The sequence below is a fragment of the Procambarus clarkii genome, chromosome 90 (genome assembly GCF_040958095.1).
Source record: "Procambarus clarkii isolate CNS0578487 chromosome 90, FALCON_Pclarkii_2.0, whole genome shotgun sequence".
Classification (NCBI taxonomy): domain Eukaryota; kingdom Metazoa; phylum Arthropoda; class Malacostraca; order Decapoda; family Cambaridae; genus Procambarus; species Procambarus clarkii.
In genome coordinates this window covers 8,653,529-8,941,886 of record NC_091239.1, presented here as the reverse complement: position 1 = coordinate 8,941,886, position 288,358 = coordinate 8,653,529, and the positions used below count along the sequence as shown (strand labels likewise).

At 37.4% G+C, this 288,358-nt stretch overlaps 10 protein-coding genes and 2 long non-coding RNA genes across 49 annotated transcripts; 9 read left to right on the top strand and 3 right to left on the bottom strand.

Moving 5' to 3' along the window:
- Positions 1-1,818: 1,818 nt before the first annotated feature.
- LOC123746531 (Leucyl-tRNA synthetase, mitochondrial) lies at positions 1,819-18,744 on the top strand. The gene is made up of 15 exons (XM_045728081.2): positions 1,819-2,101; positions 3,572-3,663; positions 6,162-6,300; positions 7,070-7,312; positions 8,462-8,595; positions 9,435-10,208; positions 10,476-10,642; positions 12,637-12,810; positions 14,173-14,264; positions 14,591-14,681; positions 14,949-15,051; positions 15,946-16,087; positions 16,805-16,951; positions 17,160-17,228; positions 18,309-18,744. Exons 1-15 carry the CDS (start codon positions 1,994-1,996, stop codon positions 18,606-18,608), a joined length of 2,775 nt encoding a protein of 924 aa, XP_045584037.2. The 5' UTR covers positions 1,819-1,993; the 3' UTR covers positions 18,609-18,744.
- Positions 18,745-20,586: 1,842 nt separating this feature from the next.
- On the bottom strand, positions 20,587-30,868 carry LOC123746532 (retinol dehydrogenase 12). Its single transcript, XM_045728085.2, is given in 11 exon segments — positions 20,587-21,422; positions 21,821-21,910; positions 23,754-23,866; positions 24,944-25,052; positions 25,206-25,268; positions 25,270-25,289; positions 26,930-27,057; positions 29,005-29,116; positions 30,118-30,210; positions 30,711-30,795; positions 30,797-30,868. Coding segments are annotated over 11 exon segments (993 nt in total). The 3' UTR covers positions 20,587-21,314.
- LOC123746533 (sex-lethal homolog) lies at positions 22,648-132,409 on the top strand. 12 transcript variants are annotated; one of them, XR_006771517.2, is made up of 8 exons: positions 50,406-50,513; positions 54,345-54,536; positions 70,348-70,526; positions 73,025-73,138; positions 75,872-76,044; positions 109,959-110,029; positions 122,500-122,576; positions 131,062-131,199. XR_006771517.2 is itself a non-coding variant. In XM_069318307.1 (8 exons), exons 1-7 carry the CDS (start codon positions 50,421-50,423, stop codon positions 130,471-130,473), a joined length of 891 nt encoding a protein of 296 aa, XP_069174408.1. In that variant the 5' UTR covers positions 50,406-50,420; the 3' UTR covers positions 130,474-130,480; positions 131,062-132,409. The 12 variants fall into 12 exon arrangements, 11 of the variants coding, with proteins under 11 accessions (XP_069174406.1, XP_045584048.1, XP_069174407.1 ...); XM_069318307.1 differs by lacking the exon at positions 122,500-122,576 and adding an exon at positions 130,405-130,480 and having other exon boundaries at positions 131,062-132,409; XM_069318305.1 differs by lacking the exons at positions 50,406-50,513; positions 122,500-122,576 and adding an exon at positions 22,648-22,804 and having other exon boundaries at positions 131,062-132,409.
- Positions 132,410-139,288: 6,879 nt separating this feature from the next.
- Positions 139,289-140,425, bottom strand: LOC138359401 (mucin-2-like). Its single transcript, XM_069318530.1, has one exon. It carries the CDS (start codon positions 140,423-140,425, stop codon positions 139,289-139,291), a length of 1,137 nt encoding a protein of 378 aa, XP_069174631.1.
- A 702-nt stretch (positions 140,426-141,127) lies between these two features.
- On the top strand, positions 141,128-162,353 carry LOC123746535 (caspase-1). Of its 2 annotated transcripts, none has more exons than XM_045728104.2 (8): positions 141,128-141,501; positions 143,594-143,758; positions 145,534-145,666; positions 148,638-148,758; positions 150,014-150,192; positions 151,592-151,727; positions 152,534-152,686; positions 156,549-162,353. In XM_045728104.2, the coding sequence occupies exons 2-8, from the start codon at positions 143,604-143,606 to the stop codon at positions 156,632-156,634; spliced, it is 963 nt and encodes a 320-aa protein (XP_045584060.1). In that variant the 5' UTR covers positions 141,128-141,501; positions 143,594-143,603; the 3' UTR covers positions 156,635-162,353. The 2 variants fall into 2 exon arrangements, with proteins under 2 accessions (XP_045584060.1, XP_069174400.1); XM_069318299.1 differs by having other exon boundaries at positions 152,525-152,686.
- Positions 162,354-165,561: 3,208 nt separating this feature from the next.
- Positions 165,562-178,207, top strand: LOC138359253 (uncharacterized). 4 transcript variants are annotated; one of them, XM_069318302.1, is made up of 4 exons: positions 173,753-173,982; positions 174,259-174,386; positions 175,750-175,902; positions 178,005-178,207. In XM_069318302.1, exons 1-3 carry the CDS (start codon positions 173,934-173,936, stop codon positions 175,897-175,899), a joined length of 327 nt encoding a protein of 108 aa, XP_069174403.1. In that variant the 5' UTR covers positions 173,753-173,933; the 3' UTR covers positions 175,900-175,902; positions 178,005-178,207. The 4 variants fall into 4 exon arrangements, with proteins under 4 accessions (XP_069174404.1, XP_069174405.1, XP_069174403.1 ...); XM_069318301.1 differs by having other exon boundaries at positions 173,756-173,982; positions 175,750-175,930; XM_069318303.1 differs by lacking the exons at positions 173,753-173,982; positions 178,005-178,207 and adding an exon at positions 165,562-165,773 and having other exon boundaries at positions 175,750-176,188.
- On the top strand, positions 178,087-188,748 carry LOC138349532 (proteasomal ubiquitin receptor ADRM1-like). 2 transcript variants are annotated; one of them, XM_069318297.1, is made up of 9 exons: positions 178,087-178,221; positions 179,818-179,949; positions 180,259-180,375; positions 180,831-181,069; positions 181,651-181,775; positions 182,880-183,029; positions 183,712-183,869; positions 185,296-185,418; positions 188,330-188,748. In XM_069318297.1, exons 1-9 carry the CDS (start codon positions 178,159-178,161, stop codon positions 188,444-188,446), a joined length of 1,224 nt encoding a protein of 407 aa, XP_069174398.1. In that variant the 5' UTR covers positions 178,087-178,158; the 3' UTR covers positions 188,447-188,748. The 2 variants fall into 2 exon arrangements, with proteins under 2 accessions (XP_069174398.1, XP_069174399.1); XM_069318298.1 differs by lacking the exon at positions 182,880-183,029.
- A 3,805-nt stretch (positions 188,749-192,553) lies between these two features.
- Positions 192,554-205,468, top strand: LOC123746534 (regulatory particle non-ATPase 13). Of its 6 annotated transcripts, none has more exons than XM_069318290.1 (11): positions 192,554-193,002; positions 193,422-193,510; positions 193,801-194,024; positions 196,622-196,753; positions 197,060-197,176; positions 197,630-197,868; positions 198,452-198,561; positions 199,669-199,818; positions 200,501-200,658; positions 202,080-202,202; positions 205,050-205,468. In XM_069318290.1, exons 4-11 carry the CDS (start codon positions 196,631-196,633, stop codon positions 205,164-205,166), a joined length of 1,137 nt encoding a protein of 378 aa, XP_069174391.1. In that variant the 5' UTR covers positions 192,554-193,002; positions 193,422-193,510; positions 193,801-194,024; positions 196,622-196,630; the 3' UTR covers positions 205,167-205,468. The 6 variants fall into 6 exon arrangements, with proteins under 6 accessions (XP_069174391.1, XP_069174395.1, XP_069174393.1 ...); XM_069318294.1 differs by having other exon boundaries at positions 192,554-193,023; XM_069318292.1 differs by having other exon boundaries at positions 192,554-193,038.
- Positions 205,469-208,973: 3,505 nt separating this feature from the next.
- Positions 208,974-221,904, top strand: LOC138349649 (proteasomal ubiquitin receptor ADRM1-like). 8 transcript variants are annotated; one of them, XM_069318278.1, is made up of 12 exons: positions 208,974-209,011; positions 209,277-209,419; positions 209,839-209,927; positions 210,201-210,424; positions 213,031-213,162; positions 213,470-213,586; positions 214,046-214,284; positions 214,868-214,992; positions 216,085-216,234; positions 216,917-217,074; positions 218,494-218,616; positions 221,486-221,904. In XM_069318278.1, exons 5-12 carry the CDS (start codon positions 213,040-213,042, stop codon positions 221,600-221,602), a joined length of 1,152 nt encoding a protein of 383 aa, XP_069174379.1. In that variant the 5' UTR covers positions 208,974-209,011; positions 209,277-209,419; positions 209,839-209,927; positions 210,201-210,424; positions 213,031-213,039; the 3' UTR covers positions 221,603-221,904. The 8 variants fall into 8 exon arrangements, with proteins under 8 accessions (XP_069174379.1, XP_069174375.1, XP_069174378.1 ...); XM_069318274.1 differs by lacking the exon at positions 208,974-209,011 and having other exon boundaries at positions 209,018-209,419; XM_069318277.1 differs by lacking the exon at positions 208,974-209,011 and having other exon boundaries at positions 209,018-209,440.
- A 3,517-nt stretch (positions 221,905-225,421) lies between these two features.
- Positions 225,422-247,483, top strand: LOC138349718 (proteasomal ubiquitin receptor ADRM1-like). 6 transcript variants are annotated; one of them, XM_069318287.1, is made up of 12 exons: positions 225,422-225,458; positions 225,724-225,869; positions 226,284-226,372; positions 226,645-226,868; positions 232,288-232,419; positions 232,729-232,845; positions 233,301-233,539; positions 234,123-234,247; positions 235,353-235,502; positions 236,185-236,342; positions 244,073-244,195; positions 247,065-247,483. In XM_069318287.1, the coding sequence occupies exons 5-12, from the start codon at positions 232,297-232,299 to the stop codon at positions 247,179-247,181; spliced, it is 1,152 nt and encodes a 383-aa protein (XP_069174388.1). In that variant the 5' UTR covers positions 225,422-225,458; positions 225,724-225,869; positions 226,284-226,372; positions 226,645-226,868; positions 232,288-232,296; the 3' UTR covers positions 247,182-247,483. The 6 variants fall into 6 exon arrangements, with proteins under 6 accessions (XP_069174388.1, XP_069174390.1, XP_069174384.1 ...); XM_069318283.1 differs by lacking the exon at positions 225,422-225,458 and having other exon boundaries at positions 225,484-225,869; XM_069318285.1 differs by lacking the exon at positions 225,422-225,458 and having other exon boundaries at positions 225,484-225,887.
- Positions 247,484-250,989: 3,506 nt separating this feature from the next.
- Positions 250,990-257,638, top strand: LOC138359251 (uncharacterized). 3 transcript variants are annotated; one of them, XR_011225870.1, is made up of 4 exons: positions 250,990-251,043; positions 251,310-251,455; positions 251,872-251,960; positions 257,260-257,638. It is a non-coding gene; the product is annotated as an uncharacterized lncRNA (long non-coding RNA). The 3 variants fall into 3 exon arrangements; XR_011225871.1 differs by lacking the exon at positions 250,990-251,043 and adding an exon at positions 251,100-251,122; XR_011225869.1 differs by lacking the exon at positions 250,990-251,043 and having other exon boundaries at positions 251,050-251,455.
- A 19,974-nt stretch (positions 257,639-277,612) lies between these two features.
- LOC123746538 (uncharacterized) lies at positions 277,613-283,643 on the bottom strand. 3 transcript variants are annotated; one of them, XR_006771519.2, is made up of 5 exons: positions 283,576-283,643; positions 283,165-283,310; positions 282,562-282,761; positions 281,280-281,359; positions 277,613-280,818 (listed from the first exon to the last, which is right to left on the bottom strand). It is a non-coding gene; the product is annotated as an uncharacterized lncRNA (long non-coding RNA). The 3 variants fall into 3 exon arrangements; XR_011225868.1 differs by having other exon boundaries at positions 283,455-283,616; XR_011225867.1 differs by lacking the exon at positions 283,576-283,643 and having other exon boundaries at positions 283,165-283,448.
- Between the last annotated feature and the right edge of the window lie 4,715 nt (positions 283,644-288,358).

Genomic DNA, 288,358 nt, shown 5'->3' with positions numbered 1-288,358 from the left:
CTGAGGTAGCTAAATGTTAGTAATATTTTGACAAATTTTTGGGTACCAAAAGTATGTTTCCTGTTTCAAAAACGATGTATTACTTAGTGTATATGGTATATACTTGGCAATAGAAAAATAGCTGCATAAGTAATTAAGAAAGAGCATACTCTAATAGATCCCACTCTAACAAATTCCTGGATGTTCTGAACAAATTGTATTCAGTATAAAATATTCAGTGGAACATACAAATGTTCAATTAAGTGAGGATTGTTCATCCAAGCTGTCGCCAAGACTGAGCGTTGGGAGGTGGATTTTTTAGCATCATTCATGATCCACCTATGCAAGGCATAAACTGTTATACAGTTATTCAACAACTAATAATTTACGTGAAATAAGCATTGTTCTGAGAGTTGCTCCGTCGATCGATCTGTCCGGAGTCGGAGCTCGGCTATTATAAAAGTACACGTATCTTCGCTTTAAATTTAAATATGCCCATGGTAAGGTATTTAGAACGAAGCTTATATATCTGTCTTTCTTGTGATATATAAAACTCTTACGTTTATTAAGGAATCTGCGTGAAATAGGCATGGTTCTGAGATGAATGCTGCGGTTTTCGAGTTTGACGAGCGATGAAAACTGCCACTTTTATACAACTACAAATATCTTCGGTTTTACTTAAAATATTTGTCTGGTAGAGGTTTTACATATAGATCGTGTTTCTGTCTTTCTTCTGACTAATAAATAATTTTGGTTTAATCAGTTATCAAGATGCTTTCAACAATATTCTTTCAGCGTTCGTCTTTTCCAACTTGGGCGACCCTTTTGGAAGCGCGATACTTGGGTTAACCCATCCTATAGTTGGGTCTGTTTCCAACTGGGGTTCGAATAGAACCACCTACCCGACGAAGCCGTAAATGATAAAACATTGCTCGATAAAATCACCAGGCAAATAGGGGACATTTGACAAGACTTCCTATCCGCACTGAGAGATAGTGACCCCTCTGGTAAATTCAGGTAAATCTTAGCTAATTAAATAATCCTGAAACGTTTGCTTATTGAAGGCAGGGCTCTGTTAGCAGCATTATTCTCTCTGAGCACAGCATGATGGGCACTGGGGCCCTAGGCCTGTGGGTACAAAACTATATGCATACTGAAAACTTAGTTATATATACATATATAATGTGTGTGTGTGTGCAGAAATAATATTAATAAAACAATTAACATCGTGTAGTGTACTCTATATATCAAAATATATTACTTTGAAACCCGTATCAGTCACGAAACAAAAAATTGGGCTACTTTTATTATTATTTCGCTACATTTAGAGCGTTAGCTCGCTACTTTTAGCAACTTTCTACCATACTTGTGTAAAGGAGGAATTGTATATGTTTATCTCTCAGAATGTTCGGTAATACGTTTATTGTTTGTGATGTGTGTTTATGTATGTATTAACACGATGTACTGAACGGGGTGAGAATAGCTGGAGCTACCTCATCCCTTTGTCCCGAAACGCTTTGCGTAATAGTGGCTTTAGGCATTGTATGTACTAGCTCTATCTATAAAGCCAACAAACTTTGTAAAATCTCTTTATGTATGTACCTTTACCTAAATAAAAATTATTATTATTATTATTATTATTATTATTATTGTGTGTATTTTACCTCAATAAACTTATTTGCCCGAAAGGCTTTGCGTAATAGTGGCTTTAGGCATTGTATGTACTAGCTCTATCTATAAATCTATCATTTTTTGTAAAATCTCTTGTATGTATGTACCTTACCCGAATAAACATTTATTTATTTTTATTTATTTATTTCAATTTCAGCAACTTGGATCTGGCAACACTGTGTTGTGGAGCGACTTGTCCAAGAAATTCCCGGGAAAGTGCTGGCTGCCGGTCCCCTTTCATTCCTCTACTGAACAGCAATGTGTGAACAATGAACACGAACATAACCCACAGTGTTCACTCTCTACCTCAACTTGTCTGAGACGCAACACACAAATCAGGACAATGGAAAGATTGGCTCAAATATCGCAGCAATGGATGACACGAAGGCTGGCGTCGGCCATGCCCCACTACAGACTGTTATTCAGCAAGACTGGAGTGTGGCCGAACTTTGTAAGTCTTGATGTCAACCATTGTTTGTTTCTCATAAGATTTATTGTTTACATCAGTACTGTATTATATTCTTTATCTTATAAGATAATACATCACCTTGGGTGAAGTGTCTTGCTTAGACTATAAGAACATAAGAACATAAGAACAAAGGTAACTGCAGAAGGCCTATTGGCCCATACGAGGCAGCTCCTATTCTATAACCACCCAATCCCACTCATATACTTGTCCAACCCGACTATGTGTAGGGTAGATTGCTGCCTAGACTATGTGTAGGGTAGAGTGCTGTTCTGACTAGGTGTAGGGTAGATTGCTGCCTAGCCTAGGTGTAGGGTAGATTGCTGCCTAGACTATGTGTAGGGTAGATTGCTGCCTAGACTATGTGTAGGGTAGATTGCTGCCTAGACTATGTGTAGGGTAGATTGCTGCCTAGCCTAGGTGTAGGGTAGATTGCTGCCTAGACTATGTGTAGGGTAGATTGCTGCCTAGACTATGTGTAGGGTAGATTGCTGCCTAGACTATGTGTAGGGTAGATTGCTGCCTAGACTATGTGTAGGGTAGTGTGCTGCCTAGACTATGTGTAGGGTAGAGTGCTGCCTAGCCTAAGTGTAGGGTAGAGTGCTGCCTAGGCTATGTGTGGAGTAGAGTGCTGCCTAGACTATGTGTAGGGTAGATTGCTGCCTAGACTATGTGTAGGGTAGATTGCTGCCTAGCCTAAGTGTAGGGTAGATTGCTGCCTAGACTGTGTAGGGTAGATTGCTGCCTAGACTATGTGTGGGGTAGATTGCTGCCTAGACTATGTGTAGGGTAGATTGCTGCCTAGACTATGTGTAGGGTAGATTGCTGCCTAGACTATGTGTAGGGTAGATTGCTGCCTAGACTATGTGTAGGGTAGATTGCTGCCTAGACTATGTGTAGGGTAGATTGCTGCCTAGACTGTGTAGGGTAGATTGCTGCCTAGACTGTGTTTAGGGTAGATTGCTGCCTAGACTATGTGTAGGGTAGATTGCTGCCTAGACTATGTGTAGGGTAGATTGCTGCCTAGACTATGTGTAGGGTAGAGTGCTGCCTAGACTATGTGTAGGGTAGAGTGCTGCCTAGGCTATGTGTAGAGTAGAGTGCTGCCTAGGCTATGTGTAGAGTAGAGTGCTGCCTAGACTATGTGTAGGGTAGATTGCTGCCTAGACTATGTGTAGGGTAGATTGCTGCCTAGCCTAAGTGTAGGGTAGATTGCTGCCTAGACTGTGTAGGGTAGATTGCTGCCTAGACTATGTGTGGGGTAGATTGCTGTGTAGGTTAGAGTGCTGCCTAGCCTATACCTAGATTGATAATTCCTGTAATAAATGCACACACTATTCATTTAACCACTTGTTCATATTTTGAGATGTCAGACTTTGTATACTTTTCTGGGCTACCCACGTGCAATCAAATCATATAGTTATTTACCATATTGATTTCAACTTAATCTTTCAGGAAGAGGAGTTGCCTACGGAGATTAAGAAAGAGGCAGAAGCCTATTGGAAAAATAAATATAATGGCCTTTCCCATCAATCAGTTAAACAATGGTAAGTATCATATTCGGAAGCAATGTTTACTGGTAAGAATTGGGATATCTTCTTATTTCCGAACATTTTTAGTGCCGTCATATTATATTTTAAACGTGATTACAGCCTCCTCATCCTTCTCCCTCTTGTTTCTTGTAGTCCTCCTCATCCTTGTAACTTATCCTCCTCCTTCTCAGCTTACCCTCCTTTCTCTTCTCCCATTTCCCTCTCTTTTCTCCAGTTTCCCTCTCTGCTTCCCCATTTTCCTTTCCCTCCTGCCTTTCTCCAGCTTCCTACCCATCTTCCCCTTCCCAATCCTCTGTATGACTTTCATCTGCAATTTTGTTTCTTCTGAAATTTGCTAATTTTGCTGTTTTATACAAAACATTATGATTGTAGTAGTACAAACCATAGAACACAATTTGGCACACATTTTGTTACAATACCAAAATTGCTTGTCTCTCCTTGTATATTAGTCTTTCTTCAGGAAGTGCATTATAGGCTTTTAGGCAGTCTAGGAAGATGCAGTCTACCTATCCTTCTCTTGCCTTATTTTGGTGATTGTCATAGAATTCAGTCAAGTTTGTTAATGTTAAGCATGATCTTCTCTCCCTGAAGCTGTGTTGTGCCTCTGTTTTAAAATTTACTCTCTAAATGTTCTACAATCCTTTTTCTGAGGACTTTTTAGAATCTTGCATGAAATTCATGTTAATGACACTGGTCTATAGTTTAGTATCTTAAGGCTGTCCCCTTCCTTCAATATTGGAACTTCATTTGCCTTTTCCAGATTTATGGTAGCTCTCCCATCACTAGTGTAATGTTGAACACTATAGTTAATGGTTAACACAAGCCCTCTGCAGCTTCATTTGGTTCCCATGTTGATACAGTATCTGGTCTGGTCCTGCTACTTTCGGTACATCCAGTTCCTCCAGGTATCATTTTACCTCTAATACGTTAACTTTTCTGTCTAATATTGTTTCTGGTCATCTGTTGTCACCCCTTCTTAGACACTTATCTGGTTCTGATTGTTGAGTTTTCACATGCTTCTTTGTCATCTAAGAGTGCTTCTCCCTGTTCCTTCAACCTTATCACATGGTTTAACTGTTCTATTGATTTTTTAATTAATGTGTTATAAGTTCAATCATCTCATTTGTTGACTTTTCTTCCATTTCTGTCTCATTGAACCTACCACAGATAATCCCTAACCCTTCTGTAGTCCCCTCCTTTGTATTCTCTCTTGCTACTTGCTCATTTTCCAGCTCTTTCATTTATACAGTGTAATCAAACACAGTAATGTAGTGGTCACTGACTCCTAGTGATACCTCAGATTGTAAGTTCTCTACATCAGTGGGTGCCAACCTTTCAGAGCTCACAGATCGCTAAATTCATAATTTTAAATACCCCAGACCACTAATGTGAATCCCACGGTCCACCAAACAAGAAATGATAGTTATTAAAGTCAATTACTTGATGCCATTAAATAGAGTATAAACAGTTCAAGAAAATACACAGTTACATACAATACACAAATAAAATTGTCTCGTGGACCACCAGTGGTCCGCAGATCACAGGTTGGCGACCGCTGCTCTACATCATCTTCATTTTGGGTAAATACTAGGTCTAGGGTAGTTAGATCATCTCTTTCTCTTGTCGGCTAACTGATATACTGCCACAGGAAATCTTGCTCTTGATATTTCATCTACCCTGTGATGATCATTTGTTGACAAGTCTATTTCCTTGTGGTTAAAATCCCAAAGTACAGTTATTTGATCTTTGCTTTTCTTTTACCATTGGGCATGCTTCCTTGCATTTATATTCCTCTCATGATCTTCCTGTAATGTAGGGGGTTGTAAATAACCTACCACTATCTTCCTGGTCTTTACTGTTATCATACCTAGTATAAAATCGTCCTCACAACTCCAATGTTCTTATATCAATAGGGCTACTCCTCCCCCCTCCCCCCCATCCTGTTTATCTTTTCTTTTTGTGCTTCCTGGTATCCTCTTTGGAATATTGTATCCTCTATTATGTTTGCAGTTTTGTCTCTGTAACTGAGATGATATGAGGATGCAGTTCCACCACCAGTTCTTGCAATTCTACTCCTTTATTTGTAACACCATCTGCATTTCTGTATAAAAATTTTGTACTTTACATTCTACTGGACTGCTTTGTTTCCATTCTGAGGGGTAGATTCTCCTTTTGGGCTAGTTCCATTCCTGAGGGTAGCATTTGTGAGTGTTGGTCTAATCACAGAGTATCACTGTATATATACACATTATACACAAGGCAATAGGTATGCATTTGTAGATATCATGTATACAAAGTACAGTACTCTGGCATAAATTCAGTAACTATATTCTTACTGTGTTATTTTAGTAATGCAGGTATTGTACAGTATATTAGTTATACCTGTACTGTACTATATATGCAAAGCTGAGCATAAGTAATTCTAAATTTTATGAACTATGGTTTTTGATATACAGTAAAATTAATTTTATATTTATTGTCATATTTTTTAGTGAAGCTTGCAATGATAAAGGGAAGAAGTATGTTCTCTCCATGTTCCCATATCCATCTGGTAAGCTGCATATGGGCCACGTCCGTGTGTATGCCACCAGCGATGCCATGGCCAGGTATTACCGGCTCAGAGGATACAAGGTATATGCACAATATTTTTTGCCACTACTGCTCTTGCCAAGCCTGTGTAGAGTAGTTTTTCAAACTAATATTGCTTGTGTACACAATTTAATACTTTGCATTCTTTTGATAAAATTTTGATTTTTTACTGGTTGATACTGAAGATTTAATAAAATGTTTGATTGGCACAGTAGTCAGTGCAGTTGGTTTAGAACCAAAAGATCCTGGATGCAATCCTCGCAGTAGGATGGAAATTTTGGATATGTTGTGTTTTACCTGATCCCTCTGTTCATAGAACAGTAAACAGGTACCCAGGAGTTAGGCAGTTGTTGACCCAGGGGTGACCTTGATAAGCCTATCAGGCTTCTTGTCCCCCCACAATGTGAAATGTATTGCTTTTTGTATACAGTCTAACATGAGATGCCTTAAGTGGAACCAAGAAATAATAATTATTTTCAGCTTAGCCAAAGCATATGGAATCATCATTTTCAGCTTCCACATATCTCTCACCAGTGATCAAGGAACTCTCATCCACTCGCCTTACCCCGGTAAGTGGCTGGGAATTCCTCGATCGCTGGTTCGAGTCACTTCGGTGCTTCAGTTGATTTCCTCATTGATGTACAGTATATCACTTTTGTGTGATTTCTTTGTGTATAGGAAAAATAATCTTTTTTTTAAGCTCCATATTAAGCAGTTATGGATACGTTTAAATTCTTATGTAATCTTTAAATAGTAAATCATATAGTATCTGTATATAGTAAATTAAATATATGTATTATTTATTTGTCAGGTTATTCATCCTATGGGCTGGGATGCTTTTGGCCTACCAGCTGAAAATGCAGCAATTGATAGTGGTGAGATGCCTGAAAAATGGACCTTGAGTAATATTCAGCAGATGAAAGATCAGCTACAGGAGCTGGGTTGCAGATTTGACTGGGATCGAGAGATTGCAACATGTGATCCAAAATATTACCGTTGGACTCAAGCCATTTTTCTCCTCTTGTTTCAAGCAGGACTGGTATATCAGGAGGAGGTTAGTGATGACTTTGTTTTATGTGCTGTGCCTGTATTCAGCATTCTTTGGCAGTCTACGATTATAATAATATGATATACAGTATGATGATAATTTTAATTATTATTATTTGATGGGGCTACTTCAGTATAACTGCCCATTATTTCCTGCTTGAATATAGCTTACATTATTTTACCTGAACTGAATGTGCATTGTGTACTGTATTACGGTAAAAGTTCAGTACCTCAGGTTATATAGGGCAGGACATAAGTAGGGTTATACAGAGATTATTTTTTTACATTGATCGTTACTCTACCATCAAAACTATAAAACTCATATTTACAAACATTAATTTAAAAATTTGGTATTGCTGCCTCATTTGCAAAATTACTACTGGTACTAGACCACACACCAGAAGTTGAAGGGACGACGACGTTTCGCTCCGTCCTGGACCATTCTCAAGTCGATTGAGAATGGTCCAGGACGGACCGAAACGTCGTCGTCCCTTCAACTTCTAGTGTGTGGTCTGGTCAACATACTTCAGCCACGTTATTGTGACTCATCGCCTACTACTGGTACTAGTAGTAGGCATCCATCAGTCTCTGGAGACTATGGAGTTGCACTCTGGTACTAGCAGCATATAAAATAATCTAATCCATGCAGCTTGAGCAGTGCAAATGTTTTTTTACTTATATATAAAATGTAATCTTCAGTAAAGTTAAAGTAAAGTTTTGCTTGCTATTTCTCTACATAATTGCTACTCTCTACTCTACCTTTTTGTACGGTTTGTCAAGACCTTTAAAAGCAATATTTCTATGTACTTAACCACTGGTATTGGTGGTGTTCCTTACAGAGTTTGGTACCAAGAATGATTGACATCTTGGGTACTGTGGAGATTTATTACAGAGAGCCTGCCACACCACCTGCCCACCAACACCCTGAATCACACCACCTATCTTTAAACAAAAACTACACCACCTGCATATCGACACCCCGCACCAACACCAATCGACTCCCTCACCACCATCACTAATTCTCCACGCATGCTTACTTGCAACCAACATTGTGCAAGAAGCTAATTGTCTTTTTTAAAGTAGTTTACATTGTGTGTAAAGCGAGGGAGAATATTTTAAGTTTAATTAATGCTGACTAACAGATTCTTTTTGACAGGCATTGGTGAACTGGGACCCAGTGGATCAGACTGTGTTGGCAAATGAGCAGGTGGACGTCAATGGTTACTCGTGGAGGTCTGGTGCCAGAGTGGAGAAACGCTTTCTGAAACAGTGGTTTATCAAGACAACCAGGTATAAATATAGAGGAATACATTGGTGTTGTCAATGTTTCACATGTTTGAATGCATTTACATTCCAATTTGTAGCTATCATGCATAATTTGATTTTAAATATCTATGTACCTATACTGTATATCTTTCATAAGTTGGTTTGGGTATTCTTTTCCCTCCGTAATCTGTGACCATTCCGAGTGTTTAAACCTTATATTATAATAAAATATTGATATACTATACTGTACTTCATTATAGTAACAATTTCCATATTCTGATATTTCAGTTAACTCACTCTTACTGATTTGCTCAGGACCCAACTAAAACTTGTGCATACTATAGTATAAGATAAGATAAATAACATACAATAAAACCACATAAATTAGGAATATTATAACCCAGTTTGATTTATTCTTACTTAATGACTCATAAGAATCAATATATACATAGTGTTTAACAAATGTGAGAGTCCAGTAGACATTTGAGAGAACTAATTATTAGTATTATTACTATATAGATATATAAATGCCATAACATGAATTTTTTTGTAAACCTCTAAATTAGTGTGTTTTGTGTAAGAATATAATAACATAGTGGTGGAGAAATCATTTATTGCCCTCAATCTTATGCTGTACAGTGCTCTTAAGATGATCCAACATAACACGGATCACATGCTGGGGAAAGTTCAGTCCACCATTATTCTTGTAAACTTGGGCCTACTAGATTACCTACAACGAACAAATAAAAAATGTTAATTTAAATTTCATATTGGTATAAGTTTGTTATACCTTTTATTACCATGATATTTTGTTGCTGTCTGATAAAACTACTGTATACATGAAATTTTGTTTTCAATTTCAGATTTTCAAAATCTCTCGTAGATGGTTTGTCTGACCCAACATTGGAAAATTGGAGTGACATCGTCAAGATTCAGCGTCATTGGATTGGAGATTGTGTAGGGTACAGGGTAGAGATGCCTGTAGAGCAGCTGGATACATGTAGTAAAGATACTTATGTACAAGAAAGTGGGAAATTGGCCTTATGGATGGCACAGCCAGAGCTTATATATGGAATAAGCTTTATTGGAGTTCATTCTGGTCATAAATATGATTCAGACTCTTATAAAGTACAGAAACATGATAAATATCAGTTATTGAGTGTTTGTGCTGTTTGCCCTATCAGTCAAAGACGAATTCCAGTTATTGTTTGTGATGATTTGCCATACATTGAAGATGCTGAGTTTTATGTAGGAATTCCTTGCATGTCCAGTGTTGATATGTCTGTTGCAAGAACATGTAATTTTGAAACTCCAGAAGTTATTGAAAATGGCAAGCTAGTAAATTGTGGTAACTTAAGCGGCTTAATGTTGGACTCGGCAAGAACACTAGTGACTAAGCAACTTGCTGAAATAGGAGCAGGGGGATTTCAGGCTAGTGTTAAGTTACGTGACTGGTTGATATCACGACAGCGGTACTGGGGCACCCCGATTCCAATCATTCACTGTCCAGATTGTGGATTAGTCCCTGTGCCTGAGGACCAGCTTCCAGTAGAACTGCCTCAGATTACAAGCTTCCCAAAAAGAGGTATATCGCCACTCAAGGAGGCAAGTGAATGGCGGAAATGCAGTTGTCCAAGGTCAGGCAATTTTTTAGTGTAAATGCAGTATATATATATACAATAAATTATATGTATTTGAATTGTAACAAATTATAATTAGACCAATTTAGAATTATATTTTATTGTTCTGTACGTGTCCATGTGCAAAAGTTTGTATACATGTACACAATTTACTGTACTATATATTATAACATGCCTGAATAATTTCTAGGAATCTGCCGCTAATAACTCTATATTTTATCCTGTGAATTCATTTTGTAACCCAACTTTATTTTGTGATGACAGATGTGGAGGTGAGGCAGAACGTGAGACAGACACAATGGACACCTTTGTTGATTCATCTTGGTATTTTCTTCGTTTCCTTGATCCCAACAACAGCAAGTCGCCCTTCTGCTACAACATTCAAGATACAGTGATGCCTGTTGATCTGTATGTTGGGGGCAAAGAACATGGTATATGTCCATATTTTTTTTTAATGTATGCAATTGACTTAGTTGACATTAACTTAATTGACTTAGGGAGCTGGTCGGCCGAGCGGTCAGCACGCTGGACTTGTGATCCTGTGGTCCTGGGTTCGATTCCGGGTGCCGGCGAGAAACAATGGGCAGAGTTTCTTTCACCCTATGCCCCTGTTACCTAGCAGTAAAATAGGTACCTGGGTGTTAGTCAGCTGTCACGGGCTGCTTCCTGGGGGTGGAGGCCTGGTTGAGGACCAGGCCACGGGGACACTAAAGCCCCGAAATCATCTCAAGATAACCTCAAGACACTGCTTCTGGATGTAAGCACTTAAATTTGTAATAGTAATTTTATTTACTACTGTGAGAGATACCTTTGCTGCTCTTAATATAAATTTATTTGATGCAGCACAGTCATTGTTGTTAGATTTCTTTGCATTTGACATTTTGTTTACGGGCATCAAATGTATGGGAGAGCAGCACAGGTTTGCACTGTGGTCAAGTTTGCCCACTCGAGTATCGGGGAGACTGTTCATACCGTGTTATATGTAGGTGCTGATTGCCCAGTTGATGGACCATAACACGGCAGCAAACTGGTGGTAATTATGGCAGGGTGAACCTCGAATGACCGAGAAGTCAAGGCAAACCTACTTTTTTTTTTTACATATAGTTTGTAAAGATAATGTGTTCATTATACAGTATAGAATATAACAGCATAATTGCCAATGACTTATGGGAGTTATGTACTAGTAGATTACTTCACATTCTTTAGTGGAGTTCAGCAAATGAATGTGGTTGCTGGTCCTACCGTGGTAAGTGTGGTAAACCCAATTATCAAAATATGGCTGACGGCTAAGGTTTTCCCTGGTGGTAACCTCCTTAGCTTATTGGCACTCATCACATTAGGCAATGGAGGACTTTCCTATCCATGTGGACAACTACCTTTTCTAAGGTACTGTACTTGTCCCTTTGTAAATAGGGTGTCAGGTACATATATTGAAACACTACTTTCTATCCCTGTTGTTTGGATTCTCCTGCGCGGTCGCCTGTCCCTCAATAGAATTCTTGGTGACTCGGATACTTTTGATGCCGTTGGCCTTATGCGTTTTTGTTCTCGTATTGGCATTCTTGGTGATATTAAGCGCCCTCTGATTATTCCGCACATTTGATGGTGCTACATAGCCTTCCCGGTTTGGTGCCTTCTTTTGATAATTACTTACTTACTTCTTTTGATAATTACTTACTTACTTGGATTCTCCTGTTCCCTCTGCTTGTCTCCTCCTCTCCTCCTCCTCCTTGAGCTTGTTACGTTGGTCCAAGCTACAAGTGGGATTTGCTGGCTTTGCCAACTCTGTTGTGGTAATGGGTACTGTCACCTGGAAGAAGGAGGTATAGGTAATTTAGAATTACAAATGCCCATGTAGTTAGCAAAGCAACTATTGATGTCAATGTTTTTTCTTTTTTTCTTAGATAGAAGGATTTTAGGGTATTTCTTACTGTTTTGTCTAGTAGCATTCTAGTCCCTCAGTAGTGGCTTGAAATAGACATTGTCTGCCTTGGATAATTTTCATAAAAAAACAAACATTTGCAAAGATACTTGTTACAAGAGCCTGGCGGATGACACGTCCTCGGTGGGTCCACATGGGCTCTAGCCCAGGGAGCATACAAGGGACTGGCTCAGGAATAATGCAGTTTACTATTACCTTATTTTCTGCAAGCTGATGTGTGTCTACCCAGTGAAAGTGGAGCAATGATTAGTATTTACACAGTACTGTATATATATTTATGTAATGTTATTTTAAAAGCTACATACAATATCATACTGTATCTTAAGTTAGCAATTAAATCACATTCTTTTTACACTCACTTAAGTACAGTGTGATGTACCGGGTAAGTCTTTGGAAGTAAATATTAGTAAATAATTCATTTACATGCATGTATTAGGGCTTGGTAAAGATGTGTGAGACTTTATGATGAATATTATTTTCCAGCTGACCTTCACTTGTACTTTGCCCGATTTATGCAACACTTTCTGGGCAGCAAGGGGATTGTAAGCCACTCGGAGCCCTTCAAGAGACTCATCATGATGGGTATGGTCATGGGACAGTCATATTTGGTTAAAGGTTCTGGGCGTTACATCACTAAAGACCAAGTAGATTTTTCAGGTAAGCTTTTCTCTGAATGACATGTTTACATTAATTACAAAATATGTTTTAAATTTTAGTTTGAAAGAATTACAGTAAGCATGTTGATCTTGTAATTCAGATCCTACAGATTAGAAATTTAATTAACAGAACTTTGTTTGTTGATGAAAACAGTTTATTAGCAAAAATAAAAAATGGCTGCAAGGAAAACATGAATATACCCAATATCTTCTCCTTGAATACTTGATTTGTTGTGAAAAAATACATTTTAAGGTGTCCTGGGCTCAGCTTGTACTATTTGTACAGTATTACATTGTCTATATATAATTAATAAACAAAGCAAATAAGTTATAAATCTCAAAACGACTACCGCCGTATTGCAAAATTGGTTATAACATGGGCAGTGCTGTAGAACCGCACTCCAATGAATTATTGGAGTAAGGACGGAATGGTCCACAATGGGACTGATCCACCTTCTTTGAGGGGGTGTTTTTATTTGTTGGAAAGTCCTCTGCCTGCCTTGATTATTGTTTTTTCCTCATCCCACTATTTTGAGTGGTCCTGCCTTTGTGGCATACAAATGCATTTGTGCCACATAGGACCTGCATTTTTGTGGCACAAATGCAGTGGTCCTGCATTTGTGGCATACAAATGCTGCATATATTTAACCTACACCTACACTTTGTACATCATAATAGTACTGTATAGCTCCAAACTGGCACTTCAAGAGGGTATTCTCAATCCCCACAATAAAGTGAGTGCAAATGCCATCATTGTTAAAATACTGGTGGTCTAATGCTGTAGTCTGTAGCTCCACAAATTAATAAAAAAAACATTTATTACACAATCTTAATTTCCTTTATGGCATACAATAGAACAATTATTGGTAAACATTTTGGTGGCAAAATTATAAATGGAGGACAAGTTATTTGCCACAGAAACATAAAATAATTTTGAAGATCTACGCACCGAAAGTACCTCATGGCATGTGTGGTTCAATAACAAATAAATCACAGAAAATGTATTATTATACAATCAGCATCTTTTGTAACATGTGATAAAGCCATAATTTGTGTAAATTTCGATGCCAAAATTATGTACAGTATGTGCATTTATCATTAGACCCATGAATGTAAAATGATCACAAAGAATACTGTTCTCACCACTGGCAGTAGCTGGTGCCTCAGCCAAGAGAGGCAGTGAGGCAAGCAACTCAAACTGCGATGCTGCTGCTGCTTTATTTTGACAAATCACAGAAAAAACATTCCTGCAATCTTCGTTTACTGTAACGTACAACGAGCAACCCTGTCATTTTCCATTTATTAATCTCTCTAAGGGAAAACCTACGACTGTGTTGTACAATAATTTTATGTTTTCTTGCAGTTAATCCACCAGTGGAGCTTGGATCTGGTGCACCAATAGAAGTTACATATGAAAAAATGAGCAAGAGCAAACTAAATGGCGTTGACCCACAGGTATTGGCAGTGCCCACATACAGACTAGCAAAATTTGGCATAAAATTACAAATACTCTTTATTATAATAAACATTTTATGTATGGCCAGTAGCCAATCAGCTGATATCAGTTACCTCTAGGACACTATTATCAGGCAGGTCAAAGGATTGTCATAATATTAATTCTTCTCATTGTACACAATCCAAGTACCATTTCATCCTGTAGGATTATGTAGACATGTTCCTTCTAATTTAACTTGTTTGTGAGTTGAGCTGAAATTGGAGACCTTGCCTAAAAGTTAGGGGGAATATTTGCTTATGATACCAATGACGTTGATATTTTACAGGAAGTTCTACAGAAATATGGTACAGATACCACCAGACTGCTGATGTTAGCCAACTTTGCTCCTTCATCGCAAAGAAACTGGTCTGAGGAAAGTAAGTTGGTCAAGATTTGGTTCTGCATTTTAATGTACTGTGCATTATTATTGCCATGAAGATGAATGATTTTCATACATTTTAGAAATTATAAAAAATAATATTGAAAATTGTGTTGTCATTTTGAATCTAGAAAAATTCTATGCAATAATTTCTTTGTACTTGATACACATCTTAGGTTGTCAATACCTTCTATTGTATCTATTGGAGATTTTTGTTCAGTTTTTCAGATCCCAATTAGATTTAATTTTGTATTTTATGTTGTAGCGTTTCCTGGCATCCTTAATTGGCAGAAACGTCTGTGGTTGACTGTTTCGGATTTTATACGCATCCGAAAGAATAAAGAAGAGAGCAACGGAATGTCTTTAAGGTAGAATTATTTTTAACTGCTGTATGTTACTCAGTTAGGGTGGTCTGTATTGCCTCCACATTATGCATTATAAAATTATAGTATGAATTGAGCTTAAAGTAGGCCAACTAATTTATCAGATAATGTTGAATTCTGTATAATACATCTTTATTTTGAAATATTATATTTCATGATTGATAATAACTATTGGTTGACTCTTGTTGTGTAGGCCAACCTTGTAATTACCCTGTAACGGTTCCGGAAATCAATGTCCCTGCAATTCGGTTTCTGACAAAGCCTCCTGGTAGTCTGGTCAACCAGGCTGTTAGATGCTGCTGCTCACACAGTCTTGACATAGGAATCACAGCCTGGTTGATCATGTATTGTTTGGAGGCATTTTTCAAGTTCTCTTTTGAACATAAGAGGTCAGTTAGTTATGCTGCTTATATACAGAGGGAGTGTATTGAAAAGTCTTGGGTCCTTGATGGTGTGGGTAGGGCTTAGGAATATTTGTATTTTCCTGCACAGAAATAACATCACATGAGACTAGAAGGCATGGCTGAATGTGCAAAGTTGCCATTGAAAAGTAGAGGGGCAATATTTACATTGAAAGAAAACTTGATCAACTTCAAAGGCCCAAGACTTTTCAGTACTTCCAATTTGGCCCCATACTGCATCAGGTTTTCATGTACTTAAAAATAAAGATGTTATTTTTGCAATTCTGTTTGCCATAGGACAAATAGTTTTGGCTGGAGGATCGTGTCTGGAACATCCTTTGTATGGAACATATAAATTCTTCTCGTATCATGAATTTAATCTACCTAGAATATCCTACTCCCTGTAGGGAGTAAGATTATTGCTACCAAATATAATTTTATGACAACCTTTTTATATATGATTTATTGCATCTTACAGCTCAGAAGAAGCTCAGGAACATGATAAATTCCTGTGGGAGAGCCGCAACCGTTACCTTCAAAGCATTACTTTTCATTTTGAACATACTCATCAGTTGAGTGTTGCTATCTCATACATGCAGGGTTTAACTGGCAATCTGCGGGTGAGTGTGTCTTAACTTGTATTCAAACACAATACATTTTAAGTGTTTCCTAATTTGAAACTCAATCAAAATCTTGGAAGAATACTTTAAATGTCTTCATTCATTATATAGATACAGTACAGGTATATATTTTTTTAAAATAGTGCAATATTACAAGCCATAGAGCAACCACCACTGCCAATTTTGATAAAAACCGGATGAGGAAGCAGAAATTTGATTGTGGACAAATGGTTTGGTCACGTGCCCTTATGACTGATTGGTTATTCACAATAAAATCCCTGCTCCCACTTGGCATTTTCCTCAGAGATCTTATAAATAAGTTTTAAAATTTGCTCGGCAAAAATTTGCTCTTGCTCTTATATGCTATTTTAGCTATGTTTGATGATTCCTAGTTGGCTAGAATAAGTATTTGCCTCCACTATAGATACTGTATTTATAATTGGTGAATTAACCTCTTACTAACTTCGCATCACATTACTTTGACTTTGCCGTAGAGGAGATCTGACTCGTCTCGTGTTAATGTGATTGCAGGAGTCAATAATGTTTGTGTTATAATATTTATAGTAAAACAGTGCTAGTCTGATGTTTAGTGGATGCTGTCAGTCAGAAAACTTGACTTCTTTTAACATTTATAATATTTCACATTGAAGATAAATAATAATGTAATGCATATTTATATACAACAGTTTAATTTACAATTACAAATTCTCTTTTCAGAAAGTACCAAGGTGCTGTGCATTAAGCGAGGAATTTGAGTTGACATTGGGAGCATTAATAATTATGCTGGCCCCCTTAACTCCTCACTTCGCTAGTGAACTGTGGGCAGGATACTGTAGTGTTGCTACCTCTCCACACACCAAACACGTCTGTATATGTCATGTCTCTTAATTCACTTCATTTTAGAAATTTTTACATTATTAAGCTGTGTGGGTGTTATACAGTACTGCATATGATTTAACTAGTATTTCCTTATTAAATTAGTTTGTAGGGTACATATATAGTATAAATATATACTTTTAAGCCTGCATTTGAAAGTAATGTACCGAGGAGTAATTTATAATTTCATTTTCAGGACCTTCCTGTAGTAGAGCAGTCTTGGCCTGAAGTTGATCAAGATTACTCTCTTTCTCTTAAGTATTCGGTTAGTATAATCTAAACTTAGTCTATTGAAAACCTGACTAATGCATCAAAATTTTGTGGAATATTATGGAAGACATCTAATACTTATTCAGCTTGAAATCCATGTTATACTAATACAGTACTGGTATTGTACAGGTATATATTCAAGTACAGTAGATACCATTTAATTCATTGTTAATACTCTTATCACCTCTTGGATCTGTATGCGGGATGATTACACTTTCACCACTTAATGTCATCTTGAACAAGACTAACAAGTGATTCAGACAAACTTCCATATGCTCCTCTCACTATCACATCTTATTTTAACAGCCACTTGGCTGGGTAAGTCTGGTGGGGAGATTTGATCCGTTCTGTGCAGATCCGGATTTTTAAGATAGCACTGTACTGTACTTATTTTCAGTCTCGTGTTAAGATTGTGGCCCAATTTCAATTTGTTTATACTGTATAGCCTAGTGCAGTTTGGCATCCATAATGCCAACTTACCCCTTCCCTTCAGTACCATACTGTTCACTATCCATATTATCTCCCTAGAGTCATTAAATCAATCATCCTGCACCTCCATTACCACCTACGTCCATCTTCTGCAATCATCATTTTCTGTCGCCTCCATCTTCACCTTCATTCACCATCACCATTCACCATCTGCCAATACAAATTATATTCACTCTGCTGAAACCACCATTTTAATGCATATTACACCAGCCTGTACGCGTTACACCAGCTTGTAATTGTTACATTCCCTGTGCTGGTTACGCCTCTGTGGCCTGAGATGCTCGCCTACGGATACCTTTCTCAATTGCTGACAGGGTTTATTAAGTAAATAAATAATACACAAATGCTTCTTAACACATGTCTTTACATATCCAGTATTTCTCTAATTTAAAAAATATATCTTAAATGGACACAAAAGAATATTGGATAGATAATAATAGAATATTCAAAATGTTATTGTCTTATGTATGGATGATAGCTTTGGGGTAATGGTTATCAAACTGTTAAAAATATTGTTAGTCTGCAGTGGACTTGACCTTGACCTTAACAGATCTTTGATGCTGCATTATATACATTTTTGTCACAGATACCTGGCAAAGAGACACGTGAGGTGAAAGTGGCCAGGAAGATACTGGACCACTTGACCCCTGATGCAGCGTTAGATCTGATTGCTGCTGATGACGACTTTAAAGACTACATGGAAGGAAGGTCCATCATCACAACACATCTCAAAGTCCTACCAGGGATGGAAGCATCTGTGCATTTCACATACGAGGTGCAAGACGTGGCTAAAGTAAAGGCAGCGTTTAAGAAGATGAAGGCAGAGAAGAAAAAGCAGAAAATGGAAAAAAGATTAAACAAGCAATTAAGAAAAGCAGAAAGTTGATAATAGTAATGTAAGCTTGTAATACTGTACAGTGTTCTAATTAATATGTGAAATTACTTGTAAATATTTAGTATTTTTATGTGTGTTCCTAATTTGACAGATGATGAAGACAAGTAATAAATTATACGCAAAGGCACATGACCATTTATCTCTCTGCTGGCATCTCCACCCCTCACCCCCCCCCCCCCCCCTTCCTCATTGAGTACAATTGCTTATTTTGTTTTAGTGACTCATCTGCAGTAACATAAACTAAGGCTATAATTCTTTCTCTTCAATTTTTGCAACCTTGGACATGCTGAAGCCTTTGTGAGCGTCTCCAGTTGAATTATATCATCTTTACAATTTTGAAATACTTTAATTAGAAAAATCTTGTGTTTTGTATGAATTGTATCGACACAGTCTGTATTTACACTTAAACCTTCGCCTAAGAGCTTCCTGGAACTGGTAGCATGCCTTTCTTGCATTGAAGTGTGAGATCCCCAGGTACCAGCAAACTTTTTCAATCAGCAAGCAAAATTGGGCTCTTGACCAATCGCAACACTGAGTCCATTGATGGCTAAACTACTTGTACTAAGCTTTGTCACGTTCCTATGCTTTGTGTATTAAAGGTATTAGCAACAAGACTGTCACTGTTAGTAGCGAACTTCAATATGTCCATTGTACTCGCATCTGAGAAAGTACAGTTAATGAGCTCTGAAGCATCAGGAGGCTGTTTATAACAATAACAACAGTTGATTGGCAAGTTTTCATGCTAGTAAACTGTTTAATAAATGTAACCAAAGCTGTCGAAGATTGAGGAAAGATGTACACGTTCGTAAGTACTTTCATAACTGCTTCGTGAATCTGGCCCACTGTCTCTTGCGTCTATAGTGAAAGGTGCACAACTGCAGGCAAGTCTACCTGATTCCTTCGCCATGCCTGTGGCACTTGGCTCGTGCTAAAGTGTCAATAAATTTCAGCTTTTCTTTAATATTTAGCATTTCCTTTTCTTCTTCCCTGTTTCAGCTTGTTAAACTAACTTAAACAAATGATGAAAATCTTTGTGGTTATAGATGATCCCCATGCAGTTTAACACAGAAAAGTGCCCATGGCTTGGTGCACTAGGAAGGGACACTGATCCATTTTGCCCTCATCCCATAGGCCTCATCAGCACAAAATAGATTACTTGCGAAAGAATTGGTTAATGAAACAATCTTAATGAAATTAAATATGGTGTCCACTCAACCTATCATTTTTATCAATTTTCTTTGTGCTTAACTGCTCGGTTGCTGTTAGGCAACATCAGCTTCTCCCAAAGATGTAACCAAACAAAAACCTGGTGTTAACAATTACTCCAAACTGCAGTGAGAACCACTGGAAATACCTCTGCCAAGTGGTATTGTAAGTATTATATGAATATACCAAATATGGTACTGTTAGAATATGAAATCTTAAGGTATTGTTTAAATCCTAATCCATTGTCATAACTAAAATGCATTAAACATTATTTAATTTTCATCTTTAATAAAGGTCAACTATTTACTAATATATTAAAGTTGCTAGCTCTTTAAAAATAAAAAGACTGTTCTACATTACATGTTCAGCAGGTAGAAATGGTATGTATTTTATATACAGTATTGTTAAGATTGATAGAAATAAGATTTAATAACAATCTTGTCATTGTAGATTTTCCTAATACTGTGTGTAATTTTCCAATACAGTATTGGCTTGAATTTTTTTAAAGGCTTTTTCCATGCAAGGTTTAGGATGTCCACCTTTTAATTAAGTCCAGGAGTCAAAGTGAGAGCTAATCTATTAATTAGGTTTGGAGTTCAAGGAAAGTAGACTGAAATATCCCTCATTTGGCTGGATATTTGTGAACCGGTGTGAAGTTTGTAATCTTGTGACGATAGGGATTTACTTCAGGAACTTGCTGGACTGAATCAGAAAAGTGTCATCCTTGGAAAAATTCTAATCTGAGGTAATTAAGATTACTACATCAAATTTATATTTATTGCATGCATATATATATATAAAGTTCATTAAAAAAAATTATAAGTTATACTACTACAGTATCTTGTTAAAAAAGTTCCTTCTATAATTTACAGTACAGTTTGCTAATAGATAAGAGTAGAACAAAATGAAGTTCTCCGAGCTATCTTTCAGATATTTTGAAAAATTGTAATTATTTTCTACCTTTTCCAATTTCTATTTCTTGCATATTTTGCAAGGTTTTCCAACTTTTTATAAACCAACAGCTAATCACATACCCGTTTTGTTTACTTGTTCTTTTTAATCCATATAGAAAGTTGAACATTACTTGTCTTATGTCTGGCAAGACACATTTTACACAAGCAACTGTCTATTAATTAACTTTCATATTATCCTCACAACTAAAAACAATTGTGGGATCAACACATTATAATTCCCATTGATGTTTTATTGGGGCCACAGCTGCAGCAGTTAGTGCCACCACTCGGGGAAACTGGGCTGCTTTTATGTTTTCAAGACTTACAATTGATGTTACTGTAGACAGTCAAAAATTAGAAATAAAGTCTAACAAACATTATACAAGAAACCACAGATTATTTTGTTAATGTCATGAGCTAAAAAGTGCTTGATGCAAAATAGAATATTAACATTTTTCATTTAGCATCTTTTGTTCTTATTTGTTAAATTGTTCATGTAGTGTCTCATCTGAATTTATCATTAAAGCAGATGCATCTTTTAGTAGCTGTGTTCCTCTGGCTGGAGATTAACGCAAGCCTCACTGGCCTCCCACACCTTCTTGGCCAACCCTGCATCACAGACTAGTGGTGATATATTATCTGATACCTGTTAAAAAAAAAAGTCATTAATATTAAGACTATTAAAATATAAAGGTGTAACTTAAAATTTGTGACACTAAGCTATGTGCTCTAAACCTACAGCATAAATACAATAAAATCCAGTAACATAATTTGTTGCCAATGCTGTGATCTACAATACAGTGTGTTGCCATGCACGTTCTTGTTACGAATTAACTAGTTTTCTACCTGCTCCATTTTACCCAGAATTCAGATTCATTTGAGCTTTTCTTAATTTTTTGCTGGAGAAAAATGGAGAAAAGCCATATTCAAGTTCACCAAGAATTTGTACCTATTCACAGTGATCTGTTTGATGATTGTATCACCATAATTGTAGCAGCTCAACAGCAAATGGCAGCCATAAATATCTTTAGGTTGATTACTAACCTTACAATCCTCAAAGAACTCCCCTGTAATCTTAGCAGTTTCTTCTGAGATTGCCAGGTGGATAATTGTCTGGGCCCCTTGCAATGCAGTCTGTCCAAGGTTAAATAATTACCATTAAATTCATACTACATGTGATCCTAAGATATTACATACAAATCAGTCATGAAATATACAATATTGTTATATATCAGTAAGTGTGAGGGTAATGACAGTTGCAGAAGGAACAGCAAAATTACTTAAATGAACTTCATGCTTTTAATATTAAAATGTTAACACAATTAGAATCTGTAAACAACTTATTCTGACACAGTTCAACAGTCTTAGAATTTCAACAAATGTGACTAGTATGAAAATCTCACCAAACTCTGAGAATTGTCAAACATTTCAACTGAATACAAGAATAAGATAATAGGTCAGTGGTTTCAGCACCAGGAGTAGTTTCTTGGGCCAACATTTCATCATCATCATATTCACAAGAAAAAGATGACACCGATTCAACTTTATTTATCCCTTTTGCCTATACATTTTTGCACACCGGACACAGCTGACAGGTTGTAATCAGAGCTTGCTAGAATGAATTCAGTAGAATTCACTGGCTTTTCCTTTTCAGCTACATAGTAGTAGTTTTTCTTGAAACATTTTTTCATTTTTGTTTTTTGTTCTCTTTAAAAAATAAAAACAAAACAATTTAACAACATGGGGCAGGTAGTTTGAAGTGTGTTATTGGTGTCCCAAGAACTGATCAGTCATTAGTAAACAAGAATGAGTGGTGGCCATCTTTGTTTACAATGTAGCAGGTAGACCAGACCATAAGTGACCAGTGTGGGTGTAAAGCAGTGAGGACCAAGTGCAGGAAGATACACGACTTGGGACACAACCGATACAGAGTTTTAGAGTAAACGTGAAGACCAATCAGCAATTACTTTTTTGTGGGCAAGATTAAAGTGACTGGAAGAAGAGCAAGAAGCAACAAACTGACAGCAGGTGAGTGTGAGAAGTAAGAATTGCTTGTAAGGATGTAGTACTGTAATTAAGGAATCTTAGGGGGTGAAAAGTAAGCTGCTGCACTTAAAGCTTGGATACAAGTAGTCATTACAGAAGCTGTGTAGAAATTGTTAGACTATGTGCAAGTATATAAAATATATAACTGAGAAACTGGAAGAATGTAAATCTTGAACATAACTATGGACAAGTGGACAAGGATCAAGAGACTTCAGAGCAGGTGTTGGTGGCTCAAGATATCAATACAGCTTTTAACATTAGTAATAACAAAGGAAATTTCAAGCAGCCACAAATTACTACAGAGTACAATGTGAAAAACTAATCTAATAATTTTGGCAGCTAGGAAAGAAAATAACTTATTTGAGGATTGAGACATTAAGGAGTAGGAAAAAGATTAACATCAAAGTTACAAGACAGTGAAAGACTAAACAGAAAGAAACATGTAACACTTCAGAAGAATTAAACAAAATTAATTTAAAAAATTCATTTTAGCAGTAAATACTGTGGAAAACTAACAAGGTAAATCAGGACCTGTAACAGCAATATGTACTACCACTAGGCATACAGTAAACCATGGGTTCATTTCCCATGGTTTTGCCAATGTTTCTTTTCAACTAGTGGTAAATGGGCACCCCGGAGTCCCACAACTGTTTGTAGGTTACATCCTGGGGAAGGTAAACAGTTGGCCCAGGAGGACCTCTGTCAGCCTAGGTCCTGGTGCAGGCTTCCTGTCCATGACAACTGGAATCCACACTGTTATTTATACAATGATCATATACGCGTTGTAATTTCATTATCTAATTTCATATGCATACTTTCACACACTCAAAATGTGCATACTGTATAAACTGAACTTTCACACATTCATAATATACTGTACTGTACTTTCAAACACTCACCATTGCACTCAAATTTTTTTTCTTTTTCCTACCTTGCCCAGAATGGGACTGAGAATTCGATATATCTTCCCAAATAGGATGCCACCAGATTTCTGGAAGATCTCTGTTGCTACCAAACCTGGACACAGTGCATTCACGACTATCCCTATAAGGCCAAAAGAAAAATGTTATCAATTGTTGCATATATAAGTTTCAGTGTAATAAAATGTAAGATACTGTATACTGTACATATTGAGGTAAGTAAAAAAAAAAAATATCATATTACCCAATTTCCAATTTAAATGAGGCATTATCCCAAAGAATACATTCAAGCTATATAAGAAAAGGTTAACTCTCTCAATATCAATTTCAATTGCACAACCAATAAAAAAAGTAGTCATTCCCTTGAGTTAACATTTTAATTTTGCAAGATGCCCAGGTTGATCTCGGAGATTTTGCTTTCCCTACTGCCCTGTTAAGTCACTTGGCCCTCGATACAACCTTTGGTGAATCCTGATATCCTTGACATTGCTCATCTTGTGTTTTTTTGGTCTCATATTGGCCTGAATAATATCTAGGACTCTGTGTGACTGTTTGTACCATAGACAGTGATAAATAGCCTTCTTGGTACCATTTGATAATTACTTACTAAAAAAAAAAATGAAAATCATTTAATGTACAGCCAAACATTTAGCAATCACTAGTTCAAAGGTTCAAGGCCAAACTGCCTTCTTTGTAATGAAAATTAATAAATGCATGTATGTATGTATATGTGGTTTGTGGGTAAATGTAAATATCATGTAGAAATTAATATGTGATGTATTATGAGGTATATATAACAATGTAGGACCCTGAATGACCTGGGCTGCTATCTGGTGGCAGTCAAGCACTTATACTGCTGCGATGTTTACCCAGTGGCAACAATTTTTTTGCTTTAGTTTTTCTCAGGGTTACTTATTTCTTTTTAAACAGTTTCATATTTTGATGCAATTACTTTGTTTTGTTTTGTTTTATCTGTTTTAGGTTTATCCTTAATTCCCAAGCTCCTCTCACCTCATAGAGAAAGCCAGATTTTGATCCCAGGCTCTTGATAGGTCTCGAAAGGCATAGTACAAGAGTTTAAAAATATAGTTGTGCTACACTAGGTCTCATGTGCAAGTATTTATAAGTGTTCTTACTTGTAATCTATAGCTGGATCTATGAGACTAAGTCAGATAGATGCAGTATAATTTGCTGTACTCACCAGTTTCCTTCATCATTTCCGCTAAATAACGGGTGAACAGAATGTTGCAGGCCTTCGACTGGCTATAGGCCTGTAACAATGAGTAGTTACCCTTTTCATAATTCAGATTCTGTAAGAAAAAGAAAAATTGTCAAAATTATCAAGTTTGAATATAAAGTATTATTCTGATACTGTAAACTTGCAAATTATGAGAATGTATCTTGAGTTCATAAAGAATTATGTAATGTAGCATTTTTGTAGTTCACAAGTAGAGTATATTTACCTTTAGGTCTAATGTCTTGAGGTGGGAATGAGCCATTGATGATGTCACCACCACTCGACTAGGGAGTGCTCTTCTTTAGCAGTCCTGATGAATGTTAGAACAAATTAGAGAGAAAAATGAAGGAAAATTGACTATTATATAAAGGTTTATTGATATGAAGAAAGAATGAAATGAGGTTAGAAAATAGTGGTATGTACCAGTTGCTATGTATAAGAACACTCATTAAATGGCTTCTAGAAGCCAAGAAACCAGTGAAATAAAAAATAATGAATGTCAACAATCCAGATGCAGGTTAATTAAGTAAAATATTTTTTTTATGAAACTGCTCAGTCATTTAGCCCTGAAAATTAAACCAGTTCCTTCACATTTCAGACTTTATTTGCTATTCCTTATATTGCTGATTAAGGTTCTTGCATCTAAATTGGATCCTTTTCTTTTTAGGGTTTGAGTATTCGACTTTTGAGTTGTGGTGGTGGAATAAGGAAGGGGGGGGGGGGCAGGCAATCGGCCCTGGTCATTGTCCTCCTCCTATTTCATCTCCCCTCACTGCTCTCATATGAGTTTGGCTCGCATTGACTGTTGCCGCTAGCATGGGAATCGTCTGCATACTTCAGAGAGGGCTTGGACTAGGGATGTTTGGGTGTCTTTGATGGTCTCCGAGGGACTATAAACTGGGTGAGTGTTCTTGGGTTCTGGCCAACCATCTACTCTACTACTTCATGTCCACATTCAGAAAATGTTGGACAGGGACAATGATTTCAATGACAGTTCTTGAGTGTTGTGTTGTGCCTCTTTTTTAGTGGCTGAGAGAGAGGCTCCCGAGATCCAGTTGATCCTTAAATGCCACTTGGTGGCAACCCAATTACCCTCGACTGCCACCTGGTGGCAACCCAGATTACCCTGGGTCCCAGTCAGCCAGCTTCCTCACACACTCGCCTGGTCATAGCTTCAGGGGCATGTAACCACTGATGGGGCCAACCCTCAACTTTGTAGTTTAGTTAAGTGGTGTTGGTATCTCTGGGACATTAGTTTCCATCAGAGGCCATTGTTTCATTATTGTGTCCTGTGTTCTTCACAGTTGTATTTCATATCACCCACAATATGTGCCTTAGCTTTGAAATTCACTTCAATTCTGGGCTAGGCTTCCCTTCCTTGGTAGTTGGCTTGCAATTCCACTGCTTAGAGAATATTTGGTTGTAAATAAATATAGTGTATATATAAATGTTTGTGATGCTTTACGAAGTGAATATTTGGGTTAAAATTATATTAAGAACATTTATTGATGATAGTGTACAGCACACAGGACCGGGAGCCAGTCGGCCGAGCAGACAGCATGCTGGACTTGTGATCCTGTGGTCCTGGGTTCGATCCCAGGCGCCGGTGAGAAACAATGGGCAGAGTTTCTTTCACCCTATGCCCCTGTTACCTAGCAGCAAAATAGGTACCTGGGTGTTAGCCAGCTGTCACGGGCTGCTTCCTGGGGGTGGAGGCCTGGTCGAGGACCGGGCCGCGGGGACACTAAAAAGCCCCGAAATCATCTCAAGATAACCTCAAGATAACCACATACACTGTACACTAAAAATCTGAACTACAATAGAAAACTAGTACTGTACAGTACTCGAATTTGAAGGAAACAAATGCATGATTATATATCTATACACCTCAAGATATTTCATGTTACAATTAAAAGCAGAAAATGGTTTCATAAAGAAAAATATTCTAACCTAGTAAGAGATTAGCAAGGAGAAAATGTCCAAAATGGTTGGTTGCCATGGTAAGCTCAAGGCCATCCTCAGTCAAGCATCGTTTACCTACACCTCCAATACCAGCATTCAGTACCAGTACATCTAATCTGAAAAAAAATATAAAGGATTCATGAGACATTCAGAGAATATGTATTTAGAAATACTTAACATTGGCTTGTCTACATATGAGTGACCTACAGTTTGTTTAGCATCAGATAACACTTTTTGCACATCCGCAGTTTATTTTAAAAAAAGTGTGAGGTAAATTTTACATTAGGGTGAAGTAAGTGTATGGAGGGACAGGCTGAAGTTACATCTATAAAACTTGTGTTCTGTATTGCTCCAAAAACTATTTACAATTTATGACTCGTTATGGTTTTGTTGTGTGTATTATACAGGTATATTCTTGCATATTGACACCTTTATAAACAAAAGATAAGCTGAGAGCACTGTAATATTTATTCAGAAATAATGCTTCACCTCTGAAGACCTCTTCCAATCTTTGATTTGATATAAAACCATTACAGTACTGTACTTGAGTTTGTGAACAGATGAGAGAACCTCTGTTGATTTTGAATCCATAGATTTTGTCTACAATGCTCCCAAGTCAGCTTGTATCCCCAAGCATTCCCAAAATCAATAAACTGTTGTACTAAATGGCCCGAACCTAACCTACCCGAAGACTCACGAACAGAAAACGAAACATCACATCAATTTTGCGAACTGCTACCAATTTTAGTACATCAGTTTTTTGCCTTGGGGAAATTATACATAAAAGTGCTTAGCACTGTCCAGAACCAGTTGCCCAGGTACCACGTATAATCTGCAAGGCATAGTAACCTCTGTTGCAAGAGTGACTAGGTGCCAGCTTGCCTGACTAATTGTGAGCCATTTAGATGAACAAGAATGTTATACCTCTGGGAGTGGAAAAATTATATGCTCAGAAAGGAGGTTTTCACAAGCCTCAATAAATAATCTTAGACATTTGAATGAACTGCATACTGAGTTACAATTATAAGGTGTATTATGCATGACAAGAACAGGTTTTGTGTGTTTGCATTGGAGTAGGTAATTCAGGTGTTTATTTTTCTCATACAATTTCCTCAAACACTTGGATTTACAATATTTGTTAAGTATGAAACATTCTATTAATGTATTTGCTAAGAATAGTACTGATGTTACACAATGAAATCACAATAACGTGATACAGTATATCTATGAGAAAACCTTTGGAGGAGGACAGCGGGAATGAATCTATCCTGTGTCACACTAGATATGAGCCTTACCCCATAGATCAAGACATGCTCAAAAGTTACTCATTCAGGAATCCACCCAAACCCGCTATGAATTTGGAGGCACGGAGCTGGTATCCAGTCATGGTATTCTGCTCCAAAGATTTTCTCTTACTAATGTACTGTTTATTGCATTGACAAGTGGCCAAAATAGGAGAAAGCATGTAGGCTTGACTACTGAACATAAATATCAGAAAATGTAATTAAACGAGTTGAGAATGGTGTATGCAGGTGCCAGGTCATCAGTGACCCTCTCTTCATACTGTTCAATACTGTATATACAATTTATATTGAATAATCTTTAGTACATCAGCCCATGCAAACTATTTTATTATAAACAAAATTATTATTTATTACAGTAATGTGAATAACAGTAAATACAGTATTTTCAAAATGTTAAGGAAAAATACTGATCTGATATACGTTATACACAGGTCACCCCCAGATGATCTACAAATTTCTCATTGGTTTTTCAGAAAGCACTTCCAAGCTATTTCATTATAAAGAAAAACAGTTGAAGAGATACTGTGTATTAATGCAAAAAATCCAATGCCAGTCCAATTAAATTATGCACCAAGTTCTTGAGTGAAACTCTAACAGTACAGTAGAATACTTTACTCTCATTATAGGCAAATTTGTTTAATTGCAAGTTAAAAAAAAATTTAGCAAGTATATTTTATGGTATTAGCATGCTGGATGTTGTTTGGAAATGTAGCAACGAACAAATTAGAAGGGAACAATTCAACACTTGTCCTGTCTTACCTCTCTTCTTCTGCAAGAATTCTCTTGGCAAAAGTTCTAACGGATAGCAGGGAGGATGTATCAAGCTGCCTCACTACCACGTCCTTGTTACCCGTACATGACTGAATGTCCTCTGGTGGATAGACAACAATTATTACTCGGTGTAATGAAAGACCCGCTTCCCCCCCTTTCAGAGTAGGGAAGGTTGCTGAAAGAGAGGGAATACAGATGAATATATACAGCATACATGGACACGATAAAGTACCTAAATTATTGGGATCATCTCAAAGCTTCCCAAATGTATTCTCTAGAAAGGAGACGAGAGAGATATCAAATAATATATACTGTACATGGAATATACTGGAAAGTCAGGTCCCAAATCTACTCAGTAAAATAACAACATACATACTGGAGTGAATGAATGGAAGAAAATGCAGAATAGAACCAGTGAAGAGCAGGGGGTGCCATAGACACAATCAAATGAACACTGTATAAACATCAGAGGTCCACAGTTGTACAACATCCTCCCAGCAAGTATAAGAAATATTTTTGGAACAAACATGGACATTTTCAAGAGAAAACTAGTTACAGTAGATTTTCTTCAAGAAGTGCCGGACCAACCATGCTTGTGGTGGACATGTGGGCCTTCGGGCTGCTCTAATCAAGTCTGTTGAACCAAGCTCTCAAAAGCCAGGTATTGTACATACTTTTAATATCCCCCCAACCACTCCTCATCCCCCCCCCCCCCATCACACTTTTCTTACTGTCTCACTTTCATTCCCCTAAGTTTTCCTCACACTATTTATATTTCATATGTAACTAATTTTTACATGTTCAGAACACTGCTTGCAACATAGATATATAGACTAAATATAACATGAATGTATAGTAATTTTCACCTATAAATTAAGAACATACATGATCAAAACATGATCATACATGATCAAAAAAATTTAAGGATCACTATACTGTATGGTAGGGTATGCCAACACCGGTGGTAGTTTTCAAACTGGTGAATAATGAGGAATAGAAAAATAAGGACACCATGCACTTGACTTAGAGTTAGATAATATACACTCTCAAAGTCTAATTGTACAAGATACTTCCTTCGTGGTTCCCTAAGAGAATAATTACCAGCAACACTAGTAGCTTTTGTAGAGTTCCTACAAGCCAGGATGACACGAGCGCCACGATGTGCAAAGTCCTTTGCTGCCTCTTTGCCAACACCTGAAGTGAGGATAAAATTAATATACAAATTTCCAGTGATCAAGAATTAACAAACTTGAACAAGGGTTATTTTATGTCAGTAGATGTCTTAAGATGATCATTCACAAGAATATTTCTTGCAGCTAAGTTAAAATATATTCCAATAGTAGCCACCATGCATTTGGATTCACTTCAAAATAATGGTGCTCATTGTATGACATCTAGGACAGTATATAAGCTTAATTAGTTTGAGACTTTCTCAATTAAATTTTAATTGCATTGTATTATTTAAATATTTATAAGTACTGTACATGTGTGCAACTTTTAACTATCTTTGTGTGTGGTATATTCTTGCAGAATTGCAAACACACACAGCTAGAGGGCACCCTCCTGAAGGGGAATAACTTAAACGGACAGTAATATACTATACATATAATAGCTATATACAGTACTGTGTAGGATATTTAGCATTTATTCAGTTTACATCTAGTAGAATCATTACAAAGCAAGATCCATCTTACCAGCAGATGCGCCAGTAACTATTATAGTTTTGCCTTTCAAGCTAACCACACAGGCTGTGTAGCCTGCCCGGAGCCTGTATATGTGGACCAAAAACTGCTGCCATAACAGCCAAGGCAAACACTACAAATGCTACCACTCCAAAAACAATTGTCCACATTCTGAAAATAGATATAGCAGTCAAAATTTTATAAATGAAGTAGTCACCAGGAAGAATAATTAACATAGTGTAAACTTGAACTTATAAAGTGTACAGCACTTTTATACATGTGATTACTGTTGTCAAGGACAACAGGGAACAAGCCCCTCCTCTCTCTCCTTCCTTTTTTTCTTCCTTTCTTTCTTCCCTCCCTCTCTCTCTCCCTCCCCCTCTACCTCCCCCATCTCGTTCTCCTCCCCCCCATCTCGTTCTCCTCTCCCCCCCTCTCTCACTCACCCCCTCTCCCTCCCTCCCCCCCTCTCTCTCCCTCCCTCCCCCCTCTCTCTCCCTCCCTCCCCCCCTCTCTCCCTCTCCCCTCTCTCTCCCTTCCCCCTCTCTCCCTTCCCCCTCTCTCCCCCTTCCCCCTCTCTCCCTTCCCCCTCTCTCCCTCTCCCCTCTCTCTCCCTTCCCCTTCTCTCCCCCCTCTCTCTCCCTCTCCCCTCTCTCTCCCTTCCCCCTCTCTCCCCCCTCTCTCTCCCTCCCTCCCTACTCCCTCTCTCTCCCCCCCTCACTCTCTTTTTCTCTCTCTCCCCCTCATTACATTACATTTAATACAATATATTATTGCCGATAATGTGAAATATAGAACTCGAAAACTGTTTCAGTGTGCCCATGAATTCCACTTACAGAAAACCAAATTCTTAAAAAATAACTTTTTGGCATATGCTTTATATTTTAAACCAACAATTTCTATTGCATTAAAGTTATAACTTGAGAATAACTTCCTGTTTATGACAAACGTTCATTTACCAGTTTAGGTAGACTGTTACTGGAACAGTAGTATGCTTTCAGACCATCACAAATATGTAGATAATTATCCAGGTGGTTTGAGTGTGGGGTTGGGGGGGTTCCACGGTAATGGATTTGGTCTGAGGATGGACTGAAGTAATATGATTTAAAAAAATTGTTTTTTTTTTCATTGAGAGTACATGAGAAGTGAGGAGGGAAACAGTGTGCTAATTAGTAACTAAGGTGTAGGTTATGAAGTGTAAGATCGCTGGTCAGTAAGTGTGACACGGACCTCAGGGCTGAGGCACACTACACTTCAGGTGTGAGAGACAGCTGTGAGATATATATGTAATTATATATCGATCCGCAGCGGGCAAAACATGCTCGAGTAACGTTTAATCAATGTTGATTCAATGTTATATCAATGTCATTTCCCCGGGGGATAAGGCAGGATGTCTATTGTCTTGATCTTATGCATTTTTGTATTTCTGAGTTCAAACTAAAATCAAATATTAGTTTTTGATTGCCATTGGTTTTGTCTTTTATTAAATTCTGTTCTTGAGTAATAGAATCACAGAAGTAAAGAGTGATTGATGAAGATAAGCCACCCAAGAGGTGGCACGGGCATGAAATTGAAATAAGTTTATTGAGGTAAAATACACACAAAGGGATGAGGTAGCTCAAGCTATTCTCACCCCAGTCAGTACATCGTGTTAATATATACATAGAGCACGGGCATGAGAAGCCCATAAAGTGACATCTGCCCAGTTATAATACTGACAGCTCTTAATTAATTGTTTGGGGCGGGAGACATCTCCCGTCACGCAGGGTGCAGTCGCATCTCCACAGATCTCCAGTATCATCTATTGATACTGGTAATGGCTCAAAAGGGCTACCACTTACGGGCTATTCATGCCCGTGCCACCTTTTGGGTGGCTTAATCTTCATCAATCAATTGTTTGTTCAGTTCTTGGCTTGCATTGTTTGAGCATAGATAACAAGTTCTTCATTCGACCCTGTTACAGTATTAGCATAGAAACTTCTAATTTTGTATTAACAAAGATATACAGAACAATGTGCTGCTACACTGTAATCTTTCATGTTGAATAGTGTAGATCAAAAACGAGCTATGAGTTCATCGAATATTCAACCCGTCCTCCTGATAGCACTAAGTAATCCCATCTCACAGGATGGTTAATCATACATAGAATCAGGAGAGAGCGTGAAATCCGAGTCTAATCTACAAACCTGTACTAGCAAACTCTAGGTTGGCTGGGCACAAGAATATCGTTCAATATTCGCGATTATATGAAGTACAGTTAAATAGCTCAACATAAATACTTCATATCATTTGGTGTGAAAGCATATACGAACAGTGGGATACACAGGAAACTTTAATGTAACCCAGAGTCAAAGAAATATTATAAATATATTTTCGGCATTAAAATAGTCAATAAATATATAATATGTATATCTCAATGAATATGTGTGTGGGCGTGGGAGCAGAGATGGGTGTGTGTAGCACTTGAAGGAGTATGAGAGATGGGTGTGTGTGTGTAGCACTTCAAGGAGTATGAGAGATGGGTGTGTGTGTAGCACTTCAAGGAGTGTGCTCAGACTTTGAATGAACGCATTATGTGTATGCGTCATTCTGTGGGGATGGGGGTGTTCTCATCACTGGTTGTGTGCACCCGTGAATACGGGTTCACTATACAAGGGAATTTTGTTCTAGTAGCTGAATCTAAAAAAAACAAAAGCACTAGTGAATGACTGGTTGTGTGCACCCGTGAATGAGTTGTGTGCACACGCGGAAATGATGGCGGTGTGCATGAGTGAAAATAATGAGTGGTTGTGTGTGCGCATACGAATTAGTAGTTTGTGTGCACATGCGCGAATTGGTTGTATGCACGTGCGTTAATTCATGGTTTGAGTGCACATGGGTGAATTTACTAAAATTTATGAGAGCCACCATCTTTAGTGACCTTGGCTGGGATGTTGACCAGACCACACACTAGAAGTTGAAGGGACGACGACGTTTCGGTCCGTCCTGGACCATTCTCAAGTCGAATGGCTGGGATAATAACCCGCCGACTTTTCAAAGTTACAACCTCCCATTGTTCCTGAGGATTTTTGTTCATCTTTTGTTATTAACTTGGGTACACTCGGCCGTGTGCTGTTAGCCTGTTAGAAGGATTAGAGTATAGATCACGTGCGACCTGAAAGGTCATACAATATCCTCATCTCACAGGGTGGCTAGTCACACGTGGAATCAGAAGAGAACATGAATTGTGAGTCTACTCTCTCCTACTAGGCTACTAGCCTACTACTAGTATATTCTTGGGAAGAGCACAAGATTATCTTGCAGTATTCGTGAGTGTATGCATCAGTTACGCAGCTCAAAGTATCTCATCCTATTTGGTCTATTAATAGCTGTTGTTAACAGAGAACGTACAGATATAGTGTTGGAGAGAGTTGCTGAATTTTAAACTGAAGTGATGTTTAGTATCTGGCTTTGGCGGGAGGGAGGGCGGGAGGAGTTACCAGGGACAAGGGCCAAGCCATTAAGACTGTATAGCACTTGGGAGGAGTCAGGATAAGGATTTGGGATGTGACGGGGGAAAGGAATGGTGCCCAACCACCTGGACGTTCGGGGATTGAACGCCGACCTGTGGCGTGTTGAGCTTGAAGTTGTTACCCCCGTGTATGCGTTAGATTTGACCTTTTAAATAAATGGTCTGGGGTTAAATATTTAAATTTTTTCAGTTGTTTAAAGATCTTGATGATATCAGCCCTGTCCTGTCTGGTTTGTAGTGTCGTGTCCTGTGGTCCTCAGCCGTTCTTGGTATGAAAGTTAACATAGTTCTAGGATGACTTAAGTCGTTCTGTGTTGAAATGCTTTTCAAAGCAGATATGTCATTCTAAAGGTGAGGTATCCATGCTTGGACACAGCAGTCTAGATAGGGTATCTTGAGGTTATCTTGAGATGATTTCGGGGCTTTAATGTCTCCGCGGCCCGGTCCTCGACCAGGCCTCCACCCCCAGGAAGCAGCCCGTGACAGCTGACTAACACCCAGGTACCTATTTTTACTCCTAGGTAACAGGGGCATAGGGTGAAAGAAACTCTGCCCATTGTTTCTCGCCTGCACCCAGGGACCACAGGATCACAAGTCCAGTGTGCTGTCCGCTCGGCCGACCGGCTCCCTACACCAGGGTACACCAGAGATTTGTTCAGTTGAATATATAACCACTTTTTATTCCTTGACGTCAAACGCTCTTTTGATTATTCTTAGAGTTTAATATTTTGTTTACTGCAGCTCCCATTTACGTAAATTTTAATAACTGATGGATCCTAACTCTTATAGGTCGTTTTCGTCAATTTGCGATATGGCAGTTGTTGTTAGGATATTGATTATGTTCATTGTTATGTCCTAAATGCTTGTATTTAAAAGATCTTGCATTTTCAACATAGTAAAGCATTTGTCAGTTTTCTGACCATTTGTTGAGTTCATGTTGTTTTACTTACCATAGAGCTTGGTTTCATCTGCAAATTTGATGCTGTCTGCAATATTCCCAGCTATGTCACATGGATGTGTCAAAAAGGTTAGTAACGCCTAGTTTACGGCACTACTCTTGCCATATCTTTCCAGGCAGATTCATCTCCGTTTTTAAGACGCCTCTTTGCTTTCTTTCTTTAACGATTGTTTCCTACATTCTAGTATTTTACAATTTATTCAATTTGCATGTAATTTCCTGCAGTGTTTATATGTAGTGCCTTATCAAAAGCCTTTAGAGAAGTTCATGTAAAGTTATCTACTGGAAGTCCTTTTTCGGCATAGCTACTTACCGTTTCCAAAAATGTTAACATGTTAGTGAGGCAGGATTTGTGTTACAAAATCATAGTATTCATTTTATTACACTGTCCACTGTAAGATGATGAATTATTACTTGTTATAGGATTATCTCCATGAGCTTGCAGATATGTTGAATGGCTGGGTGCGCACACCTGTGAATGAGTATGTTGGCCGCGCACTTGTGAATGAGTATGTTGGACGCACACTTGTGAATGAGTATGTTGGGCAACCCGTCCTCTTAAAACTAACGTCGCTTTTCGCTCGTATGCGCGCTATGGCCAAAAATGGACGTAATTTGAAATGAAATCTCCTCACAAAAGTGACTTACTGTCCCGTTTTCTGTTTGAGTCCTCCGGCTTACTCGAAAAGGTTAGGAGAGGAAGCTTTCAATTCACGTTTTTCATGACCTTTTGAAACTAAGAGAATTTCCTGCCCTCCTAACTTACCAGAGGACCCTTAACTTACTGTTTTGGAAAACAAACAATCCAAAATTTATTTTAAATTTTTTCATTTTTAAATTTTGTCCAATTTCGGCCATACGGGCAAACGGCCAAGTTCAGACATAATTTAAGAGGACAGGTTGTTCAGGAAGTTTGGGGCAATGAAATACATCTCAAATGGATAAAGTAGCTTATGCTAATTCTATCCTCATCTATTTAAGGTCCCTTATGGGGCTCACAAAATCACACAGTACACAATTATTAATCATATTAATAATGAGATAATGAGGATCATTATCCTCTGGATCTAATGAGGATCAGTCGACACCCAGCCGTGGTGGAGGAAGCAGAATATTCCCATAAGTATTCACGCCCACAAACAGAGTAAACGAAGATCCGAAGGAGGAAAAATCTTTAAGACAACGATAGCCTTTGTGTCAACATTTGGGAGAAAGGCACTGCAGCGACTATTACGGTTAACCTGGCAGAAAAGTGTATCCTAGTGGTGATGATGTGCAGGGCAGCGTTGTGAATTCCGAGGTCGGTACGCAGACCTTGGAATACCTCAAAAATTTGGACAAGAAGATTGAAGCTCTGGATAAATTAGCTATGGCAAACAGATGGGGTGTAGTGGAGAGTGAAGTGGGGAATGAAACGGAGGGGGGGGGGGGGAAGACAGTAAGGAAGAGGGAAGTGTCAGGAATGGAAGAGTCTCAGGAAGAAAATTTTGACGGAGAGGCTCAAGAAAAATTTTATACAAAAATAAAATTTAAAGAGGCTATAGAAAGGGCGAGGTCGCTTATCAGTGAAAGTGATAACTTATCTTCTGAGGTTACCTTGATTCTTATGTTCTTATTATGGAAATCAACTTACAAAGTATTGGGGGATAGACTCTCAGTTATATGTAACTTCGGCGATTAGATTGAGAGGCCGGGGGGGGGGGGAACTATTGAATTAATCTTCTCACTTCAAAAGGCGGAAAGAAATGTACAATGCATGTTAAAGTAAACAATAAGAGAGCATATATGAGATACGTATGTTCTAATGTTATAATATATGATGTCATTCAAGAAAGTCATCACGTCATGGCTTTTTAAAACCAAACAGACAACTTGAACAGTGTTTATTAATCGTAGGGCGTCCTAAACCCTGGAGGTGTACATTGCCTAACATAAGTTTCACTAGATGATGCAACATGCCTAAAGGACCTGAGTTTAAAAGCACTCTTACATAGATTCAATCAAATTAGTAAATTCCTATTGTATGTACATAGATACGGATACATTTTTCAAAGGTCTTAATATAATATGTAAAAGAGATAAGTTATATACAGGGTCATCAAAAACTCCCAGCTCCCACTCCCTCGACAGATATGTGTGATTAATCGTAGGATCTCCTCAACCCTGGAGCAAACACCTTTGTTAACTATGTCTTCAACTTTGCTTTGTGTAATCCATTTCTACTTTACCTTTTTTCCAACATTTACCGCCACATTGGATTGAACGCTGCCATTATAAGTGGATAGTTCATTTACCGGAGACTTCTTATCAGTGATATCCCATCCTCGTTCTTGCTTTCTTTCCCCCTCCGTTTCACTTCTCACTGTACTTCCCGCTTCAGTCTCCACTACACCACATCTCTTGGCCATAGCTAACTTTTCTAGAGCTGCAATCCTCTTGTCCAACTTTTTGAGATATTCCAAGATCTGTTTACCAACCTCAGGGTTCACGACGCTGCCTTGCACCTCATCACCACGAAGGTACACTTGTTTTTAATATCGTTTCCAACTGTACTAGGCTAGCCTTAATCGTCGCCATTCCTTTCTCCCAAATGTTGGTCACAGGGGCTAGGGTTCTCTCTCCACTGCTTCTTCCTTCTTCCTGCCGTAAGATTTTGCCTTCCTTCGGAGCTTCCTTTACCCTGTTGTGGGTGCCGGCTTGGAATCTCTCACATAGGGCTTCATGGGACATAGAGACGAATCAGTATTGTGGATGCCTCGACAATTGCAGCAAGATGACAAAACCTTTTCTCCTTTTTTTCAATCCTGACCTTACACTCTCGCGAATGATGCTTTTAACAGCAGAACTGACATCTGGGTTCAAACTGGCATATCCAAGCCATATGTCCCCAACGAGAACACTTCATGCATAGTGTGGGTTCCGTAATATATTTGCCACTTTCCTGTATCCTATTCCTTGCACAAAGAGTCCTTGGTCCTTGGGGCCAAAGAGCCAAAGCTCAACCCCCGCAAGCACAACTAAGTACAAAATATATTTCAGGAGCTTCACCCTTCAACAAGGCAACAATCTAACTTTGAACAAATCCACAAGGGTCGTAATGAAAGTTCGAACCTCTGCACGAGATGTTCCCAGATGCGCCTTAGTACACTGTACCACGACATGGTTATAAGATTTTGTCTTTGTGGATTTGTTCGTTTGATATATACGCTATTGTGATTTCTGCGTGAATCTGAGTTTTTTTTTCACCACGGAGAATTTTCATCTCTACCGGTTAAGATGCAGAAATTCAGGATCCAAGTACGTCGGATACTTAAAAAATATAACCTTTGTGTAAATTACTCCTGCTTCAGGAGTATGTTGGCCGCACACCTGTGAATGAGTATGTTGGACGCACACCTGCGAATGAGTATGTTGGACGCACACCTGTGAATAAGTATGTTGGACGTATACCTGTGAATGCGTATGTTGGCCGCACACCTGTGAATGAGTATGTTGGCCGGACACCTGTGAATGAGCATGTTGGACGCATACCTGTGAATGAGCATGTTGGACGCATACCTGTGAATGAAAGAGTACACGACGAAGGCATCTGCGCACTTAAATTAATGAATTGTGTATATATGCGCATAGGCATATAATGTTTTTTGTATACACAAGTCCATGAGCGTATGCGTGCGTGGAATATATATATATATATATATATATATATATATATATATATATATATATATATATATATATATATATTTCTAGCAATTAGTGTTTAAGTATTAAATTCTTGAGCAATAAGTTAAAGCAGTTTGTTCATTACTGTACAGATGCCATAAAAATTGTGTGGTGCTAAATATGTTTTTATTGATTTATATAGAGGAAGGTACATTAGGTTTGTGAGAATACATACCATTGGCGTTCTCACATTCTCATAAAACCACACGCATAGAGTTTCTTGAAGCAGGTCATATGTCCTGCCTGAATAATTATATATTCACAGCTAATAGGGCTTCGACATTCATAATTACCTGTTTCTATATTTTCAACACCATCCAAGGGACATGTCAAATGTCTATCGAACGATATAAAATTTCATGTATACACATGGCTAACCTGGATATAAGGTGAGGGGTGAGCAGCGTCCAACCTCTCTCACTAGGCACGTCGTGCACACTGACCTTCATCTTCCCAGTCCCAGCCTTAAGTAGGCAAGTTGCCTTCAACCTTCTGAAACATTCATCCATTTGTAATGGGATTTTGTTTAATCCAAGTGATTAGAATTACTGTAGTTTTTGCGTATTATTTGTTGATTATTTATTTGTTTGCTTGTATCATGAAAGCACGCTGATTGATCTTATATTTGTATATATACTTATATATACGTATATACTTATACAGTCTCCGTGGTGTAGTGGTAAGACACTCGCCTGGCGTTTCGCGAGCGCTATGTCATGGGTTCGTATCCTGGCCGGGGAGGATTTACTGGGCGCAATTCCTTAACTGTAGCCTCTGTTTAACGCAACAGTAAAATGTGTACTTGGATGAAAAAACGATTCTTCGCGGCGGGGATCGTATTCCAGGGACCATAGGATTAAGGACCTGCCCGAAACGCTACGCGTACTAGTGGCTGTACAAGAATGTAACAACTCTTGTATATATTTAAAAAAAAAAAAAAAAAAAAAAAAAAAAAAAAAAAAAAAAAAAAAAAAAAAAAAAAAAAAAAAAAAAAATTTGCAGTGATTTGTTTTTTACTACTATAGGCAACAACAACTGTCTACTTCTAGGTAGCGTTCGTATATCATTATTATAGACAAACAGTATATTTAATTAATGTGATAATTCAGTTTTATCACCCTTTGTTAAGTAACATTAGAGTTCAGTAAATATATTCGCAGACTATACAAATGTAGTATTTTTACTTTACATTTATTGTACACGAGTTTAAGTACATCTCGCTTATTGCTGAAGAAATGGCCATGTTTTCTGGGCAAGTGATAAGATGGGGGGCAGAGGTTCACTAGTGGGCTACATAATCTTCTAAGCTTGGCGCCTTCTACTGATAATTGCTCATTGGGCCCGACGTTCTTTTAATAGGACATAGAGGATTGACCTTGGCCATTGTCAATCCCTAACCTTAGTCCAATCACTCTGCAAAGTTGGGTGAGGCTAGTACCAAGTGACTGGCCTCCGACTTTGGAAAAAAACAGGTGGACAAAGACTTTGTATTTTATACATATAGATAAATGACTTGGCAAACATTTCTAGCCTTAATTCTTAAACCTATACTATCCGTAATCCTTATTTTCACACACACACACCCAGGAAGCGGCCCGTAGCAGCTGTCTAACTCCCAGATACCTATTTACTGCTAGGTGGACAGGGGCATCTGGATAAAACAAACTCTGCCCATTTGTTTCCGCCTCCGCCTTGGAGCGAACCCGGACCCTTGAGACTACGAATCCCGAGCGCTGTTCATTCAGCCGTCAGCTCCATCAAACATACATTTTATAAGAGAATGTATGTTTGTCTGTCAAAGGTTGGAGGCTCTCACTCAACTTTACCGCATGACGCGTGTGGGGTATGGGAGCCTCATAGACCAGGGTCGGCCCCAGTGCCACACTTTAAGACACCCGCATCTAATCCCTTTCCCCAACCACCACCGCACCGTGCGAATTTAATGAAGGCATCTGAAATGTTGCTTATGTTATCCGTAGAGTTATTTGTATAGTGTTTTTATCTAATCTTTTTGTGAGAGATATTGTTCTTGGTTAGAGACGGCTAGTTTATTCTGCACTCCATACTCATCCTGCGAGCCGAAGAGAGAAATTGAAATTGAGCGGTAGCGCAAAAAGAATTATTACAGTGGGTATAAAAGATCTTTATCAGACCTGGCGGAGATTAAAAATTACATCTATCCTGCACACCTTATAATGCCAGCTAGTTACAGAGAATGTTCCATTTCAATAGCTATGTATTTATAGTTAATCATTATACATTAATGGTAGGTCATTTCGCTAATACATAATTGTACCATCTTATCACTAAGGATAAAATATCTGAAATTCTTGCACTACATCATGATTTCGCTTCTAGTTGTTAAACGACATATAAGATTAAGAAGTAGTGTATTGTGAAGCCTAATAATAACAGTTTAGTTTAGTTCATTTATTATGCACCCCATACCAATCTTGTGGGCGGTAGTGGAAAGGGTTACAGAGGCACATAATGGGCTCAGGGACTGAACCCCACAATTCATTAATAATAATAATAACAGACAGCAGCTCTCCCATGACCCTGTAATATTTCCATAGTTCTGTGAGAGGAGGAGGAGGGGCTGAGAAGGGGGGAAGAAAGATAAGACCGGGGCAATGTTTGAAGAGAGGGACCGAGAAGAGAGGAGGAGGATATTTGAAGAGAGGGGGAGAGGGGGGGGGGAAAGATGTTGACTGATAGGAAAGGGAAAATGGTGGAGAGGGTGGGGGATTGGGACAGATTATGTAATGGGTTAGTGTGGGGTGAGCAGGAGAGAGGGAAATGCTGGGTAGAAGAGTGGAGGGGAAGAAAGGAGGAAGAGGGGGGATATTGAGATGATTCAGGATTAGATTCTAGTGAAACAGGAGAGCGGGAAGGAGGGCTTAAATTCTCCCGCTTAAATTTCTGCCTGTGTGGCAGAAAGTGTCGATTTTTTTCTGAGAGCTACGACACTATGGTCCCCATCCATCTCTTTAAGACGGTCTCGTAACTCAGAGACCCCGAGTTCGAGTCTCCGATGATCTAAGTGGTTCTCAACCGGGGGCCCAAAGAAGAATATCAAGAGCGAGTCCATGGGACCATATGAACTAGTAGCTCGACGGGGATAGGAAGCCGGCGGCTTGTCAAAGCTCTCTCTATTTTCCTTGATGATTTTTTTCTCCAGCAATAAGTTACTGTCAATGGTGTTGGCTCGATATATTTTGTTGTAGGACGTCCATAGGTGAGCCCGTGGTTGTAAGGGTTCCACAGGTGAGCCCGTGGTGTAAAGGGTCCACAGGTGAGCCCGCGGCTGTAAAGGGTCCACAGGTGAGCCCATGTTTGCAAAGGGGGAAAGTAAGTAAGTAAGTAATTATCAAAAGAAGGCACCAAACCGGGAAGGCTATGTAGCACCATCAAATACGCAAAATAATCAGAGGGCGCTAAATATCACCAAGGATGCCAATACGAGAACAAAAACGCATAAGGCGAACGATATCAAAAGTATCCGAGTCACCAAGAATTCTATCGAGGGACAGGTGACCGCGAGGGGCGGTCGGAAAGCAAGACATACGCTCGTCCTGGAAGTCAGGACATTCAAGAAGGACATGCACGACCGTAAGAGGGACAATGCAACTAGGACAATAAGGAGCAGGGCGGCGCTCCATCAAGTGACCATGGGTTAAGCGAGTATGGCCAATACGCAACCTCGCCAGAGCTGTTTCCCACCGCCGGTTACGGTGGAAGGAGGACTGCCACGAGGAAACACAACATTTAAGAGTACGTAGCTTGTTACCAGTAACAGACAACCAAGAAGCCTGCCAACGGGTAAGGACTGAGGAATGGATAACCGGGTAAAAGTCGGAATACGGAATGCCCTTACGAGAGATGGGACAAGAGCGGACAGCTTCCTTGGCGGCAGCATCCGCACGCTCATTTAAAGACACACCAATATGGCTGGGAACCCAACAAAACTCAACCGACTTAAATTTACTATGAACGAGAAACAGCCAATGCTGGATCTCGACAACCACTGGATGAACTGGATTAAAGGACCCGAGAGCCATGAGGGCACTACGAGAGTCAACAACAACTACAAAGGAAGACTGACAACGAGAAAGTAGGAGACGAAGAGCATAGAGAATAGCATAAAGTTCCGCTGTAAAGATGCTAGTCTCCGGAGGCAAGCGACACATATAAGTGCGATCAGGAAAAACAACAGAGTAGCCAACACCGTCCGCTGACTTAGACCCATCGGTGAAGACAGAAACGGAGCGGGAGTGAGAAGAAAAGTGCTCGAGGAAAAGGCGTTTGAGAACTGTAGGAGGGGTAAAAGCTTTAGTGATGCGAGTCAAGGATGTACAAAACCGCGGAAGAGGGACCCTCCACGGGGGCAAAGAAGGAACAACACGAGGAGAAACATCAGAAATACGAACGGAAAGAGAATCCTGCAGGCGAGATAACCGGACAGAAAGAGGGAGGTGGTGAAGAGGAACAGGAACCGCAGGAGGGGTAAAAGTTAAAGCACGACAGAGACGAGAGGAAGGATGTTGCAAGGACCGCGCAAGATACCGAAGACAGTAGCGATCACGGCGGTCCTGGAGAGACAGGAAGCCAGTGTCAACATACAAGCTAAGGACGGGAGTCGAACGAAAGGCACCAGAACTGAGGCGCAACCCAGTATGGTGCAAAGCATCAAGACGGCGAAGAGTAGAAGGAGAAGCAGACGAGTAAGCAGGGCAACCATAATCGAGCTTAGACAGGACGAGAGAGGAATGTAAAGCAAGGAGAGTGCGCCTATCTGCCCCCCAAGAAGTATGGGACAAGACCCGAAGGAGGGTAAGGGACTTAGAGCACTCAACACGGAGGTAAGAGATATGGGGAGACCAAGACAAACGAGTGTCAAGGAATAACCCTAAAAGCTTCGCGGAATCTTTGTATTCAAGGGGATGACCATAAAGTGACAAAGAGGGACGAAGAACAACCCGTTTCCGCGTAAAAGTCATGGCACAAGTCTTAGAAGTAGAGAACTTGAAGCCATGACCTGTGGCCCAAGACGACACGGCATCAATCGCAAGTTGAAGCCGGCGTTGAAGGAGAGGCGAATCATCACCCTGACAACAAAGGGTAAGATCATCGACATAGAGAGCGGAGAAGACACCAGAAGGAAGAGAGGAAAGAAGACCATTGAGGGCAACCAGAAAAAGAGTAGTGCTCAGAACACTACCCTGGGGCACACCTTCGTATTGCTGAAAAGGGGGAGAGAGAGCGGTACCAAGGCGCACCCGAAAGGAACGACGAGAGAGGAAGCTGCGGAGAAAGAGAGGGAGATGACCACGAAGGCCAAAAGAATGAAGTTGAGATAGGATATGATAACGCCAAGTGGTGTCGTAAGCCTTTTCTAGGTCAAAAAGGACGGCAACAACGGAGGTCTTCGCAGCAAAAGCAGTACGTATATAGACCTCCAAGTTCACCAGGACATCTGTCGTGCTGCGGCACTTGCGGAAACCAAATTGAGAAGGGGAGAGGAGGTGATGGTGTTCCAGGAACCACATCAGACGAACGTTAACCATACGTTCAAAGAGTTTGCAGACACAACTTGTGAGAGCAATAGGGCGAAAGTCCTTAGGGGAAGTACCCAGAGACCCTGGTTTGCGAACAGGGAGGACAACGGCATCGAGCCAGTCCTCAGGGACTGACGACGACTCCCAGATCCGATTATACAGACTCAGTAAATACTGAGACGTGCTCGGAGGGAGATGGCGAAGCATCTCATAATGAATACCATCGGAGCCCGCCGCCGTAGAACCGCAGAGGGCCAGGGCAGAACGAAGTTCAGAGAGAGAGAAGGGATCATTATAGGGAAGCTGAAGATGAGTGCAGAAATCTAAAGGACGAGACTCAAGGACAGGTTTACGAAGAAGGAAAGATTGGGGAAGATGAAGACCAGAGCTAACAGAAGAAAAGTGGGAACCCAGTTCGGAAGCGACCTGCAACGGGTCCGCCACAAGAGTATCATGGAGGTGAAGGACCGGTGAAACATCGGGAACGAACTTACCCGCTATCTTGCGGATACGCTTCCAGATCTGGGCCAGAGGGGTTTCGGACGTAATTGTCGAGACATAAGAAGCCCAACATTCACGTTTAGCCGTACGGATGGCCCTACGGGCCACCGCACTCGCTTTCCGAAAGAAAAGAAAAGAATCGGTCGTCTGCCTACGGCGGTGCTTCTTCCAGGCTGCACGCTTACAGCGGACAGCCCGAGCACAGTCCGCATTCCACCAGGGAACGCACTTCCGTGGACCCCGAGAGGAAGAGCGAGGAATAGAGCGGAGGGCAGCGTCGAAGACAGTGTCATGAAAAAGGAGGAGAGCGCGAGAGAGGGGCAGAAGGGAGAGGTCAGAGAGAGTAGCACTGAGGGAAAACAGGGTCCAGTCCGCCTTAGCAAACTGCCATCTAGGGAAAGAGAGGGAAGGGCGAAAAGAGAAAAAGGAAACAAGGATGGGGAAATGATCACTTCCATGGAGGTCATCAAGAACCTGCCATGTGAAATCTAAGTAAAGAGAAGAAGAGCAGAGAGAAAGATCAAGACAAGAAAGGGTGCGAGTTCGAGAGTCCAAATGAGTGGGCTCACCAGAATTCAGAAGAGACAGGGAAGAAGAGAGGAGAAACGGCTCAAGGAGGCGACCCCGGGTATTCGTCAGAACGTCACCCCAAAGAGAATGACGACAATTGAAGTCACCCAGCAGGAGCACAGGCTCCGGCAAGGAGTCTAGGAGGTGTTTCAAATCAGGAAGAGAGAGCGGGACACTCGGGGGGAGATAAATGGAACAAACTGTGTACCATTTCCCCACAAAGATACGAGCAACAGAACAATGGAGAGGCGAAGGAAAAAGTAAAGGAACAAAGGGAACATCAGCCCGAATCAAGAGAGCAGAAGAATTAGAAGCCCCAGCAATGGCTGGGGGGGGGGAGAGAAAGGAATAGCCACGAAAACGACCAGGACGAGCACCAAGCATCGGCTCCTGGAGACAGACACAAAGGGGCGAAAACCGCGAAACCAGAAGTTGGAGTTCGAGGAAATTGGCGTAATAACCTCGAACGTTCCATTGAAGAATGGACAACGACGAGAAGAGAAAGGACAAAAACAGAGAACAAGGAAGAAACAAAGGCGAAAGACCAACAGAGCACGTTAAAGAATATCAGGGTCGGGATCAGGGTCAGCAAAGTCAGGGTTAGGGGGCATGGGTAAACTGAGCAAAGACGGAGGGAAGGAAACGGGAGAACAGATCAGAGGTGGGCGGGCAGGGTCCGGAGGAGGAGGAGGAGGAGGAGGAGGAGACAACGGAGAGGAGCAGTCAAGGACAGCAGCAGGAAGAGGGGGAGTAGAAAGAGAGGAGAGCACCCCAGCAAGAGCAGCAACCGAAAGGGAAGCAGGGGCCAAAGAAACCTCCATAGCAGGAACAGGGGGCGCAAGCACTGAAACGGGAGTGGAAGGAGCAACAGAGCCAGAAGGAGGAGCTGAGGAAGAAAGCGAAGCCTTCTTACCCGCCGGGGAAGAGGAAGGAGAGGAGCCAGGCTTACGCTTCTGACTTAAAGGGACCGGTGTCCCAGCAACTACGTACCGGGCAACGGATTCCAGTGTCTCAACAGGAGAAGCCGAACGAGAGCACACACGACGGCCGTTAGGAGAGCGATGGACATCCGCCCGCACCGACAGGCGGCGGGGAGAGCCGATAGATGGAGGAAGAGGATGGGAAGGAGGATCGGAGGGGGACGAGGAAGGAGACACAGAAGACACGACAGACCGGGTAGAAGGAAGGGGAACCCCAGACAGAGGACCAGGAGGAGGATCCTTCGGGAGAGAACCCAAAGGGACAGAGGAGGGGGCAGTGGGCGCATCAGGGTCCAAGGCCTGGAAACGGTTGTGAGTCTGAGGAAGGCGGGAAGGACGAGGAGAGGAAGAGCGCAACACGCGAGCATAAGAGATATTAGCATAAGGCGGGAGCCGGCGAACCTGGCGCCTCGCCTCAGGAAAAGATAAACGCTCCCGGTGCTTCAAGTTGAGGACGGCTGCCTCAAGCTTGTAATGGACACACGCACGGGAGAAGGTAGGATGGGCCTCACCGCAGTTGAGGCAACGAGCCTGGGGAGAAGCGCACTCCGACTTAGAGTGACCTTCGCCACCACACAAAGGACAGAGAGAGACAGTCCCGGAGCAGCGGAGGGCACCATGCCCAAACCTCCAGCACTTGTTGCAGAGCCGAGGAGAAGGAATGTACTCCTGGACAGAGCACCTGGCACCAGCAAGAATGACAGAGGGTGGAAGGGTCCTACCATCAAAGGTAATCTTCACAACCCGGAGGGGTTGACGGCGACTACCACGAGGGGGACGAGTAAACGTGTCCACCTGGAGAATAGAATGGCCCTGGGCAGCGAGGATATGTCGAATATCGTCGTGGCAGTCGCGTAGGTCCCGAACACCGGTCGCAACATGGGGCGGGAGCAAAATAGTGCCAACACTGGCATTCAACTGGACGTTCTTCGAGACCCGAACGGGGGTCTCGCCAAGGCAGGATAAGGCAGCCAAGCGGGAAGCAGCATCCTGAGAAGGAGCAGCAACGACACGCGTACCGAGACGAGTGGGGTTAAAAGTAATGGAGGCATCCACGGAATCAATGAGATGTCGATGAAGGGAGAAATCGTCAGGAGGCGCAGAATCAAGAGGGAGGAGATCAAAATATTTGGCCCACGAAGCGGGACCAAACAAGGCTTGATAGGTAGCAGAACTGGAAGGAATCGAGCGAGGGCGGCCGTGACGAGAACGGCGGTGAGAACCCCCAGAGAGAGAGGGGTTAAAAGGCGCAGTAGTAACAACGAGAGAAGGAGCCGCGCCAGGGGACGAGGTAGTCACCACTGGGGGCTTGGGGCTCGACCCAACCACAGAGGAGGGAGGGGAGCCAGGGGAAGGAGTCAGAGAGGCCAAAGGAGGAGCAAGGTCGGGGCCCAATGCAGCGGAGGCTACAGAGCCCGGTCTTCCAATACGGACCGACTCGGGGGCTTGGTCGCCCACCCCACGAGCCTGAGAAGGTAAACCAGAAGAAGCCGAAGCAGGGGTAATCATCTTGACGAAAGAAGAATTCACTCACGAATGTGCCCCCACACCCACCATGGAGCCACAATTAGAGGCAGGACACCCAACAAGAAGCTATCGCCGATCTTGTCGGGGCCTCCTAGGGGTGCGTCGTGAGTATACGCCCCACAAACGCCACCTTAAGAAACCGACAGTCCGTCGAGATCGGGTTCAGTGACGAAGTGGGGATTGACAATAAAAGGTTCCCCTCGCTCTCGACGTCGGGTACTGCAGTTCTACGGGTGCAAGAGTATGCCTCCTCAAGCACCCGGGCGTCAAAATAGAAGAAGTCCAAGGGAAGAACCAGAACGAGCAAAAGGTCGGCAGGAAACGGCAAGCAGATAGGAGAAGAGGGGGGAGAAAAACGAAACAGAAGGAAAAGGAAAAGATGCCCAGCAGAATTGGAGAGGACGGCAGCAGGAGCACAAGGCTAGAAAAGGACAGGACTGTCCCAAGGAGCATCACACTCCGGCAGCCGCCCACCAAGCCCCCACACGGCGACAACGAGCTGAGCGGGGAGGGGGCAAAGGGGGAAAGAGAGAGACAAGCTTGAGAACCACTGAACTCTTTGAGTGATCCCGTCACGACTACCGTTACATCTGTTATCATGATATAATCTGTTATCATGATGTTAATCTGATTTCTTACGCATTGACAAAGTGACGTAGACTTGGGCGAATATATTATAACTATCTGAGGGACTGAGAGGTAACAGGTATGACAAACTGGGTATAACTACCGTTGACACGCGTAACAATTAGTGTATGATCGGATTGTCGTTGGGATTTCTTGCAAGGTTACCAACAATTGATGATAAAGCTCTATTTTTTTGTAATTATCAGGATTCAAACAATAATTTGTTTGAATCAGGGGAAAGCGCCATGTTATTTTACGACTTTGTAGCAATTGGAAGGGGTCAGGATAAGGATTTGGGATAGGACGGGGGGAAGGAATGGTGCCCCAACCACTTGGACTGTCGGGAATTGAACGCCGACCTGCATAGAGCAAGACCGTCGCTCTACCGTCCAGTCAAAGTGGTTGGTGAAAAAGCTCTATTGAATTCAGTTAGGGAGTTTAAGGCCATAGGTATAACTAGCGAATAGACTGAACTGCTGGTGAGTGTGTTCGAATCCTTAATTAATGTTAATTTAGGGTATTTTTTATATAATTGTTTTTTTTCTAAATATTGCTAGACCAAACCCTATAAATACATGAATACTTATATGTTATATATATATATATATATATATATATATATATATATATATATATATATATATATATATATATATATATAATTTATATATATACAAATATTTCATCTGATGCCTCTGTTCACCTAGCAGTAAATAGGTACCAGGAGAGTTTTAGATAACTATTTGTCCCTCCCGGGAGTCGAACCCTGAATCAGGATGGTCTATTGAGTCAAGGCCATAGACAACTCAACCCATATACAGTATATACAGTATTGCTTTCCAACTATATGACGTAAGCCTTGCTCCAAAAGTGTAACAATATATATAATACAAGTTATGTTTAATCGATGTAGGAGTAACTGAAGTGAGCAATTAAGGTTCATTTAGGGGGCAATATAGAGACAATGAGGATGGCTCAGAAACCTAATACGTAGGCTAGCGTATTTCCTGTGTAGGGATATTGTGATATTATCTCCTTTTCTCCTTTTCCCACCCTTAGTGCTGCTCTTTAATTCTTGCTTTTTTTAATTTGAGATTTTAAAATTATCGGTCTGTTCCCAAAGTATTGGAATTTAAGGCATTCCATGAGGCAAAAATGGTATATGTTAAGTATTTAAATTTGCTCGGCAGAAGGTCTCCCATGTGAGGGTCGACCAGTGGAAGAAAATGGTCGTGTTACCATTTTCTATGACGACAGTGGTGCCACGTCAAAATCAATATCTCCTTTTTCCTTATATCGCTTCCTATTTGACGGGAAGGCTTTGATAAGAAGTGGTATGTAAGAGAGTGGTGATATATACGTGTGTGAGGCGTGTGTATGGAGGGCGGGGCAGGGAGGCGTGGGGGGCCGCGGGGAGGGTTGGCAGGCGTGCGCCAATGTTTGTGTGCCCCACGCGCGTCTACCCGGCATCTCACCACCAAGACAGCTCAATGTTTTTGTTTATTTAGGCGAGTATTGTACCTTCTTGTGTGTTGTAGGTGGTGCCGGCGGGTGCCGGAGACGCTGCAGGCGCGGTAGGGTAGGTTGCGGGGGCGCGGGTGTGTGGAGGGAGGGCGGGGAAGAGTGAAATATCTGCAGGGTGGCGGTTGAGGTGAAGGTGCGCGGCCTCCCTCCCCATACTACCTCCCTCACCCTTCGTCTCATCTCTCCAGTAATGCCGCCACTTTTTCCCTCTTCTCTCTCTCACTTCTCCTGGCCGGCCACATGACTCGTGATACACGGCCACGGCAGCTCTTTAACTCGCTCTCAGGCGCGTCCGTCGTTGGTATTAGTGAGGGGCAAGAGGTAGAGGAGCAGGTATGTTGGTGGCGTGTCCAGGTATCTTCCCCCCGTGTGTCACTCGTGCCACCACTCATACCTTCTTCTCGCTATATTAACCTCTACGGTATACACTTGTCTAGTTTACTGGTCGTTGGTATTAGTGAGGGCAAGTGGTAGACTAGCAGGTATGTTGGTGGCATGTGCAGGTATCTTCCCCCTCCGTGTCACTCATACCTCCTCCTCACTATATTAACCTCTATGATATACATTTCTCTAGTTTACTGAGGCCACTTCATGTGTATATACTTAAGCTAGTCATTTAAAGAGGTGCTGTCTTACGCCAGCCTGTGGAAAGGTAGACTACCCAGTTTACCTGTGTTTTCACTTGACAACCCAGCTTCAAAAAGTAATAAAAATGTAGGTTCTATAAAAAAAAAATCTTTTAACTACATTAGTTCGTGTATTGCATTACTGTATTGGGTTGAAATTGATTTAATTTTGTTGACATGTAAAGTGATACAAATGCTTCACTGTATATTTACAGCAGAAAACTCTAGTCCTCATTAACAATGCTATAATAAAATAGTTGACAGTCTGTTATGTACCACAATGAGGATCTCAATTGGTAACTTGCTGTGGGTAAATTGATCCATTGCTGTATTGTTACACAAGCTTTGTGTAACATTATAATAAATGCTGTTACACATTATAATAAATGCTGAGGGGGTTCGTATTGGTGTCCTGAGCTATTTTTGGAAAGGAACTGTAGTGAAAAATGAATGGCTCTTCAAGTTCAAGTATATTTATTGAGACAAGAAAGAAATACATCTCAAAGGGATAGAGTAGCTTAGGCTATTTCTACCCTCACTGTATGGCTCTTGTTTATTATCCAGACAGATCGCAGAGTGCACTGTACATAAAATAATCTTAATTTATTATTTATTATTTGGATAGGTAAAGTGTTATGATGGATAGGCCGTCATCATTATAACACTTAAAGCTTCAAGTGGTCCATGAGCACAACTCCTCTTGGGATTATTTTTTTTAAATGCTCTTGCTTTCTTGGGAGCATTCTGAGAATTGTTTGAATAGTTAGTCCAAAAGGATGTATGTTGAATATGGTGGATGGGTTACAGTTCCTTGGGGGTCACTCCACTACTTTGATGAAAGATAAGACATTTACAACTGCCTTGCTCATAGAATGCTGATTATACCATAATTCATTGAGGATTCAACTAGGTGTCCTAAAAGTCAATTTCCAAATAGTGAAGGGGCAATCTTTAGGTTATGTCTCATTATTCAAATAATTCTCCAAATGCATTTGATTCTAAATTTTCAGAATGTGTTGTGCAGTTTTTAATAGTTTTTAATATGGCTAGCTTTTCAGGAGTTCTCAATTTATTGTGAGTTTTTAATATGGCTAGCTTTTCAGGAGTTCTCAATTTATTGTGAGTTTTTAATATGGCTAGCTTTTCAGGAGTTCTCAATTTATTGTGAGTTTTTAATATGGCTAGCTTTTCAGGAGTTCTCAATTTATTGTGCTCGTCTGCGATTTAAATTTGGGAGGTGTTCGCTTTGGGTGAACTATATAGTATTTTTTAACTTGATGTGATTGTGCATTCAACTCAAAAACTGGAAAAAACATTTAGATGTTGTAATTTGGTGAGTGCATATGATGTCACTCAAAGGCAGCTTCATGTCACATTGCCTTACATGTTCGCCTGCTTGCAGGAAGTGGCTGGAAGTGAATTTTTGTATCCTATTATACTAAATAATTTCTGGCCACTGGTGGTGTGAGATTATTATTTAGTACAGTACTGTATTGCCAAATCTGTGTTGTTGATTTAATCTTTACATGACCCCTGTCTCTGTACACAGTACAGGAAGCTGATTGAGTATGGAAAGAAAGTATGTATAATAAATAAATATATAAATAAATTATATACAGTATAATTATATATATTGTTATACACTGTATATGTGTGTATTGTGTATGTATATGTATATATACTATATATATGTATATGTATAAAATATATATATATATATATATATATATATATATATATATATACATATACATTATATATATATATATACATATATATATACATATATACACATATATATATATAATATTGATTTTATACGGGGAGAAGCAGTTTTGCTACCCTTTATAACAATGATTTGTACCTAAGCTAGTCAATATAAAAATAAATTCAGTTCTGAGCACTTGGACTGCTTGGTACAGCGACGACCTAAGTTCTTGCAAGCCTGTGTTTGATTGCCTATAGTCCAAGTGGTGGTTTTTACGCTTACTTCACTTCTTCCTCGTATCTTGTCCTTACAAGTGCTATAGTCAGTGGCTTAGCACTTTATCCTGATAATTATATTTTCATTCATACAGAAATTACCATCTGTCATAAATTAATGTTTTATGTTCATGAGCTTCCAATTAAAATTGGAAGTGTAAACAATCATTAAAATAATTTGTAACCCAGACTGCAGAGAAGTTACATATGTAATAAAATTAATCATCAAATGTGTTAACCAATGTCTTTGGGATTTTTTAAATCCAGATCATTGGATTGAGTATAAATTATACAATGTAGCAGATTGTATTATTTATTTTGTATCTGGGTATTAATATGTTCTAATTGCATATGTCTCCAAAAGTATAGAAAATGGTTATTATTCTCTGACTTAGCTTTGACCTTTGTCTTGGACAGTTTAGGGAAACTGTCATAAAGGTACTTGAAGGCTGCTGACTCCTTCTTGAGGTTATCTTGAGATGATTTCGGGGCTTTAGTGTCCCCGCTGCCCGGTCCTCGACCAGGCCTCCACCCCCAGGAAGCAGCCCGTGACAGCTGACTAACGCCCAGGTACCTATTTTACTGCTAGGTAACAGGGGCATAGGGTGAAAGAAACTCTGCCCATTGTTTCTCGCCGGCGCCCGGGATCGAACCCGGGACCACAGGATCACAAGTCCAGTGTGCTGTCCGCTCGGCCGACCGGCTCCCTTATCTAGAGCTGTGACAGTTTATCTGCTGAAACTTTCCTTTGACCTTTACCCAAGACAACTTGGGGGAGGTATCGTGAAGGTGCTGTACATGAAGGCTTTCGACTCCTTATTTAGAGCCGTGTCAATTTGTTCTGCCAAACTTTGCTTTGACGTTTGCCTCAGCTTAGGAAAGATGTCATGAAGGTACCTACTTGAAGGCTTTGGACTCCTTATCTTTTTAATTTATCACAGGCAGTTTGGCACTAGCTTTAGAAATTAGGGAGTACAACTGTGCACGTATCATTAGTAGGTATAGGGTTTTGTGAAGAATATGCAGATTTTCCATACATTTTAAAGCACCACAACAATAAACATTAAATGATTTAGAGTTCACAATTCTGTATCAATGACTCGGTGGACAATTAGAAACTAATATGCATTCAGAGGAAGGATGGCATTAGTGCCAGAATCGAAGGGCAGCGAGGGATAGCTCGGCTCTATATACCCCAGTACCATAATCCTACTGCTACACTGCCAGGCATCAGTGGTACCTCTGCAATACTAACTTACAGCATAACAAAGACTCAGTCACCACAGTGGTAAATAAATACAAATTTGGCTGGAATACTTTGCCAATAAACAAGATACTGTATTGCAGTTCTGTATTCTGTTACTCGCTTGTGAAAAAGTAATGAACACTGCCTCGTACTGCAAGAAGTTTGCTCCCTTTCCCTCCAGTGTTTTGACCTCACTCGGTACAGTCCTGTACACTCATGTGATATTAATGATTTTCAAGACAACTTTTAGCTGTATTAAGGGTTACCGGGTTAATTTTAATCGCTGAGTAGTGTACTTTTCTCTTACAGGTTAGGCTTGGAAAAATAAGAAAGTGCACAATGAGTTACGAGTCATCTACCAGTTCTGCGCTTCCTGATGGGGAGACAAGGACAAATCTCATCATTAATTACCTCCCACAGACACTCACGGACCAAGAGTTTTACAAGATATTTGTTGTAGTAGGACCCATTAAAAACTGCCGCATTATGAAGGACTTAAAGGTATAATTTTTCAAAAAGCTTTATTTTAGTAGTAATTTATTATTATTGATTATTATTAATTGATTATTATTATTATTATTATTGTTGTCGTCATCATCATCATTTAATAATACAATATTATCATTATTATTATTATAATTATCATTTATAAAAAAACTTTATTATTGTTTTTGTTATTTGAATTCTGCCGATTGCCAGTGTTGCCAATACAGTAATGCAGATAATCAGTGTTACCAGAAGCTAAACTTTTAAAGTGAAAGTGGGAAGGAAGTTTTATACGTCATAGTAGATGCAATAGGGTTGATATACGATTGGGACCTTAAGTTACCTGAATCGAGCTTAGCAAAGAATTTTGCGTGGAAGCTATGGCATCTCGAGAAAAAATTACAGATTTTAGAAAACTATAACAATAACTTGTGATGACTGACAAAAATTTTTGAAAAAAAAAAGCAGCCTACTGTACTAAAAGCATGCAGGTCGGTATGAGTATTGTACAGTACGTATATTTTGTGTTAAAGAGAAACAGTGTCACCTACTCTGATAATGTAGCACAGTATAATGTAATCTTGACGTCAAACAAGGCCTTTGTAGCCAGTGACTGCCACTTATCTATTTTATTTATTTTTTCATGGCATATTTGTACGTAGCTCGAATCAAGACCATCGACTTACATCACGCGTGTGTGTTTTAAGATAATGGGACAAATATTATTGAAGAAATTAAATGTGTTGAAGTGTTGCATTAAAATTGGCATACATACATCCATGTTGAGGACAGACAAGTGTACGTTATTGTAATTTGTTGTTCAAAAATTATTTCCTAGAATTGGGGAATGAAGATACATGATCCTAGCATCACCTTTTAATATATATTACAAATCCCCAGTAAGGACACCTTATGGTTTTATAGTGTTCATATATTTTTTCTAGTGATAGTTTTCTGTTCAATGTCTCAAGAATGCTTCATTATAATGACTTAAAATCAAAATTTTTGTATGATATAGAATTATGGTTATATATTTATTATGTTAAATTATTTGTTTGGTTCAGAGAGAGAGTACATTTGAAATGGGCATGAAGGAACCCAGAGAGATTTTATGACCAGGGAGTGAGTGCTCCCACTGCTCCTCGTATCCCATCTACACCACCACACACCCGCTCATCTACATTGGACTACCACAATATGCCTGCCCAATCCACAACCCTAACCACCATACCCCATCATAAATACCCCCCTATCATAAATACCCCCCCCTATCATAAATACCCCCCTATCATAAATACCCCCCTATCATAAATACCCCCCTATCATAAATACCCCCCTATCATAAATAACCCCATCATAATACCCCCTCCATCATAAATACCCCTCCATCATAAATACCCCCTCCATCATAAATACCCCCTCCATCATAAATACCCCCTCCATCATAAATACCCCCCCATCATAAATACCCCCCTCCATCATAAATAACCCCCCCTATCATAAATATCCTCCCCCCCATACTGTTCATACCCCCCATACATACCCCAAATAGATACCTCCCATACATTCCTCCCAATAATACCACCCTATGCATACCCCCATACATAACCCCCCTCCACACACACATACACACTATTTTGACAGCAACACCCTGTCCCCTCACCACACTGACACATCCACTGCATACCTGTAGTTTAATATGTAGGTGCAGGGGGTAGGGCATTTGTTAAAGGATATTCATACACCTAATATTTTTTGAATTGTTAGATATGCATGGCATAGGTTCTGGGGACTTCCTCGTGATATACTGTGAAACATACCTAAATAATTTAGGTATGTTTAATAAACATACCTAAACATGTAAATAATTTATCTGCATTAAAATGAGTACATAAAATTGTATCACTTTAAATAAGCATTGTTATATTAAATTTTCCAACAAGAATATAAGTCATCATCTTTAACAAAATTAATGCTTGTAATTTATAGTTTAGCTTTAATGCAAGTTTCTGAGGGGGAGAGAGGGAGAAAGAGAGAGAGAGAGGGTGGGTGGGGGTTAGAAAAAGAGAGAATGAATGGAATGAGGGAAATGTGAATACCATGAAAATTGTAGATGTGATAGCCCAAAAGGCCTGTACACCAGTTATTGAAGGTTTAGAGGCGGTACCAAATAGTTTAGGCTCAACAAGTTCAAGTGTTTATTGAGACAAGAAAGGAATAAATCTCAAAGGGATAGAGTAGCTTAGACTATTTCTAACCCCCCCCTCCCTTTTAGGCTCAACCTCTCGTCAGCACAGCTAGGTGAGTATACAGTATCTACACATGTAGCAATTACTAAAGGAAGACTGGATACTATGAGCTTAAACTTTGGTATATAAAACTACAAATAGGTAATTATACATTGGATTATTTCCAGATTGAGTGGTACATTACAGGTTTTGAAGGTTCTTAAATTTATGTCTGGTATTTGTATTATTTTATGTGAATGATTTGCATCTTTGGTAGTCACTGATAGCAGAGTTTTAGTAGATAGTTAAAGAAGCAGGAGTCATATCTTTGTAGGTATAAATGAATCTATTTAATATTTTATCAAAATAGCCTCCCAAGTTTTTTTTGCTTCTGGTAACTGTCGTGTTACAAAAAATAAAGTGTTGGCAGGTCTGGCGGAGAGAGTGAATGTGCAATTGTTTTCAGTTATGCGCAGTTGAAATACCACATGGTTCTGTCTTCCGACAGGTTTCTGTTGAATATCTTTAGGATGTCTCGGCATCAGTAGATCTCCTTTTTCATGTTGTATATTAAAAAGCCTTATCATATTGGTTTGAAACTGACACCACTTCATGTTGATGGGCCGTGTTGCTGAATGACAAGTGAAGTGCAGCTATGTCCCAGGCTGGGCTTGGGAGTATAAATCTCAGTATGAACTTTATCTAAGCTACAGATTAACAATCAAAGTTCTCTGGGGAAAAGTTTAAATGGTAGAGCTTTATTTAAAAGGCTGGAATATATCTACTCTTATTTGAACCTGGGCATTGGTCAGCATTACTTCTGGCGTTCGTCAGTATTACATTGTGATAAGAGTGAGAACCAAACAAAATGCTGTGTATAGTATATTTGTTATTTAAAAAGTTAACAAATAAGGACTGCAAGGATAGTACCTAAATAGATACTGTGAAAATCTTTTTTGTTGGCTAGGTAAGAGTCATATGTTGATAGGGAAGCAGGAAATGCTCTGACTCCTAATTATTTTTGTGGCCTCCCATGACTGGTGAGGTACCAGTAAGCTATGGGAACCATACAGAAATTGGTATTAAAACACTGACATGAGATGTAGCTCTTCATTTGACAATGATTGCAGCATTAGATGATAAACATGACTGCACCTGCACTTTGAAGGTTAAATTAATTTTGTCATTTTCTTTGTGAGGCAGTGCTACCTATGGTTTTATAGTAATCCATTTTAATGTATATAAAATAACATTTTAAGCTGGTATCTACGAGCTCATATAGGCTTATCACTAGTGAGCGGGGGAGCATCACCTGTTCACCCATATTGTGGCACACTACTATACCACCATTCCTACTTCCAACATCTCTCGTCATCATTAACCCGCATCACTCGTGTGTCAACATTACCTCTACTTCCATCATTAACATACTCCATCACCACCATCTTTACCTCCTATCACCACCCATCTTTACCCGTTCTACCACCTATCCTTATCACCGTCTTCATCATTGCTATCACTACCACCTACCACTTTACGGGTTCGACCACCTTCAATGCCACTACCACCTCTTTATCATCATTACACTAACTAGCGTGTATTACAGTACAAGAACTTTTTATACTTTGTAGCTTGTTACAGCACCCTATTCTCATTTGCACCAGTTACACCACTATTGTTATATAATTTTCAACCCACAAGCAAAACATATTCAGCTGTACTTTACCTCTGTTTGCCTTCCACGACTCATTGGTCTCATCTTGTACAGTCCAGATACTGTATTTAAACTCATCAGCAGCTTCCATCAAATCTCTAAATTTGCACTGAGTTTATGCAGAGCTTCCTACTGTTAACACCAGCATTTGTCCACATTCTTTTTTAGAATTCTCATTTTAACATCTTGGTATTAAACATTTACTTTTTGAACATGTCTCATAATATTATACGTATGAATGTTTGTTACATGAACAACTGCTCACATATGATGGCTGCTTGCTAATCTGACGATTGATAACCAGAGTCTCCGAGTAATTCACAATAAATTTGTTTCTGCCTTAATTTTTCTGGTAACCCAAGTGATAGTGCATATTATCTGACTAAGTGACTAAATTAAAGAGCCAATCCTGCCAGATTTTGTCAACTACTACTAAGTCTACAAAACTTATTTTCTTGCTACTCTTAACAATGCATTTACATAGTATCATTTATCCTACTCAAAATCTTTCACATCGACAATCTGTCACCTCTCTAGACCATCTCTTGTCAAAAGAAACTTGAGTCTGAAATGTTTTCAGTTAAGACATGCTTGTGCTAAAAAGATTGTGGTTAAATTGATTAAAAATCCATTGTTATCAATAATACACTTATGTTAAGAAGACATATCTGATTTAGGGTTTTAAAAAGATGGTAAATTAGGTACAATATGTGGCAAGGCATATGCCGCATATTGGCATAATCTATATTGCTAATGCCTTATTGGCAATATGTTACCTATTATGGGCATTTTGTGTAATTTTTTATAATTTTGTTACAATAAACTTGGACTATTCTAACAAAAAAAAAAAAAAAAAAAAAGTGCAGTATTTATAATGTTGAGAATTAATGTGAATCCATTGAACAGTAGTTATTCAGTTATTCTGGTTATGCTCACATTGGTTAATAATAAAAATAATAATAAAAGTAATAATAAAAAGTAACAAATTTATCTTCATGTTATGTAAATGGTTGTCAAGTATACTTTGCTGTAGTTAACATTAGACATTTTTTTTTTTAAGTGGATGCCCTAGTAGGCCTAGGCATTTAGTGAAATCTTTGGTCAGTACTCCTGTCCAGGGTCTGGAAGGCAAAACTCTTTCGTTTATAGTTCCGTAAAGTATTACCATCCATCAGCATATTTTGACAATCGTAAATTGTGCTTGTTAGTAACCAGGTATGGATGTCATCGTAGATAAGTTTCCATGTTATATCATTTTAATTTTTGCTTCCAATTCTTATGCTGAATGTTACAACTTTTCTTACTAAAAGAAATTGGGGGGGGGGGTATCGTCTTAATATCTTCAGTGTCACTGTTTTGATCTACTCGGCAATAGTAATCATTCCGATTGTATTGTATATTACTGGCAAGAAATGATAACATTAGTTTTCGGTGCTGGGTTGTGGCTGCATCCAGACTTCTGTTTTAATATATGACTTCAACTACTCCATGTTGATTTTTGCTAATGACTAATGTAATATTTTTATTCATAAGAAATACAGACACGCCTATCCTTGTTTGTCCATAAAGTATTCCAAATTATAATGAAAACATCTTTGATGGTGCAAAGCTCCTTATTTTATTGTACAATTTATTCACCTAAAATTGGTTTGTAAATTTTATGGATGCTTTGGTGATGACAATTATAAATGTTTGATATCAACCAAAAATCACTTTTGAGCCAACATGACCTTTCTGTATTTACCTGGACGCTTCAAATAGAGATTTCTTTTGAATGATTAAATGTCACTACACTGGCTGTCTCAATTTTATTTGAAAATTTACTCGTGCATATGTATGGTAATGCATAATGGATTACTGGGTAGATCTGTTCAGTTACCTTAGGATACTGGACAGATGAACTCTATTTGTTTAGGATACTGGGTAATGCTCTTCATTTGTTTAGGATCTTCCGAGCATGCGGGCTGATTAATTCCCTTTAGATTAACAAATTTAAATACTTCCATCATATGTAGATGCTATTTAATAGTTCCTAGCACAACAGTTGGGGATTGAGCGCATCTCAACTTTGTATCCCCTATTTCACCATTCGTTTCATGTCCCATCCCAAATCCCTATCCTGGTCCCTTCAAAGCATTATATAGTCATAATGGCTTAGTGAATGATAGTTCTCTTCCCCATTGCATATCTTTTCCCCTCATCTCTTCTCTCTATCCCATCTCCTTTCTCCTCACCATCCAATCTCTTCCTATCCCATCTATTGTCTCCATATCATCTTTATAACTTCCCCATTCCATCATTTGTCATACTTTATGTTAGGTTATATTCTTAAATAAAAGGCTAAAGTAAATTTGACGTATAAAATGTCAAGATAAACATTATCACAGTGGGGAAGCTATATTATCTTGCATGCATTTAAATTGAAGTGGAACCTTAGTTCTTTTTTTTTTTTAAATAGAGTAAAGCAAGGGGTTGTGGTTAATGAATGGTTCACTGAAACAAGACAGTAATATAATTTATTCAAATTACTGCTACCGAGAGTCAAGAGCTGGGCCACTTCAGTTTATTACATAAAAACAATATGTAAGATTAGCTACTCAGCACAGTGCATAATACAGGTATCTTGAGTTTTAGCGGTGTTATAGGCTTGCATCAAAGGGAGTAATTGTTCTGGTCTGTAAATATGCTCTGATGATTGAATTACCCCTGGCATAAAAAAAAAAAAGTACTTTCCTGTGCCGGTTTAATGCACCGACGAACACACCAACCCTTCGTGTTGGTTGTACTGCCGACTTGCTATTTGTGGTTTTGGTTCTTCGTGGTTTGTAGTATTGCATAATTTCCCTGTTTTTTCATTGTATTATAAATATTGTTCTCAAACATTTTACTTGTTACTTAAATTTATGAACAGCATTAAAAAATGTATACCACATTTTGATTTTTTTCGTGTAAAAGACAGCTACAGTCAAAACACCGTGCCACCCAGTAAGCTCTACATGAAAGGCGAGCCATCTGTTCCTGCTAGTCTTAGATTAGTAGCAGTGTAGCTGGCTTCCAAGAGGTGCAGACAAAGCAAAGCGGACCAAAGAGCCATAGCTCAACCCCTGCAAGCACAATTAGGCGAGTACAAACCCTCTAGCTACATGCACTCACACCACCTTCACTCAGGCAGTGGTGGGGGATCTACCAAAACAACAACATTTGAGCTTTGAGGCGATAAGAATTCCGGAGGTAACCAACCAGCAGGATTTCATGCTAGGTATGATAATGGTGAGGACCATAGTGATAGTGGTAGGTGATATTTGTAACCCTTCATTAACTGCAGGAAGGTCGAGGGAGGAATACGATAAAGGAAATAAAACATTCCTGAAGATAATAGATAAGATGGCCACAGTGGCAAAGAGAACCAAAGCATGGCTCTGGCTCACATTGCCAATTGTTAAAATCCCAGCCTAAGTTGCTGTGCAGATATATATATATGTATGTATGTATGGAAGAAAATACTGGTACGAGACCATGTGATTAGACTGCGGGAATGGGAAAAAAATCCTCTTGTAGACTAGCAAAGAAATGTTTGAAGAACTCAACAAGGGGGTCCAGGAGGTCTACACACCTGAGCCAGATTGGTATCCAAGGAGGGGTGACAATGGATAACCAGAAACGACATTAGGCAGAATTTAAGTTAATGTAGAGATTAAAAGAAACCTGGAGGAACTAGATATAGCAAAAGCAGTAGGACTAGATGTCACCATGGTTACTGAAGCAAGCTGCAGGATCTTGTGTTACCCATTAACTGTAGTGTTCAAAATTTCACTTGAGACGAGAGCTACTGAGAATCTGGAGAAAGGAAACTTTGTTCCAATATTCAAGAAATGGGACAGACATGAAGATCTCAACAATAGACCAGCGTCATTAACATATATTCCATGCAAGATGCAGAAAAAGTCATCAGAAACAGAAAGTAGAACATTTGGAGAGATTTCAATTTTATAACAGGCACAACACAGCTGCAGAAAGAAAATCATGCTTAACACAGTTGATTGAATTCTATGACAGGATCACCAAAATAAGACAAGAGAAGAAAGGATGGGCTCCAAGCAACAGCCTGGTGGACCAAACTCTCACAAGTCGAGCCTGGCCTCGGGCCGGGCTTGGGGAGTAGAAGAACTCCCAGAACCCCATCAAGCAGGTCAAGCAAGCAGGGTAGACTGCATCTTGATTGCCAAAAGCCTTTGATACAGTTCCTCACTAGCGACTAAAACATGAGATGGAGAGAAGCTGGGATAAAAGGAATGGCACTGGACTGGGTACAGGAGTACTTGAAGGACAGGAAACAGTCATAGTCAAGAGAGGATATGTCAGGATGGAGTGGAGTGGAAAGTGGTGTTCCACAGGGCTCTGTCCTAGGACCATTGCTGTTCATAATTTACATAAATGACCTTGCAGAGGGAGATAATTTGTTCACCTTGATGTTTGCAGATGATAAAGTAACGAGGAGAGTAAAACTGAATAGGACTGTTGGGTTTGCAAGATGACTTTGACAAACTTCATGGGTGGCCAGATAATTGGCTGCTGGAATTCAATCCAAATAAGTGCAAAGTAATAAAAATGCTAAAGGGAGATAGGAGACTTGTATTTAGCTATACTATTAGGGGAAAAGGCAATTACAAGAAACAATATAAAATGGCCTGGGAATAGACATAATGCCAACAATTAACACCAGGAGCTCGTGTGAGCAGGATAAAATATGCAACATATGGGAAGTTAGCGAACATAAAAATGGGGGGAGGGGGTTGGATCAGATGCATTTTCTGTCGATGCAAAATTAGTCTGACATTAATCATTACCTGGATCATACCTGAAGTGGATTCTGGGCATTGTTCTATTCCCCAGGCCTTGTCTAGGGTCTTGCATGATTTGCGATTACTTGGTTCATTAGTGTGTTATTTTGGAGTGGCCTGCAGACCCGCAGACCCACTACAACCCAGTTGGTCCGGCACTTCTGGCGGGAACATGTCAAATTTTTTCTTGAAGTCCGCCTTTTTTTAGGTAATATTTCTTATGCTTCCTTGTAGGGTATTTGAATATTGGACCTCTGATATTCATAGTGTTCTCTGATAGTGCCCATGGCACCTTTCCTCACTGGTTCTATTGAGCATTTCCTTCTGTATCGTTTGCTCCAGTTCATTTTTATTTTTATGTGTATATTTGAGATCTTGTGTTCCAGAATCTTCCATGTATATATTATGTGATATCTTTAATGTCTATTTTCTAAAGAATATATTTTGAAAACTGAGACTTTAAATAATTTAGATGTTTTATCATATCTATGCGTTCCGTATATGTTGTCTGTACTCATCGTTTTACAAATCTCGTTTGGTCTTCAAGGGAAAGTGAGTATCGAGCAGTACTCAAGGTAATACAGCACAAGGGATTTGAATAGTATGAGCATTGTGGTGTTTCCCTGGATTTGAAGGTTCTAATAATCCAGTCTCTTGTTTTCCTGGCTGCCATTATATTCTCTTGACTATTGACACTAAATGTCAAGTTTTCAAACTAGTAGATTTGATTCTATTATTTTCCTTATATTTTGTTGTTACCATACGCAAGTACCTGGAATTTATCATTATTAAACATCATGTTATTTTCCACTGGTCAGTCGATGACTGTTGATATAAAATTGTAGTTTTCCAATGCCTTCTACAGAAGTAATGTTTATGCTGATTTTTTTGTATCTGCAAAGGATGATGTGAAGCTATGAGTGGTATTTTTGTCGATATCTGATTCGAAAATTGATGAAAGCAGAGGAGCAAGGACTGTGCTCCATGAGTTTTTTTTACTGGGCTTAGACTTTATTTTGTTTGACTGTTACTCTTTGAATTTTGTTAGATATTTTCGTAAACTTTTCTGCCAAAAATGCGAGTGTTTTTCTGGGAGAGACCTTTCAGTAGCTCTCTGAGCTTACTCAGAATGGTGCATTGATAGAGGAGTCGGGTTTTTTCCAGAAAACAGAAGAACTGCTGGAGAGGAGGGCTTGAGGCAAAGAATGGTAGTCGTGTGGCAAATGCCCAAGCTCAACGCAAGTGAGGCGAGGCCGAGGGGTATCCAGTGAGGAACAACAGGAGGCCAACATGAAGAGGACTATCAGGAGCATAAAGCCCGAATATCAACCATGAACAGAAAGGCAAGGAAAACTATTAAAGCAACATACTTCTGCGCTTCCTGAAAGTGTGGGCATAGTGGCTGCTTGAACTGAACTGCCTTGCAAAGGACCTGGGAGAGGTGGATCTTGGAACAAGGGATGTGGAAACTGGGCAAGAGAGCCCCGACCCCAACAGCGTGAGAGCAGTGCACAAAAATGTCACTACAATCGCCGAACTGTGTATGACACACTTGGCTGGAGGAACAAATGAACCAGCAAGAGAATTTGTCCATTCTTAAGTATGGTGACCAAAATTTGACTGCATTATCTTGTGGCAAGATAGAGCTGAAAAATAACATTGGGTATCTGAATGCTGATGCCTCTTGATGTAAATCTCTTCTGTTTACCTTATTCTGGTTATGTATACTGTACTGTACTTTAATTTTTTGGCTTAAAATGCCTAATGACTGATCTTTTGCTAATTCAGTCTTGGCAATTTAAACAATGCCCAGCTGATATTTTGTAACTAATATCATTACATAGACTCGGAACCATACAATTGTCAGTATTAAACCGAATCTGCTGAGCTTCCATCAAGCGTAAAACTATCTAAATTGTTTTGTAGCAATTTTGAATCTTCTGTAATATACTTCATGCCCTATTTTGTATCAACAAATTTGACAATTTTGCCAATTCATCATGCCTAAAATAATAATAATAATAAGCTACAGAGGTCCCTGACAGAGCCCTGGACCATACTACATTGAAGAGTTTATTACTTTGACTTAACTCCAATTATGCTTGCTTGGTAGATATTTCTGGGAGGGTTCCTTTGTGCTTGCTTCCTGTTCATGGGATGAATTGGGTGAAGCTTGGCAAGCTTCACCCAATTCATCCCATGCCAGACCCATTTGAGCCATATAAACCTACTAGGGAACCTGAGGCTAAAACCTGACCCACTTTAAACAGCTGCAAAAAGCAGGGACTTTACAGTAATTAGTTTTGCTGGGAGACAAAAATATATATAACATGTATGTATATATATGTGTATGTGAATAATATATACTGTATATACATAGTTTTTTTTCTGTCTCTCTCCTTGGTATGGTGTGCAGGTGGGTGATCTTTTAGTGTCTACCTTTGGGTTTTATTGTGGTTACAGTATGAGGTTTCTTGGCACTCCTTCCATCTGATTCTTTTTGTCACTTGTCTTTGGTTTCTGTTCTTGTGTTCCTTCAGTTTTTGTCTTGGTATTTTTGTGAATAGGCTCATCATGCTGAATGCTGTCACTTCGTGTTGTTAGGCCTTGGTGGAGCTGCTAACTTTCAGTTCTACAATGTACTATCGACAGTAAAAAGAAACACAAGACATATTGAGAAAATTCGTGTTAGAATTATTAATCTCACTTTTTCGGTCATATTTAACAACATACTTTTTTTAGGGTAAACACCAGTACTAGGGTAATTGGTAAATTGGTTCACCACTGAGCTGTTTGGCTCTCTCTGGTCTTCAGGTGTTTTTTCTATGGTATGTTTACATTGCTGTAGGCTGTGTTGACACTTGTCCACATGTTGCTGCCTTTTCATAGTGAGTGATCTATGATCCACTGCTCCTGTGCTGCTTTAGAGGGTTTATGTGATGTTTGTTTTTATCCCAGTAGGTTTACGTGATCACAAGGGGTTGATGGATTGAATTTGATGGAGGTTGCCAGGCAGTGTCATTATTCACCGTTGTTAGCTTTTAAGTTCGTAGGTGTTCGTGATGTTTTCGTTGTCAAACATTATTCACCAGCATGAATGCTATAATGATAAATATTAAATATGAAAAGAATATTCTTATTATTGTATTACCAGAAATACTACATAAACAAAATTAGAAAAAAATCAATGTTGGTGAAAAAATGGAGAAGTAATTTTTGGTTGTATTTTGACTTTCAAGTAAATAAAATTCCTTGTTGAATATGATGAGATTCTGTTTTGGGAACCATTATTATACACGTAAATGATTTTCTTTTTATATAAATTTTGGGTGCGTTACGTTTGGCCCTAGTTCCCATCTTGGGTAAAGATAGAAGTAAACTATTAATTTATTGATTTTAGTCATATTGCTTGTAAGAAAGAGACCTGCTTGTTCCAGCTGCTCCAATGAAAACACTACAAAATATTGTCTCAAGCAACTTGATACCAGAGCATAAATGTTTGCCAGATATAGAATAAATTTATTACTAAATCCAATAAGCATAATCACCACAAGAATATTACTTGCCTGTGTGTGTCTTCTTGTTTCTATTACATATCTAATTAAAAATAGTGTATTTTCCACTCTCGGCCTACTATGAAAATCATTTAAAATGATTTTGTAGATAATAAAGAAGAATTTTAAGTTTTTTAATTGTTATTTAGCACTGTTCGGGTACATAATTTGGTACTAGTCCTTGGGTCAGATTCACAAAAGCACTTACGCAAACACCTACGAACCCGTACATCTTTTCTCAATCTTTGGCGGCTTTGTTTACAATTATTAAACAGTTAATGAGCTCCGAAGCACCAGGAGCTTGTTTATAACAATAGCAACAGTTGAATGGGAAGTTTTCATGCTTGTAAACTGTTTAATAAATGTAACCAAAGCCGCCAAAGCTTAAGGAAAGATGTACACGTTCGTAAGTGTTTGCGTAAGCTCTTTCGTGAATCTAGCCCTAGGTGTGTATCTGGTGCATAGAATAACATAAATATGCACCCTTATAAATAAACCAAATAAGGTGGGCAGGGGAAAAAGTGCCAAGGAAAAAGTGGTCCGCCTAAGACTCATAAACCTGGTGTTCCTCTTCGTCCTATCATTTCTTCACGGGGCTCTGTCAGCTGTCCTCTTGCCCACATCAAATAAGCATTCTTACAAAGGAATTTCATGTATTTTATTTGTAAAATACAACCAGAAATTCTGCCTATTTTTTTATGAGAGTTCTTGATCTGTTTAACTTTTTTTTCTAATTTAAAATGAAAAGAAAAATAAATGCTCTCATATTTACCATTAGTATTAGTAGGACTGAAATTGGGGAATGATAAACAAGAAAAAAAATGGATTTGAAAAAAATAGATAAGGCTGAGTTTGTAAATTGAATTTTATATGCTTGAAATATGCAAATATCTCTTATAAAAAGCATATTACACCTTACTAAAGAACATAATTGTTACTTAATTGTGTAAAGAAAATTGTAGAATTGGTGCGAGTTAGTTGTAAGGAAGCCGGTTGGCCGAGCGGACAGCACGCTGGACTTGTGATCCTGTGGTCTTGGGTTTGATCCCAGGTGCTGGCGAGAAACTATGGGCAGAGTTTCTTTCACCCTATGCCCCTGTTACCTAGCAGTAAAATAGGTACTTGGGTGTTAGTCAGCTGTCACGGGCTGCTTCCTGGGGGTGGAGGCCTGGTCGTGGACCTGGCCGCGGGGACACTAAAGCCCCGAAATCATCTCAAGATAAGTGGGAGCGATTGTTGGCTACGTTGCTGCTGGTTTCGGGGATTTTTACTTGGGAGTGACATTTGGGTCTGTCAGTAACGGATGGCAGCATTTATAGAGTCCTTGCATGTACTGTATTTTGAAGGGCAGGATTTAGTCAAACTTTATATGAATTGAAAATGTTGTCACCTACAGTATAATGTAGTTAATACATTTTTGTCATATTAATGGGACAGTAACTGTTACCTTCTGCAGGGAAGAAGTTAAGCATGATTCTTAAAGCTAAGGCTCCTTTCATTGTGGGGAGGTGTAGTCTGTTGATCATTTTTATTTTTTATATTAGTGTTACTTGATTTAGAGATATATATAAAGATATACATGCTATAATACTTGGCTACTGTTAAATTCACAAATTGGCATTTCATGCATCGAAGTGTTTGAATTGAGGACAGACAGATGAGGGTCATTTGTGTCCAAGTTTGGCTTCCTTCATGTGGTGTGGGTTAAACAAGAAGTTTAATTCATCAAAGTCTGCTGGGAAAATTTTAAATGTAGTTTAAACTTTTTTAGGTAGTAATTCATTATGTAGTTTCTTCATATGAAACGATGGAACATTTACTGTACTGTACATTCAAATATTTTGATACGAAAAATTAAATGCACAGCAATGAGTACCTGCACCAACTTTAATTTATTAAAAAGAAAAAAATTCTTTGGCATACTGCAAGCCACTCATGTCTGGGTTCACTTGGGGTGAATGTTTAGGGGGGGTTGGGGTCACTGCACACATTCACCGGTGATGGAAGAATGTCGTGTTGGGAGTTAGGCCTTAGTGTTTCATCACTAGTGAGGGAAGACTTAAGTCTCACAATTCCCACCATTTTCCATTTTTCTTACTTTGCCTCTTGAAATTGAAAGGTCTCACCCTTACTTCCCTTTTAGATTAACCTTATCCTCTTGCTTAAAACATCGTATTTTGGCATAAAAATTCCCAACATCTAAGATGTGATAATAATCGTAGCGGCTTGTAAAATTTATGTGATGTCTGTTTTCTATTTGTGGGTATACGGTTAAGTTAGGTTTTGGCAAAATGGTACATTATTTTAGTGATGTGAATGCTTTGAGAGAATGACCTGCTAAGATTTCCAAGCACCATCACCACCAGCAATATAAGATTCCCAAGCACCGTCATCCACCAGCAATATAAGATTCCCAAGCACCGTCATCCACCAGCAATATAAGATTCCCAAGCACCGTCATCCACCAGCAATATAAGATTCCCAAGCACCATCATCCACCAGCAATATAAGATTCCCAAGCACCGTTATCCACCAGCAATATAAGATTCCCAAGCACCATCATCCACCAGCAATATAAGATTCCCAAGCACCGTTATCCACCAGCAATATAAGATTCCCAAGCACCATCATCCACCAGCAATATAAGATTCCCAAGCACCATCATCCACCAGCAATATAAGATTCCCAAGCACCATCATCCACCAGCAATATAAGATTCCCAAGCACCGTCATCCACCAGCAATATAAGATTCCCAAGCACCATCATCCACCAGCACTATAAGATTCCCAAGCACCGTCATCCACCAGCAATATAAGATTCCCAAGCACCATCATCCACCAGCAATATAAGATTCCCAAGCACCATCACCACCAGCAACCCATTCACCATATGGCCATACCCATATTCCAAGGTCTCCATCTCCAACTGCACCTACACCACCACCTGTATTCATACACTAACCCCAACTGTGGCATCCACACATTCATTCTCCATCCTTTTGTATATCCACATGTAAAACCTGCATATACAGTATATATATATATATATGTTTACAATGGGGGTGTGGCTCTTTTTTATTTTTAAGAATATTCATGATATTGCTTGTATTGTGAGATGGCACCTGGCATAAAGACCAGAGATATTGTACAGTACTGTACCTCTTTTCATCAGATAAGGTCGAAATACATATAGGCAGTATATTTTTGTAAATATACAGTGATGTTATATATGTATATGCAAGCATATTTCATTATCTTAAACTAAATATTTTCTAATTTGTATTTCTATAAATTATAGTTTTTACATTTCTCTGATTTTAATTAAATATTTTTTCTTCAGTTGCTAAATATGGTTTAATATTTACTGTTTCAATTATTTTAATTATGCCTGTAATACGCTCATAATTTCTTTTAGTTTATTTTGTTTAATTTTAAGATTTATCAAAATGGCATTTATTTTTACCTTCTCCTTACACTTGGCCATCCCAGCAGACTGGCTATTCGTTTGGCTTCGGCTTTGTGGAGTACCAGAAGCCCGAAGATGCCGCTAAAGCCATTCTGCAGTTGAATAATCTTCCCGTGCAGCATAAACGCATCAAGGTCTCGTACGCACGGCCGCCGGGCGAAGACATAAAGGAAACTAATCTCTATATTCAGAATATTCCCAGGTGAGTGTCGTGAAGATATTACGTAAAATATTACGTATTAAAATATTTTTACATAAGTATTATTGAAGTTTAATAACCATTAACATTAACGATATTTATAATTATTCATCACATTAAATGTTCATCTTTTCTGTTAATTCTGATGAAAACGATAGGTATGCAAACTGGAGTTAGGCAAGGTTAGGTTACTCTAACAGATAATTAGTTTGAAGTAGGTAAATAATTTAAGGAATCAACTACACAAGCAGCTGAAAAAATATAATGCTATTGAGTTGTCAAGGCAGCCACATGTAATTTATGTATTATTTATCTATACTTTGCCTTAACTGTACAGTACTTAAGTATGCATGTTTATTAGATAATGAATAATTATAAGTTAAATCTATTACACACTGAAACTTATTTTAAGAAGTAAACATTATTAATCCAAATTTAAGGAAATCTCTTTAAAGAAAAATGGTAATACAGGTAGTTACTTGTGGGTACTTACATGATGAGAACTATGTTCATGGTGTCCTATCTTCCCAGCCCTCATTGTCACACAACACTTTGAAACTACTGACAGTTTTGGCCTCTACCACCACCTTACCTAATTTGTTCCAGTCGTCTACCACTCTGTGAAAGTGAATTTTCTTGTATTTCTTCGGCAGCTTTGTTTAGTTATCAAAACGTGAGTGTTATCACAAGTCAAGCCTGGCCCCGGGCCGGGCTTGGGGAGTAGAAGAACTCGCAGAACCCCATCAAGCAGGTATCAAGCAGGTATCATGTCCACTTGTTCTTGAAGTTCCAGGTCTCAGGAATTCTTCACTATCAGTTTTATCAATTCCCTTTACTATTTTGTATGTAATGATCATATCGCCTATTTTTCTTCTATTGTCTAGTTTGCCATATTTAATGCCTCTAACCTCGCCTAGTAGAAATTTTCATCCACACTTCGGTGGAAAAATTCCATTCATCTGGGTTGTGGGGGTCTCGAACTGTGGACCCCATGCGATAAGAGCATATGGGTCATAGTCCAGTCAGTAGTGTTGCCCTCACACGCGTGGGGTCCATGGTTTGAGGCCCATACAGCTCAGGTGAATGGAATCTCTCCTGGTAGCTCTTGTCATTCAGGTCCAGGAGCCATTTATTTACATATCTTTGCACCATTTCAAGTTGATGTGCTTCTTATTCCTGCTTTGGTCTAATAAAGGTCATGAAAAATATCTTTAGTATATCTCTTAACTCTTGGGCCTGCTTTTTTACTTTTGGATATATGATGCAACTCTACACTATTGCCAGTTTCTTTTAATAGTTCTATCTAATTTGACCAGTTGTGGATTGAAGTAACCTCCTCCAACTCTTCCATTAGTTCCGTTCATTCCACTAGTTCATATTGTGTCTGTGGTCTATCCCCACCCACATCAATAAATAATTTTTTTTATAAAAATAATAATAAATATATTTTCAAAATTCATAGATTTCTTCAACATTATTTTTATTTTTCATTTTTTTTTCACATTTATTTTTCAAAATGTTGTAATACAGTCAACCTCCAAAATTAGGATGATATAGTTCTGGGCCTAAGACAGATTCGTGAATAATCCAGATTTCCAAATAATTGCCTTTTATGGGAGAGCTTTAGGGAGCCAACTTGGTGGCTCGGTAAATGACGTAGTAAAATCTGTAGGACTGAAAGAGTGATAGATTTTATTCACTTGAGCCAGTAGACCTTTTGCGGTTCTATTATTATTATGTTCTTAAGCCTCGGAAGCCATTTCATCACAAATCGGATACAATTCAGTGCAGCCTATTAATAAAATTGTCACCTTGCCTTACAATGTAATATGTACACCTGTTGCATGTAAATCTGTTCCTGGCACAGCTTAAAAAAAAAAAAAAGTCTTCCAACCCCTTCTTTGCTGGGACTCCATCTGAGAATGTCATCCTGGCATGGTCTCACTGGTGAGAAAGGCTAATTTGTTATTCGACATTAACACCACTGTGCCACTGTTTATAGCTGACATCCCCACACTGCACAAGAACAAAATTTTCCCTCTAATTTTGTTAAAGGGAATTTTCTGGTCATGGGTGGGGTAAAAATCTGATGACTTTGCTATTGAAGTCTGAAAGTCAGGAGATTCACAAGCGTTCATTCAACATTTGCCGAGCTCCGCCATGGGGCAGGAGTTGCCGTGAAGATATTTGTATATATTTATTTCTGTATATCTGATTTGTTTTCTCTGCTTTATTACAATAATATTATTGTGCACTGGTGTCACTTGAAAAATTTTTATAGTAAAAATGTGTGGACCATCAGAATGCTCAAATACAGTATATTCGTGTCACTAATATGCGCACAGTATTAAATGCTTAGAACACAAACATACAGCTTTTGCTCTTATTACAATATGTACTGTACGCACACATTTTATTTAGCACAACATTTTCAAAACAAAAAGTCAACTTTTTATATAAAGGGTTTTTGTATTAATTTCTATATTTTGTTTGTCTTACAGATCATACACGCTAGATCAACTAGAAGAATTGTTTGCAGTATATGGGCAAATTGTCCAGAAAAATCTTCTAAAGGATAAAGTGACAGGACTGCCACGAGGTGTTGGTTTTGTCAGGTAAATACCGAGTGTTTTCCCTTATATTTACAATACACCTCTACCTGTAAAAAGTGTGTGTGTGTAATATGTACACAGTTTATATGAAGAGTCAACCCGTTCTCGCACTTTCGTATAGTCAATATTGACTTATTAAATACGTGCATATGTGACATACTAAACATACTAGTTGACCTTGAAAAGCTTCAACCTAGCCTTCTTAGTATGTTAAGATAAGCATCTTATTGCTTCGTAATTACAATTATTACTTAACCTATACCTATAATAGGTTAAGTAATAATTGTAATTACGAAGCAATAAGATGCTTATCTTAACATACTAAGAAGGTTTAGGTATGGTCGGTGTTTTCTATGAAGCTTTTCAAGGTAAACTAGTATGTTTAGTATGTCACATATGCACGTTTTTAATAAGTCAATATTGACTGTAATAAAGTGCGAGAACGGGTTGGAAGAGTAGTACTAGTACTTGTGAAGTTATATATATATATATAATTTTTTGGGGTTGACATTTCCTGGGAACTTCCCTGAGCTTACACAATAGGATGTACTAGTGTATGACATCTCTGTAAACACTATGCACCTGCTCACCTAATTGTACTCGTTTAATTGTGCTTGTAGGGGTTGAGCTTCGGCTCTTCAGTCTCGCCTCTCCTCTGACGATCGACCGGTAATTACCTAAATGTAGTTACAGGATGAGAGCTACACTTGTGGTGCCCTGTCTTACCAGTACTCTTTATCACATGACACTTAAAACTTCTGGTGGTTTTGGCATCCACCACCTCACTTGTTCCAATCATCTACCACTGTTTGCAGAGTGAAAAACTACACTTGAAACTACAAGCTGATATTAATATAGTTTTTGATTGAGCAGCAGAGAATAACATGATGTTCAACAGTGATAAATTTCAGTGATAAATATTGGAGGGCCAGGTCCTAAATTACTCCAGTAAAATAACAGCTTACTGGAGTGAATGATATGGAAGGAAATCCAGGATAGAGCCAGTGTAGAGTAGAGGTGTCATAGGCACAATCAGAGAGCACTGTCTGAACATCAGAGGTCCTCGGTTGTTCAATATCCTACCGGCGAGTACAAAAAATGTTGTTGGAACAAAAATAGAAGTCTTCAAGAAAAAAGTGGACACTTTTCTGCAAGTAGTGCCGGATCAATCGGGTTGTAGTGAATATGTGGGCCTGTGGGCTGCTCTAAGCAATTGCGTGTTGAACCAAGCTCTCACAAGTTAAGCCAGGCTCAGGGCCAGGCTTGGGGAGTAGTAGTTGGGGATAGTTGTAGGGACTGTTGATAGGGACTTTTTTCTATTAATGCATCCTGCTGTGGCTGGCCATTTATTTGCATGTGTCTTGCCTTTATTCCACATTGGCTTCGTTCAGGATATCTTTCTCTGATCCTGCAGTGATGAAGAAGCACCTCAAGGTATGATTGACTTTCACCTAAAGTTCTCTTCTCTGAGGATTTGGTGTCTTGCTGAGACAAGACTTTTTGTGTCAGATCTACCAGAGTAGTGCTTCGTATATTTATCAGTGAAGCGAGACATGGAGATGGGAATGACATAGTGTTGCTTATATGCTGCACTTACTCCGGCTTTGTGGGGTCTGGAATTCAACCCTTCTTGCTGGGTTTTACCCATATTGTGTGATATTGCATTATCAATTCTAGTATTACGAGCCTTTCTATTTGCACTGTACAGGCTTTTGTATTTTTTATTGTAGACATCTGATCATTCCTATGATATTGTTCAGCAGGGAATCAAGTTCCTGAGCATCTGGAAAATTATTTCCCTCACTTATGTTGCTGCCCGAGTGCTTTGTTGTGTTTTTAATGGTGATGAGTATACCTCTTGCCTTTCAGCTCTGCCTGTTGGGTCCTCAGTATTTCACGTTTGGATGTGCCACATTTGGTGTCGCTGGATCTCTGTTTTGGCCGAACCTTCTTTGATGTTGATGGTTTAATAGACAGCTTGTTGTTTGCTGGCTACCACAGCTCATTACAGGCCTGTGCAAACGTGGCTGCCTTTGCCATGGAAATGGGTTCAACTTTTTTTTTTTTTTTCAAGATGCTCTGATGGTATTGCATTTAGAGGCATGTGTTTAGTCTCTGTCTTGGTCTGTAATTTCCTGCCTGATTTGCTTGTTGGCCTTCCAGCCTCCTCCACTGCTTAAGGCTCTTGAAGAACTGGAGGTGTTGGGACTAATTCGCAACCCTTATGTGTCCTGTCCTACACTGTGTGTTAAGGACTTTCTTGTGAGTGGGAGGGCTTCCTTGCGGCTTTTTAGAGCAGGTTTTGGGTGTTTGATTGCCTTTGTGTACTGCCTTGGGTCCTTCTACAACTTTGTTGAGTTCTGGCACTTTCCAATGGTTGCCTTTTCTGGAGTCCTCTAGTTAGTCCTTTAGTAAAGTAAGGAGTCCTTTCTTTACCAGTTACTGGAGTCAGATCCACAGTAAGTTACCTTGACTAGGTTTTGAAAATCATTGTTCTTGTGGGTCAATCTTTGTTCATGTAATTCATGTAATGGTAGATTTTAGTATAATTTCAGGTCTAGTAGTTTTTTATAATAAATAGAACTTTGTAATTTGCATAATAAATTCAGCTCATTTGGTTACAGTAATGATAATAACTTGAGTTAAAGTATTGTACTCTAGTAGGATAACTCCCAAGAATATTAATTAAAGTTTGTCAATTTCTACTGTGAACTTTATGAAACGTGAAAATTTCAGGTTTGACAAGAAATCTCAAGCGGAGGCAGCAATTGTGGGCATGAACGGCGTGGTGCCTGAGGGCGGGACAGAACCTCTAGTGGTCAAAGTTGCAGAAGAACATGGTAAAATGAAAGCTGCATATTATGCTGGTTATCACGCAGGACTTAGTAACACGAGAGGTGGAAGCACTGGTAAGTGCTCTTCTTACTGAAGTAATGACCAAATAATGAGTCTTGTAATTAATGCATTCATCTAAAGAACTAAAAGCAAAGCTAATTTTTCGTTTGTTTTCTTTCACTTTTTATTTTACACGTATAATTCCTAATTATATGACTTTCAAAAGCACTACAGTTTTCATTCTTTTCATCAAAGAATGGCTTTATTATTGATGATAAAATTTAATTACAGGGCTCAAGTATTGTTTGAAAGTTTCTTGTCCAACATGGCAAGTGTTTCAATTTTTTTTTATTGCAGGAATTGGTAGTTACCTATAACTTGAATAGAATGCTGTGTGTGTGGTGTATGTGTGAGTGTAATTACTGGAGTGTAGTTACAGGAAGAGCTAAGCTCACGGTGTCCCAGTTTCCTTGTACGTAGAGAATTTTATAATGTCCTCTGGTGTTGCACCATTGCTCTTCTCTTGTCATTTATTCCTTATGTTCGCCACTACCATTTTTTTTTACGTTTTCTTAATTTGCCCATGTGCTTTGTTCTCGAAGTGATGGGTTTCAAGAATTCATCTATATGACATTCATGGGGAATAAATATATTTTATTTTTTGTCTTTCAATTTTGACGGGATTAGTATCTACATTCTTTTCTTGTTTTCCTTTATTATTTTTCATCTGACAGCTATTTACTAGTTTCATGAGTTCTTTAAAAAAAATCTTTCTTGTAATTCCTAATTTTTTTCTTTTACCATTTTGTATGTATTACTGTTTTACTTATTATAATTCACTTTCTTGTAATACCTGGTATTTTGATGTTATTGTTATGATCCGAATAAGTTCTTAATTACTCCTAGTCACATTTATTATTGTTATACTGATTATCCTCGTCTTAGACACCTGGCTTCAGGGATTAAATATTGTCGTGAATTTAAAAACAAATGAGGAGGTAATTTTATGAATCAAAATGGACTACCCAAAGCAAGAGACTGTGGTATTTTAATATTTTAGACAAGACAATCGCTGCCAAATAAAAGAATGGGGAGTAATTTTTGGATGCTTTCATAATGTAGCTAATATTGGTAGTCAATCACATCCTAATATATTCCTAAACTCAAGTAGTTTAGAAGTTATATTATTGGAACAAAGGGGAAGTACACTAACATGGGAATTTGCTGGTTCACCTTGATAAATCCAGTCTGTAATACAGTCCCACAGCTCTCACTACACCGTCTTTCATCTCCTCCTTTAGGACATGCCTCTGGTATCTTATCAAATCCTATTTAACACATCTTAAATGAACACTTGTTACTGCACCTCAGTTGCTCCAGACTACGTCATCGTCAAATATTTTAGAAACTGGTTTGCTGAACCATCACGAATATCTAATGGTCTCGTTGATGTGGGAGGTTAGGGTCCCTGCTCACATGTTCACACTCCGGATTAAACCTTTGTTCAAATCTCTTGTTACATTATATAGGAAAACAAACAATTGCTACGTGTTCTAATTTGAGTCTCTCATAACATCTTGTGGGCAGTGTGTTTACCATTTGTCCATCCATGTGCTTGAAGGCTAATCTGCTTTGATGTGATCCTCTAGTGACAGTTTACCGTAAAGAATCTACCCTAAATCTTGATTTACGTGCTGAATATCATCCATTAACCATATGTTTATCTATGTCCCTAATTTCATTTACTGGTAGATCTTCTAATTGCTCGCAGTATCTTAGTATCATCTATAAATATGCTCCTACAACTGTATCCCTGCAGCTATAAATATGCTCCTACAACTGTATCCCTGCAGCTATAAATATGCTCCTACAACTGTATCCCTGCAGCTATAAATATGCTCCTACAACTATCCCTGCAGGTAGATAATTTACATATACCATGAACTTTATGGCTGCTAGATGAGACCCTTGTACAACCTGCCTAGTGACAATTATCTATAGTATAATTTATGTTATCTAATTACAAATTTTTGTACCTGTTAGAAAGTCCTCCAACCATAGAAATAATCTTTACATACTCCTTTCAAATAATCTTAACTTCCAGGCCAATCTCTTACGTGGGACTTCATTGAATGCTTTTGATAGGTCAAGATAAATACAATCTCCTTAACCAACTCATTTTGCTGAATCTCAGTGGCTTGCCATACATGCTAATCAAATTTGCTATTTATGAATACTGCCTGTTTATTACATAATTTCTTTCTAAGTATTTCACCATACAAGTTTGTCTTCAGTAGTGATTTGGCTACTACACCAATCAGTGGTACTTTTCTGTAGTATCCTATCTATCACTTTTATAGATTTAAATAAGATTTTTCCAAGTGCCTGTTTGTTTTCCTGTTTGTAAGGATTGTTGAAAAGTAGTAATCAGAACTTGGAACACTGAGTGTGGTTAAGTTCAGGCTATAAATTTGCTGGATTATACCCTTGTTCACCTCAGTATTGACACCTAAACTTCACCTGATGGCAAACTAATATTTGACACACAACCATCTAATATCACCTCTCATCCAGCCTATAAATCAAGGAGTTATGAGGGGCAACAAAAAAGGTTGTGCACCAAAGCTGTGCCATACAAAGTGGTTCTTGTGCAGGCGATGAGTCACAATAACGTGGCTAAAGTATGATGACCAGACCACACACTAGAATGTGAAGGGACGACGACGTTTCGGTCCGTCCTGGACTATTCTCAAGTCGATCGACTTGAGAATGGTCCAGGACAGACCGAAACGTTGTCGTCCCTTCACATTCTAGTGTGTGGTCTGGTCATCAAAGTGGTTCTTCCTTGAGGAAGATGAGGATGACGACTTGGATACCAGGGCACAAAAATAAACTTGAACATTTGAAGAAATAAAAGAAGCCATTTAAAATTGGCCTGAAGGTTGGAGTGAGGTTAAGGAGTCCTCTGTAGAGAGTTGGTTAAGATCCTAACAGTTTGCAGGCGATGAGTCGCAATAACGTGGCTAAATTATGTTGACCAGACCACACACTAGAAGGTGAAGGGACGACGACGTTTCAGTTCGTCCTGGACCATTCTCAAATCGATTGTGACTTGAATCGACTTGAGAATGGTCCAGGACGGACTGAAACGTTGTTGCCCTTCACCTTCTAGTGTGTGGTCTGGTCAACATTCCTAACAGTTTCACTTAGTAAGATGAAAGAAGCAGACCTAGAGCTTTAAAGGATTTATTGATGAGATCCATGGTATTTTCCAACCAGCTGGTCAGGATTTAGAAAGGGTTGTAAATGCAAATAATCCAGGGTTATAGTATGTATGCTGCCTAAACATGAGATTGTACTGGTGAGGTGTAGGACGACAGAGGTAGTAAGAGAGAGGGGGGAAGCAATGCTGCAAACAACAAAATTCAGTGATGTTACTGTATTGGTAAACTAATTAATTGTCTCCAAGAGTGAAAGTCAAGATACTTGATGTTTCTCCAGTACTTCTGGGAGGCCAATGAGCTAATGAAAAAAAGGAGACAAGTCAAATTGCTCAAATTTGGTAAGGTCTGAAAGTCAAAGACCTTCAACCAGTAAACCCTCAGCAGCTTGGGAAGGGAGGGGGGTTTAAACCGAGTTTATCACTTACTCGTTCAGTAAGTTTATGATTAGATTAGGTCATGTACAGATTTTAAGCTCTTCACCGATTTAAAAAGCTGTTAACCACACCAAGGTAAGTTGACATTTCTCTTATTGCCAGTCTGTCTTAATTATTTCAATGCAGATGCTGCCAAATAATGCAAATTAATGTTTGATGTGAGGAAATTCAAATTAAGTTTGTGGTAAAAAAAGAATTCATTAGTGTATTTTGAAATCGTAAAAATTTTGGGTTCATGATTTGAATCCTTGTTTGAGAAGGATTGGGGTCTGCCTTATATGATCTAAATTAGTAAACTGAGTTAGTATTACCATTCTCACCTTTTTCCAAGGAACTTTCTCTCGGTAACACTCCTAGCTGTAGACCCTGGAACAACCGAGACAGTAAAAATACTGGACTCTGAGGCTTGTCCCAGAGAGACAAGAATCATTGCTATCTGTCTTGCCTATCTAAATGTAGGGGTTGTTCCTTTTCTTTCAGAGGATCACACTCGTTTTGTCCTTTATGGTCAAGAATGAATCCACTTGTGGTTAATGAAGGGTTTGCCTTGATAGAGGTGTATCATGCTTTCTGTCCTATGGCGGCGTTCAATGCCAAGCATTATGGGGTTATCCATCAAGTGATTTGATTTAGCCAGCCTGATGCGTATTGGTGTCCATATATGTTGACGGTAGTATTTGGGGTAGGGGTTTCTGGCACTCGAGTAGTGCGTTAGCTGCTTGTCATCTGGATTTTCTACGTCCTAATTGGACCTGCGTTGTGCTGGGGTATTTTTCTGGTCACAGTTTTTCCTTGTACCCAGTGTTTTTGGTACTCGACCCCAGTGGTTAGCCCTCCAGCTTTGGAGGGTCTTTTTTTTCTATCTTATTAATATATTAATTTTTGCAAAAAGCTGGTTTTACTTTCGAGGTACCTGCCCAGAAATCAAGCATTGAATGTAATTTCTTCTAGTCACCACTACGAAGTTGCCGGGAGATCATTTCAACACGTTCTTCTTTTCGGGATACTTCTGTCAGTGGCATTTGTGTTCTTTTTTGTTGGGGGGAATTAACAAGTTGTGTACTTGATAACGCCTTGACTTGATAATGGTCAAGGACAGAGTGAAACACCGTTTCTTCATTTACTGGTGTGTTGGTTCGTCATTGCATATTCAGCCATGTTATTGTGACTCGTTGTCTGTCTCTGGGTTTTCGGATTTAGGATAACACTTGTTTGTGCATCTAGTTGAAGCCTAAGAACATACATTTTTACTATTGATTCTCCAGGATAAATTCATCTATAGTAATGTGCTCTGCCTGACAATTGTAGCTCAAAGCCTCGCCTATGCATGTTACTGATCATTTGACTTTTTTAACCTGGGTTTTAATACATTTTGCATTAATCTTGATAATATTTACTCAGTGCTCTCAAACTCGTGGGTTTTCAATGTTTTCTGATGCACAATTGTTCTCCATCGATTGAAGAGTAAAATTGACTGAGCCATAACTGTACTGGTATTGGCAAATTTGAACTGGACAGGATGTCGGCAAACCACAAGCAATCATAAAATACTGACCAACTCCAGGGTTGTTGGTCACTAATGAGGTCTTTAAGCTCTCGGTGGAATGCCGTTTATGGCAGTTTTTTTTTTATGTAACATTGACGGTTATAGAAGAATGATAAGGGACACCACTAGCTATTCTGTAACCTGCCTGTACTTTCGTATTGCACCAGATTGCTGTAACCCAGGAGTTTCAACCAGGATGTCTTGTTGACCAAACCACACACTAGAAAGTGAAGGGACGACGACGTTTCAGTCCGTCCTGGACCATTCTCAAGTCGATTGACTTGAGAATGATTTGGTCCAAGACGGACCGAAATGTCGTCGTTCCTTCACTTTCTAGTGGGTGGTTTGGTCAACATATTTCAGCCATGTTATTGTGACTTCTCGTCTGCACCAGTATGTCTTGCTTTGTGTGCATGTGTATATGTATAGTATGTATGTGTATACGTATACAGATGTGCTGTATGTACAGTGTAACCTCAATTAGGATGCATCGTGTTTAAAAGGAACCTTTCGTGAAACTGTAAGATTTGACAACCAGACCATTCTTGATACAACAGAACAAGGTGTCATTAAGAGGAGGCATGTCTATTTACCATGCTGTTGTCATGGGCGTACAGTTTTCATAGGTATTACTCTCGCAAATTTAAAAGAAAATACCAGTACCCTTATTAATAATTTTTTTTTTTCTAAGGAATATGTTACTACAGTACGTACTTGTAATATTTTTACAAATTATTTAACACAGATTGTGTGTGACTTTTTGTGCACAGAAGTGCTTCTGTAACGATGTGTCCCAGACCAGGTGCATTCACCCCCTATTATCTTGTAGTGCAAAGTCGTTGCTCGAAGATTTTCATACATTATTCATTTCATTTTTTCATTATTTATAAGAAAAGATTTTTACCAACAGTAATAGTAAAATGAATCACCTAGTCAAGGAGTTGAGGTACTAGTAGTATTTTTTCTGCTACAAGAAAAACGTGGATGAAACTGTAAATGGCAGTTCTCTCCTGTATGAGAATCATTGTTCTGCATTGCATATATTATTGTAGTGTAAAGTATACCTGAATTCTACCTACAGAAGGTAACTAGAAAAGGGGATGTTCTTGGGAAAGGTAAGTAAACCCTTTATTTATTTTTTTTATTTTTATGCACGAAGGTGTGCTTTATGGTAAGAAAAAGTTGTAATATGTGGCAAAATGTACAGTAGTGGAAAATATACAAAACCTTTGAAAGTTGAAAATGAGTGCACAGGAAAGTCACCGCTATTAAGTTACAGGATGAGAGCTATTTCATGGTGTCCCGTCTTTCCAATGCTCGTTGTCATGTAAAGTTTAGGAGCTTCTAAATACTGTATATTTATTTGATCCTTATAACACTATTAGTGGAAAAAATATCTTGATTTGAATCTATAACACCGTAGTTCTTGGTGATGATTTTAAAATTGCTCTTAATTTTGTCCAGTCCTTCCACTGTCTTGTACACGGTGATCTTGTCACTTTTTTTTTTCTGTATTAGTTCTGCCATAGCTTTTGTTTTCTAGGTCCAGGAGTTATTCTGTAGCATGTCTGCACATTTTCTGTTGGGCTTTGCAAGCCAGATTTACTCATTTGCTTTTCTGAAAACCTCCAAAAAGTTTGAACCGGCTTAGGATGCCGTGGCAGAATTGACCGACCTGTGAGGCAGTCCATAGGCCTGGTTCATTTCCATCATTTTTAAAAGACATTTTTGGGGGGGGGGGCTGGATCCTGAGAAACATTGAAAAAAAGGTAAAATATCTTTATTATCAGGTTTTGCTAATTGTCTATCATATGATAGATTCGAATTAAAAGTTCTCTCAGTGAAGTGAAATTTGCTCATTGGGCATGGGACATATTAGGGTATAAATAGTAACTCTTTGAATGTAGATCAGATTACGTCTTTAACGATTTTTGTAGATGAACGCAACACTAGGAGAAAGAGGTGGTGCATTAGGTAAGCCGTTGAGTACATACATAAAATATAATTGTTTTATTTTCAAGTTGGTAAGTTTTTGTTCACCTGGGTATGGGCCCTACAGCCTATGATTTTGAGGCTGGGGTGCAGAAAATAAGCTAGACATGGTATAATCTGTTTACCCTTACGTTCTTATAGTCCATCATATAAAAGGTCGAAATTAAAAAATTTCCGTAAAACTAAACCATAGAGTGTGGGTGATATTAGGGTATGAATGGTAACTCCTCTACTTAATATGCCTCTGATCGCATTTTTAACACAACTTTACGAGAAATAATTGCTGCCTTGAAGAGAGCCATAGATCATAATTAAAACAAAATTTTATGGTTCATTTTCATTTTGAAGTTTACATGGAAAACGTACAATTTTGTGATAAATAGCCAAAAAAGGGAAATTTTTTGGAGATCGGATTTCACACACATTTGGTTCTGGGCCAGAATTATATTATCTGTATTATGGAAGTCTACTTGAATAATAAAATATATATATATTAATTAGAAGAGTTTTGGCGTGTGTGATACCATCATAGCCAAAAAATTTATTCAAAGTATGAATTAAATTAAATTTTTTTTTATATTTGTTAATCATTTTATATTTTCCCAGAATTCTATAAGTTTTTTTTTTAATTAAGGTGTATCAGTTTATTCAAATTTTAAGAACTAATATAATATAAAAAATTAATTAATTTTAAATTCTGTATTTCCAAGGAAGCATTGGATTTTTTAATTAAATATTTAAACTATTTGCAACAAGAAACTGTTCATTTATAATTTTGATTTGAATATTATGACTAGATTCCAGGAAGGATTGAAATGTCATAAATATTGTTTCTGTTCATGTGTGGGGGGTTGAGTTGTCTGTTTTCAGCCATGTTATTACGGCTTAATCTCTGGATTTATTTTCTTTGTTATTTTAAGAATTGGACATAGTGGTGACTGAAAGGTGAGAGCATGGTGCTCTCCTTGGGTAAAGTTTTCTTTATCTGGCAATATGTTTTTTTTTTTTTCTCTCGTCTAATTTACAAGTTGAGTAGCCTCATGGATATACTACCAAATGTAGTTTTGTCCCTAGTTTCGTTAGCATATTTCGGCAATATATGATGGTTATAACATTTTTTTTAAATCACGTACCTGATATCACTAGTGTTTTTCTTTCTCCACATTTTAGTACAGTGGAATGTAAATAGAATGAAGTTTATTGGACAGAATCGATTAGTTGCATCCTTTAATTTGTTCAGTCAGCCAATCACTCCAACTCCTCTTTTTCCATCTTCTGTTTTGGGTAGGCATATAATTGTTAATAGAAGCCTGGCATATCCATCATAGCCCTATGGTGCTGGTGTTAATATGCAAAGAGTACTTGCTTAGGAACTACCCACAATGGGGCATTTTGGTTCACTCGACAAAATTTTATCGTTTAGTTTCATTTTTACTTTAATTCCTTGTTTATACTCTAATGATTAATTGCTTCCTTTTGTCCTGCAACATCCTTTCATAAATTGGCCAGCTGCCTCTCTTCTATCTCAAAAATAAATCTTTAAATCAATGGGAATATATTACTGAACCCATTAAGTTCTATAGTATTATGTGCCAAATATAAAGACTGTCGGTATGTATGTCATCTGCATTCACATTTGATACGTTTTTGTTGAGAATGTGGAGGGTATATTTTGTGTATAGCTGGTTTATTAATGGAGTAAACATCAGTATTACCTCTTGTGTTTTTCTTTTTCTTCATTCTTTCATGTCAGTTATTGCTTTAAGGCTTCTAAACATCAAGTTATCATTACTGGCTTGGAAAATTTTGACTCTATTTCAGACTGCTTGGCAACTAGCGATTTTATTTTATTTTGTTAAATTTCGTTCACTGTTATAATAATTAAATTTTGTGTTTACCACCTATTTTCTTCTTCAGGTATTTATATATTTTTATAGACTACCCCTTCCTTAGTGGCTTCCTCCCTCCCTCACTGGTTCACTCCCTCTCATACTGCCAACTCACTCCCTAACGGTTTCACATCTCTCCCTTTGCCCTCACTCGATCGATAACAATATTTTTTTATAAAATTTTAAAAAGTTACAAAGTTATTTTATAACGGGGAAAAAGTGCTGGAATCGCACCTTTGCTCAAGCCGATACAGTATTGCCATTCATTTGTCTTAAGATTGTATTTGTGTGTTATAATATTTGACTATTGCACTGGAATGATTTATATTGTTAATTAGATATACAGTATTCTTAAGTTTCATAAATTACTGTATAATAATATTATGGTACTTAAAAAATATTTATTTTACTTATGAATAAATTTTAAATAAAATGCATCTTTTTACAAGTAAGATATTAGTTTTAAATTGAAATCAAAGTTTTTTAGTTAGGTTTTTGGCTTGAGAGCCATCTGTTGGCAGAAAGATAGTACTTCATAATTTGTCTGCTCTTTGGGGCTTGTTTTATGGTGGAACGTGAATCTTCGATGCCCATAGTCCTAGTGGTAAATGATGCAGTGTACAGATAGCTTGGATTACTTTGTGAATTCCATAGTGCTTCACAGCATAGCCATATTGGCTTACTTATTTTAATTGATATTACTTCTTCATATTTCCTGGAGACAGGAGACATAAGTATGATCTGAAAACTGATTGTTGTAATTGGACATGAAAACTTATCTTCTTTAAAATTGGGCATGAAAACTTTTGTTCAAATTCTGACATTTGGCATGTTATTTGCCCATCATCTCCCCCTCCCCCCCCTCCCCCCCATTTTCTGTGAAAGTTGGAAATGGTCTAATAAATGTTTTTCGTGTGTAATTACCTAAGTTTAGTTACAAGCTGAGAGCTACGCTCACGGTATCCCGTCTGCCCATTTCTCTGTCGTATGACACTTTGAAACTACTGATGGTTTTGGCTTGCACCTTCTTCTCACAACTTGTTTCAACCACCTACCACTCTGTTGCAAAATAGAACATTCTAATATATTTTGGCCCCCCACCCCCAAGGTCCTTAGCTGCGTGCATGTACCTTTATACTACTGTATTTGCATAATGAATTATAGTAGTGGCTGTTGTATAGTTGTTCGTACTGTAGACGAGTCTGTACAAGAAGAGGAAGAGGGCATTAATATTTTTACAAATATTAAATATTGCCTACATCATGAGATACTTGGGTGAGTGGTGGGGATTTGTAGTAATTTTATTTCCTTGAAAGGAATACAGCTTTTGTCCATGTGACATCTGGAGAAAGCCTTTGTATATTACCATCATACTAGAGGATCCCTGTGCTCCCGATTGCAACTAATGCATCTTCAACTATTGCAATTTAGCCAACTACTGTATATATTTTATTGCAAGAATGGTTAAAGGTATTTAATTATTGTGTGCCTTGAAACCCTATCATTCAAATGTTAATTTTTATTATCATAGCTATAATACTGTGGTTATAAAGTTGCAAATTTTTCATAATTGCAATAGTTGAATATGATGTAGTCCAATGTTTTTCAACCTTTGTACCCCTTGAACTAATGCTAATACTTTAGATAAACATGGATTTTATTATCAACTGAAAGGCGACTATTTCTGTCTCGACTAGAAAATTAAACACAGTAATGACTCAAAAATATATACCAGTATATGTATACGATTAGATTTAGCCTGTTTATCAGTATCATATGAAGAACCCCTAGTTACCTTGGTGTGTCATATTACAGTGGTTGACAAAAGCTGATGTAAGCCTTTGGTTGACTATTTTCTCTGAATCGGAGTTGCAGTTTTGCTTAAATATCTGCATTGGTTTTACTTGGTATGATATTGAATGACTTTTGCGGTCTTTTGGTCTCGTCCCTCTCCATCCTACGCTCATTCTTTTAGAGTATTGACCCTGTGAACTAACTACATTCTTAAGGGTTAAACAACACTTGAGTTGTCTATACCATGAGACATGAATAATAGCTTTATCAGTGGCTCTAGAAGTTGACCCACGTGCTGTTGGTGTTCAGTCATTATGATTTGTGAAGATATAATTGCCATTCGCAGTTCTTAACAACCCTTACCCAACTCATAATTAACATCACATGCTTTAAACATCATACATATTGTCATTTGATGCCAACTTATCGTTTTGTGACATGTGCAAGGAGTGCAAAATAGTAAATACAAAATTACTTCCCCCTCCCCCCCAAAGGGAGGAAGGACAGTGGAAGGCATAAGACTTAACTCATGGATTTAAGGAAGATGTAAGAAAACAATGTGGATTGGTATGAGGGCATTGAAAACTTAAGCAAGGGGATACTAGAGACAAGTCTCAAGATAACCTCAAGATAACCTCTCTCAAGGGGATACCTCACACGTCAAGCCTGGCCTCGGGCCGGGCTTAGGGAGTAGAAGAAATCCCAGAACCCCATCAAGCAGAGAGCTAATAATGAGTACAGTACCTCAGAGTGAGAAGGTAAGCAGAAAGCCAATTTGAGTCGTGATATAGTACATAAAGCAAAGATCTAACCCAAGCTACTTTTATAGCCACATCAGAAAGAAAGCAACAGTTAAATCCTCAATGTGTATTGGATATTTATCGATGACCTGAGCCCCATAGTTCTCGTGTTTTGATAATTACGTTACTATTGCCGCCTTACATACAGTGATGTTGATATAATTCATGGTATTGACACAGTTCACCACATTAGTCTTTCCACATAATTCAATCCTTTTAGACGTTAAACTTCACATCATTGGAAGAGGAAAGAAATAAGGGAGACATGAAAGCCACGTTCAAAAGACAAGACAGATTATCATTGGTGTACATTAACAAGGGATCACAAATGGAAAATAGGTACCCAAATGATTAAGAGACATATTTTCAGTATCTGAATAGTGAAAAAAGGTTGTGTGAAGTGAAGTGGTGGAGGTAATTGTCATTCAGATTCAAATACAGTAGAGATATGACAGATCCCAATAGGCACTGGAACCTGCACATCTTTCTGTTAAGGATTGAGAGGCAGGCCATAGAACAAAAGGCAATTCCCTGCAAGTACAACTAGGCAAGTATATAACTACACATCACTACTGCAAAATCACACTAATAAATTATCATATCCTCCTCACAAGGAGTGGATAAAATTCTAGCACTAACACCAGAGGCACACACAAATAGGACAATGTAAGTAGTACAGTATACTGAAAATTTGCAAATATAAGAAGTGCATTTGCAACCTTAAAGAGGCTCCCAAGAGCATATTCATCTGTGAGAGACTTAAAAGTGTGTGTAACTCCAGTCTTAAATCTTCTCCCCACCCTTCGTGAAGTACAAAATGTAAAGAGCCTTGTACCAAAACAAATTGAGAGGGCTGAACTATAAAGACAGGTTGAGAGAACTTGATCTTGCAACCTTAAGGAGAGTGGGAACAAAGGGGATATGATCACGACATACAAATACTAAGAGGATTATTCAAGGCAGATACGGAAATCTATTTAAATTGAGAGGAGGTCGGATATGGGTATCTATGGAAGTGGGATAAGTGACTTAAAGAATGCATGCGACAGAACTTTCACGTCAAGCTTAGTAGGTACATAAAACAAGGCTAGACATTAAAAACTAGTTCTCATTACTCCATAGTCAGTGATAAGCTATCACAACCTCCTCCCACAACTTTCTCCTTTCCTACTTTACTCTAAATTTACCACCACATCCTTCTCCTCGGCAGCTTTTCTCACTTTAATCATTCCTAACTTCTCAGCCATCTTGTTGATTGACATTCTCATTACACTCTACTGTATTCTGTAGATTCATTATTTTCTCCAATTTCATTATACTGCACTTCTACTCATTATATTTTCTTTACTAATTGTTCCTTATACATATTCTGTTATATTGCTTATGCAAATATTCTTATACTTTAATTATTGCTCACCCTGAACTCGTTGAGATCTTTTGTATGCCGAGATGTACTGCTCCAAGGATACCTTTCTTGATTGTCCACAATGTAAACAGTATTACAGTACTTACTGGTAGGTCTTAAGAATATTGCATGATGTCTGTATTGTAAGATATGAAAAATGTAGGGGATTTTTATTAGTTTCTTATATTACCTAGATATTTTCCAACATTAGTATTAAAAGGATGTAGTGTCTTATTTTGTGTTGCGGAAGAATGTGTTCCGTAAACCATGCTCGATCAACGTACCTCGGCTTGTCTGTACACTACTGTACTGCATTTCAGTTGTTTCCGAACTTTTACTCTGCTGTTCTCTCATGAGTCTGATGTCCCGGGAGTATACCTGGAGTGGGTTCTGGGAGTTCTACTCCTCTCCAAGCTTGGATTGGGCCCAGTCTTGACTTATGGTAAATCGGTCGAACCATTTACCCCTGGGTCTGGTGAAAGTAAAGAGCATAGACCTATTGATTTTGTCATTGATAAGAGTGAAAACCATGTAAGGGGAAAACTAGTTGATCTGGCTCCAGATAGGGAGCCGGTTGGCCGAGCGGACAGTATGCTGGACTTGTGATCCTGTGGTCCTGGGTTTGATCCCAGGCGCCGTCGAGAAACAATGGGCAGAGTTTCTTTCACCCTATGCCCCTGTTACCTAGCAGTAAAATAGGCACCTGGGTGTTAGTCAGCTGTCACGGGCTGCTTCCTGGGGGTGGAGGCCTGGTCGAGGACCGGGCCACGGGGACACTAAAGCCCCGAAATCATCTCGAGATAAGAATCTCAAGATACTAGTCCTGCCAGATTTATTACACACAGGCAGTGAATTCTAGATTTGATGCTGGTTTTCTGGAGGTATATTCCCTGCTGTAGAACCTCCCAGGTTGTGCTGCATTCGGCACCACTTGGATATGTGATGACATTACATTAGAGTTGATTTATCTAGCAGTTGAGCTGCTAGATTCAAAATTTCCCCCCTTCCCCCTGGTATTTTTTGGTGACTCTTATTTGGGAGAGGCAGATCTCTGCATACATATTTTTGGGTCATCATGTTACTGTGTTAAAAAAGTAGTTTGCCGTCTAACCTATCATAAAAGATTATGGGATTATGATTTTCTCAACTTGCCAGCACTGCAAACATTTTTTTATAATACATATCATTCACGTAAGGCAGTGGAGAATGTGTGGTATGTTATGAAAATTTTATATTTTGCATATGATGGCCTTTAAAAATTATTACATACACTACAGATAAAATAGTTATTACATATTATTACAGTTACAGTAGTTAAAAAAAAACATGGTCATGGAATAATTTTACTGCATCGTCAGTTGCTCTTCAGAGAACTGGGAAATGTATTCATTTCATAATGAAAAATCCCTTTTTTGCTACTCCTTGGTTGAGTTTTTATTGGGTTTTCTTAAATGCCACATTAATCATTCCAGTATTTATTAAAATTTAACATTTTTGTGAAAGATCCATTGATAATGTGAACAAAAATAGCCTGCCATCTGTTACCATAATGAAAACATTCGAGAAGGTAAACATTCACTTTATCATGGATATACCTTATAGAATTAATGAAATTTACTTCAACAGCAGCAAATTGTCTTCATAAGTTTGAGGTCCTTCACTGAATTAGTTCTTTCTATTACACAGTATACAAAATGTACGAAAGTAAACATGGTTTACGCGCAATGAAGGGAGGACTACTACAGTATACTGTTCTGTATTTGGTTTGAATTCAGTACCTCAAGGAATTTACTGTATGCTTGTAATATATGTGATCAAATGTGGTAGGCTTACATTATTGGCTAGTATATATTATAGGTATGCATATTTGCTATGTATATGAAATAGATGAGCATATGTAGTATCAATATAACATAAGTGATCATATGTAGTGTACATGTAATATAGGTGAATTTAAATGGCATACATGCATTGTAGGTGAGCATATATGATATACATACAATATAGATAAGTATACTGTGTGTGTGTGTGTGTGTAAATAAATAAATATGGAAGGTATATAATTGATGTCAGTGTTTGTCTAGCAATGTAGGTGAACATGTATGTTGTATGCATTAAATGCAGTTAAACAATTATGGAAAGTATGTCTGAGTAAGCATATATAGAAGGCATACAATATAGGCGAGTATATATAGGTTGCATTCAATATAGGTGAGCATATAAGCTATGCATGCATTATAGACGAGCATATATAGTATGAATACAATATGGATGAGAATGTTTGTTATACAGTATACCTCTTGCACTGACGTCAAACTAGGGGGCTCAAAAGACACTGCGTTCGTTTTATATCTAGGGCGTTAGATGTGAATAATTACATTAGCATTATCACTGTTGCGGCGTTGAAAATAAGAGAAATGCCGCGCAGAATTCGACCACTTTGGTGATGCGACACTTGTCTATCATCATTGAGAATTGCACTGCAGCGCATTGTTTACTGTACACCCATACACTGTCAACATAACAGGAGCCCTGTGCTACACGACCTCCACAGGTGATTGTGGGGGGTGTCACAGGCACGGTCTCATTATGTATACAATATAGGTGAGCATGTATAGAATACATATCAATTATATTTTGTGTGTTTTGTAGTGATTTGGTGTTATTTCTGCATTTAGTACTTTTTGATGAGTAGCAATCAATATATTTATTCAAATATTGTATTGATTTTTGTATAAATAGTTCGTGTGTGTTAGGTAACTCTTATTAGACATGGCATTTAATTACTACAGAACAGAACAAAATTAAGGGTATTTTATAATATAGAACCATTGCAATAAAATAACTCAAAATATGCCTCACATTTAGTTTGCTGTTTTTGTTTTAGTTAGCAAGTAAATATCTGGGTTATTAACAAATTATAGTTGTGCATTGGTAATTATTTATGCATTGTGGTAGGAAAACCCTTATAACAAATTAGGTTGTTAAGGAGTGTGTCATTTTCTTGTTAATTTTACTGCTTTGCCAGTGTGGTCTGGTAATGTGTGTAAATTGTAGCTGGGATCATTACTTGTGTAGGTATTGGCAAATAAGTTTAGTGATTACATTGTTTTTTGTTGAAGTTTTGTGTAGTTGTTAGTATGGCATAAGTTTGTATAATGAGGATTTAAAGGGATCACCAAAATATATGCTTAACTCCAGATGGTGCAGGATATAGCTAAAATGTTTGACTTTAACTTACATTGGCCTGATTGCTAAGAAACCACAACTAGACTAGAAATAAATGCAGACATAATGGGAGGTGGGACAGTAACAAAAATGTACAGATTTGCAGCATTTTTCTAAAGCTATTTATTTATTATTTTTTTTAACATTGTCTTGCCATATCTTATAATTATAGGTTCATTGGGAAGTATGCACAGGTTTTCAAACTAATAGCTCTGACATTCATTGTTGTCTTGGGTAAATAGATCTCATGGAATGACCAGTAAAAAAAAATTCCCGATCTAACTAAAACGTAACACATTTAACCTTCCTGAACCTTGTGGAGATGCATAAACCTTGAATTTGGATTGGATATCTTTTCCTCCCGTTTTCGCTCTCGACGAGGCATAGTTTAACATTGTTTGAATGGAAACCTCTGCATCTGAGGGTGTGCCTCTGAAATATATTATATAGCCTTTCTACAGGCAATTGTCAAACACCCAGAGGCTAATTCACATTGATAATGCATTTCCTCTGATCATATTAGTCACTTGCACTTTGCACAATGCACAGACATGGCTCCTAATTTGTAGGAAATCATGTAATATCCATTGAAGGGACTAATTGGGAACTTTAAAACTCCCAGTTTTAAAATGATCCTGCACCATGCCATCATTTCAGACATAAACGCTGTACTTCTATATAATATATTCAAATAAATATTGTTTTAGCGATCAGAAAACATGTTCAAACACCATAGTTATTGCTTATTTTCACTTTCAGGCAACAAATTACCGCAAGAATATACGGAGTTTTCCATGGCCGGGAAACAGCCTCGATTTAAACCTTATTAAGAATTGTTGGGGTGAAAGAGGGGAAAAAAATTGCCGCAAAAAAAAGCCTACGAAAGAGAGCTTCAGGAATCACTTGCATTTATATGGTATTGTGAATTATTCTTGGAGCCCGTCTAAAAGTTGATATCAATGCAAAAGAAATTTGCAGCAGTGGCATGGGCTAATGGCATTGTAACAAATTTAAATGCAATTATTGACAGCATTTTATAAAAAGTTTGTTTAATAATTTTTTAACATATATGTGATGTTTAATGTTTGTGAAGTTTTATATATTGCAAGGTACTGCTTATTTGATATTAAAGAATAAATAGTTCATTTCATTTACTGTATAAATATTAATTGTAATTAAATTTGTTTCTGATTATGAAATAAATGTTTTATTTTGCACCTACAATTAATATAGCTTTCATTAAACATTTCAACTAATGGTAGACTTCTCTTTTTGTGAAGCAAGATGGCCATGCAAAGATCTCACTGTAATTACTGTGTATACATGCATGCATATATACATAAACAGTAACCTTGAAAATCTGAACTACTATACATTGTTTTGAACTTTCAGACGTTCTGAATTTTCAAATGCTGTGGCAGTATTGTACTTTATTTATTTTTTTTGTTATGGCGGTTGTTATGCACATACTTTTGGACATTAATACACAAAATACACTATATGAACATTATCTTTCTAATGTTTATCAGGAAAGGTTTATTAAAATATTTTTTCGTGGGGTAAAAACAATACTGTATTTTACTTTTTTTTTTATCCATATTACCCACTGACTGCAGCCTAGTCATTCATTAAAATGCTGTAACTATACTGTTCAGTTCGCTTCATTTTTTTTTTTTTTTTTACTTGTTTTGAAGCACTACAGTAAAATACAGGTGAAAAACTAAATATATTTTAAAAGAAAAGTATCCATTTTGACAAGTAATTAAGGTGTAACCTATCACTGCGGTACTTATATTTCGGTCTATACGTTCTTCTGTTTGTGTAAAAAATTGCATATATAATCTAAGTTTAAAAACAATTCCAGTGGTAAATAAGTAACCACTAAAACAAAATTAAAATTTATATATTTTTTCATGGTTAGTAGAAGTATAAAATATGATACATTTTTGAGTCCGTTTTCCAGTTGAAAATATGATTCAACTCAATACTAGCCCATAAGTATTCTTAAGACAGACTATCATTATAAATAAGACCAATAAGAATACAATGCATCCTGCAAACTCTGAATTTCTATAAAAGGTCTTCCTCTCAACACTTTTGTGTTCCAATAATGCTAGTGTGTCATCTGTACTCTGACGGTAAATGTTCCAATGACACTAAAATGCATCATCCTATTGTTAACCATAAACATTTGTATATTCATATCTGTTGCACATAATCTATTATATATACACTTCATTTTGCATCTATTCTAATGAGAATTTATTGGCCAAGATTATGACACCAAATTTATAGTTATTAAACCAATAAAATAAAGTAAAAAAACATAAAACGATTTCATGTTGAGATTTTGAGAGTGAAAAGTTAACTCTGTTTATGACCAAACCACACATCAGAAGATGAAGGAACGATGATGTTTCAGTCCGTCCTGGACCATTATCAAGTCGCATATGCGGCTCGATAATATTTTAATTGCTGGTTTTTAATCGTAATAAAAACAATAGTCTTGACTCCATGTACATAGATTGGGCTATGGGAGAGTCATTGAGGCCATTTTGGAAGAAATCGTCTAGCATGTTTTAATATTTAAAGGCGAGCTTCAAGAAGTTTGTTGAAACTTGTTGGTTTGGAGAATGGAAAACAGTTCAGAAACGGTTCAGAAAACATGGAGTTAATGGTAGAGTAATTGCACCTCAACTTTGACCAAGTGGAGGTACTGTACCAGAAATAATATTCTGATAATGGTCATGAGATTGTATGTGAATTATTTACTATAACTGGTTCCCACAATTTTCCTAGAAATTCGTTAAACAAGGGGGAAAGGTTTTGAGCATGGGAAAGTAGTTTGGTGTGATTCATATACACTGTCAGAGGGTAAAATAATGTTTAGAGACTGGAGCATTGGAAATAATCTTGATAAATGGGAAATATCTATATAATTGCCACATTTTCCCCGATACAAAAATTGTACTTCACACAACTGGTTGAAATTACAATATTCTCTTACCAAAAGTGTTAAAAATGGTGCCTCCTGTAACCTTTCTGCTGTAACTGTCATTCTCGGATGTAGGAAAAGTGAGACTAGTTATTCAGCAGCTAACAGGTTGGTTTTTGGGGGACAAAGTGACCATATTCTGAGAATTATTTATGGCCTCAATGCCCATAAAGCCTTGGATAGGGATGGGGGGGGGGATTCATGTCACCTGTAACTAACTTTCCTTGATGACCCTGGAATATCCTCAAGTGTGACAGTCTCTTGATTATTCAGTGATAGTTGTTTTTTAATGATATTAGGGTATTAGTATGAAGAAACATGACAGTACAGTATAATGATTTTGAGTGGCAGCAAATGTGTCGTAATCGTGAATTGGGCCAGAGTTATTTTTTTCCCCTCTCAAAAGGAAACTAAAGCGGGTAAATATTCTTCCTCGTTTTCCTCACATTCGTTTCTTTAACTTAACACAAAATTTTATTTGTTGTATTTTCAGATTTTAGAACAACCTGTACTACAATTGTTATGTTTGAGGTGAAGAGCAAATGGTAATGTTGACCTTATTACCCCCATAATCCATGTATGATTTTCAATGTGAAATTTTTGTTTTAAATTTGTATTGTGTCATCAGTAGGCACTCGGGTGGGAGGTGGCACTTGGTGGCATAACACACTTTTCATGCACCAAAATTCTAAAAAGATTCATTTTTTCTTTATATTATTTCATCATAATGTTTTTTCACGGCTTTAAAAAATCAAATATACTTTTATTAAATTCTATTTGAGGGAAGGGGGGGGGGGATGTTTCGAGTCTTAAGGCAAATCTCCATTTCACATTCCTTCAAGGCATCTGGAATTTTGTTATTTTTTTTCCAAACGTGTCATCATTTTCTTATTAATTTTATTAATGTTAATTATTTCTTCAAAATTGTTCAACATTTCTGCACTTGGGGAAGGATTTCCATTATATTTCCAAAACTGGATGAATGGTGTAGTTTAATGATTTTCATTGGTGGTTACAACATTAGGAGAATTTATTAAACCTGAAAAAATAAAATTGATTCTGTGAACATAAAAAAATTGGATATTAATTGTAGTTTTTTTTTTTTATATATATAATTTGCTCTAAGGAGATTTTTAATATTTATAGAAGATGGGTACAACATTAGAAGTCATTGTTAGTGTCACTGGAAACCCATTAAGCATAGGTACAGAAAATTAAGTTCTTCACTTTGATTTCACAAGAAATCCACCCTTTCTACTCACAAATGAAGCTGTATTCAAAGAAAAATTGCTGTCAGTGAAAGAAAAGCACATTGCCAAGTTTCATCCACATCAATACAGTATTACTAGGGCACAAGTATAAAAAAAAATACCACATGATGCAAACTATCTTTTGCAAGAATGATTTTTCGTACCTTATATCAGTACTTTTGTTTTCATAACTGAATCAATGGCTTCTTGTTCTCGAAGTTATTAGCTTAAGAAGATTCTTCCTTGTCAACGTTGTTGTTTCCTATCATAATTTTAAGTGAGGGGGATGATAAAGCCCCTTTTTAAGATATAAACACACAACTGCTACATATTCTTTTGGGTGTTATATATGCAATGAGCAGTTTTTTGTAGCATTTCTCCATCGTTGAATTTAAAAGCAGATCTCAAATTGGCAAGTGTAGTGTAGGCTCGTCTAACTCTAGCCTTGATGATGGCGTTTGGTGTCGTTTGGTTTGCTATTAAAAACCACCTCAGGATCTCTTCTTCAGCATCTTTTTGTATAATTTGTTAGTTGAATGTGACATGGTTTCATTTATTCCCTGTACAATACTGTATATGACCTTTATCCACGTTTAATTCCATTTGCCATTAATGTCTTCGTGCACTTATTTTGTGTCACTTTGAAGGGTATGGTATTCACTTAGTATTTTATTATTTCCATTAGCTTAGAATCATCCATAGACATGTTCATACGTCACTGTTTTTTCAGGTATGCAATTTTTATATGTAATGAACATTACTAGTACTACGCCTTGTAATCACATAAGTGTAGTTACAGGATGAGAGCTACACTTGGGGTTTCCTGTCTTTCCAGTACTGTTATATGACAGTTTTGGTCTCCTCTGCCCCCTTGCTCACCTTGTTTCAACAGCCTACCACTCTGTTTGCTAAAGAGAACTTTTCTACTACTGTATTATGGACTACTACTACAGTATTTTGTACTAATTGACTGCTTGTACCCATTTCTTTCCTAGTTGCGTGTCTAATGTCTGTTTCTTGGTGGTCATCTCACTTTTTTACTTCCAAGCATACTACTTAATTGTTTCTCCCTCTTTTACAACTTGTACGTCTGTGTCTGCCACTTCCTTTTTTCACTTTTACATTCCTTTAGTATTCTCCTTTAATCGAGTTTCCCACAAGATTTCTCTTGCTATATCATTGATTAACTCTGATTTGACTAGCAATTAAGAGTTGCACTGAGTTCAACTCTTAAATTTATACATTTTCCCATTTAACTTCATAAAATTTGCCCCCTCCTCCTGCCTTCCCCTTTCCCCTTCATTTTCATGTCTCGTGTTCTTTCTCTAGTTCCTTCTTGTTCCTTTACCTTAGTTCCTTCTTATTCCCTTACCTTGTCCGTCAAGTTTGGCAGTTTCCTTATCCTGCTCCAGAAGACTCAGATAAATGATTAACCTGCTCTTGAGACCTTCCTTTTCTTATTGTAAATCTGGAAATTTTTAGCAAATCCTCATTCATCACAAACCTCCCTTGAAAACCACCTTTCTGTATTTATTTCTTAGTAAAACTTTTGAAATTTGTATCCCTTTTTGTCTTCACTGATAATCCTGTTCCGTCTGCCAACTTTTTTATTGTCTGCTCTGGTTGTGTCCCTGGCTCAAAATTTTTTCAAGATTCGTATATTTTTCTCAATCGGCACTCTCTCTCTACCTTGTACTAATGATCTCGGTATATACTATATAAAGAAGTTTTATGATTTTGGACCCTCTAAGCTTAGGCCATTTTGAGTGACATTGGACTTTGGATTATTTCTCCCTCACTTTAAGTCAAAAAGTCAGTGAATAATGACTGTTAGTGCTTCTGATACAAATTTTCCTCACCCTTATCAAATTTGTTTCCTCTATCACTTTTGCTCACTAATTATTGATGTTTCTTGGGACACCACATACTTAGCCCCCGACCTCCCTACAAGTACTTTGATAATAGTTTTCTGGAGCTTCTGCTGATAACAATACTGTACTCGCCCAATTGTGCTTGCGGGGGTTGAGCTTTGGCTCTTTGGTCCCGCCTCTCAACTATCAATCAACTGATGTACAGATTCCTGAGCCTACTGGGTTGGTTGGTTGTGGTTGTGTGTGTGTGTGTGTGTAGCATAATTATAATAATTAATTTAGACCCCATGACCTTAATGACTGGAGTTAAAAGCACTCAAGTGATTGAATGCATGTGAATCTGTTTTCTTGCATTATCTGATTTATATTTTGGTCATTGCTTGAGATAAAACACTACACTTATGAAGACAGCTTCAGCTCCATAAGTGTGGTGTTTACATATATATATATAAATATTGTGTGTGATTATGTGTATACATATATATATATTTAAATATTTAAATATATAATGACTTATCTGATGGCCAGAGCCATACTACTTGGCCTAGAATGCAAGCTCCATTATTTACCTAACAAGCAAAGCACATATGCCTACTGTATTTTCAAATATTCATTCCAGATTACAGTAGTAAAACTTAGCTGGGGTTAGGTGAGGTTAGTTTTGGTCAGGCTTCCAAGTTAATTTTGGCAACAAAGTATGTCTATAATAATGACAAATTTTCATTCCATAAGCGAAAATTTTCCCGATTTTTTATTTTTTAATAGGACAATTTGGCTTACTAGGCAACTAGCTGTTGGATACAACACTCAGAAATTGTATGTGTGTGTATATGTGTGAATACCAGCATATATATATTTATATATACTGTGCGTGTGTGTAATATAATATATATATAAAATACAGTATACACACACTCACACAGTATGTCATACCTAGTAACCAGAACTGCACTACTTGGCCAACTAAGCAATGCTTAACAGGTAGAGTGATTTTCTTTATTTTTAAATAGAGTATTTCTTTCAGAATTGGTTCATTACACAGCAATAATAATGTATTGTAAAAGGAGCCTAAATTACTGATAATTATACTAGTATTAGGTTAGTTTTGGTCAAGTTTCTATATTATGATTCCCACCTAAAATTCTAATCGTGTATAATACAACGAGAAATGTTATAATTTGACAAGACGAGATCTTCAAAATGTAACATTTCTGGAAAATTTATCTTATGTAACTCTGGCTGTTAGGTATGACATGTGTATGTTAAAACTAATGTAAATTCAGTTTTGTATTGACTAAATATATATATATATATATATATATATATATATATATATATATATATATATATATTATATATATATATATATATATATATATATATATATATATATATATATATACATATATATATACATATATATATACATATATACACATACACTACTGAATCCACACTATTTTGAGCATGCACTATACACACACATTTATATATATCCCAATACAGTACTAACTTCAGTATTTGTAACCATTTCTAATTTTGCCTGAACCCAGCCAGACCTTGGTAAGATGAGGTTAAATTTATTATGGTGTATCAACAATATATTGTTTATTATTATACTTTTATTTCAGATCATTATTCTAGGAGATAATGGTAATTTTGTTTTCAGTTCATATAATTAAAAATCCATGGCCTATTCACTGATTAAAATAGCTTATCACTAGGTTTTCTCTGCAGCACTACATATGCATACCTGTATGTGTGTATATCACAAAAATAAACACGTGATTAAAAATGTGACTGTGTCAGACCACGGAGGAAAATTGAAACAGAAATTTCCTTAAGTACTTTCGTATATTAATACCTTCCACTCCTTCTGAAGATGTATTAATATACGAAAGTACTTAAGGAAATTCCTGTATTAATTTTCCTCCGTGGTCTGACACTGGCATACCTGTGTGTGCGTATGTTATGTTAAATGCTGAACATTTTTAGTGCGTGAAATATTTTTGTTCATAGTTATATATACTGTACTAGGATTCACATGGCTTAAGTTAGGATGTCAGAATGAATATCAGAAGTCAGTTCCAGCAATTAGATAAGCATATCAATGCAGAAGCTGAAAAATGGAAACCTGCAGGCAGTGATGCAGGCATTGTATTCAGAAATTACTGAATGCAGCAAAGATAAGAAATTATAATGGGTGTTAAGTTCAACATCATTGAAAAAAGACCCCTTGTTAGATCATTGAAAGGAGGTCTGTTGCTGTACCTTTATGTAAAATATAAAGTGAATGTTGTAAGTTTTAGAATTATCCAGACATTGGAATACCAAATGTAATTACAGAGTGCATTACAGAAAAGTGATTTGAGGAGTAACTGAGAATTTTGTTTAATTAGTATTGAATTATGTGGGGTTTGCAGTGAAAGGTCTAAAATATTTCGGCCCATCGTCCAGTAATAATAGTAATAGTAATAGTATAGCAACTATTTGGTCTAACAAAAATGGACAGTTGCACCCAAAGATCTCAGTTTGTACTCAATTAGACCAAATGACATGCTAAAAAATGGAAAGTACAGTACCTAAAGAGTACTGTACTGTACTTTACTGCTTGTACAGTACAGTATCTAAAGAAAACCTATATATTTAAGCTCTTAACCCTTGCACTGCTCACCTATTTTCGCCAAAAACGTCTTGGTGCAATTGTCAAGGACATATTTTTGTTATTTTTACAAATGTTCAGGTAAATTTAATGTCAATGTTTCCAAAGTCAACTATTTCCATTTCAAAATACAAAGAGTAATGAAAAAATTAAAAAACATTAAAATATAGCCTAATTAAAAAACAAAAAGCACAACTCTCGGAGCGCCTAAAGGCGCTTTGCGCAGTGCAGTGGTTAAAGCTCTTAAGGTTTACTGGAGAAAATTGAGTATTTGTTTTGCAGGTGGAATTATGACAGATGTGAAGATAGGAGTACTAGAACATTATTAGAATAAATGGATTTTATCCAATATATGATGAAGATGCATTTCTTGTAGTAAATAATGATTAGGATATACAGTTCAAGGTAATTGCAGTACTATACTGTATTAACATAACTGCTTAGTCACTATAACATTTTCTTTAGCATTACTCCATCTATATATTTAAATGAGATTCTGAAATTTGCTAGCATAGAGTAAGCTCCTCTCAAAGTGCATTTAATGCGAGCCTCTGGTGACAGTCTTCCATCCAGAATCCTTTTAGTTTTATTTGTGCTCTTCAGCCCCTTTTCATATAAAAGATAGTTATTGTGGCCTGTTCTTCCCTGTTCTGTTTTCCATTTCATGGTATTTATATTTAATTTATCTACCATGTCTTTTGCCATTCACTTTGTCCAGGTCATTTTGAAAGGCATGGCAGTCATTTAAGTCTTTTCCTCTCCCTAATAAGTTAACATTATAGATGCAAGGATATTCATGTAATTGTGAATCCCCTGCTGTGTAGGTCATTTATATAGACTATAAACTTTACTGGCACTAGAATAGGTAGAAGAAGGGTCGAATGACTGTACAGTGCATGAGAAGTGGCAAGGAGTAACTTTAAATGGTATTTATTTTATAAAGAGAGATTTTAAACTTTTGTAGTTTTGGTGATATTTTACAGAAAGCACTTTACATTTGGGTATATTATGCAGTGGGTGTTACTTTGGATGGCTTGCTATAAAGTATGTAAAATATGAAAAATGAATTGGGGGCATTTTATATGAAAGCTGCCCAACACCATCTCCACACAACTGCACAAGCAGCCCAACACCCCCACACAGCTGAACAAGCTACTCGGCTCCACCTCCACACAGTTACAATAGCTACCCAAGTAATGTACTCAGACAGATTGTATTAAAAACAAAGTAAGCAAACTTGGGGAAAGGTTGCAAGAAGAATCCCCAGGTGAAATAACACTTGTAGAAATAATATTGTCAAGCGTCATAATAAATGCACTGTTTCTGCAGGATTTCTGTCTTTGAAGGAAGGGAAGGAAGGTTAAGTGACCCTGGTGATAAGAAAGGACCGGAGTTTCGAAGAGATGGATATCGCGGGTTTTGAAAGGTTCAGAGACTACTTAATGGGCACTATGACAATGGGAGGACCTAAGATAGTAGTAGTAGTAGTAATATATAACCCTCCATTAAATGATAGAAGGACCAGACAGGAGTACAATAGAAACAACACAACACCCATTTATATAATAGTGTGACTGCTGTTGCTGCAGGAATGGATCCAGAAAGTTAATCATGGGAGATTTCACCCATGGAAAGATTGACCGGGAGAACGGAGAACTGTATGGAGGCACAGATACAGAGAGATTGAAACAACTATTGGACATAGCATCAAGAAACATTCTTCCAAGTCAACATGTCAGTGAACCCATATGAATGATAGGAAATGGCATATCAGCTGGACCTGACCTAATGACCTGACATTCACTTTGTAAGAGTCGGATATGAGGGAAGTCAAATTTGAAGCCCTCCTGGGAATGAGTGACTATAGTGTACAGTACTGATATTTGAGTATCTGGTGTAAATAGGAATAGCCTACTTAAGGAAGAGACCTGAAAGCAAAAAGACTAGCTTTCCGAAGGAGAACAAAGATGAGACGAGAAATTTCTTATTAGAAATACCATGGGGAATAGAACTGGGGGAAAAGACTACAAAACCTGGTGGATTATCTCCCAGAAGGGTCAGGAGTTAGTAGGCAAAGTTATCTTAATCCAGAAGGAAAAAACAAATGAAAAAGAAGAATTTGGTTCAATCTGTCATGTAAGGAAGCCTGTTAATTAAGTAAAAGAGTGTGAAGAAACTACAGAAATAGCAGGACACTAAAGAGCAGAGAGAAATACCAAAGGGTCAGGAATGAGAATGGTACAGTACCTCAATATGAGAAGAGGAGCAGAGAGACGATAAGAAAATGACACAGCAAGTAGGAAGGAGGAACATGTCGGAACCTGTTGATGATTCCGAGGATAAGCTTCTCCGCAGCCCGGTTTCTGACCAGGCAAAAATTACCAGAGATGGTGTTGGGAGGCATCTGCTGGAATTGGACATGACAAAGATTGTTGGAACTGATAGAATCTCACCATAGGTATTAAAGAGGAAGCAGATCACTCTGCATACCACTCTATGGTATATAATAGATCACTAGCAACAGGAGACATTTCAGAACATTGGAAGATAACTATTCTAGTCCAGATATACAAAAAAGGGGTGACAGGCAGGAGGCACTGAATTACAGGCTGGTGTCACTAACGTATGATCCTTTCCATCACCTTGCATAGTATATGAGGAAAAAGCTAATAATACATCTGGAGAGAAAAGACTATGTAACACACCACCTACACGGGTTCAGGGATAGTAAGTCTTGCCTTTCAGGATTAATAGAATTCTTTGATCAGATGACAAAAATTTTACAATGAGAAGGATGGGCAGACTGCAAGTTTTTGGACTGTCAGAAAACCTTTGACATAGTAACCCTAATAAAAGGCTGGTGCATAAGTTAGAGAAGCTGACATGAGTAACAGGTAAGGTGCTCCAGTGGATAAAGGATTACCTAAGCAACAGAAAACTGAGAGTTACCATGATGGGGAGATCCCGCAATGGAGAGATGTCACCAGCAGAGTCCCACAGGGCTCAGTACCAGGACCTATACTTAATATATACTGTACTGTATACAAGTCTATCTTCTATTTTCTAGAAGATATAAACTTATTCCTCTACATGTTTGATGATACAAACATTATGAAAAGGATTAAGACAGGAAGATACCAAGAGGCTACAAGATGGCCTGGACAAACTGAAGGAATGGGCCATTAAATTGCTGCTAGAGTTTAACTCAAGTAAGTGTAAAGTAATGAAAATAGGTGCAGGGAGCAGAATGATTGACTCATGGTATCAATTGGGAGATGATGTCCTTCAGGAATCGGGTAGAGAAAAAGACCTGGAGGTTGATATCACATCAAACTTGTATCCCAAATCCCAGATCCAAAGGATATCATCAGCAGCATATGCTAGGTTGGGTGACATAAGAACTACCTTTAGAAACTTGAGTAAAAAATCATTCAGAACTTTGTGCATCATTACATCAGGCCAATCCTGGAATTTGCGACTCCAGCGTGGCGTCAATATATAGACATGATGTATAGATACAATCGACTTGAGAATGGTCCAGGACGGACCAAAACGTCATCGTCCCTTCACCTTCTAGTGTGTGGTCTGGTCAAATATAGACATTACTTACCGTGGTGGACATTATTCACCTTTATTCTCAATGATTAGGCCCAACCCATATATCAGCTTAAACCAAGTCCAGATCTTCTTGCTTGTACTCTACTTGGAACTGGGTATTTCAGAAGGAACAGTTGGATTTAGGAATGAATTAATAATTTAATTAGGAATGATAGTATGAGAAAGAACAAATAGGAATCCAGAATGGAAATTCAAGTGAATGAAGGTATTTAATGCTTAATTTAAATAATGAATAAGTACTCATTAATTAACTTTAAATGTTTTAATTTACTGAAGATATGATTGAAAAGTAAGATATTTTATCTAAAAAAAATTCAATTAAAACATGGATATATAGTACAGTACACAAGAATATTGACCTTTCATTTCATTCAATTATTGTACCCAGTTTTCAGCATTGAACTCCACATCTGGACTGTTAAAACCTAAATGCATACAGGAATCAATATTATTTCATATATATCAACCTTGCAAAATTAGGAAGATTTTACCTGAATTTGTTTAGTTAAATACTGTAAACATAGAATAGCAATGTTTTTAAGATAATGAATCTATGAAAAACAAATAATAATTAAGTCAACAAGACTTGAATTTCAATAAGGCAGGCAACTAGGCTGCTTATTTCCAATTTGACACTGCTCTGTTGGTGTGGCAAAAATTCTTGTTTTGAATTTGCTCTAGGCCAGCCTTCTCATCCGCCTCTGTCGAACTGATGTGTTGGGATGTCTCGGTCTTTGTTTATGTTTTAAATGGAATGCAAGTGTTTATATCTGGCTAACCATGAGGATAGAGTAATATTAGACCAATGGTCTCTACATTTGATGGTCACACCTTGTTGAACCAATACAGAATTCTCAATGCTAGTTCTTGGGTTGTGGTGAGAAATTCACCCATATCACATGGTCTGGGAAAACCTCTCCACATGGAGACGAGTCGTGGCTCTCACATGCGTAGAGTCTGTTAAATCATTGCACACCCTTGATGTTTTAAGTTTCTCCTGATATCTCACCATATGCTAGGCTGGATTACTAGCACCCTTCAAACTACATGACAAACCAATGATGACACTTTTGTATCACTGGTATTTTCTAGGGTAATGTGATGTTGCAAACAACATTGCAGTAATTGGGCACCTTAATGTAAACCAATTGGCAGGCAGTGTTCTAAAGTAAACTAATAAGGCTAAAGGAAAGATCCTAGAACTTAAGAAAATGAGCTATAAAGAGCAGCTGAAGGTTTTAAACATATCATGGCTAGAAGATAAGAGGAAAAAAAAGAGGCAATATGATCAATACATACAAAAATAGTAACAAATTGACTTAAACGTGATAGTGGAAATTTTTAAACCTGCACCTTCAAGAACAAGAGGTCATAGATTCAAGCTACGGAAACAAAGTTCCCAAAAAATGAAAGAATGTTCTCTTTTTGCAGAGGACAAAGAGCACTAGGAAGATGTGACACCACAAGAGTAGCTCTTGTCCAGTAACAACACTTAAATATATACATGTACTACAGCAGTGGAAGGCCCCACAACCAAGGATAACATTTGTACCAACAGAAGAATTGATAAGTACAGTATGAAGCTTACTCAGAAATGGCATCAAATTAAATAAGGAAAGTGGAGTTGTTGTCAACAAGTAGACAAGAATAAGAATAAAGAAGAATTTATTTATTTTTTACTCAAGAAGATAGGGTTCCAAGCCAGTGAAATGGAGAATAAAAGCTAACCAACAATCACCTGAGACAAGTGAAGTGTGTCCAAAAAAAAGGAAGCAAGCAAGTTCAATAAACTTTTATCTTTTAACCTAAATGAGGAGTGTTCAAACACACTTAAACTACATTATGTAATTCAAGAGAAAATACTGAATATTGTCACATTGATGGGCACCAAACTAGAAAAGAGAATTCTAAATGAGGATATGCTGTGTTTTCAAGTGGCTATTTAGTTTGGAGATTTAATAGAAAAATAGTTAAGTTTGAGATAGTTACAGTATGTACTGGTGAAAGAAATTCAGGTACCTGTATTTATATTTTAAGATTTAATACTTGATAGCCTACATGATGTTGACATTGTTCAGCTGGAGATTGGAAACCAGAGAAAAATTTATATTAAATTATTATTGTCATGAGCCCTTCATTAGCCCAGGTAACAATATACTATTAGGTAGACAGAATCTACCAGATAGGAATATAGGAAACGTGCCTAGCCATTTCTGTCCTGAGGAACAGAACCCAGAACTCCCGAGTAAGTGTCGAGAACCAATTTGACTGTACTGTACTACTTTGGACAAAGGCAGAACAAGACACCAAATAAGGTCTTATATTGTTTGCAAAAAGGGTAAATGAAAAGAGCATATAAATGGAGATTATTGGTAATGGATGACTTACGAAATCAATTTGGGATGCTTACAAGTTAGAGCAAGATATACTGTATGGATGAACATATTCATCAATCTCATTCCAAACACAATTATGCATTGGCATGTTATGCAGGTCACACGAGTTCCCATCATTTCTGGATCTGGTGTTCAACAGAACAAAGGTTTATAGGTTGGTAAGGATGTTAGCGAGATGTACGCAGTCCAGTCAGATTGGATTTCACCGCAAGATACAAGAGAATGTGCATGGGCATATTTCGTTCATCTCTCCCCACTAAAATGTGTGTTCTCTGTTCAGTTTTCTCACCTCAATTTTAATGGTACGTCATTCATTCTGGTATCAAATTGTTCACAAAATAAAGGTGTGCATTTTAAAACTAGTCCCATAACGATCGGGTAAAAAATGGAATTTTAACATATTTTAATTTTGGATGTCACATGCGTCCCCACCGGACATCTGCAGCATTATTTTTGGATGTCAAATCCGTCCCCAGAGGTCGAAAGTGTTAAGTGAGGTGGTGGTGAATGCCAAAATGATAAGCAGTTTCAAAGCATCATATGACAAAGGGTATAGAGAAGATAGGACACCACGAGGGTAGCTCACATCTTGCAACTGCTGTACACCCCAAGTAATTACACATACATTGAATATGAATACTGTACAGTATGTGTGTACAGTACTAGAAATTAATGTGAAATATGAGCACACTCAGTCGGATTGCAGTAAATTGGAATCCTTAGCTTGAAAGGATTTTCTAACACAAATGCTAGGTGAACTAGAATATTTTGCTCATGTCTTAAAATATTGTAAAACATAGCAAGTGAAGTAGGGAGGTGGATTTTAAATTTTTTGTTAAACAGAATGCAAAGAGTAACAGTCAATCAAATCAAATAAAAATATAATTTAGAGCTTCATATCATCCTTTGGAGATGATACAAAAATCAACATTGAAAATTAAGTTTGTAGAAGACACTGAAAAACTAAAAGTCGATACAGTATTAATAAGGTCTTCAATAGGGCAATGGAAAGTATGGTGAGGTTTAACAGCGATAAGTTACAGGTACATAGGTATGGTTGAGATGAAGAACTTAAACAAAATACAGGATACAAAACCCAGTCAGATCTACTCAGAGAGAGGAAACCAAAATGTAAAAGATCTGGGCACAATGATGTCTGATGACCTGACATTTAGTGAACATAACCAAGCAAATATAGCAGCAGTCAGGAAAATGATGGAATGGCTTATGAGGATGTTCAAATTCAGGGATTCCACCACAATGTTAATACTATTTAATCACTGGTGGTGTCCCTCTTTGAGTAAAGATTGGTACTGCTCCTTTCAGAGCAGGAGAAATTTCTGAAATTATGGGAGTACAGAGAACATATAGTGGCATTCATAGACATGATAAAGCACCTAAATTATAGGAACTGTCTCAAATTGTTATCTTTGGTATGGGAACAAGAAGTATCAAATAATATATACATGGAAGATACTTGAAGGCCAGGTCCCAAATTGAAATAAGTTTATTGAGGTAAAATACACACAAAGGGATGAGGTAGCTCAAGCTATTCTCACCCCGTTCAGTACAACGTGTTCATACGTACATATAGACATGTCACAAACAATAAACATATTGCTGAACATTCTAAGTGATAAACATATACAGTTCTTCAATTACACGTGTAGTATGTTACCAGACATACACACAAATACTTTTATAACTAGGTATATAGACAATTTGCAATAGACATTCAGACAATTTAACAAAATTTTACAATCTTGGTGCAAAATTCTTATCTCTCTCTCTAGAATATCATCAATCTTTCTGTTGAGGTCCCAAATTTGCACAGTAAGATAACATACTGGCGTAAACGATATGTTAGGAAATGCGAAATAGAATCAGTAAGGAGCAGAGATGCCATAGGCACAATTAGAGAGCACTGTATGAACATAGAAGTCTACGGCTATTCAGTACTCTCTCAGTAAGGATAAAAAATTTAGTTGGAACACCGGGGGGGGGGGTTCAAGAAGCAGTTAGATAATTATAGGCCTGCGAGCCATTCCAAGCAACAGCCTGTTGGACTAGTAAGCCATCTAATTATAGGCAACCATATGATGCTATCTGTGTAGTTCACACACAATTATTAGTCAATTATTAGTACATCTTGGCTGTCCACAAATTTAATTTAGCAAAAACATGTTCCATACTGGCCTTCAGAGCCAGTGCAGGGTGGCTTCAGAAGCTTAAAAGACAGCATATATCAGTATAATGGTACAGTATTTTGCTTCCTCTGGGTTACCAAGACCAGGCTGTGCTTTAAACTAAACTTTTTTTTACATTTATGCATTACAAATAATATTTATATGCCTATAAAAATGATTGTTTATATACTATTTGTGTATATTAGTTTACAAAATTAGTTTATTATTTGTATATTAGTTTACAAAAAATCAATAATAATGGCATATTGACAAATGTTGCCATTTTTGTAAGTTTTTACTAATCTATCATTCTTATAGTGAAAGCACCATATGAAGATAGATACAAAGATGAGAACAGACAGACTTTAATAGTAGATGATATTTAGTTTGTATGGGATCGAGATGAATGTGTAGGATTAAATACTTCAATTTATATTGAGTAATCATTTCGCAGGAATGTAGCAAATGTTGACTTTTTCCCCTCATTCAGTTAAATGGTGTAATGGTATTTGAGCTTCAGAGTCATCTGTTAATAGCAAAAGATAATATTTCATAACCTGGCTGCTGTAGGCAGCCTTGCGTATGATAAAATATATTACAAATCACTGCTAGCTTCACTTACCTTTGTAACTCTGTAAATACTGCATTTCAAGCCCTATCACTGAATGAATGTGGATTAACAGTATTAAATTGCACAGGTCGTGGGCGTGGCAACTACAACAATCGTGGAGGTGGTGCTTATCAAGGCCGTGGAAACTACAATAACATGGTGCGTATTTTTATTGTTTATTTAACATTTCATCTCTTATTCACTATTGCTTTGTCTTTCTTGACTAACATTTAATTTTCAAGTTTTCTTTTTGAATTAAAATTCAGATGTTTGAGAAAGTAATTCCCTGTACGAAGGTGTTGTGCTAGCAAAATATTACTGTAATTGTTTTGTGAAATTTTCCTCTACTTGAAGGAAAACATTTTTTTTAAGCTTAATTGATTATTTCTGAGTTCTCCAACCTGATTTCTCCCAAAAGTGAAATCTTGTAAAACCACAATAGGACTGCACATTGCAATAGTGCTGTGGGCACTCTGGTTCTTAGGAGATGTGAAAATATTCACACCCAAGCCCAAATACATTCTGAAAATTCACTCATAAAACCCTCAAAGGCTTAAGCATTACTTGGTAACACAAGGACGAACAGGGCTAGTTTAAAGCGTCTGGTTTGGCTACGAGGGCTCTTTATACTTGACTACTGGCGAATTCAACAAATATTTTGTTTGTGGACTTGCCATAGAGCAGTTGCACTAGAGTTTGCTATTCTATTTGTGGCTTCTTAGCTCTGTGTTAAGTAGAGCATGGTTATGCAGTGTGCAGGTACTTTCAGTACTTCCTTAACATGTATTTTGAGGTACAGTGAGGTTGAGGTGATCGAAGGTAGAACAAAATGGAAAATACTGTAATTACCTAAGTGTTACACTTTTTTTTATAACACTTAGGTAATTACAGTATTTTCCATTTTGTTCTACCTTCGATCACCTAGGAGTGGAATTCCGTGCTTTTTTCTAAGTCTTAAGTTTCCCTTATTCATCCTTGTGTTTGTGGTCTGATGGAGGTTAAGCTAGAATTAGCTTTTAACTCCTACCTTGGCTACCAGGTCTATTCTTTGTAGAATGTTATAGTGTTGAGAACGTGTTGACCAGCTGTTACAGCCGTTACGTTTGTCCATTGTTTGCTACAGTGTAGTGTTGTGTAATTAAGCTTGATGCAATGTGGTACGTTGCCAGAGTATTTGGATTTTAATTATTTAGATATTACCAATACTTCTTAGTAATGGTAATGTCTTCTCACAGACTTAATAACACAGGATAAAAAAGCACACACTTGTATATTTGTGAAATTTATGTAAGGAATTTACACCAAGTCTTTTGCACTCTCCTGAGTGCTTTGTCATGGTCTGTGTGATTAGGACGAGACTTACATCTCATTGTCTAATCATTAATCAACGTTGATTAGACGTTCAGATGTAAGTCTTGTCCTAATCAAACACTCAGACCTTGACAAAGCACTCAGAAGAATGTGAAAGACTTGGTGTAAAATTCCTTACATAAATCTCTCAAATACACAAATGTGGGTTTTTATCCTAACCAATACTTTCGTTAATTGGTGATCAATAAATTTCTTAAAGGGTGTCTAGTTTGTTGTGTTGACTTTGTGTTGCTTAAACCACTGCCAATAGCTGGGGGTTTTAAGTAACTGCTCCATAACATGTGTTTAAAACCTTGTTGGTTTAAGATGTCAATTCTTAGCTTTTGTTGTGTTTTTGCAGGCTTTATCTTTTACTAAATGAGGTGTTGGACTGTACCCAGGTGTGTCTTCCCCCCTCCACCCCATGCCAGTCTCCACTTCCCATTCTCTGTTTTTCCTTCTCCTTTTCTCTCTCCACCTTCCTTTCTCATCTCTCTTCCCTTATCCACCTCTCTTCACCTCTCCCATCTCCTTCCCTGTCCACCCTTTTCTTCAATCTCCCCCCCTCTCTCCTCCCATTTCTCCTCTCTCCCCCTTCTCCCCCTCTCCCCCTTTTCTTCTCTCCCTTCTCTCTTTCTCCCCTTTCCTCTCTCCCTCCCTCCCTCCCTCTCAGGAAATGTAATATTAGGGAACACTAAATAAACTGCTAAATAACACTACAGAAAATGTAACCCCATATTTCAAAATTGACTTCATTAAAATTTCAGTGGTGGGGGGTGCTCTAGATGCCAACATTTCTTTAAATGTGCCATAGGCTACAGTCCCAAGTAGCCTATGGCCCTCCCCTATTGTTTCATCTTTGAAAGCTGGGTGAGGCTGGCCCCAAACATTTAGCCTCCAACCTCGGCCAAACATTCTCGTTTATACATATGTATTTGAAATTATTGGCCATACTGGTCTTGTTGCTTAAGTGTAGATCTGAATTCCACTTTTGATAGGGGGGGATGAAGGTTTCCCAAAACTGTCTTGAAGATTCCTTGTGGTTTGTCTGTCTTGTCTTCCTGGCCTAGGGTCAGTTTCTGTTCCTTACCTAAATGAAAAGACATTTCTGGAACTTAAGGCTCCAATTGAATGATTGTCTTATTTCCAATTTCTCTGCATCATAAGTTTTTGTATTTAGACTGGGTAAAACATCTCTTGAGATGTGGGTCCTTAATGCCCATTGCTTTCTTAAGTTCTTTCTTTAAAATGCAGTTATCGTTATATGTTAATTCATGAAGAAATCCTATTATCGGATTACCTTACTATGTAAATGCAGGTATCTTAAGCAAATGTTACTGTGTCGATGCAGTAATCATGGTATAAAATTCCATTATGATTACATGATATGAATACCGATTACGTTCATATGGTTTTCAGAACTCTATATGATTGTAATGAAGTACACCAGGTCAACCAATCATTATTTGAACATAATAATAAAGGCATTACAGAAGGCCTATTGGCTCATATGAGGCAGCTTCTATTTATATAATTTCTTTGATATGAAATAAATAAATAAATTTCCCGTATTTTCTTGATGTTGAAACACGAAAATTCCAACTTACGCATAACTGAGTAACTTTTTTATTATTATTCTTGCATTTTATCAATATAAATAGGAGCTGCTTCATATTGGGCCTATTTCTATCTCTATACAGTATACTGTATCTATTTATATCACTCCTATTATACATATGGTCGATGATCTAGACATCCAAGGTCAATACTGAGAATGTGTGCCTTGGGAGTAGTGTATTTCACTGATAGAGTTCCTGCAATGACAAAGTGGGTGCCATGGGCAGCCACATGCTGAACTTGTATATGTATGATTGTAATGAAGTATACCACGTGCTGAAAAAGTACCAAAGTATACAGAAGTGCTGAAACATTGTAAATAGTGTACATATACATTTTTGTCCTACAAACATTATCCTTGTTGGTTAGTAGTGGACTCAATCCTAGTTTTTGTGAGTTATGTGGTCATATATCAAGTTATTCCATACAACCTCCTGGCTTCTGTTTGAGTGTCCTTGGTTGGACAGTTTGAGTGAATTGCCTTTACTGTATTTGCATCTGCTTTGACAGCAGATATTTTCTTGTACTATAAAGCCATATGGACTCATTCCTTCAAGATTCAGTTGGCACCTTTTCAGCTGCTCGAGATGCTGACTGGATTGACACTGATCTGGCCTTAAACTCGTATGTATGTCCTTTTTGGGTTGTCTGTTGCCTTTGCCCACATATTTTATCTCCCAGTGTTTTCTAAAACACAGCTATGTTGTGTGCCCTCAGTTTTCTTAGGCCTTAATTTTGTTAGAGGCTAAAGGTTTCTGGAGGGTGCTTTTTAAAATGTGACCTATTCAGTCAAGCTAATTTTTGTCCCGTGTGATTTTTGATGACCTCTTCTCACTCGACTTCTTTCAACAACACAGTGTAGGCCAGGCGAGTTGCACCCTCTCTCTTGTTCTGACTGCTTCTGCTGATTCTTGATTCAGGGAGCATTTGGATAAGATAGCCAGAAATCAGGATTTGAGTGGATATGTAAAGCTCTTACCTGGGCAGTACATTTGGTTGCTTCCATTTCCTTCCCTTTCATATCTGTTGGGCTCTCTGGAGAATTGCCATTCGCCTTGGGGGTCAAGAGACTTTGTGTCAGTGCTGCTCGTTAATTGTAATCAGGATTAGTGATTTAGTGGACCGTTAGATAGCAAGAGCACTGCTTGGTGTTGCTTATAATGCCAGATAGCTCTTAGAAAGGCTGAATTTTTCATAAATGCACTTAATGCCTGGACTGAGCTCCTCCAGTGCCTCCATAGCATCAGCATGACCCAGCAGCGATGGATTGAAAAGTTCCCTGCTGCATTATTGCAAAATGTCAACCTGCCTTACAAAATATCTTGTGCATGACTGCACAAGATTCTTACTATAAGGAAGATCTGAATACTTTTCATAAAAGTGCTTTTCTTTTGCACTTAAAGCCATATTTTTTCTCAATATTTTCTTCTGTTTAATGAGATTAATATGATTCAATCCTTGATGGTGCCTTCATAAATCAGATGACACCTAAAAGGGTTTCTATGGATTTGCTCTGTCTTTGCAGTCCAAAGTATTTCATGTATATATCTACATCATAGAAATATACAAATTTTACAAGTTTGTGGGTGTTTTGAGTATGAAAATGGGTACTTTTCATCTTTACCATTCTCCAATTGAGTGTGTGAGTTTACCATTAGGTAACCTCTGTTTCTTGGTATACAATGTACAGTTGAAAATGTTTGCTTAAGTATGATGGCAAAACGTATCTTAATCCTTGTACTGTTCTTGCCAAGATATCTCGTTTGATGGATGGTGTGCTCACCGAGAAAACTCATTTGTAGGTAAAGTGAATGATTCAAAACTCCCTAGGATATAGGGGGGGTCACAGCTGCTTCCTCAGACCTACAGCTGCTTCCTCAGACCTCCAGTAAACAGATGTCATCTTGAAAAAAAAAAGTCTGCATCCGTGCTGTCTGTGAGAGCCTCAGTACTGAGCGAGCAACCAAGGGTAGCACAAGCAGCAGGAACTCGGTGGTGCTGTGCAGCATGTGACTACAATAGCACTTAATAATGATGAATAAAATAAGTAACTGATTATTTTGCAGTGATAGTGTCATAGATAATCGTGACTGTGATATAGATTATAGACTGTTCAGATATCAGTGAACACAATGCTAGTTATGATGTTCACAGCTGGAGGCAGATGCTCAAAGCACACAGCCGCTGTTTCGTGTATTTACACATCATCAAACATGACCTCGTGTTCCTTTAGAAAGGGAAATTGTGGAGAATGATTCATATTCATGATTTAGTGATAGGAATCTGATAATAATAGCAGTGATGTGGCTAGATTTAGGGATGTGCTAGTATACTGCAGGCACTTCAGTGCATCACTTCTGGTGTTGACTGCTGTGCTTGGATTTCATTCTACACTGGTCAGAACTGTCAGGCAGTTTGTTATGGTACATAAAAATGTAGATAGAGAAAATCAATTTGAGCATTGAGGTGACTTGAGCCAATGATCAGGGTACTCTCAGCTGTGCACCTGTGCAAAGACTTATACCATGTTGTGGTATAAATTATACTACCTGGGATTCCACTGAATCCACAAAAAGTCTCAAGGCTTCTACTGAGTCTAGTACAAGTCCAAGAAAATTGTGATGGAAGTTGACAAAGTTGGCAAGGAGAAATTAAGAAAACTGCTGCATTTGCAACAAAGGGTCACAGATTCAAGATTAGAAAGCTAAGATACCAAAGAGGTGTCCATTAGTTCTCTTTTGCGAACAAAGTTGCAGATAATTAAACCAGTTTAAGTGAGAATGTGGTGGGTGCCAAGGTTACAAAATCGTATGACAAATTTAATAGGAAAGATGGGACACAACAAGCATAACTCTCATCCTGTAATGAGACTAGGTAATTGCATACACTATCACTCACTCAAAGACTGACAGAGAAAATGAGAGACAGACAATACTGGCATCCCTCTTTTTAAATTTGGGATTCATTGCAGGAAATCTGGAATCCAGTCATAACTTAAAACTACGTAACTAGAAATATATCTATACAGTATTTTCTTACAAGACTTGATGGCATTTTATAATAGGGGAATGCTTTCCCTGGCAAAAAATAGATTGTCTAAAATTAATGAAATAAATGCAATGTACTGTACAGTATATTTTATGCACTATAGATAACACTATAGAGGGTACGCAAGAAATGAAATACTAAATTTTAAATGGTGCAAATTCTTGCTCATGTGATGAAAGGGAAAAAAATTGATTGCTCAAATAGTGGAAGAGGCAACAGGCCTACAATCAGGTGAGAATGAAAGACTAGATTCATATTGGGATTAGATTGTAACAGGTTCCTTATTCTTATTGGTAGCAAAGAGGAAGACATAGTTTCAAGGAAAGACAGGGATAAATATTAGATTATAGCAAAATTAGGTAATAAGTAATGGTAAACCCGCCAAACACACACCGAAACTACGACGTTGGTACAACGTTCGAACAAGTTTTAACACCTCCTAACCAGTTATAACAACCAATATAGCAAGTTGTAACAACGTTCTAATACGTCATAAACACGTTAAGCCAAGATGTAACAACTTTATTACAAGTTGTAACAAGCGGAAAATAGAGACAGTTTCGGTTTGTGTTTCCAGGGAAGTCTTCTCACAGACATAATAACATAGGATAAAACCCCACACTTATGTATTTGTGAATTTTATGTAAAGAGTCATACCACGTCTTTTGTACTCTCCTAAGTGCTTTGTCAAGGTCTGAGCACGTGGTTAGGACGAGACTTGCATCTCAACGAGTAATGGAAGTGTCGTCCAAATCACACACTCAGACCTTGACAAAGCACTCAGGAGAGTGTGAAAGACTTGGTGTAAAATCTTTACATAAAATTTACAAATACCCAAGTGTGAGTTTTTTTATCCCAAAAGTAGTTAATGTTGTAGAAGGTAGGGAGCAAGAGGAGAAGGACCATAGCTCGAAGCATTTGAAAGTCTCAAAAAAGATGTATTTTGGAAGCTGGAGAAGTTACAGGATGATTAAACTCTCACAGAAAGATGAGATCATTATCAGAAGACACAAATCAAACTGGAGGGAGGTCACAAGTTGGGGGTTACTAGGGGAATTGGCTCTTGCCCCAAAAAATTATATTTGTAAATGTCAGCAAACCACCTACAGGAATAGAGCTGTATGAACATGTTTGTAGATGATGCAAAGTGCTTGGGTGATATAAAAAGTCCTAAGCAGTGGCCACGCCCTCCAACATGATTCATGAGTTTTAATTTATGCAAATGCCAAGTAATTGAGTTTGGAATTGGTGAGGCAAGGCCATGTTCTTTATATAACCATCTTTATATTCAAGAACTTTCAAGAACTCGGTCAAGGAGAGAGACTTAACAGTGTTCCTAAATCATAAACTTAACATCAATGGAAATATGCTTAAATTGCTGTTTGCAAAATATGAGAGACCTAATTGGAGTATATAGCTATTGCCTGGTACCCCTTCATCTTAGAAAACATAGGGGGATCTACTAAAAAAAATATCAAAGACATACTACTAAATACCTTCAAGAGTGAATAGAGAAGGTTGAAGATATACATGTCAAAATTTAAAGATAGAAGAAAAAGGGATGATACAGTCACTGTGGAATTATTATTCGATTCAACAAAAAATGATAAGGAGAATTTCTTAAAACTCAAAACATCAAGAGCTAGAAGACATGGATACAAGCTGTGGAAACTTGGATGTCATGAAAACATAAGCAAATAGGCATTTGCTCTAAGAGTGTTTGATAGGTGGGATTCCCCGCCGGGGTATTTCTACCCCTCTGGGCGGGGCTTGCGGTTTTGTGGTGTGGGGTTTTTCCGTTCCCCCTCTCCGCACGTGTTTTGTGGGCGTCGGCCCCTCCCTGGGCTCGGTTTCCTTGTCCATAACTGCCGGAGGGAGTAGTGTATGCCATCATCTTATGCTTGACAATTTTATATTATAAAGACTACAAGGAAGACGAATCACCACGAGCTTAGCTCTTTTTCCTTTAACCATAATAAGGTAATTATGTACAGGGGTGTAGCATTATATGCACGTGCGTTCAGTGATATACATGCAGCAAATACGCTAAATAATTTTGTCTGTGATGGTATCTGCGGGTCATTTGTATTTATTGCTGTGCACTGCACATTCTCACTACTGTTGGTAAATTTTTAGTATGTAGCCTTGTTTCACACACCATTTCAAATATATCCCTCGTAGTATTACAGTTATATTTAATCAGTGCCATTATTTTCGTCGCACAAAAAAAATGAGATAATCGATAATGCTAAGAAGACCTTGCTAAGTGGTTCTCCATGTGTTATCAGTCCAGGTTTTACTATCGGTACATGCGTGTGGCAACATTAGTAAATATGCCAATGTTTATTATTGTTATTGTTCATATTTTTATTATTATTATTATTATTATTATTATTATTATTATATGGTTTAATTAGAGTAAGTTGTTTTTGCTGTTATATTTATTTAAGTGTTTTTATTATTTATGTGACATAAAATTTATGATAAAATTTTTTATCTACACTTGTTTTATTTTTATATAATAATTTTTTGTGTATTTAATTTTTTTTTGCTTAGTCTGTCTTAATTTTTTCTATATTTTGGACTATTGCATGTTTGTTTTTAATAACCAACACATTTCATTTTTTTTATTTATATTTTCCTTGTGTATATTTTATACTTTTTTATTTTCCTGAGATTTGTAATGGGTGCCAATGATTATTTTTTGTCATACCAGTAAATTAAGATTTGTATCACAAAACATTTAAATATTGAAGAATTCTAATGTAATTTATTAATATATTTAGTACTGTACAGGTTCTGTACAGTACTGCTCAGAACTTGTCTCTATCTTAGAGATAGAGCAGGAATTCTCTTGGCGACCGATATGTACCCCCAGGGGTTCATATAATGAGGTGAAAACTTAAGACATAATGATCAAAATAAGACAAAGGAATGTTACATTTGCTCAGCAAGAAGATTAGCATACCAGCCATAAAGGTAGTCGTAGAAACTGTTATGAAAATGGACTTTTTTTATATATTAAAGAAAATGATTTAGCAAGTATGGGGATGGGGGTTATGGAGGGGGGGGTGGGGGAGGGGAAACATTATTGTATGATGGTGCAGTGGATTAATGATGAGGGCCCTCATCATCAACCAGATTAGCCTCTTGCATATAGAGTAATATGGGTGTATTATGTGGAATTATATTTCAGTGGTGTGGGACTTACCACTTCATGATCTTAAAATGTTTTCGTATTAGGTGTGAGCCCTGTTGACTGTACTAGATGTGATAAGGTCACAGATTGAACTCTATCATTTAGTTTCAATATTTATTCCTTTTTCATCACATTACTGTAATTTTCACTGTGCGTAAAGTGGAGGTGTTGCACTGAATATCTGAAACCAGTAATAATATAACAATAATTATACTGTTCAGTAACTATAAAACATGTCTATAGCCCACTGACAGGTAATATGGATAAAATGGAAAATACAGTAAAGACAAATGAACAAAACCAATAACAAAAATGAGATTTATTAAAAAAACATATAAAGATGCAGTATGGGCCAGAAAAATGATAAATTTCATTCTGGAGACATTTATGCATTGGAACATTCCGCAAGCGATGAGAATAAGAGAAGGCCATATTCCCTCATTGATGTCTCTCCATTTCAATAGGAAAAGAAGAAATCCTTTGAGTTACAATGTCTGCTTTACTTAGGTAAGAGGAATAATGCCTTTTGAATTATTCTATGGTACCTGAAGCTATCTTTGTGAGATTGCTCCACACTAAAAGGTCACATTAGTTTTTGGAGTTATGTTCTGCCTACTAGACTCCAGAACCTGGCCCCTCTCACAGAGATGTAAGAAGCCGAGTGAGAATTTGCCTTGGTAAAAGCATCCTGAAAGTTGGCAAAGTCTTACAGACAGCTGATTCACAGACACTGAAGCCTCAAAACAGCTAAAACAACTCGGCAAACTATTCACAATGGACAAGGATTATTTACGGTGAAACTAACTCGGAACTCATAGTACCAATCACCACCACCAGGTGGCCCGGCCTTAGCCAGCAGCTGGCTTCCCTGACCAGCCAGTTCTGTTGTTGATGTTATGATGGAAGTACCACCAATAGTGCTCCAGTCTGCCAGTCATGGCCAAGCCCCTGCTGCTACAAGCTAAGTGCCAGTTATCCCTGGACTTTTTGTCCTGCAAGGGCAATTGGCTTCTTGTTGTGTTCCTTATTTTAGTATTACCTTCATACAGACATTTTGTCTGTCTGTCTTGTTATGTGGACTATACTCTTGTTGCACTTTGGACTACGTGCATTCAGGACTTTCTGCCCCTGGGTGCCCACTAATGCTGCCCTTGCACAGTTAGTTATTTTTTCTGGTAATTACCTAAGTGATTACCTAAGTATAGTTACAGGATTAGAGCTACGCTCGTGGTGTCCCGTCTCCCCAGCACTCTGTCGTATAATGCTTTGAAATTACTGACGGTTTTGGCCTCCACCACCTTCTCACTTAACTTGTTCCAACCATCTACCACTCTATTTACAAAACTTATTTATTTATTTTGATGTGTTTGGGAGTTAGCCCCCTAAGAGGCCTGGCCACCAGGATGGAAAGCCTTGCCTTGGGCTATTCACAAATTTTTTATTCCTCTGCTTGGGCCCCTTGGCTGGGGGTGTTCTTTAGGTTGCATTTGGTGACTGTTCTTGTGGCAAGCAGCCCTGTTGCCCAGAGTTTCAGCTTGGTTGTCTTCAGGCCTTGGTAATTCCCTCGTGGGTCTCTGGCACGATCTGTTTTGAGTCAGCCCATAGAGCCCTCGATTGCCAAATGCAAGCTTGTAGGGTGTTTGTTGTCTTTCCTACATAACGATAATTCTTTCTGCCTATGTCATGATTCACAGACACTGCTGCATTGCTAATTATCACCACAAAATTAATGTTATTATCAGAATCCTGGTTACTAAATCCTGTAAATTAATAATTTCCCACAAGTTTATTTTGTAAAAGATCATGAGAAATCATTTGAAGATTCTAAGATGTACGAAACAATGGCAGTATGCTGTGGCTAGTGCTGTGAACATCTTGAACATCATTGTATTTACTGATATCTGAACATTGTACACAGTGTTTATCACAGTCAGGCTCTTCTGTAATACATGTACTATCATGGCTAAATAATACCAGTTATATATATATTTTGACATTTTTAAGCAATGCTGTGGTCACAAGCTGAACAACAGTGCTTTTAGCTCATGCTGTGTGCACCAGCCTTGGTGGCTCACTCAGTACTGAGGCTCTCACACCCGGGAATGTTGGCCACAATTTTTTTTTTTTTTTTAATGGCATCTGTTTACAAGAGCCCTGAGGAAGCTGATGTGAACCCTTTGTAGCCGTGGGACTTTTAAATCTTATTCAGTACTCCCAACCATACATAGCTGTGGTGCGCCATCCCACAATAGTTACTCACCCCGGCTATAAATGTATTGCCCCCTTTAAGGGTTAAATCATTGTGACGTTTGCACTCGCCTGAAAACTTTGTCCGTACCTTGAGATATGCCGGCCTAAGGATTCCTCTTTTCTCTGTGATGTAAACACATGTACTGTAGTTTGTTTACAAAATATTTGATGTTACCGTTTTGTAACAGAGAGGCTTGTTGGAAATAAGGAGAATAACAGGGAATGACTATTCACTATAACTTTGACCTACGTATTTTTATTCTTGAAAATTTGGCTAAAATATGATGTCTCTTGCATTCATTATGTTAATAATTGAGCTGGTATATATAGGCATTTCAGTGTGGTGTCTTGCTGACTGGTGAGAATATATTATGGTCTTTATATCAAAGGATTTTAGTGTTGCTTTCCCTTCCTCATTAGTATTGAATCTTCCAAGTTTTAACATAATGTTTGCTATTGGCTGTTTGAGAATTGCTTAATTCTTGTTTATAATATATATTTTTTGCATATTGCTGTGTTTGGTTTGCAAAGAACAAACTAATTTCAGCACATGAGCAGAATAACTTTGAATTAACCCATTGAATATACTGTATTAGTAAAAGCCCTAGATTGATTCTCATGTGTTAATAATGGTCACACAGTCAGACTTTAGTGCAGGATGTTCTTATATCTAAATCATGTTCTTAACTACAAAAATGTGAGTAAAATACAGCTATTGTTTGACTGGTGGTGAGGTGTGTGGTTTGCTTGGATGAGTGTGTGTGTGTTTGTCACTATTTTAACTTGTCACTAAGCAAAATTATCATAATTTGAACAATTTGTCATTATTCTTTGTGTTAGGATGCCCTAGGGTGCAGTGAATGCATACAATCTTTACAATATGTTACTTTTAGTGCAGTAATTAGATCAATTTAACTTTGATATGTTTAATTTAGTGCAATACTTAGTTAAATTGTTACTGTAAAGTAAATTTTTAAGATTTAATCAAGTTCATTTTGCAATTTAATATGTAAAGTCATCAGCCAATTAATTGCACACAGTTTAATATTTTTCTGGGCAAATGCTGCCAAATTTAGAGTGCAAAAGTTTAATGGGTGGGAATGAATGTGTTATTGTGTGTGCGGAGGTTACGGCTTAACACTGGCTCACCGTGCGTTGCCCGCAGTATCATCACAGGTGGTACTGAGCCGAGGAGTGGAAGGTGATGCCAGCGCCACCCGCCCCCATCCTCCTCGCAAGCAGGTGAGCCAGTGTGATGCTGAATGGCCCATTCATTCTCTCTCTCTCTCTTTCTCTCCTCTTTTTTTCCCTTTTCTCTGTTCTCTTTTTCTCTTTCCCCGTTCTCTTTTTTCTCTTTCTCTTTCCCCATTCTCTTTTCCATTTCTCTTTTCTTTCCCCTTTCTTTTTCCCCTTTCTCTTTCCCCTTTCTCTTTTCTCTTTCCCCTTTCTCTTTCCCCTTTCTCTTTCCCCTTTCTCTTTTCCCTTTCTCTTTTCTTTCCCCATTCTCTTTTCTCTTTCTCTTTTCTCTTTTCCCTTTCTCTTTTCTCTTTTCCCTTTCTCTTTTCTCTTTCCCCTTTTTCTTTTCTCTTCTCTCTTTTCTCTTCTCTCTTTTCTCTTCTCTCTTTTCTCTTCTCTCTTTTCTCTTCTCTCTTTTCTCTCCTGTCTTTTCTCTCTATCTCTGTTTTTTACTTGTATTTTATTTATAGCAGTATTTTATTAGTGATATGCCTTGTATTAACTTTGGACATTTTGTTAGTTTAATTAATTTTTCTTGGCTTACATATTTCAATAACCTCTATTTTAATTGATGTGGTTTTCTAAATTTTTTTTGTTTTTGTGTTTTAAGATACTTCTAAAAATTGCTGTGCTCTCTGTATTCATTAGATTTTGTCTTGTCTATGAACTGTGCTGCTGTTAGCTTTTTGTCATTGTTGAAGAGTTCATGAGAAGTGCAGATTGTGCATGCTTGTAAAGTATATATGTAAATGAACTACTTAAATGTAGCAGCATGCATTTGACTCCAACATGTCACCTTCAGTAGCCTGTACAGTATTCCCGAAGTGATGTCACACACACACCAGACGCCAATGTGCCGAAATAATAATTATTGCCGTTGTTTGTTTATCATCAGATTCTGGAGAAGGTTAGGATAAACACTTCTTATCTTGGAATTTTAAATTGTTTGCTAAATGTTTTGAGAATATTGCACACACAGGTAATTCAATTATTGGAATTGCCAAGAACCCAGTGTATGCTTTAGTACAGTGCAGTGGCCCTAAATCCACACACCTTGAAGTGTTTAAATTCTGAATTATACCTACTTAACACAGTCTCCCCTTCCTTCCTATCTCCGTTTTCTTCTTCTTCTTCTCCCGTTTAATATCACTTCTTTTCTTATCAGCTGATATGAGAGTTTGTGGTATATCCAAAAATATTCAGTAATATAGATAGATGTTAAGATGAACACCACCCCACACGTACACGTAATGGCTGAGGTAATCTTGTGAGGACTGCATCATTACACACACATGCCAATAAGAGAAGTAAAAGAGGCAATGTGATCACCACATACAATTTAGTGACAAATTGACATAATTGGTATGGAGGAAATTTTTAAACCTTACACTTCAAAAATAAGAATCCATAGATTTAAGCAAAGAAAAGACAGGTACAGTACTGAAAATAAGATATGAAAGTTCTCATTTTGAGAACAGATTTTTAGAAGGTTGAAACAGTTTAAGGGAGGTGGTGGATGCCAAAATCATAGGCAGTGGGAAAGTGTCACATAACAAATAAATGGGAGACCGGACATAAAGTGCTTAGCTTTCATACTGTAACTAAAGTACACAACTACTTTTCCATCCCTCCCCCCCCCCCCCCCCACCATCTACTTTCCATCTACTATCACAATGTGCGTAACACTAACTACAAATTGATTATCACACATTTACTTGCACAGAGAGTACACACATTAAGCTAGACATAACTTTATTATAGTACCTGGCTTTAGCATTAGTGTCCATGCCATTAAAAAACCTGCAAACGTGCATTAATATATTTTAGAAATTAAGAAATGGCAAATGTGAAAGAGAATGCATGATAAGAACCACGTATGAAAAAAATGCCATAGTCATGAAACTTTAATATATTTTGATAAAATTTAATTCAGAAGGCCGATGGACACCATGCTCTCTTTCCTCTCTCTCTCCTTTCCTTTCCTCTCTCTCTTGTCATCTTTCCCCTCTCTCACACTAAATGGATAAGAACAGCCAATGTTTCCCTATAAACTTATTAAAATTCTATGTCAGGGTTACACATAAGGATGGACAGACTGCAGAGTTTTGGACTCATAAAGTCTTTATCACAGAACCCCACAAGTGACTCGTGCACAACATGGAGATTATCTTGAGGTTATCTTGAGATAATTTCGGGGCTTTAGTGTCCCCTCGGCCCGGTCCTCGACCAGGCCTCCACCCCCCAGGAAGCAGCCCGTGACCGCTGACCAACTCCCAGGTACCTATTTACTGCTAGGTAACAGGGGCATCAGGGGTGAAAGAAACTCTGCCTATTGTTTCTCGCCGGCGCCCGGGATCGAACCCGGGACCACAGAATCACGCGACCAGTGTTCTGTCCGCTCAGCCACCGGCTCCCGGAGAAACAGAAAAGGGAAAGGTTCTCCAATGGATAACACATTGGCTATGGAATACAAAGAGTTAAAATAAAAGGAGGAATTTCAGGGTGGCAAGATGTCACCAGCAGAGTCCCACAGCTGCCAATACTATACTAGGACTTACATTTTTCCCCTGATACACTACTGCAAGAGTGCATGGTAGCCTAGAGAAACTGTAGGAATTGGCCAATAAGTAGATATTATATTTTGACTTGAGCAAATGCAAAATGAGGAAGCTGGTTGCTAGCAACAGAATACCGGACACAAAATACCATATAGGATAATAAATGAAAACACCTGGGGTGGGGGGGGGGGTTTGATATCACTCCAAACCTGTTTCCTAAAGCCCACATCACACGAATATCACCAATTGCATATGCAAAGTTAGCCAATTTAAGAAATGCCTTTAGAAATCTGAACATTTGAATATACCTGGAACATACCTGGAGAGGGTTTCGGGAGTTCTTCTACTCCCCGAGCCCGGCCTGGGGCCCCTGAGTCTTTTAGGGTGTTGTATGTCTCATATGCCAGACCATATGTGCCACACTAAACATACTAATATGTACATGTATTCAACAGCATCCCATACAAGAGGCTTGTCTGAAAGTCAAAACACATAGAAAGAGTGAGAAAATATTAAGGCAGTGTAATGTAAGTTCGATTTTGTCACATTGCCTTCATATTTTCTTGTAGGTACATATAGTTTTTGTGAATTCATGACACACACAAGAGGGTGATAATCAGACTAATATCATGGCTGAAAACTCTCTTAACATAAAAATTAAAGCAGTGATCAAATTGGAGGAGTCTCACAAGTGGAATCCCACAAGGCTCGGTACAAGATCCAGTAATGTTTATTATTTATGTAAATGATGATCATGAAGGGACGTTGTTTGAGGTTGATGCTAAGCTACTGGCAAGGATAGCACACATAAGAACATAAGAATGAAGGTAACTGCATAAGACCTATTGGCCCATATGAGGCAGCTCTTATTTATATCCACCCAATCTCATTCATATAAATGGCTAATCTACACTTGAAACAATCAAGGGATCCTACTTCTATTATGGTACACAGTAATTGGTTCCACAAATCAACAACACTGTTACCAAACCAGATAACTATTATGCCCTTCAAAAAGACCTGAACTGAGTAAGTTAATGGAACACATGGCAAAAGGTATGCAAAAGATGTGAAACAAACCATATGCATGGAGCCATATGAAACCATATGAATGAAGCACAGTGCAAAATGGAAGTGAATGGAACACATGGCAAAAGGAATGCAAAAGATGTGAAACAAACCATATGCACTCTACAAATTGTGGAATGATGGTAAAGAACTCTGGGAAGGAAAGAGATCTTGTGGTGGGATTGGAGAGTAAACTATCACCAGATTACCACACGAAGGCCATAGTAAAAGGACCATATATTCCTTTGGCCAATTTTCAGAATTACATTTCAATTCACGAATGGAGAAATTATAAAAAATCAAAATGTTCAACACAAGACGACTAAACTACAATGTGCAGCAGTTCTGTGATGCCAAAGCTCAAAGGGCCAGTAAACTAGAAAAGTTGCTAGCACTTGCTACTAAATGGTTTTGGATCTAAAACACTATGAGCTATGAGGAAAGCCTCAAGGCATTAGGTATGCAAAAACTAGGTATGAAAAAAACTAGGTAATATGATCACATTCAAAACTACCACAGGAATTGCCAAATAGAAAAGGGTAATTTGCTTAAATCTGCAACATAAAGGAAGAGGAGTCCATTTAGACTGAGAAAACGAAAGTATAGTACTAAAAATCTTAAGAAATATTCTTTTGAAAACGAGTGGTAGATGGAAAGAATAATTACGAGACGATAGTACGTCAAAAAACCCAGCTGCATTAAAGACTTATAAAGATGGAATACCGTAAGCGTAGTGACTATGGACTTGATGTTGTGGTTGGCTTTGATGGTATTTAAGCCTGAGGTGAACAAGTTTGGAATTTTGAAGTCATTAGTAGGGTAGAAAGAGGCTTTGAATGTTCACTGATAAGTTTTCATGGTAGGAGTGAGACTACTGTTTGAGACAAGAATCTTGACACTTCATGCATGCATTCTTTCCTCCATAGAAGAGCAGAAGTTAATGAATGTGATTCTGCAGTAAATTTGCACTTTTTGCAAAGTTTTAAATAAATCAAATGCACAGAGTTAGCTTCTCTCTTTCATCTTGCTTCCAATGCTGCCTATCGCTACCTGGTATGTTGACACGGTTATTATTGGTGTGTGTGTTTTAGGTGTAGGGAGGAGGTGTGTGAGGGGGTGTAGCAGTGCACGACATTTCACAGACACTCTGGATAAGCAAACAACGGAACTTCTTTAGTAGAATTATTTTGGTCATTGCCTGTATATTGTGTGTGATATCATGGAATTGTGTATGGTGTAAAGTCTATTCTCCATCCCTTTTGTGTGTGTGTGTGGTGTGTGTGCATGTGTACTTTCAGGCATATAAAATCATTGCCTGTTATGTCTCTCTCTCCCTTTCTCTTTTTCTTTTTCTCTCTTTCTCTATCTCTTTCTCTCTCTCTTTTTCTCTCTTTCTCTCTCTCGCTATATATATATATATATATATATATATATATATATATATATATATATATATATATATATATATATATATATATATATAATATATATATATAATATATATATATAATATATATATATAATATATATATATAATATATATAAATATATATATATATATATATATATATATATATATATATATATATATATATATATATATATATATATATAAAATATATATATATATAATATATATATATAATATATATATATAATATATATATATATATATATATATATATATATATATATATATATATATATATATATATATATATATATATATATATATATATATATATGAATATGAATATGAATATGAATATACATATATTCTCATTTTTTCTTTTCTTCTTTAATTTCCTGTTTGCTGGTTATGTTTCAACAGCAGCTTCCGCTGACTATATTAACATGTGTTTCTTCAACTTTTGTGTATCTCATTTTATGTTGACATTTTGGGAATGAATGCTCTTCTTTCCTGTAGAGCATAATTTAGGTCATTTAAATTTTCAGTGGTTTCTGGATCTTATTTTTGTGTTGGCATGTACTGTATTTAACTCTGTTCTTTGTTCATTCTCATTCTCTCTGAAAATTGATCAAGTGTACATTTAATAATGTATAAATATGATTGGTTTCTGTAATATTATGCATGTCTTTTGTCATCTAGGGTTATCTTGAGTTATCTTGAGGGTCATTTGCTCATCAATTTTCATCACATACTTAGCTGAAGCAGTACTTTTTCATGCCTTGGTGGTACTTGTCAACTTTCAGTTTTTTAAATAATCTTGCTGCTAAGATCCTCTCAGTGACAGGATAAAACTTTGGATTGCCTTTGTAGTGCACTGATGAATTGCATGATTAGTCATATTGTGTGCAACATTGCAGAATAGGTTGATGCAGAGTGTGTGCCTGTTCTCATTCTACAGTGGTTTACGATTTAAATAATAGAATATTCGTGCTAACAAATTATTTGTGACTTTTATGTATCTTAATATAACAACCAAAACTGTGACGTAATTTGTGGTTCAGCTATATAGGAAGTTAGAGCTTCATCCTAGACTAGACTTCTTATGCTTGGAAAAATTAGTTGCTAATTTAATAAAACTGGGCACTTGTATTTTGATATCACGTTAAACTAGCTTAACTTGGTTAGGACATTGTTTTTGCATATGGTAAATGCATGTTATTTTAGGGGTAGTTTCTATTAAGGTTGTATCACACAGGGCACTTAAATTCTTTGGATACTAATGTTCATAACATTACTCTCTTGAACAGAATTCTTAGATATTGCTTTAATCTCTTGGATATGAAATTGTTTCCTGGTGTACATGAGTTTGTATTATTAATAAATTAAATTTATTTAGTACTATATTAATAATATTTTAATAAATTCTTTAATGAATGTTGTTGCTTTGGAATTAAACAGTGAGTAATTTTGACTTGATTGGTAATAATTTTAATTAATGCATTCTACTTGGAAATAGTGCATTAATGTTACCCCTGAATGTTTTAGTGGCTTGTGTTTAAAATGGATATGTTTCCATCTGAGTTTATATTAGCTTTGATGACTCTGCGAATATTGACAGTGGGGTGTGTAGAGCCATTCACTGATTGTGATCACATTAGTAACACCTCTCCCAGCATAATTTCTCCTGCTGCTGTGCCTGAAGTTCTTGATGCAGACGACGAGTCACAATAACGTGGCTGAGGATATCATGACTAAACGACACACCAGAAGATGAGGAGATGACGACATTTCAGTCATCCTGGACCATTATCAGTCAACTTGATAGTGGTCCAGGATGGACCGAAACGTCGCCGTCGTCTCCTCATCTTCTGGTGTGTGGCTTAGTCGACAAGTTTTTGATATTGAGGTGTATTTAAATTAATATAATTCCACTATTGGGGGCTGTTAATATTTAGTAATTGACCTGTTAATTTTAAGTAACTGAGCATGTAAAGTATTTTTTTAATTTCCTAAAAATCCATAGTGATTGGCATTTTATGTGGGAAAGCTGAAGGTTAAGACAATTTTATCTCTGGAAAATTTCCTTCATAATAGTTTGCCATGATTTGTGTGTGATAATACTTACATCATAAGTTATTACTGTAAATATATATCCAGTACCTGAGTCGTTATGCTGGATAATCTCAGGAGAAGATTCTGATTAAAGGTTTATTTGTATTACAAATTTCATGCTTCTGTTATACTGTATATATACACACACAATATATGTGTACAGTATATATGTATATGTACAGTAATTTGACAAAGTCATGTGTGATTAAACAAAAATAGATGCATTTATATTAAGAAGTAATTTTGGATGCCTAGTCTTCAAAGCTTCAATTGCAAAAAATACACCAAACCCTTACTAAAGAATTTAAATGTGTTAAATTAGTTTTCATTTAGCTACTGTAGTTGTAGATACTTCTAAAGCCAAAACATTTCCCCACATTAAATTCATTTATAAATGTATGTTACAAATTCATATTGAGTGGGTGGAGATGTTGTGTGGGAGGAAGTGCTTGCTTGTCTTCAGTGTCACAACACTGTATTCACCTTCGTATGCTCCTTGTTTTATGCTTGTCAAGTGTGTGATTGTGCTTGGTACCCTTGTCGTTGCCAGCAGTTAGCACCACCACAACCACCACCACTACCACAACTACCAACTCTAATGTGACCTCACTTGTCTGACTTCTCTCATCCTCACCTCTCCTGGAATCTGACCCTGGCATGGCTGATTTTGTAAATGGCTGGCAAGATCGTGGCTGGTACACAGTGTCACCTGGCATCTCGGGCATTATGGACCCAATACAGAATTACTTCTTGAAATCAAAGTGAGATTATAATATTCCTTCTTCAAAGGCTCATGATATGTTGTACAGCTGATTTCTCCAGCACATAAGCTAATTTGCACTGTATTCTAACATGATCTAAACTCTCACTATATAGTATATCAGTGAAAATCTTCTCCTTGTTTCATAATGTGCATGTATTGTGGCATGTTTTCTTTATATAATCAAAACTAGCAATATATTCAAAATTTAGATGGAAAAGATTGCATTGTACTTGAGTTTTCCAAATACAGTATATAAATCTAATGTCATTGGCATCCTAACCTAATCTCTAATTTTCTTCTGTAGTTGATGATTTAGATTTAGTATCTAACATTTGTATCTTTAGTGACAAATCATAAATACTATGATTTAGATAGTATCTAAGTTTTCAATATGCGTAAAACTTTGGTGTGGAGGCATTTAATTACCTCTCATGTCTATTATGTCTAGCTTTCAGCAATGTCATTGAACTGGTCAGTGTTAAAAGCTTCAGTTACATGGTAATATTCCATGTGATTGATTAAATTTAATATGGCTACACCAGTCCCAAAACTGATTTCTTGTTCCACAATCCATAACAGAATCGTCAGTACCAGCAGGGCGGCAAGATGGCCGCAGACCGAACCGCTAATCGCTATAACCCCATCGGCAGTGGTGGTGGCTATGGTAATTATGGCGGTGGGAATGGTGCGGGCTATTCCAACCACGCGGCTGGCCAAACTCCTTTCTACAACTTCTCCACACCATCATTCACTGGAGGAAACTACACCTCGTTCACCGGCATGAGTGGTAACTCTGGCGATGATGGTTACGATCGATACTGAGGCCGGCCCGTGTGTGTGTTCTGAGTGACAAAACCAGGCTACATGCAGGAGAAAAAATACACAATGCAAACGACCTATTTCATTGGGATTTTTGTAGATGAAAAGGAAAATACAGAGCTGTTAACCTGTTACAGTGGTTTGAATTTTTTTTTTTTATCTTTTCATTGATAGTAAATATTACCAAAACATTGTTTGATCTTGTAATTTTTCCTTCATATAAATAGTGGCATTACTTCTAAACCTTCCAAACGAGGGCACTGCTACGTTGTTAGTCAAGAAGTTGTGTCATTCTTGAGAATATTCAGGCTTTATTGTCATTGAGGAAATGTGCTATGCATTTTAAATGCTTAGATCTCTGGTGTAGTCATCTTCACGTTATGTGCTCTTTATGAATTTTTTACCTCTGATTTTATCTGGTAGAAGCAGGAAGTCTATTCATTGTTTATTTTAAATTATTTGGTGTTGAAATTGGAGCAAAACTTTTTTTTTTTAACCAGTTGTCACTCTTTTTTTTTCTATATATATTTTTTTTCTCCCCCCATTCTGCCGAGTTATGCCTTGGCCAGGCCTTGGTTATAGTACCAAGATTTTTCTTTTTCATATCTTGTATACTTGTTTGTTTTTGTATTTTTGGTGAACATATATATTAGCCAACAGAATGTCAGAAAAGTGTGTTTTTTCATTAAGTATTTTATTATACTGTGGATTTCCCTGCGGCAGACGAGTGATGCTGCTGTAGCTAGATGTCATTTATTATGGTTATTATACTGTAGTCTTATTCATATATCCTATACTTACATAATTGATGGTTTCATATATCTTTTTCCATATGTGTTCTTTGATGCTTGGAAAAACTATGGTTTGTTTTTTGGTACAGTAAGGTGTTGTTTTAAGTTTTTCATTGAAATGTTGACGTAAAATGTTTTGTTTATCACGTACTATTGGTCGGTAGCCACCATACCCGAACATACTGTAATTATTATTTTTTTTTTCCTCCCCCCTCCCCCCCATGAAAACTCAAGAAATGTTTTGTACAGTGCAACATTATTTTTGCTCACACTGTAATAAGTTACTTGACAGATATATTTAATAAAGTGAAACTATCTTATGTGCTTTTCTCCCCTGTTAAGGACAGTATTGTCATTATAATTGATTATTAATTAAATGAATTGTGCTATAATTTGATTATTGTAATATGGATTATTATAATTGGATTATTATTATTATTATTATTATTATTATTATTATAGTGTATATCCAGATTGTTTCAGTTCTGAAAATCTGATGATTATTTGTATTTCAAGTTCATTACCAACAGATATTAATCCATACATATATTCACAAACTTAAGAATATGATAATTATATGATTATCTTAATTTTATTATTATATCATCTTCTAAGGAAACCTCTTCATAAAACAATTACAGTATATTGTCTGTCTTTATCAACCATTCTCCATCCCCAACTAGATATGAAATATAGATTGTTGTTGCTAAGTAATATGAATTTCAGAGGCTTTTGTGGGTTAACTAAAGGAAACTTTGTCCCTGTTACCAAATGGTGAAGGTGGCAGAATTATCGTAATTGATACGTTTCTTATTTGCCATTAAAATTAATTATACAGTACAGTACTTAAATTTTTTGGTAGTGAACATCCTTGTAGTTTTCAGCATACTCTAGTATGTCACATTGAATACAATACTTTGTTAAACTAATTTACATGGCAATGCTATCCCTGGAAACACAAACCGTAACCGTCTCTATTTTCCGTTTGTTACAAGTTGTAATAAAGTTGTTACATCTTGGCTTAACGTGTTTATGACGTATTAGAACGTTGTTACAACTTGCTATATTGGTTGTTATAACTGGTTAGGAGGTGTTAAAACTTGTTCGAACATTGTACCAACGTCGTAGTTTCGGTGTGTGTTTGGCGGGATTGCTGTAATTTCATTGTTCCAATTGCCTAGTAGATCCCCCAAAAATACCAACTATTAAAGCTTATTAATAAAACTGCTTTTTGCAGTGCAATCTGCATCAGGCTGTGCAATGGCAACACCTGGATAGACGTGCATTCGAGTTGAAGGGATGTAAGGAAGTACTTTTTCCTTGTACAGGTGGTTGGCAAGTGAAATGCATTGAAAGAAAAGGTTGTTAAAGCCACAGCCACTTAAATTATGACCTGTGTATTCCATTTCTATGTGCCAAGGCAGTACTTTCCTGTGTGTAAGCAGTACTTTGTGAATGGAGAAGAAGTACTTGTGTGTGTGAGTGGATAAGCAGTAGTTTTGTGTGTGGGGGAGGGGGGGCACATGTATAGAAGAGACGTGTGTGGAGGGAGGATGAACCTGTATTACCTGATTTTGAATGGCCAGACTCAGAGGTGTTTGAAATTTTTAAAAGTAGCATTTGCCCTCTTCTGGACATCATTAACACCAATCCTCCTGCAATCTCTTGTCATTCTCTTCTGATCTATGATTCTTGGCTGTTAAAATAACCTTAACTACACAGGCTTCTCCTGGAATAGTGACATTAAGAAGTGAATTGGCCACTGCTCATTGTTAGTCAATTGTCTAATCTCCCTCATCTTGCACAACTGCTTTCTTCCTAAACCTGTTCCTCTCAGCTGTACTCACCAGTTATCCACTTTGCTGCTGCTTATTTTAGTGGGCATTGAAGGACTTTTTGTTGTTAATTCTCAATAAAATCTTTTCCAAAAATATTTAAAACTAGTCTCAAAATATTGAATGCTATTCTTTCTATTAGGAGGACTTTGGTGGCTTCCTGAAGCTATCTCACTGAGATGGCTCCCTGCTATGGATCACATCAATCACATGAGTCCATTTGGCTTACCAGTTACCAGAGTCTCTGGCCTCTGCACAGGACATATGTGAATGATGCTATATCTCCCACACTACCAATTAATACTGGCATTCCACAGGGTGGCATACTCGTCCACTCCTCTCTTAAATACATCAGTGACCTGGCAAATGCCATACAACATCTTAAGCGAATACCATTTTCTGATGACGTGACCTTCATTTTTTCAAATGCTAATCTAAGTATCCTAATAAAAGTAAATACTGACCTAAAAATAAAGTCCACATGAGGGTGACTATTAACACACCCTCGGTAGAATTGAATTACATTACGACTGTATAGGCGTAATGACTTTGCGCTTTCTCGTGATAATTCCCTCCCTCCCTCCCTCGTTATCCATTCATAGTATGAAATCCTGAGTTCAAACCCAAGACTGGACAGAAATGGTTGAACAAGTTTCCTTTCACCTAGCAGTAATGCAACCCCCACAACAGTTGCTGAATTTCTGGCTACCTATTTACTGTTAAGTGAACAGAGGCAGTAGGTGAAAGGAAACGTGACCAGCCATTTCCATCCCGCCTGGGAATCAAACTTGGGATTCCTGGTTATGAGTTGAGAACAAAGTCAACTACTCAACGTCGTCAGCTCACAACCATGAGTTTGATTTCCGAGGTATGACAGATGGCTAATTAGCCAACGTTGTTAGAGATTCAGCTACTCGGAACAACTTCCTAGTAGCACAGGCTATGGTGAGCCCGTAGTGGACTTACCTGGCACAGGAGCGGTGCGTGATCGAATTAGCCAACGTTTCATTTCAGTGATGCCTCGTGTGATTAATAGGTACCCAGAATTTAGACTAGTGCTGTGGGTTACATCCTGGGGAAGGTTATTAAAGTTTGCAAGGATCGAGGACCTTGATATAAAAGCTAAAATGACTTCCTGTCTCTAACAATGGAAAACCAATTAGCTTATTTTGTCAATGGGCTGACGTACAATGACCACATTCCACCCTCCAAGGTATAGGTGCATGAGAGAACCGTCACTATATATAAGGTCTGTGATAAATTTAGTTTATATATTATATAGGCAACTACTGTATGTGCATATATTACCTGAGTTTACCCGAGAGCCACTAACATTAGTGACCTCGACGAGGACAGGAAACCGGCGGCTTGTCAACGATCCCCCTCCCCCCCTCCATTTGCCTTGATCTTTTCCAGCTATACTTTTAACAGTGCACTTACGATTCGGCGGGTAGGCGGTTCCATGGGTTTATAACCTTGTGGGTGAAAAGGCATCTGTTCTCAATCCTACATTGTGGCTTGTTGGGCTTAAAACCGTTGTTCCTTGTTTGCGTTACATCTGACCTTTTGAAGAATTTTCTAGGTCAACATCCTCCAAATTGTTCAATATTTTAAAAGTTTCAGTAAGATCTGCCCTGTCATGCCTAGTTTGTAGTGTTGTTAGCCCTGTGGCCCTCAACCGTTCCTGATACGCGAGTTGACTTAGCTCTCAGTGCGGTCTGCTGCATGATGCGAGGAGGACGTGTTGCTCCGCATCTTCGTGTTTGCACGTGGCTGCTGCAGCTAGATGTTGTGAATTTGTTCTCGACTGTTGCAGTGATACAGTGCCTTTGTGTATCGAGGAAATGGCTGAGGCGGTCTGCCTAGGTGATGGAAGATCCTGTACTGGGCCTGGAGAGTGTGACAGTGGGGATGGCAGACAGGATGATACTAGGCCGTATCAAGCAGTAGTAAACAGATATAAACGGAGAAATATTCAAAGACAGCGAGACGAAGACAGTGAGGAGGAAATAACAAAGAGACCAAAAAATGAAGACATGCTCAGCAGGACGCGGGAGATGCAGACTAATGGAAGGAAGAGGCTGTTGTTCCCTACAGCATGTCAACTGAATTTCCATCAAAAGCTGGAGTGGACGGTTCGTTTGGCTAAGGAGTTTTTTGAATATGAACCACTATTCAAGGAGGGTCTTCACCGGCCCTATATAACAGTTGGGACAGAGGAGGCCGTGGAACACCTAACGAAGGATGGGTTTGAGAATATTGTGATGGTTACTCCGGAAAAAGGTATGATGTACACCAAGGTCATAGTGTTTAAGTATCCAACTTATTTGGATCCTGATTATCTATTGCTCAACAATGATAGTGTTGTTTGGGCAAAGAGGAACAGTGTTCGTGGTGAAAAACAAAGCCAGGTTGTTGCCTTGGTAAAGGGTGAGGCTCCAGAAAGAATTTTTGTGCAAGGACTAGGCTACAGGAAAGTTGTAAAATACATTGAGGAGCCCATATTATGCATGAAGTGTTCTCGTTGGGGACATATGGCTTGGAAATGCCAGTTTGACTCCAGGTGTCGGTACTGTGGTAAGAAACACGACTCTCGAGAGTGTAGAGTCAAGATTAAAAACGGTGAAAAAATCGTCCCATCTTGTTGCAATTGTCGAGGAAGCCACAATGCTGGTTCCTATCTATGTCGCATGAAGCCTCATCTGAGAGACTCGAGGACGGGTGCTACAAGCAGGATAGATGTATCCTCGAAGGAAGGAAAGATTGTGCAGCAGGAACATGGAGGAAACAGTTGGAAGCCAATGACAGCGCCTATGAACAATGTGTGGGAGAAAGGAACAGAGACAATTAAGGCGAGCCTAGGGAAAGTAGGAAATGCAGCTGAAAAAATTAAACCTTGTGGAAACAAGGTTCAGGTCAATATAGTGAACTCTGAGGTTGGTACTCAAATATTGGAATATCTAAAAAAACTAGAAAAGAGGATTGAGGCATTAGAAAAATTAACTATGGGGGGTAGACGGGGTGAAGATGGTGGTGAAACAGGACGTGAAGTGGAAAGTGAAACAGGACGTGAAATGGAAAGTGAAACAGGACGTGAAATGGAAAGTGAAACAGGACGTGAAATGGAAAGCCAAACAGGACGTGAAATGGAAAGCCAAACAGGACGTGAAATGGAAAGCCAAACAGGACGTGAAATGAAAAGCCAAACAGGACGTGAAATGGAAAGTGAAACAGGACGTGAAATGGAAAGTGAAACAGGACGTGAAATGGAAAGTCAAACAGGACGTGAAATGGAAAGTGAAATAGGACGTGAAGTGGAAAGTGAAACAGGACGTGAAATGTGCGTTGAAGAAAGTAAGGAAGAACATGACGTATTGATGATAGAGGATAGTCAGGAAAATGAACTTTCTAGTAGTGTTAGCGTTCAACCTTCTGTAGTGACAAATGTCGAAACAAAGGTTAAAGTAAAACGGTATAGAGAAATAAGAAAGAAATTAGATATGAATAAGATCACCTTTGATGCTAGTAGCTGTTGTGCAAATGAGGAGAAAGCAGAAATGTTACAGTGTTGGGAGAGTCTGTCTGAGAAAATCTCGTATCTCATGGAATGTGACAGACAGGGCAAAGGTAGTTTTATTAAATCATGGATGAAAGTAGAGTGAGAATATTATCTTGGAGCGTTAATGGGTTAAAATCTAGTGCGGTGGATGTACACTATTATACTCTTAGATAGTACTATATTAACCTGATATGTTACATGGGATTCTTGTATTTGTACTCACTGAATTTGTGCGCCCCTTGAGGGACTTGAAGTATGGGAAGGGGTAGAAATAGCCTAAGCTAATCTTTGATTTTTTTTTTTTTTTTTTTAACTTGTCTCAATAAACCTACTTGAACTTGGAAGACCATTATGTATTAAAGTGTCAAATTATGGATAACCATAGAAATAAGGAAATAAGTAGTGTACCACTTCAAATTGTTTGGATGTGTGATAATGATATGATAGACAGAATACTTAGGAACTACAAGAATTTTGCCCCAATGATTGTAACACTTACTATATTAATATGCAATGTTAAATGTTGTATTGTGATTTGTGTATCTGTACTCACTGAATTTGTGCGCCCCTTGAGGGACTTGAAGTAGAGGGGGGTAGAAATAGCCTAAGCTACTCTATCCCTTTGAGATGTATTTTTTTCTTGTCTCAATAAACATACTTGAACTTGAACTTGAACTTGACTTAGCTCTGGAACTATTTTTGTTGCCCGGTGTTGCACTTTCTCCAGAGCAGCTGTATCCTTCTGAAGATAAGGTCTCTATGCATGGATACAGTAATCCAAATTGGGGCGCACCAGAGATTTATACAACTTTTCCTTAAAGTCAAAGGTACGCTTGATCATTTCGACTTCTTTGACTGCTGCCCCTAGCTGCTGTGCAACTTTAAATGAATGGTGGATTTTGACTGTTATTTGTTGTTGTTATAGATTCAGCTACTCGGAACAAGTTCCAAGTAGCACGGGCTACGGTGAGCCCGTAACTTACCTGGCACAGGAGCGGGGCAAGTAGCACGGGCTATGGTGAGCCCGTAGTGGACTTACCTGGCACAGGAGCGATACTGTGTGTGCCTAGAGAGGGAGATTTTGACTCTAAGGTCCCTTTCTTCATCAAATCTGCTGCAATGGAATGTTACTAATTTGATAGTTATGGCGTGGGTTGTTATGCCCCACATGCAAGGTCTTGCATTTGTTGATATTGAAAAGCATTTGCCAGTCATCTTCTGACCATTTGTGGAGTTCCTGCAGATCTCTTTGTAAGGCTTCAACAACATTATCATTTCCGACGTTGCCATAAATCTTTGTGTCATCTGCAAATTTGTGGATGTGGTTTGTAATATTCTCCTCTATGTCATTGATGTTTATGACAAAAAGGGTTGGCCCCAAAATGGACCCCTGTGGTACCCCCTCACCACATTATTTTCTTTGTTTTAAACATTCTAGTATTCTTCCATTTATTCCATGTACCTGTAATTTCTTGAAACTTTTTGAAAGCAATAAACTGGTCGGCTGACTGGCTAACCAAAAAAGAAAAGTTAAAAAAAAAAAGTTGAGGGGCGGGACTAAAGAGCCTAAGCTCAACCCCGACAAGTACAATTAGGTGCTCATAGATACGGAGGCTGATACAGAGAACCTGTGTCCAAAAACTAAAGTAATTAACAAACTGTAATGCAAATATATTTGTTCACATTTTGACTATTCAATTTCTTTCTTTATTATGCACCCCATACCCATCCCGTGGGCGGTGGTGTAAAGGATTACAGAGGCACATAATCGGTTCAGGAACTGAACCCTCTAGTTCGTTTAGCTAAGCAAATAACAATTTTATTATAATTATTGTTATAGTGTTGGTGGGGTGTAGCATGGGCTTGGTGTTGGTGGGGTGTAGCATGGGCGTGGTGTTCGTGGGGTGTAGCATGGGCGTGGTGTTGGTGGGGTGTAGCATGGGCGTGGTGTTGATGGGGTGTAGCATGGGCGTGGTGTTGGTGGGGTATAGCATGGGCGTGGTGTTGATGGGGTGTAGCATGGGCGTGGTGTTGGTGGGGTGTAGCATGGGCGTGGTGTTGGTGGGGTGTAGCATGGGCGTGGTGTTGATGGGGTGTAGCATGGGCGTGGTGTTGGTGGGGTATAGCATGGGCGTGGTGTTGATGGGGTGTAGCATGGGCGTGGTGTTGGTGGGGTGTAGCATGGGCGTGGTGTTGGTGGGGTGTAGCATGGGCGTGGTGTTGGTGGGGTGTAGCATGGGCGTTGTGTTGATGGGGTGTAGCATGGGCGTGGTGTTGGTGGGGTATAGCATGGGCGTGGTGTTGATGGGGTGTAGCATGGGCGTGGTGTTGGTGGGGTGTAGCATGGGCGTGGTGTTGGTGGGGTATAGCATGGGCGTGGTGTTGATGGGGTGTAGCATGGGCGTGGTGTTGGTAGGGTGTAGCATGGGCGTGGTGTTGGTGGGGTGTAGCATGGGCGTGGTGTTGATGGGGTGTAGCATGGGCGTGGTGTTGGTGGGGTGTAGCATGGGCGTGGTGTTGATGGGGTGTAGCATGGGCGTGGTGTTGGTGGGGTGTAGCATGGGCGTGGTGTTGATGGGGTGTAGCATGGGCGTGGTGTTGGTGGGGTGTAGCATGGGCGTGGTGTTGATGGGGTGTAGCATGGGCGTGGTGTTGGTGGGGTGTAGCATGGGCGTGGTGTTGATGGGGTGTAGCATGGGCGTGGTGTTGATGGGGTGTAGCATGGGCGTGGTGTTGGTGGGGTGTAGCATGGGCGTGATGTTGGTGGGGTGTAGCATGGGCGTGGTGTTGGTGGGGTGTAGCATGGGCGTGATGTTGGTGGGGTGTAGCATGGGCGTGATGTTGGTGGGGTGTAGCATGGGCGTGGTGTTGGTGGGGTGTAGCATGGGCGTGGTGTTGATGGGGTGTAGCATGGGCGTGGTGTTGATGGGGTGTAGCATGGGCGTGGTGTTGATGGGGGTGTAGCATGGGCGTGATGTTGGTGGGGTGTGGGGGGGAGGGTCTCCACTGTGTCACCCCGCCCTCCCCTCACCCACAAGTTCCAATGATGCAAGATGGTGCTAAAAGTAGCGAATTTGGCTATTTTTTAAAGCCCTGTGATCTTAATTTTTTCGTCTCGCTACGAATTTTCTGTTCAACAAAGATGCTATATTTTGTAATCATCTATGAAAATTTATATTGTGGTTATTTATTGATAAACAACCTTGCTACAATGTACCTTTTTATCATACTTGATATGTTAGATTAAGGACCCCGAAACGCTATGCGCATTATGCGCACACAAATGGAATGCATTAAAATAGGTGATGAATTATAGCATTTTTTATTCAATACATTCAATAATAATAATAATAATAATAATAAAACCAATAAAATCGTGTAGTGTTACTCTATGTATTCAAATATATTACTTTGATATCACTCATTAAACAAAATTTGCCCCAACCGCTATGCGTACTAGTGGCTTTAGGTATTGTATGTACTACCTCTATCTTTAAATCTAACAGAATGTTTGTACTGTAACGCTGCAACTATGTATATACTGTTCCTAAATAAATTATTATTATTATTATAAAATATTGAGTTACTTTGATTACAAAATCGCTACTTTTAGTCCTTCAGTTCGCTACTTTTAGCAATTCCAATCTGGCAACACTGCGGCCACACTAACAACAACAACACGGCTCCAGCCACAAAGGAAGTTGCTCATAGTCTGCGTGTTGTGAACACTGACGATAACTGGAACACCAGGACGCCACCACCACCATCACGGCCCACAGTTGCTACACCTACCACAGGCTAAATCTACCACAGGCTACATCTACCACAGGCTACATCTACCACAGGCTACACCTTCCACAGGCTACACCTACCATAGTTTCTACACCTTCCACAGGCTACACCTTCCACAGGCTACATCTACCACAGGCTACATCTACCTCAGGCTACATCTACCACAGGCTACACCTTCCACAGGCTACACCTACCACGAAGGAGACGCCTCCACACACAACCGGTGAGAACTAAGCTACTCAAGATTCCACGAACCTCGTTTTCTGCTTGTATTTCTAAAGAAATATGTGTAGAATAATAAACCTCACATTGTTTTAGTTAGGAAAGCACTATTTGTCAAATATAGATACTGTTCTTAACACTTTCGCGCTCTCGGCGCTCAAAAAAAAACAATACCCCAGATGCTTTCGGCACTTCGCGCGTCTACGTGGTAAGACCGAAAAGTGTACACTCTTTTGACTGTCCTGACAATAATTGAAGGCGCACGTATTTAAATTTGGTATCACTGTGTTCGCAATGAAATTGTCTATAAGAGCATACCTATAAAATGCCGCCCAAGCATAAGGAGTATCAACACCAAATAAAAAACTATGCAGATCACTCGCCGAGAGCGCCAAACAGCAACAAAATGTTTCCACTCTCTTAATGGTTGCGAAGCCTACAGTTGTCCTACATCGCTAATTTTGGTATCATTGGAATCGCAATAAAATTCTCTACACGGACATATGCATATGAATGTTTAATATAGGTAATTGCCCACCCGCAAGAGTGTGTGAAGTGGAGAGTAGTTAGCCGCGAGCGCACTGGCGAAAACACAGGGGGGAAATCATGCTTGGAAAGTTTATACGTTTCCTGACCCTAGTTTTCTATGCACGTATTTCTTTTTTATACCAATGTGTTCGCAATAAAATTTTCTATAAGATGAACTGTATAATATTTGTACAAAGCATGTGTAAGAGAAGCGCCAAATATAGAACCACGTCGCTCAGTATGCGTTCGCGGCAGAAACGAACGCATTGTTTTCGTTCGTTTGATGTTTGTCATGTTTATACTTGTTGAAACATTTTATAATTTGTATGACAGTGATCGCAGTAAAATTCCCTACACAGACATATACATAACACATACAAATATTTTCCACGTGTTGGATATATCAACGGCTAAAGGGAACCCACTGCCACACGCTCGCCACACCCCCAAACATACTTTGTGTATTTTTTTTTTACTCATAGAAGTTTATGTGATATAATAGTCATTCTGGTACCAAAACATTCGCAAATAAATTCTCTACAAAACAAAAGTATCCCCATCCATTTCGGTTAAAAAATGGAATTTATAGAAATATTTTTTCGATGGACGAGAAAAGTAGGCTGTTATGCGGAATCGTAGGAGAAAACGGCGACGAGTTATCTCTAATATAAAGCGCGAAAGTGTTAAGAGATTCCCCCATTTTGCACCCACAAGATAACGTAAGCTTAAAAGCTTACGTTATCTTGTGGGTGCAAGGGTTGACATGTTAATCTTGTTTGATAAGCTGTTCACTTGAGACAGTTAAGCAAGTCTCAGCTGTGTCTGGGTACAAGTGACAGGATGAACAACCCAGCGGGTTTTCCTATTGGGGAGTGTTGTACATGCTGCTATGATGCATCACGCTATTGTGATTTGTGTGTAATGAAGTAAGGGTGAAGAGGGAGAACGGCCTATTGAATAGCTCGAGTGCATGGGGGGAGTTGTGTAAAACCCTGGTTTGTGCCTCGGAGAGGCTGCAGGATCCAGTAAGTTCAGTAGAACTTCGGTTTCAACTCTTTGACCATGTCGTAGCTTAGTCGATTAAGGGAGCGTCTGAGATGCTCCCGTACGTAGGTTTGAATCTTCATCACGGCCATTGTGGATTTGTTCATGGGATTCTATATAAACAACCTATGTACTTCAACATAGTTTCCTATTGTTGGGAACAGTAAAGCTATTAGGTTTATTTATTTTCCCCTATGCATTCTAAAATTTATTTATTTTCCTTTATTATTTATTCATTTATTTATTTAATTTACAAAATTTCCCAATTTATTTTTCCCTATACTGTACATTCCAAAAAATAGGGGGCAAGGGGAAATTTGCAAGCACCCTTGTTCCCAGGTGGACAATGTAGCTCACAGTTACCTGGCATTGGCTAATTTGTCCGGTAATTGCCAGAACATAAGCACACAGGATACACTGTGATGTCTGCCTAGAGATAAACATTTCATTAGGGTCGATGTTCTATTGTGGGTAAAGCCGAGTGCCACTATTATTATACTGTATATATTTTTTCGTGCTAGGATATCAAGAATGGAGACAGTCATTGAGCAAAATGGTGGACAGGAGGAAGTAACAAAGCCATTGTCAGAGGACCAACAACTTGGAGAAAATGGGCTTGATGGCATTGGAGGCGCAGAAGTGGGTGCCAATGGAGATTTAGCAGATGCTGGATCAAAGGGAACCACGTAAGATATAAGCTTCACAAAAAGTCATATATAAAATTGTGTGTGAATAAATGAATGAATGATCATAATAACAAGTTTAAGACTCGTGGTAAAATGTTTCATTGAGAATATGTTGACACATTATCAATTAAAATGTGGAAGTAAACCCTTAGATAACACAGAAGTTATGTTTATGGAAAATGGGATGTTATTTAAAATGCACAATGTAAGCTGGATAACATATGGGAAAAATAGTGTTACAATCTGGTATGACAAATTTGTTCTTTACAGTAATTCTGTACCCTGATTACAATGTTGTTTGCATAAGATTTTTTGTGTATAAAACTATCTTCTGTAAGTTAAATTACACAGTACAAGAAGAGAGCTATGATCATTGTGTCCTTTCTTCTTTATAAATGTAATCAAATTTAAACTTAAAACTAGCATTATTTTTGGCAGACAACTTTCTTTTGAACATTTTACCGAAGAATGACATTGGTGCTTATCTATCAGTGACTACAAGGGAGTGAGATCTAGCTCTTTATGGCCTGTCTCATAGCTGGTATGCCAGTTGCCCCTTTCAGTGCTGTAGTAATATTTTCATCGTGTTTTCTTTTTAAAGTTGTGGCTGGAATTAGCTTCAATAACCTCTTCAAAGCATTCCACTTTCCTACCACCCATTCAGGGATCAAGAACTTCCTTATATCTCTCTGACACAACTGCATATCCAGTTTTCACCAATGTTTCCTTGTCTTACTTCTTTCTAATTTAAATAGGCTTCTTTTATCTACTTTTATCTATTCCCCTCAAGATCTTACATGTCATTTACCTGTCGATGATTCCAAGAATTAACGTCCCTGCAGCCCGGTCTCTGACCAGACCTCCTGGTTGGTGGTCTGGTCAACCAGGCTGTGTGATGTGGCTGCTTGCAGCCTGATGTATGAGTCACAGCCTGGTTGATCAGGTATCCTTAAAAGGTGTTTGTCAAGTTCTCTTTTGAGCACTGTGAGAGGTCAATCAATTATGCCCTGTATGTATAAAGGAAGTGTTGAAAAGTCTTGGGCCTTTGATGTTGATTGAGTTCTTTCAGCTTGCCTCTGCTTTTCAATGGGGCTATTTTGCACATCCTATCATGCCTTGTGGTATTATTTCTGTGTGCAGAATTGGAACAAGTCCTTCTAGTATTTTCCATGTGTAAATTATTATAAAAATCTCCCACCTTGGTTCTAGGGAATAAAAGATTTAAAATTTGTAAGTGGTCCCAGTATGGATTCTAGCAGTTAAAGATCTTTACACATTCTCCCAGTCTACAATTTCTCCAGCTTTGAATGGGTTATTAGTGTACAATAATATTCCACACTAGAGAGCACTCGTGCCTTAAAAGTATCGTCATTAAACTTTAGAAATGTTTGTCTAACGTTTTCACACATTTCCTTTTCATTATCCGTAAATCTGTTTCCCACTTTCAATTTATGAATTTTTACCTTTACCTGCACTTTACTTTTAATGAATTTATAGAATAAGTCTGATTTTGTTTTACATTTGCTCACAACAACTCTTGTACTCACTACATTTTCCTTATTTATATAGTGCTCCAACCACCATCCTTTTCAAATCATTTGGCACAGTGCCAGTTTACCCATGCTTTCTGGTATAATCTCCACACCAACTACATTTTTTTCTGTGTATTTAACAATTTTTGCACTCAGGTTTATTATCCTGCAAACAATGAGATGCTTACTGATTGTAGTCACATTATTGTAGTCATGTTTATAAACCTAATATTGACTTTTCAGGGCAGTAAATGTATCAAGAATAGCTAGAATGCCCGTGGAACGCGAAGCTATGCGATACAATGGGAATCACCGTCAACGTGGTCACTGTTTGGTATTTAATCACCGAATATTTGACCGCCATACTGGTCTTGGGGTAAGTAATTGTAGCACTATAGCAAGAATGATGAAGTCTTTAAAAGGTTTCATGTGTTGATTGATAGATAGATATCATTACCTCCTTGATAAATTGAAGGGGAACTTATCTCTTATCCCAATTCAGTTCATACACACTGGGGTTAGAGTAAGGATTTTTCAAGACTGATTATTATACTGTATTATAAGAGTGCTTCCTCGTTATTCACTACACTCACTACATTTATTTTCAAAGTATATTAAAACATAGGCCTCCAATTTTTAAACAAAAATGTATACTGTATTTCCATCAAACATAATCTGTAATCATTTGCTTGGCACTGTCATCCATAGTACCCCAGGTTTTTATTTTTTTATCTGGGATTGGGTGGTTATAAATAGGAGCTGCCTCGTATGGACCAATAGGCTTTCTGCAGTTGCCTTTGTTCTTATGTTCTTATCAGTCTGTGTATATGATCATTTTTCCATGGTTTGTTGACTACGATTGCTTTTATTCTTTTATATCTGTTATCTAGTTATTCTTTTATATCTATTATTAAGAGTTCGACATTATCCTATGGTTTGAGACTTGCCTCTGAAACGAATCTTGTAATATTTAAATTTACTTTATATCTAGATTTTAATTTCGACTGTTATCCAATGCTTCGTTGATTCAAAGTATCTGCGGCACTTGGTTGAACAGACATATGGTCTATATTACTTATTATCCTTTACTGTAGCAATGTAGCTTGCTGTTTCATTCACTCCAGAGTTTAAGTTGTAGGTGGGAGTGTTAAGTTGACAGTGTCCCACCAGCATGCTACCGATCATTTGCTTCCGAGCTGGTTGTGGTCTGGTTGCAGTTTTGCTGTTAACGTGTGCAGTATGTTTGGCTCTGTTGCTCCTACCACACACGCGTAACTCTGTGTGATAACCTGATGTAGCATGCCTAACTATACATCTTTCATATCTGCATTTGTTTATTATGTGAAAGTCTTGAGAGGAAATTTGGGATCATTTTACAAGCTTAATGGTTGTGCAAGTTTTGGCAGAACAGGCATTTCCTTGCAGGAGATTCATCCGGGGTGACCATTGATAGTAATATCTCGACGAATTTGTTCTCTGCTGATTCGGCCTCAGGATATATGTCTTTGTTAACTATTCACCAAAATTCTGAAGGTTGTCCAGGCTTGTATTTAGAATATTATCCATATGCATTGTTAGCAGTCCATCTCCTTACATAATTTAGTAAATGCAACTGACTTGCAAGCTTTTAAATGCTAGACAACTATATTACTAAGTTGATGAATTAGCCAGCCTCATCAGTTTTAGCATAATATTCTAAGCCTTTAAGTTGAAATCAATCTCAGTTTTATAAAGCTAGAGATCTTTATTATTATTATTATTATTATTATTATTATTCTTTGGGCTTTAGTATCGAATAATATATAAACTGGCCTTGTCTTAAATCTGATTTGTATCACCAAAGGGATTTTTAAACCAAGTTGATTGCATGATTCCTATTAGCTGGCAATTGTTTACCTGTATAATCCCCTTGCATGAGGGGGTTCAAGTGACATTACATTCAGTTTATGTCTGCACTACCAGAAGTGAATACTGTAAAGCTGTATTGGTGGCTATTGCATTGACAATGATCATTGTTGTAATGTGAGACAGGTGTCATTCTCATCACAGAAACTGCAATGCAGTTCACAATTCACATTTGACATTGTAAGCAAAACACAGTGAGTGGGATGTGAACAAGAGGACACAGGTGGAAACTTAGTACCTATGTGAGCCACAGAGACATTAGAAATCATTTTTTTCACTGTCAGTAGTTGCAGTAACAAATGGAATGCATTACAAAGTGATGTGGGCAGACTTCATACCCAGTTTCAAATATAGACATAATAGAGCCTAATAGGCTGAGGAAGCTGTTCACTAGTTGACTGTTAGAGAACAAAAATCTAAAGCTCAACCCCTACAAGCACAACTAGGTGAGCTCAACCCCTACAAGCACAACCCCTACAAGCACAACTAGGTGAGCTCAACCCCTACAAGCACAACCCCTACAAGCACAACCCCTACAAGCACAACCCCTACAAGCACAACCCCTACAAGCACAACCCCTACAAGCACAACCCCTACAAGCTCAACCCCTACAAGCACAACCCCTACAAGCACAACCCCTACAAGCACAACCCGTACAAGCACAACCCCTACAAGCACAACTAGGTGAGCTCAACCCCTACAAGCACAACCCCTACAAGCACAACCCCTACAAGCACAACCCCTACAAGCACAACCCCTACAAGCACAACCCCTACAAGCACAACCCCTACAAGCACAACCCCTACAAGCACAACCCCTACAAGCACAACCCCTACAAGCACAACCCCTACAAGCTCAACCCCTACAAGCACAACCCCTACAAGCACAACCCCTACAAGCACAACCCCTACAAGCACAACCCCTACAAGCACAACCCCTACAAGCACAACCCCTACAAGCACAACCCCTACAAGCACAACCCCTACAAGCACAACCCCTACAAGCTCAACCCCTACAAGCACAACCCCTACAAGCACAACCCCTACAAGCACAACCCCTACAAGCACAACCCCTACAAGCACAACCCCTACAAGCACAACCCCTACAAGCACAACCCCTACAAGCACAACTAGGTGAGCACATGTGGTGCTCACCTAGCTCCACCACCACCACCTTCTTACATTTGAAGAATTTTGGTGGTGGAGGCCAAAACAGTCAGTAATTTCAAAGCGTTGTATGGCAAAGAGTACTGGGAAGATGGGACACCATGAGCATAGCTCTCATCCTGTATCTACACATTATTCATGTTTATTATTTCAAGATATGGACATTATGCTGTCATATATTGCATGTATATTGTATGTGTAAGCTTTCTCTACTAATAAAAGTTCATTGTTTACGGTGAATATTAATAATTTTATAATTACACTTTTACTTTGCAGGAGCGGAATGGCACTGATAAAGACCGTGACCAAGTTCAGAATTTATTTGAAAAATTGGGCTTCAAAGTGAAAGTCTGTAATAATTTTAGCGTGGCCGAGATAAAAGTAGTAATTCAGGACAGTAAGTACTGTATATTTTACTGTATATAATAATGATCATGAAACATTTATTACATTAGCTAATCTTAACATATAGGATAGCAGGGATTGATTTAGGATACAATAATTACATAGAGATATTGTTATCACCACCATCACCATAACCCCAACCCTGTTTTCTATTTTAATGCGGCTGAACCCCTCTTATTTTATGCATGCTAAATGCAGAGGAAACCAAGGTCTTTTATTTACATTATTTTGTTTTCTATAAATAAATGTCCAATGACTCATGTTGAGACATCCCAATTGATAGGGGTACAGTGAAAGGGTTAAACTGTCTCTACATTCGCTGTTAGCAGTCTTCTTTGATCTTTCACATACATCTTTTAAAGTGTCAACTAATCTTTATACATGTGAGCAACGGTCTCACTTCTTACAGGTCGATATTCAATCCCTGTGACCATCCAAGTGGTTGGGCACCATTCCTTTCCTCCGTCCTATCCTAAATCCTTATCCTCATATTCCTTCCTTGTGCTGTATAGTCATGATGACTTGGTGCTGTTTCCTTATAATTACATTGCCAGGAGAACTGCTTCTGTTCAAATTATGCATTAAATTAACCCCCTATGCTAGTATTCTCGGTCTGTCTAAAAGACAGTAGAAATTAAGGACAGTTTACCAGAGCAGAAAATCAAAGCCATACCAGGCTGCAGTGAGGAGGTGAAACCATTCAGGAACTGAGGATCACATGGTGAAGTTGGGGTCCAAACACCTACCTGACAGAAAACAGACTAAATGAATTCAAAATCTCAAGGACCCTAACAACAGCTGACAAGGAAAGCCATTGAATACTGAAACAGGGACTGGACAGGGTAGGCCAGCTTGCAAAGCATCTGAAACAATTACTGTACAGTATTATGACAGGAAAAATTGCTTTCCTGCGCTTAACTCTTTGGTTTGCTCCTTGAGAAGCAGTATGATTTGCAATGGTACGTATCTCTGGTGGGTCAAAAGATTCACCATGAGCTTGATGTGTTCAGCATGTCCTTGACATGCCAGTGAGTTAAACACATTGCTACTGAAGTTTTACTCAAAAAATGGCATTTGTTAAACTTAACGCTCTAATTTTCTATGAGACTTAGTATACCTGTTGCCCATGATGCAGCCAGAAGTATAATATTTCTGATGTTAACGTCAAAATAATTATCTTTGTTTATACTTCCAATGTTTAATGTAGATGCTCCTCATTAAATTTACTTTTATACTCCTGTTTTCAGTGGCTTTTGGTACTGACCATACAGACTGTGATATGCTGGTTGTGGTGTTTATGTCACATGGTGAGCAAGATATCTTGTGGGGTAGAGATGGCCATATCAAAGCCGATTTTCTTTTTGAGAGCTTTCAAGGCGATCAGTGTAAATCTCTCGCTGGAAAACCCAAGTTGTTCTTCATCCAGGTAAGGCTCCCATGTATAAAGCAGTCTTGTATAATAAACATTAACCCCACATATTATAAGTAGGGCAAATTTGTGGTTTCAGACTATCCTGGACCATTATCAAATTGGCTTGTGGTGGCTCACGGTGCTCTGAAATCTAACCTTTTCCTGTTGTTTATTATGTTTGTATTTATTCTAACCATGTTATTGGAACTTTTATTTTTACTATTTATATACTGTATGCATTTTAATATGTTTATATTAGTGCTTCCTGCTGGATATTCTTAGGTACCATTAATTATTATGCCTCTTGATGTTCTTGAACTAGTTTCCTATTCCTTACTTTATTCATGAGCAACCTTGTAAGACTATAGGAACTGTACTGTACATTAAAAAGTTTCTTTGCCTCCTTTCATTATAGTGTTTATTTCTTCCATTCTTGTCCCTCCCACTCATTAGCACCTCTTATTTCACCTTCCATACTCCCATTTTTATTTAACACCAATTGTAGCCAAGACATTAAATATTCACTGCATCTATTAGTAACATGATCCAGATTTATCAACACTCTTCCCCTTATGTCAGCCTTCAGATTGTAGCTGTTGACCAATCACAGGCAAATAGGCCTCTGATGTCATAGCCAAAGCACTGCGCATGCACGCCAACACCTCATTTGATAAGAGATTATAGCAGGGAGGACCTTGGCTTGTGAGATCTGTATCTCCTACAATAAAGAAGTCATAGAAGCAGCCTGGTGTATTCCTACTGTTCCTAGTAAGCACAAAAGACAAGCGCTCACACATCTATGACAGCAAAAAATGTTGTAATACATTCATTGTTTACTTTCCCCTTATCTTCATACAACTACTGTACCTTTAACCTTTTTGTAAAATAATTTATTACAAAATCTTCACTCAACATTTCCCCCTTAAGATAACTCTTCTTATCCTTTTTAATCCCTAATAAATTTCCTTACAATGTTTTTACACTTATTATATTCCATCTTTCTTCTGTCTCATATTATCTGATAAATTTTTCTGTGGCATATTTTTTTTTACATGTATCACTTGTCATCTCAATATTATCTTTGACATTTTCACTTAACCATGCAGATCTCTTCCCTAATGTACTGTACCCAGTACAGTTTATCCATTTTGTATTCACTTACTCAGTCATTTCCCATTACATAGCCTAATAATTTACCTTTTCAGTCTTAAAAGTTTATCCTTTCTTTCAGTTTCCAACTTCCTAACATTAAGACATGTTCTTATGTAACTGTTTCATGTGGCCATCAGACTGTGAGAGAGGAAGAGTTCTGTATCATATGGACTGTAGGTATGTAGAGAACCACAAACATAATTAAAATAAAAAATTTCTCCTAAATTCTTCATATTCGTATCTTTGCCATGGTGTTTTGTAGGCATGTCGTGGTGAGGGTCTAGATGCTGGTGTGACACTGGTGCGCGCTCGGCCTAGTGATGAGACCGACTCTGGTTACCTGTCCTACAAAATTCCAGAAACGGCTGACTTTCTAATTTGCTGGTCCACCGTACCAGGTAAGTTACGCATAATTGTACGGACCAGCTATCCTTCAGGTCATGAGAGCTTTGTGCCTAGGTGTCTTCTATATGGCAAGAAATATATGGAATATAATATCTAGACTATTTTCTGAAGAAAGTGTGTTAGTAAGGTTTATGTAGGATTTTACAAAATATTTTGGATATGATTCCTTGCTGGGAAAATTATTAAAAATGTTGACGATGTGATGTGTTAGGTAGTATGTGTGTGAGAACAGTGGAAGATGGGGTTGAGCCCTGGGCAATGAAGGATGTCCGGCCACTGGTTCTTAACTGTTTGTTCACTCGGCAATAATTGGGAATCTGGTGTAAACTGATCGGTGGATTGTGTTCCACTGAAAACTGGTAGGGTAAAGCTTTAAGATGAGCCGTGGGAAGGGGGAGCTATTAGCCTTTTAGCATGAATTGGAAATTTTCTGCACTTGTTCCCTCATGTATAAAAAATAAAAAATATTATCTGACACTGTAAAAGCAGTTCTTCACTTCAGCTGTCTATGCCGATTGAGTCAATGCATGATATCAGTTAGGAGTGCTCTGTGCTTAGATGGAGATACTGGAAGACAGTAAAAGTGAGGCAAAAGGGAGTTAAAAATGGAAGGTATGAATAAGGTTTAAGGTTAAAGTGAGAAAGTATGTGGTCATAAATAGTGGGAAAGTGTGTGCATGGATAGGAATACTTAGCCAAGCTTCTGAAATTACTGGGGAAATGTTTGTCTGAGGAGCACTAAATCAGGCCTATTCTATAAATGTGAATTTAACTTTTTTCAAACCTTGAGTAATTTCAGGTCATTTTTCATGGCGTAACACCACCAACGGATCCTGGTTCATACAGTCGTTGGTTCATGTCTTGAGCACGGAATACACCCATGAAGATTTGCTGTCGATGATGATAAATGTCAATAGATACATGATTGTTAACTTTGAATCCAACTGCCCTTGTGAGTATTTCCTTTAGATTGAGTATATATGCTAAATAGGAATATGCCTAATTAAATCATACCAATTTATAATTTCTATTTTGGCAATTTGCCATAAGACTAAATATCTGTACCACAGTAAAATAAAAATTAATTTGTGATTTGTTGCAAGTAATGGTTACATTTCTGAGCGTAAGCCACTTGATTATTCCCATATGTAAGCTTCCAATTCTCCAAGGACATCGTGGAAGCCAAACTGAGTCAAACCTTCTCCCAACACCAGTTTAGCAGGAATCTTTTCTAAACACCCTTGCTTCAGCCTTATGGAAAATTGCTAATCCAGCCTAGAGTGACCATCAGGAGCTCTCAGCCCACTCAAAACGTCTTTCAAACAATAGTCTATGCTATCCAACACTAGATGGCAGAACCAGTTACGTACACAAGCAGCCATTACTCACCTCACACTTGTCCCAGAGTTTTAACTGAGATGGCCTTCAGGTCAGCAAAAGACATCTTTGTAAGATATGTGGGAGTTGATTCATTCCAAAACATTCTGTGGCTTGTGCTGTGAACCTATGCTTCACAGATACTTCACGATTGTGTGGGTTCATTGTTTTTACCAGTCTCTTGAACTTTTACCAAAACAGTATTGGCATATTATTTTTGAGGTCATCCAGTTGGGGTTTTTTCTTCCTCTTTGAGTTGACCCTAACTCTCTCAGGGCCTAGTGATCATGACCCTGTTCACAGATGTTTGAGTTAAATGTATTCATGATTCATTTAAACTTGTGGGTCTTGATTGTTAGTGTTCTGGTCTGTTTTTCAGTAATGAGTGTGCCCTCTCCTTTTCCTTTTTTGTGGTAGACAAGGTTAGGATATGAGTTATAATCTTGTCACGCCTTTAGACTTTGTTCCTGAGACAATTTCTATTACCAGTGGCAGGAGTGGTGCTCATGCATGACACCATGACTGTGGCAGGAGTGGTGGTTAAGCATGGCACCATGACTGTGGCAGGACCAGTGGTCAAGTAACCAGCCTCTGGTAGCAACAGAATAGCTGAATTGAGAAGGGTATTTTCACAGGCTCAAAGCATATATTTTGGCGTGTGAAAAATGTTGATAAAGGAGGTTTTGACTTGGAACACCTCCTGGTGTTCCAAGTCAAACTTAAATGGCTGAATATATAAAGAGCATCAATCATTTATATTATTGTAGTTAAAAACATTCTCTACATTTTTAGTTATTTCTATATGCTGTACAGTATTGCTAAAAGTATAAGTGTTTAGCACATTACCAGTAATTATATATATATAGCCTAGATAGAAAAACAAGGATCTTGGCAGAGCTTGGCAAACTGTTGAATACTTTGTAATTCTTTCTTAAAATTTGTATTAGCTATATATCTAACAACCAAGCAGGTTTTCATTTGCATTATAAATGTCATATGATGCATGTACATAACAGCATAGGTAAATAATGAGAATTTGTCGAACATATTTTATGTACAGTGAATATATCCCACATTCACTGCAAGACATGGTTGGTGTTTATGATAGATATGTTACCGCAGATTCTTTTTTCAGAGGATTGAATATTGGTAGATCTATAAAGAGTTTTAATGAATCTCTTGTTAGGTAGCTGTTGACTATCCACTTGAGGAAAGATATTTAGGGATTCATGAAAGATCTAAAGTGGGCAAAAATCAACAAGCATCATTATAATCTTGAGCAACGATTGTGAGACTAATCTTATTAGGCCTCATAGTAAATGGAGGAACAGCAGCTGCGTGTTCTGGACGACAATCTTCACAATTTGGAAATAACGTTATGCTTTGATCATTTAGATATTGGGTAATTATTCATAATTATGAGCAAATCTTCCCATCCAACCTTCATAAAGGAGAAGTTTCCCAATCTTTTCAGTTATAGATGGATGGTGTCCAGATGGTATCATACCAGTCCTTGTATAAGGTACTGTATTGACACACGTGTGAGTACAGTATAGATCTTGATATTCCTCAAATTATGTTGCTCAGTTTGTGTTCCCAGTTGAGCATGATGACACCAATCAAAATAATTATATTTTGATCAGGATGGTTTTCATATTAGGAGAAAGGACAGATATTAAATAGATTTTTCTCCCATACTCATATTGATCAGTTTACTTTTCCCTAGCTATGAAATTGAGTTAAAAAATAAAAAAAAAATTCAGACAGCTTTGCATGTTTAAATTACATGTTTCCCCATTCTTTGTATAACGGGATTTCAATGCTGGATTTGAATTTAGTTTGCATGGTATGTCTTCTAAAGCAGCATTTGCCGCAGATGAAAGAAAAAACCATGATAAGAAAACTCATTTGATTTGGCTTCGTGTGACGTCTTTGGTCGCTTTGATTGCATGTAGTTGGGTTATTGCAGCGCTTTCTCCGACATTTTTTGTTGTACGCCGGAAGTTGGTGTCTTGTATTTGTTATTGCCTTATACGCTGTCACAAACAAAACCTATAAATTATATGAAACTTATTAAAGAACTCTTTCAAAGAAAGAGGTCCAGGGATGGTTCTGGATAATAAATTGTCACCAGAGGACCACATATTTCACATTGTCTGGGACAGGAAGCGTTTACTTAGGCCTATTGAGATTCCCTAGGCCAGGGATGGCAAACTAAATTTGCTAGCATGTGGCATTTACCCGCCAAACACACACCGAAACTACGACGTTGGTACAATGTTCGAACAAGTTTTAACATCACCTAACCAATATACCAAGTTGTAACAACGTTCTAATACGTCATAAGCACGTTAAGCCAAGATGTAACAACTTTATTACAAATTGTAACAAGCAGAAAATAGAGACAGTTTCGGTTTGTGTTTCCAGGGTAGTGCCAAATGAAGTAGCAAATGATTTTTTTTACAAACCTAGAGCAGTAAGAAGTGTTCACAGCCATCTCGTGCATGACTTGAACACCAAATTACAGGGATCTGCCAAAAGACAAATAAGCAAGAGGACTACATTTTCCTTACATAGGGAAGAGACTTATCAGGGCAAAGCACCAAGCCATTACGAATATATAGTACTGGAAAAGGGTCAGGATAAGGATTAGGGATGGGAATGGGGGAAAGGAATGGTGCCCAACCACTTGGACGGTCGGGGATTGAACGCCGACCTGCAAGAAGCGAGACCGTCACTCTTGTCACTCTACAGTCCAGACCAAGTGATTGGTTTTTCTTTACACAGTTCATTATTATTTTACTAACTTATAAATTTCACTTCTTGGGAATTATAAATTTCAGTTTACTAATTTATAAATTTATCTTGGGAAAGAGAAGGTGCAAGAGGGAAGTAGTGGAGGCAAATTTCCTATTTTTATATTCAACTATATATACAGTATTTGATAAAATGCAACGAGTTAAGAGAATCATTGCAACAGTTGATTAATGGTTAAGAGATGTGGTTCAGAAGCTGTTGCTGGCTCTCTTCAAATAAAATTAGGTAACACACATTCACAAACACTGCTCCATGTGTTTAACCCTTAAACTACTTGTGTAATTCTCAAATGTTAGACCCATGATGCTCATGTCGCTTGTGAACGACTTAACATGTTTCTTAATATTCACAGTTGTTGAATATTCTATGTAGTTGTCATTCAGTACTGGGAGACCTCTGGCAATTGGTTGCCATACTGAGGAAGAATCCTAAAAGCCTTAGCTATCGTCCTTGACATTATTACAAAATTTGGCATTTGGCAAATATTTAAAGGGAAACTCCATGCATCATCTTGCTTCCTAATTGATAATACTGTAAATCTCATCAAACTGTGTTGATTTTGTATTTCTTATATTTTGAAACAATTATGCAATTATATTGCTTTACATTTGTTTCTGCAGCTCAGCCCCACATGCACGGAAAGAAACAGGCAGCCAGTATTGTCGCTACTTTGATGCGCAAGGTATACCTCACTCCCAAGTATTGACAACGTGACGAGTGTAGACGTTCACAACGTTCATTACGGATGGCACTGGAGGCACCAATAGCCTCGGAAGAACACCTTGAAATTTCTGAACATCCAGATCCTCGTGTATCCTTAAGGTCTCAAATAGGTAAGTTCTTGTGCTGGCCAGTAAAACTCAAGAAGAAACCCCTTAAATTCTCTAACATAAGAAAAGCAAAGCAAAACAAGCCATTGTGGAAGTTTAATCGGAGTTTAGAAACCCCAGACTAGCAGGAGATCAATTAGTTTGAAAAGTCCAACAAATAATGAGCCAAAGTCTACATTTACTGAAATACTGCATTTATATCCTGAGTCATTGTTGCTAATTGCTCTGTGAAAATTATACTTTTTAAAAAAACAAATTTAAATAGGAAAATTAGTGTGTTTTTCAATAGTGTGTGTTCTTAAAAGATAATACCAAGGATTAAATTTGAATAATTGTCTTTTAATAATATCTAATATAACTGAAGTCAGTAATTTTATCTGTCAATTTTTAACTTGAAGTGTACAAAGAAATCTGCAGGTACCTTGTAAAGTCTGTCATTTTGATACACATGAACTTTATCAGGTAGAAATGTCTTTCATTGCCATGAGTGATAACCTTATCATATAGAAATGTCTTTCATTATTGTGACTTAGAAGAAGTTAGATTAGAAAATTTTAGGAACATGACACACCTCTGTTGCACTGTTAGCATGCTTTCACCTCTTAGTATCATTAACAGATGACTTGCTTTATGCATTTATTCACTGATTTCAGGTAAATCTGTGTAGACAATAGATCCACTTGCATTACCTAAAATAGCCTTTAAACAGTGTTAGTGTGTTGTTGTCACAGAAAATGTATGTGTTAAAATATGCACATTGGACGTGCCATACGGGATATGGTAGTTGTGCAGTTAACTCCACGGTACAAGTGGTTCCACAATGCCTAAGTCTTTCATGTGTGATTTTGATTGTGCCAGTGATTGTACATTGTGACTTGACTGTGATTGGATTTGATAATTACACATTATTTAATAGGAAGAATATCTTGAAATAATAATTTAACGAGCTGTTCTTTAAGTAGCGATTCATGATCTGAATGTTTAAGCTTAATTGTAAAAACAAAGATATGTAATGTTTTTTGCCAGTAGGTATGCCCTCCATGAGTAACATTGATACAAAATAATGAATGTGATTACATATTATATTGAATGACAGATATTTCCACATCTTTCCTTATCTCAAGACATATTACTTGTACAAAGACTTGTAGGCAATTAGAAGCTTGCCATTAATATCAACATATTTTGCACACTGAATATGAGTCCTTTTATCATGTTTGTTGTATTTTATAATATATAATGATAATCTGAATGTAAATTGCAATGCATTAATCATAAATATTGTGTATAATTTTCAATAGATCACAAAATTACTTGTTCTTATTTTTAAATTCAGTACATACTTTATTTAGTATAGCTTACAAATGGGCCAATCAGATGCTGAAGTAGAGACCCTACTGTTATCTGTGTTTAGTGAACATCTGTTCAGTAGTTAGACTTTTGATTAGAAATCCTTTATTAATGTATAGTTATATAAGAATTTAATGTTTTGGAAATATATACACTTGAGTGTGCTCATCACCTCTGAAGCCCACACGCAGGTAAAATGAGTGACCGACTCCTTTGCTTGCTTTTGAAACTACTTATTTAAACTGGGTACATTTTGGTCCCTTAAACCAACCCAAGCAAGGATGGGAAAGTTAGCAAATATGTCAAACAATGTTCTTGAATTATGAGCCGTTTGCCCATTTGGTTACAGTTGTATTAATTGGCAAGTTTTATGAACATGGTGGAGGACTACACTAAATCTGTTCATTATATATTAGTATGTTATTTTGTTACTATGTTTTTGTTGTGAATAGTTTTCATATACAATATTTGAATACTTTAATGTTTATTTTTTTAGAAACACAATTTTCTCTTGTACTGTATGTCTGAGTATATAAAGTAACTATACAAAAAGCTGGTTATAGGATTCTACAATTAGTATATAGGAAATTTCCTGGAACATTTGACCAGCAATACTTTGAAATACTGTACTGAAGATGAAAAAATAATAAATTGATATTAATACTGATATTTATCATCTCCATACTTCGTAAATATCAAGCAATTTTGTTCTGAAATATTTGTTTGTACGTGTACAATTTTGTTTCGAGAAATCTTAAACAATTTGATTATCATATATCAACTAAATTAATTTGAAATGTTGCAGACTACTGTACACCTTTAAACCATTGATAGGAATATTTAAATATGGGATAATGAAGGCTCTGATTGTTTTTCAAATAAATAATAATTAATATGCAAGTTTTGACGTGCTGCTGTCATTCAGTACTGTACGTGGAAAAATTGCATAGTACGTATTGTTGAAATTAATAATTGTGTTTGTATTTATAGGTTATTCTTATTATATTCAGTTATATGCATTATATTGTGTTTTTTATACTATAAAGTGTATAAGCCTCAAAGGCTGTGTGTGAAAAGAGTTTGAGGACTTGGAAGTATGTCACCATTAAAGCAAAATACATACATCTGGTTATACGAGTTCCTCTTTGCATTTTTATATATTGCTCAAAGTTTCTCCATGATTTTTTTTTATTGTGGATAAATGTCTTGTTTCATAAAGCATTTAGATACTGTTGAACTAGGCATGTGTCCAGGGGAGTTCTCAATAATATGAGTAGTTCAGACATAACTCTATATTGTACAGTTTTGTGTTCCATCTTGTGTATGGAGCTGTTGCAAATTAACTTCTTGCATGGCAGAAATTTCTGCTTTCTAAGAAGTACAGTATTCTTTTATCCAAGTATTTGGTTTCTTTTTCTAACTTCAGAAAGAAAATATAAGACATTGTAAGTCTTGTACTCTATTATGGTATTTAGTATTTATACAAAATTGGTTGGATAAATAATTTCTTCTGATCAGGAGATTAATATATTTTTGATAATCCTTCCATAAATACGCAACTTTATTTGGACCCAATTGTCTGTTATTATTTGGTTTCCTAGGAGTGGTTTTTGTGACTCATTGCCTTTCTGGTACAATGCCATCTCTTTCCAGTTGTGAAAGAAGAGAATGGTCCTCGACTTGTAAAGGTAGGCCAACCTCATCCTTTCTCTAACTTTATGCTTTATCACCCTGTCTATTGGTCAGTGGGTGTTGCCTCAAGGGAGATGGGTTCTCTCTCTGTCTCCAGGATGCCTATTGTTATCAGTACCAATATAGGTGGAGTTCAGGGACTTTTGGGGGGTTTTGTTTCGAGAACATGAGTTTCCACTTTGCAAATCTCCCCATCAGTTCAAATCTCGCTCTGTGACTTTTACTTTTCTTACCAGGGTGATTCTCCAGCCCGTCCTCTGAGGGTTTCCCAACGTCAAAAAAAACGGTCAATTTAAGGTGTCCTCTTCTAACCTACCAGAGGACCAAAAGTAGAAAACGGGACAGTATGTCACTTTTGCGAGCCGCTTCCACTTTCTAGTATGACAATTTTTGGTGTTAAGTAACACATACCAGCGAAAAGGGATGTTCTTTGTAGGAGGACAGGTAGGAGTCTTCATGTATGTTAGCCTCTGGGCATGCATTTTTGGCCTTCCTCAACAGAAACCTGATAAAAGTTTGGGCTTCATTTCAAATTGACTTGAAAATTGTGTATAAACAAAACACGTCGAGTCTTTCATTATTGAGGAGTGTAACCCAGTGGCCAAAAAAATTGGTCATTGTTTTTTCAAGCTACAGAGTACTGGTATTTACTTTCAAGTATCTCTTTTGTTCTCTGCATCATTGCAACAGAATCATAAAATGTGCTCAAGGTCATTAGAAACTAAAAACATTCAAAACTAGTGTACAGTACATGTAATGACCAGGCAGGCTTTACAGGAGCATTGGAAAAACAGAAGTCGGAAGGCTTAGAGTTGTATTAAGAGACAAGCTGAAAGATCAAACCAAACCCCAGCTCTATTTCTTGTCATGTCTACTCATAATGTACTGTACAGTACAGTATCTAAATTGGGGTAGGAGGCATTTTTTTTATTTTGAGAATATTTGCAATAGAGATAATATAAATATTTGTGATTTCTATAGACATTCCTGGTATAGGTATATACAGTACATCATTATACTATTGTTTACTATCAAAATATATCTTGTTTACTTTCACACCCATTATTCTTGAAAAAATGTGTAAATTGTAAATTGACACTCAAATTTGGGGATGATTTTGCCTATTATTATTTTCATTTGATATTAATATTCAGTATTATAAATATATTTTGTTGGGATATGAATAAAGTTAATACAGTAATGTACAGTGGAAATGGATTAATGTTTAATAATCTAGCCTTACGATATGAACTCTCGGTTGCTTATCATTTTTTGATAAATAGGCTGATATTTGTATTACAAAAATAAATTATAAAATTTGTCACAATACATGGTGAAATCCAGGTAACACACATTGGTAAAACATCAAATTGTATTGAAATGTCAACCAAAAATATGTATACTGTATTTTAGTAATACTATACATGATTCCCATTCATGAACATGCTGTTAATAGTGCCCTCCCAAAAAAGTAATTATCAAAACCTAAGAGTGTGTATTCATATATTTTCAGAGCATAGTATGCTTAAATATTGTACAGACTCTGTAGAACATCTGTATTGCACTCTGAAAGTGAAGTATATTAACACTGGATGATAAAGTAGACCCAAGGCGGCAAGTGCAGTGAGGCCGACCCACATTGTCCAAGTCAGTTATGATCAAATGGTTAGAAGTGGTAAAGACAGTAGAGAGAAGAGTAAGCTGTGTGTGCATGTATGCTCTTCAGGTATCTTCTCATTCCTTTCTTGCCAGTTGTATTATCTATCCATGAAAGTTTGTTTGTGGAGGTGATGAGTCACAATAACGTGGCTAAAATATGTTGACCAGACCACACACTAGAAGGTGAAGGGACGACGACGTTTCGGTCCGTCCTGGACTATTCTCAAGTCGATTCGTTTGTGTTTGTGGCCTCCATCACAGTACTGTATTTATCAATGATTCTAAGACACTAAAATTAATATCTAAAATCTTTAACATATTATTTATACTGCACAGTACTGTACTTAATTGTGTAAGAGCACTATTGGTATTTAAACTAAATTGAGTATTATATATTTGAAACACAATTAAAATTGTGTTTTGAAAATACTGTTCTAAATGCCTATTTGTACTGAAATGATAAATAATCGAGTCAACCAGAAGAGAAATGTACGTTTCTGGAATCGTGGTGTACAGTGTTGCCAAAAATGAGTGACAAAGAGCAGGTGGTGAAGTGTTACATTATTTAACTTCAAATAGCATTATATTTATGTAGTCAATTATTATTCAGTACTGTATTTAATCCCAAGTTTTGAGCAGATCTAAGTGTTTTAACTAATAATATTACCTCAAACATGATTTTTCAGGCCAGTTAAAAGCTAAAGACAGTGATCTTATTTGTGGCACTTTAAATAAGTTTTCTTATTGTCCTTGTTACATATACTGTAGTGTTTTTGTACTTTTTTATACTAAAGTTTTATGGTTGTGCTCAAACATTGTCCTTACACATCAGTGTTATGTATATCTTGGGTATTTAATACCCATTCCTAGAGTGCAATAAAATTGTCTATAACATTGGTTACTTTTAGTAACCCTTATGAGAATATATCCATTTATTATATCCTCTTAAGGGGGTTATCTTGAGATCTTGAGGTTATCTTGAGATGATTTCGGGGCTTTTTTAGTGTCCCCGCGGCCCGATCCTCGACCAGGCCTCCACCCCCAGGCAGCAGCCCGTGACAGCTGACTAACACCCAGGTACCTATTTTACTGCTAGGTAACAGGGGCATAGGGTGAAAGGAACTCTGCCCATTGTTTCTCGCTGGCACCTGGGATCAAACCCAGGCCCACAAGTCCAGCGTGCTGTCCGCTCGGCCGACCGGCTCCTCCTCCTTTAGGGTGAGCAGAAAATGGTGACAGTGATGCAGATAAACAATAATTAGAGGGAAGACTGGTTGATACCTGGTTGATGGGGTTTTGGGAGTTCTTCTACTCCCCAAACTAAAGAAGACGGTATCTCACAAGGCAAACTCTTCATCTTATATAAAGTGTCTACTTCATGTTTCTTTGTATCCTCATATATCCTGTAATACTTGTTTGCAATAAAATGCAAACTGAAAATCTAGATGGTAAAACCGTTCTGTTTTTTTTTTTTTTTTTTTTTGGAAGGCCTACATGAACAGCATCTTGGCATGGTGGTCATAGGCACTTTTATTGCTCAAAATGTATTTGAAAGTGGCATAATGAAACCTCTCTCTTTGCTAAAGTCTTAAGTTGTTATTGTGGCTTCGTCATCAATCCCTTGCATGTTTGCATACTCTGTTTAACTGGAAAAAAAGTGCAATATAATTTTTGGGCATAAAGTAAACAAGTAAAATATTACTTGTTTTTATTTAAAGAAACATATACTAAAAATGTACGTAATGGTGTTTTAATACAAATCAAATTTATACATATGCAAGTAATTAAATAATTTAGTTATATGGCACAAATAAGTGTCTAAGTGAATTTATCTGAGGGCTACCATCTCTATGTCCTTGACGAGGAGAGGAAGCCAGCAGTTTGTCAAAGGTTTTCCCATTTGTTCTGATGATTTGATCTGTCTGGATTTTGAACTGCAACAATGGTTTGGCATTTTCAGCTTCACCACGTAGGCAGTTTTATGGGTATATTATCCCGTGGGTGAAAAAGCATCTGTTTTCTGTACATTGTGGCTAGTTGAGCTTAAAGCTGTTACTCCTTGTATGTGTAACATTTGACCTTGTAAAAGAAGGAGGGGTTTGGATCAATATCTTCTAAATTGTAAAGTATTTTTAAACTATCGATGAGATTTGCCCTGTCATATCTGGTTTGCAGTGTTGTTAGTCATATTGCCCTATATTATTTTATAATATATATATATATATAAATATATATAATATTGGTATATACTGGCAGCAGGGATACTGGTTAGAGGGATAGAAGCCCTACATCAGAAGATAGTAAATACAGAATATGCGGTCATATTCAATGAGACATATATATAATATATATATATATATATATATATATATATATATATATATATATATATATATATATATATATATATATATATATATATATATATATATATATATATATATATATATATATGTATGTATGTATGTATGTATGTATGTATGTATGTATGTATGTATGTATGTATGTATGTATGTATGTATGTATGTATGTATGTATGTATGTATGTATGTATGTATGTATGTATGTATGTATGTATGTATGTATGTATGTATGTATGGATGGTGGGAGAGGTCCCCCTCCCCTCAGTGTCGAACCATAGACCCTCCTAAGGATGTAACTGTACAACAGGTAACTCCCGGTTACCTATTTACTGTGATTTATTTCAAGCTACGGCAACCAATCTCAATTTCAGACGTTTTCATCAATTTTAGCATACTGCTTATTCAAAAATGAGTATTTTCTAGAATAGAAATTAATGTTGTTATATAAAAGAATGTGTTCTATAGGTTAGGTTAGGCTGTTTTGGCAATTATTGTATTTGCAGTACGTGGATGAAGCGTTCAGAGGTGCGATTCGAGCTTTGGATATGAACGAAGCACTGCTCGAGAAAAGTACGTAAGTCGTCAGTTGTGTTGTGTGTAAATTATTGTGTTCACTTGTCACTCCTGGCTGTCTTTGTGACATGCTACTACAACCCTTCAGTTGTAGTAGTGCTACAACTACATCCATCCGTCCTACTACATCCTTCAGGCCAAGATAAGTAAAATTATGACTTACCTAGATTTTAATTAGTTTGTACTTGACTTGTACAGCAGTCAGCCAACTGACAGGATGAATCTTTCACACGATATAATAATAAACGTTTTTTCCTCAAATATAAAATAATGTTTTTATATATTGTGGGTGTATGCATAGTTATGTCCAGGTATGGTGTTTTGGTTATGTTGATCATGGAGTGTTTACGGTACAGCTTGATGTAAACGAAGCACGTTTCGAGTTATAACTTCGACTATGGTCACTTGGGTTGTAAGTTAATTATTGATTTATGATGATTTTTAATATGTTGGTATTTTACTTATAAGTTGTGAACCCATGGCCGTTTGTTTTGATGATGGGCTGCCAAAATTCGGTAAATAGAATTTGTAGACCGTAATTATTGTATATATATAGTGGAGGGTATGACTATGAATTATTGATAAATATGAAATAATGGGTAGATATTAAATATGATACGTAGTGGAATATATTATGAGAGGGAAGTAATGTGCAAGAATGGCATAAGAGGAGCAAGCCTAATAATTGCGTTGATGATAACTTTAAATCATACGAGAACATCTGTTATATCTCGCAATCCAACGCCTCTCTTGTCTTTTCAGTTAACAAAATTAATTACATCCCTATTATAATTCAACTGGAGTAATTTTGCCACAATTATAAGAAAAGCTGTCAGTGACTTTACGAGTCTGTTATAGGTGAAGGAGCCAGATTCACGAAGCAGTTACGCAATCACTTACGAACCCGTACATCTTTTCTCAATCTTTGGCGGCTTTGTTTACAATTATTAAACAGTTAATGAGCTCCGAAGCACCAGGAGGCTGTTTATAACAATAACAACAGTTGATTGGCAAGTTTTCACGCTTGTAAACTGTTTAATAAATGTAACCAAACCTGTCAAAGATTGAGGAAAGATTGAACATGTTCGTAAGTGCTTGCGTAACTGCTTCGTGAATCTGGCCCAAGGTCCGTACATAGGTTGGCACTCATCAACTATCCGGACTCGCCATTAACCGCGGGCGCAGAGTGCGTGCGGTGAGGGGAAGAAGCACAGGTCGCTCAGTGACCCCGTCACACCGTCTTGTGCCACAAAGAAAGAGGGAGGTGGCACCAGAAGCATCATGGCACTCCTCAGAAACACGTGTATCAGCGGAGAGTGAAAACGTGTATTAGTGAGGTGATTACCCCCCAGCATGGATCACCTGCCTGGCTACACAGGTATGTCTAAACAAGCCAAGGGCCTCGTGGTACAGATGACTGTTCTCGGCTAACGATCAGGGATCCCGGGTTTCATTCCCGGCCGGAATAGACGGTTGTGCACATTTCCTTTCACCTAATGCCTCCTATTATCTAGCAGTAAGTAGGTTCCGGGAAGTTTGATAACTTGTGGGAGAGAGGGGAAGGGGAACCCCGATACAAGCAGTGTGTATCTGAGAGCTGGCCAGGTGTGTTCCGTGTTCCTGAGAGCTGGCCAGGTGTGTGCCGTGTTCCTGAGAGCTGGCCAGGTATGTGCCGTGTCCCTGAGAGCTGGCCAGGTGTGTGCCGTGTTCCTGAGAGCTGGCCAGGTGTGTTCCGTGTGCCTGAGAGCTGGCCAGGTGTGTGCCGTGTTCCTGAGAGCTGGCTAGGTGTGTGCCGTGTCCCTGAGAGCTGGCCAGGTGTGTTCCGTGTTCCTGAGAGCTGGCCAGGTGTGTGCCGTGTCCCTGAGAGCTGGCCAGGTGTGTGCCGTGTCCCTGAGAGCTGGCCAGGTGTGTTCCCTGTCCCTGAGAGCTAGCCAGGTGTGTGCCGTGTCCCTGAGAGTTGGCCAGGTGTGTGTGATCTCCAGAGGTCACCTTATAGTGTATCACCTACTGCAGGTGTGCAACATGACCTCACGAGCGTCCCTCGGGTATGGACAATTGACTCAATGCTACTTCATTATATACGTTAATCGCCACTTGTGGACGGTAATGTACACACTGAGAAGCGTATTCGGCTTCATTAACAGTTTACTTTTGTCCTGGACAGTGTTAAGATCTTCAGGACGGAAGTATATATATATACTTGTTTGGTCAAGTTGTTGTTGTTTCAGATTTAGCTACTCAGAATGAAGTGTCCATGTAGCACGGGCTATGGTGATCCCGTAAGCCTTGTTTGGTCAGCATGTCTGGGGATTATTATCCCTCACGTCGGTGGTAGGTCTGAAGCCTAACACCATACCTCAAAGTGTTGATTGTCCAAAAACAGTAAAGAAACATTAGTTACAAAGCTTATTATACGCACGGTGTAATGGCCAAGTCTAAAGCTGATAATTAAAATAATATAAGAGACACTAAACATGAATAATGGTAGTATAAGATTGTGTAATATGGTTGAATTAGAAATGTTCAGAAAATGTTGAACAGGTATTTAGCCACAATTTACATGTAACAGGCAGTAATTGTGCTCCCAGCCCTCGTCTCCTTCCCAACTATCGGCACTAAAGAACCATCGTGTACACTGTAATTTATTTAGTATTATGTTCAAGCTGGCTGCAAGTATCTTAGTGATCAATATGGACGTCTTTCAGTGTTATTGTCCTGACGAGTTTACAGTATTTAATAGTTCTTACTAATCGAGAATTTCCCCTTAGTACCGAATATAATCCTGTGTATTATCACGTTGCATTTTTGTTCTGCATAAATCTATACCAGACTTCACTCCCCTGCCTGCTTAAGCTCAACCCTCCCTTCATTATTCTCAACTCTTATCTTACCACACTATCAATGTTCCTAAAGGTAAAATAATAACATCCATTTTTCTGCTGTTCTATAATTAAGCGCCTATTCTGAACCTGACCAAAGACGTTCCATTTTCCACCGAAGCTACTGTCCTCTTGCTTAATATTTAGTGAAGGATGATAGGAAATTTTGCTTTCTTATACACTTTTTTTATTCTGCGTCATAAGTCTCGACAATGTGCACGGTGTCTTCCTCCTTTGACATATCTCATAGTTTTCTAATCTCATTTTAACATCTTAAATTCTGTCTAGAAACTCTTGAATGTTTCCTGTAGCAAAGACAATCTTTTATATCTTAGTACTTGTGATAATTCCAGTGCTGTTACTCACTAATATCCTGTAATCTCACCTTCACTTGATCTGCGTGTGTAGTAGCACTCAAATAAATTTAAAATCTTGTCTGATTACGAGGTAAAGTTTCGACCCGCCTCTATGAGATATGTTAGGCTACACATCATATAAGCCGTTCTCCACAATTTATGTGCAAGCCTCTCGACCAATCCTTGTTGTGTGGAAGCCCCTGGACGAGCCCTTTTGTGGAAGCCCCTCGTGAACTAACCCTTGTTGTGTAGAACCCCCCTGGACCAATCCTTGTTATGTGGAAACCTCTGAACCAACCCTTATTGTATGGAAGCCCCTGGACCAGACCTTATTGTGTGAAAGCCCTTAAACCAACCTTTGTTATGTGGAAGCCCTTGGACCATCCCTTGTTTGGAAGCCTCTCATGAACTAACCCTTGTGTAGAAGTCTCAGGACCAACCCTTGTTGTGTGAGAAAACCTTATACCTTAATTCCGAAACACCCAAGATATCCGCCAAATCATAATTTCCAGACAATTTAATCATAGAGTAATTTGGATAATTGCAAAGTTTTCCTAATTTTCTCGAGAGATGATGATGGAGTGGATAGCGGTGTCCGACGCCAGTCCTGATCATTATCCGGAGTTATGGGACATTTGAATATTATATGGCATATTAGCTCCTGCTAGTGTGTGTGTGTGTGTGTGTATATAACCAATATGAGAGCTACGCTCATGGTGTCCCGTCTTCCCATGACTCTTTGTCGTATAACACTTTGAAACTACTGAGGATTTTGGTCGCCACCACCTACTTCAATTTATTTAAAATAACATACGTTTCGGAGTCAAAACTCCATCATCAATGCTAAAAAGATAATATATACAACGCAAGACTATCTAAAAATATCAATATTAAAAACATTACCATTATACATTCTGATTTATATTTTAATGTCTGGGTGGAAGTGGAACACTTCTGAGTGGAGGTGACACATGTATATCTCGGCCAGGTGTAGGTGGCACATGTATATCTTGGCCAAGTGTAGGTGTCACATGTATATATCTCGGCCAGGTGTAGGTGACACATGTATATCTCAGCCAGGTGTAGGTGGCACATGTATATCTGGGCATGTCGGCTGCGTGGGGTGGAACATGCATGCTGGGTGGGGGATGAGCCATGTGCAGGGAGTCGGCCGATGCTTAATGTAGCTACATCAGCTACGGGAGCGGGGCTGAAAAAGAGGCTGTTGATGGTAGACCATCATTCACAGGATATGAGTGCGTTGGTAGGGGCTTGGTGTTGGTACCTGGAGAAGTGACCTGGAAGGGTAGGGGGGGAACACGAGAGGGTGAGGCGCACAGTAGACAATGAGGACGCAAAATCATAATAAAAAAGAGGCCTCTGCGTGTATCATAAATGACAACAGATGAGTCTGTGGCCATTGATCCAGGCGAGAGCGTCACGTGACTGCCCTCCGCAAAGCCTTTGACGCACGAGAGCAAAAGTTTGTGTTAGTGGCATGACGGTGGCCATTGTCCAGTCCATTGTCCCAATGGTGCCACCCACCTGCCTCACCCTCCTCAGGGGAGCTACCTACCTGCCTCACCCTCCCTAGAGTAACCGGCTTCCAACATATTATTATAAATTTCAAAGGGTGGAAGATGAAAGTAGTGGTGCAGCCCGCCATCCTAAGGTTTTAAAACGTTAAGAAAACGGTCAATTTAAAGTGGTCTCTCCTAACCTACCAGAGGACCCAAAACAGAAAACGGGACAATACGTCACTTTCGCGAGCCGTTTCCATTTTCTAGTACGACAATTTGTGGCCTTATGTAACGCATACGTGCGAAAAGCGACGTTCTTTGTAGAAGGACAGGTTGACTGGTGAGTGAGGGAGATGAATGATGTCACTGCACTGTTTTGTTCAAGTTCAAATTCAAGTACGTTTATTGAGACAATAAATTACATCTCGTAAGGATAGAGTAGCTTAGGCTATATACTGTTTTGTAAATGTTTGTTAACGAAAGATGGAAGTCTGTATGCCCAAGTAGCCCTTTCACTATACCTGCATCCCGCAAGCTGATTGTAATATATCATATATTTATTGATAATTAATTACCCTGAACATCAAAATAATATGGGTGTAACAAAATCCCAACTGAAGCTAGGACTTTGCAAAATCTTGGCAACGATGTCACTGGAAAAGGGAGAGAGAGAGAGAGAGAGAGAGAGAGAGAGAGAGAGAGAGAGAGAGAGAGAGAGAGAGAGAGAGAGAGAGAGAGAGAGAGAGAGAGAGAGAGAGACACAGAGACAGAGGGAAAGGGGGGGGGTGGAGGACGTAGACCACTGTGCTATCATAAGTTACGATACGTGTATGGCGGCATGTTAGACAAGCTTTACCTCGTATTTCTTGAGATTTTGACAAGTTTATTCATGTTTTGTAGGATTTAATTCAATTTTCGGGAATGCTTCTCTTTGTGCTTACAAAAGTTGACCATACCAATAAATTTCATAATTAGGGTCCGGTTTCAGGGGACACTTTAGATTTAGAGTAGGTGACACATGTAATCGCATTTTATTAACTCCAGTCACCACCAATATGTGTTCCTTCCCCTACAGTCACCACTATGGTGTTCCTCCCTCTACAGTCACCACCGTAACCAGCTGTTCATGGCATGGGGAACAATCCAGCAGTCGTAGCATAATTAACTATCGACCAAGGCTGCCGAGGGCCCCTCCCCCTACTGGTGGGGAGCCTGACGAAGGACCCCCGCCCCTCAGGGGGTCCCCATAACCCACATCTACTACCATTATCTTCAGCACAGTGTTCTACCTCCTGGGGGACCCGGGTTCAGCCCTCGGGCAGGAGAGAAACGATTGGTCATGTTTCCTATCATCCGATGCCTCTGTTCACCTAGCAGTTGAATAGGTCCCTTGGATTTAGGGACCTGTTGTAGGTTACATCCTGGGAAAGGTCAGTAGGCTGGTTAGGGAGACCTCGACAAGCTAAGTACGGGCTTCTTGTCCCTGGCAATGGGAATTATTATAAACACAACCTTAATTGTTGTCGAGGACAGGAAGACTGTATATATATACTTTGGACTTGTATTGAGGTCCCCATCAAAGGCGAACTACTGACCGTACCCAGGATACAACACTAAGCGAGTATTGCATTCCTGCTTCCATGGCATATTGTAGGTTTTGACCGCGTAATTCTGCCCTTTTCTCTTTTATTTATTTCCTAGACATTTCTCCCAGAACACCTGTCGGCCAAATGTAGTGATTTTTGGTTATCATTCAACCTGAATGTTCTAACACCCGGTTTTCTGGAAATTGACTGCGGAAATGTATAATTTACATTAAAAAAAAGTATCTTTATAAATATTTAAATAAAACAAAGCTAAAATCTGGTGCTGGCGAAGAGGCTATGGGTCACCCTGCAAGAGCACTTCAGCAACTATAAGAGGTCGACCCTTAACGTTAGTGGTGGGTATATGTGTGGAGGGTAGTGTTTACACCGTGTGGGGCTGACACAGTGAGTCAGGTCACGAATCTTATGTAGGTCCACTGGCACACACTGCAGTCCTCTCCTATGAACGCCATCCCACCTTACCCCTTTCCCCCACACACACACACTATCCACCCAACAAACTCTCCAGATGTTGATGATAGAATGTATTCCATTAACTTTACACGTAATTTAACCTAACCTAACCAATCTAATCTAACCTAAAACTTTGCCTAACTTATCTAATCTTACCTAAAACTTAGCCTAACCTATCTTAAAACTTAGCCTAACCTATCTAATCTTGCCTAAAACTTAGCCTAACCTATCTAATCTTACCTAAAACTTAGCCTAACCTATCTAATCTAACGTAAAACTTAGCCTAACCTATCTAATCTTACCTAAAACTTAGCCTGACCTATCTAATCTTACCTAAAACTTAGGCTAACCTATCTGATCTTACCCAAAACTTAGCCTAACCTATCTAATCTAACGTAAAACTTAGCCTAACCTATCTAATCTTACCTAAAACTTTGCCTAACCTATCTAATCTTACCTAAAACTTAGCCTAACCTATCTAATCTTACCTAAAACTTAGCCTAACCTAACCTAATTTTATTACCATAGTATCTTGTACTACTATCTCACCTAAGTAGGACACAAGGAAACGTTTTTTCTCCTATATGGTTATAAAACAATAAACCTGAAAGCATATTATGGTTCCAGTAATACCGTACATGTAAACTGGCAAGTGAACCTTTGTCCTAAACAGATTATTCTCAAGTTTTGGACAAAGGACTTTATTGTATTATAAATCGTTGGTTTAAAATAAAAATGTACACGCTGAAAACGTTTTCTATGAAGAATTTGGTTTTGTGTAAACGTAATTCTCGCGTACACTCATATAGTTTTCAAAATTCACATAATTATTATAAATATACCGTATTAGAGTAACCAAATGTAATGAAACTTAAACTAACCATTTTTGAACCTAATTTAACGATGGATAATGAGTAGATTCTGGCACACATTATGTAGTCGTACTCAATCCATTGCCATAAGCAGATTTCCTCCCCGAGGAAAGGCTATACTTTCCTTACCTATGAATCCTACTATCTCCTTGTACCCTATGTATGTATATATGTACTTTTGCCTAAATATAATTGTTAAAATGATACTACGATCATTATTAAAAATCTTCGGCCTCACACACGTGGGGATCTACGGTTCGAGTCTCCTAGATCCCAAGTGAATGGAATCATTATTATTATAAATACTGTCATTATATAGCAGTAAAAATATATAGAGAGAGCAATCATTATATAGATGATGTAATTAGAGTCAGCACTTGTAGTGGCCAGATGCGTAACTGAATTATAGGTTGCCAGTTTTGCTATTATAGTGTACTGGGTGGAGTGTCCGGTCTCCCACTGAATAAAATAAACAAAGCAGCCATTAGAAGTGTAGGAGGCCGCCAGGCAGATGGAAATTTTGTTTGCGAGTATGAACCACTGTTAAAGCTATAACTGTTTAGAAAACAAAAATACTTTAAGACGTGATGCTGTGTGAACTTAATAATGCCTTATTCTTGGTATTTTATATATACATTTGGGCAAAATTAGCCGGAATTGTCTCTGCTGACAGCTACATCCATGAAAGGTATAATATGAGGCTCTTAAGGTGGTCTTAATGACACATTCTCTAGTTAGTCGTCAGCCCAACACAAATTACAAATATTATACATATTTTGTGTAATTAATCCTTATTAAATTGTCACCTCTCCTGTGTTTGGTTCCATTGTTCTTGACTGTCATGTTATTTACATATAGTTAATTGTTTGTGGCTGAAATAGAGGTTTTATGTATACTAACGAAAAATATTAAATTTTTAGGTGCGTGAAAAGTGTCGTCAGCTTCAGGAACTGAGGAGTCAAGCATAGTAAGGTAAAGTGCATGCAGTTCAGGGGAAAGTCTAGTTAGTTTAGTGCATGTATTATGCACCCTATACCCATTCTGGGGCTGTTATTGGAAAGGGTTACAGAATCACATAATGATCTTAGGGATTGAACCCCCAAATTCATTTAGTTAAGGAAGTTACAGTCTTGATAAGCTAGTTACAAAAATTGGATATAAATTATTATATCAGCAAAGCGTTTGTGACCAGAGGAGAGGGTGTCTGAAAGGATTGGATTGTGTCTAGGGGGCAGTTTGGTAACTGTAGGTAGTAACTGAGTGATTGTAACCTATCCACCGCTGCCCACTGGATGGGGGGGCGGTGTGCAGGACAAACATATCAATTGTGACACTAGTTCTCCACATATGTCAGTTGCTTAATTTAGAACCTGTACTTGTGGTCGATCTGGAACCCATTGTTGATGTGACGACTTATACTGAATTGTTGTAACTAGCTCATCAAGATTGTAACTTGCTTAGCTAAATGAATTGTAGGATTCAGTCCGTGAGCCCATTATGTGCCTCTGTAACCCTTTCCACTACCGCCCACAAGATGGATATGTTGCATAATAAATGAACTAAACTAACTACAAGAGGGTGCCAAGCAGGGAAGTGTATGTAGCACAGTGTTGCTGAGTATTCAAAAAGTCTCTAATTATCACACTGAATGCCGATATGAGAACCAAATAAGGCGAGTGGCATGAAAGGCTTTGGATTCATCAAATATTATATCGAGGGAGAAGCGACTGTGAGAGACACGAGAAGAGCAAGATATATGCTCATCGTGAAGATTGTGACATTCTACAAGGAGGTGCACGACTATTAAGTGACACAATGTACTTTGGATAATGAGGAGGAGGGCGTTGGTCCATGAACGGGCCGCGAGTTAAGCGTATGTGGCTGAGGATTGCAAGGAGAGGTCAGTTACGTTTTATATATAAGGTATGGTTTCTGGTTTGTCCAAATTCAATAATACAAAAGTCAACTTTGTTGTGTACCATCTCTACATATTGATACATATTTCAACGTCAGCGGAAACCCAATATTTACAGACCCCGTCCTCGTAACCTGGGGCAGTGAGGATAGCAGCAGGTATATGAGGCTCCTGGCAACACTAATTATATACAATTATTCATACATAATGAATGGTTGACATATATTGTTATTATATAATACAGACGATGTTTTCTTGTAGGTCACGTGAGGGGAGTGAGATGGGACTGTGGACGCCGCACTAGTGTATTAGTTGCCCACAACAATCTGCTGGCTCCGTCCCCACCTCAGCCGTCCTCCTGCATCCGCTTGGACGACGTGGCCGCTGTGGTGAGTGTGGTATGACGGAGGAGGAGGCGGGAGTATATATATTGACCCTACAAGTTTTCTCTCCAGGTAGTATATTCAAATTTTATTTATTGTCTAGTTTTCTCTCAAGGGAGTATATTCTAGTTTTCTCTCAAGGGAGTATATTCTAGTTTTCTCTCAAGGGAGTATATTCAACATTTATTTATTGTCTAGTTTTCTCTCAAGGGAGTATATTCAACTTTGAATTATTGTCTAGTATAATCATTAGAATTTAATACGAAATAATTTGATATGCAAAATGTCAGTTAGAGTGGATGTTGTCAATGTCCTTTGCCTTCAATCTGGAGATTCAAGTTCAAGCATGTTTATTGAGACAAGAAAGAAATACATCTCAAAGGGATAGAGTAGCTTAGGCTATTTCTACCTCCCCAATCTAGAGATATCAAGTATTTACTATTTGTGCCTGCAGGATCGAGGCCTTAGGCTTTGGGTCCCATTTTTCTAATGTGCTGACTCCCGACCTAATGTTCTCTATTATATGTACTACACATATGTGTGATGCATTCACATGCCAAGTATGTAACCCACAGTACCCATGACACTCCCAGGTACCTATGTATTACACACAACTCTCATCTTTCGACGTGTGTAGTGTGTACTTTTCTAGACCACTGCCTTACTGACGTCCTCTCCTCCCATCACAAGTCCGCAAATGCTTCAACTACATATAAATCACCAAGAGAAGTTAAACAATTAACTTTATATTGATTTTGTATTGTATGATATTGATATTGACCAGACCACACACTAGAAGGTGAAGGGACGACGACGTTTCGGTCCGTCCTGGACCATTCTCAAGTCGATTGTCTTGAAAATGGTCGTCACAATCGACTTGAGAATGGTCCAACAGGACGGAGCGAAACGTCGTCGTCCCTTCACCTTCTAGTGTGTGGTCTTGTCAACATACTTAAGCCACGTTATTGTGACTCGTCGTCTGCATGATTTTAATATCTCCAGTATATGATAGTGATTATTATTACACAGTATGAGTAATGTATCTGGGGGACAGGGCCGTTCCTCTAGTTACAGACTCGTTAGATGAATTCCCCCTACACGCATTCATAAATTTTGACATAATAAAAAGGGTTTGTTCTTAATGTACACTTGTATTATACTATAACATTTCACGTATAATTATGCATTGCACTATTGTCAGTTTTTCTCTCTCCTCCCATTCTACATTTCTCTCTCTAATTCTACGTACCTTTTATACATACTGGAAATATGCAGAAATAAACTCTCAGCATGTCGCTAGGAATTAACAGAAACAGCACACTAATAACTGTTTTATATTTGAATGTTATGGTGTTGTGTGTGCGTGCAGGTAGCGTGGGAGACGCTGGCGAAGGATCACGCCCGTCCGCCGGCCCTACCTGTGTTGAGGAGCCGCCTTGACCACACCCCGACGCCCACCACACTCCTCTTGGCCGCTGGCGCCACGGCCGCCCTCGTCCATGACCACGGCCACACCTGAATGGTCTCTATCTCAACCCTCATGCTATAAGGTTGAAATACGCACTTTTATGCAAATATTTAGGCTATATACAAATGTATATAGCCTAAATATTAGGCTATATACGGCTATATACATTTGTATATAGCGGTATGTTTGCTCCCAGCTGACCAGTGGTGCTGGCCAAAATGAACCAAAACATCCTTCTTGTCTGCCTTTTGTCCATGTGTAACTTTGTTTTAATACCTTGTTCCAGCACACGATGTGTTCACGATGTAATAAATTACCTCCTTTAATGGCGCAAAATCGATGTTTTGTATTATTTTGGATCCTAAATTAATATGCTATAATTGAACATTTTTAACTTAAAGTATAAATGGCTATTCCAAGTTTTTGACATTGGAAGTGGAGTCGACAAGTATATTGTGAATATGATGGCACATGATTTCTGGTTAGGTTCGAATTTCCATGCTATTCACACGTAACTTGATCCTGTGTTTTGACAGATGAGCATTTGTTTACTATCACAGTCATAGCTGAGTGCACGAAACTATCAGGCACTGCCATTGAAGCAAATGCCTTCATAACGTCTACACACAATAAAATGATATGCACGAGTGGAAACAATTAGGTGTAAATAAGCCTCTGTTTCACACGTGAACCGTGCTACATAGCCTTCCCAGCTTGGTGCCTTCTTTGTTAATTACTTCACTCGTGAACCATGTAGTTCGGCTACGTCTACATTGTTCTTGTCTTGCATGGGTCACTATAACCAGGCCTACTGCAATGTTACCGTTTCACATGGGTCTGCAGGGCAATGTAGAGTTCCTGCCTCATATGGGTCACCGTACAGGCGGCAGTCATTCTCTTGGATCATTAGAGCCACTGTTTAAAGTTCTGCTTACCACTGCAGTGAAACCTCCCTTACACGTCGTAGGCTAGTAGGTAATTTTGTAGTGTTCCTGACTGACTGAAGTAAGTTACCCGTGGTCTAGTAGCTGTAGTGCAGAATGACAACCCGGCCAACTATATGTTGGTTACAAATTCTATTCAACAAATTCAAATTCAATTCAACAGTTACAAATTCAAGAGGGAAAACCCTCTGGACTAATGTTGGGTCTTTTGAGAAACGACACATATTAATCTGTCCTCCTACAAAGAACGTCGCTTTTCAATCGTATGCGTTACATAAGGCCAAAAATTGTCGTACTAGAAAATAGAAGCGGCTGGCGAAAGTGACGTACTGTCCAGTTTTCTGTTTTGGGTCCTCTGGTAGGCTAGGAGAAGACACTTTAAATTGAGGGTTTTCTTGACGATGGGAAACCTTAGGAGGACGGGCTGCATATAATTCATATATATACATATTTAATGTGCCTTACAACAGCATACCACATCCACCAGATAGTGTGATATTGCAATTGCCAGACTTAGATCCATGGCACGTGGCTGCAAGTATAGCATCTTCCTACAGAGTACTCCAGTTGTAAACTGTGTGTGAACACACGTTGAGTTTATAGCTAGGGCACTAACTAGTTGTCTGAATACTCTGTTATCAATGATTTTAGCCCAAATGCCATGAGATACTTTGGTCTTTGTAATTGTTTAATTCAGTCACGAATGTTTGAAGAGATTCTCATTATAGCTTATCTCTAGTTTGGTAGTACAAGCTAGAGGGCTATATACTCACACCATATTAACTATTGAATCATATATAAAACGACATAATTCCTTGTTAACTTTACACCACCACCCACGGGAAGGGTATGGGGTGCATAATAAAGAAAGAAATTTAAATTGAACGTACATATGTAACATTGACTGAGAATAACGTAATATACCACATTTAACAGAATTCACATAACTTCATCAGTATAAAGATAACTTTATATTAATGAAGTTACATCTACATTGTAAGATGCTGGTTTAGTTTAGTTCATTTATTATGCACCCCATACCCATCTTGTGGGCGGTAGTAGAAAGGGTTACAGAGGCACATAATGGGCTCAGAGACTGAACCCCACAATTCATTTAGCTAAGCAAGTTACAATCTTGATGAGCTAGTTACAAAAATTCAATATAAGTCATCACATCATTATAAGAATGATTAATCTTCACCAATGGGGAAGAGTTCGAGAATTGTGGAGGCTGGTGTACGAGGGTGGCAAGGGCCGGGCGTGACGTCGCGTGACAACAGCTGGCAGCATAGAAGTGTTGAGTCACACCGTCCGCCGCCTTATTCTTCACCCTCTACTCGTCCAGGTCGGGGCCCATACAGCCAACATGTCGACGGCACTGTTTGGAGGAAGTGCTCGTTCATCTAGCAAGAACCTGGTTGAGTTTAGGGTGAGTATGGTGGAGGGTGGAGAGGGAGATGTTTGGCAGGGTGAGCCGGACCACCATCATCCCTCCCACTAGTCACGCTGCTCTGGTACAGCCCTATTGCTATTGAAAATTTAATGTCTGTAATGAATTAAACTTATATAATTGAAACCATAATAGGTATCTGACCGCTAGGCAGGTAGCCTTTAGAAATTGTTTCCTAGATCAAAAGTGGGTCATAGGGCCTAGGCCACAACTCCTCCGGACCAGATTACTATATTATGCACTCGGTATCCGTCCTGAGATAGTGGAAAGGGTCTTAAAGATAAAGTTGGCTCACCACGTCCAAAATTTAGCCGGCTAAAGTTACGTGATTAATGAAAGTTCTTAACCTCTTGCCCCCAAACACTATGCGTACTAGTGGCTTTAGGTATTGTATGTACTACCTCTTATTTTTAAATATAACAATGTTTGTACTGTAACGCTGTAACTATGTATGTACTGTTCTTAAATAATATATTATTATTATGATGGCTGAAACACTGCATGTGCTAGTGGCTTTATACAAATGTAAGAACTCTTGTATATTTATACAAGAGGTATTGTAGGCTTTAGGTATGTACTATCTTTAAATCTAACATTATGTATGTAACTCAATGTATATACCTTAACCTGAATAAAAAATCTAAATATAATTAAATAGAAAATAAAATCAATGTTTATTGAAAACAATGTGTACAATTGTAGGGACAGGAGTTACACAATATATGAAGCCACTATTAAGCAAACCAGTTTGGGCAAAATTTGCGAGGAGACAAACTCCAAGGAAGGTTTTTGGTGTCGAGCTGATGGAAGAGGGAGAAAGGGGCTTTGTACCAGTGTTGGAGAATATTTTATTCTATAGGATTCTTCTGTAGAAAAGTGGGAGCACTGCTTGAGAGTAAATGCCCTTTCCTGCACTGGATTGGATTGTACTTTGCCTCACTTGTGTATTTTCTTTTATAATTTGTGTAGATATGGAAGAATGTATCGATTAGAAAATGCCTAACATTACTAAAAAATGCAAATAGTTTAATGTAAGGGAGAAGTGAATGTTGGTTGTAATAAAAAAAAAAGGTTTTGTGTAGTTACTGTATTTGGATAGAAAATTCAAATTTTTTACTTGGTGTTCAGTTAGTAGGGCATTTATCATAGAATGAAAAGAAATGTATTTAAATTGTGATGATGTTAAATTTTAGAGGAGATGAGTTGTAATAACTGGAAAAAAAAAAATACAAATTAATATTAAAAATGTAATAGACATAAAAGGTAAGTATAAAAATGATGTACTGTATTGGGAATTGCAAGTCACACTGTTACTCACATGTGTCTAGAGTCGTACAGTACCTGTCTATTGATAGGGTAACCTTAATATTTTTGTGATTGCATTATGACTATTTGTCCAAACATACAGTACTGAATTTATTTATAATTATTGATGGAAGATTGAGCCAGTCAATTTCTGATAATTATTCTTGAAGCATTTAGTAGTGTATTATTCCATCTGTGTTGCAGTGCTCTGAATAAAATGGTTTTTAGCTTGACATATTTGACGAAAGCTGAATTTGTTGTAATCTACAGGCTGGGAAGATGTACACAAAAGGACAGATGGTGTACCCAGACAAGAGGAAGGGTTTGGTGTATCTGTACCAAGCAGATGATTCCCTTATGCATTTCTGTTGGAAGGACCGTGGCACTGGAACAGTTGAAGAGGTAGGACATTTACTTCACTTGAAAGGCAAGACAGTTTTATCTTCAGAATAAAAATATTTGGGAATCATTGTAACCATAGTAAGCCAAAAGTATTCTATGTGGCTATCAAACAGGTGAAATAATGCAGGGATTGTGATGGACAATCTTATATTAAAAGTGATACTTTTTGTAGTTCAGTATAAAATCTAACCCAAATTTTATTTTGCAAGCAGTTGCATGTATAGATTGTCAAAAGCTTAATTATTTTTGTTTTTTTAATGGAAATGTGGCTTGAAAGCATAAATTTTAAAGAAAGCTGTTATTTTTCAGGATCTGATTATTTTCCCTGATGACTGTGAATATAAGCGTGTGTCACAGTGCACCACTGGTAGAGTTTATGTACTGAAGTTTAAATCGTCAAGCAGACGACTCTTCTTTTGGATGCAGGTAAAAAAAAACGTGTACTTGTATATGACATTGAATTTGTGGTTGTTGATAAATTGTTACAGAAGGGCAAAATGTATTGGTAAATAAAGACTAGTAGTTTTAAAGTAGAAAACTTTTAAGAAGAAATTGTTAAGTACTGTAGTAGGTGTTGAAATTTACAGCAAATGACTCGATATAAATGAAATGTAGCACATCATGAACTTCCACATTATTTGCGTACTTTAAGGTTTTGCCTCCATAGGTGGTAAGATTGCTGAAGTAACCTATGGTAATTTATCTAATGTGCCGAGGGCTAGATGGTGCATTGTGAATTGGTGTTTACAGTAATGTGCTGGAAGGTAATGAACCATCTATAGCATATAATAAAACATATATACTGTACAGTATAGACCATTCTGGTAATCATACCTAAACAGGTTGTATTATAAATGCCACACTTTTTGTTTTTACTTTAGGAGCCCAAGACGGACAAGGATGATGAACAGTCTCGCAAAGTGAATGAACTACTCAATAATCCACCAGCTCCAGGGTCACAGCGCCCATCTGGTTCAACTGCAAATCCTGCCCTGGGATCTGAAATTACCAATTTAAGGGATTCTGATATCCAGAATCTGTTTGGGAATATTTCACAACAACAGCTGATGCAGATCTTGGGAAGTGGAATGTCCAGTTTGGCAACACTGCTTGGTCCAGGGTTAGTTTATTATATAAATGTATTAATTGAGACAACGTTGTATAAATATTTCTTTAAATAGTTTATTAGCAAGTTTGAAAAGATTTTAACCAGGAGTATTAGTGAACTTAACAAGAGTATTGAAAGAAATTTGGCATGTCATTTTAGTGTAGAAAAGTATAAATACTGTAAAACTAAACACAAATATTGCAGAAACGCTTTCAGAAAGCAAGTAATTTGAGATTTGGGTATCATTTTCTATCAAGCGTACAGTATTTGTTGTAATTTGAAATGCTTCGTTTGATTGGTTGAGAACAGAGGTTTGGTCTTTCTAGTTTTGGTACAGAATTTGCCGAGTACTATAGAGCTGTGTTCATAATGGCAGATATGTTAAAGTAAATAGTGTTGTTTAAATAATGTGTTGGGATATATGTTTTCAAATATGTATTTTGTCTGTTGGGCTTGTACTGTTGTGCTTTTGATCCTTCCCGTTTTTGTTTTTTCATGGAAAAACGTCATAAATGTTGAACCCATCTTTAGGAGTATTTTTAGTTGTTAAATCATAATAATTGGTTGGCATTTGTATTTTCATATATTTGCAGTAGGTCTGGCAGTGGTGGGGGTCGAAGCGGTAGTGGAAGTAGCAGCTCGACTTCTGCCACAACAACAGCTTCCACCACTCCAGCTGCTACCACCACCCCAACACCTGCCCCTACCCCTGCTCAAGGTATAGTAGATCACAAAGATGTAAATGTGCTTGTAGACACTATAGAAATTAGTCTTAAACTTTAAACTCGCATCAGCTCGAATCCTGTTCTAAACATTGGTACAGCACTGAGAACAGCGATGGTCTGGCATCTTTGAGGGGGTCAGCATTATATTACTGATGATATAAGTGGTTGGGCCCCCATTCCCTCGCATGTCTTTGTATCCGAGTTCTTGTGCAATAGTTGTCCCCACTGTGTGCTTTAAAATATATAGTTATAGTGACTTGGTGTGTCTTCCTATTAATGAGCATATCTTACTGTTGTAAGCAAGTAGAAACATTGAGTGAACATGACGTATAGAGTGGATAACAACTTGCAAGAATTTTGTAATGTTTAGGTTTTAATTAATGTCTCTTTGGTTTAATATTGTATACTGTTGTTTGTCTATAGAAAACCCTTTTTAAGTTGATCACCAAGAGACCTAAAACTTTGAGTCTGGTTACACATACCTGAACACTTGAAAAAAAATTCACTTTACAAATAAAATGGGTGAAGGCGCATAATTATATTTTATTACACAATATTTGTATGTTAATAGATACAGCATTGTAATCTGTAGTTTTTGTTATACAATATTTTATATTTTAATCCTCAAAGTTGTCATACAATAATCTCAAATGCCAGTTGTATTGAATTTTAACCTAAAATGCCAAAGAATACAGGCAAAATGTATGGTTACTAACATTGCAGTTGAGGAAAGTAGCTCAACAGCTACTATTGTTTATGAGTAGGGCCTTCCTCGGTGAGTACCCAAGCCTGGACCAGGGCTCACCTTCAGTTGCAGACTTTCATCTGCATAGTGACAATGTAAATATAATGTTGTAATAAGCAAATAAGTGACCTTATGCAGACGCTCGTCTGAAAATAGATACACTGCAAGTCTTCGTGTAGATAAAATTAATTTAAAAAAGGAAGCCAAAGAAGAATGTCATTGTGGAATAGCTGAAGGTTTGTTTAGAATATTTCCAATTGTTGGGTAAATACCACCAAGGGACAGAGTCTTTCATTAGGGGTTTATTATTGTTGTTGAGAAAAGTTAGTTATTTATGTATATAATTTTTCAGATTCTGCTAGAGGTGGGAGCAATAGCCGGGAAAGTAATAGTACCACTCCTGGCAGTGGCAGTGTTGTGCCGATTCAGTTGTCAGATTTACAGAATATCCTTTCTGGGATCTCTGTTCCACCGGATGTGTCAGGTTCACCCAGGGTTGCAGGTAAGACAAGTTGCTAGTACTTGTATGAGGGGTGTTTGGTGAGAAATGACGCAAGGTCTTCAGTTTTGAAAGGAAATTATTTCCTAGCATCAAAGTTCTTTAAGGAGATGGTTTTGAACTGGTAGGGTCAATAGGTATATTAGGAAAGTAGTATTGTGAATTTATCATAAAATTAGAAGTACATTAAGGTGGAAAGATAGGTTGCAAGAAGAATATTGGGATTTTTATACCAGTAGGGTCTAGGTCTGGCTCCGATACTGTAGGCAAAAAGATAATGTTTTTGAAGTATTGGCAAAAGTTTTATCACACATTGTAAGAAGGTTAAGGGCAAATTTGAGAGGGATGAGAAATTTACATTATTCAATATTATCTTTCATGCTGTACCTTATATATTCAGTCTTTTTCCAAAAGTTCTGTCCTGTTATTTAGTAAATACTTTAAGTTCTAATTTTGATAGACATTCCCTGGTATGATTAACAAGGAAATTATCACTTGACGCTTTTCCTCATGTTGAAAAGTGTGTCGTGCCCTTTTACAGAAGGTTTTAGTGAGCAATACATATCATAGGTGGTCACACATTTAATTGATACCCATTGTAAGAATGGGTATTATTCATTATCATTCCGATAAATGTACCATAAATATTGATTGTTGTATTAGTAAAGGTTTGTTTTTCCAAAAGTGGATCTGAGTTCGGCCATGACTGCAGAAGCTCTTCAGCCAATCTTGACCAATGAAGATTTTGTGAATCAACTTCGTCCTTATCTTCCTGCAACATCTGATGAGTTACCTCCTACTGAACAACTCCGAGGAACAGTCACTTCTCCTCAGTTCCAGCAGGTACAATATGCTTTTCTGGGTTTAATATGTAGTATGTATATTAATACAGACACACCTCGGTTTACGAATGCCCCTCTTTACAAAATTTGTTTGTTACGAGCCCAATTTCTTTGTGAAATCCGAATCGGATAGCAAACTTTGCCTCGGGTAAGAAAGTTTGTTGATACGCGTATGCCCGACCTAGTGCGTGGTGGCACAGCCACTGCGCCTCGGTTTACCAGTGCCTCCCGTCTAGTGACAATGATGCTTGAATTCTTTGTAAAGAATTATAGTATTTTGTTGGGTTTTGAACATAAATGGTTGTTATATATCTTGCCATGGGTCCCAAGAAAATCGGTGGTAAGGTTCAACATAAGAAAATAGTTGAGTTGAGACAGGGGAGGATGTCCCTTCCTCATTAAGAAAATGTGTGATGTATGGGAAGAACTGCAAATTTTTTTTTTTTTTTTTTAAAAACTTGCTCAGCTAAAGCTGTAACCGGCCATTGCATTGACCTTTTAAATGATAATGTGATGTCTGTAGTGAGACAAGTGTTAAAATATTGGTAAAAGCAAGCTGACATGGTCAACAAAGATAACCTGGTGGTGAACATACACAGGTCCATCTAAGTTTTTGCAAGGTGCCAAGAATACAGTGGTTTTGTAATTTGATATCTAAGGGTGCTGAGGTGAAATAATTAACAGGTTGACTTGTACAATTCATTGGTCTAGAGTTGACGTACATGTTAGTGACATAAGGATGTGTGGAATGTTGTTTACATTTGCAAATATTGTATGATTTTGATGTATACCTGAAAATGGGTAATAACTACAGAATGTTAACTAAAATTTAATAACTATTTTATCCAAAAGGGCTAAATGTTGTGTTATTGAAGGGAGTGATCACATTTTTACGAGTTTGATCATTCATTTTTGCCATGTTTTGGCCAACTTCACTGTGAAATTGAAATGTTACCATTTGGTATGATGGACAACTAGTAGGAGAAGCGGTGTATAGAGATTGAGAACCAATCTATTGATGGAAACATTTATAGTATTTATGAGGATGCAGCTCTTAAGAGTTTGTCAAAGGTGGGACCATGAGTGAATGAGGCTATTTGACTTTCCCATGGGTGAAAATTGTAGTTTTAACACAATATTATCTGTGATATCTTAAGCTTGTTCCATGTAACACTTTAGGAGATAATGTTTCCGAATACAATTATCGCACAGAGGTATACTGAATGACGATGAGAATTAGGAAATATTTATTTGTGGAGATTTATGTATATTAATAATCACAATATGCAAATTCATATGAAACATTTTTTTGAGGGATCCATGATAGGCAGGTTCAGAGTTGGAAGGTATCACTCAAAAGGTCATTATTGTTCATATAAAAGCAAATACAATATGTACTGTATTTAAGTTGTTAATGGTATTTTCAGGCTGTGAGCTTGTTCAGCAGTGCCCTTCAGTCTGGGCAGTTAGGCCCTCTCATTAACCAGTTTGGTCTTGGAGAGGATGCTGTTTTGGCTGCCTCGTCATGTGATATGGAAGCATTTATTAAGGTTGGTTGCGTACATTGTATTCACTATCCGTTGGACAATACCTCTTAATAAGACTGTTCCTCTAAATATGTATATAATGTCTTGAGAAAATATAAGTAGAACAATATTATATTTTGGGCTGGGACATTTACAAAGGTGTCTTTGGAAGCAAATGTTGTTTATAAGCATTATAATTGTTTAAAATATAATTATAGATTAGAGTCCTTAGTATGAAAACTTTATATGGGAGACAAGTTTTAATGAAAATTTAGTTTAAAATGAAAACTGTGAAGGTGAATTTTCTGTTGGGGGAGGGAGGGAGGGGGGACATTTTTTGTTAAACATAAAGCACTACTATTCTTGGATTTAGTAGTTGTCACCACGTTTGGTAGTAATGTAGAGCGGACACATGTAGTCAGTACGGTTCGCAGGAATTGTATGTGCTAGTTTCGTTGAAAAGTTACTATTAGAGTTGTCTGAACCTTTATATAGATACCCATCTCCCTCTTTGCACGTCTGGGTATTTACCGAGTCTATATAACCAGGTCTGGGAGTCGTCATCGGTCCGTGAGGAGTGGCTCGGTGCCGCTATACTCCTTATACGGAAAACGGGGTCTCTTGGGACACCCCTCCCTAAGAACTTCTGTTCTATTGCCCTCACAAGTTGTCTGCAAACTCTTTGAATGAATAGTCAGTGTTCATCTGGTGTGGTTCTTGAAACACTTTCACCACCTTTTCCCTTCAGAATTTGGTTTTTGCAAGTGCCGCAGCACGACTGATGTCGTGGTGAACTTGAAGTCTATATTTGTACTGGTTTTTCTGCGAAGACCTCTGTTGTTGATATCCTTTTTGACCTGGAAAAGGCTTATGACACCACCTGGAGATACCATATTGTTTCCCCACTTCGTTCTTTTGGCGTTGGTGGTAATCTCCCTCTCTTCCTCCAAAGGTTCCTCTTTCTCGTCGTTCCTTTAGAGTGAGGTTTGGTGCCACTCTCTCTCTCTCTGCCTCTCTTTGGCCATACGAAGGTGTATCCCAAAGTAAAGCAGTGTTCTGAGCACTACTCTTGTTCTTGTTTCCCTCAATGGTCTTGTTTCCTCTCTTCCTTCTGGCGTCTTCTGTGCTCTCCATGTTGATGATCTTGCCCTGTGCTGTCAATGTTATGAATCACCCCTCCTTCACTGGCGGCTTCAACTTGCGATTGATGACATGCCGTCTTTGGCCACCAATCATGGCTTTTAAGTTTTCTGCAAGTAAGACTTGTGCTATGACTTTTACTTGGAAGCGTATCGTTCTTCGTCCTTCTTTGTCGCTTTATGGTCATTCCCTTGTGTGCAAAGATTCCGCAAAGGTTTTTGGGTTAATTTTTGACACTCGTTTGTCTTGGTCACCCCATATCTCTTACCTCCGAGTTAAATGCTCTAAGGCCCTTAACCTACTTAAGGTTTTGTCCCATACTTCTTGCGGAGCGGATAGGCGCACGTTCCTCTTTACTTTACTCTCTCGTACTGTGTAAAGTCGATTATGCTTGCCCTGCTTGCTTGTGTGTTTCTCATACGCTTTGCCGTCTTAATGGTTTGCACCATACTGGGTTGTGCCTTGGCTCTGGTGCCTTTCGTTCGACTCCTACCCTCGGGTTGTATGTTGACACTGAATTCCTATCTGTCCAGGATTGCCATGATTGATACTGTCTTCGCTACCTTGCGCAGTCCTTACAATACCCTCACTGTTGCGTAAGTTGTGCTTTGAATTTTACTCCTTCTGTTCCTCCTGTCCCCCTTCATCCACCTCCGTCTTTCTGTTTGGTTATCTCGCCAGCAAAATTCTCTTTTGGTTAGTATTACCAATATTTCTCCTAGTGTTCCATCCTTGCCCCCCTGTGGAGGGTGTCCCTTCCTAAATGTTGTAAATCCCTGACCCACATTACTAAAGGTTTTACCCCTCCTACAGTTCTGAACTGACTTTTCCTTGAACACTTTTCTTCACACTCCCGCTCCAATTCCATCCTCACTGATGGGTCTAAGTTTGCAGACGGTGTAGGCCATCACATAAATGTTATTTCCTGACCACACTTACAATGTGTAGCCTGCCTTTGGAGACTTGGCATCGTCATGGCAGAACTTTATGCCATTCCCTATGCCCTGCTTTCCGAGTGTCCCTTGCAGTCAGTTGTCCCTCGATAGAATTGTTGGTGAATCGGATACATTTGATATCGTTGGCCTTGTGCGTTTTTGTTCTCATATTGGCATCATTGGTGATGTTTAGCGCCCTCTGATTATTCCGCACATTTGATGGTGCTACAAAGCTTTCCCGGTTTGGTGCCTTCTTTTGATAATCATTTGATAATTATTTACTCTATATAGATGCACATCAAAATGTAGGTTGTCTTACCTGATATCATAGGTTACTGTGATATCCTTCCCAGTGATGTTAATTGAGGTCATGGTGACCTGACCACATGTTGCTAGGATATTTCCAGGTGTTTGGTTAGTAGCAACAAATTAAATGGTGGCGTATCGCCCACACTATACAATAGAATACAGTAATAAGCTTTTGTCATCTCATCACATAACTAGACATTTGATACTTTGCGTCATAATTTTGAATTGCCAATATGGATACATTAGTGACAGTGAAATATTGTTGATAATAAAGAGAACCGATTATTTGAATGTTTAAATAATGACCAAGTGTTTGGAGAAATATTCCCAGTTTTAAAAGTAGATTTAAAAACTAATACACTCTTGATAGTGTTTAGTTGTCGATTTAGTGTAGTTCATCGCCTGTAAATACAACTAGGACAGTAGAGCACATGATATATTGTATTTTGTATATCATATAGTATACATGATATATTGTATTTTGACTTTCAATAAAAGTCATGGTACTATTGAATGAATCATCCTTCATAGATTTTATTTCTTACTTTCAGGCCTTGGGAAAGAAGAAAGGTAAAGAGGAAGGCAGTAAGAAGGAAGAAGAGAAGGAGGTTTCTGATAAAACAAAGGATCAAGATAAGGATGATGATGATGCCATGTCTGTTGACTAACTGGTGTCCATGGATATGTTTGCCTTCAATTTTATATCTTGTTTTACCATTGGATACTTATGCCTAGATTTGTAAAGGGACCTATGACCTCAATGTGGAATTGCATGTCAAAGATATTCCTTTAATATTTATCAGTTAGGAGATAGTGATGATATGTGCCATTATTACAGGAGTGTACTGTCAGCATCACATTTTCATTATTGTATTAGTTGATTTGTAATGTACAAGTTGGGATTTTTGAATGTAGTTTTGATAAGTCTGAAACAGCAGACTAATAGAACTCATTAAATAATATACGGCAACATAGTAGTGTTAATAACCTTTCTTAATATTACTGTGCACACAACTGTATGGTTTGATACTTAGTTACGACCAAGATTGTAATACGTAGTTTTATGTTTTGTATATGTACATGGACTGTAGGCGTTGATTTGTAGTGAAATCTCGTGGGATATGGTTCAGTACGTACAATACATAAATAAATAAAATATAAAATAAATATGAAAATAAAATAGATATGTTCTAGATATACATCTAGATTATATACATCTATTTTAGATGCATATCTAGGATGCATGTAGATTATCAGATATACATATCCAGATTACATTATATATTGATAATCTAGAATATATATCCTAGATACATATATAAAATAATTATCGTCTATTAGAATATGCTACGTATCCTAAGATATGTAAGGTATTTATTATAGGTATATAGTTAGGATAATTATTGTAGATATAGGTAATGATCCTAGCTCTATACGTGTGTGTGTATATATATCTAAAAACTCCACCCGAGAAGTGACTCGAACCCCATACCAGTTGCGTTGCTCCTGGCAGTATGTACAGGATGCCTTAATGCACTTGACCATCACGACCGTACATAAGCAAGTGATAGCCGAAGCTATTTGAACCACTTCCCCACTGGCACTCTGATGTTAATCTTGGGCATATGATTTGATCAAATTGCCTCATTCTTTGGGGCACAGGTGAGGAACACATGCTAACAACCCTGAATGGTCCCCGGGACTATATGCAAGTGAAAACTCGATTGCATATAGTCCTGGGCTGACATTGGGAAGATGGTCCTGGCTGGACTGTACCTCGTGACTGTTCCTGGACCTAGTGGGGCATGTGTCGCTTTGGGTGTGCGGCTGGAGGCCGTTGTGTGGACTTTAAGTTGAGATGTGAGCACGAAGCGTCTTGCACGTTGTGTATTTGTGCGTATTTTGCTATGTGAAGAGAACAGAGAAGGCAAGCAAAGTGGCAGAAGTTAGGTTCAGGTAACGTACAAATCCCCTAGCAAAATTAAACATTATTGTACATCAATAAAAGATATTGAATAAAATAGAACAAATTGAAGGCAAAAATGTTGAATATTGAATAATAATCAATATTAATAACAAATATTTATTAATCAATAATCTTCGATAGTAATGAAAAAAAATATATTGAATAATATTAATATTCAATAGTATTATTGAATAATAAGATTTAAGAATATCAATATTGAACAATATTATTGAATACTAGGCAAGGCGTTGGTGAGCCACAGCAACCTTCCTTGTCCCCTAGTCTTCCCAACCATTCCCAACTCCCTCGTCCGATGCGTTCCCAAATGGTGTGATGTTCCCATCAGAAAATTGGGAACATGAAGTGATGTGATGTTCCCATCAGTGAAATATAAGAATTTAAGTTAAAAAGTCATGAAAATATGGGAAAACAAATATATACACGAAATGATCGGTATGGTAAACAACACAGCTCAATTCCAAGGCAAATGACAAAATAATGAAATCCAAATGGATATAAATCAGAATGTATGAAAAATCCAATTATCATTGCAATCAGAAAAATTGAAATGTAATTTTAACATATATTTAGTATAACGTGTGTTGCTTTGACATGGAAGAGATTGGTGGTGTTTTGAAGAAAAGCCTAGTTTTACATGTCACAGGTGTGGCATCTATATAGTAGGTATATAAAAAAAGACGCGTATATTGGAAGTCAACGTTGTGTCAAAAATCAAGGCAATCGGTAAAGAAGTTAGGTTGAATAGCGGTCATGCACAAACGAACATTTCCATTTATATAGAGTGAAGAATAATATGAAATATTGAAGAAAGTAGTAGGAATTGTCATAGTATTGTAGGTAATTTCTAGTAGAATGTTTAGGGGAATCCTAGTTGGATTTTTAGTGAGATTCCTAGTATTATTTGTAGTATGATTCCTAATAGTTTGTCTAGTATGAATTGTAGTATGATTGCTAGTATGATTTATAGAGATTTGTAGTACGATTTATAGTGGATTTTTAGGAGCATTTGTAGTAGGAATCCAAGTAGAATTTTTAGATGATTTTGAGTTGAATTTGTAGGGGTTTCGTAGTGGGATTGCTTGTAGGATTTATAGTAGGAATTGTAGTAACATTTATAGGTGATTTTTTAGTAGAATTGTTAGGGGAATCCTAGTAGGATTTTTGATGATTTCTCGGGTAATTTATAATATTATTTTTAGGGGAATTTGTAGTCGGATTTGTTTGGGAATTGTTAGTAGGATGTATAGGGGAATTTGTAGTAGAACAATCTTCCACGGTACTTGTATGTACAATACAGTACAATGCATTGTATTGTACTTCACTTTAATGTATAGTACTGTACTGGTCTGCACTATACTGTTGTGCAATGTACTGCACCCTGTACTGTAGCCTCTACTGCACTGTCCTATACTGTATTGTACTAGACTCTACTGAACGGTACTGTACTGTATTGTAGGGTAGTGTACTATAATGTTCTGTACTGTATTGTAGGGTGCACTGTACCCTGTATTGTACCCTATATTTGACGGTACTGTATCTTACCGTAGCCTAGTGCAGTCTAGCGTTGCTTGCTTAGCTTAGCTGAACAAAGCATAATATAGCGCCATTCTCTAAAAACGAATGAGAAGAGTTCAAATGATCAAAAGTCTAACGCACAAGATCTTTATAAATCTAAATGAGTGATGACTTTGCATAAATGTGTAAAAACACTAATTGATTGTATGTTAAATAATCGTTATTACTTTTTTTTTTTTTTTTTTTTGAGATATATACAAGAGTTGTTACATTCTTGTACAGCCACTAGTACGCGTAGCGTTTCGGGCAAGTCCTTAATCCTATGGTCCCTGGAATACGATCCCCTGCCGCGAAGAATCGTTTTTTCATCCAAGTACACATTTTACTGTTGCGTTAAACAGAGGCTACAGTTAAAGAATTGCGCCCAGTAAATCCTCCCCGGCCAGGATACGAACCCATGACATAGCGCTCGCGGAACGCCAGACGAGTGTCTTACCACTACACCACGGAGACTACTAGTGGCAGTGTGCATGTATGGCTTAAATGACGTATATAAATATACATTGGTGTTGTTTATAGAGGAAAATGAAGGGTTGGAAAGGTAATAATGAAATAATAATGGTTGTTAGTGATACTAGCGTCAGTTGCCATAGACCGGCATTGCACCAATGTGTTCTCTCCCCATTGTTACATTGAAGAAAGAGTTATTTAAATAGAACCAAATTTTAATGGTAATGCCGTTGGTACATTTGAAAGGCAAGTAACGAACTGTGAGTGTAGGGTAGTGTACTTTTGTGTCCTATAGTGTACTGTACTGCTCTGTAGTGGACTGTACCGTAATGTATTATACTGTTTTATTGTGTACGATATTGTACAGTACCATACTGTATTGTACGGTATTGTAGTTTTGTGTAGGCAACAGTAGTGTAGTGGAATGTCCTGTACGGTACTGTACTATAGTGTACTGTACTTACAGCTTGAATAAGTATTCCTATTATTTATTCATTATAATAATACTTATTATTAAGTAATCAAAAGTAATAATTTGTGAGTGTAAAGTCAAACATTGTTTCTCATACATATGGTATTTGTATGTTTCTCATACATTGGGTATATATACTTTAGTTTTCATACATAATTGTCATGAATTACTAGATTATCCAATTAGGTGGAGCCGACCAATGAGAGTAGAGGTTGCGAGAATGTGACGTCAAGTGAGAAATCGAAACGTGATTGGCTGTTGAGTCGACTTGGTGGGTGAGGCTCGACGGAACGTTATTTTGACCCCAGTATTGGCATAGTTGTGGTGTACAAGTTAGTGTTAGGGCGTGATGTTACTCTGAGCTGGTACCCCGTTACCCTTTGGGGTCGCTAGGGCTGACAGATCCCCTAGCTTACACTCATATTGTACACCCGCAAAACGCCAATACATAGGGTCAAAAATATCAAATATCTATTTTACTGCTGCCGTATATACCCTCTTTGGGGATATATATAGGCAGTTCATTTTAGTCCTGATCCCTAATCAGTATTAAAAAATGTATAAATATGTATTGAATTGTACCGTTATTAATTTCAGGGCTATTGAAGTGAATGAGGTAATGGTTGGAAGAGGCATCGCTTGAAAGGAGCCTACTGGTGATGCGGAAATGTGCAGGAGACTACCGTTGTGATGGGACCAGTGGTGGACCGATGAATAAAGTCTTAGACGATGCAGAGCAGGTGGTGGTTGCAGATGTCGAGGTTTGGCTAGATGTGGTACTTGAGTTAGCAGATAAGTTTCAATGAGTTATTGAATACGTAGTTAAAGTTTGAGGCATTTTAATATTTTATTAGGATACCGCACAAAGCGGTTAAATCGTGTTGAGGGGTTCTTTAGTTTTTTAAAATTGCAACTGGACGACCACCTAAATTCAGTCAGTACATACTATTTATTAATATTAGGGTGGTCAGAGGGTGTAAACCCACAAGTAAGAGCTGTTTACTATCCAGGTTGTATGTATGGGTTTAAAATATGCATTTGAAATGAGCAGGTACATCAAATTAAGTTTGAGTAGGTGCAGGTTGCAATTAAAGATATGGTATATGCATGATTGAATAATTTATATTTGTAGCATCGGGTAACTGTTGGCTTGTTGCAGGTAATACCGGAGTGATTGGCAGGACCCCTGGGCTGTCTGGAAGTTGAACAGTGAGACGCTTCAACTTCATTATTCGTGAACACTTGGCAGTAAGTGTCTGGGTATTCTTGTAGAGTTTTCTTGGGGATAGGTTGTAGGTTTTGCCACTTTACTACAGTGTAATGGTGACTGTTTATTTTGTGGCTGTTTGAATGTCACGGTGAGGCGCCAGAGTAGTTATAAGTTAATTGTGGAATTTGACAGGAAGGTAGTTTTGCAAGAATTATTGTTCACGTTGTGAAAGATTTAATAATGAATTAGAAAAAAATGTTAGTGTTTGATATCATCATTTCCAAATAATCAACGATGAGGTTAATTTAGTCAGTGTCGCATGTTGTAGGGAGAAGTGGCTGCAATAACAGAAAGTAATAAGTGTTGCTATTGGGAAACGATAAATTGAATAGAGCGGATGAGTGCATATAAAATACCGCGAAAGCCTCATAACGTCGTTGGATTAACTGTACCTTACATAAGTGTTACTGCCAACGTTAAATTAACTACTTGCTTGAAGTGTACCGGGCTTAACGAATTGGTAAATGTTGAAGCGATTCACTCGAGGTCCAGGTAAGTAAATTTACGTGATGACAATAGGGCGTGGTGGACGGCATTTGCTTTCATTTGTTAGGTTGGAAAATGTAAAACAAGGGATGAAGGGAGTAGATTGGCGGCATGCAATAGTTAAGTGTGTGGGTGTTGTGGAATAACGGAGTTGGAGGTTGATGGTACGAGGTTGACATTGAGGTGCTGAAATAAGTGGCAGTTTGACAACTACTACAGACATATCGGGGCCCTCATAGCGAGGGGTTTAATTTAAGTGCAGAGCCTTAACCTGTGAAATATAAAGTTGTGTAAAAGTGTTTACTTTCAAATCGTTTTTGTCACTATATAGAAAAATCTATAAGCAATGTTGCGCTCTTCTCGTCGTTCCCACCTTCATCATACTCGAACGTTTCCTGGCCTTGGACCCTGATACGCCCAGTGCCCCCTCCTCTGTTCCTTTGAGTTGTCTACCGAAGGGTGCCCCTCCTAGTTCTGTCTGGGGGTTCCCCTTCTTTCTACTGGGTGTCATGTCTCTTGTGTATTTTCCTCGTCTCCCTTCGATCCTCCTTCTCCATCTATTGTCTCCCCGCCGCCTGTTGGTGGAGGCGGATGTCCATCGCTCTCCTAACGGGCGTCGTGTGTGCTCTCGTTCAGCTTCTCCTGTTGAGACGCCGGAATCCGTTTCCCAGTACGTAGTCGCTGGGACACGTTAAGTCAGAATTGTAAGCCTGTCTCCTGTCCTCCCTCCTCCCCGGCGGGTAACAAGGCTTGGCTTTGTTGCTGGGCCCCTACTTTTGGCTGTTGCTCCTTCCCATCCTATTTCAGTGGTTGTGCCCCCTGTTCGTGCGGTTGGTGTTGTTCACCAGCTCCCTTTTTATGTTGGGTTATATCGCGTGCAGGATTGTCTTTCCGTTCGTATTTCTAATGTTTCTCCTGGTGGTGTGCCTTGTTTGGGCCCCCACCCCCTGTGGAGAGTGCCTCTTCCACGGTTTTGTGCATACTTGACCCGCATCACTAAAGGTTTTACCCCTCGTACGGTTCTAAAACGTGTTTTGCTTGAGCACTTCTCATTTCCCCCTCCGTGTCTGTCTTCACCGATGGGTCTAAGTCTGCGGAGGGTGTTTGGTAATGTTGTTTCGTTTACCTCCGGAGACTATCAGGAAAAACAAGTGCTATCATCTTTACAGCACAGCTGTATGGTATGAAATGAGCGTGCGGATGTTTCTGGTGTACATTTTTGTCAGATCCCCCGATCTTGAAGTTGTTTGGGTACTGCTGCTCGCAGAAGGCTTATTGACACTCAGAGTAAACTAATTTACGGCTCTTAAGGCAGTTTCTTTGCCTAAGTATTCAGCTCTTAACATGCTGTCGGAGGGCAACATAGAATGGACATAAGTGTAACGGACTCGGTTACCATCCTTATAATTGGTGTCAGTCTGGAGGCAAGCATGTTGCAGTTAGGCCTTAAGACCTGTATTTTATAAATGATTTATTGTTTTATTTATATATTGAAATATTATATGCATAGTGGTCATATAAATATTGATTGTTGGCCTGTTCTATTGTTTTATATTAATTTTTTTGTAACTAATCAAATACATTATTACTGGCTAGATCCCTCCCCCTTGATTAACTTGTGGCGTTGCTCCAGATGCGGTAAGTTGTTTCCCCAAGGATTTTGTTTACCTGTTATTGTTTTCCCGCAAAAGTTCTGGTAGCTACTTAAGTTCGTACAGAGTAGTTTCGTAGAGGGATTTGTTTATCTTCGTTTGCCCTGTAGTCACTCCTATTCCCTGTGGCAGTGTTCCTTTTGAGAGTTTCTAGAGGGTATCACCCTGGCTTTATCCATTAATGACAGTTGGGCAGTTCGCTTCCGGAAATGTTCACCTCCCTGAATATTTTATTCTATAGGATTCTTCTGTAGAAAAGTGGGAGCACTGCTTGAGAGTAAATGCCCTTTCCTGCACTGGATTGGATTGTACTTTGCCTCACTTGTGTATTTTCTTTTATAATTTGTGTAGATATGGAAGAATGTATCGATTAGAAAATGGCTAACATTACTAAAAAATGCAAATAGTTTAATGTAAGGGAGAAGTGAATGTTGGTTGTAATTAAAAAAAAAAGTTTTGTGTAGTTACTGTATTTGGATAGAAAATTCAAATTTTTAACTTGGTGTTCAGTTAGTAGGGCATTTATCATAGAATGAAAAGAAATGTATTTAAATTGTGATGATGTTAAATTTTAGAGGAGATGAGTTGTAATAACTGGAAAAAAAAAATAAAAATTATTATTAAAAATGTAATGGACATAAAAGGTAAGTATAAAAATGATGTATTGGGAATTGCAAGTCACACTGTTACTCACATGTGTCTAGAGTCGTACAGTACCTGTCTATTGATAGGGTAACCTTAATATTTTTGTGATTGCATTATGACTATTTGTCCAAACATACAGTACTGAATTTATTTATAATTATTGATGGAAGATTGAGCCAGTCAATTTCTGATAATTATTCTTGAAGCATTTAGTAGTGTATTATTCCATCTGTGTTGCAGTGCTCTGAATAAAGTGGTTTTTAGCTTGACATATTTGACGAAAGCTGAATTTGTTGTAATCTACAGGCTGGGAAGATGTACACAAAAGGACAGATGGTGTACCCAGACAAGAGGAAGGGTTTGGTGTATCTGTACCAAGCAGATGATTCCCTTATGCATTTCTGTTGGAAGGACCGTGGCACTGGAACAGTTGAAGAGGTAGGACATTTACTTCACTTGAAAGGCAAGACAGTTTTATCTTCAGAATAAAAATATTTGTGAATCATTGTAACCATAGTAAGCCAAAAGTATTCTATGTGGCTATCGAACAGGTGAAATAATGCAGGGATTGTGACGGACAATCTTATATTAAAAGTGATACTTTTTGTAGTTCAGTATAAAATCTAACCCAAATTTTATTTTGCAAGCAGTTGCATGTATAGATTGTCAAAAGCTTAATTATTTTTTTTTTAATGGAAATGTGGCTTGAAAGCATAAATTTTAAAGAAAGCTGTTATTTTTCAGGATCTGATTATTTTCCCTGATGACTGTGAATATAAGCGTGTGTCACAGTGCACCACTGGTAGAGTTTATGTACTAAAGTTTAAATCGTCAAGCAGACGACTCTTCTTTTGGATGCAGGTAAAAAAAAAACGTGTACTTGTATATGACATTGAATTTGTGGTTGTTGATAAATTGTTACAGTAGGGCAAAATGTATTGGTAAGTAAAGACTAGTAGTTTTAAAGTAGAAAACTTTTAAGAAGAAATTAAGTACTGTAGTAGGTGTTGAAATTTACAGCAAATGACTCGATATAAATGAAATGTAGCACATCATGAACTTCCACATTATTTGCGTACTTTAAGGTTTTGCCTCCATAGGTGGTAAGATTGCTGAAGTAACCTATGGTAATTTATCTAATGTGCCGAGGGCTAGATGGTGCATTGTGAATTGGTGTTTACAGTAATGTGCTGGAAGGTAATGAACCATCTATAGCATATAATAAAACATATATACTGTACAGTATAGACCATTCTGGTAATCATACCTAAACAGGTTGTATTATAAATGCCACACTTTTTGTTTTTACTTTAGGAGCCCAAGACGGACAAGGATGATGAACAGTCTCGCAAAGTGAATGAACTACTCAATAATCCACCAGCTCCAGGGTCACAGCGCCCATCTGGTTCAACTGCAAATCCTGCCCTGGGATCTGAAATTACCAATTTAAGGGATTCTGATATCCAGAATCTGTTTGGGAATATTTCACAACAACAGCTGATGCAGATCTTGGGAAGTGGAATGTCCAGTTTGGCAACACTGCTTGGTCCAGGGTAAGTTTATTATATAAATATGTATTAATTGAGACAACGTTGTATAAATATTTCTTTAAATAGTTTATTAGCAAGCTTGACAAGATTTTAACCAGGAGTATTAGTGAACTTAACAAGAGTATTGAAAGAAATTTGGCATGTCATTTTAGTGTAGAAAAGTATAAATACTGTAAAACTAAACACAAATATTGCAGAAACGCTTTCAGACAGCAAGTAATTTGAGATTTTGGTATAATTTTCTATCAAGCGTACAGTATTTGTTGTAATTTGAAATGCTTCGTTTGATTGGTTGAGAACAGAGGTTTGGTCTTTCTAGTTTTGGTACAGAATTTGCCGAGTACTATAGAGCTGTGTTCATAATGGCAGATATGTTAAAGTAAATAGTGTTGTTTAAATAATGTGTTGGGATATATGTTTTCAAATATGTATTTTGTCTGTTGGGCTTGTACTGTTGTACTTTTGATCCTTCCCGTTTTTGTTTTTTCATGGAAAAACATCATAAATGTTGAACCCATCTTTAGGAGTATTTTTAGTTGTTAAATCATAATAATTGGTTGGCATTTGTATTTTCATCTATTTGCAGTAGGTCTGGCAGTGGTGGGGGTCGAAGCGGTAGTGGAAGTAGCAGCTCGACTTCTGCCACAACAACAGCTGCTACCACCACCCCAACACCTGCCCCTACCCCTGCTCAAGGTATAGTAGATCACAAAGATGTAAATGTGCTTGTAGACACTATAGAAATTAGTCTTAAACTTTAAACTCGCATCAGCTCGAATCCTGTTCTAAACATTGGTACAGCACTGAGAACAGCGATGGTCTGGCATCTTTGAGGGGGTCAGCATTATATTACTGATGATATAAGTGGTTGGGCCCCCATTCCCTCGCATGTCTTTGTATCCGAGTTCTTGTGCAATAGTTGTCCCCCACTGTGTGCTTTAAAATATATAGTTATAGTGACTTGGTGTGTCTTCCTATTAATGAGCATATCTTACTGTTGTAAGCAAGTAGAAACATTGAGTGAACATGACGTATAGAGTGGATAACAACTTGCAAGAATTTTGTAATGTTTAGGTTTTAATTAATGTCTCTTTGGTTTAATATTGTATACTGTTGTTTGTCTATAGAAAACCCTTTTTAAGTTGATCACCAAGAGACCTAAAACTTTGAGTCTGGTTACACATACCTGAACACTTGAAAAAAAAAATTCACTTTACAAATAAAATGGGTGAAGGCGCATAATTATATTTTATTACACAATATTTGTATGTTAATAGATACAGCATTGTAATCTGTAGTTTTTGTTATACAATATTTTATATTTTAATCCTCAAAGTTGTCATACAATAATCTCAAATGCCAGTTGTATTGAATTTTAACCTAAAATGCCAAAGAATACAGGCAAAATGTATGGTTACTAACATTGCAGTTGAGGAAAGTAGCTCAACAGCTACTATTGTTTATGAGTAGGGCCTTCCTCGGTGAGTACCCAAGCCTGGACCAGGGCTCGCCTTCAGTTGCAGACTTTCATCTGCATAGTGACAATGTAAATATAATGTTGTAATGAGCAAATAAGTGACCTTATGCAGACGCTCGTCTGAAAATAGATACACTGCAAGTCTTCGTGTAGATAAAATTAATTTAAAAAAGGAAGCCAAAGAAGAATGTCATTGTGGAATAGCTGAAGGTTTGTTTAGAATATTTCCAATTGTTGGGTAAATGCCACCAAGGGACAGAGTCTTTCATTAGGGGATTATTATTGTTGTTGAGAAAAGTTAGTTATTTATGTATATAATTTTTCAGATTCTGCTAGAGGTGGGAGCAATAGCCGGGAAAGTAATAGTACCACTCCTGGCAGTGGCAGTGTTGTGCCGATTCAGTTGTCAGATTTACAGAATATCCTTTCTGGGATCTCTGTTCCACCGGATGTGTCAGGTTCACCCAGGGTTGCAGGTAAGACAAGTTGCTAGTACTTGTATGAGGGGTGTTTGGTGAGAAATGACGCAAGGTCTTCAGTTTTGAAAGGAAATTATTTCCTAGCATCAAAGTTCTTTAAGGAGATGGTTTTGAACTGGTAGGGTCAATAGGTATATTAGGAAAGTAGTATTGTGAATTTATCATACAATTAGAAGTACATTAAGGTGGAAAGATAGGTTGCAAGAAGAATATTGGGATTTTTATACCAGTAGGGTCTAGGTCTGGCTCCGATACTGTAGGCAAAAAGATAATGTTTTTGAAGTATTGGCAAAAGTTTTATCACACATTGTAAGAAGGTTAAGGGCAAATTTGAGAGGGATGAGAAATTTACATTATTCAATATTATCTTTCATGCTGTACCTTATATATTCAGTCTTTTTCCAAAAGTTCTGTCCTGTTATTTAGTAAATACTTTAAGTTCTAATTTTGATAGACATTCCCTGGTATGATTAACAAGGAAATTATCACTTGATGCTTTTCCTCATGTTGAAAAGTGTGTCGTGCCCTTTTACAGAAGGTTTTAGTGAGCAATACATATCATAGGTGGTCACACATTTAATTGATACCCATTGTAAGAATGGGTATTATTCATTATCATTCCGATAAATGTACCATAAATATTGATTGTTGTATTAGTAAAGGTTTGTTTTTCCAAAAGTGGATCTGAGTTCGGCCATGACTGCAGAAGCTCTTCAGCCGATCTTGACCAATGAAGATTTTGTGAATCAACTTCGTCCTTATCTTCCTGCAACGTCTGATGAGTTACCTCCTACTGAACAACTCCGAGGAACAGTCACTTCTCCTCAGTTCCAGCAGGTACAATATGCTTGTCTGGGTTTAATATGTAGTATGTATATTAATACAGACACACCTTGGTTTACGAATGCCCCTCTTTACAAAATTTGTTGTTTATGAGCCCAATTTCTTTGTGAAATCCGAATCGGATAACAAACTTTGCCTCTGGTAAGGAAGTTTGTTTATACGCGTATGCCCGACCTAGTGGGTGGTGGCACAGCCACTGCGCCTCGGTTCACCAGTGCCTCCCGTCTAGTGACAATGATGCTTGAATTCTTTGTAAAGAATTATAGTATTTTGTTTGGTTTTGAACTTAAATGGTTATTATATATCTTCCCATGGGTCCCAAGAAAATCGGTGGTAAGGTTCAACATAAGAAAATAGTCGAGTTGAGACAGTAGAGGATGTCCCTTCCTCATTAAGAAAATGTGTGATGTATGGGAAGAACTGCAAAGTTTTTATTGAAAAAAACTTGCTCAGCTAAAGCTGTAACCGGCCATTGCATTGACCTTTTAAATGATAATGTGATGTCTGTAGTGAGACAAGTGTTAAAATATTGGTAAAAGCAAGCTGACATGGTCAACAAAGATAACCTGGTGGTGAACATACACAGGTCCATCTAAGTTTTTGCAAGGTGCCAAGAATACAGTGGTTTTGTAATTTGATATCTAAGGGTGCCGAGGTGAAATAATTAACAGGTTGACTTGTACAATTCATTGGTCTAGAGTTGACGTACATGTTAGTGACATAAGGATGTGTGGAATGTTGTTTACATTTGCAAATATTGTATGATTTTGATGTATACCTGAAAATGGGTAATAACTACAGAATGTTAACTAAAATTTAATAACTATTTTATCCAAAAGGGCTAAATGTTGTGTTATTGAAGGGAGTGATCACATTTTTACGAGTTTGATCATTCATTTTTGCCATGTTTTGGCCAACTTCACTGTGAAATTGAAATGTTACCATTTGGTATGATGGACAACTAGTAGGAGAAGCGGTGTATAGAGATTGAGAACCAATCTATTGATGGAAACATTTATAGTATTTATGAGGATGCAGCTCTTAAGAGTTTGTCAAAGGTGGGACCATGAGTGAATGAGGCTATTTGACTTTCCCATGGGTGAAAATTGTAGTTTTAACACAATATTATCTGTGATATCTTAAGCTTGTTCCATTTAACACTTTAGGAGATAATGTTTCCGAATACAATTATCGCACAGAGGTCTACTGAATGACGATTAGAATTAGGAAATATTTATTTGTGGAGATTTATGTATATTAATAATCACAATATGGAAATTCATATGAAACATTTATTTTGAGGGATCCATAATAGGCAGGTTCAAAGTTGGAAGGTATCACTCAGAAGGTCATTATTGTTCATATAAAAGCAAATACAATATGTACTGTATTTAAGTTGTTAATGGTATTTTCAGGCTGTGAGCTTGTTCAGCAGTGCCCTTCAGTCTGGGCAGTTAGGCCCTCTCATTAACCAGTTTGGTCTTGGAGAGGATGCTGTTTTGGCTGCCTCGTCATGTGATATGGAAGCATTTATTAAGGTTGGTTGCGTACATTGTATTCACTATCCGTTGGACAATACCTCTTAATAAGACTGTTCCTCTAAATATGTATATAATGTCTTGAGAAAATATAAGTAGAACAATATTATATTTTGGGCTGGGACATTTACAAAGGTGTCTTTGGAAGCAAATGTTGTTTATAAGCATTATAATTGTTTAAAATATAATAATAGATTAGAGTCCTTAGTATGAAAACTTTATATGGGAGACAACTTTGAATGAAAATTTAGTTTAAAATGAAAACTGTGAAGGTGAATTTTCTGTTGGGGGAGGGAGGGGGGACATTTTTTGTTAAATATAAAGCACTACTATTCTTGGATTTATTAGTTGTCACCACGTTTGGTAGTAATGTAGAGCGGACACATGTAGTCGGTACGGTTCGCAGGAATTGTATGTGGTAGTTTCGTTGAAAAGTTACTATTAGAGTTGTCTGAACCTTTATATAGATACCCATCTCCCTCTTTGCACGTCTGGGTATTTACCGAGTCTATATAACCAGGTCTGGGAGTCGTCATCGGTCCGTGAGGAGTGGCTCGGTGCCGCTATACTCCTTATACGGAAAACGGGGTCTCTTGGGACACCCCTCCCTAAGAACTTCTGTTCTATTGCCCTCACAAGTTGTCTGCAAACTCTTTGAATGAATAGTCAGTGTTCATCTGGTGTGGTTCTTAACACTTTCACCACCTTTTCCCTTCTGAATTTGGTTTTTGCAAGTGCCGCAGCACGACTGATGTCGTGGTGAACTTGAAGTCTATATTTGTACTGGTTTTTCTGCGAAGACCTCTGTTGTTGATATCGTTTTTGACCTGGAAAAGGCTTATGACACCACCTGGAGATACCATATTGTTTCCCAACTTCGTTCTTTTGGCCTTGCTGGTAATCTCCCTCTCTTCCTCCAAAGGTTCCTCTTTCTCGTCGTTCTTTTAGAGTGAGGTTTGGTGCCACTCTCTCTCTGCCTCTTTTTGGCCATACGAAGGTGTATCCCAAAGTAAAGTAGTGTTCTGAGCACTACTCTTTTCCTTGTTGCCCTCAATGGTCTTGTTTCCTCTCTTCCTTCTGGCGTCTTCTGTGCTCTCCATGTTGATGATCTTGCCCTCTGCTGTCAATGTTATGAATCACCCCTCCTTCACTGGCGGCTTCAACTTGCGATTGATGACATGCCGTCTTTGGCCACCAATCATGGCTTTTAAGTTTTGTGCAAGTAAGACTTGTGCCATGACTTTTACTTGGAAGCGTGTCGTTCTTCGTCCTTCTTTGTCGCTTTATGGTCATTCCCTTGTGTGCAAAGATTCCGCAAAGGTTTTTGGGTTAATTTTTGACACTCGTTTGTCTTGGTCACCCCATATCTCTTACCTCCGAGTTAAATTCTCTAAGGCCCTTAACCTACTTAAGGGAGCGGATAGGCGCACGTTCCTCTTTACTTTACTCTCTCGTACTGTGTAAAGTCGATTATGTTTGCCCTGCTTGCTTGTGTGTTTCTCATACGCTTTGCCGTCTTAATGGTTTGCACCATACTGGGTTGTGCCTTGGCTCTGGTGCCTTTCGTTCGACTCCTACCCTCGGGTTGTATGTTGACACTGAATTCCTATCTGTCCAGGATTGCCATGATTGATACTGTCTTCGCTACCTTGCGCAGTCCTTACAATACCCTCACTGTTGCGTAAGTTGTGCTTTGAATTTTACTCCTTCTGTTGCTCCTGTCCCCCTTCATCCACCTCCGTCTTTCTGTTTGGTTATCTCGCCAGCAAAATTCTCTTTTGGTTAGTATTACCAATATTTCTCCTAGTGTTCCATCCTTGCCCCCCCTGTGGAGGGTGTCCCTTCCTAAATGTTGTAAATCCCTGACCCACATTACTAAAGGTTTTACCCCTCCTACAGTTCTGAACTGACTTTTCCTTGGACACTTTTCTTCACACTCCCGCTCCAATTCCATCCTCACTGATGGGTCTAAGTTTGCAGACGGTGTAGGCCATCACATAAATGTTATTTCCTGACCACACTTACAATGTGTAGCCTGCCTTTGGAGACTTGGCATCGTCATGGCAGAACTTTATGCCATTCCCTATGCCCTGCTTTCCGAGTGTCCCTTGCAGTCAGTTGTCCCTCGATAGAATTGTTGGTGAATCGGATACATTTGATATCGTTGGCCTTGTGCGTTTTTGTTCTCATATTGGCATCATTGGTGATGTTTAGCGCCCTCTGATTATTCCGCACATTTGATGGTGCTACAAAGCTTTCCCGGTTTGGTGCCTTCTTTTGATAATCATTTGATAATTATTTACTCTATATAGATGCACATCAAAATGTAGGTTGTCTTACCTGATATCATAGGTTACTGTGATATCCTTCCCAGTGATGTTAATTGAGGTCATGGTGACCTGACCACATGTTGCTAGGATATTTCCAGCTGTTTGGTTAGTAGCAACAAATTAAATGGTGGCGTATCGGCCACACTATACAATAGAATACAGTAATAAGCTTTTGTCATCTCATCACATAACTAGACATTTGATACTTTGCGTCATAATTTTGAATTGCCAATATGGATACATAGTGACAGTGAAATATTGTTGATAATAAAGAGAACCGATTATTTGAATGTTTAAATAATGACCAAGTGTTTGGACAAATATTCCCAGTTTTAAAAGTAGATTTAAAAACTAATACACTCTTGATAGTGTTTAGTTGTCGATTTAGTGTAGTTCATCGCCTGTAAATACAACTAGGACAGTAGAGCATACATGATATATTGTATTTTGACTTTCAATAAAAGTCATGGTACTATTGAATGAATCATCCTTCATAGATTTTATTTCTTACTTTCAGGCCTTGGGAAAGAAGAAAGGTAAAGAGGAAGGCAGTAAGAAGGAAGAAGAGAAGGAGGTTTCTGATAAAACCAAGGATCAAGATAAGGATGATGATGATGCCATGTCTGTTGACTAACTGGTGTCTATGGATATGTTTGCCTTCAATTTTATATCTTGTTTTACCATTGGATACTTATGCCTAGATTTGTAAAGGGACCTATGACCTCAATGTGGAATTGCATGTCAAAGATATTCCTTTAATATTTATCAGTTAGGAGATAGTGATGATATGTGCCATTATTACAGGAGTGTACTGTCAGCATCACATTTTCATTATTGTATTAGTTGATTTGTAATGTACAAGTTGGGATTTTTGAATGTAGTTTTGATAAGTCTGAAACAGGAGACTAATAGAACTCATTAAATAATATACGGCAACATAGTAGTGTTAATAACCTTTCTTAATATTACTGTGCACACAACTGTATGGTTTGATACTTAGTTACGACCAAGATTGTAATACGTAGTTTTATGTTTTGTATATGTACATGGACTGTAGGCGTTGATTTGTAGTGAAATCTCGTGGGATATGGTTCAGTACGTACAATACATAAATAAATAAAATATAAAATAAATATGAAAATAAAATAGATATGTTCTAGATATACATCTAGATTATATATATCTATTTTAGATGCATATCTAGGATGCATGTAGATTATCAATATACATATCCAGATTACATTATATATTGATAATGTAGAATATATATCCTAGATACATATATAAAAAAATTATCCTCTATTAGAATATGCTACGTATTCTAAGATATGTAAGGTATTTATTATAGGTATATAGTTAGGATAATTATTGTAGATGTAGGTAATGATCCTAGCTCTATACGTGTGTGTGTATATATATCTAAAAACTCCACCCGAGAAGTGACTCGAACCCCATACCAGTTGCGTTGCTCCTGGCAGTATGTACAGGATGCCTTAATGCACTTGACCATCACGACCGTACATAAGCAAGTGATAGCCGAAGCTATTTGAACCACTTCCCCACTGGCACTCTGATGTTAATCTTGGGCATATGATTTGATCAAATTGCCTCATTCTTTGGGGCACAGGTGAGGAACACATGCTAACAACCCTGAATGGTCCCCGGGACTATATGCAAGTGAAAACTCGATTGCATATAGTCCTGGGCTGACATTGGGAAGATGGTCCTGGCTGGACTGTACCTCGTGACTGTTCCTGGACCTAGTGGGGCATGTGTCGCTTTGGGTGTGCGGCTGGAGGCCGTTGTGTGGACTTTAAGTTGAGATGTGAGCACGAAGCGTCTTGCACGTTGTGTATTTGTGCGTATTTTGCTATGTGAAGAGAACAGAGAAGGCAAGCAAAGTGGCAGAAGTTAGGTTCAGGTAACGTACAAATCCTCTAGCAAAATTAAACATTATTGTACATCAATAAAAGATATTGAATAAAATAGAACAAATTGAAGGCAAAAATGTTGAATATTGAATAATAATCAATATTAATAAATATTTATTAATCGATAATCTTCGATAGTAATGAAAAAAAAATATAATGAATAATAATAATATTCAATAGTATTATTGAATAATAAGATTTAAGAATATCAATATTGAACAATATTATTGAATACTAGGGAAGGTGTTGGTGAGCCACAGCAACCTTCCTTGTCCCCCAGTCTTCCCAACCATTCCCAACTCCCTCGTCCGATGCGTTCCCAAATGGTGTGATGTTCCCATCAGAAAATTGGGAACATGAAGTGATGTGATGTTCCCATCAGTGAAATATAAGAATTTAAGTTAAAAAGTCATGAAAATATGGGAAAACAAATATACACGAAATGATCGGTATGGTAAACAACACAGCTCAATTCCAAGGCAAATGACAAAATAATGAAATCCAAATGGATATAAATCAGAATGTATGAAAAATCCAATTATCATTGCAATCAGAAAAATTGAAATGTAATTTTAACATATATTTAGTATAACATGTGTGTTGCTTTGACATGGAAGAGATTGGTGGTGTTTTGAAGAAAAGCCTAGTTTTACATGTCACAGGTGTGGCATCTATATAGTAGGTATATAAAAAAAGACGCGTATATTGGAAGTCAACGTTGTGTCAAACATCAAGGCAATCGGTAAAGAAGTTAGGTTGAATAGCGGTCATGCACAAACGAACATTTCCATTTATATAGAGTGAAGAATAATATGAAATATTGAAGAAAGTAGTAGGAATTGTCATAGTATTGTAGGTAATTTCTAGTAGAATGTTTAGGGGAATCCTAGTTGGATTTTTAGTGAGATTCCTAGTATTATTTGTAGTATGTTTCCTAATAGTTTGTCTAGTATGAATTGTAGTATGATTGCTAGTATGATTTATAGAGATTTGTAGTACGATTTATAGTGGATTTTTTAGGAGCATTTGTAGTAGGAATCCAAGTAGAATTTTTAGATGATTTTTAGTTGAATTTGTAGGGGTTTCGTAGTGGGATTGCTTGTAGGATTTATAGTAGGAATTGTAGTAACATTTATAGGTGATTTTTGAGTAGAATTGTTAGGGGAATCCTAGTAGGATTTTTGGTGGTGATTTCTCGGGTAATTTATAATATTATTTTTAGGGGAATTTGTAGTCGGATTTGTTTGGGAATTTTTAGTAGGATGTATAGGGGAATTTGTAGTAGAACAATCTTCCACGGTACTTGTATGTACAATACAGTACAATGCATTGTATTGTACTTCACTTTAATGTATTGTACTGTACTGGTCTGCACTAAACTGTTGTGTAATGTACTGCACCCTGTACTGTAGCCTCTACTGCACTGTCCTATACTGTATTGTACTAGACTCTACTGAACGGTACTGTACTGTATTGTAGGGTAGTGTACTATAATGTACTGTATTGTAGGGTGCACTGTATCCTGTATTGTACCCTATATTTGACGGTACTGTATCTTACCGTAGCCTAGTGCAGTCTAGCGTTGCTTGCTTAGCTTAGCTGAACAAAGCATAATATAGCGCCATTCTCTAAAAACGAATGAGAAGAGTTCAAATGATCAAAAGTGTAACGCACAAGATCTTTATAAATCTAAATGAGTGATGACTTTGCATAAATGTGTAAAAACACTAATTGATTGCATGTTAAATAATCGTTATTACTAGGGGCAGTGTGCATGTATGGCTTAAATGACGTATATAAATATACATTGGTGTTGTTTATAGAGGAAAATGAAGGGTTGGAAAGGTAATAATGAAATAATAATGGTTGTTAGTGATACTAGCGTCAGTTGCCATAGACCGGCATTGCACCAATGTGTTCTCTCCCCATTGTTACATTGAAGAAAGAGTTATTTAAATAGAACCAAATTTTAATGGTGATGCCGTTGGTACATTTGAAAGGCAAGTAACGAACTGTGAGTGTAGGGTAGTGTACTTTTGTGTCCTATAGTGTACTGTACTGCTCTGTAGTGGACTGTACCGTAATGTATTATACTGTTTTATTGTGTACGATATTGTACAGTACCATACTGTATTGTAGTTTTGTGTAGGCAACAGTAGTGTAGTGGAATGTCCTGTAGGGTACTGTACTATAGTGTACTGTACTTACAGCTTGAATAAGTATTCCTATTATTTATTCATTATAATAATACTTATTATTAAGTAATCAAAAGTAATAATTTGTGAGTGTAAAGTCAAACATTGTTTCTCATACATATGGTATTTGTATGTTTCTCATACATTGGGTATATATACTTTAGTTTTCATACATAATTGTCATGAATTACTAGATTATCCAATTAGGTGGAGCCGACCAATGAGAGTAGAGGTTGCGAGAATGTGACGTCAAGTGAGAAATCGAAACGTGATTGGCTGTTGAGTCGACTTGGTGGGTGAGGCTCGACGGAACGTTATTTTGACCCCAGTATTGGCATAGTTGTGGTGTACAAGTTAGTGTTAGGGCGTGATGTTACTCTGAGCTGGTACCCCGTTACCCTTTGGGGTCGCTAGGGCTGACAGATCCCCTAGGTTACACTCATATTGTACACCCGCAAAACGCCAATACATAGGGTCAAAAATATCAAATATCTATTTTACTGCTGCCGTATATACCCTCTTTGGGGATATATATAGGCAGTTCATTTTAGTCCTGATCCCTAATCAGTATTAAAAAATGTATAAATATGTATTGAATTGTACCGTTATTAATTTCAGGGCTATTGAAGTGAATGAGGTAATGGTTGGAAGAGGCATCGCTTGAAAGGAGCCTACTGGTGATGCGGAAATGTGCAGGAGACTACCGTTGTGATGGGACCAGTGGTGGACCGATGAATCAAGTCTTAGACGATGCAGAGCAGGTGGTGGTTGCAGATGTCGAGGTTTGGCTAGATGTGGTACTTGAGTTAGCAGATAAGTTTCAATGAGTTATTGAATACCTAGTTAAAGTTTGAGGCATGTTAATATTTTATTAGGATACCGCACAAAGCGGTTAAATCGTGTTGAGGGGTTCTTTAGTGTTTTAAAATTGCAACTGGACGACCACCTAACTTCAGTCAGTACATATTAATAAATAGTATTAGGGTGGTCAGAGGGTGTAAACCCACAAGTAACAGGTGTTTACTATCCAGGTTGTATGTATGGGTTTAAAATATGCATTTGAAATGAGCAGGTACATCAAATTAAGTTTGAGTAGGTGCAGGTTGCAATTAAAGATATGGTATATGCATGATTGAATAATTTATATTTGTAGCATCGGGTAACTGTTGGCTTGTTGCAGGTAATACCGGACTGATTGGCAGGACCCCTGGGCTGTCTGGAAGTTGAATAGTGAGACGCTTCAACTTCATTATTCGTGAACACTTGGCAGTAAGTGTCTGGGTATTCTTGTAGAGTTTTCTTGGATAGGTTGTAGGTTTTGCCACTTTACTACAGTGTAAAGGTGACTGTTTGAATGTCACGGTGAGGCGCCAGAGTAGTTATAAGTTAATTGTGGAATTTGACAGGAAGGTAGTTTTGCAAGAATTATTGTTCACGTTGTGAAAGATTTAATAATGAATTAGAAAAAAATGTTAGTGTTTGATAACCTCATCGTTGATTATTTGGAAATGATGATAATTTAGTCAGTGTCGCATGTTGCAGGGAGAAGTAGCTGCAATAACAGAAAGTAATAAGTGTTGCTATTGGGAAACGATAAATTGAATAGAGCGGATGAGTGCATATAAAATACCGCGAAAGCCTCATAACGTCGTTGGATTAACTGTACCTTACATAAGTGTTACTGCCAACGTTAAATTAACTACTTGCTTGAAGTGTACCGGGCTTAACGAATTGGTAAATGTTGAAGCGATTCACTCGAGGTCCAGGTAAGTAAATTTACGTGATGACAATAGGGCGTGGTGGACGGCATTTGCTTTCATTTGTTAGGTTGGAAAATGTAAAACAAGGGATGAAGGGAGTAGATTGGCGGCATGCAATAGTTAAGTGTGTGGGTGTTGTGGAATAACGGAGTTGGAGGTTGATGGTACGAGGTTGACATTGAGGTGCTGAAATAAGTGGCAGTTTGACAACTACTACAGACATATCGGGGCCCTCATAGCGAGGGGTTTAATTTAAGTGCAGAGCCTTAACCTGTGAAATATAAAGTTGTGTAAAAGTGTTGACTTTCAAATCGTTTTTGTCACTATATAGAAAAATCTATAAGCAATGTTGCGCTCTTCTCGTCCTTCCCACCTTCATCATACTCGAACGTTTCCGGGCCTTGGACCCTGATACGCCCAGTGCCCCCTCCTCTGTTCCTTTGAGTTGTCTACCGAAGGGTGCCCCTCCTGGTTCTCTGTCTGGGGGTTCCCCTTCTTTCTACTGGGTGTCATGTCTCTTGTGTATTTTCCTCGTCTCCCTTCGATCCTCCTTCTCCATCTATTGTCTCCCCGCCGCCTGTTGGTGGAGGCGGATGTCCATCGCTCTCCTAACGGGCGTCGTGTGTGCTCTCGTTCAGCTTCTCCTGTTGAGACGCCGGAATCAGTTTCCCAGTACGTAGTCGCTGGGACACGTTAAGTCAGAATTGTAAGCCTGTCTCCTGTCCTCCCTCCTCCCCGGCGGGTAACAAGGCTTGGCTTTGTTGCTGGGCCCCTACTTTTGGCTGTTGCTCCTTCCCATCCTATTTCAGTGGTTGTGCCCCCTGTTCGTGCGGTTGGTGTTGTTCACCAGCTCCCTTTTTATGTTGGGTTATATCGCGTGCAGGATTGTCTTTCCGTTCGTATTTCTAATGTTTCTCCTGGTGGTGTGCCTTGTTTGGGCCCCCACCCCCTGTGGAGAGTGCCTCTTCCACGGTTTTGTGCATACTTGACCCGCATCACTAAAGGTTTTACCCCTCGTACGGTTCTAAAACGTGTTTTGCTTGAGCACTTCTCATTTCCCCCTCCGTGTCTGTCTTCACCGATGGGTCTAAGTCTGCGGAGAGTGTTTGGTAATGTTGTTTCGTTTACCTCCGGAGACTATCAGGAAAAACAAGTGCTATCATCTTTACAGCACAGCTGTATGGTATGAAATGAGCGTGCGGATGTTTCTGGTGTACATTTTTGTCAGATCCCCCGATCTTGAAGTTGTTTGGGTACTGCTGCTCGCAGAAGGCTTATTGACACTCAGAGTAAACTCATTTACGGCTCTTAAGGCAGTTTCTTTGCCTAAGTATTCAGCTCTTAACATGCTGTCGGAGGGCAACATAGAATGGACATAAGTGTAACGGACTCGGTTACCATCCTTATAATTGGTGTCAGTCTGGAGGCAAGCATGTTGCAGTTAGGCCTTAAGACCTGTATTTTATAAATGATTTATTGTTTTATTTATATATTGAAATATTATATGCATAGTGGTCATATAAATATTGATTGTTGGCCTGTTCTATTGTTTTATATTAATTTTTTTGTAACTAAATCAAATACATTATTACTGGCTAGATCCCTCCCCCTTGATTAACTTGTGGCCTTGCTCCAGATGCGGTAAGTTGTTTCCCCACGGATTTTGTTTACCTGTTATTGTTTTCCCGCAAAAGTTCTGGTGGGTTTGGTTGCTACTTAAGTTCGTACAGAGTAGTTTCGTAGAGGGATTTGTTTATCTTCGTTTGCCCTGTAGTCACTCCTATTCCCTGTGGCAGTGTTCCTTTTGAGAGTTTCTAGAGGGTATCACCCTGGCTTTATCCATTAATGACAGTTGGGCAGTTCGCTTCCGGAAATGTTCACCTCCCTGAATATTTTATTCTATAGGATTCTTCTGTAGAAAAGTGGGAGCACTGCTTGAGACTAAATGCCCTTTCCTGCACTGGATTGGATTGTACTTTGCCTCACTTGTGTATTTTCTTTTATAATTTGTGTAGATATGGAAGAATGTATCGATTAGAAAATGCCTAACATTACTAAAAAATGCAAATAGTTTAATGTAAGGGAGAAGTGAATGTTGGTTGTAATTAAAAAAAAAAGTTTTGTGTAGTTACTGTATTTGGATAGAAAATTCAAATTTTTAACTTGGTGTTCAGTTAGTAGGGCATTTATCATAGAATGAAAAGAAATGTATTTAAATTGTGATGTTAAATTTTAGAGGAGATGAGTTGTAATAACTGGAAAAAAAAAATAAAAATTATTATTAAAAATGTAATGGACATAAAAGGTAAGTATAAAAATGATGTATTGGGAATTGCAAGTCACACTGTTACTCACATGTGTCTAGAGTCGTACAGTACCTGTCTATTGATAGGGTAACCTTAATATTTTTGTGATTGCATTATGACTATTTGTCCAAACATACAGTACTGAATTTATTTATAATTATTGATGGAAGATTGAGCCAGTCAATTTCTGATAATTATTCTTGAAGCATTTAGTAGTGTATTATTCCATCTGTGTTGCAGTGCTCTGAATAAAGTGGTTTTTAGCTTGACATATTTGACGAAAGCTGAATTTGTTGTAATCTACAGGCTGGGAAGATGTACACAAAAGGACAGATGGTGTACCCAGACAAGAGGAAGGGTTTGGTGTATCTGTACCAAGCAGATGATTCCCTTATGCATTTCTGTTGGAAGGACCGTGGCACTGGAACAGTTGAAGAGGTAGGACATTTACTTAACTTGAAAGGCAAGACAGTTTTATCTTCAGAATAAAAATATTTGTGAATCATTGTAACCATAGTAAGCCAAAAGTATTCTATGTGGCTATCAAACAGGTGAAATAATGCAGGGATTGTGACGGACAATCTTATATTAAAAGTGATACTTTTTGTAGTTCAGTATAAAATCTAACCCAAATTTTATTTTGCAAGCAGTTGCATGTATAGATTGTCAAAAGCTTAATTATTTTTTTTTTTAATGGAAATGTGGCTTGAAAGCATAAATTTTAAAGAAAGCTGTTATTTTTCAGGATCTGATTATTTTCCCTGATGACTGTGAATATAAGCGTGTGTCACAGTGCACCACTGGTAGAGTTTATGTACTAAAGTTTAAATCGTCAAGCAGACGACTCTTCTTTTGGATGCAGGTAAAAAAAAAAACGTGTACTTGTATATGACATTGAATTTGTGGTTGTTGATAAATTATTACAGTAGGGCAAAATGTATTGGTAAGTAAAGACTAGTAGTTTTAAAGTAGAAAACTTTTAAGAAGAAATTAAGTACTGTAGTAGGTGTTGAAATTTACAGCAAATGACTCGATATAAATGAAATGTAGCACATCATGAACTTCCACATTATTTGCGTACTTTAAGGTTTTGCCTCCATAGGTGGTAAGATTGCTGAAGTAACCTATGGTAATTTATCTAATGTGCCGAGGGCTAGATGGTGCATTGTGAATTGGTGTTTACAGTAATGTGCTGGAAGGTAATGCACCATCTATAGCATATAATAAAACATATACAGTATACTGTACAGTATAGACCATTCTGGTAATCATACCTAAACAGGTTGTATTATAAATGGAACACTTTTTGTTTTTACTTTAGGAGCCCAAGACGGACAAGGATGATGAACAGTCTCGCAAAGTGAATGAACTACTCAATAATCCACCAGCTCCAGGGTCACAGCGCCCATCTGGTTCAACTGCAAATCCTGCCCTGGGATCTGAAATTATCAATTTAAGGGATTCTGATATCCAGAATCTGTTTGGGAATATTTCACAACAACAGCTGATGCAGATCTTGGGAAGTGGAATGTCCAGTTTGGCAACACTGCTTGGTCCAGGGTTAGTTTATTATATAAATATGTATTAATTGAGACAACGTTGTATAAATATTTCTTTAAATAGTTTATTAGCAAGCTTGACAAGATTTTAACCAGGAGTATTAGTGAACTTAACAAGAGTATTGAAAGAAATTTGGCATGTCATTTTAGTGTAGAAAAGTATAAATACTGTAAAACTAAACACAAATATTGCAGAAACGCTTTCAGACAGCAAGTAATTTGAGATTTGGGTATCATTTTCTATCAAGCGTACAGTATTTGTTGTAATTTGAAATGCTTCGTTTGATTGGTTGAGAACAGAGGTTTGGTCTTTCTAGTTTTGGTACAGAATTTGCCGAGTACTATAGAGCTGTGTTCATAATGGCAGATATGTTAAAGTAAATAGTGTTGTTTAAATAATGTGTTGGGATATATGTTTTCAAATATGTATTTTGTCTGTTGGGCTTGTACTGTTGTACTTTTGATCCTTCCCGTTTTTGTTTTTTCATGGAAAAACATCATAAATGTTGAACCCATCTTTAGGAGTATTTTTAGTTGTTAAATCATAATAATTGGTTGGCATTTGTATTTTCATATATTTGCAGTAGGTCTGGCAGTGGTGGGGGTCGAAGCGGTAGTGGAAGTAGCAGCTCGACTTCTGCCACAACAACAGCTTCCACCACTCCAGCTGCTACCACCACCCCAACACCTGCCCCTACCCCTGCTCAAGGTATAGTAGATCACAAAGATGTAAATGTGCTTGTAGACACTATAGAAATTAGTCTTAAACTTTAAACTCGCATCAGCTCGAATCCTGTTCTAAACATTGGTACAGCACTGAGAACAGCGATGGTCTGGCATCTTTGAGGGGGTCAGCATTATATTACTGATATAAGTGGTTGGGCCCCCATTCCCTCGCATGTCTTTGTATCCGAGTTCTTGTGCAATAGTTGTCCCTACTGTGTGCTTTAAAATATATAGTTAGTGACTTGGTGTGTCTTCCTATTAATGAGCATATCTTACTGTTGTAAGCAAGTAGAAACATTGAGTGAACATGACGTATAGAGTGGATAACAACTTGCAAGAATTTTGTAATGTTTAGGTTTTAATTAATGTCTCTTTGGTTTAATATTGTATACTGTTGTTTGTCTATAGAAAACCCTTTTTAAGTTGATCACCAAGAGACCTAAAACTTTGAGTCTGGTTACACATACCTGAACACTTGAAAAAAAATTCACTTTACAAATAAAATGGGTGAAGGCGCATAATTATATTTTATTACACAATATTTGTATGTTAATAGATACAGCATTGTAATCTGTAGTTTTTGTTATACAATATTTTATATTTTAATCCTCAAAGTTGTCATACAATAATCTCAAATGCCAGTTGTATTGAATTTTAACCTAAAATGCCAAAGAATACAGGCAAAATGTATGGTTACTAACATTGCAGTTGAGGAAAGTAGCTCAACAGCTACTATTGTTTGAGTAGGGCCTTCCTCGGTGAGTACCCAAGCCTGGACCAGGGCTCACCTTCAGTTGCAGACTTTCATCTGCATAGTGACAATGTAAATATAATGTTGTAATAAGGAAATAAGTGACCTTATGCAGACGCTCGTCTGAAAATAGATACTGCAAGTCTTCGTGTAGATAAAATTAATTTAAAAAAGGAAGCCAAAGAAGAATGTCATTGTGGAATAGCTGAAGGTTTGTTTAGAATATTTCCAATTGTTGGGTAAATGCCACCAAGGGACAGAGTCTTTCATTAGGGGATTATTATTGTTGAAAAAAGTTAGTTATTTATGTATATAATTTTTCAGATTCTGCTAGAGGTGGGAGCAATAGCCGGGAAAGTAATAGTACCACTCCTGGGAGTGGCAGTGTTGTGCCGATTCAGTTGTCAGATTTACAGAATATCCTTTCTGGGATCTCTGTTCCACCGGATGTGTCAGGTTCACCCAGGGTTGCAGGTAAGACAAGTTGCTAGTACTTGTATGAGGGGTGTTTGGTGAGAAATGACGCAAGGTCTTCAGTTTTGAAAGGAAATTATTTCCTAGCATCAAAGTTCTTTAAGGAGATGGTTTTGAACTGGTAGGGTCAATAGGTATATTAGGAAAGTAGTGTTGTGAATTTATCATAAAATTAGAAGTACATTAAGGTGGAAAGATAGGTTGCAAGAAGAATATTGGGATTTTTATACCAGTAGGGTCTAGGTCTGGCTCCGATACTGTAGGCAAAAAGATAATGTTTTTGAAGTATTGGCAAAAGTTTTATCACACATTGTAAGAAGGTTAAGGGCAAATTTGAGAGGGATGAGAAATTTACATTATTCAATATTATCTTTCATGCTGTACCTTATATATTCAGTCTTTTTCCAAAAGTTCTGTCCTGTTATTTAGTAAATACTTTAAGTTCTAATTTTGATAGACATTCCCTGGTATGATTAACAAGGAAATTATCACTTGACGCTTTTCCTCATGTTGAAAAGTGTGTCGTGCCCTTTTACAGAAGGTTTTAGTGAGCAATACATATCATAGGTGGTCACACATTTAATTGATACCCATTGTAAGAATGGGTATTATTCATTATCATTCCGATAAATGTACCATAAATATTGATTGTTGTATTAGTAAAGGTTTGTTTTTCCAAAAGTGGATCTGAGTTCGGCCATGACTGCAGAAGCTCTTCAGCCAATCTTGACCAATGAAGATTTTGTGAATCAACTTCGTCCTTATCTTCCTGCAACATCTGATGAGTTACCTCCTACTGAACAACTCCGAGGAACAGTCACTTCTCCTCAGTTCCAGCAGGTACAATATGCTTTTCTGGGTTTAATATGTAGTATGTATATTAATAGACACACCTCGGTTTACGAATGCCCCTCTTTACAAAATTTGTTTGTTACGAGCCCAATTTCTTTGTGAAATCCGAATCGGATAGCAAACTTTGCCTCGGGTAAGAAAGTTTGTTGATACGCGTATGCCCGACCTAGTGCGTGGTGGCACAGCCACTGCGCCTCGGTTTACCAGTGCCTCCCGTCTAGTGACAATGATGCTTGAATTCTTTGTAAAGAATTATAGTATTTTGTTGGGTTTTGAACATAAATGGTTATTATATATCTTGCCATGGGTCCCAAGAAAATCGGTGGTAAGGTTCAACATAAGAAAATAGTTGAGTTGAGACAGTGGAGGATGTCCCTTCCTCATTAAGAAAATGTGTGATGTATGGGAAGAAGTGCAATTTTTTTTTTTTTAAAAACTTGCTCAGCTAAAGCTGTAACCGGCCATTGCATTGACCTTTTAAATGATAATGTGATGTCTGTAGTGAGACAAGTGTTAAAATATTGGGAAAAGCAAGCTGACATGGTCAACAAAGATAACCTGGTGGTGAACATACACAGGTCCATCTAAGTTTTTGCAAGGTGCCAAGAATACAGTGGTTTTGTAATTTGATATCTAAGGGTGCCGAGGTTAAATAATTAACAGGTTGACTTGTACAATTCATTGGTCTAGAGTTGACGTACATGTTAGTGACATAAGGATGTGTGGAATGTTGTTTACATTTGCAAATATTGTATGATTTTGATGTATACCTGAAAATGGGTAATAACTACAGAATGTTAACTAAAATTTAATAACTATTTTATCCAAAAGGGCTAAATGTTGTGTTATTGAAGGGAGTGATCACATTTTTACGAGTTTGATCATTCATTTTTGCCATGTTTTGGCCAACTTCACTGTGAAATTGAAATGTTACCATTTGGTATGATGGACAACTAGTAGGAGAAGCGGTGTATAGAGATTGAGAACCAATCTATTGATGGAAACATTTATAGTATTTATGAGGATGCAGCTCTTAAGAGTTTGTCAAAGGTGGGACCATGAGTGAATGAGGCTATTTGACTTTCCCATGGGTGAAAATTGTAGTTTTAACACAATATTATCTGTGATATCTTAAGCTTGTTCCATTTAACACTTTAGGAGATAATGTTTCCGAATACAATTATCGCACAGAGGTCTACTGAATGACGATTAGAATTAGGAAATATTTATTTGTGGAGATTTATGTATATTAATAATCACAATATGGAAATTCATATGAAACATTTATTTTGAGGGATCCATAATAGGCAGGTTCAAAGTTGGAAGGTATCACTCAAAAGGTCATTATTGTTCATATAAAAGCAAATACAATATGTACTGTATTTAAGTTGTTAATGGTATTTTCAGGCTGTGAGCTTGTTCAGCAGTGCCCTTCAGTCTGGGCAGTTAGGCCCTCTCATTAACCAGTTTGGTCTTGGAGAGGATGCTGTTTTGGCTGCCTCGTCATGTGATATGGAAGCATTTATTAAGGTTGGTTGCGTACATTGTATTCACTATCCGTTGGACAATACCTCTTAATAAGACTGTTCCTCTAAATATGTATATAATGTCTTGAGAAAATATAAGTAGAACAATATTATATTTTGGGCTGGGACATTTACAAAGGTGTCTTTGGAAGCAAATGTTGTTTATAAGCATTATAATTGTTGAAAATATAATTATAGATTAGAGTCCTTAGTATGAAAACTTTATATGGGAGACAACTTTGAATGAAAATTTAGTTTAAAATGAAAACTGTGAAGGTGAATTTTCTGTTGGGGGAGGGAGGGGGGACATTTTTTGGTAAACATAAAGCACTACTATTCTTGGATTTAGTAGTTGTCACCACGTTTGGTAGTAATGTAGAGCGGACACATGTAGTCAGTACGGTTCGCAGGAATTGTATGTGCTAGTTTCGTTGAAAAGTTACTATTAGAGTTGTCTGAACCTTTATATAGATACCCATCTCCCTCTTTGCACGTCTGGGTATTTACCGAGTCTATATAACCAGGTCTGGGAGTCGTCATCGGTCCGTGAGGAGTGGCTCGGTGCCGCTATACTCCTTATACGGAAAACGGGGTCTCTTGGGACACCCCTCCCTAAGAACTTCTGTTCTATTGCCCTCACAAGTTGTCTGCAAACTCTTTGAATGAATAGTCAGTGTTCATCTGGTGTGGTTCTTGAAACACTTTCACCACCTTTTCCCTTCAGAATTTGGTTTTTGCAAGTGCCGCAGCACGACTGATGTCGTGGTGAACTTGAAGTCTATATTTGTACTGGTTTTTCTGCGAAGACCTCTGTTGTTGATATCCTTTTTGACCTGGAAAAGGCTTATGACACCACCTGGAGATACCATATTGTTTCTCCACTTCGTTCTTTTGGCGTTGGTGGTAATCTCCCTCTCTTCCTCCAAAGGTTCCTCTTTCTCGTCGTTCCTTTAGAGTGAGGTTTGGTGCCACTCTCTCTCTCTGCCTCTCTTTGGCCATACGAAGGTGTATCCCAAAGTAAAGTAGTGTTCTGAGCACTACTCTTGTTCTTGTTTCCCTCAATGGTCTTGTTTCCTCTCTTCCTTCTGGCGTCTTCTGTGCTCTCCATGTTGATGATCTTGCCCTGTGCTGTCAATGTTATGAATCGCCCCTCCTTCACTGGCGGCTTCAACTTGCGATTGATGATATGCCGTCTTTGGCCACCAATCATGGCTTTTAAGTTTTCTGCAAGTAAGACTTGTGCTATGACTTTTACTTGGAAGCGTGTCGTTCTTCGTCCTTCTTTGTCGCTTTATGGTCATTCCCTTGTGTGCAAAGATTCCGCAAAGGTTTTTGGGTTAATTTTTGACACTCGTTTGTCTTGGTCACCCCATATCTCTTTCCTCCGAGTTTAATGCTCTAAGGCCCTTAACCTACTTAAGGTTTTGTCCCATACTTCTTGCGGAGCGGATAGGCGCACGTTCCTCTTTACTTTACTCTCTCGTACTGTGTAAAGTCGATTATGTTTGCCCTGCTTGCTTGTGTGTTTCTCATACGCTTTGCCGTCTTAATGGTTTGCACCATACTGGGTTGTGCCTTGGCTCTGGTGCCTTTCGTTCGACTCCTACCCTCGGGTTGTATGTTGACACTGAATTCCTATCTGTCCAGGATTGCCATGATTGATACTGTCTTCGCTACCTTGCGCAGTCCTTACAATACCCTCACTGTTGCGTAAGTTGTGCTTTGAATTTTACTCCTCCTGTTCCTCCTGTCCCCCTTCATCCACCTCCGTCTTTCTGTTTGGTTATCTCGCCAGCAAAATTCTCTTGGTTAGTATTACCAATATTTTTCCTAGTGTTCCATCCTTGCCCCCCTGTGGAGGGTGTCCCTTCCTAAATGTTGTAAATCCCTGACCCACATTACTAAAGGTTTTACCCCTCCTACAGTTCTGAACTGACTTTTCCTTGAACACTTTTCTTCACACTCCCGCTCCAATTCCATCCTCACTGATGGGTCTAAGTTTGCAGACGGTGTAGGCCATCACATAAATGTTATTTCCTGACCACACTTACAATGTGTAGCCTGCCTTTGGAGACTTGGCATCGTCATGGCAGAACTTTATGCCATTCCCTATGCCCTGCTTTCCGAGTGTCCCTTGCAGTCAGTTGTCCCTCGATAGAATTGTTGGTGAATCGGATACATTTGATATCGTTGGCCTTGTGCGTTTTTGTTCTCATATTGGCATCATTGGTGATGTTTAGCGCCCTCTGATTATTCCGCACATTTGATGGTGCTACAAAGCTTTCCCGGTTTGGTGCCTTCTTTTGATAATCATTTGATAATTATTTACTCTATATAGATGCACATGAAAATGTAGGTTGTCTTACCTGATATCATAGGTTACTGTGATATCCTTCCCAGTGATGTTAATTGAGGTCATGGTGACCTGACCACATGTTGCTAGGATATTTCCAGGTGTTTGGTTAGTAGCAACAAATTAAATGGTGGCGTATCGCCCACACTATACAATAGAATACAGTAATAAGCTTTTGTCATCTCATCACATAACTAGACATTTGATACTTTGCGTCATAATTTTGAATTGCCAATATGGATACATAGTGACAGTGAAATATTGTTGATAATAAAGAGAACCGATTATTTGAATGTTTAAATAATGACCAAGTGTTTGGAGAAATATTCCCAGTTTTAAAAGTAGATTTAAAAACTAATACACTCTTGATAGTGTTTAGTTGTCGATTTAGTGTAGTTCATCGCCTGTAAATACAACTAGGACAGTAGAGCATACATGATATATTGTATTTTGACTTTCAATAAAAGTCATGGTACTATTGAATGAATCATCCTTCATAGATTTTATTTCTTACTTTCAGGCCTTGGGAAAGAAGAAAGGTAAAGAGGAAGGCAGTAAGAAGGAAGAAGAGAAGGAGGTTTCTGATAAAACCAAGGATCAAGATAAGGATGATGATGATGCCATGTCTGTTGACTAACTGGTGTCCATGGATATGTTTGCCTTCAATTTTATATCTTGTTTTACCATTGGATACTTATGCCTAGATTTGTAAAGGGACCTATGACCTCAATGTGGAATTGCATGTCAAAGATATTCCTTTAATATTTATCAGTTAGGAGATAGTGATGAGATGTGCCATTATTACAGGAGTGTACTGTCAGCATCACATTTTCATTATTGTATTAGTTGATTTGTAATGTACAAGTTGGGATTTTTGAATGTAGTTTTGATAAGTCTGAAACAGGAGACTAATAGAACTCATTAAATAATATACGGCAACATAGTAGTGTTAATAACCTTTCTTAATATTACTGTGCACACAACTGTATGGTTTGATACTTAGAGTTACGACCAAGATTGTAATACGTAGTTTTATGTTTTGTATATGTACATGGACTGTAGGCGTTGATTTGTAGTGAAATCTCGTGGGATATGGTTCAGTACGTACAATACATAAATTAATAAAATATAAAATAAATATGAAAATAAAATAGATATGTTCTAGATATACATCTAGATTATATATATCTATTTTAGATGCATGTAGATTATCAGATATACATATCCAGATTACATTATATATTGATAATCTAGAATATATATCCTAGATACATATATAAAATAATTATCCTCTATTAGAATATGCTACGTATCCTAAGATATGTAAGGTATTTATTATAGGTATATAGTTAGGATAATTATTGTAGATATAGGTAATGATCCTAGCTCTATACGTGTGTGTGTGTATATATATCTAAAAACTCCACCCGAGAAGTGACTCGAACCCCATACCAGTTGCGTTGCTCCTGGCAGTATGTACAGGATGCCTTAATGCACTTGACCATCACGACCGTACATAAGCAAGTGATAGCCGAAGCTATTTGAACCACTTCCCCACTGGCACTCTGATGTTAATCTTGGGCATATGATTTGATCAAATTGCCTCATTCTTTGGGGCACAGGTGAGGAACACATGCTAACAACCCTGAATGGTCCCCGGGACTATATGCAAGTGAAAACTCGATTGCATATAGTCCTGGGCTGACATTGGGAAGATGGTCCTGGCTGGACTGTACCTCGTGACTGTTCCTGGACCTAGTGGGGCATGTGTCGCTTTGGGTGTGCGGCTGGAGGCCGTTGTGTGGACTTTAAGTTGAGATGTGAGCACGAAGCGTCTTGCACGTTGTGTATTTGTGCGTATTTTGCTATGTGAAGAGAACAGAGAAGGCAAGCAAAGTGGCAGAAGTTAGGTTCAGGTAACGTACAAATCCCCTAGCAAAATTAAACATTATTGTACATCAATAAAAGATATTGAATAAAATAGAACAAATTGAAGGCAAAAATGTTGAATATTGAATAATAATCAATATTAATAACAAATATTTATTAATCAATAATCTTCGATAGTAATGAAAAAAAATATATTGAATAATATTAATATTCAATAGTATTATTGAATAATAAGATTTAAGAATATCAATATTGAACAATATTATTGAATACTAGGCAAGGCGTTGGTGAGCCACAGCAACCTTCCTTGTCCCCTAGTCTTCCCAACCATTCCCAACTCCCTCGTCCGATGCGTTCCCAAATGGTGTGATGTTCCCATCAGAAAATTGGGAACATGAAGTGATGTGATGTTCCCATCAGTGAAATATAAGAATTTAAGTTAAAAAGTCATGAAAATATGGGAAAACAAATATATACACGAAATGATCGGTATGGTAAACAACACAGCTCAATTCCAAGGCAAATGACAAAATAATGAAATCCAAATGGATATAAATCAGAATGTATGAAAAATCCAATTATCATTGCAATCAGAAAAATTGAAATGTAATTTTAACATATATTTAGTATAACGTGTGTTGCTTTGACATGGAAGAGATTGGTGGTGTTTTGAAGAAAAGCCTAGTTTTACATGTCACAGGTGTGGCATCTATATAGTAGGTATATAAAAAAAGACGCGTATATTGGAAGTCAACGTTGTGTCAAAAATCAAGGCAATCGGTAAAGAAGTTAGGTTGAATAGCGGTCATGCACAAACGAACATTTCCATTTATATAGAGTGAAGAATAATATGAAATATTATTCTAAAAGTAGTAGGATTTGTCATAGTATTGTAGGTAATTTCTAGTAGAATGTTTAGGGGAATCCTAGTTGGATTTTTAGTGAGATTCCTAGTATTATTTGTAGTATGTTTCCTAATAGTTTGTCTAGTATGAATTGTAGTATGATTGCTAGTATGATTTATAGAGATTTGTAGTACGATTTATAGTGGATTTTTTAGGAGCATTTGTAGTAGGAATCCAAGTAGACTTTTTAGATGATTTTTAGTTGAATTTGTAGGGGTTTCGTAGTGGGATTGCTTGTAGGATTTATAGTAGGAATTGTAGTAACATTTATAGGTGATTTTTGAGTAGAATTGTTAGGGGAATCCTAGTAGGATTTTTGGTGGTGATTTCTCGGGTAATTTATAATATTATTTTTAGGGGAATTTGTAGTCGGATTTGTTTGGGAATTTTTAGTAGGATGTATAGGGGAATTTGTAGTAGAACAATCTTCCACGGTACTTGTATGTACAATACAGTACAATGCATTGTATTGTACTTCACTTTAATGTATTGTACTCTACTGGTCTGCACTATACTGTTGTGTAATGTACTGCACCCTGTACTGTAGCCTCTACTGCACTGTCCTATACTGTATTGTACTAGACTCTACTGAACGGTACTGTACTGTATTGTAGGGTAGTGTACTATAATGTTCTGTACTGTATTGTAGGGTGCACTGTATCCTGTATTGTACCCTATATTTGACGGTACTGTATCTTACCGTAGCCTAGTGCAGTCTAGCGTTGCTTGCTTAGCTTAGCTGAACAAAGCATAATATAGCGCCATTCTCTAAAAACGAATGAGAAGAGTTCAAATGATCAAAAGTGTAACGCACAAGATCTTTATAAATCTAAATGAGTGATGACTTTGCATAAATGTGTAAAAACACTAATTGATTGCATGTTAAATAATCGTTATTACTAGGGGCAGTGTGCATGTATGGCTTAAATGACGTATATAAATATACATTGGTGTTGTTTATAGAGGAAAATGAAGGGTTGGAAAGGTAATAATGAAATAATAATGGTTGTTAGTGATACTAGCGTCAGTTGCCATAGACCGGCATTGCACCAATGTGTTCTCTCCCCATTGTTACATTGAAGAAAGAGTTATTTAAATAGAACCAAATTTTAATGGTGATGCCGTTGGTACATTTGAAAGGCAAGTAACGAACTGTGAGTGTAGGGTAGTGTACTTTTGTGTCCTATAGTGTACTGTACTGCTCTGTAGTGGACTGTACCGTAATGTATTATACTGTTTTATTGTGTACGATATTGTACAGTACCATACTGTATTGTACGGTATTGTAGTTTTGTGTAGGCAACAGTAGTGTAGTGGAATGTCCTGTAGGGTACTGTACTATAGTGTACTGTACTTACAGCTTGAATAAGTATTCCTATTATTTATTCATTATAATAATACTTATTATTAAGTAATCAAAAGTAATAATTTGTGAGTGTAAAGTCAAACATTGTTTCTCATACATATGGTATTTGTATGTTTCTCATACATTGGGTATATATACTTTAGTTTTCATACATAATTGTCATGAATTACTAGATTATCCAATTAGGTGGAGCCGACCAATGAGAGTAGAGGTTGCGAGAATGTGACGTCAAGTGAGAAATCGAAACGTGATTGGCTGTTGAGTCGACTTGGTGGGTGAGGCTCGACGGAACGTTATTTTGACCCCAGTATTGGCATAGTTGTGGTGTACAAGTTAGTGTTAGGGCGTGATGTTACTCTGAGCTGGTACCCCGTTACCCTTTGGGGTCGCTAGGGCTGACAGATCCCCTAGGTTACACTCATATTGTACACCCGCAAAACGCCAATACATAGGGTCAAAAATATCAAATATCTATTTTACTGCTGCCGTATATACCCTCTTTGGGGATATATATAGGCAGTTCATTTTAGTCCTGATCCCTAATCAGTATTAAAAAATGTATAAATATGTATTGAATTGTACCGTTATTAATTTCAGGGCTATTGAAGTGAATGAGGTAATGGTTGGAAGAGGCATCGCTTGAAAGGAGCCTACTGGTGATGCGGAAATGTGCAGGAGACTACCGTTGTGATGGGACCAGTGGTGGACCGATGAATCAAGTCTTAGACGATGCAGAGCAGAAGGTGGTTGCAGATGTCGAGGTTTGGCTAGATGTGGTACTTGAGTTAGCAGATAAGTTTCAATGAGTTATTGAATACCTAGTTAAAGTTTGAGGCATTTTAATATTTTATTAGGATACCGCACAAAGCGGTTAAATCGTGTTGAGGGGTTCTTTAGTGTTTTAAAATTGCAACTGGACGACCACCTAACTTCAGTCAGTACATATTAATAAATAGTATTAGGGTGGTCAGAGGGTGTAAACCCACAAGTAACAGTTTTACTATCCAGGTTGTATGTATGGGTTTAAAATATGCATTTGAAATGAGCAGGTACATCAAATTAAGTTTGAGTAGGTGCAGGTTGCAATTAAAGATATGGTATATGCATGATTGAATAATTTATATTTGTAGCATCGGGTAACTGTTGGCTTGTTGCAGGTAATACCGGACTGATTGGCAGGACCCCTGGGCTGTCTGGAAGTTGAATAGTGAGACGCTTCAACTTCATTATTCGTGAACACTTGGCAGTAAGTGTCTGGGTATTCTTGTAGAGTTTTCTTGGATAGGTTGTAGGTTTTGCCACTTTACTACAGTGTAAAGGTGACTGTTTGAATGTCACGGTGAGGCGGCAGAGTAGTTATAAGTTAATTGTGGAATTTAACAGGAAGGTAGTTTTGCAAGAATTATTGTTCACGTTGTGAAAGATTTAATAATGAATTAGAAAAGAATGTTAGTGTTTTTGATATCATTTCCAAATAATCAACGATGAGGTTAATTTAGTCAGTGTCGCATGTTGCAGGGAGAAGTAGCTGCAATAACAGAAAGTAATAAGTGTTGCTATTGGGAAACGATAAATTGAATAGAGCGGATGAGTGCATATAAAATACCGCGAAAGCCTCATAACGTCGTTGGATTAACTGTACCTTACATAAGTGTTACTGCCAACGTTAAATTAACTACTTGCTTGAAGTGTACCGGGCTTAACGAATTGGTAAATGTTGAAGCGATTCACTCGAGGTCCAGGTAAGTAAATTTACGTGATGACAATAGGGCGTGGTGGACGGCATTTGCTTTCATTTGTTAGGTTGGAAAATGTAAAACAAGGGATGAAGGGAGTAGATTGGCGGCATGCAATAGTTAAGTGTGTGGGTGTTGTGGAATAACGGAGTTGGAGGTTGATGGTACGAGGTTGACATTGAGGTGCTGAAATAAGTGGCAGTTTGACAACTACTACAGACATATCGGGGCCCTCATAGCGAGGGGTTTAATTTAAGTGCAGAGCCTTAACCTGTGAAATATAAAGTTGTGTAAAAGTGACTTTCAAATCGTTTTTGTCACTATAGAAAAATCTATAAGCAATGTTGCGCTCTTCTCGTCCTTCCCACCTTCATCATTACTCGAACGTTTCCGGGCCTTGGACCCTGATACGCCCAGTGCCCCCTCCTATGTTCCTTTGAGTTGTCTACCGAAGGGTGCCCCTCCTGGTTCTCTGTCTGGGGGTTCCCCTTCTTTCTACTGGGTGTCATGTCTCTTGTGTATTTTCCTCGTCTCCCTTCGATCCTCCTTCTCCATCTATTGTCTCCCCGCCGCCTGAGGCGGATGTCCATCGCTCTCCTAACGGGCGTCGTGTGTGCTCTCGTTCAGCTTCTCCTGTTGAGACGCGGGAATCAGTTTCCCAGTACGTAGTCGCTGGGACACGTTAAGTCAGAATTGTAAGCCTGTCTCCTGTCCTCCCTCCTCCCCGGCGGGTAACAAGGCTTAGCTTTGTTCGTGGGCCCCTACTTTTGGCTGTTGCTCCTTCCCATCCTATTTCAGTGGTTGTGCCCCCTGTTCGTGCGGTTTCTTTGGGCCCCGCTTCCCTCTCGGTTGCTGTTCTTGCTGAGGTGCGCTCCCCTCTATCTCCCCCCCCCCCCCCTGTTCCTCCTCGTGTTCCTCCTCCTCCTCCCGTGGTAGTGTTGTGGGGACCCGTTGCAGGCTCGTAATTCATGTGCTGTCTTTATTCGCGCTCATGTTCCCTTTGTCGGGTTATTTGTTCCTTCGCGTCTCCATTGTTGTGCAGCTCGTATGTTTTTTGGGAAATGGTACAGTTTGTTCCATTTATCTCCCCCCCCCCCCCGAGTGTCTGTTTGTTCCCGATTTGAAACACCACCTGGACTCCTTGCGGGAGCCTGCACTCCTGCTTGGTGATATAAATTGTCATTGTGTTTTGGGTGATGTTCTAACGAATACCCGAGGTCGCCTTGTTGAGGCCTTATCCTCTGTTCTTCCCTGTCTCGTGAATTTTGGTGAGGCCACTCACTTGGACTCTGGGACTCTTACCCTTTCCTGTCTTGATGTTTCTCTGGTTTTGTTCTCTTTACTTAGATTTCACGTGGCAGAATCTTAATGACCTCCATGGCAGTGATCATTTACTCATCCTTAGTTCCTTTTTGTCTTTTCACCCTTCTCTTTCCTTCTCTAGGTGGCAGTTTGCTAAGGTGGACTTGAACCCATTTACCCTCAGTGGTGCTCTCTGACGTGTCCCTTCTGCCTCTCCCTCGTGCTGTCCTCGTTTTTCACGAGATCAACGCTGCCCTCCGCTCTATTCCTCGCTCTTCCTGTGTGGATCCGCGGAAGTGCGTTTCCTGGTGGAATGCTGATTGTGCTCTGGCTGTCAGCGTGCTGCCTGGAAGAGGCACCGCCGTCGGGAGACGGGCGAATGTTTTGTTTCGGAAAGCGAGTGCGGTGGCCCGTAGGGCCATCCGTACGGCTAAACGTGAATGTTTGGTATCTTATGTCTCAACAAATACATCGGAAACTGTTGTGCCCCAGATCTGGAAGGTTATCCGGAGGCTAGTGGGCAAGTTCGTTCGTGATGTTTCACCGGTCCTTCACCTCGGTGGTACTGTTGTAACGGTTCTATTGTTACGTAAAGTATGGTGACAAATAAACACACACTAAGATACTATATATATATTTGGTCGAATATACAGAAGTACACAGGTGATACGTTGGTGTGAGTTGAGCGCACTGAGCGTTGGTACAGTATCTCGCAAGTGTCTGCTCTAGACCACACTTGAAAGTAGAGTAGTTAATGTTTGCTAGTCTTGCTGCTTATATTGCTCGGGCAACGCCTCACCTCATTCATCTCCAAAGGTAGACAGGAATATTAACACAATATTTTGAGCGAGTATATTATTGGGATAATGTACTCGCTACACTGTTGTGGCGGACCCGTTGCAGGTCGCTTCTGAATTTGGTTCGCAGTTTTCTTGTGATAGCTCTGGTGTTCATCTTCCCCCCCCCCCCCCCCCCAATGTTTCGTTCTTCGTAAACCTGTCCTTGAGTCTCGTCCTTTAGATTTGTGCACTCGTCTTCAGCTTCCCTATAATGATCCGTTCTGTGTGAATTTCGTTGTGGCCTGGCCGTCTGCGGTTCTACGGCGGCGGGCTGCAATGGTATTCATTGAGATGCTTCGCCATCTCCCTCCCTGCACGTCTCGGTATTTACTAAGTGTGTATAATGGGATCTTGGGGGAGTCGTCAGTCCCTGAGGAGTGGGTGGATGGCGTTGTCCTGCCTGTTTTGAAAGCAGGGTGTGTGGGTAGTTCCCCTAAGGGCTTTCGCCCTATTGGTGTCACAAGTTGTCTGCAAATTTTTTGAACGTATGGTTCATGTTCGTCTGATGTGGTTCGTGGAACACCATCAGCTGCTCTTCCCTTGTGAAATTTGTTTCCGCAAGTGCCGCAGCACGAGAGATGTCCTGGTGAACTTTGAGGTCTATATTCGTACTGGTTTTGCTGCGAAGAGCTCGGTTGTTGCCGTCCTTTTTGACGTGGAAAAGGGTTACATCATAATCTGTCCCAGCTTCATTCTTTTGGCCTTGGTGATACTCTCCCTCTCTTTGTGCGCAGCTTCCTGTCTCGTCATTCCTTTGTGATGGGCCTTGGTACCGCGCTCTATGCCTCTTTTCAGCAATACGAAGGTGTGCCCCAGGGCATTGTTCTGAGCCACTACTCTTGTGAATGTTGGCCGCAATGGTCTTCTTTGCTCTGTTCGTTCGGGTGTCTTCTCCGCGCGCTGTCGATGATCTTAGCCTTTGGTGTGAGGGTGATGAATCGGCTCTCCTTCAACGTCGGCTTCAAGTTGCAATTGATGCCGTGTGGTCTTTGGCCACCGATCATGGCTTGAAGTTGTCTACTTGTAGGAGTTGTGCCGTGAGTTTGACGGTGAAACGGGTTGTTCTTCGGGCCTTTTTGTCATTTTTTTGTCATCCCCTTGAGTACAAATAATCCGTGAATGTTTTTTGGTTATTGCTTGACAGTCGTTTGTGTTTCTCCCCATATCTCTTACCTCCGTGTTGAGTGCTCTAAGGCCCTTACCATCCTTTGGGGGTGTTGTCCCATAATGTTTTTGTGGCAGATTGGCGTGCACTCCTTGCTTGACATTCTTCTGTCGTGCTGTGTAAGGTCGATTATGGTTGCCCTACTTACTGTTCGCCGTCTTGATGGTTTGCACTATAGTGTGTTGCGCCGCGTTTCGTTGGACTCCCGTCCTTAGGTTGTATGTTGAGACTGGCTTCGTGTCTCCAGGACCGGCGTGATGGGTAGTGTGTTCGCTATGTTGCGGGATCGTTACAACATCGTTCGTCTCGCCTGTGTGGTGCTTTAAGTTTGACCCCTCGTGCGGTTGGTGTTGATGTTCACCAGCTCCCTTTTTATGTTGGGTTATATCGCGTGCAGGATTCTTTCCGTTCGTATTTCTAATGTTTCTCCTGGTGGTGTGCCTTGTTTGGGCCCCCACCCCCTGTGGAGAGTGCCTCTTCCACGGTTTTGTGCATACTTGACCCGCATCACTAAAGGTTTTACCCCTCGTACGGTTCTAAAACGTGTTTTGCTTGAGCACTTCTCATTTCCCCCTCCGTGTCTGTCTTCACCGATGGGTCTAAGTCTGCGGAGGGTGTTTGGTAATGTTGTTTCGTTTACCTCCGGAGACTATCAGGAAAAACAAGTGCTATCATCTTTACAGCACAGCTGTATGGTATGAAATGAGCGTGCGGATGTTTCTGGTGTACATTTTTGTCAGATCCCCCGATCTTGAAGTTGTTTGGGTACTGCTGCTCGCAGAAGGCTTATTGACACTCAGAGTAAACTCATTTACGGCTCTTAAGGCAGTTTCTTTGCCTAAGTATTCAGCTCTTAACATGCTGTCGGAGGGCAACATAGAATGGACATAAGTGTAACGGACTCGGTTACCATCCTTATAATTGGTGTCAGTCTGGAGGCAAGCATGTTGCAGTTAGGCCTTAAGACCTGTATTTTATAAATGATTTATTGTTTTATTTATATATTGAAATATTATATGCATAGTGGTCATATAAATATTGATTGTTGGCCTGTTCTATTGTTTTATATTAATTTTTTTGTAACTAATCAAATACATTATTACTGGCTAGATCCCTCCCCCTTGATTAACTTGTGGCCTTGCTCCAGATGCGGTAAGTTGTTTCCCCACGGATTTTGTTTACCTGTTATTGTTTTCCCGCAAAAGTTCTGGTAGCTACTTAAGTTCGTACAGAGTAGTTTCGTAGAGGGATTTGTTTATCTTCGTTTGCCCTGTAGTCACTCCTATTCCCTGTGGCAGTGTTCCTTTTGAGAGTTTCTAGAGGGTATCACCCTGGCTTTATCCATTAATGACAGTTGGGCAGTTCGCTTCCGGAAATGTTCACCTCCCTGAATATTTTATTCTATAGGATTCTTCTGTAGAAAAGTGGGAGCACTGCTTGAGAGTAAATGCCCTTTCCTGCACTGGATTGGATTGTACTTTGCCTCACTTGTGTATTTTCTTTTATAATTTGTGTAGATATGGAAGAATGTATCGATTAGAAAATGCCTAACATTACTAAAAAATGCAAATAGTTTAATGTAAGGGAGAAGTGAATGTTGGTTGTAATTAAAAAAAAAAGGTTTTGTGTAGTTACTGTATTTGGATAGAAAATTCAAATTTTTAACTTGGTGTTCAGTTAGTAGGGCATTTATCATAGAATGAAAAGAAATGTATTTAAATTGTGATGATGTTAAATTTTAGAGGAGATGAGTTGTAATAACTGGAAAAAAAAAAATAAAAATTATTATTAAAAATGTAATGGACATAAAAGGTAAGTATAAAAATGATGTATTGGGAATTGCAAGTCACACTGTTACTCACATGTGTCTAGAGTCGTACAGTACCTGTCTATTGATAGGGTAACCTTAATATTTTTGTGATTGCATTATGACTATTTGTCCAAACATACAGTACTGAATTTATTTATAATTATTGATGGAAGATTGAGCCAGTCAATTTCTGATAATTATTCTTGAAGCATTTAGTAGTGTATTATTCCATCTGTGTTGCAGTGCTCTGAATAAAGTGGTTTTTAGCTTGACATATTTGACGAAAGCTGAATTTGTTGTAATCTACAGGCTGGGAAGATGTACACAAAAGGACAGATGGTGTACCCAGACAAGAGGAAGGGTTTGGTGTATCTGTACCAAGCAGATGATTCCCTTATGCATTTCTGTTGGAAGGACCGTGGCACTGGAACAGTTGAAGAGGTAGGACATTTACTTCACTTGAAAGGCAAGACAGTTTTATCTTCAGAATAAAAATATTTGGGAATCATTGTAACCATAGTAAGCCAAAAGTATTCTATGTGGCTATCAAACAGGTGAAATAATGCAGGGATTGTGATGGACAATCTTATATTAAAAGTGATACTTTTTGTAGTTCAGTATAAAATCTAACCCAAATTTTATTTTGCAAGCAGTTGCATGTATAGATTGTCAAAAGCTTAATTATTTTTGTTTTTTTAATGGAAATGTGGCTTGAAAGCATAAATTTTAAAGAAAGCTGTTATTTTTCAGGATCTGATTATTTTCCCTGATGACTGTGAATATAAGCGTGTGTCACAGTGCACCACTGGTAGAGTTTATGTACTGAAGTTTAAATCGTCAAGCAGACGACTCTTCTTTTGGATGCAGGTAAAAAAAAACGTGTACTTGTATATGACATTGAATTTGTGGTTGTTGATAAATTGTTACAGAAGGGCAAAATGTATTGGTAAATAAAGACTAGTAGTTTTAAAGTAGAAAACTTTTAAGAAGAAATTGTTAAGTACTGTAGTAGGTGTTGAAATTTACAGCAAATGACTCGATATAAATGAAATGTAGCACATCATGAACTTCCACATTATTTGCGTACTTTAAGGTTTTGCCTCCATAGGTGGTAAGATTGCTGAAGTAACCTATGGTAATTTATCTAATGTGCCGAGGGCTAGATGGTGCATTGTGAATTGGTGTTTACAGTAATGTGCTGGAAGGTAATGCACCATCTATAGCATATAATAAAACATATATACTGTACAGTATAGACCATTCTGGTAATCATACCTAAACAGGTTGTATTATAAATGCCACACTTTTTGTTTTTACTTTAGGAGCCCAAGACGGACAAGGATGATGAACAGTCTCGCAAAGTGAATGAACTACTCAATAATCCACCAGCTCCAGGGTCACAGCGCCCATCTGGTTCAACTGCAAATCCTGCCCTGGGATCTGAAATTACCAATTTAAGGGATTCTGATATCCAGAATCTGTTTGGGAATATTTCACAACAACAGCTGATGCAGATCTTGGGAAGTGGAATGTCCAGTTTGGCAACACTGCTTGGTCCAGGGTTAGTTTATTATATAAATATGTATTAATTGAGACAACGTTGTATAAATATTTCTTTAAATAGTTTATTAGCAAGCTTGACAAGATTTTAACCAGGAGTATTAGTGAACTTAACAAGAGTATTGAAAGAAATTTGGCATGTCATTTTAGTGTAGAAAAGTATAAATACTGTAAAACTAAACACAAATATTGCAGAAACGCTTTCAGACAGCAAGTAATTTGAGATTTGGGTATCATTTTCTATCAAGCGTACAGTATTTGTTGTAACTTGAAATGCTTCGTTTGATTGGTTGAGAACAGAGGTTTGGTCTTTCTAGTTTTGGTACAGAATTTGCCGAGTACTATAGAGCTGTGTTCATAATGGCAGATATGTTAAAGTAAATAGTGTTGTTTAAATAATGTGTTGGGATATATGTTTTCAAATATGTATTTTGTCTGTTGGGCTTGTACTGTTGTACTTTTGATCCTTCCCGTTTTTGTTTTTTCATGGAAAAACATCATAAATGTTGAACCCATCTTGAGGAGTATTTTTAGTTGTTAAATCATAATAATTGGTTGGCATTTGTATTTTCATATATTTGCAGTAGGTCTGGCAGTGGTGGGGGTCGAAGCGGTAGTGGAAGTAGCAGCTCGACTTCTGCCACAACAACAGCTTCCACCACTCCAGCTGCTACCACCACCCCAACACCTGCCCCTACCCCTGCTCAAGGTATAGTAGATCACAAAGATGTAAATGTGCTTGTAGACACTATAGAAATTAGTCTTAAACTTTAAACTCGCATCAGCTCGAATCCTGTTCTAAACATTGGTACAGCACTGAGAACAGCGATGGTCTGGCATCTTTGAGGGGGTCAGCATTATATTACTGATGATATAAGTGGTTGGGCCCCCATTCCCTCGCATGTCTTTGTATCCGAGTTCTTGTGCAATAGTTGTCCCCACTGTGTGCTTTAAAATATATAGTTATAGTGACTTGGTGTGTCTTCCTATTAATGAGCATATCTTACTGTTGTAAGCAAGTAGAAACATTGAGTGAACATGACGTATAGAGTGGATAACAACTTGCAAGAATTTTGTAATGTTTAGGTTTTAATTAATGTCTCTTTGGTTTAATATTGTATACTGTTGTTTGTGTATAGAAAACCCTTTTTAAGTTGATCACCAAGAGACCTAAAACTTTGAGTCTGGTTACACATACCTGAACACTTGGAAAAAAAATTCACTTTACAAATAAAATGGGTGAAGGCGCATAATTATATTTTATTACACAATATTTGTATGTTAATAGATACAGCATTGTAATCTGTAGTTTTTGTTATACAATATTTTATATTTTAATCCTCAAAGTTGTCATACAATAATCTCAAATGCCAGTTGTATTGAATTTTAACCTAAAATGCCAAAGAATACAGGCAAAATGTATGGTTACTAACATTGCAGTTGAGGAAAGTAGCTCAACAGCTACTATTGTTTATGAGTAGGGCCTTCCTCGGTGAGTACCCAAGCCTGGACCAGGGCTCACCTTCAGTTGCAGACTTTCATCTGCATAGTGACAATGTAAATATAATGTTGTAATAAGCAAATAAGTGACCTTATGCAGACGCTCGTCTGAAAATAGATACACTGCAAGTCTTCGTGTAGATAAAATTAATTTAAAAAAGGAAGCCAAAGAAGAATGTCATTGTGGAATAGCTGAAGGTTTGTTTAGAATATTTCCAATTGTTGGGTAAATGCCACCAAGGGACAGAGTCTTTCATTAGGGGATTATTATTGTTGTTGAGAAAAGTTAGTTATTTATGTATATAATTTTTCAGATTCTGCTAGAGGTGGGAGCAATAGCCGGGAAAGTAATAGTACCACTCCTGGCAGTGGCAGTGTTGTGCCGATTCAGTTGTCAGATTTACAGAATATCCTTTCTGGGATCTCTGTTCCACCGGATGTGTCAGGTTCACCCAGGGTTGCAGGTAAGACAAGTTGCTAGTACTTGTATGAGGGGTGTTTGGTGAGAAATGACGCAAGGTCTTCAGTTTTGAAAGGAAATTATTTCCTAGCATCAAAGTTCTTTAAGATGGTGGTTTTGAACTGGTAGGGTCAATAGGTATATTAGGAAAGTAGTGTTGTGAAGTTATCATAAAATTAGAAGTACATTAAGGTGGAAAGATAGGTTGCAAGAAGAATATTGGGATTTTTATACCAGTAGGGTCTAGGTCTGGCTCCGATACTGTAGGCAAAAAGATAATGTTTTTGAAGTATTGGCAAAAGTTTTATCACACATTGTAAGAAGGTTAAGGGCAAATTTGAGAGGGATGAGAAATTTACATTATTCAATATTATCTTTCATGCTGTACCTTATATATTCAGTCTTTTTCCAAAAGTTCTGTCCTGTTATTTAGTAAATACTTTAAGTTCTAATTTTGATAGACATTCCCTGGTATGATTAACAATGAAATTATCACTTGACGCTTTTCCTCATCTTGAAAAGTGTGTCGTGCCCTTTTACAGAAGGTTTTAGTGAGCAATACATATCATAGGTGGTCACACATTTAATTGATACCCATTGTAAGAATGGGTATTATTCATTATCATTCCGATAAATGTACCATAAATATTGATTGTTGTATTAGTAAAGGTTTGTTTTTCCAAAAGTGGATCTGAGTTCGGCCATGACTGCAGAAGCTCTTCAGCCAATCTTGACCAATGAAGATTTTGTGAATCAACTTCGTCCTTATCTTCCTGCAACGTCTGATGAGTTACCTCCTACTGAACAACTCCGAGGAACAGTCACTTCTCCTCAGTTCCAGCAGGTACAATATGCTTGTCTGGGTTTAATATGTAGTATGTATATTAATACAGACACACCTTGGTTTACGAATGCCCCTCTTTACAAAATTTGTTGTTTATGAGCCCAATTTCTTTGTGAAATCCGAATCGGATAACAAACTTTGCCTCTGGTAAGGAAGTTTGTTTATACGCGTATGCCTGACCTAGTGGGTGGTGGCACAGCCACTGCGCCTCGGTTTACCAGTGCCTCCCGTCTAGTGACAATGATGCTTGAATTCTTTGTAAAGAATTATAGTATTTTGTTTGGTTTTGAACTTAAATGGTTATTATATATCTTCCCATGGGTCCCAAGAAAATCGGTGGTAAGGTTCAACATAAGAAAATAGTCGAGTTGAGACAGTAGAGGATGTCCCTTCCTCATTAAGAAAATGTGTGATGTATGGGAAGAACTGCAAAGTTTTTATTGAAAAAAACTTGCTCAGCTAAAGCTGTAACCGGCCATTGCATTGACCTTTTAAATGATAATGTGATGTCTGTAGTGAGACAAGTGTTAAAATATTGGTAAAAGCAAGCTGACATGGTCAACAAAGATAACCTGGTGGTGAACATACACAGGTCCATCTAAGTTTTTGCAAGGTGCCAAGAATACAGTGGTTTTGTAATTTGATATCTAAGGGTGCGGAGGTGAAATAATTAACAGGTTGACTTGTACAATTCATTGGTCTAGAGTTGACGTACATGTTAGTGACATAAGGATGTGTGGAATGTTGTTTACATTTGCAAATATTGTATGATTTTGATGTATACCTGAAAATGGGTAATAACTACAGAATGTTAAATAAAATTTAATAACTATTTTATCCAAAAGGGCCCCCTCCCCGCTCAGCTCGTTGTCGCCGTCTGGGGGCTTAGTGGGCGGCTGCCGGAGTGTGATGCTCCTTGGGACAGTCCTCTGTCCTTTTCTAGCCTTGTGCTCCTGCTGCCGTCCTCTCCAATTCTGCTGGGCATCTTTTCCTTTTCCTTCTGTTTCGTTTTTCTCCCCCCTCTTCTCCTATCTGCTTGCCGTTTCCTGCCGACCTTTTGCTCGTTCTGGTTCTTCCCTTGGACTTCTTCTACTTTGACGCCCGGGTGCTTGAGGAGGCATACTCTTGCACCCGTAGAACTGCAGTACCCGACGTCGAGAGCGAGGGGAACCTTTTATTGTCAATCCCCACTTCGTCACTGAACCCGATCTCGACGGACTGTCGGTTTCTTAAGGTGGCGTTTGTGGGGCGTATACTCACGACGCACCCCTAGGAGGCCCCGACAAGATCGGCGATAGCTTCTTGTTGGGTGTCCTGCCTCTAATTGTGGCTCCATGGTGGGTGTGGGGGCACATTCGTGAGTGAATTCGTAATTTCGTCAAGATGATAACCCCTGTTTCGGCTGCTTCTGGCTTACCTTTTCAGGCTCGTGGGGTGGGCGACCAAGCCCCCGAGTCGGTCCGTATTGGAAGACCGGGCTCTGTAGCCTCCGCTGCATTGGGCCCCGACCTTGCTCCTCCTTTGGCCTCTCTGACTCCTTCCCCTGGCTCCCCTCCCTCCTCTGTGGTTGGGTCGAGCCCCAAGCCCCCAGTGGTGACTACCTCGTCCCCTGGCGCGGCTCCTTCTCTAGTCGTTACTACTGCGCCTTTTAACCCCTCTCTCTCTGGGGGTTCTCACCGCCGTTCTCGTCACGGCCGCCCTCGCTCGATTCCTTCCAGTTCTGCTACCTATCAAGCCTTGTTTGGTCCCGCTTCGTGGGCCAAATATTTTGATCTCCTCCCTCTTGATTCTGCGCCTCCTGACGATTTCTCCCTTCATCGACATCTCATTGATTCCGTGGATGCCTCCATTACTTTTAACCCCACTCGTCTCGGTACGCGTGTCGTTGCTGCTCCTTCTCAGGATGCTGCTTCCCGCTTGGCTGCCTTATCCTGCCTTGGCGAGACCCCCGTTCAGGTCTCGAAGAACGTCCAGTTGAATGCCAGTGTTGGCACTATTTTGCTCCCGCCCCATGTTGCGACCGGTGTTCGGGACCTACGCGACTGCCACGACGATATTCGACATATCCTCGCTGCCCAGGGCCATTCTATTCTCCAGGTGGACACGTTTACTCGTCCCCCTCGTGGTAGTCGCCGTCAACCCCTCCGGGTTGTGAAGATTACCTTTGATGGTAGGACCCTTCCACCCTCTGTCATTCTTGCTGGTGCCAGGTGCTCTGTCCAGGAGTACATTCCTTCTCCTCGGCTCTGCAACAAGTGCTGGAGGTTTGGGCATGGTGCCCTCCGCTGCTCCGGGACTGTCTCTCTCTGTCCTTTGTGTGGTGGCGAAGGTCACTCTAAGTCGGAGTGCGCTTCTCCCCAGGCTCGTTGCCTCAACTGCGGTGAGGCCCATCCTACCTTCTCCCGTGCGTGTGTCCATTACAAGCTTGAGGCAGCCGTCCTCAACTTGAAGCACCGGGAGCGTTTATCTTTTCCTGAGGCGAGGCGCCAGGTTCGCCGGCTCCCGCCTTATGCTAATATCTCTTATGCTCGCGTGTTGCGCTCTTCCTCTCCTCGTCCTTCCCGCCTTCCTCAGACTCACAACCGTTTCCAGGCCTTGGACCCTGATGCGCCCACTGCCCCCTCCTCTGTCCCTTTGGGTTCTCTCCCGAAGGATCCTCCTCCTGGTCCTCTGTCTGGGGTTCCCCTTCCTTCTACCCGGTCTGTCGTGTCTTCTGTGTCTCCTTCCTCGTCCCCCTCCGATCCTCCTTCCCATCCTCTTCCTCCATCTATCGGCTCTCCCCGCCGCCTGTCGGTGCGGGCGGATGTCCATCGCTCTCCTAACGGCCGTCGTGTGTGCTCTCGTTCGGCTTCTCCTGTTGAGACACTGGAGTCCGTTGCCCGGTACGTAGTTGCTGGGACACCGGTCTCTTTAAGTCAGAAGCGTAAGCCTGGCTCCTCTCCTTCCTCTTCCCCGGCGGGTAAGAAGGCTTCGCTTTCTTCCTCAGCTCCTCCTTCTGGCTCTGTTGCTCCTTCCACTCCCGTTTCAGTGCTTGCGCCCCCTGTTCCTGCTATGGAGGTTTCTTTGGCCCCTGCTTCCCTTTCGGTTGCTGCTCTTGCTGGGGTGCGCTCCTCTCTTTCTACTCCCCCTCTTCCTGCTGCTGTCCTTGACTGCTCCTCTCCGTTGTCTCCTCCTCCTCCTCCTCCTCCTCCTCCGGACCCTGCCCGCCCACCTCTGATCTGTTCTTCCGTTTCCTTCCCTCCGTCTTTGCTCAGTTTACCCATGCCCCCTAACCCTGACTTTGCTGACCCTGATCCCGACCCTGATATTCTTTAACGTGCTCTGTTGGTCTTTCGCCTTTGTTTCTTCCTTGTTCTCTGTTTTTGTCCTTTCTCTTCTCGTCGTTGTCCATTCTTCAATGGAACGTTCGAGGTTATTACGCCAATTTCCTCGAACTCCAACTTCTGGTTTCGCGGTTTTCGCCCCTTTGTGTCTGTCTCCAGGAGCCGATGCTTGGTGCTCGTCCTGGTCGTTTTCGTGGCTATTCCTTTCTCTCCCCCCCCCCAGCCATTGCTGGGGCTTCTAATTCTTCTGCTCTCTTGATTCGGGCTGATGTTCCCTTTGTTCCTTTACTTTTTCCTTCGCCTCTCCATTGTTCTGCTGCTCGTATCTTTGTGGGGAAATGGTACACAGTTTGTTCCATTTATCTCCCCCCGAGTGTCCCGCTCTCTCTTCCTGATTTGAAACACCTCCTAGACTCCTTGCCGGAGCCTGTGCTCCTGCTGGGTGACTTCAATTGTCGTCATTCTCTTTGGGGTGACGTTCTGACGAATACCCGGGGTCGCCTCCTTGAGCCGTTTCTCCTCTCTTCTTCCCTGTCTCTTGTGAATTCTGGTGAGCCCACTCATTTGGACTCTCGAACTCGCACCCTTTCTTGTCTTGATCTTTCTCTCTGCTCTTCTTCTCTTTACTTAGATTTCACATGGCAGGTTCTTGATGACCTCCATGGAAGTGATCATTTCCCCATCCTTGTTTCCTTTTTCTCTTTTCGCCCTTCCCTCTCTTTCCCTAGGTGGCAGTTTGCTAAGGCGGACTGGACCCTGTTTTCCCTCAGTGCTACTCTCTCTGACCTCTCCCTTCTGCCCCCCTCTCGCGCTCTCCTCCTTTTTCATGACACTGTCTTCGACGCTGCCCTCCGCTCTATTCCTCGCTCTTCCTCTCGGGGTCCACGGAAGTGCGTTCCCTGGTGGAATGCGGACTGTGCTCGGGCTGTCCGCTGTAAGCGTGCAGCCTGGAAGAAGCACCGCCGTAGGCAGACGACCGATTCTTTTCTTTTCTTTCGGAAAGCGAGTGCGGTGGCCCGTAGGGCCATCCGTACGGCTAAACGTGAATGTTGGGCATCTTATGTCTCGACAATTACGTCCGAAACCCCTCTGGCCCAGATCTGGAAGCGTATCCGCAAGATAGCGGGCAAGTTCGTTCCCGATGTTTCACCGGTCCTTCACCTCCATGATACTCTTGTGGCGGACCCGTTGCAGGTCGCTTCCGAACTGGGTTCCCACTTTTCTTCTGTTAGCTCTGGTCTTCATCTTCCCCAATCTTTCCTTCTTCGTAAACCTGTCCTTGAGTCTCGTCCTTTAGATTTCTGCACTCATCTTCAGCTTCCCTATAATGATCCCTTCTCTCTCTCTGAACTTCGTTCTGCCCTGGCCCTCTGCGGTTCTACGGCGGCGGGCTCCGATGGTATTCATTATGAGATGCTTCGCCATCTCCCTCCGAGCACGTCTCGGTATTTACTGAGTCTGTATAATCGGATCTGGGAGTCGTCGTCAGTCCCTGAGGACTGGCTCGATGCCGTTGTCCTCCCTGTTCGCAAACCAGGGTCTCTGGGTACTTCCCCTAAGGACTTTCGCCCTATTGCTCTCACAAGTTGTGTCTGCAAACTCTTTGAACGTATGGTTAACGTTCGTCTGATGTGGTTCCTGGAACACCATCACCTCCTCTCCCCTTCTCAATTTGGTTTCCGCAAGTGCCGCAGCACGACAGATGTCCTGGTGAACTTGGAGGTCTATATACGTACTGCTTTTGCTGCGAAGACCTCCGTTGTTGCCGTCCTTTTTGACCTAGAAAAGGCTTACGACACCACTTGGCGTTATCATATCCTATCTCAACTTCATTCTTTTGGCCTTCGTGGTCATCTCCCTCTCTTTCTCCGCAGCTTCCTCTCTCGTCGTTCCTTTCGGGTGCGCCTTGGTACCGCTCTCTCTCCCCCTTTTCAGCAATACGAAGGTGTGCCCCAGGGTAGTGTTCTGAGCACTACTCTTTTTCTGGTTGCCCTCAATGGTCTTCTTTCCTCTCTTCCTTCTGGTGTCTTCTCCGCTCTCTATGTCGATGATCTTACCCTTTGTTGTCAGGGTGATGATTCGCCTCTCCTTCAACGCCGGCTTCAACTTGCGATTGATGCCGTGTCGTCTTGGGCCACAGGTCATGGCTTCAAGTTCTCTACTTCTAAGACTTGTGCCATGACTTTTACGCGGAAACGGGTTGTTCTTCGTCCCTCTTTGTCACTTTATGGTCATCCCCTTGAATACAAAGATTCCGCGAAGCTTTTGGGGTTATTCCTTGACACTCGTTTGTCTTGGTCTCCCCATATCTCTTACCTCCGTGTTGAGTGCTCTAAGTCCCTTACCCTCCTTCGGGTCTTGTCCCATACTTCTTGGGGGGCAGATAGGCGCACTCTCCTTGCTTTACATTCCTCTCTCGTCCTGTCTAAGCTCGATTATGGTTGCCCTGCTTACTCGTCTGCTTCTCCTTCTACTCTTCGCCGTCTTGATGCTTTGCACCATACTGGGTTGCGCCTCAGTTCTGGTGCCTTTCGTTCGACTCCCGTCCTTAGCTTGTATGTTGACACTGGCTTCCTGTCTCTCCAGGACCGCCGTGATCGCTACTGTCTTCGCTATCTTGCGCGGTCCTTGCAACATCCTTCCTCTCGTCTCTGTCGTGCTTTAACTTTTACCCCTCCTGCGGTTCCTGTTCCTCTTCACCACCTCCCTCTTTCTGTCCGGTTATCTCGCCTGCAGGATTCTCTTTCCGTTCGTATTTCTGATGTTTCTCCTCGTGTTGTTCCTTCTTTGCCCCCGTGGAGGGTCCCTCTTCCGCGGTTTTGTACATCCTTGACTCGTATCACTAAAGCTTTTACCCCTCCTACAGTTCTAAAACGCCTTTTCCTCGAGCACTTTTCTTCTCACTCCCGCTCCGTTTCTGTCTTCACCGATGGGTCTAAGTCAGCGGACGGTGTTGGCTACTGTTGTTTTTCCTGATCGCACTTATATGTGTCGCTTGCCTCCGGAGACTAGCGTCTTTACAGCGGAACTTTATGCTATTCTCTATGCTCTTCGTCTCCTGCTTTCTCGTTGTCAGTCTTCCTTTGTGGTTGTTGTTGACTCTCGTAGTGCCCTCATGGCTCTCGGGTGCTTTAATCCAGTTCATCCGGTAGTTGTCGAGATCCAGCATTGGCTGTTTCTCGTTCACAGTAAATTTAAGTCGGTTGAGTTTTGTTGGGTTCCCAGCCATATTGGCGTGTCTTTAAATGAGCGTGCGGATGCTGCCGCTAAGGAAGCTGTCCGCTCTTGTCCCATCTCTCGTAAAGGCATTCCGTATTCCGACTTTTACCCGGTTATCCATTCCTCAGTCCTTACCCGTTGGCAGGCTTCTTGGTTGTCTGTTACTGGTAACAAGCTACGTACTCTTAAATGTTGTGTTTCCTCGTGGCCGTCCTCCTTCCACCGTAACCGACGGTGGGAAACAGCTCTAGCGAGGTTGCGTATTGGCCATACTCGCTTAACCCATGGTCACTTGATGGAGCGCCGCCCTGCTCCTTATTGTCCTAGTTGCATTGTCCCTCTTACGGTCGTGCATGTCCTTCTTGAATGTCCTGACTTCCAGGACGAGCGTGTGTCTTGCTTTCCGACCGCCCCTCGCGGTCACCTGTCCCTCGATAGAATTCTTGGTGACTCGGATACTTTTGATATCGTTCGCCTTATGCGTTTTTGTTCTCGTATTGGCATCCTTGGTGATATTTAGCGCCCTCTGATTATTTTGCGTATTTGATGGTGCTACATAGCCTTCCCGGTTTGGTGCCTTCTTTTGATAATTACTTACTTACTTATCCAAAAGGGCTAAATGTTGTGTTATTGAAGGGAGTGATCACATTTTTACGAGTTTGATCATTCATTTTTGCCATGTTTTGGCCAACTTCACTGTGAAATTGAAATGTTACCATTTGGTATGATGGACAACTAGTAGGAGAAGCGGTGTATAGAGATTGAGAACCAATCTATTGATGGAAACATTTATAGTATTTATGAGGATGCAGCTCTTAAGAGTTTGTCAAAGGTGGGACCATGAGTGAATGAGGCTATTTGACTTTCCCATGGGTGAAAATTGTAGTTTTAACACAATATTATCTGTGATATCTTAAGCTTGTTCCATGTAACACTTTAGGAGATAATGTTTCCGAATACAATTATCGCACAGAGGTGTACTGAATGACGATGAGAATTAGGAAATATTTATTTGTGGAGATTTATGTATATTAATAATCACAATATGCAAATTCATATGAAACATTTTTTTGAGGGATCCATGATAGGCAGGTTCAAAGTTGGAAGGTATCACTCAAAAGGTCATTATTGTTCATATAAAAGCAAATACAATATGTACTGTATTTAAGTTGTTAATGGTATTTTCAGGCTGTGAGCTTGTTCAGCAGTGCCCTTCAGTCTGGGCAGTTAGGCCCTCTCATTAACCAGTTTGGTCTTGGAGAGGATGCTGTTTTGGCTGCCTCGTCATGTGATATGGAAGCATTTATTAAGGTTGGTTGCGTACATTGTATTCACTATCCGTTGGACAATACCTCTTAATAAGACTGTTCCTCTAAATATGTATATAATGTCTTGAGAAAATATAAGTAGAACAATATTATATTTTGGGCTGGGACATTTACAAAGGTGTCTTTGGAAGCAAATGTTGTTTATAAGCATTATAATTGTTTAAAATATAATTATAGATTAGAGTCCTTAGTATGAAAACTTTATATGGGAGACAACTTTTAATGAAAATTTAGTTTAAAATGAAAACTGTGAAGGTGAATTTTGTGTTGGGGGAGGGAGGGGGGACATTTTTTGTTAAACATAAAGCACTACTATTCTTGGATTTAGTAGTTGTCACCACGTTTGGTAGTAATGTAGAGCGGACACATGTAGTCAGTACGGTTCGCAGGAATTGTATGTGCTAGTTTCGTTGAAAAGTTACTATTAGTTGTCTGAACCTTTATATAGATACCCATCTCCCTCTTTGCACGTCTGGGTATTTACCGAGTCTATATAACCAGGTCTGGGAGTCGTCATCGGTCCGTGAGGAGTGGCTCGGTGCCGCTATACTCCTTATACGGAAAACGGGGTCTCTTGGGACACCCCTCCCTAAGAACTTCTGTTCTATTGCCCTCACAAGTTGTCTGCAAACTCTTTGAATGAATAGTCAGTGTTCATCTGGTGTGGTTCTTGAAACACTTTCACCACCTTTTCCCTTCAGAATTTGGTTTTTGCAAGTGCCGCAGCACGACTGATGTCGTGGTGAACTTGAAGTCTATATTTGTACTGGTTTTTCTGCGAAGACCTCTGTTGTTGATATCCTTTTTGACCTGGAAAAGGCTTATGACACCACCTGGAGATACCATATTGTTTCCCCACTTCGTTCTTTTGGCGTTGGTGGTAATCTCCCTCTCTTCCTCCAAAGGTTCCTCTTTCTTGTCGTTCCTTTAGAGTGAGGTTTGGTGCCACTCTCTCTCTCTGCCTCTCTTTGGCCATACGAAGGTGTATCCCAAAGTAAAGTAGTGTTCTGAGCACTACTCTTGTTCTTGTTTCCCTCAATGGTCTTGTTTCCTCTCTTCCTTCTGGCGTCTTCTGTGCTCTCCATGTTGATGATCTTGCCCTGTGCTGTCAATGTTATGAATCACCCCTCCTTCACTGGCGGCTTCAACTTGCGATTGATGACATGCCGTCTTTGGCCACCAATCATGGCTTTTAAGTTTTCTGCAAGTAAGACTTGTGCTATGACTTTTACTTGGAAGCGTGTCGTTCTTCGTCCTTCTTTGTCGCTTTATGGTCATTCCCTTGTGTGCAAAGATTCCGCAAAGGTTTTTGGGTTAATTTTTGACACTCGTTTGTCTTGGTCACCCCATATCTCTTTCCTCCGAGTTAAATGCTCTAAGGCCCTTAACCTACTTAAGGTTTTGTCCCATACTTCTTGCGGAGCGGATAGGCGCACGTTCCTCTTTACTTTACTCTCTCGTACTGTGTAAAGTCGATTATGTTTGCCCTGCTTGCTTGTGTGTTTCTCATACGCTTTGCCGTCTTAATGGTTTGCACCATACTGGGTTGTGCCTTGGCTCTGGTGCCTTTTGTTCGACTCCTACCCTCGGGTTGTATGTTGACACTGAATTCCTATCTGTCCAGGATTGCCATGATTGATACTGTCTTCGCTACCTTGCGCAGTCCTTACAATACCCTCACTGTTGCGTAAGTTGTGCTTTGAATTTTACTCCTTCTGTTCCTCCTGTCCCCCTTCATCCACCTCCGTCTTTCTGTTTGGTTATCTCGCCAGCAAAATTCTGTTTTGGTTAGTATTACCAATATTTCTCCTAGTGTTCCATCCTTGCCCCCCTGTGGAGGGTGTCCCTTCCTAAATGTTGTAAATCCCTGACCCACATTACTAAAGGTTTTACCCCTCCTACAGTTCTGAACTGACTTTTCCTTGAACACTTTTCTTCACACTCCCGCTCCAATTCCATCCTCACTGATGGGTCTAAGTTTGCAGACGGTGTAGGCCATCACATAAATGTTATTTCCTGACCACACTTACAATGTGTAGCCTGCCTTTGGAGACTTGGCATCGTCATGGCAGAACTTTATGCCATTCCCTATGCCCTGCTTTCCGAGTGTCCCTTGCAGTCAGTTGTCCCTCGATAGAATTGTTGGTGAATCGGATACATTTGATATCGTTGGCCTTGTGCGTTTTTGTTGTCATATTGGCATCATTGGTGATGTTTAGCGACCTCTGATTATTCCGCACATTTGATGGTGCTACAAAGCTTTCCCGGTTTGGTGCCTTCTTTTGATAATCATTTGATAATTATTTACTCTATATAGATGCACATCAAAATGTAGGTTGTCTTACCTGATATCATAGGTTACTGTGATATCCTTCCCAGTGATGTTAATTGAGGTCATGGTGACCTGACCACATGTTGCTAGGATATTTCCAGGTGTTTGGTTAGTAGCAACAAATTAAATGGTGGCGTATCGCCCACACTATACAATAGAATACAGTAATAAGCTTTTGTCATCTCATCACATAACTAGACATTTGATACTTTGCGTCATAATTTTGAATTGCCAATATGGATACATAGTGACAGTGAAATATTGTTGATAATAAAGAGAACCGATTATTTGAATGTTTAAATAATGACCAAGTGTTTGGAGAAATATTCCCAGTTTTAAAAGTAGATTTAAAAACTAATACACTCTTGATAGTGTTTAGTTGTCGATTTAGTGTAGTTCATCGCCTGTAAATACAACTAGGACAGTAGAGCATACATGATATATTGTATTTTGACTTTCAATAAAAGTCATGGTACTATTGAATGAATTATCATTCATAGATTTTATTTCTTACTTTCAGGCCTTGGGAAAGAAGAAAGGTAAAGAGGAAGGCAGTAAGAAGGAAGAAGAGAAGGAGGTTTCTGATAAAACAAAGGATCAAGATAAGGATGATGATGATGCCATGTCTGTTGACTAACTGGTGTCCATGGATATGTTTGCCTTCAATTTTATATCTTGTTTTAGCATTGTTTACTTATGCCTAGATTTGTAAAGGGACCTATGACCTCAATGTGGAATTGCATGTCAAAGATATTCCTTTAATATTTATCAGTTAGGAGATAGTGATGATATGTGCCATTATTACAGGAGTGTACTGTCAGCATCACATTTTCATTATTGTATTAGTTGATTTGTAATGTACAAGTTGGGATTTTTGAATGTAGTTTTGATAAGTCTGAAACAGGAGACTAATAGAACTCATTAAATAATATACGGCAACATAGTAGTGTTAATAACCTTTCTTAATATTACTGTGCACACAACTGTATGGTTTGATACTTAGTTACGACCAAGATTGTAATACGTAGTTTTATGTTTTGTATATGTACATGGACTGTAGGCGTTGATTTGTAGTGAAATCTCGTGGGATATGGTTCAGTACGTACAATACATAAATAAATAAAATATAAAATAAATATGAAAATAAAATAGATATGTTCTAGATATACATCTAGATTATATATATATCTATTTTAGATGCATATCTAGGATGCATGTAGATTATCAATATACATATCCAGATTACATTATATATTGATAATCTAGAATATATATCCTAGATACATATATAAAATAATTATCCTCTATTAGAATATGCTACGTATCCTAAGATATGTAAGGTATTTATTATAGGTATATAGTTAGGATAATTATTGTAGATATAGGTAATGATCCTAGCTCTATACGTGTGTGTGTATATATATCTATAACTCCACCCGAGAAGTGACTCGAACCCCATACCAGTTGCGTTGCTCCTGGCAGTATGTACAGGATGCCTTAATGCACTTGACCATCACGACCGTACATAAGCAAGTGATAGCCGAAGCTATTTGAACCACTTCCCCACTGGCACTCTGATGTTAATCTTGGGCATATGATTTGATCAAATTGCCTCATTCTTTGGGGCACAGGTGAGGAACACATGCTAACAACCCTGAATGGTCCCCGGGACTATATGCAAGTGAAAACTCGATTGCATATAGTCCTGGGCTGACATTGGGAAGATGGTCCTGGCTGGACTGTACCTCGTGACTGTTCCTGGACCTAGTGGGGCATGTGTCGCTTTGGGTGTGCGGCTGGAGGCCGTTGTGTGGACTTTAAGTTGAGATGTGAGCACGAAGCGTCTTGCACGTTGTGTATTTGTGCGTATTTTGCTATGTGAAGAGAACAGAGAAGGCAAGCAAAGTGGCAGAAGTTAGGTTCAGGTAACGTACAAATCCCCTAGCAAAATTAAACATTATTGTACATCAATAAAAGATATTGAATAAAATAGAACAAATTTAAGGCAAAAATGTTGAATATTGAATAATAATCAATATTAATAAATATTTATTAATCGATAATCTTCGATAGTAATGAAAAAAAAATATAATGAATAATATTAATATTCAATAGTATTATTGAATAATAAGATTTAAGAATATCAATATTGAACAATATTATTGAATACTAGGGAAGGTGTTGGTGAGCCACAGCAACCTTCCTTGTCCCCCAGTCTTCCCAACCATTCCCAACTCCCTCGTCCGATGCGTTCCCAAATGGTGTGATGTTCCCATCAGAAAATTGGGAACATGAAGTGATGTGATGTTCCCGTCAGTGAAATATAAGAATTTAAGTTAAAAAGTCATGAAAATATGGGAAAACAAATATATACACGAAATGATCGGTATGGTAAACAACACAGCTCAATTCCAAGGCAAATGACAAAATAATGAAATCCAAATGGATATAAATCAGAATGTATGAAAAATCAAATTATCATTGCAATCAGAAAAATTGAAATGTAATTTTAACATATATTTAGTATAACATGTGTGTTGCTTTGACATGGAAGAGATTGGTGGTGTTTTGAAGAAAAGCCTAGTTTTACATGTCACAGGTGTGGCATCTATATAGTAGGTATATAAAAAAAGACGCGTATATTGGAAGTCAACGTTGTGTCAAACATCAAGGCAATCGGTAAAGAAGTTAGGTTGAATAGCGGTCATGCACAAACGAACATTTCCATTTATATAGAGTGAAGAATAATATGAAATATTGAAGAAAGTAGTAGGAATTGTCATAGTATTGTAGGTAATTTCTAGTAGAATGTTTAGGGGAATCCTAGTTGGATTTTTAGTGAGATTCCTAGTATTATTTGTAGTATGATTCCTAATAGTTTGTCTAGTATGAATTGTAGTATGATTGCTAGTATGATTAATAGAGATTTGTAGTACGATTTATAGTTGATTTTTAGGAGCATTTGTAGTAGGAATCCAAGTAGAATTTTTAGATGATTTTGAGTTGAATTTGTAGGGGTTTCGTAGTGGGATTGCTTGTAGGATTTATAGTAGGAATTGTAGTAACATTTATAGGTGATTTTTGAGTAGAATTGTTAGGGGAATCCTAGTAGGATTTTTGGTGGTGATTTCTCGGGTAATTTATAATATTATTTTTAGGGGAATTTGTAGTCGGATTTGTTTGGGAATTTTTAGTAGGATGTATAGGGGAATTTGTAGTAGAACAATCTTCCACGGTACTTGTATGTACAATACAGTACAATGCATTGTATTGTACTTCACTTTAATGTATTGTACTGTACTGGTCTGCACTATACTGTTGTGTAATGTACTGCACCCTGTACTGTAGCCTCTACTGCACTGTCCTATACTGTATTGTACTAGACTCTACTGAACGGTACTGTACTGTATTGTAGGGTAGTGTACTATAATGTTCTGTACTGTATTGTAGGGTGCACTGTATCCTGTATTGTACCCTATATTTGACGGTACTGTATCTTACCGTAGCCTAGTGCAGTCTAGCGTTGCTTGCTTAGCTTAGCTGAACAAAGCATAATATAGCGCCATTCTCTAAAAACGAATGAGAAGAGTTCAAATGATCAAAAGTGTAACGCACAAGATCTTTATAAATCTAAATGAGTGATGACTTTGCATAAATGTGTAAAAACACTAATTGATTGCATGTTAAATAATCGTTATTACTAGGGGCAGTGTGCATGTATGGCTTAAATGACGTATATAAATATACATTGGTGTTGTTTATAGAGGAAAATGAAGGGTTGGAAAGGTAATAATGAAATAATAATGGTTGTTAGTGATACTAGCGTCAGTTGCCATAGACCGGCATTGCACCAATGTGTTCTCTCCCCATTGTTACATTGAAGAAAGAGTTATTTAAATAGAACCAAATTTTAATGGTGATGCCGTTGGTACATTTGAAAGGCAAGTAACGAACTGTGAGTGTAGGGTAGTGTACTTTTGTGTCCTATAGTGTACTGTACTGCTCTGTAGTGGACTGTACCGTAATGTATTATACTGTTTTATTGTGTACGATATTGTACAGTACCATACTGTATTGTACGGTATTGTAGTTTTGTGTAGGCAACAGTAGTGTAGTGGAATGTCCTGTAGGGTACTGTACTATAGTGTACTGTACTTACAGCTTGAATAAGTATTCCTATTATTTATTCATTATAATAATACTTATTATTAAGTAATCAAAAGTAATAATTTGTGAGTGTAAAGTCAAACATTGTTTCTCATACATATGGTATTTGTATGTTTCTCATACATTGGGTATATATACTTTAGTTTTCATACATAATTGTCATGAATTACTAGATTATCCAATTAGGTGGAGCCGACCAATGAGAGTAGAGGTTGCGAGAATGTGACGTCAAGTGAGAAATCGAAACGTGATTGGCTGTTGAGTCGACTTGGTGGGTGAGGCTCGACGGAACGTTATTTTGACCCCAGTATTGGCATAGTTGTGGTGTACAAGTTAGTGTTAGGGCGTGATGTTACTCTGAGCTGGTACCCCGTTACCCTTTGGGGTCGCTAGGGCTGACAGATCCCCTAGGTTACACTCATATTGTACACCCGCAAAACGCCAATACATAGGGTCAAAAATATCAAATATCTATTTTACTGCTGCCGTATATACCCTCTTTGGGGATATATATAGGCAGTTCATTTTAGTCCTGATCCCTAATCAGTATTAAAAAAATGTATAAATATGTATTGAATTGTACCGTTATTAATTTCAGGGCTATTGAAGTGAATGAGGTAATGGTTGGAAGAGGCATCGCTTGAAAGGAGCCTACTGGTGATGCGGAAATGTGCAGGAGACTACCGTTGTGATGGGACCAGTGGTGGACCGATGAATCAAGTCTTAGACGATGCAGAGCAGAAGGTGGTTGCAGATGTCGAGGTTTGGCTAGATGTGGTACTTGAGTTAGCAGATAAGTTTCAATGAGTTATTGAATACCTAGTTAAAGTTTGAGGCATGTTAATATTTTATTAGGATACCGCACAAAGCGGTTAAATCGTGTTGAGGGGTTCTTTAGTGTTTTAAAATTGCAACTGGACGACCACCTAACTTCAGTCAGTACATATTAATAAATAGTATTAGGGTGGTGAGAGGGTGTAAACCCACAAGTAACAGCTGTTTACTATCCAGGTTGTATGTATGGGTTTAAAATATGCATTTGAAATGAGCAGGTACATCAAATTAAGTTTGAGTAGGTGCAGGTTGCAATTAAAGATATGGTATATGCATGACTGAATAATTTATATTTGTAGCATCGGGTAAATGTTGGCTTGTTGCAGGTAATACCGGAGTGATTGGCAGGACCCCTGGGCTGTCTGGAAGTTGAATAGTGAGACGCTTCAAGTTCATTATTCGTGAACACTTGGCAGTAAGTGTCTGGGTATTCTTGTAGAGTTTTCTTGGATAGGTTGTAGGTTTTGGCACTTTACTACAGTGTAAAGGTGACTGTTTATTTTGTGGCTGTTTGAATGTCACGGTGAGGCGCCAGAGTAGTTATAAGTTAATTGTGGAATTTGACAGGAAGGTAGTTTTGCAAGAATTATTGTTCACGTTGTGAAAGATTTAATAATGAATTAGAAAAAACTGTGTTTTTGATATCATCATTTCCAAATAATCAACGATGAGGTTAATTTAGTCTGTCGCATGTTGCAGGGAGAAGTAGCTGCAATAACAGAAAGTAATAAGTGTTGGTATTGGGAAACGATAAATTGAATAGAGCGGATGAGTGCATATAAAATACCGCGAAAGCCTCATAACGTCGTTGGATTAACTGTACGTTACATAAGTGTTACTGCCAACGTTAAATTAACTACTTGCTTGAAGTGTACCGGGCTTAACGAATTGGTAAATGTTGAAGCGATTCAGTCGAGGTCCAGGTAAGTAAATTTACGTGATGACAATAGGGCGTGGTGGACGGCATTTGCTTTCATTTGTTAGGTTGGAAAATGTAAAACAAGGGATGAAGGGAGTAGATTGGCGGCATGCAATAGTTAAGTGTGTGGGTGTTGTGGAATAACGGAGTTGGAGGTTGATGGTACGAGGTTGACATTGAGGTGCTGAAATAAGTGGCAGTTTGACAACTACTACAGACATATCGGGGCCCTCATAGCGAGGGGTTTAATTTAAGTGCAGAGCCTTAACCTGTGAAATATAAAGTTGTGTAAAAGTGTTTACTTTCAAATCGTTTTTGTCACTATATAGAAAAATCTATAAGCAATGTTGCGCTCTTCTCGTCCTTCCCACCTTCATCATACTCGAACGTTTCCGGCCCTTGGACCCTGATACGCCCTGATACTCCTCTGTTCCTTTGAGTTGTCTACCGAAGGGTGCCCCTCCTGGTTCTCTGTCTGGGGGTTCCCCTTCTTTCTACTGGGTGTCATGTCTCTTGTGTATTTTCCTCGTCTCCCTTCGATCCTCCTTCTCCATCTATTGTCTCCCCGCCGCCTGTTGGTGGAGGCGGATGTCCATCGCTCTCCTAACGGGCGTCGTGTGTGCTCTCGTTCAGCTTCTCCTGTTGAGACGCCGGAATCAGTTTCCCAGTACGTAGTCGCTGGGACACGTTAAGTCAGAATTGTAAGCCTGTCTCCTGTCCTCCCTCCTCCCCGGCGGGTAACAAGGCTTAGCTTTGTTCGTGGGCCCCTACTTTTGGCTGTTGCTCCTTCCCATCCTATTTCAGTTGTTGTGCCCCCTGTTCGTGCGGTTTCTTTGGGCCCCGCTTCCCTCTCGGTTGCTGTTCTTGCTGAGGTGCGCTCCCCTCTATCTCCCCCCCCCCCCTGTTCCTCCTCGTGTTCCTCCTCCTCCTCCCGTGGTAGTGTTGTGGGGACCCGTTGCAGGCTCGTAATTCATGTGCTGTCTTTATTCGCGCTCATGTTCCCTTTGTCGGGTTATTTGTTCCTTCGCGTCTCCATTGTTGTGCAGCTCGTATGTTTTTAGGGAAATGGTACAGTTTGTTCCATTTATCTCCCCCCCCCCCCCCCCGAGTGTCTGTTTGTTCCCGATTTGAAACACCACCTGGACTCCTTGCGGGAGCCTGCACTCCTGCTTGGTGATATAAATTGTCATTGTGTTTTGGGTGATGTTCTGACGAATACTCGAGGTCGCCTTGTTGAGGCCTTATCCTCTGTTCTTCCCTGTCTCGTGAATTTTGGTGAGGCCACTCACTTTGACTCTGGGACTCTTACCCTTTCCTGTCTTGATGTTTCTCTGGTTTTGTTCTCTTTACTTAGATTTCACGTGGCAGAATCTTAATGACCTCCATGGCAGTGATCATTTACTCATCCTTAGTTCCTTTTTGTCTTTTCACCCTTCTCTTTCCTTCCCTAGGTGGCAGTTTGCTAAGGTGGACTTGAACCCATTTACCCTCAGTGGTGCTCTCTGACGTGTCCCTTCTGCCTCTCCCTCGTGCTGTCCTCGTTTTTCACGAGATCAACGCTGCCCTCCGCTCTATTCCTCGCTCTTCCTGTGTGGATCCGCGGAAGTGCGTTTCCTGGTGGAATGCTGATTGTGCTCTGGCTGTCAGCGTGCTGCCTGGAAGAGGCACCGCCGTCGGGAGACGGGCGAATGTTTTGTTTCGGAAAGCGAGTGCGGTGGCCCGTAGGGCCATCCGTACGGCTAAACGTGAATGTTTGGTATCTTATGTCTCAACAAATACATCGGAAACTGTTGTGCCCCAGATCTGGAAGGTTATCCGGAGGCTAGCGGGCAAGTTCGTTCGTGATGTTTCACCGGTCCTTCACCTCGGTGGTACTGTTGTAACGGTTCTATTGTTACGTAAAGTATGGTGACAAATAAACACACACTAAGATACTATATATATATTTGGTCGAATATACAGAAGTACACAGGTGATACGTTGGTGTGAGTTGAGCGCACTGAGCGTTGGTACAGTATCTCGCAAGTGTCTGCTCTAGACCACACTTGAAAGTAGAGTAGTTAATGTTTGCTAGTCTTGCTGCTTATATTGCTCGGGCAACGCCTCACCTCATTCATCTCCAAAGGTAGACAGGAATATTAACACAATATTTTGAGCGAGTATATTATTGGGATAATGTACTCGCTACACTGTTGTGGCGGACCCGTTGCAGGTCGCTTCTGAATTTGGTTCGCAGTTTTCTTGTGATAGCTCTGGTGTTCATCTTCCCCCCCCCCCCCCCAATGTTTCGTTCTTCGTAAACCTGTCCTTGAGTCTCGTCCTTTAGATTTGTGCACTCGTCTTCAGCTTCCCTATAATGATCCGTTCTGTGTGAATTTCGTTGTGGCCTGGCCGTCTGCGGTTCTACGGCGGCGGGCTGCAATGGTATTCATTGAGATGCTTCGCCATCTCCCTCCCTGCACGTCTCGGTATTTACTAAGTGTGTATAATGGGATCTTGGGGGAGTCGTCAGTCCCTGAGGAGTGGGTGGATGGCGTTGTCCTGCCTGTTTTGAAAGCAGGGTGTGTGGGTAGTTCCCCTAAGGGCTTTCGCCCTATTGGTGTCACAAGTTGTCTGCAAATTTTTTGAACGTATGGTTCATGTTCGTCTGATGTGGTTCGTGGAACACCATCAGCTGCTCTTCCCTTGTGAAATTTGTTTCCGCAAGTGCCGCAGCACGAGAGATGTCCTGGTGAACTTTGAGGTCTATATTCGTACTGGTTTTGCTGCGAAGAGCTCGGTTGTTGCCGTCCTTTTTGACGTGGAAAAGGGTTACATCATAATCTGTCCCAGCTTCATTCTTTTGGCCTTGGTGATACTCTCCCTCTCTTTGTGCGCAGCTTCCTGTCTCGTCATTCCTTTGTGATGGGCCTTGGTACCGCGCTCTATGCCTCTTTTCAGCAATACGAAGGTGTGCCCCAGGGCATTGTTCTGAGCCACTACTCTTGTGATTGTTGGCCGCAATGGTCTTCTTTGCTCTGTTCGTTCGGGTGTCTTCTCCGCGCGCTGTCGATGATCTTAGCCTTTGGTGTGAGGGTGATGAATCGGCTCTCCTTCAACGTCGGCTTCAAGTTGCAATTGATGCCGTGTGGTCTTTGGCCACCGATCATGGCTTGAAGTTGTCTACTTGTAGGAGTTGTGCCGTGAGTTTGACGGTGAAACGGGTTGTTCTTCGGGCCTTTTTGTCATTTTTTTGTCATCCCCTTGAGTACAAATAATCCGTGAATGTTTTTTGGTTATTGCTTGACAGTCGTTTGTGTTTCTCCCCATATCTCTTACCTCCGTGTTGAGTGCTCTAAGGCCCTTACCATCCTTTGGGGGTGTTGTCCCATAATGTTTTTGTGGCAGATTGGCGTGCACTCCTTGCTTGACATTCTTCTGTCGTGCTGTGTAAGGTCGATTATGGTTGCCCTACTTACTGTTCGCCGTCTTGATGGTTTGCACTATAGTGTGTTGCGCCGCGTTTCGTTGGACTCCCGTCCTTAGGTTGTATGTTGAGACTGGCTTCGTGTCTCCAGGACCGGCGTGATGGGTAGTGTGTTCGCTATGTTGCGGGATCGTTACAACATCGTTCGTCTCGCCTGTGTGGTGCTTTAAGTTTGACCCCTCGTGCGGTTGGTGTTGATGTTCACCAGCTCCCTGTTTATGTTGGGTTATATCGCGTGCAGGATTCTTTCCGTTCGTATTTCTAATGTTTCTCCTGGTGGTGTGCCTTGTTTGGGCCCCCACCCCCTGTGGAGAGTGCCTCTTCCACGGTTTTGTGCATACTTGACCCGCATCACTAAAGGTTTTACCCCTCGTACGGTTGTAAAACGTGTTTTGCTTGAGCACTTCTCATTTCCCCCTCCGTGTCTGTCTTCACCGATGGGTCTAAGTCTGCGGAGGGTGTTTGGTAATGTTGTTTCGTTTACCTCCGGAGACTATCAGGAAAAACAAGTGCTATCATCTTTACAGCACAGCTGTATGGTATGAAATGAGCGTGCGGATGTTTCTGGTGTACATTTTTGTCAGATCCCCCGATCTTGAAGTTGTTTGGGTACTGCTGCTCGCAGAAGGCTTATTGACACTCAGAGTAAACTCATTTACGGCTCTTAAGGCAGTTTCTTTGCCGAAGTATTCAGCTGTTAACATGCTGTCGGAGGGCAACATAGAATGGACATAAGTGTAACGGACTCGGTTACCATCCTTATAATTGGTGTCAGTCTGGAGGCAAGCATGTTGCAGTTAGGCCTTAAGACCTGTATTTTATAAATGATTTATTGTTTTATTTATATATTGAAATATTATATGCATAGTGGTCATATAAATATTGATTGTTGGCCTGTTCTATTGTTTTATATTAATGTATTTGATTAGTTAGAAAAGAATTATTAGTGGCTAGATCCCTCCCCCTTGATTAACTTGTGGCCTTGCTCCAGATGCGGTAAGTTGTTTCCCCAAGGATTTTTTACTTGTTATTGTTTTCCCGCAAAAGTTCTGGTGGGTTTGGTAGCTAGTTAAGTTCGTACAGAGTAGTTTCCTAGAGCGATTTTTTTTATCTTCGTTTGCCCTGTAGTCACTCCTATTCCCTGTGGCAGTGTTCCTTTTGAGAGTTTCTAGAGGGTATCACCCTGGCTTTATCCATTAATGACAGTTGGGCAGTTCACCTCCTGTTAGAAAGTAATTGGAGCAGTACCCTTAAGGGTTAGGTTCCTTGCCTGTCATGTTCATACTGCATGCGAGTTACTGCCCACTCTTACTGGCTTAATACTTCCAGAACCGACTACGGAAGGCGCACAAGGTACACCATTGATGAAGGAAAAGGGATGGAGCGTGAGGGCAGACTACTGCCCCCATGAGGTGGACACATTCGTAGTTACAGCGGGCAGCCGCCACGTTCGCCATTGTGGGTTTTGGGTTCCGCGCGGCTGTCCCTGGCGGGATTGTGGGTGCTCCGGCGGAACCCGGAAATTGATAAGCCTGCAGATAGCTAAGAAATATTTTGATTATTTTCATTACAAATCATGTCAGTTTAATGTAGTACCTATAGATGTATTGTTTAATTGTAAATGGTTTTAAGTTTATAAATAAGGATGAATCATTAAGTAATGATTAATACATTGTTATGCACTAGTCAATAAATATTTATGAATCATCGTAATTATTTTTTTGTGAATCATTAGCAATAATTGCTTATCATTATAGTATTTGTTAATATATAATGAAGATAATTGAGTGTATTAATTTATATATTAATAGACCATAATAAAAGAAAAGTCCCCAATGCGAGCACGTTTTGTTGCAAGCTCAGAAATCCCCTAACGTACTCTACCCCTTTCAGATGAATGATTTGTGTCAATAAACATACTTCAACGTTTTGTTTGTTCAACAACCTCATATTTGTTGTGACAGGTGTATATTTTATATAAAGGACTTGGATGCCAATGGAACGTTGTATAAAAAACAGTGACGACGTTTCTGCGAAGTTGGAAACAAAAATATTATCATGTTCAATATATTTTTTTAATTATATTTGGAAGAGTAAGATTGAAAACATAAATACTAAGTAATCACAGATATTGAAGAAGAATATTCTTCAATATTGAAGAATATTCTTCTATATTGAAGAATATTCTTCTATATTGAAGAATATTCTTCTATATTGAAGAATATTCTTCAATATAGAAGAATATTCTTCTATATTGAAGAATATTCTTCAATATTGAAGAATATTCTTCAATATTGAAGAATATTCTTCAATATAGAAGAATATTCTTCAATATAGAAGAATATTCTTCAATATAGAAGAATATTCTTCAATATAGAAGAATATTCTTCAATATTGAAGAATATTCCTGTATATTGAAGAATATTCTTCAATATTGAAGAATATTCTTCAATATTGAAGAATATTCTTCAATATTGAAGAATATTCCTGTATATTGAAGAATATTCTTCAATATTGAAGAATATTCTTCAATATTGAAGAATATTCCTGTATATTGAAGAATATTCTTCAATATTGAAGAATATTCTTCAATCTACAGGAATATTCTTCAATATAGAAGAATATTCTTCAATATAGAAGAATATTCTTCTATATTGAAGAATATTCTTCAATATTGAAGAATATTCTTCTATATTGAAGAATATTCTTCTTTATTGAAGAATATTCTTCTATATTGAAGAATATTCTTCTATATTGAAGAATATTCTTCTATATTGAAGAATATTCTTCTATATTGAAGAATATTCTTCTATATTGAAGAATATTCTTCTATATTGAAGAATATTCTTCTTTATTGAAGAATATTCTTCAATATACAGGAATATTCTTCAATATACAAGAATATTCTTCAATATAGAAGAATATTCTTCAATATTGAAGAATATTCTTCAATAAAGAAGAATATTCTTCAATATAGAAGAATATTCTTCAATATTGAAGAATATTCTTCAATATAGAAGAATATTCTTCTATATTGAAGAATATTCTTCTATATTGAAGAATATTCTTCAATATTGAAGAATATTCTTCAATATACAAGAAGTATATTGAAGAATATTCTTGTATATTGAAGAATATTCTTCAATAAAGAAGAATATTCTTCAATATAGAAGAATATTCTTCAATATAGAAGAATATTCCTGTATATTGAAGAATATTCTTCAATATTGAAGATTATTCTTCAATATTGATCTTCAATATTGAAGAATAATCTTCAATATTGAAGAATATTCTTCAATATACAGGAATATTCTTCTATATTGAAGAATATTCTTCTTTATTGAAGAATATTCTTCAATATACAGGAATATTCTTCAATATACAAGAATATTCTTCAATATTGAAGAATATTCTTCTATATTGAAGAATATTCTTCTATATTGAAGAATATTCCTGTAGATTGAAGAATATTCTTCAATAAAGAAGAATATTCTTCAATATAGAAGAATATTCTTCAATATAGAATAATATTCTTCAATATTGAAGAATATTCTTCAATATACAGGAATATTCTTCAATATACAAGAATATTCTTCAATCTACAGGAATATTCTTCAATATAGAAGAATATTCTTCAATCTACAGGAATATTCTTCAATATTGAAGAATATTCTTCAATATACAGGAATATTCTTCAATATTGAAGAATATTCTTCAATATACAGGAATATTCTTCAATCTACAGGAATATTCTTCAATATAGAAGAATATTCTTCAATATAGAAGAATATTCTTCAATATAGAAGAATATTCTTCAATATACAGGAATATTCTTCAATATACAGGAATATTCTTCAATCTACAGGAATATTCTTCAATATTGAAGAATATTCTTCAATATACAGGAATATTCTTCAATATTGAAGAATATTCTTCAATCTACAGGAATATTCTTCAATATACAGGAATATTCTTCAATATAGAAGAATATTCTTCAATATTGAAGAATATTCCTGTATATTGAAGAATATTCTTCAATATTGAAGAATATTCTTCTATATTGAAGAATATTCTTCTATATTGAAGAATATTCTTCTATATTGAAGAATATTCTTCTATATTGAAGAATATTCTTCAATATACAAGAATATTCTTCTATATTGAAGAATATTCTTCTATATTGAAGAATATTCTTCAATATTGAAGAATATTCTTCAATATTGAAGAATATTCTTCAATATTGAAGAATATTCCTGTATATTGAAGAATATTCTTCAATATTGAAGAATATTCTTCAATATACAAGAATATTCTTGTATATTGAAGAATATTCTTCTATATTGAAGAATATTCTTGTATATTGAAGAATATTCCTGTATATTGAAGAATATTCTTCAATATTGAAGAATATTCTTCAATATTGAAGAATATTCTTCAATATACAGGAATATTCTTCAATATAGAAGAATATTCTTCAATATTGAAGAATATTCTTGTATATTGAAGAATATTCTTGTATATTGAAGAATATTCCTGTATATTGAAGAATATTCCTGTATATTGAAGAATATTCTTCAATATTGAAGAATATTCCTGTATATTGAAGAATATTCCTGTATATTGAAGAATATTCTTCTATATTGAAGAATATTCTTCTATATTGAAGAATATTCCTGTAGATTGAAGAATATTCTTCAATATTGAAGAATATTCTTCAATATAGAAGAATATTCTTCAATATTGAAGAATATTCTTCAATATACAAGAATATTCTTCAATATTGAAGAATATTCTTGTATATTGAAGAATATTCTTCTATATTGAAGAATATTCTTCAATATTGAAGAATATTCTTCAATATACAAGAATATTCTTCAATATTGAAGAATATTCTTGTATATTGAAGAATATTCTTCTATATTGAAGAATATTCTTCAATATTGAAGAATATTCTTCTATATTGAAGAATATTCTTCTATATTGAAGAATATTCTTCTTTATTGAAGAATATTCTTCTATATTGAAGAATATTCTTCAATAAAGAAGAATATTCTTCAATATAGAAGAATATTCTTCAATATAGAAGAATATTCTTCAATATTGAAGAATATTCTTGTATATTGAAGAATATTCTTCAATATAGAAGAATATTCTTCAATATTGAAGAATATTCTTCTATATTGAAGAATATTCTTCTATATTGAAGAATATTCTTCTATATTGAAGAATATTCTTCTATATTGAAGAATATTCTTCTATATTGAAGAATATTCTTCTATATTGAAGAATATTCTTCAATATAGAAGAATATTCTTCTATATTGAAGAATATTCTTCTATATTGAAGAATATTCTTCTTTATTGAAGAATATTCTTCAATATACAAGAATATTCTTCAATATACAGGAATATTCTTCTATATTGAAGAATATTCTTCTTTATTGAAGAATATTCTTCAATATACAGGAATATTCTTCAATATACAAGAATATTCTTCAATATAGAAGAATATTCTTCAATATAGAAGAATATTCTTCAATATTGAAGAATATTCTTCAATAAAGAAGAATATTCTTCAATATAGAAGAATATTCTTCAATATTGAAGAATATTCTTCAATATTGAAGAATATTCTTCAATATAGAAGAATATTCTTCTATATTGAAGAATATTCTTCTATATTGAAGAATATTCTTCAATATTGAAGAATATTCTTCAATATACAAGAAGTATATTGAAGAATATTCTTGTATATTGAAGAATATTCTTCAATAAAGAAGAATATTCTTCAATATAGAAGAATATTCCTGTATATTGAAGAATATTCTTCAATATTGAAGATTATTCTTCAATATTGATCTTCAATATTGAAGAATAATCTTCAATATTGAAGAATATTCTTCAATATACAGGAATATTCTTCTATATTGAAGAATATTCTTCTTTATTGAAGAATATTCTTCAATATACAGGAATATTCTTCAATATACAAGAATATTCTTCAATATTGAAGAATATTCTTCTATATTGAAGAATATTCTTCTATATTGAAGAATATTCCTGTAGATTGAAGAATATTCTTCAATAAAGAAGAATATTCTTCAATCTACAGGAATATTCTTCAATATTGAAGAATATTCTTCAATATACAGGAATATTCTTCAATATTGAAGAATATTCTTCAATATACAGGAATATTCTTCAATCTACAGGAATATTCTTCAATATAGAAGAATATTCTTCAATCTACAGGAATATTCTTCAATATTGAAGAATATTCTTCAATATACAGGAATATTCTTCAATATTGAAGAATATTCTTCAATATACAGGAATATTCTTCAATCTACAGGAATATTCTTCAATATAGAAGAATATTCTTCAATATAGAAGAATATTCTTCAATATACAGGAATATTCTTCAATATACAGGAATATTCTTCAATATAGAAGAATATTCTTCAATATTGAAGAATATTCTTCAATATTGAAGAATATTCTTCAATATTGAAGAATATTCTTCTATATTGAAGAATATTCTTCTATATTGAAGAATATTCTTCTATATTGAAGAATATTCTTCAATATTGAAGAATATTCTTCAATATTGAAGAATATTCTTCAATATTGAAGAATATTCCTGTATATTGAAGAATATTCTTCAATATTGAAGAATATTCTTCTATATTGAAGAATATTCTTCTATATTGAAGAATATTCTTCTATATTGAAGAATATTCTTCAATATACAAGAATATTCTTCTATATTGAAGAATATTCTTCTATATTGAAGAATATTCTTCAATATTGAAGAATATTCTTCAATATTGAAGAATATTCTTCAATATTGAAGAATATTCTTCAATATTGAAGAATATTCCTGTATATTGAAGAATATTCTTCAATATTGAAGAATATTCTTCAATATACAAGAATATTCTTGTATATTGAAGAATATTCTTCTATATTGAAGAATATTCTTGTATATTGAAGAATATTCCTGTATATTGAAGAATATTCTTCAATATTGAAGAATATTCTTCAATATTGAAGAATATTCTTCAATATACAGGAATATTCTTCAATATTGAAGAATATTCTTGTATATTGAAGAATATTCTTCTATATTGAAGAATATTCCTGTATATTGAAGAATATTCCTGTATATTGAAGAATATTCTTCAATATTGAAGAATATTCCTGTATATTGAAGAATATTCCTGTATATTGAAGAATATTCTTCTATATTGAAGAATATTCTTCTATATTGAAGAATATTCCTGTAGATTGAAGAATATTCTTCAATATTGAAGAATATTCTTCAATATAGAAGAATATTCTTCAATATTGAAGAATATTCTTCAATATACAAGAATATTCTTCAATATTGAAGAATATTCTTGTATATTGAAGAATATTCTTCTATATTGAAGAATATTCTTCAATATACAGGAATATTCTTCAATATAGAAGAATATTCTTCAATATTGAAGAATATTCTTCAATATACAGGAATATTCTTCAATATTGAAGAATATTCTTCAATATACAGGAATATTCTTCAATCTACAGGAATATTCTTCAATATAGAAGAATATTCTTCAATATAGAAGAATATTCTTCAATATAGAAGAATATTCTTCAATATACAGGAATATTCTTCAATATACAGGAATATTCTTCAATATAGAAGAATATTCTTCAATATTGAAGAATATTCTTCAATATTGAAGAATATTCTTCAATATTGAAGAATATTCTTCAATATTGAAGAATATTCTTCTATATTGAAGAATATTCTTCAATATTGAAGAATATTCTTCAATATTGAAGAATATTCCTGTATATTGAAGAATATTCTTCAATATTGAAGAATATTCTTCTATATTGAAGAATATTCTTCTATATTGAAGAATATTCTTCTATATTGAAGAATATTCTTCAATATACAAGAATATTCTTCTATATTGAAGAATATTCTTCAATATTGAAGAATATTCTTCAATATTGAAGAATATTCTTCAATATTGAAGAATATTCTTCAATATTGAAGAATATTCCTGTATATTGAAGAATATTCTTCAATATTGAAGAATATTCTTCAATATACAAGAATATTCTTGTATATTGAAGAATATTCTTCTATATTGAAGAATATTCTTGTATATTGAAGAATATTCCTGTATATTGAAGAATATTCTTCAATATTGAAGAATATTCTTCAATATTGAAGAATATTCTTCAATATTGAAGAATATTCTTGTATATTGAAGAATATTCTTCTATATTGAAGAATATTCCTGTATATTGAAGAATATTCCTGTATATTGAAGAATATTCTTCAATATTGAAGAATATTCCTGTATATTGAAGAATATTCCTGTATATTGAAGAATATTCTTCAATATTGAAGAATATTCTTCAATATACAGGAATATTCTTCAATATTGAAGAATATTCTTGTATATTGAAGAATATTCTTCTATATTGAAGAATATTCCTGTATATTGAAGAATATTCCTGTATATTGAAGAATATTCTTCAATATTGAAGAATATTCCTGTATATTGAAGAATATTCCTGTATATTGAAGAATATTCTTCTATATTGAAGAATATTCTTCTATATTGAAGAATATTCTTCTTTATTGAAGAATATTCTTCTATATTGAAGAATATTCTTCAATAAAGAAGAATATTCTTCAATATTGAGGAATATTCTTCAATATAGAAGAATATTCTTCAATATTGAAGAATATTCTTCTATATTGAAGAATATTCTTCAATATAGAAGAATATTCTTCAATATAGAAGAATATTCTTCAATATTGAAGAATATTCTTCAATATTGAGGAATATTCTTCTATATTGAAGAATATTCTTCTATATTGAAGAATATTCTTCAATCTACAGGAATATTCTTCAATATAGAAGAATATTCTTCTATATTGAAGAATATTCTTCTATATTGAGGAATATTCTTCAATATAGAAGAATATTCTTCAATATTGAAGAATATTCTTCTATATTGAAGAATATTCTTCTATATTGAAGAATATTCTTCTATATTGAAGAATATTCTTCTATATTGAAGAATATTCTTCTATATTGAAGAATATTCTTCAATATAGAAGAATATTCTTCTATATTGAAGAATATTCCTGTATATTGAAGAATATTCCTGTATATTGAAGAATATTCTTCAATATTGAAGAATAATCTTCAATATTTAAGAATAATCTTCAATATTTAAGAATAATCCTCAATATTTAAGAATAATCTTCAATATTGAAGAATATTCTTCAATATAGAAGAATATTCTTCAATATAGAAGAATATTCTTCAATATAGAAGAATATTCTTCTATATTGAAGAATATTCTTCAATATTGAAGAATATTCTTCAATATACAAGAATATTCTTCTATATTGAAGAATATTCTTCTATATTGAAGAATATTCTTCAATATTGAAGAATATTCTTCAATATAGAAGAATATTCTTCAATATAGAAGAATATTCTTCTATATTGAAGAATATTCTTCTATATTGAAGAATATTCTTCAATCTACAGGAATATTCTTCAATATAGAAGAATATTCTTCAATATTGAAGAATATTCTTCTATATTGAAGAATATTCTTCAATCTACAGGAATATTCTTCAATATAGAAGAATATTCTTCAATATAGAAGAATATTCTTCAATATAGAAGAATATTCTTCTATATTGAAGAATATTCTTCTATATTGAAGAATATTCTTCTATATTGAAGAATATTCTTCTATATTGAAGAATAATCTTCAATATTTAAGAATAATCTTCAATATTGTAGAATATTCTTCAATATAGAAGAATATTCTTCAATATTGAAGAATAATCTTCAATATTTAAGAATAATCTTCAATATTGAAGAATATTCTTCAATATTGAAGAATATTCTTCAATATAGAAGAATATTCTTCTATATTGAAGAATATTCTTCAATATTGAAGAATATTCTTCAATATTGAAGAATATTCTTCAATATAGAAGAATATTCTTCAATATAGAAGAATATTCTTCTATATTGAAGAATATTCTTCTATATTGAAGAATATTCTTCAATCTACAGGAATATTCTTCAATATAGAAGAATATTCTTCAATATTGAAGAATATTCTTCTATATTGAAGAATATTCTTCAATCTACAGGAATATTCTTCAATATAGAAGAATATTCTTCAATATAGAAGAATATTCTTCAATATAGAAGAATATTCTTCTATATTGAAGAATATTCTTCTATATTGAAGAATATTCTTCTATATTGAAGAATAATCTTCAATATTTAAGAATAATCTTCAATATTGTAGAATATTCTTCAATATAGAAGAATATTCTTCAATATTGAAGAATAATCTTCAATATTTAAGAATAATCTTCAATATTGAAGAATATTCTTCAATATTGAAGAATATTCTTCAATATAGAAGAATATTCTTCTATATTGAAGAATATTCTTCAATATTGAAGAATATTCTTCAATATTGAAGAATATTCTTCAATATAGAAGAATATTCTTCAATATAGAAGAATATTCTTCTATATTGAAGAATATTCTTCTATATTGAAGAATATTCTTCAATCTACAGGAATATTCTTCAATATAGAAGAATATTCTTCAATATTGAAGAATATTCTTCTATATTGAAGAATATTCTTCAATCTACAGGAATATTCTTCAATATAGAAGAATATTCTTCAATATTGAAGAATATTCTTCTATATTGAAGAATATTCTTCTATATTGAAGAATATTCTTCAATATAGAAGAATATTCTACAATATTGAAGAATATTCTTCAATATACAGGAATATTCTTCAATATTGAAGAATATTCTTCAATATACAAGAAGTATATTGAAGAATATTCTTCAATATAGAAGAATATTCTTCAATATAGAAGAATATTCTTCAATATTGAAGAATATTCTTCTATATTGAAGAATATTCTTCTATATTGAAGAATATTCTTCAATATAGAAGAATATTCTACAATATTGAAGAATATTCTTCAATATACAGGAATATTCTTCAATATTGAAGAATATTCTTCAATATACAAGAAGTATATTGAAGAATATTCTTCAATATTGAAGAATATTCTTCAATATACAAGAATATTCTTCAATATTGAAGAATATTCTTCTATATTGAAGAATATTCCTGTATATTGAAGAATATTCTTCAATATTGAAGAATATTCCTGTATATTGAAGAATATTCTTCAATATTGTAGAATATTCTTCTATATTGAAGAATATTCTTCAATATAGAAGAATATTCTTCAATATTGATCTTCAATATTGAAGAATATTCTTCTATATTGAAGAATATTCTTCAATATTGAAGAATATTCTTCAATATACAGGAATATTCTTCAATATAGAAGAATATTCTTCAATATAGAAGAATATTCTTCAATATAGAAGAATATTCTTCAATATAGAAGAATATTCTTCAATATAGAAGAATATTCTTCTATATTGAAGAATATTCTTCAATATACAAGAATATTCTTCAATATACTTCTTGTATATTGAAGAATATTCTTCAATATTGAAGAATATTCCTGTATATTGAAGAATATTATTCAATATTGTAGAATATTCTTCTATATTGAAGAATATTCTTCAATATAGAAGAATATTCTTCAATATTGAAGAATATTCTTCTTCTATATAGAAGAATATTCTTCAATATTGAAGAATATTCTTCAATATACAAGAAGTATATTGAAGAATATTCTTGTATATTGAAGAATATTCTTCAATATTGAAGAATATTCTTGTATATTGAAGAATATTCCTGTATATTGAAGAATATTCTTCAATATAGAAGAATATTCCTGTATATTGAAGAATATTCTTGTATATTGAAGAATATTCTTCAATATAGAAGAATATTCTTCAATATAGAAGAATATTCTTCAATATAGAAGAATATTCTTCAATATAGAAGAATATTCTTCAATATAGAAGAATATTCTTCTATATTGAAGAATATTCTTCTATATTGAAGAATATTCTTCTATATTGAAGAATATTCTTCTATATTGAAGAATATTCTTCTATATTGAAGAATATTCTTCAATATACAAGAATATTCTTCAATATACAGGAATATTCTTCTATATTGAAGAATATTCTTCAATATACAGGAATATTCTTCAATATACAAGAATATTCTTCAATATTGAAGAATATTCTTCAATATACAAGAATATTCTTCAATATACTTCTTGTATATTGAAGAATATTCTTCAATATTGAAGAATATTCTTCTATATAGAAGAAGAATATTCTTCAATATTGAAGAATATTCTTCTATATTGAAGAATATTCTTCAATATTGAAGAATATTCTTCAATATACAAGAATATTCTTCAATATTGAAGAATATTCTTCTATATTGAAGAATATTCCTGTATATTGAAGAATATTCTTCAATATTGAAGAATATTCTTCTATATTGAAGAATATTCTTCTATATTGAAGAATATTCTTCTATATTGAAGAATATTCTTCTATATTGAAGAATATTCTTCAATATAGAAGAATATTCTTCTATATTGAAGAATATTCCTGTATATTGAAGAATATTCCTGTATATTGAAGAATATTCTTCAATATTGTAGAATATTCTTCTATATTGAAGAATATTCTTCAATATTGAAGAATAATCTTCAATATTTAAGAATAATCTTCAATATTTAAGAATAATCCTCAATATTTAAGATTAATCTTCAATATTGAAGAATATTCTTCAATATAGAAGAATATTCTTCAATATAGAAGAATATTCTTCTATATTGAAGAATATTCTTCAATATAGAAGAATATTCTTCTATATTGAAGAATATTCTTCAATATAGAAGAATATTCTTCAATATAGAAGAATATTCTACAATATTGAAGAATATTCTTCAATATACAAGAATATTCTTCAATATTGAAGAATATTCTTCTATATAGAAGAAGAATATTCTTCAATATTGAAGAATATTCTTCAATATAGAAGAATATTCTTCAATATAGAAGAATATTCTTCTATATTGAAGAATATTCTTCTATATTGAAGAATATTCTTCAATCTACAGGAATATTCTTCAATATAGAAGAATATTCTTCAATATAGAAGAATATTCTTCTATATTGAAGAATATTCTTCTATATTGAAGAATATTCTTCAATATAGAAGAATATTCTTCAATATAGAAGAATATTCTTCTATATTGAAGAATATTCTTCTATATTGAAGAATATTCTTCAATATTGAAGAATATTCTTCAATATAGAAGAATATTCTTCAATATAGAAGAATATTCTTCTATATTGAAGAATATTCTTCTATATTGAAGAATATTCTTCTATATTGAAGAATATTCTTCTATATTGAAGAATATTCTTCTATATTGAAGAATATTCTTCTATATTGAAGAATATTCTTCTATATTGAAGAATATTCTTCAATATACAAGAATATTCTTCAATATACAGGAATATTCTTCTATATTGAAGAATATTCTTCAATATACAGGAATATTCTTCAATATACAAGAATATTCTTCAATATTGAAGAATATTCTTCAATATACAAGAATATTCTTCAATATACTTCTTGTATATTGAAGAATATTCTTCAATATTGAAGAATATTCTTCTATATTGAAGAATATTCTTCTATATTGAAGAATATTCCTGTAGATTGAAGAATATTCTTCAATAAAGAAGAATATTCTTCAATATAGAAGAATATTCTTCAATATAGAAGAATATTCTTCAATATTGAAGAATATTCTTCTATATTGAAGAATATTCTTCAATATACAAGAATATTCTTCAATATTGAAGAATATTCTTCTATATTGAAGAATATTCCTGTATATTGAAGAATATTCTTCAATATTGAAGAATATTCTTCTATATTGAAGAATATTCTTCTATATTGAAGAATATTCTTCTATATTGAAGAATATTCTTCTATATTGAAGAATATTCTTCAATATACAAGAATATTCTTCTATATTGAAGAATATTCTTCTATATTGAAGAATATTCTTCAATATACAACAATCTTCAATATTGAAGAATATTCCTGTATATTGAAGAATATTCTTCAATATTGAAGAATATTCTTCAATATACAAGAATATTCTTCAATATTGAAGAATATTCTTCTATATTGAAGAATATTCCTGTATATTGAAGAATATTCTTCAATATTGAAGAATATTCTTCTATATTGAAGAATATTCTTCAATAAAGAAGAATATTCTTCAATATAGAAGAATATTCTTCAATATAGAAGAATATTCTTCAATATTGAAGAATATTCTTCTATATTGAAGAATATTCTTCAATATTGAAGAATATTCTTCAATATACAAGAATATTCTTCAATATAGAAGAATATTCTTCAATATAGAAGAATATTCTTCAATATAGAAGAATATTCTTCTATATTGAAGAATATTCTTCTATATTGAAGAATATTCTTCTATATTGAAGAATATTCTTCTATATTGAAGAATATTCTTCTATATTGAAGAATATTATTCTTCAATATTGAAGAATATTCTTCAATATACAGGAATATTCTTCAATATTGAAGATTGTTGTATATTGAAGAATATTCTTCAATATAGAAGAATATTCTTCAATATAGAAGAATATTCTTGTATATTGAAGAATATTCTTCAATATAGAAGAATATTCTTCAATATAGAAGAATATTCTTCAATATAGAAGAATATTCTTCAATATAGAAGAATATTCTTCAATATTGAAGAATATTCTTCAATATACAGGAATATTCTTCAATATAGAAGAATATTCTTCAATATTGAAGAATATTCTTGTATATTGAAGAATATTCTTCAATATTGAAGAATATTCTTCAATATAGAAGAATATTCTTCAATATTGAAGAATATTCTTCTATATTGAAGAATATTCTTCTATATTGAAGAATATTCTTCAATATACAAGAAGTATATTGAAGAATATTCTTGTATATTGAAGAATATTCTTCAATATTGAAGAATATTCTTGTATATTGAAGAATATTCCTGTATATTGAAGAATATTCTTCAATAAAGAAGAATATTCTTCAATATAGAAGAATATTCCTGTATATTGAAGAATATTCTTGTATATTGAAGAATATTCTTCAATATAGAAGAATATTCTTCAATATAGAAGAATATTCTTCAATATAGAAGAATATTCTTCAATATAGAAGAATATTCTTCAATATAGAAGAATATTCTTCAATATAGAAGAATATTCTTCAATATAGAAGAATATTCTTCAATAAAGAAGAATATTCTTCAATAAAGAAGAATATTCTTCAATATAGAAGAATATTCTTCAATATTGAAGAATATTCTTCTATATTGAAGAATATTCTTCAATATTGAAGAATATTCTTCAATATTGAAGAATATTCTTCAATATTGAAGAATATTCTTCTATATTGAAGAATATTCTTCAATATAGAAGAATATTCTTCAATATTGAAGAATATTCTTCAATATTGAAGAATATTCTTCTTCTATATAGAAGAATATTCCTGTATATTGAAGAATATTCTTCAATATTGAAGATTATTCTTCAATATTGATCTTCAATATTGAAGAATAATCTTCAATATTGAAGAATATTCTTCAATATACAGGAATATTCTTCTATATTGAAGAATATTCTTCTTTATTGAAGATTATTCTTCAATATACAGGAATATTCTTCAATATACAAGAATATTCTTCAATATTGAAGAATATTCTTCTATATTGAAGAATATTCTTCTATATTGAAGAATATTCTTCTATATTGAAGAATATTCTTCAATAAAGAAGAATATTCTTCAATATAGAAGAATATTCTTCAATATAGAAGAATATTCTTCAATATTGAAGAATATTCTTCTATATTGAAGAATATTCCTGTATATTGAAGAATATTCTTCAATATTGAAGAATATTCTTCTATATTGAAGAATATTCTTCTATATTGAAGAATATTCTTCTATATTGAAGAATATTCTTCTATATTGAAGAATATTCTTCAATATACAAGAATATTCTTCTATATTGAAGAATATTCTTCTATATTGAAGAATATTCTTCAATATAGAAGAATATTCTTCAATATAGAAGAATATTCTTCAATATAGAAGAATATTCTTCAATATAGAAGAATATTCTTCAATATAGAAGAATATTCTTCAATATTGAAGAATATTCTTCAATATTGAGGAATATTCTTCAATATAGAAGAATATTCTTCAATATTGAAGAATATTCTTCTATATTGAACAATATTCTTCTATATTGAAGAATATTCTTCTATATTGAACAATATTCTTCTATATTGAAGAATATTCTTCTATATTGAAGAATATTCTTCTATATTGAAGAATATTCTTCAATATTGAAGAATAATATTCAATATTTAAGAATAATCTTCAATATTTAAGAATAATCTTCAATATTGAAGAATATTCTTCAATATAGAAGAATATTCTTCAATATAGAAGAATATTCTTCAATATAGAAGAATATTCTTCTATATTGAAGAATATTCTTCTATATTGAAGAATATTCCTGTAGATTGAAGAATATTCTTCAATATAGAAGAATATTCTTCAATATAGAAGAATATTCTTCAATATTGAAGAATATTCTTCAATATTGAAGAATATTCTTCAATATACAAGAATATTCTTCAATATACTTCTTGTATATTGAAGAATATTCTTCAATATAGAAGAATATTCTACAATATTGAAGAATATTCTTCAATATACAAGAATATTCTTCAATATTGAAGAATATTCTTCTATATAGAAGAAGAATATTCTTCAATATTGAAGAATATTCTTCAATATAGAAGAATATTCTTCAATATAGAAGAATATTCTTCTATATTGAAGAATATTCTTCTATATTGAAGAATATTCTTCAATCTACAGGAATATTCTTCAATCTACAGGAATATTCTTCAATATAGAAGAATATTCTTCTATATTGAAGAATATTCTTCTTTATTGAAGATTATTCTTCAATATACAGGAATATTCTTCAATATACAAGAATATTCTTCAATATTGAAGAATATTCTTCAATATACAAGAATATTCTTCAATATACTTCTTGTATATTGAAGAATATTCTTCAATATTGAAGAATATTCTTCTATATAGAAGAAGAATATTCTTCAATATTGATGAATATTCTTCTATATTGAAGAATATTCTTCAATATTGAAGAATATTCTTCAATATAGAAGAATATTCTTCAATATTGAAGAATATTCTTCAATATTGAAGAATATTCTTCTATATTGAAGAATATTCTTCAATATAGAAGAATATTCTTCAATATTGAAGAATATTCTTCAATATTGAAGAATATTCTTCTTCTATATAGAAGAATATTCCTGTATATTGAAGAATATTCTTCAATATTGAAGATTATTCTTCAATATTGATCTTCAATATTGAAGAATAATCTTCAATATTGAAGAATATTCTTCAATATACAGGAATATTCTTCTATATTGAAGAATATTCTTCTTTATTGAAGATTATTCTTCAATATACAGGAATATTCTTCAATATACAAGATTATTCTTCAATATTGAAGAATATTCTTCAATATACAAGAATATTCTTCAATATACTTCTTGTATATTGAAGAATATTCTTCAATATTGAAGAATATTCTTCTATATTGAAGAATATTCTTCTATATTGAAGAATATTCCTGTAGATTGAAGAATATTCTTCAATAAAGAAGAATATTCTTCAATATAGAAGAATATTCTTAAATATAGAAGAATATTCTTCTATATTGAAGAATATTCTTCAATATTGAAGAATATTCTTCAATATACAAGAATATTCTTCAATATTGAAGATTATTCTTCTATATTGAAGAATATTCCTGTATATTGAAGAATATTCTTCAATATTGAAGAATATTCTTCTATATTGAAGAATATTCTTCTATATTGAAGAATATTCTTCTATATTGAAGAATATTCTTCAATATACAAGAATATTCTTCTATATTGAAGAATATTCTTCTATATTGAAGAATATTCTTCTATATTGAAGAATATTCTTCTATATTGAAGAATATTCTTCAATATACAAGAATATTCTTCTATATTGAAGAATATTCTTCTATATTGAAGAATATTCTTCAATATACAACAATCTTCAATATTGAAGAATATTCCTGTATATTGAAGAATATTCTTCAATATTGAAGAATAATATTCTTCAATATAGAAGAATATTCTTCAATATAGAAGAATATTCTTCAATATAGAAGAATATTCTTCAATATTGAAGAATATTCTTCAATATTGAGGAATATTCTTCAATATAGAAGAATATTCTTCAATATTGAAGAATATTCTTCTATATTGAAGAATATTCTTCTATATTGAAGAATATTCTTCTATATTGAAGAATATTCTTCTATATTGAAGAATATTCTTCTATATTGAAGAATATTCTTCTATATTGAAGAATATTCTTCAATATTGTAGAATATTCTTCTATATTGAAGAATATTCTTCTATATTGAAGAATATTCTTCTATATTGAAGAATATTCTTCTATATTGAAGAATATTCTTCAATATACAAGAATATTCTTCTATATTGAAGAATATTCTTCTATATTGAAGAATATTCTTCTATATTGAAGAATATTCTTCAATATACAAGAATATTCTTCTATATTGAAGAATATTCTTCTATATTGAAGAATATTCTTCTATATTGAAGAATATTCTTCTATATTGAAGAATATTCTTCAATATACAAGAATATTCTTCTATATTGAAGAATATTCTTCTATATTGAAGAATATTCTTCAATATACAACAATCTTCAATATTGAAGAATATTCCTGTATATTGAAGAATATTCTTCAATATTGAAGAATAATATTCTTCAATATAGAAGAATATTCTTCAATATAGAAGAATATTCTTCAATATAGAAGAATATTCTTCAATATTGAAGAATATTCTTCAATATTGAGGAATATTCTTCAATATAGAAGAATATTCTTCAATATTGAAGAATATTCTTCTATATTGAAGAATATTCTTCTATATTGAAGAATATTCTTCTATATTGAAGAATATTCTTCTATATTGAAGAATATTCTTCTATATTGAAGAATATTCTTCTATATTGAAGAATATTCTTCTATATTGAAGAATATTCTTCAATATTGTAGAATATTCTTCTATATTGAAGAATATTCTTCAATATTGAAGAATAATCTTCAATATTTAAGAATAATCTTCAATATTTAAGAATAATCTTCAATATTGAACAATATTCTTCAATATAGAAGAATATTCTTCAATATAGAAGAATATTCTTCAATATAGAAGAATATTCTTCTATATTGAAGAATATTCTTCTATATTGAAGAATATTCCTGTAGATTGAAGAATATTCTTCAATATAGAAGAATATTCTTCAATATAGAAGAATATTCTTCAATATTGAAGAATATTCTTCAATATTGAAGAATATTCTTCAATATACAAGAATATTCTTCAATATACTTCTTGTATATTGAAGAATATTCTTCAATATAGAAGAATATTCTACAATATTGAAGAATATTCTTCAATATACAAGAATATTCTTCAATATTGAAGAATATTCTTCTATATAGAAGAAGAATATTCTTCAATATTGAAGAATATTCTTCAATATAGAAGAATATTCTTCAATATAGAAGAATATTCTTCTATATTGAAGAATATTCTTCTATATTGAAGAATATTCTTCAATCTACAGGAATATTCTTCAATCTACAGGAATATTCTTCAATATAGAAGAATATTCTTCTATATTGAAGAATATTCTTCTTTATTGAAGAATATTCTTCAATATACAGGAATATTCTTCAATATACTTCTTGTATATTGAAGAATATTCTTCAATATTGAAGAATATTCTTCTATATTGAAGAATATTCTTCAATATTGAAGAATATTCTTCAATATAGAAGAATATTCTTCAATATTGAAGAATATTCTTCAATATTGAAGAATATTCTTCTATATTGAAGAATATTCTTCAATATAGAAGAATATTCTTCAATATTGAAGAATATTCTTCAATATTGAAGAATATTCTTCTTCTATATAGAAGAATATTCCTGTATATTGAAGAATATTCTTCAATATTGAAGATTATTCTTCAATATTGATCTTCAATATTGAAGAATAATCTTCAATATTGAAGAATATTCTTCAATATACAGGAATATTCTTCTATATTGAAGAATATTCTTCTTTATTGAAGATTATTCTTCAATATACAGGAATATTCTTCAATATACAAGAATATTCTTCAATATTGAAGAATATTCTTCAATATACAAGAATATTCTTCAATATACTTCTTGTATATTGAAGAATATTCTTCAATATTGAAGAATATTCTTCTATATTGAAGAATATTCTTCTATATTGAAGAATATTCCTGTAGATTGAAGAATATTCTTCAATAAAGAAGAATATTCTTCAATATAGAAGAATATTCTTCAATATAGAAGAATATTCTTCAATATTGAAGAATATTCTTCTATATTGAAGAATATTCTTCAATATTGAAGAATATTCTTCAATATACAAGAATATTCTTCAATATTGAAGAATATTCTTCTATATTGAAGAATATTCCTGTATATTGAAGAATATTCTTCAATATTGAAGAATATTCTTCTATATTGAAGAATATTCTTCAATATAGAAGAATATTCTTCAATATTGAAGAATATTCCTGTATATTGAAGAATATTCTTCAATATTGAAGAATATTCTTCTATATTGAAGAATATTCTTCTATATTGAAGAATATTCTTCTATATTGAAGAATATTCTTCAATATACAAGAATATTCTTCTATATTGAAGAATATTCTTCTATATTGAAGAATATTCTTCAATATACAACAATCTTCAATATTGAAGAATATTCCTGTATATTGAAGAATATTCTTCAATATTGAAGAATAATATTCTTCAATATAGAAGAATATTCTTCAATATAGAAGAATATTCTTCAATATAGAAGAATATTCTTCAATATAGAAGAATATTCTTCTATATTGAAGATTTTTAGTATTCTTAATATTAAAGATTATTCCTCAAATATCTTATTAAAAAACAACACTATCACGTTAGAAACATCTTTTGGGAATGAACCTTACATACTGGTATACTTAGGCTTATGATGTTCAAATTAGTGTCCGCAAATATGACATCATGAACACGATTAAATAACATAAATGTATCAGTCTTGATAAACATTCTCATAAACATTACATTTATTAAACATTCTTCATTTTCACTGACATTTCATAGAACAATCGCTTGCTAATAAAACTTTTACATATCAGCAATATTAATTCAAGTAACACTTTTTCAAATGACAAGAGGGAAACGTCGCCAGCCCCCCGCTGGTCGCGTGCGGGGAAAGGATACCATCTACAGCGTTGCCACTAGCAGATTGCGCTATTTATATATTTATGCATTGGATCTTTTATATACTGATTACATTTCTATACATTATATATTCAATAGGATATAGATATACATATATATTTCTATTTACTTTATACATAATATTTTTATATGTATATATATGTGTGACATATATACATTATATATTTTCTATTTCTATTGTACATTAAACCTGACAACTTTCATACTATTCTTCAGTGGTACATTAATCGACGGCATACTGCAATGTACATTGCTGTCAATGATTCACATCCTAATATTTACTATTACAAGGCAATATTCTATTCTAATTTCTTTAACTACAAATATATGCTTATTAACTGCAAATCAATTCAGTAAATAATATCAATTATTATTTATTTCTTTTCTTTCTTTATATACTTATGCATTCAAATGTAGTCACTTATTTGTCTAATGAATTCTATTATTCTATATAAACTCATGTATTATTTACTTATTCCACTTTTAGTAACGTCGATTACAACATTTTACTCACTATTAATACCATCTTCACTACACAACAACTAATATATACTCATCAATACATCATTACTCAAATATCATTTATTTCAAATCTCACACTTAACATTGGTATTACTAAATTACATATTACTCCCTACTAAAAACAATTCGTAATTCATATTCATTAATATTCTATATAATTCTAGTCAGTACATTTTCATATTAATGCACTATTAATAGTACATAGTGATTAATATTGTAATTCTAATAATATTCATTTACATTACTATTCCATATCTATTTACATTTTTTCAAATATTAAACACATTTGGCCATTATATTCACTATTCAACCATCTTTACTATTTAACAAAGAAGTGTATTACTTACCTTTTTCATCTTCATTAAATATTATTAAATTGGGACTAACTTTAATACAACTCAATATTATTCAATACTGACATTTAAACTATCACTTTCAGATACAACTATTTGTATTCACATTCAATATTTTAGTGATTGTTCCATAACATTTCTTACATAAACAATTATATTTTTTCATTTATACATTTCAAACAATTATATATTTACATACTTCAAGTCAACTCTAATTGTACATTTCCAGTGTTGTTATTAAACAATATTTACTTTTGACTCTACAATATTTACATTATTTTCTTCCTCAAACTCGCCCAAACCATTACATATTCTTTACGTTATTGCTTGTTTATGCTTTGCCTATATATCACATTTGCACATTACCAAACCTGTTCTTAACTACGTCAAACTACTTGTTTCTCGTCATTTCTTGTTCGTGCACACTTCAAACTTCTACGTCAAACAATGACAACCTCTTCCTCAATTCCATTTACAAACAACAACCTTCAATAGTGATTTACAAATTATATTCCTTTAATACCTTTAAATTATCATCTTTGTAAATGTTTCATTCACAACATCCAGCACGCAAAAACATACACGAACATGCCTGGGAACCAAGCAAAACGAAACGCTTATATTTACTAGAGATAACAATCACCAAATGTTGATTCTCAATGACCACCGGTTGGATCCGATTAAACGACCTGAAAACCACACAAGTCTACTCACGAAAAACAACAAACTAACCAACAATGTCACCACACATACACCCAGTCCTGAACATGGGAACGGAGTGTGAATGACAAGATAAGTGCTTAACGAAGACCAATTTCACATATGTAGGAGGGGTCAACATTTTAGTAATGCGCTTCACATATGTACGCAATTGGGGAACGACCACCCTCCACGGGGGCAACGACAAAACAATACGACAAACATTACTAACAATAACCACAACACATTCTTGTAACAGACAAACAGCAACGTGATGAAGAGGAACACGAACTACAGGAGGGGTACAAGTCAAAGCACGATACAGGCGAGTGAGGATGCTTTAACGATCCCACAAGATAGCGATCACGGCAATTATGCCCAGACAGTATCAGCGTACAACTTGAGGCTACGAGTTGAACGAAAAAAACCACACCTGAGGCACTACCCACTATGGTGCAAACGCCCAACATTTGAAGCACAACAGTACGCACGCAAACCATATTCAAGCTTATACACGAGCGCTCGTCTATCTCATCCAAAACAAGTATGATTCAACACCTGAAGTAGGTTAAGGCCCTTACAGCATTCAACACGGACCTAAGAAACATCGGACGACCAACACAAACGACTGTCAAGAAATAATACATTCATGAAATCTTTGTAATCAACGGCATGACCATAAAGTGACACAGGGACGAAGAACTACCCGCTTCACAGTAAAACCGCCTCGTCTTACAACACTCACACTCGGGTGCTTCGTCCCCCAGCCAACCACCCTCACAAACTACAAACGACACATTATCAGCAATGAAAACCAGTTAAAACTTTCATTCACGAATGTGCCCCCACACCCACCATGGACCCACACTTACTGGCAGGACACCAAACAAGCTATCGCCGATCTTCCAGGGCCACCCCAGGGGTGAGTCGTCACTATACGTCCCACAAACACCTTAACAACCCTCAGTCCGTCCAGAGCCGGTTCACTGACGAAACGAGGATTGACAATAAAACGGTCCTCTCGCTCCAGACGTTGGCTACTACACTTCTACGGGTGCAACAGTATGCCTCCTTAACCACCATACCGTAAAAACAAAAGGTACAAACAATCATAACAGGCAAAAGCTCGCCAGCAAATGAGTTTGATAGGACAACAGGGGGGGGGGGGGGGGGGGAATTAAACGAGTAAAAGGAAAAGGGGCCTGGCAACATTGGTAAAGGCAGCAGCAGGAGCATAAGGCTGAAAAACAGACAGAGGACTGACCCATGGAACATCACTCCGCCAGAAGCCCAACACACACCCTAACGGGGGTAACGACCCAAACAGTGAGGGGGTTTCACCACCAAGACATTTTGCCAACTATCATGGCAACACTGTTTCAGGAGATACTACTTAACCAAAAAAACACATTATTCCCCCTCACTACTACTACATTATGATCTCTAGTTTTAAAGTAAACACTTTCCCCTTCCACCATAAAAATGCTATTTAAACTCGATATTTCAATTCACATCCACCTTTACTAGTGTACACATACATTAAATAGAAGGGTCATCGTGAATGATACTTCATATCTTGCCCAATCTCAACTCCTTTCTGTTCTTCACGGTGTGGGTCGCGTGATCCTTGTCTTCAACACTTCTTCCACATCAGCCTCTGCTTCCCTTGTACGTCAAAGTCCGCTGGGTCGGATTTCCTCTACCAATCAAACATGATCTCCTCAATCTAGAAAACACATATTTGGTATATATTTCCTTTCTCTATCAGTCATAAACCTATATTATAATATATTTAAGGTTAAATTCTATAGATTATACAGATAAAAATCATTAACCTTTTGTTTTCTTTACTGTAAAAATATCAACCACATTCACGTCTGCTTTAAATTTGCATTTGCAATAACTTTTCCCGTATTACATTTTTATACCTACTTTCTTCCATACCATCCTTAATTTATATTTACTTTACCATTTACACATTTTATATTATTTTCTCAACAAACTATTGACTGCCCATTCCTTCATCACACATCTTCCGCCCTCTGGCCCAGCACCCCTCCCATTTCATGGATTTCAGTTAAAATTATTATTATACGACATTTTAATAACCAACTCCATATCTAATAACCATCAAACTATATGCTCGACGACTCACCACTACAATAAACATTTACAACATTACATTACCTTCTATGGAACACGTCAACACTTGCAGCTCTGTCCCTACACACCATGTTGTCCACTTCTAAGGTACTCAAACCTCTCACCTGCCAAAGGTAGGGAACAAATGTTCATAATGGTCAATCCAGTCGTTATAATAATGGTGATATCACATACACCCACATTTCTATAAACTACAGGGGGTGGGGGGACGTACCATAATTCACAGGAACGCCTCAACGACACTATCAAATGGGACATACAACGTTATGAAACAAACATCCCTCTCCACCTACCTGACACGATCTCTTTGTCAGCCAACTGTGTGAGCGCCTCTGACATTTATGTCAAATACAGGTGAAAACTCCCTTACTCCACAACCAACTCTTATCTATTGCATGCCGCAAATCTACGTCAACCACGCCCTATCTTCAGCACCTACATTTATTTACGTACACATCGAGTGGGTGACACTTCAATATACACGACTGCGTTAGGCCCGGTACACTTGCCTTAGTGCCCACGTTGTTAATAACTACTCGCTTTAACACCCATGTAAGCTACGGTTAAACACTACGTCCTTCCATTATGCGGCTAACGTTTACAACTAACAAATGTCATTACTTCCTACTTTGTTCAATTGCACCAAATTCTCTCGCCAAAATGGTACACTAAATAATTACATCCCCAAAAATGAAACACTAACTGACGATGTTATTTCAACTTCATTAATATTTAATACCCTCAAATTTAATTACTGAAAAACCGTCGTCACATTCATCTTCCACGACAGTCGGTACTTGACTATCCTCAACGTGACATTAAAACACCAACAATATTCTAAACACGCTAACCTTTACACTCTAGTAACGTCCCACAACCTACAACCTATCAAAACATATAAGACTACGACACTTTCTGACAAGTCGTCACGGAGAACACTTAAAGTTAAGCGTCTGTTCTTCCAGACAGCCAAGGGGTCCCTGCCAATATGTCCAGTATTACCTCCAACAAACCAACACTTACCTCATGCTAACAATATCAATTATTCAATCATCCCTATACCATACCTTTAGTGAAAGTAATACAGCTTGCAATTAAACTATTTTCTTCTACCTCCTCATTTGAAATGATATTGATCAAACCTCCATACTCAAAGGGTTTTGCAGCCGTTACCTGTGGCCTTGACACCTTCTCACCACCTAATACAATTAACAACTTCACTCTCACTTTAGCCTATCTTAAACTTATAGCCATGGTAATATTTTATTAACTAGATATTCAATAACTAGTTACCTTAAACTCTTACCTCCATATCTGCTAACTCAAGTACCACATCTACCTCAACCGGGACATCTACCACCACCTTCGGCTCAACACTGTCCCACTTCAATCATCGGTCAACACTCGTTCCATCACAATAGGGGTCTCTCCTCCACATTCCTAACTCCCCAGTCGCCTCATTTCATGCGATGCCTCATCGTCCAACCATTCCCTCATTCAATAACACTGAAATAAATATACATTATTCAATACATATTTATAAATATATATTACTAATGATTACGGATCGCCAATATATATCTCTGCCTATATATATATCCTCCCCAAACAGGGTATATATACGGCACCTGTAACATACAACCTGGATAGTAAACAGCTGTTACTTGTGGGTTTACACCCTCTCACCACCCTAATACTATTTATTAATATGTACTGACTGAAGTTAGGTGGTCGTCCAGTTGCAATTTTAAAACACTAAAGAACCCCTCAACACGATTTAACCGCTTTGTGCGGTATCCTAATAAAATATTAACATGCCTCAAACTTTAACTAGGTATTCAATAACTCATTCAAACTTATCTGCTAACTCAAGTACCACATCTAGCCAAACCTCGACATCTGCAACCACCTTCTGCTCTGCATCGTCTAAGACTTGATTCATCGGTCCACCACTGGTCCCATCACAACGGTAGTCTCCTGCACATTTCCGCATCACCAGTAGGCTCCTTTCAAGCGATGCCTCTTCCAACCATTACCTCATTCACTTCAATAGCCCTGAAATTAATAACGGTACAATTCAATACATATTTATACATTTTTTAATACTGATTAGGGATCAGGACTAAAATGAACTGCCTATATATATCCCCAAAGAGGGTATATACGGCAGCAGTAAAATAGATATTTCATATTTTTGACCCTATGTATTGGCGTTTTGCGGGTGTACAATATGAGTGTAAGCTAGGGGATCTGTCAGCCCTAGCGACCCCAAAGGGTAACGGGGTACCAGCTCAGAGTAACATCACGCCCTAACACTAACTTGTACACCACAACTATGCCAATACTGGGGTCAAAATAACGTTCCGTCGAGCCTCACCCACCAAGTCGACTCAACAGCCAATCACGTTTCGATTTCTCACTTGACGTCACATTCTCGCAACCTCTACTCTCATTGGTCGGCTACACCTAATTGGATACTCAAGTAATTCATGACAATTATTTATGCAAACTTCAATATATACACCAAAATGTATACCTAATGTATAAGAAACATACATAGACCATATGTATGAAAAACAATGTTTGACTTTACACTCACAAATAATGACTTTGATTACTCATTTAATATTAATAATTATTATTAGAATGATTAAATATTATTCATACTTATTCAAGCTGTAAGTACAGTACAACACAGTACAGTATAGTATATTACCCTACAGTACACTTCCCTACGGTACTATACATTACAGTACTGTAGAGTACAGTTCCGTACGGTACAATACTATACATTAAAATACACTACAGTACCCTACCATACAGAACAGCCAAGGGCACAGTACTCTACAGTACAAGAGTACAGTACCGAACACTACAGTACATTACAGTCAAGTGCAGTACAGTACCCTACGTAACACTAAACTACACTACAAGGTACAGTAGAGTATAATACACGATACAGTACAGTATACTACAGTACTGTACTCGACTGAACACTGCCGCACAGTATTGTATACTGCAGTACAGTACACTACATTATTGCATAGTATAGTACAATACCGTACAGTGCACTACACAACCGTACAGACCACTCCACTACAGTACTCTATACTACACAAAAGTAATGTACCCTACAGTACAAAATGGTACACAATAAAACATTATAATGCAGTGCAGTACAGTATAATACAGTACGGTACAGTGCAGTACAGTCAAATGAATTACAGAGCACTACAGTACACTATAGGACTGAACAGTACACTACCGTACACTCACACTTCGTTACTTGCCTTTCAAATGTACCAACCGCATCACCATTACAATTTTTTCTCAACCGCATCACCATTACATTTTTTTCTACTTACATAACTGTTTCTGGAATATAACAATTCGTAATCAGTACAAATTTCACGTGAGATGGGAAGAGAGCAGATTGCTGCAATGGCGGTGTATGGCAACTGACGCGCTAGTATCACTAACGACCATTGTTATTGCATTATTACCTTTCCAACCGTTCATTTCCGTCTATAAACAACACCAATGTATATTTATATACGTGATTTAAGCCATACATGCACACTGCCACTAGTAATAACGATTAGATTTAATATGCAATCAAATAGTGTTTTTCACATTTATGTAAAGTCATCAGTCATTTTGATTTATCAAGATCTTGTGCCTTACATTTTTATCATTTAAACTGTTGTGAGTCCTTTTTTTAGAGAATGACGCTATATTATGATATGTTAAGCTAAGCTAAGCTAAGCAACCTACGCTAGACTGGACTAGGCTAGGGTAAGCTAGGTAAGGTTAGATACAGTACCCTAAAGTACAGGGTACAATACAGGGTACAGTACAGCGTTATACATTACACAACAGTAAAGTGTAGTAGACTATAGTACACCATAGTGCACACCAGTACAGTGCAATACATTACACACAACTGAAGTACAATGCACACTACAACACAAAGTATTGTACTGTATTGTACATAGAAGTACAGTGGAACATTTTCTACTAGAAATTCCGCTAAACATAAAATTAACATTTCCCATACAATTCCTACTAGAAATTCCCCTATAAATCGTACTACAAATTCCTCTATAAATCCTACAATAAATTCCCCTATAAATCCTACTAGAAATTCCCCGAGAAATTCTCCAAAGAAATCATACTACAAATGAAACTAGAATTCCTACTATAAATCATCCTACAAATCATACTACAAATCCTAGGAATCCTATTACATATCCTACGATATGTAGGATATATGGATATCCTAAATATCATGGGATATATCGATATCACAGAATATGTAGCATTATATATACTACATATTCTTGGATATATATTTCCCAGATATCCTAGGATATCTAGCATAATCTAATATATATGCACGATATGTAAGATATCCTAGAATATCAACATATCGTAGCATATCCTACGATATGTACATCTATATTAGAGGATATCTACATATACATATCCTAGGATATGTAGGATATCTATATTAAAGGATATCTAGATATACATATCCTAGGATATGTAGGATATCTATATTAGAATATCCTAGCTATATATTACATTATACATCTAATATATATATAGCATATTTTTCCTTTATATATCTATGATAATTATTCTCGATATATATCTACGATTTTATCCTACATATATATTTCTAATTATCTAAATTATATATACACTATATATATACTACATTATTCTAAATATATATATATATATATATATATATATATATATATATATATATATATATATATATATATATATATATATATAGGGGTACCACCACTGGTTTAATTAAAGGGACCCACAGCCTCGAAGAAGAAAATAAATAGTGTTCAGAGAAGACCTTGTGGATTCTCACTGAATACTTTAATCTTTTCCTCTCCTACCACCCCTATTATTTATATATATATATATATATATATATATATATATATATATATATATATATATATACAGATGTATATATTTATCTATCATTGTCCCTCTTACGGTTGTGCATATCTTTGTTGAATGTCCGGACTGTCCCTCGATAGTATCCTTGCTGAATCGGATGCCTTTCATGTTATGCGCTTTTGTTTTCGTATTGAAATCCTTACTGATATTTACCGCCTTTGGAATAGGTCGTACTTTTAAAGGTGATACATAACCTCCCTGGCTTGGTGCCTTCTTTTGATAATTACTTCATACTTGCATAAATGATCTACCAGAAGGAATATATACTTGTATGGCCATGTTTGTGGATGATGCAGACGATTGTCAGGCCCTTTAAATTGATCAAATAAGTGTTTGAACTACATGCATTGTGAAATATTGAAGAAATGACTTTTGTGATTATAATTCGATTATGCAGCAGTTCTATGGTGCCAATATCTTCAAAAGCACTTCGTGAAACTGCACAAGGTGCAATGGCCTCCTAAAAACAACAAAAACCCTTTCTGATCAGGGGGAGAAAGATACTGGCAGTATGGGGCTTTAAATTTATTGATTTGCGAGGGCAGCGGCGGGGGCAGGCGGAGTGAGGGCAGAGCCATTCATTCATTCATTTAAATATAGGTCAAGATACCCTAATGGGTGAGCGTGGAAGTGGGGATAGGGGAAGAATTAGTGGGGGTGAGAGGAAGGGTTTTCAGTATGAGGTAAAGTGCCAGGGCTAGACCCAGCTGCATGGCATTGAAATCGTTATGACCAGACTAGGCAGTGAAGGCAAGGAATCGGATCTCTGTGACAACATTTCGTCTTTTCTGAGCACCCACGGAGACAGCAGCCCTCAGCTGGGTGTGCCCTGGAGGCTCACACCAGATGTGGTCTTTGATCTGTTAATCAACATCACGGCCCACCCAAGGCACCAGAAAACGGGAGCTAGTTGGTCCCCCCCTAAAGAGGGGGGAGAAGAGTTAGGAGGCTATAGTTGGAAGTTTGGTGGTTTGAGTAGTGATATTATAGGAGACGGGTTATGTAAAGGACGGAGCAGGAGGTGGATCGTCGATCAGGTTAAAGAGGTTGTGCGTATGTCTGGGTCTGCTTAGGACGTTTCTGAGGAACGTGTCGTAGTTGTCATGATAGGTGAGAATTCTGTCAATCTGTTTCTTCCCCATAGTATCCCAGGTTATGTTCAGAGGTGGGATGTTCGCCCACTCATGCAGGGCCTCACTGGTGGTGAAGTCCTGCCAATGGATATCGAACACCCATCTCAGAGCCCTGTTCTGGGTACGCTGGAGTTTCTTCCTATTTGTTGGTGCTGCAAGTGTGAGTGGGATCGGTGCATATGTTAGGAGTGGGAGAATAAGTGTTTTGTATAAATAGAGCTTGGTGGCTTGGGAGGCATGTTTGAGTGGGTAGAGTTTTGATAGAGCGTTTGAGGCTATAGCTTTCTTGGGTGTTATGTGTGTGTGAAAGCGAAGGTTGAAGTCTAGTGTGAGTCCAAGTACTGTGGTTTTGTTGACTCTTGGGATCTGGGTTGCATCTGGTGATTGAGAGTAGAGTTTTACTGGGTCAGGGTTGCGTCGTTTGTTGTAGAAAAAGTATGTAATTTTTGACTTGTTGGGGTTTGTTTTAATTCGCCAGTCGTGTTCCCAGAGGGTGACTTTGTCTATTTCTTGTTGTGCTTTCCGTGTGAGGGCGTTAATCGTATAGTCTGTGATCAGTTGGGTTACGTCGTCAGCGTAGCAAAGGGTCATTGATGTCCAGTATATTGGGTCAGGGATGTCGTTTATATAGAGTATGTATAAGGTTGGTGAAAGAACTGAGCCCTGAGGGACACCTGCATTTAGGTTGAAATAACCTGACAGCTTGCTGAGGAACTTGATCTGCATCTTTCTGTTTGTTAGAAAGCTGCAAAGTAACCTCTGCATGTTGTCAGATAGTTGAAACAGAGTGCAGAGTTTGTAACGTAGGCCGTCGTGCCATACAGTGTCAAAAGCTTTTTCGACGTCCTTTGCAATGAGGGCCGTCTTGGCCCTCTGGTGTTTATTTATGAAGAGGTAGTTTGTTATTATGTTCAGTGCGTCTTGTGTTGAGCGGTGTTGTCTGAAGCCAAATTGTTTGTCTGTCAATATGTTTTTGTGTTCTAG

Excerpts from the sequence above, each read along its gene's own strand:
- LOC123746531 (XM_045728081.2), top strand. The coding sequence starts at position 1,994 with ATGGAAAGATTGGCTCAAATATCGCAGCAATGGATGACACGAAGGCTG. Across the intron at positions 3,664-6,161 it reads CATCAATCAGTTAAACAATG|TGAAGCTTGCAATGATAAAG; the intron begins GTAAGTATCATA and ends CATATTTTTTAG. Across the intron at positions 6,301-7,069 it reads ACCGGCTCAGAGGATACAAG|GTTATTCATCCTATGGGCTG; the intron begins GTATATGCACAA and ends TTTATTTGTCAG.
- LOC123746533 (XM_045728086.2), top strand. The coding sequence starts at position 50,421 with ATGACTCGTGATACACGGCCACGGCAGCTCTTTAACTCGCTCTCAGGC. Across the intron at positions 54,537-70,347 it reads GCATTATGAAGGACTTAAAG|CAGACTGGCTATTCGTTTGG; the intron begins GTATAATTTTTC and ends TGGCCATCCCAG. Across the intron at positions 76,045-109,958 it reads CACGAGAGGTGGAAGCACTG|GTCGTGGGCGTGGCAACTAC; the intron begins GTAAGTGCTCTT and ends TAAATTGCACAG.
- LOC138359401 (XM_069318530.1), bottom strand. The coding sequence starts at position 140,425 with ATGCTACACCCCATCAACACCACGCCCATGCTACACCCCATCAACACC.
- LOC123746535 (XM_069318299.1), top strand. The coding sequence starts at position 143,604 with ATGGAGACAGTCATTGAGCAAAATGGTGGACAGGAGGAAGTAACAAAG. Across the intron at positions 143,759-145,533 it reads GCTGGATCAAAGGGAACCAC|GGCAGTAAATGTATCAAGAA; the intron begins GTAAGATATAAG and ends TTGACTTTTCAG. Across the intron at positions 150,193-151,591 it reads CCAAGTTGTTCTTCATCCAG|GCATGTCGTGGTGAGGGTCT; the intron begins GTAAGGCTCCCA and ends GGTGTTTTGTAG.
- LOC138359253 (XM_069318302.1), top strand. The coding sequence starts at position 173,934 with ATGAACGGGCCGCGAGTTAAGCGTATGTGGCTGAGGATTGCAAGGAGA. Across the intron at positions 173,983-174,258 it reads GCTGAGGATTGCAAGGAGAG|GTCACGTGAGGGGAGTGAGA; the intron begins GTCAGTTACGTT and ends GTTTTCTTGTAG. Across the intron at positions 174,387-175,749 it reads TGGACGACGTGGCCGCTGTG|GTAGCGTGGGAGACGCTGGC; the intron begins GTGAGTGTGGTA and ends GTGTGCGTGCAG.
- LOC138349532 (XM_069318297.1), top strand. The coding sequence starts at position 178,159 with ATGTCGACGGCACTGTTTGGAGGAAGTGCTCGTTCATCTAGCAAGAAC. Across the intron at positions 180,376-180,830 it reads GACTCTTCTTTTGGATGCAG|GAGCCCAAGACGGACAAGGA; the intron begins GTAAAAAAAAAC and ends TTTTTACTTTAG. Across the intron at positions 181,776-182,879 it reads TGCCCCTACCCCTGCTCAAG|ATTCTGCTAGAGGTGGGAGC; the intron begins GTATAGTAGATC and ends ATAATTTTTCAG.
- LOC123746534 (XM_069318290.1), top strand. The coding sequence starts at position 196,631 with ATGTACACAAAAGGACAGATGGTGTACCCAGACAAGAGGAAGGGTTTG. Across the intron at positions 197,869-198,451 it reads GCAACACTGCTTGGTCCAGG|TAGGTCTGGCAGTGGTGGGG; the intron begins GTAAGTTTATTA and ends ATCTATTTGCAG. Across the intron at positions 199,819-200,500 it reads AGGTTCACCCAGGGTTGCAG|TGGATCTGAGTTCGGCCATG; the intron begins GTAAGACAAGTT and ends TTTTTCCAAAAG.
- LOC138349649 (XM_069318278.1), top strand. The coding sequence starts at position 213,040 with ATGTACACAAAAGGACAGATGGTGTACCCAGACAAGAGGAAGGGTTTG. Across the intron at positions 214,285-214,867 it reads GCAACACTGCTTGGTCCAGG|TAGGTCTGGCAGTGGTGGGG; the intron begins GTTAGTTTATTA and ends ATATATTTGCAG. Across the intron at positions 218,617-221,485 it reads ATATGGAAGCATTTATTAAG|GCCTTGGGAAAGAAGAAAGG; the intron begins GTTGGTTGCGTA and ends TCTTACTTTCAG.
- LOC138349718 (XM_069318287.1), top strand. The coding sequence starts at position 232,297 with ATGTACACAAAAGGACAGATGGTGTACCCAGACAAGAGGAAGGGTTTG. Across the intron at positions 233,540-234,122 it reads GCAACACTGCTTGGTCCAGG|TAGGTCTGGCAGTGGTGGGG; the intron begins GTTAGTTTATTA and ends ATATATTTGCAG. Across the intron at positions 235,503-236,184 it reads AGGTTCACCCAGGGTTGCAG|TGGATCTGAGTTCGGCCATG; the intron begins GTAAGACAAGTT and ends TTTTTCCAAAAG.